The 288,358-nt window shown below is 43.8% G+C and overlaps 1 protein-coding gene and 4 pseudogenes across 2 annotated transcripts; 2 read left to right on the forward strand and 3 right to left on the reverse strand.

The window, feature by feature from the left end:
- Window positions 1–6,768: 6,768 nt before the first annotated feature.
- Window positions 6,769–7,480, forward strand: LOC147461125 (uncharacterized; annotated as a pseudogene).
- Window positions 7,481–28,155: 20,675 nt separating this feature from the next.
- LOC147461126 (glucose-inhibited division family A protein) lies at window positions 28,156–167,465 on the forward strand. Of its 2 annotated transcripts, none has more exons than XM_086508743.1 (13): window positions 28,156–28,408; window positions 28,928–29,061; window positions 88,688–88,779; window positions 130,878–130,991; window positions 134,266–134,596; window positions 134,957–135,136; window positions 135,237–135,317; window positions 135,701–135,919; window positions 136,189–136,331; window positions 147,871–148,037; window positions 148,107–148,327; window positions 165,460–165,552; window positions 167,048–167,465. In XM_086508743.1, the coding sequence occupies exons 1-13, from the start codon at window positions 28,171–28,173 to the stop codon at window positions 167,228–167,230; spliced, it is 2,196 nt and encodes a 731-aa protein (XP_086364869.1). In that variant the 5' UTR covers window positions 28,156–28,170; the 3' UTR covers window positions 167,231–167,465. The 2 variants fall into 2 exon arrangements, with proteins under 2 accessions (XP_086364869.1, XP_086364870.1); XM_086508744.1 differs by lacking the exon at window positions 167,048–167,465 and adding an exon at window positions 166,839–167,023.
- LOC147461127 (DNA-directed RNA polymerases I, II, and III subunit RPABC5 pseudogene) lies at window positions 98,156–98,365 on the reverse strand (annotated as a pseudogene).
- On the reverse strand, window positions 124,151–127,651 carry LOC147461128 (uncharacterized; annotated as a pseudogene).
- LOC147461129 (uncharacterized) lies at window positions 127,671–129,185 on the reverse strand (annotated as a pseudogene).
- Window positions 167,466–288,358: the final 120,893 nt, after the last annotated feature.

The following is a 288,358-nucleotide window of genomic DNA, read 5'->3' on the forward strand; positions in this document are numbered from 1 at the left end:
TTGAAACCTTTAGCTACAGGTCTAGCCTTGTGCTTAGGCTTTGGATCTCCTCACATATACTACTTCTTGTAAACCGTGTTGCAAGGAAACAATGTCTTTCCTTCAAGAAATTTGACCGATGCTCAAGCCTCATTACTAAAAATTGAATTGTATTTTGATTGAATCAATTGCTCCCACTTGTCCATATCATATCATCCATTTGCATGGATTCTTAAACAGGACATTTCTTAGCAAGTGAGGATAAGATTATCTAGACATAGCTAAAAACATTCAAGAAAATTTGAGGCTCAACTAGAGCATCTCAATCCCTGATAACTACTCTCTGCTCTATTTGGAGCATTGCTTGTGAAAGTCTCCTCACTAGGCTTCTAGATTTATTGAATCCGAGGCAACATCCTTGAGTGTGACTCTCTTTTACTCTACCTCTTTGATAGGCTTTTTTTACATCTTGGAATTATTGAATATGAGATCCAAACTTCTAATGATCTTATGGGATTTGGGTGCTAGAGACAATAACAATCTCTCCATCTACACCATAACCAATGAAGATATGTTTGGTTCAAGCTTTTTTCTAAGCTCTTTTGGCACGTGTTTATGCCTTGCAACCAATTCACATAAATAATCATGGTGTGGTTTCTTGCCTAAACACAACTCTTCTAAAATCTGGTAATTAATCTCTCCATCTACACCATAACCAATGAAGATACATTTGGTTCAAGCTTTTGTCTAAGCTCTTTTAGAAAATTCACATAACTAATCATAATGTGGTTTCTTACCTAATCATAGCTCCTCTAAAATCTAGTAACTAATTGGCATACTAAGTGATCTATTTTACAATATGAACCGCTATTGAAGTAGCTTCAAACCTAATCCATTTTGGGCACATGTGTAAGGTGCACTAAATTTCCACTGATTTCCTCTTCTAGCACAAAAGTTTGCAAACTCCTAGGAGACATATTATACCCCATTATTAGTCCTTAAGGTCTTGGGATTTTTGCTTGTGAAACACGCTTGCTCTCATGGCAATAATGAATTCATGAACTCCCATAACTTGTAGAGAAAAATGAGAAAGAGAATGAAAAAATAACTATGTATAACTCTCCACCCAACCTTTGATTATATAGAAAATCACTTGCCCTTTTAGAAAAATCCATGCTCTTCTAGAACAATCTATGATACGTTGCCCTTGAGGCTCCATTGTAATGTTTTGCAATTATTACTTGGCATTTTTGTCCCACATTTGCAACTTTTTCTTCTTATAAGCACCCTTGAGGGTAGGTCGAATACGAGCATCTTTCTATACGAGTCCATGGATATCCTTGGCATCTTTGTCCTTGTATGTTGGCCAACCACACCTAACAAGCCCTAGCCATCAAGCCTACTCTCACAATTTCTCTAGGTATATCTTACAGGTACTAACATTACCTTATGCACTAACCTGAGACCTCTAGATTATCCTTGTCCTAACTAACCTTGATATTGCACACCATACAGCTTGGTGTCTAACACTGCATGACTAATTTTTGACTAATGCAAGAAACTTTTGAAATGTAGAGAAGAAATCATATCTATGTTGTGAGGATATACCCACACCTTCTTAGTAGATTTATCTATGAATTTCACAAAATAGCTAGCCCCTCCTAGATCCTTGGTCACCATAGGATTCTATACGTCACTATGTACAAATTCGTTCTAGGCTCAAGACGCTTTCTACCCAATGGCAAGTGTATAGACCTAGTTTGTTTGCAATAAATACAATGTTTGCATAAAGAAAAATAGTGAAAACAAAGGCTAGTAACCAAAATGTGCTAGAGTCTCCATTCCCTTCTAGCTCATATGGCCTAATTGGCTATGCCACAACTCATTAGATGACAACTCTACTATAGATAAATTCATCTTTTACATAGATGCATGCATGGAGTAAAAGAGTACCATGCTTATGACTTTTGAGAACCACAAGATTAGCATACCTGATCATCAAAGATTTGTTCCAAAATATGTAGTATACCCCAAATCATGTAGCTGTTAAGCTCTTTACTAGCTCAAGTACATCTCTGTGTATTATAAACTTTGTGCCATTATTCAACACCAACTTGATGTCTCAAACATTAACTATATCAAGCACGTAAAAGTATCCAAGATTCACTATGCATTGAGTTGTGACATAAGTAGATATCCAAACTCTATGTGGTGTCATATGGAAGCTTGCACCAAAATCAATGACCGAATTTTGTGCAAAAGTGGCATCTTGTGTGACAAGAGCATTTGTGCGCTAAGACCCGTTGTGAATACAAAAATGTCTAAAACATAGGTCTTGGGAGATTCAAGCCTTGCCCTTTGTGTCAATATCAGAATTCTCCTCATCCTAAGACTTTTTCTTGTTTGTCTACCATGATCTACAATCCTTCTTCACATGCCCTTTCTTATGGCAATAATAGCACTCTACATTGCATATAAAACCACGAGACTTGTTGCAAGAATTCTTATGATCTTTAGACTTGGCACAATTAAAGTGTGACCTTGCTGCTTTTAAGAGCTAAAAACATGTGCATCACCACTCTTGGTCGACTCAATAGGTTTCCTGTGAATCTCTTCAGTGAGCAGACTACTTACTACATCACTATAGTAAGTTGGTCTACATCATTTTAAAACCACTTGTCCTTAGGTGTATAATTATGGCTGCACAGAAAGCTTGTAGCAAGTGTCCATGAGGGAGGGAGGGAGCATTCACAAGAGAATAATGTGGGCCTCTTCATCAAAATTAAGTCCGTGTGACATCAATCGACTGAAGATTATGTTCAACTCATTTAAGTATTCAAAAACTATACCACCTTTTTTCGTACAAAGCTCAAGTAGATTTTTCATTAAGAAAACCTTATTGCTTGCACTCTTGCTCTTGTACAATTTATCTTATAAGGCTTTCAAATTGATTTTACTAATAATAGTCAAATACATTGACTTTGCAAAATGTTGACGAATAGTGGATCTAGCTTTGGCATCAAGTGCTTTCCACTAAGCATTTGTGTATCCATTGCCCTCTTAGTGCTCAAATAGTGGCTCTAATTGACCTTTCTATATCAAAACATCCTAAATTTACTCTTTCCAAATGGAAAACTTCTTGCCATTAAACTTCCTAATGTGATAGATATCTTTCTCAAAAGAACATGCCATAATTGCAAGAGGTAAACACTATAGCAACAAGACCAAAAGACTCTGGCAAAATTTTTGGGAAAAATCAAGCAAAGTTTCCATTGTTGTTGTAATAGATAGAAAATGATCTCAAAATAAAAGACTGGCACATAAAGAGTACGATTGACAATCTATGTGCTTAAACTGATCCAAATAGACCGCAAACACAACATCAAAAAGCACGTAATCCTATACATGACTTATGGCAAGCCGTCAAAAAGAGGATTCTCCATCAAACCTTTATCACAAAAAGGATCTCAACATTTGAGAATCCCTAGCTTAATAAAACCTCACCACGACCCTCCAAAGGCTCAGTAGATTGGACTATGGTCTATGGTCAACCTTAGCAATGATAAGTCTCAAAAATGATTGAGATTACCATAGGTGCCAAAAATGGCTCCACAATGATACACAATGGTAGTATTTTGCAATTCATTGTACATAGAGTTTTTAAGCCCCAAGGCCTTAAGCCTACAAGTAATAGAGGGTATTCCCAAATCTTGCAATAGCACCTAAGGGCATTTTCCCATAGGAGCAAAAGTAGGATCCAAAACAGCTTGCAAAGCTCACATTTTGGTGATTTATTTTTTGGCTTTTGGCAAAAAATTAAACCTGCAATGACGAACAAATATGTTTGAAAATCCCATCATGTATGAAGCACACATGCATGAAAACCATTATGAAATGTATGATATTTGTGTCCAAACCATGTACATAGGTTTTAGACATTGCCTATACATCATCTATACGGTAAGACCGCCCATTATCATGAGCACACACACAAGCACTACATTTGCTTTGTACGTGTGGTTTACACCATTGCCCATGAAGGTCGCATCCTTGACATTTTGGACCAATGAAGATCTACATCAACATGAATATCGAGGCATGAAGATGAACATGATGAATGACAACATGCAGACGACAACATCAAAAGAAGCCAATGACATGAAGATAAAAAAGATGACAACAAACGACAAGAAAAACAAAATGAAGACAATTTTGAAGAGGACACACACGGCCTCTTCACAAAAGATGAATGAATTGGTGAACAAATTTGTACTACCTAGGACTACTAGTGGACCTACTAAGTCTCATTTGTGAACCATAGTCATAAATCCATTTGGAAATCGCTTTGATCTATCATGGGACATTGAACCATGGTGATGAATCAAATTGAACGGCCATTATGTATCAAGTTTCATGTTAGCCTAGGAGTACACCATGACAAGAACACATAAATGAAAACACATGAAGTCTTCGTAAAAATCCCAAGTTTGGATTAAGGGGGCAATTGTTAGGGTAAGCCCAATTTGTGGCACCACATGGGAAAGCTCTCTAGCCACCTAGGAAGAGATATATGATGACTTTGCCCAAGAGATATATGATGCCATGGTCCAATAGCAAGAGGATGCAACCTCTCTAGCCAATGATTGCAAAGCACTAAGCCTATTAAAGAAGCTATTTTCTAATGAAGCATTTTGACTTTGAGCATTATCATTGTGCCTATACTCTCTCTTTTTATGCTTTTGCACTTGGCATAGCCTAACCCTAGTTTCCATATCTCTAACCCTAAACCTAACACCATGGTTAAGCTAAGGCTTCACCCTCCATAACCTAATGCTAAACCATTGGTGATGTACGCTTTTGCAACTAACCCAACAAGTGCCAAATAATGCAACCTATGGTCAAGATGAGGAGAAAATTAGGAAAGCATGAGATTAAGGAAATAACCACATTACCCATAGTCATAATAAGACACAATGTTAATCTTGATTGAGAAACACTAACACGTAGGGTATACTTCACTCTAAATGTGGTTTATCTGATTAAGCATCAGAGCAGTTCATTAGATAAATAGTTTAATAAAAGAATCTTAATCACATCTTCTAATACAACTAAGGCTCTTATACCATGTTAATATATTAGGATCGTTTAGAGATGTAATAGTTGAACTAAAAAAGTACACATTGGACACAAAGTTCTTTGCTAGTTATCATGAGAGAAATGAGGCTTATATAGCCATGTACAATGGGATATTGCATAATCAGTGAGAAAAGACTATGATGACCTACCCAGTGAGGTATGCTATGCATGGGGAGTTTCCCATAGATTGAGGCTCGTACTAGTACATGAATCTAATGTTGAGGTTGTATTTCAACAAAGTGAAAGGTAACATCCTACAAATAAATTTGTATGAAAAGTAATAATGAGTAATGAGAAATCAAGAAGAGAAGGAATAAGTTGCTCAAGTGTGTACATGTGGACATGTGTGTGTGCTCCTGTGCATATGCGCAATATTTACAGTAGTCTTTCTCAAAATACAAGCATCAATAATCAAGTAATAAAAAATGCAAGGTAATGTCCTACATAAGATAGATAAATTTATATAAAAAGTAAGAATGAGTACGTGCATGCACATGTGCATAAGTTATATTAGTCTTACTATTGATAATAAAAGTGGAAGTCCCAAAACCTTGGCATTCAAATACTATTCTCATGTTTCAAATTCCAATATTACCGCTTCTTGAGAACTTGCTATATGGTGCATGTAGAGTCTCTCATTTAGTAGAGTAGAGAGATGTGCTAGTGATTATTGCACCATGGTGCTCATGTGTTGTATTACCCCAAAGTGTAGTGCATTGCTAGTACTTGTTTCCTTACACTTCTCCTCTTCCATCCCCTCTCATCTCCTCTAAAGTTCAGTGCATCTCTTAGAGGAGGTCTCAATCCCACACAAGTTCTCTCCATTATATAATTTTTCTTGCAAGCTCTCTCCCCCCCCCCCTCCAAGTAGGTGCTGATTAATGGAACCAATTCACCTTGTATTCTAGTCATTCTTGAATCCATTAGATGATAATGGTTTCCAAATTAAGAATATCTGAATGATTCATAATTTGTAGATGGCTGCTAATTGTCGTTGTTTGATGGCCAATTGGCTCAATTTGTGTTTCTTCTACTTGTAATCCAATGCCAAATATGATTTTGGTCTTATAGTTTGATGAGATTTCGGACATGGCCACCCATCCTCGTGATTATTTGACACCCCCTTTTGGAGGTGGGATCAATGGTTGGGGGAAGAGTTGGGAGGCAAGCAAGATCTAAGCCGTTCATTGTTTTGTGAACTCAAAGTGATCCCAATGTGAACAAAGTAGTGAGCCCAAAGTGACCTGTAACCAAGTGAACACCTAGAGATAACACTCCTGCAAAAAGTGGCTAGCCATTCAAGTTGGTTGGCCCATCATTCCTCGTCATTGTCATTTGAAGCATGGAATATTCACTAATTTAAGTGGTGACTTAAAATCTGATTTTGAATGCTCCTAGTCTCTTTCATGTCCATTCACTTAGCCCCTTCACATTCTCAACCCACCCTTCTCTCATGCTTCTCCATAAACTATCCACAGTGAACTCCATGTGAACTACTTAAAGCCATAACTATGTACTTCGAGTGAACCACATGTGATCCACTTGTGAACAATCGTGTGAACCTCACTTGAACACCTTGTTTACTACAAGTGCCAAGCATCTTGGGCGAGGGTAAAACTTTACCCATATTTGGCTCAATCACACAATGATTTTATGGATTTTGAGACTCTAGTGCAAGATAGAGGAAACCTCCAATGGTTAGATGCCCTTAAATGGTGTTTCAAGTTTTTTCTCCACAAGTGATGAAGATAGTGAGAATCGTAGTGATAGTGAGGAAATAGTGTATTGTAGCCCATGGATGGATTCCCTTGACACCTCTGTTTTGGGCTTGGAGCAACAAGATGAGCTACATGGATTCTCCACTCTTGATCCGTACAAGTATGTGTCTCCTTTTTTTTAACTCCTTTTGCCAATCGAGTTATAATTTGATGAAGCTTGCGCTTCAAGGAGAACATTCATCAAGCCTAAAGGAATTGCAGGCATGTGATCCAAGTGGCATGCTTGACTTAAAAAGGTGGAAAAGAATAAAGAAAGATTATGTTTGAGGACAAATGCAGAAGGCTTTTGGTGTTCGGAAACCCCCCAAAATTTGAAAATCTCACCCATTGAGGAATGGGAGAGTATTATTATTTAATGACATGTTCGTGAAGATAATAATTTTCACCACACTTATGAAGATAAAATAAAACTTGAAGGCTGTGTGGTGTTTGGACATCAAGCAACAAGGGATACCCATAGCATATGTGAAGGCACTTGTGATGGGTGTGAAAAAAAGATCGATGGTAATGAGTGCCACAAATCAACGCGTGTCACCAAAGATATTAAGGATTCCATGAAGCATGAACGTCAACATGTTGAGATTTGACAAAGCTTTAATTAAGATTATGGTTCAACACAAGTTGAGGCTAGTTAGAGTTCACTCATCTAAGAGCCAAAATGGAAGCACAATTCTATGCATGCCATAGAGGAATAATGGCTCGTAGAAGTGGGACTGTGAAGCATCTTAGGAGGTCCAAGAGATGTGGTTGTCCTTTCCAAGTGAGAGTTCAATATTGACATGCCCCAAAGATTGATTTCATATCCACTTACCCTATTCATGAGGGGAATATACCTAGTTCAAGAGATAATTTGTATAATTACCCGTCCATCCTAATGTTATTGAGTGTTGCATGGGAGATTTGTTTGATGTGGGTACAAGAGTAGAGGATTGGAGAGAGATTTTTGAGGGAGCTTTTTTTTTAATTTTTACTTGCAGTAGTAAAAATTTAAAAAAATCTCCCCAAAAAAAGCTCCCTTAGAAAGGTCTGAGGAGAGAGAGCTTTTGGAGGGGGCTTTCTCCCTTCTCTCTCTCTCTCTCTCTCTCTCATATATACATATGTATGTGTGTGTGTGTGTGTGTGTGTGTGTGTGTATGTCCACTATATATATATATATATATATATATATATATATATATATATATATATATATATATATAAAAATATGTATTCATAAAAATAAATATATCGTCTAATCCTCTCCTCCTATCTATGCAAATATATGTATATGTTTGTGTGTGTGTGTGTGTGTGTGTGTGTGTGTATAAACATACATAAATGTAAATATATATGTGTTATATATATATATATATATGTGTGTGTGTGTGTGTGTGTGTGTGTGTGTGTGTGTGTGTGTACCCTCTCCCTCTCTATCCTCTCCCCCTCTCCTCTCTCTCTCTCTCTCTCTCTCTCTCTCTCTCCCCCCCCCATCATGCTCATGAGGTGAGCGCTATCGCTCACCTCATGAGCATGATGGGAAGGGGGAGAGAGAGAGAGGAAGGGAGGGAGAAAGAGAGGATAGGGTAGAGAGGGGGGGGGAGAGGGTAGAGTGTCTATACACACACACACACACACACACATATACACACACCCTCTCTCTCTATCCTCTCCTCTCTCCCTCTCTCTCCCCCCCCCCCCCCGCAATAGATAGAACATTCAAGACAAACGTTTTTGGCCTTGCATTGTATGTTATAGTTTTGTCTAATCAAAAAATGGTGTAGGTTTACCAATATGGCTCATGCTATGCAGCAACGACACATGAACTAACCAAGAACGAGTCGCAATTGAGATAACCCTAAAGACAATTCTTGCAAGAATGAGTAATGTGCACCCCACAACAATAGTGATTGATAAATCACCAGTGGAGCTTGAGGCTATTCATAAGGTGGTGGAGGAGGATCCTTATTGTTGGGTTTATGACGTCCATGGATCTCGTCAACAAGGTCTTGGTCACATCATTCTATGTTGGTTTCATGCTAAGAAAGCTTGGGTAGATAACCTTCTTCCAAAGGTATGTAAGAACTCTAACATTTTCTATAGTTACTTGCTTACTTTGCAACACATGAAGTTGTTTACTTTTCTTTAGGTACCAAAGCACTTGTGCGACCATCAGTACTCTTCCATGTGTGCTCTTATGCATAGTGCCACAGAGGCTGACTTTGAGCACTCTTTTCAAGGGCTCCTTTATAACTACACAGAGTTCACAAGTGTGCAAAGATATGACGAATGGTTGGTCTGGGAATGATTGCCCTTGGCGCAAAAAATGGCCAAAGTTTGGTCGCATATTTTGTAATGGAATTGATATTTTACTATTTATTGCAAATGACAGGTGGAAAAAGAATTAGCAGGACTATGTGAAAGGATATGGCATTTTATGTATATTTTTATTATTCAAGTGCTCTTTATGAGCTTTGGCCATTTATGACCATCCGGCCAATTTGTACTCATTTTTTAGCATTCAAGAAATCTATAAGTAAATACGTGAAAGAGGAAAATGCTCACTCTTTCATGGGGGGAGATTGCACCCTGTGTCTTTGTCATTTTTCTCTCCTCTCCTCTCCTCTCTTCTCTCTAGCCATGTTGGCGTAGCACTCCGCTCTAGGAGGTGCGTCTGCAGGTGCTCTCTCTCTCTTGCTCTCTCTCGCTCTCTGTCTCTCTCTATGTTTGCATACAACGTAGATTATGTGCTGCGGGATTTGCGAGGTATGCATATTTGTCATAAAGTCTAATATCTAATATCTAACCAACCCAAATGATTTTCTCATATTAAATTGATCACTTAATGTGGGAGAATAAACGGGAACAAGTGTTAGGATATAGACATGTGCTTATAGATCTATCTCAACACGGAGCCAATGGTAAAGGGGCCCAAATGAGAGATGGTCTATCAAAGAGCAAGGCTAACAAATGGAGCATAAGACCTTAGGGTTAGCTTCATTGAAGACCTCCAATAATGTGTTTAAAAGGCCTTTGACCTTAAGTAAGCTAGGGCTGAGCTTGAGGCGCGGGAACCCGACCCAACTCGAGGTGCTTGTCCTATTTGTCATTCTTGATGACTAAGGTGCTTGAGGTGCTTGATGATTGAGGTGCTTGAGATGCTTGAGGTGCTTAATTATTGAGATGCTTGAGGTGCTTGACATGCTTGAGATGTTAGGGTTGCACTTGAGGTGAGAACCCACCCCAAGCTTAAAGTACTTATGAGCCAAGCTTGTGGTGGGAACTGGGCCTATGCATGAGGGGTTGAGGTGTCAAAAAGTCAAAGATTCAATCCCTACAAGGAGGGGGCGAGCCCTACATGAGGGGGGATGAGAGAGAACACCCACACACTCACACAAGGCATGCATGGTACAAAGAAAGCAAAAGGGACACTTGTCAAGTTCCTCCTCATGTTGCCCTCATGGTGTGCCTGAAGCCTATTGGTTGGCCACCCAAGGGGTCCAATAATAATTTAGGAGATTTAATTAATTGATTTAGCATTTATCTAGCCCTCTCTCTCAAAAGGGAAAGGGGGACACTTGTCTCAAGGCTACCCTTGCTGCTTGTAATGCCTCCTGCTTGTGATTGGCTAGGCCTGGAGGGGTCCAATGAGCTTCAAGCATGAGCTACAAGGGGGGGTCAACCCAAGCAAGCTAGGGGGTTGCTTAGGGGGTATACTCACCCACACACACTCACAAACACTCTCATTGTGTGCTATGCAAAGTGCAAGAGCTCCCTCTCCTTCTCCAAACAAGTAGAGGTTGAGAGCCTACACCAACACTCTTGGATATGAAGTGCAAATCCAACCAAGAGCCATGCTTTAATGCTTAATCTTGGCATCTCCTTCTTCTTAATTACTATGCTATTATGTATGCTAGCAACAAGAGTTATGATAAGTGATGAACTAATTCTTTCTCCTACGAAATGTTTCTTCTTCCTCATTCCCTACTAGCTCTCTCCACCTTCGAAGGTGTTTGAGGTCTTGGGACTGAGGATTGGGATAGTTGAGGCTTTCTTTAAGTTTATGTTATGTTTGTGATGCATGAAGCTTTCCATCTTCATTGCATCAAGGAACACAAAGATTGCATTGTAACAAGTCTCTCTTAATGGCAGAAATCATAATACAAATGCCTATTGGAGGGGGGACCGGCTCCACATAAATCCGGTCCTCAATTGTTGTCATGTTCTCTAAATTCTCTCTCTTGCAAAAGTATTGTTCATGCCAAGTTAACTAATTTCTATGATTATGTTGCTATCTTCAATTATGTTCACCCGCTATGCTCACAAAGTCATTTCTCAAAAGTATTCTCATTAATTTCCGCTACTCTCAAATTAAATAGGCCAATTCCATTACATTGGTATCAGAGCATTTGGTTTCTCTTTTCTTGCTTAAGAAGAGAGCTCCTTAAGTAGCCTATAAATGGTTGATGTTGTTAATTATATTAGGGTAAGTGGAACTGGGATCTATTATCGGTTTTGTTGAGCCCACTATGTGGGAGATGGTGCACACCTCGGGAGCTTTGGACTTAATAATGGAGTCTCTTTAGACTTGCCTACGGCTTTACCATTATTGAGCCATAAGAAGTCCGAAAGGAGCTAGCCCTTGGCAACTCTGCTATGTTAGACCTACTCCTCTACTCTCTATAATGAACCACTTCGAGCCGTGGGTGTAGATACTTAAGAGCCGATTTTCAAAGGCTAAGAGGAGTGGCAACTAAGGTTTTGAATTGCCAAAGCATACACTAAGTACATACATAAAATTTGTTAACATGGCTGACAATAATCAAGAGAGTAGAATGAACATTCATAGCTTTGATTTTGCACATGAAGGTGCTAATGATGATGCTCCCATGTTTGTGAATTATCTCGTCACTAGGTTGCAGCAAGCTATGGGCAACCCTGCTTTGCAAGCCGAAGTTACTCAACAACTTCGTGCTTATGGAATTTCCCTTCCTCTCCAAGAGGAGAGAGAGATTAGGAGGCCTCTTGAAGAGACCCCCAAAAGAAGACTCTCTCCCAGTCGAGAGGAGGAATCCAAAGAGCAAGAAATCAATTTAAGTTTAAGTTCCTTTGAAGATGTGGCTCCACGAAGACGGCGGTCTAGACAATCGCCCACTCCTCCCAAGAGGAAAAGATCAACACATAGTCCTTCTCCTCATCACTCTGAAAGGCAAGAGAGGAAACAAAGGAAGAAAAGGGCTAGGAAGACGTCACCCTCTTCTCCTTCTTCTTCACCTTCCTCCTCTTCTGACGAAAGTTATGGTTATTCTCCTAGAGAATACAAGAGGGGAGGACATCGCAAATCATTTCCTGCATGGCGAAGGTCACAAAAGCTAAAGAAGTTCAAGGAGGGAGGAAAGAGTATCTCTTTTCTCACCTATGATGGCACCTTCGGTGCTACCGACAAAGTGTTGGCCTTCATCCAGCAATTTGATGCGGCCTTTGGAGATGAGGACTTCACACAGTCCTCTAAGCTACGCCATGTAGCTATGCACTTCCAAAAATGAGCTCGTCAATGGTGGGCTAGCCTTTGTGGAAATGGTGAAGCCCCAAAGACATGGAAAACTCTACGAGTTTCCATCATGAAGCAATTCCTTGCAAGCAATGCAAAGGACAAAGTGCTTACCGAATGGCACAGCTTGAAGCTCCTCTCCCATGAGTCTATCCACAAATATGTAGACAAGTTTTGGGATTTACATCTCAAGGCTACTGTCTTTCAAAAGATAGACTTTGCCGAGCAAAGGCAGCAATTCGGTGCGGGATTACCTGAACAGATGGCCGAATACATCAACTCTCAACGGCCTGGTACTATTAGCGAAGTAATCCATCACACCATGGTTGCTTCACGCATCAATTTCCATCAAGGGGCTAGACGTAATGTCAAGCCCATGGAAAACAAAGACAAAAATGATGCAAAGGGGAAACCCAATGTTCAAAATACTTCCCAAGTCAATTCCAACAACAACAATAATCGTTCCAAGGAGAAGGTTTACAAAGGTAAAAACAAAATCTCTCCTGAAGAGCTTGAAGCTTTTCGCAAGGACCATAAGTGTTTCAAGTGTGGGGAGCAAGGACATGGCTATCGTTATTGCCCCAAGAAGAATACTCGCAATGAGACTCCTAGGGCTTCCACCATCGAAGCTCCAAAAGAGGATGCACATTGCAAAGGATCATCACTTTCCTATGCTTGGGGAAAGGTAAGAGAGCATGATGCCTTCATCTTGTTTGACCCTGGCTCTACTCTCAACTTCATATCAATGGAGTTGGCCACCAAGTTGGGCATTCAAGCTTTTGAGATGGGAAATATAGTAGTGGCTGATACAACTTTCAAGGGACAACAAGCCTCCGTTACTCCCTTGATTGGGAAGTTGAGGCTTCATGTCCAAAGCTATGTTGACAAGGAAGACTTCTTCATCTCTCCTCTCCAGCATGAGGATGTTATCCTAGGGGCACCATGGTTTGATCGCATGGCTGCCAACATGAAGTTCCCTGAAAGGAGAATCTACTTCACCTACAGGGGAAAGAACATGTATATAGATGCTAGTGAGCGTGGTCGCACTATTCCACTTGTAAATCCTCTTGCTTTTGATAAGTCAATGAAGAGCTCAGTTTCTGCGTACATGATTTTTGTCAAAGAGTCTCTAAAAGATACTAATGTTGCATCAAATGTAAATGGTAGTAATCAAGAAGAGTTAGACTTGTCTAATTTTCTAAAAGGATTCCAAGATGTGTTCATCGATGATATCCCTATGGACTTACCTCCAAAACGAGGGGATGATGACCATCGTATTGAGCTCCTTCCTGGAAGCTCACCACCTAACAAGCCTCCTTATCGAGTCTCACAAGCTCAACAAGAGGAGATCATGAGGCAAGTACAAGAGCTGGGAGACAAAGGGATGGTGAGGCCTAGTTCCTCTCCCTTTTGTTCTTCAGTCCTTTTAGTGCAAAAGAAAGATGGTACATATCCTATGTGTATGGACTATCGAGCACTAAACCATATCACTATCAAAAATAGATTTCCCGTACCTCGGGTAGAAGATCTGTTTGATAAGCTACAAGGCTCGACCTACTTCAGTAGGATTGACCTTAAAAGTGGCTATCATCAAATAAGGATAGTGGATGAAGATATCTTAAAGACCGCGTTTCGCACAACGTTTGTTCTTTATGAATATCTAGTCATGCCTTTTGGCTTGACTAATGCACCAGCTACATTCAATCGTTTGATGGAGAAAATTTTTAGACCAAACCGCAAATTCACTGGAGTGTTCTTTGATGATATCATCATCTACTCCAAGTCTTTGGAGGAACATAAGCAACATCTCCAAGTGATTTTTCAAGCATTGAGGGAGAACAAGCTTTTTCTCAACAGCGAATTCTTCCTTCAAGAGATTCAATACCTAGGTCATATTATCTCTAAAGATGGTATCCAAATGGATCCATCAAAGTTAGAGGTAATAAAAGCATGGCCTTCTAACCCAAGAAATCTACATGAGCTAAGAAGCTTTGTTGGTATGTGTGCATACTATAGACGCTTCATAGCAAGATTCTCTCAAGTAGCAGGACCACTACACGACTTAACTAAGAAGAACGTTAAGTTTGTGTGGACTACTAAGGAGCAAAATGCTTTTGAAAAGCTCAAAGAGAAGCTTACTTCCCAACCAGTCCTCGTGCTTCCGGATCTCTCAAAGCCATTTGAGGTCCAATGTGATGCTTGTGGTGATTGCCTTGGAGCAGTTTTGCTTCAAGAAGGGCATGCCATAGCATATGAGAGCCGAAGGCTCAATATTGATGAACGAGTCTTGGGCATTTATGAGAAAGAGCTTTTAGCTGTTCTACATGCCCTATACACATGGAAGCACTACCTATTGGGGACTCCATTTATCCTACGAACCGACCACCAAAGTCTCAAGTATTTCATGATGCAAACCAAGCTTTCCGACAAACAAATGAGGTGGGCAAATTTTCTTTCGCAATTCAATTTCCATATTGCTCACATAGCTGGTAGGCACAATCAAGTGGCCGATGCACTTTCACGATGACCCAAAGTTAATGCGGTGTCTATAGCTACTCACAATGATCTATCCTCTATGATAGATGAGTATGCTACTGACCCTGACTTTAGAGACATAATGTCAGCCCTTGCTTTGGGGAAGAAAGAGGAACCATTCACCTTGCAGGATGGTTATCTTCTCCACGGCAATAGGCTATGTGTTACCCATTCCCTTCGTGAGAAAGTTATGTATGAATCCCATGCTCCTCCATATGCGGGCATAGAGGTATTCAACCTACTCTCCGAGGAGTAGAGACGTACTTCTATTGGCCTACCATGAAAGTGGACATACAAGAGTATGTTTCAAAATGTGTAGTATGCCAAAAGACCAAGTATGATAGAGGGAAGCAACCTAGATTACTCCAGCCATTGCCTATTCCAAATTCACCATGGGAGAGTATATCCATGGATTTCATCTTTGGATTACCCAAGTCTATCCATGGGAATACAGGAATATGGACAATAGTTGACAGGTTTAGCAAGCAAACACATTTTATTCCTGTCAAAAAGACTATTAAGTCACATCAAATGGCAACTCTCTTCATATCTCAGATTTTCAAGCACCATGGATTACCCACATCCATGGTGTCAGATAGAGATCCTAGAATGACCAATAATTTCTGGAAAGCTCTCTTTGAAAATCTAGGAACAAGATTGAATTTCTCTTCGGCCTATCACCCACAAACGGATGGCCAAAGTGAGATATCCAATCTCACGATACTCGATCTACTCAAGACTTATGTTACCGAAGTAGATCAACGCTCACAATGGGAACAATACTTACCTCTTGTAGAGTATGCCTACAATAATACTGTACATACTTCTATGGGAAAATCACCTTTTGAGATCATTGAGGGAAGTCCTAAAAGTCCATTGCTACTCAAAGTACATGGGAAGATCTTCGCCCCCGCCGATGAGTATAGCCGTGACCTACAAGAATCTTTTCAAAAGATTAGGGAGGCTATATCCATCTCTCAACAAAGGCAAAAAGCTGCTGCTGATAAGCACAGAAGAGCCTTAATATTCAAAGAAAATGATTGGGTCTTACTCAAGTTTCCTAAGGCTCGATTAAGACAAATGACGGGCAAAAATCCTACGGGCCATCAAAAGTATTATGCTAAACTAGCAAAAAGATACTATGGTCCTTTCCAAATCTTGAAGCCCATCAATGAGACGGCTTATCAACTCAAGTTGCCCAACCATTGGCTCATACACAATGCCTTTCATGTAAGCCTACTTAAGCCCTACAAAGGAGAGCCACCAACTGAACCAGTTATTGAAGACCCTCCCGAAGTTGAAGACCAAGAAGAGGTGCTACAACCCGAAGCTGTTCTTCGGCATGAAGACAAGGTACTACGACATGGTAAGATTATCCGATGGTATCTTATTAAGTTCAAAAATTATCCTTTTGAAGATGCTAGATGGATGCAAGGAATAGAGCTTAAGGATAGTATGAACCTTGTCAATGTTTACAATGCTACATTAGAGTAAGCAAATGTACAAATTTCTTTTAAATGACTCATGTTTTTAAATGAGTCATGTTTTTGTCTTATAAGACTAGTCCTCTTTTTAATTGTGCACAAAAGTCAAAGATTCAATCCCTACAAGGAGGGGGTGAGCCCTACATGAGGGGGGATGAGAGAGAACACCCACACACTCACACAAGGCATGCATGGTACAAAGAAAGCAAAAGGGACACTTGTCAAGTTCCTCCTCATGTTGCCCTCATGGTGTGTCTGAAGCCTATTGGTTGGCCACCCAAGGGGTCCAATAATAATTTAGGAGATTTAATTAATTGATTTAGCATTTATCTAGCCCTCTCTCTCAAAAGGGAAAGGGGGACACTTGTCTCAAGGCTACCCTTGCTGCTTGTAATGCCTCCTGCTTGTGATTGGCTAGGCCTGGAGGGGTCCAATGAGCTTCAAGCATGAGCTACAAGGGGGGGTCGACCGAAGCAAGCTAGGGGGTTGCTTAGGGGGTATACTCACCCACACACACTCACAAACACTCTCATTGTGTGCTATGCAAAGTGCAAGAGCTCCCTCTCCTTCTCCAAGCAAGTAGAGGTTGAGAGCCTACACCAAGACTCTTGGATATGGAGTGCAAATCCAACCAAGAGCCATGCTTCAATGCTTAAGCTTGCCATCTCCTTCTTCTTCATTACTATGCTATTATGTATGCTAGCACCAAGAGTTATGATAAGTGATGAACTAATTCTTTCTCCTACCAAATGTTTCTTCTTCCTCTTCCCTACCCTCATTCCCTGCTAGCTCTCTCCACCTTCGAAGGTGTTTGAGGTCTTGGGATAGTTGAGGCTTTCTTCAAGTTTATGTTATGTTTGTGATGCATGAAGCTTTCCATCTTCATTGCATCACCTAGGTCACAAGGAACACAAAGTTTGTATTGTAACAAGTCTCTCTTAATGGCAGAAATCATAATACAAATGCCTATTGGAGGGGGGACCGGCTCCACATAAATCCGGTCCTCAATTGTTGTCATGTTCTCTAAATTCTCTCTCTTGCAAAAGTATTCTTCATGCCAAGTTAACTAATTGCTATGATTATGTTCCTATCTTCAATTATGTTCACCCGCTATGCTCACAAAGTCATTTCTCAAAAGTATTCTCATTAATTTCCGCTACTCTCAAATTAAATAGGCCAATTCCATTACAATATTTATTGGTTTTATGGCTTGCAATACATTCTTCTCAATATTTTGCAAGGTCTCCGCACCTCCATTTGTAGCAGTGGTATTAGAGCTGAGGTTATGCTCCAGATATTGTAGATAAATTTATCGTTCTATGTCCTTGTTTTATATTACCTTTTTCATGCAAATCTGGCATTAATCCTTCATTTATTTGTATTTAGTGAAAGATATCTGAATAAGATAATAGAAATGACAATTTTATACAGTGAGCAAAGTTTACAAAGTATTAATGTGTGTGTGTGTGTGTGTATATATATATATAAGCACGATAAATATCATCATAGGATCTGTATAGTAGACAAAGAATAGGAAGAAGAAGAAGCCAAAGAACTTCTAGATATTGCATAGGCCAATGAACGACAATAGTATCTTTACGAGGGAGAAGAGGAAAAACGGCTATTAGATGATATGTTTTAGTATAAGAATGCGGAAGAAGAGGAAGAGCAGTAGAGGTGATGGTTTAACCACGTGAGAGCTTCACGCATCTGTGCCGAGTTTTGAAATCAAGGGCGATGCTTCTTGAGGCAACCTAAGACACACCACTATCTGCAATTTCACAAACTTTAGTTTGTGGTGACGACCAAACTTCTATTGCCTATGGGAATATCTCTTGACAAGTGAATCCCCTTTGAACCAATACTAGAAGGCACGTCTTATTGGGCTTTCCTAAATGCTCGTGATGACCCCCCCATCTCCTCTAGAGCCCGCCCCGCTACCTCAGTGCCAACCGCTTTGAACCATCACATGTGGGCAAGACACAACCGACTTTGCACTGCTGCCCAAAACAACAGTCCCCTACGATCACGGCACCCAACAATGGTATTTGATCGTCATTTGACATGTAGTGAACCGCTTTGGACTTTTCTTGCCAACCAATGTAGACTTGGCATGTGCTAGGGCATTAAGTAGGCGAAAACATGGTAGTGCAAACATTGATAGGCAACGTTGCATCAATTTCTTATGCACCTTGGACAACCTCAGTACCCCTTACCCAATAAGATGCATCAATTGACGTCGACAGAATATGCACCCAACTAACGATGACCACAGAATCTAAGGAGTGCATGCACATCCATGTGCGTAGACCACTAGACACCATTCAAAAACTGAGCAAGGAGCGGCCCAACCTACAGTCCCAGACTTACTTATCACTTCAGCATCACTCTGTCTCTCCCTCTTTGCCAAATAGCGATGTTAACCACCCTCAGATTGCATGACTAATCATGCAATCCTCGCTTTTCTCTCTCTCTCTCTCTCTCTCTCTCTCTCTCTCTCTCTCTCTCTCTCTCTCTCTCTCTCTCTCTCTCTCTCTCTCTCTCTCTCTCTCTCTCACTTTCCACTTCACACCAGAAGCCCTCATGCAAAGCATTTCACGTTCAGTATTCCTTCTCTTACGAGGGCTACCAACCAACCTCACAAGCGGTTCAAAGCCACCCTTTGTCCCTCACTCGCTCTCATGACTACAATTCTCTCTCTCCTCCACCGACTGTCATACAACATATGTAGCTATGGTTGCATAACCACTAACAAGCACACAACCACCGTTGAATCAGTAGTAGTCTTTCAACTAGATGCACTCAGTAATCGTGGGGCACTTCACTTAGAGCATACAATCTTATCAACGCCTACAGATCACCGGCCAACCTCTCAGCCGTTGAACTCTTGTGCATGTCGTCTTCAAGCCGACAAAAGAGCGCGCACACACACACATGGAGACCCCCTTTTTCACTCTCAATTCTCATCAAGTAGCAGCCATTAAAACCTCTTATTCTCTCTCACCAACCCTCTCCCTCTCGCCCACCACCCCTTTTTGAGCATGCATGTATGCAAGGGATGATGCGGTAATTGCTCTCTCGTCTCACTCAACCACCAACTCTCTCTCTCCCCCTCGTCTACTAAATTTGACGCCCACACAACACTGGTCGGCCCCCGACTACTTGCAGAAGCGAATGTTGACGAAGATCTTCACTCACTAATGCACTACTTCCTCTAACCGCCTCCCCGCTCATCACGGGTTGTTGTTTTCTATGCTCGATAAGCCGGCCTCTTTGTGGTGACTCGGCTGTGTGTGTGCTTCTAGCTTCCCCTTTTGTGGCCGCTATAGGCTACCTAGCTAGACCACTTCCAGTTAAGCAGCTACAACAATTCATTGAATTCAAAACCAATTTCTCATGGGCCTACACGACATTTGAATTCCATCCTGCAGGACTACGGCATCAGCAACAATGACATCTATTGGGGTATCAAAGTCTGTTGATATTTTTCCAATGCCCGATCAACTATAGACTATTTGGTACCTAACATCCTATGTGCCTGACACGAATACATTGAAGGGAAACCAAAATTTTGTGGCCTTCTGGACTTCGGCACACCCCGCCCAGGCAACATCGAGTGCGCTAAAGCAAAACTTCACACGGGGGAAATACGTGTCACAAATAAAATCCTTTACATTAATGCATTCAACATACTGCACTCACCAACGATCGAAACCACTCGAGCTCGTAAAGTACTTACCTTCAACCAACAGTGGAGTTGCTTTCCCATTGTTATGTTTAAAGTTTGGGACATGTTCGTCAAGAATAATGCATATCAATGTTTTCATTTTATACCACTTTCACAATGTATTTGGTAAAATTTTATGTAATAACCCCCACCATAACCTCATCATGTCTGATAATTACCACAAATCGCGTATGTCTGCGGACTTTTGGGACATCTACATTGGGAATCGATAGGATGACTAGTCAAACTATCTATCTGACCATCTATTAGAGGAAAGGGCAGAAATCCACGCACGTGAACACATACCATCTACAAATCTTACCTTACATGATGCTTGGTACAAAGACCATAAACCTTACTTTTCTTGCCTCGAATATGGCCCATGGTGGATGTCTCAAGAACAGGCATAAAATTTTAAAATTTTTTCCAATCTCTCTTTTCAACTCTCCTTATTCTCTAGTTTTCATAATTGTTTGATCTCAAAATTGACAACTCATGGCAAATGATAACCTCTTGGGATTGATTCTTTTTACCAAGTAGTTGAGTGTAAAGCTATTGTAGTATTGTGGTGGATGATAGATCAATACATCATATATTTTTTAAATGGGATGGCACTATCTATCTCAAACTTCTCTTGCAATAATTTAAATTTTGTACCATTTTTCCTTGAAATTGAAAACCGTTGTTAATAAAGAATTTGCATTTATCTGTCTCATGTCTATCCTAGGTACTTATTTAGGGATGCACTAATAAGCACGACCTTTCATCACAATACAAGCACTTACTATTAAAAACTTAATAAAAAATAGGGAACAATTAATTTGTGTGATGAATAACCTTAACAACCCTCCCTATCATCTGTACTTTGTTTTAACAAGCCTCATAAATGAGCATTACCATTTTCATTCCAGTAATCTTACTAGTCGTTCCACCTTCAAGGGATATGTTTACAAGTTTTTGTAACTATATGGGTTTTTAATTTTGGTATAAACAGTCCTAAACATCCTCCACGTGCAATCCAATTCAACATATAATCCTTTATACAATGGTATCCCTCGAGAGGCCAAGTAGTATTGTTATTCTTTTGACATAAATTGACTTATCTTAAACATGCTAAAGTCTTATTTTATTTTTCGTAAGTTTGACAGTGCAGCTTTCTCTCACTTGTGACTCTCACCACATATACACACTGATATATATATTTTCAAATGCAGTTTACCATCCGGCTACTCACATGAGTTGAGGTGCTTTGGGTTAGTGAACAACACTTTGTAATAAGTACATTGCTTCTCTACTATACTCCAATGTGGTGTCACATAGGTAGTAACTATTTTGTTATGTCTTGTTTAATCCATTGGTCACATGCACACAGATTTGCCGATTTAGGTAGTGTGTCAATGTTGATCCTGGTGTAGATTCGTTGATTTAGGCAACACCACTTGTCCGTGTGAATTTTCGATTTAGGCAGCACAACAACAAACTACAGATTCATGATTTTTAACAATACCAAATGCAAATTCACCAATTTAGGCAGCATCAGTGCAGATTCTTCGATTTAGGCAGCACGTCTTATTGGTGTAGATTTGCCGATTTATGCAACACCGATCATGAAATCATGTTGTAGTGGTTGGTCACCACTGTCCTTACTATGATTTTGTTACTCGGGTACATGTTGGCAGATATTTGGATTTGGATTTGGAATGGGTGTATGATGATTTTCTGTCGCGACAGTATTAATGGAACTGAAATTAACATTGATATAAATTAACTTATTGAATGATGAGTGTGATCAATGATATCCTGATACATCAAGGTAAGACATATACTGTTTATTCTAGTGCTGTGGGACAATAGAATAGGTAGTATATGGATGACAACAAGCATAAACAACGTTGTTTAGTTTAATAATTTTTTTCTTTTATTATGAGTTGTTCCTAACACAAAATACTAATCACTAATTTTGACCAATATAGTTTGCAGATTCTTATGTTTGCAATTAAGGACAATTGATTTCCAATGGAGAGGTATGTAATGGAATTGATATTTTACTATTATTGTAGCTGACATGTGGAAAACAAATTAGCAGCTAATGGACTATGTGTGAAAGGATGGCATTTTATGTATATTTTATTATTCAAGTGCTCTTTATGAGCTTTGATCAGCCAGTATGTACTCATTTTTTAGCATTCAAGAAATCTATAAGTAAATACTTGCAACAAGAAAATGCTCACTCTTGCACAGGGGGAGATTGCACCTAGTGTCTGTGTTATTCTTCTCTCCTCTCCTCTCTTATCTCTAGCCGTGTCGGCGTAGCACTCCGCTCTAGGAGGTGCGCCTACTCTCTCTCTCTCTCTCTCTCTCTCTCTCTCTCTCTCTCTCTCTCTCTCTCTCTATATATATATATATATATATATATATATAGATAGATATATAGATATATATACACAAGCATCAGACCACAAGGCTACAAGAGGGGGACAAAATTTTGCAACAATATGAGGAGTATCCTTTCTCTTTGCACATCCTCAATGAGATGGCATTACATTTTAAAATAAGAAGTGGTTCCACTCCAAGAGTGTGGTATCATGTAAGCTTGCAAAGAAACTATGTGATTGTCTTGATTTTGCAGGCCTTTGTAATAAGCACATCAATGCCACACGACTAATCATAGAAAAGCACTTTCAACATTTGTGTGCCATAATTTCAAGCTTGGATGGAGATCATGGCCAAGGGATCCAAGAGAATGCTGAGGATCAAACGTTTGAGAATGATCAGATAGTGGAAGAGCAACCCAATGACGAGGTCCTTTCTAGCAGCACTACCACTCAACATGAGGTGTTGATATGCATCAATGATATTTGACATATTCTTCAAAAAATTGAAGGTGTCCTAGAGGAGAATAGTTCTTCTCAGAATGAAGCCTTCAAGCAACAAATTGAAGCTTGCAAACAGATCCTTGCAAATACTCTTTCAACCAAGCAGATTGAGATGCCAATAAGAGGAAGCATTCGACAAATACAGGCACATGTCACCCAAACTGCCTTGGTCATGGAGTGTGCCAAGTGCCAAGTCAGGGGAAACAAGGCCAGCAAATCCCACCAAGCCGACAAGAATGACTGGCGTCTTGAGGAGAAAGCACCAACATGGCCGTTATAGAGTAAGGTTCCACAATGCTCCTCGCATATGGTGTCCACATTGCTACACTAAAACTTACATGGTGGATCCAAAAATCAATTGCACGTGCTCTCTACATGCGATACTTTGTTGCCCCTAACATCAAGTCATGCCCCCATAGGGAGCGAGCGATACTTACTTGGAAAAATGGTAAAGATCTGTGATATACCAACCCACATTACGGAAACGTTGATACAAGAATGCCAATGTTGAAATGTGGCACTAGAAAAAAAGCGTGAAAAGAAGATCTTGCAAAGTTCTCAACTTGCAAAAGCATGCATTCAAAAGGCCAAAATCTTTTCAAAGGTAAAGAGCATCCATTGTCCATGCGACAAGCTTGTGCTTTCAACTTCTCCACATCTACATGCATGAACCATGTCTTTGTTAGCTGCAACAAATTAACAAGCAATTAAACAGAGCATTAAAGTAAGTCCTTTTAAAAAGCTATGTACATTAATAGTGTGCATAAAAAACATACCCAACTCTTGGACCTTTTTCCATAGGCCACTTCGATGAGATGCCCCATATAAATCATAGTATAGAAGCCACAATTGATCGGATTTGGTTGAAGTGGTACCTATCAACAAATTATAACATTGTCAACATAGCTTATGCATGCAATATTCCGCAAGTGATAATGTGGGGAACACACCGGCATTGTTTTTCATACGATCTCAATGCCACTCCAATTTTGGGAGCTCCAAGGCAGCGGCCTAGTTTTCGCTTGGGAATGGCCACCCTAAGGCGATGCACATCCCACATATGGTTGATAAGGTCCACCCGATTGATGTAACGAACATTGCGCTTCTGGCACTCGGTGCTTGCAAGACATCTTCTCAAGGACAACATCTTTAGAGTATGTGTTGTTTTTGTCGGCCATTGAGCCACTATATAGTGAGTGTTCTATATTGCAATCCACAAGCGGTGTAAGTTTCAATGTGATACTTGCTACTTTTGCACGTGCTTACACACACACACACACACACACACACACACACACACACAGGTATTACTATCGGCTATGATTAGTTGAACCCATGCCCTCACACTCTTCCCCCTTTCCCCCAAAAAAAAAACCTATCTCTGATAAGCTTGAAGTTCCCCTGTACCAAGATCATGCTATAACTTCTAGTACTTACTCACTCACATGCATAACAGATTTTATTTGAGCCATACACAATTGGTACATTGCACCTTGAGTAGATTATCATTTATGTAAATATTCTCCCCCCGGACCACTTCTAAGAAGAAAAATCTTAAAGGGTTAAAACACCTCCACACTCCCAACAAACCCCCCCAAGTTAGCTAGTCTAGCTTGGGGCTTTGTACGTGGTTGCCTCTTGTAAATTTCCCATCCCCTTTGACCCTCGTGTGAGTTTACTCTTAATAGGGGGCATGGCAAAAAAAAATTAACATGTCACTAAACGTGGCATTTTAATGCCTCTTAATTGCATCTTGTCCTTACGAGGACCTTTCACGCTCTTGCAACCCCCTCTCCCTTCATCGCATAACCCTCACTCTGGTGACCCAACTCACCTATGCAAACTCCTACCCTATCACTCTCCCTCTCAGCCTCCACTATGCAAGTCGAGGCGGTCGCATTGGCTTTCTGTTTGGAAATTCACACTGGCAGATTATACTGCTCGAATCCACACAAGCAGATTATACTGCTTATGGGGGATTCACCGCATGGAGCAAATCATGAGGCCTCAACCCTACAACACTGTTGTATAAAGAGGTGAGGGTGCTTTGGTCCCTCACTTAGCCTTGGTTGCGTTCGGTGTGTGTATGTGAAAGAGAGGAGTGAGTGTATTGTCGCTTACTGTGTTGTTATGGAGCTAACTGAACAACCTTTTCAATGTCGGTGATTACCAAGCTTGTGAAATTCTCTAGGTTTTTAGGTTAAACTTTGAAGCTTTTACTGGTAGTTACAATAAAACTTGTGTAAAATTTTCAATTTTCTCAAAGGAAAACTCAAAATCTAACCAGGATTTTACAATTTCACCCGGTCAAAATACACTAGACTTGAGATTTTTCTAAGCCCCAATTCTGGGGGGGGAGAGAGAGAGAGAGAGAGAGAGAGAGAGAGAGAGAGAGAGAGAGAGAGAGAGAGAGAGAGAGAGAGAGAGAGAGAGAGCAATGGCTATTTTTGCGCATGGAGAATTTTGTACACATGTGAAAAACTTTCAAGGAGTAAGGAATAGTTGAAAGAATAGAGGTCTAGGGCTGTCAAAGGCAATCGTAGGAAGGTTGGAGGCCAGTGGCGTGCTGCATGTGGCTGAGGCCAGAGCTGAACCCGCGAATTGTCGGAGCTAAACACAAAATATTATCAGTTTGTCGAACCCTAAGGATGTTCTTATGATGATAATCGCTGCTTCTGAGCGCTAGTGCCCACTTGAGAGAGAGAGAGAGAGAGAGAGAGAGAGAGAGAGAGAGAGAGAGAGAGAGAGAGAGAGAGAGAGAGAGAGAGAGAGAGAGAGAGAGAGAGAGAGAGAGAGAGAGAGAGAGAGAGAGAGAGCCTGCTGCCTTTTGCGACGGTGCCACCTACGACAACAAGAAAAGGGACCATTCAATGTTGATATACAACATAGGCCTTACATAACCTTTAATTGTTAAGGATTGGTCTGCTTCGTTACACAATTGCCTCCTGATGGTGCCTCTTCCAATGATGCCATTCAATCAAGTCAGGCCAAACTTGATGGGCCCAATAATCTGGGCTTGCGCATGATCTCTAGCCTCACATTAGGGACACATTCACACAAATCTACCTACGCTATGCATCCATCTTGTGACCACACCAACTATGAAATCAGCTCACCATACAGAAAGAGAGGGTAAAACACAATCAGAGGCCAGCAGAGGAGTGTTCTCATCATTTAGAGAGAGAGAGAGAGAGAGAGAGGACCATAATTTTTGAAAGAACAATTGTACGTTTCCTCTGTATTTCAACTTCCAACCCATAGGCTAGCCCTTATATACACACACACACACACACACACACACACACACACACACACACACACACACACACACACACACACACACACACACACACACACACAGATTGACTCACTCCAAAAACTGATTTTGGATCAAAGCGCGAGCATTTTCTTTTGAATTGGTTAGTTGAGAAAAATTTGGAAAAAGCTTCCTCCAAAAGCTCCCTCCATTCCCATCCCCGCAACATTTGACTAATTTAAAACCAAGGCAATATACCTAGTGGAAGGATTGGTATGAAGATACAAAATGATTTGGATAAAACTGGGAGTAAAAACACTTGGATTAGAAGGGGTAGCGGCCTTCTGATCAAAACTTTATGTATATAAATAACTATTTTAAGTCTTAAAAATTGGGCTATGTAATAACCTTATTTATAAACCCGTTTAAATTCACTTGTATCTTAAAAGAGTGATGAACTTTTTTATTACAAGTTCAAAATGAACTTAAAAAGAAACAAAATACACCTTATACCTTGCAAAATAGGAATTCATGATTACTTTGGACGATGGTAATTATTGAAGAGGTTGTAAGATGGACATGGATAACAAATGATATAATCCGTCGACACTTGTAAAACGTATTCAAAGCTAACATATGTGTTGTCTTGTTTGAATGGATGCAGGTGAGGACTATCCTTTCTTGGAATTTTTTTGGCTTAGCTGTTGTCGGGCATTGATGCTCCAGACAATCAATACTGACTACACCATGTATAAAAACACTAGAATGAGACCTCATCTATGTACAAAAATAATTCAAACACTCAGTTGTTTTTGTGCTACCCCGTGTCTCTCGTCTAAAGCCATCTGTCTCTTGAACTATTAAGTTCTTTTGTGTATACTTATTAATTTAAAACAGCTACACACATACACACGCACGTGCGCGCGCACACACGCACACACACACATTTCCTTTTGTCAAGCTCATCTATATCCCCTCGAGAAGAACCCAACAATATCTCCACTCATTCTTCAAGTGCAATCTCTCTCTCTCTCTCTCTCTCTCACACACACACACACACACACACACACACACACACACACACACACACACACACACACACACACAAACATGATAGCAATGCCCATTTCGGCAATGCAAGAACGCACAAAAATAGCGGCATACCTTGGGGATCACTTGGATATGAAGCCCCACACACTTCTCTTTCAATCTTTCTCGATTATCCACTCAACTTGAAACCCCAATGCACACACAGTGGGTACACCCTCAAAAGGAAGATGGACCGACTTGGTTCATTTTTGAGAAAATAAATGCAAAGCAAGTAAACTCAAAATTGCAAGAAGTACATTGATGTGACATTGTTGAGATTGAAGGTGTCTGTTTTCTTGCAAGAGAGAAAGAGTCAAGCTGCGAGCCTGCAACGAGAGAGAGAGAGAGAGAGAGAGAGAGAGAGAGAGAGAGAGAGAGAGAGAGAGAGATTACATCAAGGGACCTGCGCTCCTCACCATCATCTCCACACACACACTTGCTATTGTGATCCCCGAGTGAAACCCGAATCGCATCCACCTGTGTGTGTGTGAAAGAGAGAGAGAGAGACCAAACGGGTCCCCACAACCTGCATTGTGCGCTGTCACAAACTAGGCTGCTCCTAATTTCCTGTAGGTGGCCCAAACCTCAACCGATTCCTCCTGGATTGTTCTCTTGATCCCAAACTCCATCAACGACCTTCAATCGCATTGAAACAGCGGCCGTAGGTCCCACCTCCAAAAGGGGCTGTCAAATGATCACGAGGCATCCCATTGCCTGCCCCCGCGTGATACCCCGCTAAAGCGCTCCTTATATATACATTTAGTGCTTCTCATCCTCGTGAAAATGGGCTCGCAGCCACTGACGATGCCGCCGCGAGCTTCGTCTGGATCCTATTTTCGGACCTTCTTTCTGTCAGGAGCACTGCTTTCTCGCCGAGCTTCTGGCGATGCCTTCTTACGCCACTCCCGCCTCCCGGTTTCCCTCCGTCGCCGTCACCAAGCTCCTCTGCAATTCAGAACCTCCTCCATCCATGACATCAGAAGCTTTTCTACCACCGTCACCACGCCCGTTGAGCTGCCAAGTAAGTTATCAGACTCACTTCATTGCACATAGTTTTCATGACTTTCTTCAGGTTCGTCACATTCTCAGTGTATATATCTCGATCACCATGTTGGCTCTGCATGTGCGCACAATGTTTTTTTTGGCAGTGTGACTAGCATTCAACAGTTCCTGCACATGAAATTTGAAAGAGTTCGCTTTTCAACCATCAAAGTAGCTCCTTGTACTTTTCATAATGCAGAACTTTGCATGAGACAGAATTGTCACGGTTGATTTATTTGGCCTCCTTATAAGTGTGTGTTATGTAAAGAGAAAGTATGTACTTATGTATGCAGTGTCCTCTTGCACTCTTTTCATATTTCAACGAAGTTCCAATGTACCGCTCAAGTTGTTGCCAGATATTTTTTAATGCTGTTGAGTTCTATGTAGAGGGTCACCTTATAAGTACTAGACTGCATGCTCATTAAAGCTAGGTTAGCAACCAATGCCTGGTTTTTTTAATTTTTAGTTATACTAATTCTCAGGACTGAATGATTTTCAGGACAAGAAGATGAGGTTTATGATGTGGTTGTGGTTGGAGGCGGACATGCGGGCTGTGAAGCAGCCCTTGCAGCTGCAAGGTTAGGAGCTAGGACCTTGCTACTTACATTGAACCTTGATCGAATTGCCTGGCAGGTATTTTTAAATCATGCTAGAGCATTGACAAACTTATAGGCTCGTGGAAGCTTGCAATTAAAAAATTAATTTTGGTTTATATTTATTCCCCTTTTCTGGATCTTTGTTTGCTATTTCGACTTTTATTCTGTGTGTTATCTAGTAGAGACCAAGGAAAGTATGGAAAACTTGAGTCTATAACTTGAAGCCCAAGTTCGTGTGGGATATTATTTGTTAAGAAGTATTAAAGTTATAATATTTGGCCGACCTATGAAGGTGAAGGTGCCGAGTTTGAGGTACTGTTTTTGGGAAAGGGGTTCTGCTTATGATGTGAGATGATGGCCATGATTTTATTGCGATCCATTGAGTGTGTTGGGGTTTTTCGTTGGTTGAGGATGACGTGGTGACAATAGATGGACTTTTTTGACAAGTTGAAGTCTATGAATGAGAGGTCTTTGCGCTGTTTTGTGAAGTATTGTTTCTTGATTTTATGGAGCGATACTTTACATTACCAAGAGGAGTCCTTAACCTTGGAAAGTGTTTGAAGCCCTTTTTTGTTTAAACAACAAGATGCTCTTCTTAGTTTCATAGGTATGAAACGTCTGCACATAGAAAGGTTCTTCTTACTGTCTCTGGTTCCAAGAGTTTGGCAATTCTCAATGTCTCTTATATTTGACAAGGACAAGAGAAAAGTTTTGAAAACAGAGATTTCAAAGGAGTGTTTGTTTCTTATTGCAAACATGCAGAAGGACGAGAAAGGGGAGGCTCTTTTGCTACCTGCTCTTCGAAAGAGAAACTGTAAAGAGTTTCAAGGGTCATCTCCTAAGTTTACTCCTAGATCTAGGCAGTGAGAGCTTCTTTGTGCCTATGCACGTCCTTGTGAGGCTAGGCTCTCTTGTTTTGGCATTGGGCTTGCCCTAGATTTATTTTGGTTAAACCCGTTTCGACTTAATTAGTGGGCGCCTGTTAATGGCTTGTGACTTCTCATATCTTGCATTATTAGTAGTCTTGGGTGCTTTATGGAAATCGACAAGCTCACAAAAAGGCATGGGAGTGATCGAATCTGTAGGGCCACATGTGACACTATGGTTGTTGAAGAGAGAACATGGAAATGGAGTAATCCACACTCTAGCAAAACCTCCTCAATCTATTGTCAGTCGGCATCCGACATCGCACGCTCCACCTCTAGGTCTCATCCTCTGAAATTGGATGATCATAAAAGAAGTGATATTGGAGATAGAAGAATTTCCCTTTGCCTACCAAAGTCAATTCCAACACTGTCAGGTGCAACGGAATTGAAATGGTGACATGATCTAGACGTTACACTTCCACTAATCTTCACTTCTTTCTTTGTGTTAATGATTGCAACTTAGCTTGAATAATGGTTCTTTTTATTTCCCCGAAGAGAGGAAATGAGAGAGAAGAGGTAAGAGTTCTGTGTGTGTGTGTATATATATATACACACACAGAACCCCCCTTTGAAGTATTATGTGTTCGCATGATTAGTCAGCACACATTGATTGAGTGTTTTATTCGTAATTGTTTTCTGTTTTTTAGTCAGCGTCTTTATGTGATCCCTTTTCATAGGCATGTCATATTGTACGTTGAGCACGATTCACTCATGAATGAGCACAGATGTATGCGGATTACTCATGAAAAGATGAAATGTTTGCACCCAAGGAATTTACATTCCATGTCTCTTCCTTGGCATGACACAGTCGTAGAAAGAGGACAAGAAGGATTGAGCATCAAGCATAGGGATTTCCATTGTGATTTGCCACAATTGATTGATTTAGATGAGAAAGACAAGTTTCGATTCCATTGTTTGCGTGTGTTTGATGAACGGTTTGACACTCCATCACTTTGTTCATCTGCATTGCATGCACAGTTTCTTCGAAAGCATAGTATTTTTCCATCACTTTACATGGAATGGGTATGTTCATGTTTTTGTGTTCGAAGTGGTTTCATGAATTTTTTTTCTCGGAGATTCTTGAAGAAGGTAGACTCATGACTACAGAGGAAGTTGAAGCATGGAAGAAGCCACAAAAGATTTTGTGTCGCTTTCGGCGCAGCCCAAAGAAAAAGACTTTGCAGACCTTTATGGAGTTCAAGTATCGCACAACCCACACATCAGAGTGGGCCGGCGAAGAATCCTTTTCAGGATTCCCGACGCTGTTGGCGATCTCCCTTGACGCCATACAGTTTGGTACCAGTATCTCACTTTGAAAAGGAGGGGATGTCACGTGACACATCCAACCCTTCGTGGACAAGCTACAGCATGACCAGGGTTCAGTTTAATCAAGTCAATCTAGAATAGGAAGTGTTTTGGCACTTTTGTGAGTCTGTTCGCACATAGCATGACCATCAGATTCCAATCAGAACCCATCAGTAGCATTTTTACAGTGCATAGACCTATTTTTCCTATTTTGAACATTTTTCACTTATTTATTAAGTGACTTTTGTTGGAAACTGGGTAGGGCAATTTCGCTAAGTTTGTATGTATAGAAACCTAGCGCTAGCACTTTCTGGCAAAAGAGGCAGCAGGAGCGCTTGCTCACAGGCAACTTCTCAGTAGGACCCCAAGATTCTCTAGCGTTTTTGCATCACAGCAAATGAGCTAACGTTTTTGGATCAAGAACCTAGATCAGCCAACGTTTTTGCATCTGCATCAACCCGGCGACAACAAAGTACATATCAGCACTAGCGTTAGTGGTTTGCACCAGCAGATTCACAACGTTTTTGCAGCAGGAACCATTTTCAACCCTAGCGTTTTTGGATCAGCATACCAGCCTAGCGTTTTGCAGATCCTTCGCGACGGAACAGTTAGAAGCATCAGCGTTTTCAGTTTTCAGCAGTTAGGCACAACAGAACGACCCCCGAACATCGCAGATCTCACCTTCCTGCAACAGATCCTCGCCGCACGGTCAGATCTCGCGATGTTTGCAGTTTCAGCCCAAAAAACGCAGATTTCAGCATCTGCGTTTTCAGCGCATCGTCGTCGCATCGTCGCCATCGACATCGTCACCGACATAGAGTCAGATTTCAGCACATAAAGATTCGCAGATTTCAGCCATTAGCATTCTCAGATTCAGCCTGTCTCGTCGTCGTCCTCATCATCGGCAAGTCCAAGCATTGTAGAGATTTGTGCAATCATAAGTAGACCGTCCTCGCCATAGAGAGTGTGGACTTTGGAGAAGGGTTTGACAACATTCTGGTGTCGTATTCTTCTCTCTATCTCTCAATCTCAGCACCTTCATTCACAGTGTTCATCCACTTTGTTTGTGTCCATTGCACTCTCTCACTAAAGGAACAGAAAGCTCTCCCTTCCGTAAGTAAAAGGTGTTGGGATTAAAGTAAAAGGTGTTGGGATTAAAGCCCAAGTGGCCTCTTATGCGGATATGGCAGGCCGCCCCCCTAACTCACTTACCTCTAACTCTTTGTATATACTCACATATACTTTGTGAATACTAAGTTAATTAGGAGATAACCCTTCTAACAGCTCTTTGCGTATTGTATTGTGTAAGCTCACTGTGTGTGTGTGTGTGAGAGAGTCGACCCACGCTCCGCTCCGCGACTTCAATTGGTATCAGAGCCTTGGTTCAATGCGGATTTGCGCAATCGCGCGCGCGCACACTTTTTCGGCAGATTCTGGATCCGGAGTTCGAAAATTCACACTCGGCGTTCCGGGAGCGTTTCCATCAGGTGATCTGGGGTTTTACCCTCCTTTCGAAGCCGTTTATGCCCTGAGAATTTCGTTCTGAGCACTACAGCAGAAGATAGATTTCAAACGCAAAGAAATCCGTCTTGTGTAGATTGGCAAGCAGGAGGTGGTCGACATCAATATCGGCATCGACATACATCACTTATTAGTCTTCAGAGCATCATCTATAGACCAGGTACACATATATATCGTCAGATATATATATTGCAGTCTGCATTGCTACTTCTTGTGCTTGCCAGGTTCCAGGGGAGGTGTGGCCATACGACGGCTTGACACCACTGGCATGTATTGTAGATTGATGTACTGTGATTGTGGGTCTGCTAGTTGTGAGTCACGTTAGCAGACAGACCGCCGCAGCGGTCATAGGACAGTGATTGGTCTATTATAGGATGTATGCTAGTTCTGGGCAGTTTGCTGAGCCATCTGAGAGGGTCGTGTGTGAGGTTTTTTGAAGCCAAGCTCTGGGGGCTGGGTTACCCAGTGTGAGGTGGATTAGGTTGCTGGAGTTCCCCTCTACACGCATCCTCTTCGGCAACTTTTATCCCTTAGGATGTATGACTTTGTGTAGACATTGGATTGCATCTTATGCGTCAGGCCGTTGAGGCATTGTTCAGAGTTCGGTCTTGAGACAGATACAGGTTCTGTCTTTGCCCAGAGAGGAGACAGTGTATGCTTACAGGACAGCATATTACAGAGATTTTTTAGATTTGTCACTGGTCAGCTATTTATGATTGTTTTTTAGCTATCTTTTGGTTCCCAGAGCTCAGTTTACAAGGGAGACTCTGTCAAAAATTTTCAAAATACTGACAGTTCCTGAGGAGAGGTGTTCAGCTTGTTGATTACAGCTTGTTTACTATGTACAGAGGCTAGTTTACAGGGAAAATTCTGCCGGATTTTTCTCAGGAGTAAACAGTTTGGCAGATATGGCATCTTCTCAAAGTGAGACTCTTTACAACATAAAGAAGCTGGATGGCACAAACTTTCCATTCTGGAAGAAGCAGATTTGGCAGGTTTTGGTGCAGAAAAAACAAGTGAAGCCACTGAAGCTCAAAGGGGAGAGACCAGAAGGTATGGCTGAAGATGAGTGGGAAGAGCTTGACGAGTTAGCTTGTTCCACACTCATGCTGACACTGACAGAAAATGTTTACTTCAACGTAGCAGAAGAGACTACTGCGTATGGCGTATGGCAAAAGCTATGTGGTATGTACGAGAAACAAAGTGCTGCTTCTCAGATTTATTGGCTCAAGAAATTGGTGGATTTGAAGATGAAGGAAGGGACAGCCATGTCAAATCATCTGAATGAATTTCACACAATTTTCAGCCAGTTAACAGCATAGGAGATAGTCTTTCCAGATTCAGTGAAGGCTATGTTTCTCTTAATCACTTTGCCAGACAGTTGGGATACTTTTCGTACAGCGTTAAGCAATTCTGTCGCGCCAGAAGGTCTTACAAGTGCCAATGTAGAAGGCAGCTTGCTCACAGAGGAAGTGAACAGGAAGAACATTGACAAAGGCAAAGGCAATAGTTCTTTGGTCGTTCGAGGGAGACAACAGTTTAAAGAGAAGAAGGGTAAGAAGGCACAAAACCGAAGTAAGTCTCGTGATTCGAAGTCAAAGGATGACATAGAATGCTACCATTGTGGCAAGAAGGGTCACATGAAGCGAGACTGTACGAAGTGGAAACAAGAAAAAGGAAAAACAAAGAGTTCTGAGCAAGATGAAAAGAAAAGTTCGGTGAAGATTGAAGAGGTGAATGTCACAAGATCTGGTTCAGACAGTGATTCTGGTATAGCAGCTGGTGACATCTTCCTTACAAGCAATCTTGATTCTGTTTTCTTGACTGCAGAGGATGGACATGCTATGAGTGATTGGATTATCGACTCAGGGGTATCTTTACATGTTTCTCCGCACAAAGAGTGGTTTACATCATATGTGGCTACTAAAGATTATGTCAGACTTGGCAATGAGCAGGTTTGTGACATACTTGGAGTGGGAGATGTGCAGTTGAAGTTTCAGAATGGCTCTTCTTTATGGCTCAAGAATGTCAGACATGTTCCAGCAATCCGAAAGAGCTTGATTAGTACAGGGAAGTTGGATGAGGCGGGTTATGTGACAGTTTTTGGGAACAGCGCTTGGAAGATCTCCAAAGGTTCCATGACTGTAGCACATGGCAGCAAGTCAGGAACTCTGTACACTTTACATGTTTCAGAGGTTAAAAACCATGTAATTAATGTGATTGAGCAGCCAAGTGTGTCACTGTGGCATCGTAGGTTGGGACATATGTCAAAGAGAGGAATGGAAATACTTTCTCATTATGGTTATTTGCCTGGCTTTTCATTTTAAGATTTCGAGTTTTGTGAGCATTGTGTTTATGGTAAGCAAACACAGGAACCGCACAGATCAAAGAGGAATCGTAGGGACGAACGGTTAGCTCTTGTACACAGTGATCTATGCGGACCAATGCCTAGTTTGTCACTAGGGGGAGCAGCGTACTTTTGTACATTCATAGATGACTATTCTCGCAAAGTATGGGTTTACTTCTTGAAGCACAAGGATGAGGTGCTCAAGGTCTTTAAGACATTCTTGCAGCTGGTGGAGAATCAGAGTGGTCAGAAGCTGAAGTGCTTGAGAACTGACAATGGTGGAGAGTACGTTTCCAAAGCTTTTCAAGACTTTTGTGAAGCAAAAGGGATTAAGCGGGAACTTACTGCACCATATAATCCTTCACAGAATGGGGTTGCAGAACGTATGAATAGGACCATACAAGAGAAGGTCAGAAGCATGTTGTCAAATGCTGAGTTGCCTGATGGATTTTGGGCGGAAGCAGTGGCTACAGCAGTCCATTTGATCAACAGGTCTCCTAGTAGGGTTCTGGATAAGAGTGCAGTGGCCGAGATGCTATGGACAAGCAAGGCACCTTCGTATAAGCATCTCAGAGTCTTTGGTTGTGAAGCTTATAGCCATATTCCTAAGGAGTTCAGAAATAAGTTAGAACCAAAGAGCAAGAAGTGTATATTTCTTGGCTACGGAGAATCGGGCGAGATGGGTTACCAGCTTTGGGATCCTGAGTCCAGAAAGCTTATTCGTAGCAATGATGTGCATTTCAATGAAGCCAAGTTTCACGCTAAGCCAGAGAAGACAGAGGAGATCAGAAGAGTTGTCTTCAGGGAAGATGGACCTAGTGCTAGCACATCAAGAGAGCATGGTCAGGCTCAGGAACAGTCTATAGTGGCTAGAGAGGCAGAATCAGTTGTGGTGAGACGTTATGAGCGTGTCTCCAAACCACCTGATCGTTATGTGCCATCTCTAAATTATGTCATGCTCACAGATTGCGGAGAACCATCTTGTTACAAGGAAGCATTACAAGTGGTTGACTCGAAAAAATGGCAGTTGGCCATGCTGTCAGAGATGACAGCTCTGCATAAAAACCAGACATGGAAGTTGGTTAAATTACCACAGGGCAAAAAGGCTCTACCTTGTAAATGGGTTTACAAGTATAAGATCACCGCTCATGATAGTCAGCCAAAGTACAAAGCAAGGCTTGTTGCCAAGGGCTTTAAGCAAGAACAAGGCATTGACTTTGATGAAGTCTTCTCTCCAGTGGTCAAGATGACTACATTGAGATGCTTTCTTGCATTGGTTGCTATATTGGATTTGGTGTTGCACCAAATGGATGTCAAGACAGCGTTCTTGCATGGTGATTTAGATGTGGAAATTTACATGCAGCAGCCAGAAGGGTTTGTTGAGAAAGGCATGGAACATTTGGTATGCCAGTTGTTAAAGAGTCTTTATGGCTTAAAACAATCACCGAGGGCATGGTACCATAAGTTCCACCAGTTTATGCTTTCTCAAGGCTACAAACGTAGTGAGTTTGATCACTGTCTATATACAAAGAAGGCTAAGGATGGCAGTTGGCTGATCCTTATTTTGTATGTGGATGACATGTTGATTGCTGGTAAACCCTTGGAAGAAATTTCAGCTTTGAAGTCAAAGATGGCAAAATCGTTTGACATGAAAGACATGGGTGAGGCAAGTCATATACTTGGTATGCGCATTGAGAGAGACAGATCAAAGAAGTTGATTTGGTTATGTCAAACAGAGTATATTGACAAGGTTTTGCAACGTTTCAATATGGAGAAGGGAAAGACATTGAGTGTTCCATTGCCACCATATATGAAACTTAGCAAACAAGATTGTCCTGTGTCTGAGGAAGAAAAGGCTGAAATGGATAAGATTCCATATGCGTCTGCAGTGGGTAGTTTGATGTATGCAATGATTGCTACACGTCCGGATATTGCATTTGCAGTGGGAGTGGTTAGCAGATATATGTCAAATCCCGGCAAGAAACATTGGGAGGCAGTGAAAGGTATCATGAGATACTTAAAACATACAAAGAGTGTGCGCATATGCTATGGTAGTCAGGATTTGAGTGTCAGAGGATACACTGACTCAGATTATGCAGGAGACTTGGATAAGAGGAGATCTACATCAGGCTATGTCTTTACATTGGCTGGAGGTGCCACATCATGGCGATCTCGATTACAAGATTGTGTTACGCAGTCTACTACAGAAGCTGAGTATGTTGCAGCAAATGAGGCATGCAAAGAAGCTATTTGGCTTGGTAGATTGGTTGCAGACTTGGGAATCAAAGTAGATATGCCAGAGTTATATTGTGATAGTCAAAGTGTTATACAATTGGCAAAGAATCCAGTGTTCCATTCGAAGACTAAGCATATTGATGTCAAATATCACTTCATTAGGGAAGTACTTGAAGACAAGCAGATACAACTGCTGAAGATCCACACCAAGGACAATCCTGCTGATCTACTCACAAAGGGACTTCCAGGAGAGGGCTTTGTGCATTGTCGTGAGTTATTGGGCATTGGATAGATGACAGCCATGTAAATCTTTGTATATTTATGTTCATAGATTTACAGTTACTTAAAGTGCCACATTGGACTTTAAGTGGGAGGTTGTTGGGATTAAAGCCCAAGTGGCCTCTTATGCGGATATGGCCGGCCGCCCGCTTAACTCACTTACCTCTAACTCTTTGTATATACTCACATATACTTTGTGAATACTAAGTTAATTGGGAGATAACCCTTCTAACAGTTCTCTGCGTACTGTACTGTGTAAGCTCACTGTGTGTGTGTGTGTGAGAGAGTCGACCCACGCTCCGCTCCGCGACTTCAAAAGGAACCCTTGAGCATAGTTCGGAGCACTCATCTTGAACAAAGTTCAACACTCACTTCCGCTGCACCGTACAAATAATGGGATCACATTGGGCAGTTCACCTGAGATGCCAAAACTCTAAGAATTTTGCTGGTCTTTGAATCCTTTTCTCAGGCTGTTGCTGGTCTTTTTTGCTGGGTACTGGATTCTATTCTCTTAACCTAGTTCTATTTGGGTATGGTGTACTGGTTAGGAAGATTAATTTTTGAACTTTCTTAAACACCACTTGCTGGTTTTAGACTTATAGTACTGGGTATTTTTATTTCTATAGTGAATGGTCTGGCAGGGTCCACTATATGGTAGTGTTTATTGTAACAGGTTGGAGATAAACTTGGCTAATCCTAGGTGATCTTGGCTTTGTTCATTGTCTTGTTGGCTTGGTGTGCTAACTTTGGTTGTCACGTGCACATCTAACCCTATGTGTACGTGGATAAGCTACTTCATGACATGGTGTTAGGTGCAGCGGAATGAATGTTGTATTTTCTCAAGATTAGTGATCTTTATTGCTCAAGGTTCCTTTTAGTTCTTTATGGAAAGAGAGAGCTTTCTGTCTTGTAGAGTGTTGTGGTCACGAACAAAGTGAGTGGATATTGTGCGTGCAAGTGAATGAGACTGAGAGAAGGAGAGAGAAGAGATACGACACCGAGAGTTTGTAAAACCCTCCTCCGAAGGCCCCACTCTCGTCGGCGAGAGTGGTCTATTCTTTGATTGCACAAAGGTGTACAATGTGTATGCAATGGACTATGCAACTTGGTCTATGCCGATGACGACGACGACGACGACAACGATGACGACGACGATGGCTGAAATCTGAGATCTTCTAATCGCTGAATTTCGGGACTGTTTCGGTGGCTGAAAATGACTGTTTTGGCTGTGTTTTCTTGGCTGAAAAATGAGGTTTCTTAGGGCTGAAAATTGATGGTCTTTACGGGCTGAATCTGCTACACTTTCGGTGAATAATGCCGGTCTTAATTTGCTGCTGAAATCCAAAAACGCCAGGGGCTGAAATTGGTCCTTCTGTCGCTGGGGTTCTGCAAATGCAAAAACGCTAGGCTGATCTGCTGTGTCGTGATGACGCCGGGGCTGATCTGCTGTGCACAAATCGCCAAGGCTGATCTGATGCAAAAATGCTAGGTCTTCTGTGGAGAAAACGCCAGAGTAGTCGCGGGGATTGGTCTTGCTGAGAAGTTGCCTGTTGAGCAAGGTGCTCCTGCTGCCTCTTCTGTCATTTAGTGCTAACTTGGGTTTGCTTATATAGAAATTTAGCAAAATTGCCCTATCTACTTTTGTTGGAAAGTCACTTAAAAATAATAAGTGAAAATTCCAATAGAAAGGAAAATAGGCTAAATGCATTGGAAAATTTCCCTAACTGATGCTAATGGATTCTGATGGGAATTCCGATGATCATGCTGTGTGCAACCGGATGATATGCAGCTATGCTAAGTGATTGGGCATGCACGGTCTACGAATAGACTCACAAAAGTGCTAGATCACTGCTAATCTAGACTTGATTGAACCGACTGAATCCTGCTGTGGTGTAGCTTGTCCACGGACACATAGGGTTGGGATGTGTCACGTGACATCCCCTCCTTTTCAAAGTGAGGTACTGGTACCGAACTGTATGGCGTCGAGGGAGATCGCCAACAGCATCCGGAATCTTGGAAGGGACTCTTCGTCGGCCCACTCTGATGTGTGGGTCGTGCCGTACTTGAACTTCATAAAGGTCTGCAACGCTTGCTTCTTTGGGCTGCGCCGAAAGCGACTGAAAGTCTTTTGAATCTCCTTTCTTGCTTCAACTTCGTCTAGAGTCCTGCTTCTGTCGTCTTCAAGAATCTCCATGGCTGAAAATTGCTGAAACAATCTCCAACACAAAACCATGAACATACCTATTCCATGTAAAGTGAAGGAAAAAAATCTTGTCTTCGCTAAAGACTGTGTATGCAATGTAGATGAACATAGAGATGGAGTGACAACCCGTTCTTCAAACACATGCAAACAATGCGGTCGAATCTTTTCTGTGTGATCGAAATCAATCAACTGTGCTCGATGATCATACTATCATGTGCTCTTTCGGAAACTGTGTCATGCCAAGGAAGAGACATGGAATGTGACTTCCTGACATACAAACTTTTCAACTTTTCATGAACAATCCGCATACATTGGTGCTCATCCATGAGAGAAACGTGCTCAACATACAATATGTCATGCCTAGGAAAAGGGATCACATAACGATGCTGACTAAAATACAGGAAACCTTCACGAATGAAACACTCGAACAATGCGTGCGTATCAATCATGGGAACACATAATACTTCCTGTGATGGTTCTTTGGACCAAGGCTTGAGAGCCAAGATCGGTTCGTCTTGAATGATCGAATCGTCCTGTGGGGGTTCTTTAGACCTTGACTCGAAAGCCAAGATCGGATCTTCGTGATTGATCGAATCTGCGAGGTTAGTTTCGCTAGGAAAAGCATCCACTAACACATCAGTCTTGTGAACAATCACATCTTGATTATGCAAATCATCATACTTGTCATTGTCATCCAAATCATTGGCATCCAAATCATCATGCAAATCATTGTCATTCAAATCATCATGCTTAGCAATATCATTCAAATCATCATCATGCTTCATACAATCATGCAAATCCTGTGTATCATGCTTTGGAGAAGAATAGATTGAGAGAGTCTCCTTTTCCCTATCTTGTTGAATCTGTGCCTGTATTTTAGAAAAGAGTCGTAACATCTCTTGCCTTATTTCTTTGTTCTCGCGATCAAACTTGGCTTGCATTTCTTTGTTCTCGCGATCAAATTCTGCTTCTCTTGCTTTGGCTTCCAAGCGAGCTTGCTCTCTCTCACGCGCTATGGTTGCCATTCCTTCTTTGTATTCATGATCTATGGCTGCCCTTCGTTCTTCGTAAGCCTTTCTTTCTGCTTCTCTTTCTTGGTCTAACTCCTCCATAGGAATCGTGCAATCTTTGTCGTAGATGGGGAAGGGTCGGAAAAACCTCCTGGTGAGGAAAATTCTTCTTCGCCTCTCTCATGCTCATCACTTTCAAGCGAAGTATCCAATCCGCTTCGAGTGATGATCATCCTGCAATCGTGGTTCTTGTGGGTTCGTGTGGTCTTGGGTTCTTAAGTTCATGAGGAACTTGGGTTCTTGGGGATCTTGGGTTCTTAAGTTCACGAGGAACATGAGTTCTTGAGGTTCTTGAGTCTTGAGGGTCTTGGGTTCTGTTGGAATTAGGGTTGCAGAGAAACACACACAGCTTGGAGAAGACGAAGGAAGCTCAAGGCACACAATAGAGAGTATGTTACTTAGTGTGCAATGGAAAGATAGATAGCCCTAGAGTGATGGGCGTATATACAATGCACGGGGGAAAAAACCTCCTAAAGAGGGAAAAAATGCCCCGGCGGTCCTAGTGTGTTCACACACATCACTACCACATGTATATGGTAACAAATCCCCCCTGGAGTGATGCGGTGAACGAGAGCTGGCACATGAGTAAAGGGAAGTGCCATGCCCTGAGGACGGGATCAGTCCACAAAGGGGAGTAAGCCCAAAGCTTTGCGGAAAGCTTCAAGCTTCTCACGAGACAATGCCTTTGTGAAAAGATCTGCAAGGTTGTCCTGTGTTGGCACATAAGCCAAGCTGATCTCTCCTGCTGAGAGCCTCTCCCTGACATAGTGGTAATGCACCTCAATGTGCTTTGTGCGAGCATGAAAAACTGGGTTCCTCGCAACTGCCAATGCGCTCTGACTGTCAGTGTAGATAGTGTTGGCAGTGTCCTGTCCAACACCCAAGTCAGCCATAAGGCGTCTGAGCCATACACACTCAACCGTAGCTGTGAAGACTGCCCTGTACTCAGCCTCACAACTCGAAGTGGCCACAGTAGGTTGCTTCTTGCTCAACCATGATATACATGAACTGCCAAGCATGAAACAAAAACCACTTGTGGACACTCGCGTGTCAAAACAACCAGCCCAATTTGAGTCCGAAAAAGCATGTAAGTCTGGCGGCAATGATCCCCCCTTGGGATAAAACAAGCCAAGATGTAAAGTGCCACTAAGGTAGCGGAAAATCCTCTTGACAGCCTGCCAATGCTTAGACCCTGGGCTATGCATAAATCTGCTGACCTGCGAGACTGCAAACTGAATATGTGGCCTCGTGTTGCATACATAAATGAGGCAGCCAACAGCAGTTTGGTAAAGAGTGACATCAGCAGGATCGCCAGCATCATGTAGACTCAACTTCAAACCTGTTTCCATGGGAGTGGCAATAGGTTTGCAATCCTCAAGTCCAAACTTACATAGCAATGTCTCTATGTAACTTTTCTGACACAAGGCAATACCACCATCACACTACTTAAACTGTATACCCAAGTAATGATGCAACAACCCCAAATCTTTTATCTTGAAAGTAGCATTCAAATCAGCCTTAAATTCAGCAATATGTCTCTTATTTGGTCTAGTGATCAGCAAATCATCAACATAAAGAACCACAATGAGAAATACATCATCCTCACGCTTTACATACTCTGTGCTTTTTGTTGGACTGTTACGAAAGCCTCGTTTAACCAAATGAGTGTTAGCTTTCTCATACCAAGCACGAGGAGATTGCTTCAACCCATACAAAGCCTTTTTACATTTGCACACTTTGTCTTCTTGTCCTTTTATGACAAAACCGCGAGGCTGCGTTACATAAACTTCCTCAAATATGTCACCATTCAAGAAAGCAGTAACAATGTCTGATTGATGTACATCCCAACCAAAATGAGCTGCCAATGCACATAGAAAACGCACAGTAGTCATACGACAAGTGGGAGCAAAAGTCTCTTCATAATCTATGCCTTTTTGTTGTGCATAACCCTTTGCAACAAGTCGAGCCTTATGGCGATCGATCTCACCATCCGGCTTGCGTTTCAACTTGTAAACCCACTTCGTACCAATGGCCTTTTTGCCAGGAGGCAAATCACATAAAGTCCATGTGTCATTCTCCATAAGTGCATCATATTCTGATTTCATGGCAGCAATCCAATTTTTTGAATTCTGTGCTTCATCAAAAGACAGAGGCTCCTCAACATCATGTAAACTAGACACAGCCAAAGCATAACAATCTGATGCATAAGATGCATGGCGAGAGCCTGAACGAGTACGACTAGATAAAGGTGCATCCAATTTACTGTCACGCAAAGTGTGCACCAGCCATTTTGGCATACCTCTAGCTTGCTCATTTTCAGCCCTTTCCTCATCAAGTACATCATGTACATCTGCATCAGTAATAGGCTGTTCTAAAACATTTTCAGAAACCCCCATAGGCTGTACATTTGCCTCATTGGAACTTACATTCATATTTCCACCACTGAAAAGAGGCAACAAAGTGTCATAAATGTCCTGTGAGCTTACATTACTGTCTCTAGTACATGACAGCAAGGGCTGAACAGAGTCTTCCACAAACACTACATCCCGTGAAACCAGAATACGTTTTGTTTGCGGATGATACAACCTGTAACCTTTGCTTTCAGCACTATAACCAACAAAAATACATTTGACAGCCTTATCATCCAATTTTCTGCGCTGCACTTGTGGCACCAAAGCATATGCCAAACAGCCAAAAACACGCATGTGCTCAATAGAAGGTTTTCTATCATGCCATGCTTCATATGGAGTAATAGACTGCAAAGCTTTCGTAGGACACCTGTTAAGTACATAAGTGGCACACATGATGGCCTCAAGCCAAAAAGAATGCGGCAAAGCTTGACTTTTGACCATACATCATGCCATTTCCGTTAGTGACTTGTTTTTCCTCTCAGCAACACCATTTTGCTGAGGTGTATAAGGCATTGTACATTGGTGTTTTATCCCACGACTAGCCAGAAATGCATTAAATTCATGAGACATATACTCCCCCCCTCGATCGGAACGGAGGGTGTCCATAGTACATTTTGAGACATTTTCAGCCATAGCCAAAAATTGTTTGAAGCACATAAAAACTTCGGACTTCGCTTTAAGCGGAAATACCCATGCATGCCTGGAGTAATCATCAATGAAAGTCACGAAGTACAGGTAATTGCCCAAGGACGGAGTTTGCATGGGCCCACAAACATCACTATGCACAAGCTGCAACCTGCATGTGGCCCTAACTGAACCATCCTTTGGAAACTTAGAACGCTGCATTTTACCAAGAATACAGCCTTCACAAACATGTTTGACAGGTGCTTCAAGAGGCGGCAAAGAAGCAACCATATCAGATTTCTGCAAACGCAGCAAACTGGCAAAATTCAGATGACCAAAACGTGCATGCCAAAGTTTTGCATCTGAAATAGCCCTTGAATCTGCAACAGCATTTGCAAAATTTTGTCCACACTTGTCATACAAAGTGAGCTTATACAGCCCACGGCACAAAAGCCCAGATGCAACAATTTCATCACCAAAACTGAGATCATGAACTGTACATCTGTCATCCACAAATTTGACTACAAGTCCAAGTCTAGCAAGTGCGGATACAGACAAGAGATTCTTCTTGATCCCAGGTACATAAAGTGCATCAACAAGTGTGAAGGAACTGCCATTAGCAGCAGTGAGCACAATCTTTCCAACTCCCTGAACTGGATAAGAGGCGTTGTTGGCACAAGTGACTGAATTCCCATGAGGGATAGACTCGAGAGAGGTAAACAATTCACGATGTGAGGTAATGTGCTTTGTAGCACCACTGTCGAAATACCACACATGTGAATCTGCAGCAACTGACAAGCATGCATCATGGACAGCAGGATTGTAAGTGCACTCTGCGCTAAAAGCCCATTCTGCATCAACATCAGCATCACAATCTCCTTTCACAGAAAACTCAACAATGGCTGCATTTGTAGTGGAACCAACATTTGCAGTGGAACCACCCTCTTTCTTCTTAGCCTCTTTGGCCTTCAACTTAGGATACGACTTGATCAAGTGATCATTAGCTTTACAATAATGGCAACGCATCTTCTTTTTGCCCTTATCACCAGAATTGCCAGACGAATTGTTGCCAGCAGAAGCATTAGGAACAGAATTTTTGCCACTCGCAGCAGAACCATAAGAAGTGGCTGCATTACTGTTACCACCCTTTCTTTGAGAAGCAATAAAAGCCTGTTCAACTGCACGCTGCCTAGTCCTGTTTTTTCTAGAAAGTGACTCTTGCAACAGCAATGTGCATAATGCATCAAACTTGACAACTTCAGGATTTCCTTGGGTCATGAGTCTCCAAGTACTAGCAAAAGTCTGGTAGGAATCTGGTAAGGCATCAAGAACAGTCTGCACAAGGGAATTGTCCGAAATGACTTCACGTGCAGAAATGAGTTGCTCATTGATATCCTTGACACTAGCAAGGAAAGTGTCCATATCATCTTCCTCATGCATAATCTTCGACTCCAGCTCTTTACGCAGCAAAGCAATTTTAGCCTCATTGCGGCTTGCATAAAGACCTGCTAGAATATCCCAAGCCTGTTTTGCAGATTTTGCTGAACGGATGTGAGGAATAATGGTGCGCTTCACAGACAACGCAATCAATGCATGAGCCTGCGCATCCTTAACATCCCAATGAGCTTGTTCTGTCGTAGGCAAAACAACTCTAACAACTGCAATCCTTGCAGCAAGACCTGCAACATCCTCAACATCGCCTACATCTTCAGAACCAGGACGTACATCAATGCCCTGCACAATGTTCCAGACACCTTTTGATACAAGAACATGTTGCATCATATAAGCCCACATAGGGTAGTTGTCCCCATCCAACCTGTCCTCAGCAGCAAACATCTTGAACACATCTGTGTTGTTGTTGTCAGCCATGGTAAATGCTGCACCTGATGTGAAAACTGCCCGAAAATAGGAGAAATGGAGCGGGAACAACTTGTGCTATATAGCACAAACCGTAGAAGACTATAAGGCACCTGTTATGCAGAAAACGGCACTGACAGAAAATCTGCACAAAATGACGAAATAGCCTGTGCAGTACTGCCCGTAGTGGAAACGGAGGCCGAAATGAGCCCAAATCAAAATTCTGAGCAGACCAAGCTCTTCCATCTTTCCCAAAATATTTGTCGACCTGCGAACGCTCGCCAAAGCTCACTGAAATCGGAGAAAGTGAGCAGGCGTGTGCTGGAGCAGCTGGCGACTAAGCTCGGGAGGACGTGACCTGCTCTGATACCAATTGTTGGAATTAGGGTTGCAGAGAAACACACACAGCTTGGAGAAGACGAAGGAAGCTCAAGGCACACAATAGAGAGTATGTTACTTAGTGTGCAATGGAAAGATAGATAGCCCTAGAGTGATGGGCGTATATACAATGCACGGGGGAGAAAACCTCCTAAAGAGGGAAAAAATGCCCCGGCGGTCCTAGTGTGTTCACACACATCACTACCACATGTATATGGTAACAGGTTCTTGAGGTCTTGAGGTTTTCTTTCGCTTGCAAATCGCGTTGAAGAAGGATCTTCTCTTCACCCGAGTTCTACTCCTTTCTACGGGCGCACCCCTTGGTGGCCTTGCGCTTACACCAAGGTTGCTTTTTCCAACCTCACGTCGATTGGCCGGCCGCTAAGTGCACGGTCCGCTCTCAATGAGTGAAAAGAGACACAAGGGGAGGCTGGACAAGCCCTTCTTTCTTGGGATTCCTGTCACTCTTCAACAAAACACGATTAGGAATCGCCACGCCCAAGTAAACTTGGGTTCATGCGATCGCAACAAGCAAAAAAATAAAAATAAAAATCTTGTGGTTCTTTTCCTTGAGTAATGCAGAACACTTCCAAAGCTTTGATACCAATGTTAGGTGCAACGGAATGAATGTTGTATTTTCTCAAGATTAGTGATCTTTATTGCTCAAGGTTCCTTTTAGTTCTTTATGGAAAGAGAGAGCTTTCCGTCTTGTAGAGTGTTGTGGTCACGAACAAAGTGAGTGGATATTGTGCATGCAAGTGAATGAGACTGAGAGAAGGAGAGACAAGAGATACGACACTGAGAGTTTCTAAAACCCTCCTCCGAAGGCCCCACTCTCGTCGGCGAGAGTGGTCTATTCTTTGATTGCACAAAGGTGTACAATGCGTATGCAAGGGACTATGCAACTTGGTCTATGCCGACGACGACGACGACGACGACGACGACGATGGCTGAAATCTGAGATCTTCTAATCGCTGAATTTCGGGACTGTTTCGGTGGCTGAAAATGACTGTTTTGGCTGTGTTTTCTTGGCTGAAAAATGAGGTTTCTTAGGGCTGAAAATTGATGGTCTTTACGGACTGAATCTGCTACACTTTTGGTGAATAATGCCGGTCTGAATCTGCTACACTTTCGGTGAATAATGCCGGTCTGAATTTGCTGCTAAAATCCAAAAACGCCAGGGGCTGAAATTGGTCCTCCTGTCGCCGGGGTTCTGCAAATGCAAAAACGCTAGGCTGATCTGCTGTGTCGTGATGACGCCGGGGCTGATCTGCTGTGCACAAATCGCCAAGGCTGATCTGATGCAAAAACGCTAGGTCTTTTGTGGAGAAAATGCCAATGTAGTCGCGGGGGTTGGTCTTGCTGAGAAGTTGCCTGTTGAGCAAGGTGCTCCTGCTGCCTCTTCTGTCATTTAGTGCTAACTTGGGTTTGCTTATATAGAAACTTAGCGAAATTGTCCTATCTACTTTTGTTGGAAAGTCACTTAAAAATAATAAGTGAAAATTCCAATAAATAGGAAAATAGGCTAAATGCATTGGAAAATTCCCCTAACTAATGCTAATGGATTCTGATGGGAATTCCGATGATCATGCTGTGTGCAACCGGATGATATGCATCTATGATAAGTGACTGGGCATGCACGGTCTACGAATAGACTCACAAAAGTGCCAGATCACTGCTAATCTAGACTTGACTGAATTGACTGAACCCTGCTGTGGTGTAGCTTGTCCACGGACACATAGGGTTGGGATGTGTCACGTGACACATGGGTTCAATTCAGTTAGATTAGGAACTGTTCTGGCTTTTTTGTGAGTCTGCTCGCAGACCGTGCATGTCGAGGCACTTAGAGTAGATGCATATCCTGTGGTTCCACACAGCATGAACATCAGATTTCCATCAGAACCCATCAAGAGCATTTTTACAGTGCATAGACCTACTTTCCCCATTTTTGACATTTTTCACTTATTAATATTAAGTGACTTTTGTTGGGAACTAGGTAGGGCAAATTTACTAAGTTTGTATATATAGAAACCTAGCGCTAGCACTTTCTGGCAGAAGAGGCAGCAGGAGTAGCTTGCTCAACAGGCAACTTCTCAGCAAGACCCCCCACAGAGGCCTAGCGTTTTTGCAAGAGATAGCAGAACCTAGTGTTTTTGCATCAGATCAGCTAGCATTTTTGCACTTGCAGATTCTCGGCGATAATAGACAACAGATCAGCCCTAGTGATAGCAGATTCCCCAGCGACAGCAGATCAGCCCTAGCGTTAGCAGTTTCATTAGCAACGACAGATTTCAGCCCCTAGCGTTTTTGGTTTGCAGATCAACCTCGTTTTTGGAGATCTTCGCGACGGAATCAGCCCTAGACTCAACATTTTCAGTTTTCAGCAGTTAGACCCCGCACTAGAAGCTCCGAACCTCGCAGATCTCACCTCCCCGTAGCAGGTTCTCGCCGCACGGTGAGATCCCGCAAAGTTCGCAGTTTCTGCCCAGAAAACGCAGATTTCAGCATCTGCGTATTCAACGTGTCGTAGTCGTTCCGTCGTCATCGACATAGAGTCAGAATTCAGCAGATAAAGATTTGCAGATTTCAGCCATTAGTCTTTTCAGATTTCAACGTGTCTCGTCGTCGTCCTCATCGTCGTCGACATTGTCGGCAAGTCCAAGCATTGTAGAGATTTGTGCAATCAATAGTAGACCGCTCTCGCCATAGAGAGTGGAGCCTTCGGAGGAGGGTTTGACAACATTCTGGTGTCGTATTCTTCTCTCTCTATCTCTCAGTCTCAGCAACTTCATTCATACTGTTCACCACTTTGTTTGTGTCATTGCACCATCTCACTAAAGGAACGGAAGGCTCTCCCTGCCATAAGTAAAAGGAACCCTTGAGCACAGTTCGGAGCACTCATCTTGAGCAAAGTTCAACATTCACTTCCGCTGCACCTTACATTGGTATCAGAGCTTTGGTAGTGTTTTGTATCACTTAAGGAAAGAGCCACATAATCTTATTTTGCTTATTGCGGTCGCAGGTAACCAAAGTCCACTTCGGCGTGTTGATTCCTAATCGTGTTTTTGAAGAGTGACAAGAAGCCCAAGGAAGAAGGGCTTGTCTAGTCTCCCCTTGTTTCTCTTTTTACTCATTCAGAGCGGACCGTGCACTTAGCGGCCGGCCAATCGACGCGAGGAGGGAAAAAGCAACCTTGGTGTGAGCGCAAGGCCGCCAAGGGGTGCGTCCGCAGGAAAGAGAAGAGCTTGGGTGAAGAGAAGATCCTTCTCTAACACAGATTGCAAGCTAAAGAAGAACCTCAAGAACCTCAAGACCCGCAAGAAACTCAAGAACTCAAGAATCCTAAGAACGAAGGACCCCAAGAACCCAAGTTCCTTGTGAACGTAAGAACCCACGACCACAAGAACCCACAAGAACCTACGACTTCAGTAGATGGTCATCAATCGAAGCGGAATGAATACTTCCCTTGGAGGTGATGGGCATGAGAGAGGCAAAGAAGAATTTTCCCCACCAGGAGGTTTTTCCAACCCTCCCCCTTCCCCATCTACGCCAAGTATTACACTAACTCCTACGGAGGAGTTGAAGAAGTTGTTTATGAAAAGAAAGTTAGAACGCGAAGCAAGAAAAGCGGAAAGAAAGACCGACTTTGAGCGTCAGCGCAAGCAAGCACACTTGGAGGCCGCAGAAAGAAAAGCAGAAATAGAGTTGAACACAAAGAAAGAATGGCAGCAATAGAGCGTGAGCACGAGCAAGCACGCTTGGAAGCCAAAGCACGAGAAGCAAAGCTGGATCGTGAGAACAAAGAAAGAGAAGCAGAATTTGATCGCGAGAACCAAGAAAGACAAGTAGCATTTGATCGCGAGAACAAAGCAAGACAAGCAATGAACGACCGACACATGAAAGAGATGTTGCGACTCTTTTCTTAAGTGCAGGCACAGATGCAAGAGATACGGGAAAAGGAGACTCTCTCAGTCTCTTCTTCCCAAAGCATGACACACAGGATTTGCATGATGATAAGCATGATGAATTGCATGATAATGATGAGCATGAAGAATTGCATGACAATGACAAGCATGATGATTTTCATGATGAAGATGTGATTTTCACGAGTATGATGATTTGTCTAAACCACAATGTGATTGTTCACAAGAATGATGGGCTAGTAGATGCTTTTTCTAGTGAAGCTAACCTCATTGCAGATTCGATCAATCACGAAGAACCGATCTTTGCTCTCGAGCCTAGGTCCAAAGAACCCCCTCAGGAAGAACCGATCTTGGCTCTCGAGCCTAGGTCCATAGAACCCCCTCAGGAAGAACTGATCTTGGCTCTCGAGCCTAGGTCTAAAGAACCTCACACGAAGTACTATGTGTTCGAATGATTAGTTAGCACGCAGTTCGAGTGTTTCATTCAAAGGCATGCCATATTGTTCGATGAGCACGATTCACTCATGAATGAGCACGGATGTATGCGGATGATTCATGAAAAGATGAAAAGTATGCACCAAAGGAATTCACATTCTATTTCTCTTCCTTGGCATGACACAGTATCAGAAAGAGCACAAGAAAGATTGAGCATCAAGCATAGGCATTTCCATTGTGATTTGCCATAGTTGATTGATTTAGATCAAAAAGTCAAGATTCGATCTCATTGTTTGCGTGTGTTTGATGAATGGTTTGGCACTCCGTCTCTATGTTCATCTACATTGCATGCACAGGCTCTACAGAAGAGTAGTGTTTTTCCAACCACTTTACATGGAATGGGTACGTTCACGTTTTTGTGTTGGAAGTGGTTTCAGGAATTTTCAGCCTCTGAGATTCTTGAAGAAGGTAGAAGCATGACTCTAGACGAAGTTGAAGCATTGAAGGTGTCACGAGGACGTGGCAGTTATTAACCATGTCACAAAGATGTGGCAACTGCTAACCTTGGTTGTTGGTTTCTTTCCAATGGGGTTTATTTTATTTGTTTTGAGACCCTCTTCTTGAAGTAGCGAACGGTCGGACATTGCATGGCCAATGTGAACGGTAGTTTCACCCGCAGATGGGTAGTGGTCGGCACTGGAATTCGTATGGTAAGAGGATGTCTAGGCTCAGAGCAAGATCATATAGGTCCCCCCGTCGCACTTAGCAGGTTGGTGGATACTAGGAAGTGAACTCAATTAAGGCGTAAAGTCAAGGTGGGACTACCAACAAAAAGTATCCGACAGTTGGTCCACATTGCACTTTTGGATGCGGTCCCAATGAGGATAGATGGTCAGAAGACCAGTGGGAGCCCAACGGAAGCATCTCCTAAAATTTAGGGAATTGTTATTTTGGGCCGTGAAATGTGTTCGCGTCATTACCTCCGGTATGACTAGGGGAACATTTTACAACTTTGCCGCGAAGTCAACTGGGCAACCGGTCAGGATATTTTTAAGCGGCGAACCCGAAACGGGCAAATGCTTGAAAATACGCCAAGTGCCATTTTCTCATGCACTTACCTCTTCAGGAAGAAGTGGCGCTGAATTTTTAAGCTAGGAAGGCCTTCATTTGCAATTTGTCACAGGTTAAGAGCTATGGAGTGCTTCCTTTCCCTCTTATGTACAGTGTGGTGCTAGGAGTGATGCCCTGCACGCTACACACTGCTCTCTCTCTCTCCCCTATGTGCAGTTATGTGATGCCCCACAAGAGGGCTCCTCATTTGACTGATGTACAGCTGTGTGGGTTCATGCTTTTGTGCTGAGGCAAGAGCCTCCTTGAGCAGGAACAGGGGTAGCTAGCTGCTACTCCAAAGCAGGCACTGGTGAGGGTCATAACCTCACCATACAGGTGCAAAATCAGCGCTGTGTATGCGCTGTACTTTTACTGTTTTTCAGCCACACGGACGCCAGAATCTTTGGGAATCGTGCCCCACTGGCAGAGGACAGTTAGGGGACTGTTTGGGGCTGATACCAGGGCAAAAACCAGTAAATACAGCGTGCTGAATTTACTGTTTTTGGGCAGGAATCAGAGGGTATACGCCTGTAGAAGCGAGTTCCAACAGGGGAATTGGTTTCGCGCAAGTTTAGGGGCTATTATGCTGCCAAAATTTGGCCAAAACTGGCGGTATCTAGTGGGATACAGTCAAAGGATTCCCAGGTTTCTTCTTTGTACTTTACCCACCTAAAGAATAAAGAAATATCGAAAGGGGCACCCATTTTGGGGCCTACAGGTTGTCGGCGTCTGCTCGGAGCATTCTAGCTTCCGAGCCGTGTGTGTGATTAAGTGTTAATTCCCGCTACAGGTCTCCTTTGCGAAGTGCTCTGTGTGTGTGTGTCTAAAGTAAAGAATTTCGGGTGAAAGCCAACGCCTACCGCCCTACGGGCCGGTTTCATGGTTCCGTCGTCGGGATATCAATCACTTTTTCCTTAAAGAGTGAGCCAAGATTGTTTTGGGATAAAGACACAGAGTGCAGGAACGCGGGGATTACACTATGGCCGACAATGGGAAGGGAATTATGGAAGAGGGTTCCTCTTCAAAGGACAGTTAGGATATTCCTATGGTTTTTGAGTTTGGCGAGAGCTCACGGCCACGCCAGTCTGTACCTCCTGTCAACGTGAATGTCCCTCCAGTAGTACAGGGCTTTATGACTGGGCAACTTGAGGGTGATGCGTTCAAGCCTCAGTTAGTTGCCGCGGTGAATGTCTTTTTGCAGCTGGTGTAGAATCTGAGGTTTATGGAATTCTTGCAAGCGCCACCAGTGCAACAGCAAAATAGGCAACCTACGCCGCGTACGGAGCTTGTTAATGCTCAAGCCTAGGTACTTCATGTGGCGCAGGAGGAAAGGGAACACTCGCATGTTGCGGAGTCGGGGGCTCCAAAGCAGGTTCCTCCCGTGCTTGAACAGGTGGCTAGAACGCCTATTCCACAGGTTATGCCAGTTCAGCCCGCCACCTTTCAGAGCCAGCATGCTGTCTTGAATGGACAGGGAGCTGGATACCAGGCTATGCACTCAGTTTTTCCACCACCCAGGATACATCCTGGGTATTTCGGGGGTGGATCAATGTCCCAAACTATGGCTGGTTATGTGCCTGGAAGTCAGCCGTACATGCCAGGAACAGTGTTCGGGGATATGCAAGGCATCATGTCAAACCCCATGTATGGTAGTATCGGCATGCAACAAGGTTTTCACTGCAACCAGGGCCAGTTTGGGGTGCCACAGGGTCATTTTGGCATGGCTGGTTTTTCTGGACAGCAGCCAGATATCGCACCTCTGACGCAAAATGTGAATGGCCAACACGTGCCGATCATGCCTACTACAGTGCCCATGTTGCAGACCATTCCGTATGACAACTTGGGGTCACTAGGGAAGCTGAAGGCTTACAAAGAAGGTGGTGCAGCAGTAAAGTTCAGTACCTTTAGTGGTTTCGAGGATAAGACAAAGGCCCTCACTTTCCTCCAACAGTTTGATACAGCTTATGCGGGAGCGAATTTTACAGAGGCCTCGAAGGTCAAGAAAGCTGCCACTTTCTTAAAGGACAATGCGCTTACATGGTGGACGACATTGTTAATGCAAGGACAGGCACCTGCCACTTGGGTTTACTTCAACCAAATGTTTGCATCTACTTGGCTATCAAATGAATTTGAAGCTGATGTCATGACAGATTGGCACCAGCTTACTTCAGCTTCGTGCAAGAGCTTGCTGGAGTACAATAGGAGGTTTTGTAAAGCGTTACTCTCAGTGACCTCCTACAGATTTGTGTCACTGACAGAGCAGATAGAAAAGTACTGTTGTGGGCTGCCTAAGAGGCTTCGCGATTACTGTACAAAGAACAGAGTGGCTACCCTTACTCAACTTATGGAAGTTGCGAACACTGGTCTTGCCTTGTTGAAAGGAGAGGACAATGGATTTCCGAGCAGTGACAAAGGAGGGCAGGAAAAGAAAAGCGAAGAAACCCTTTGTGGAAACGGCTCCTGATGCGTCATAGGGGTCAGAAAAGGCCACCAAAGACAAGGATTCAGCTGGGACTTCTCGAGCGCAGACAAAGAAATAGAAAAGGAAGCCTTTTGTGCGCAAGTCGCTCGAGGAAAAGAAGGTCCTAATGGCTGAGAACAAATGCTTTATATGCGAGCAGCCTGGTCACTTTTCTATCAATTGTCCAAAGAGGAAAAGGCCAGCTGACTCAGAGGATAAAGAAGACCAGAAAGGCAAGAAGCCAAAACCCACGGCAGGTTTAGTGCCAGACATGGTGGGTGACAGGCCCAGCCCAGATGCCAGTGAGTTATGCAGGGCATGGGGTAAAGTTAGGGATCAGACGGCACTCATCTTCTTTGATCCAGGTGCCAAAGCCAACTTTGTCTCACCAGATTTAGCTATGAAGCTGGGCATCAGAGCTGAAGAGATGGGGTACACAGCAGAGGCAGGGTTGGCATGTCCTGGCCACTCAGAGTGTGCTACTCCCATCATTGGAAAATTGGGTTTGCATATTCAGTCGTATGTGGACACTGAAGAGTTTTACATCATGCCGCTGGAATGTTGTGACGCCTTGTTGGGGATCCCGTGGATGTTCCGACTGCATGGAGTCTTGGATGTCTACAACAAAAAGATCACTGTACAGCATAGGGGCAAAACTCACATCTTGGATGTAAAGCTTAAAGGAGAGTCAATCCCTATTGTATCTGCTTCTGCTATCACTTCTGTAATAAAGAATCATCTTTCTGTGTACTTGATTTTTGCACGTGATGTCTCAGATAGTGATCAGTCAAATTTATCTGTGTTAGATAAAGAAAGGTCAGCATTTTTGCAAAAGTTTAGTGACTGTTTTTTTGATTCATTACCGTCGCAATTGCTACCAGAGAGACATGAGGACCATCGGATAGATTTGGTGCCAGGGTGTAGCCCACCATATAGACCTCCCTACAGGGTTAGTGCGGTGCAGCAGAAAGAGATTATGGGCCAGGTTGAGGAGTTATTAGAGAAGGGGCTGATTCAGCCTAGTTCTTCACCCTTTTGCTCCCAAGTGCTCCTAGTGTAGAAGAAGGATGGCTCATGGCGCATGTGTATTGATTATCGTGCGTTGAATAAGAATACCATCAAGAAAAGGTTCTCTATTCCTAGAATTGATGATATTCTCGATCGTTTAGAGGGTGCTGCAATTTTCAGCAGGATAGACCTTAAGAGTGGGTACCATCACATTCGTATAAGGCCAGAGGATGCGCACAAGACTGCGTTTAGAACGACATTTGGTCTTTATGAGTTTCTAGTGATGCCGTTTGGGCTAACAAGTGCTCTTGCCACGTTCAACAAAATGATGGACCGAATTTTCCGCTCGCATCAACAGTTTGTTAGAACGTTCTTCGATGACATGATAGTGTATTCGAAGAATAAAGAGGAGCACAGGCGTCACTTGACCATTGTGTTCGAAGAGCTGCGCAGTCACAGGTTACTTGTCAATCCTAAGAAAAGTGAATTCTTCCTCGAAGAGATCCACTTTCTGGGCCACATAGTCTCAAAGGATGGTGTTAGAATGGATCCTGCAAAGGTCGAAGCTATCAAGACATGGCGAGACTTGAAGACTGTGCACGATGTCAGAAGCTTCTTGGGATTGTGTTCCTACTATAGAAGGTTTATAAGAAATTTTGTAGAGATAGCATCGCCTCTTCACGCATTGCAAAAGAAAGAGGTCACTTTCAGATGGACCCAAAAAGAGATTTCAGCTTTTAGTCTCTTAAAGGAAAAGTTGACTTCAGATCCAGTTATTGTTTTGCCAGATATCAGGAAGTCATTTGTGGTCCAGTGTGACGCGTGTGGCAGTAGCATCAGAGTAGTGCTAATGCAAGATAGACGGGTAGTAGCTTATGAAAGACGAATTTTGGAAGGGCCAGAGAGGACGATGCAAGTCTATGAGAAAGAGCTCTTGGCCGTGATTCATGCGCTTTCTAGCTGGAAGCACTACCTCTTAGGTGCTGATTTTGTTGTCCAAACAGATCATCAGACCTTGCGATACTTCTTGACACAGTCAAAGTTATCCGAAAAGCATATGCGATGGGCAAACATTCTTTCCATGTTCCACTTCCAGATGATGCATGTGGAAGGCAAGAAGAATGTTGTGGCTGATGCGTTATCAAGAAAGCCACAAATTTCAGCTGTGTCAATTCCTTATCATCACGAGCTAGATGACATGAAGGAGCAGTATACTGCTGATGAAGATTTTGCAAGGATCTTTGAACAGTTACAAGAGGGGCAACATCACGAAAACTACCTCCTCAGAGATGGTTTTATGATGATGCATGGCAGAGTTTGTGTCACTAGGCCACTGCGACATAAGGTCATGGAAGAGAGTCATGTCCCACGGTATGCAGGGCATCGTGGCATTGATGCAACAGTTAAAGCGGTAGAGACGTTCTTCTATTGGCCTACCTTGAGGAGAGATGTGGATGCCTTTGTGCGAGCATGCATAGTTTGCCAAAAGGTCAAGTTTGACAGGCAAAAGGCACCAGGGTTGTTACAACCATTGCCGATTCCGGATAAGCCATGGGAAAGCATTGCTATGGACTTTATGTTTGATCTTCCAAGGACGCCAACAGGGAGTGATGGTATATGGACCATTATCTGCAGGTTCAGCAAGCAGGCCCATTTTATCCCTGTGAGGAAGAAGATAAAATCTGATCAGATGGCACGCTTGTTCATGTACAATGTGTTTAAGTACCATGGTATGCCACAATCGATTATTAGTGATCGTGATCCTCGCATGACCAGTCTGTTCTGGAGAGGATTGTTTGAGAGCATGGGCACTACGCTCAAATTCTTGTCTTCGTTTGATCCACAAACTGATGGACAGTCAGAAGAGGCTAATTCTACTGTCTTAGATCTGTTGAAATGCTATGTGTCAGATAATAAGGGCAAGTGGGAACAGTATTTTCCTATGCTTGAGTATGCGTACAATAATACGGTGCATTCGTCTACTGGCAAAGCACCTTTTGAGATTGTTGAAGGTGGCAAAAAGGTTCCTCCCATTTTGCATACAAAGGACAAGATCTTTGAGGCATATCGATATGTTGAGAACATGGATGACATGTATAAGAAGATTAAAGTTGCCTTGGAGAAGACTCAGGCAAAGCAGAAAAAGGCTGCTGATCGTCATCGTCGTGAATTGCTACTATCACCTGGTGATTGGGTTCTCTTAAGGTTTGAAAAGGCAAGGTTAAAGAAGATGAAGGGCAAGGAACGGCTGTTTCCTAAGCTCAGCATGCGTTACTATGGGCCTTTTCAAGTGCTTGACAAGAGCATCAATGTGGCTTACAGGCTGAAATTGCCTGATGCGTGGAAGATTCATAATGCGTTTCACGTGAGTCTTCTAAGACCCTTCGTGGGTGATGTGCCAGAAGATATGCTAGATGAGGATCAGCCAAAAGTTGAGGAACTTGATGAGATCCTGGAACCTGAGCAAGTTTTGGCACATAAGGATAGAAAAGTTAAAGGACAAGTTGCAAGACGCTATTTGGTGAAGTTCAAGAACTATCCGCCTATGGATGCAAAGTGGATGGAAGAGCATGAACTGTTAGAGTCACCAAATGTATTGCAGCTTTACCTTGAAGCCTTTGGGTTACAACCTACTTATGCCCCAACCCAACGTGTACAAAGGAGGGGTAATGATAGAGCTAGTACATCAAAGGTACATATGAATTCAGTGTAATAGATGGAAACGACAAAAGTATGAAGACCTCATTAAGTCATTTGTATCGATATGTTATGACCTTTCTTGCGGATCCATGCGATGATAAAAGAGTGTTAATAGCACAAGATCATGAGTGGCGTGTATTTATGGTATGCAATTGAGGACGTTTGCGATTTCAAGAGGGGGGTATGTCACGAGGACGTGGTAGTTATTAACCATGTCACAAAGATGTGGCAACTGCTAACCTTGGTTGTTGGTTTCTTTCCAATGGGGTTTATTTTATTTGTTTTGAGACCCTCTTCTTGAAGTAGCAAACGGTCGGACATTGCATGGCCAATGTGAACGGTGGTTTCACTCGCAGATGGGTAGTGGTTAGCACTGGAATTCGTATGGTAAGAGGATGTCTAGGCTCAGAGCAAGATCATATAGGTCCCCCCGTCGCACTTAGCAGGTTGGTGGATACTAGGAAGTGAACTCAATTAAGGCGTAAAGTCAAGGTGGGACTACCAACAAAAAGTATCCGACAGTTGGTCCACATTGCACTTTTGGATGCAGTCCCAATGAGGATAGATGGTCAGAAGACCAGTGGGAGCCCAACGGAAGCATCTCCTAAAATTTAGGGAACTGCTATTTTGGGCCGTGAAATGTGTTCGCGTCATTACCTCCGGTATGACTAGGGGAACATTTTACAACTTTGCCGCGAAGTCAACTGGGCAACCGGTCAGGATATTTTTAAGCGGCGAACCCGAAACGGGCAAATGCTTGAAAATACGCCAAGTGTCATTTTCTCATGCACTTACTGCTTCAGGAAGAAGTGGCGCTGAATTTTTAAGCTAGGAAGGCCTTCATTTGCCATTTGTCACAGGTTAAGAGCTATGGAGTGCTTCCTTTCCCTCTTATGTACAGTGTGGTGCTAGGAGTGATGCCCTGCACGCTACACACTGCTCTCTCTCTCTCCCCTACGTGCAGTTATGTGATGCCCCACAAGAGGGCTCCTCATTTGACTGATGTACAGCTGTGTGGGTTCATGCTTTTGTGCTGAGGCAAGAGCCTCCTTGAGCAGGAACAGGGGTAGCTAGCTGCTACTCCAAAGCAGGCACTGGTGAGGGTCATAACCTCACCATACAGGTGCAAAATCAGCGCTGTGTATGCGCTGTAATTTTACTGTTTTTCAGCCACACGGATGCCAGAATCTTTGGGAATCGTGCCCCACTGGCAGAGGACAGTTAGGGGACTGTTTGGGGCTGAAAACAGGGCAAAAACCAGTAAATACAGCGTGCTGAATTTACTGGTTTTGGGCAGGAATCAGAGGGTGTACGCCAGTAGAAGCGAGTTCCAATAGGGGAATTGGTTTCGCGCAAGTTTAGGGGCTGTTATGTTGCCGAAATTTGGCCAAAACAGGCGGTATCTAGTGGGATACAGTCAAAGGATTCCCAGGACTCTTCTTTGTACTTTACCCTCCTAAAGAATAACGAAATACCGAAAGGGGTGCCAATTTTGGGGCCTACAGGTTGTCGGTGTCTGCTCGGAGCATTCTAGCTTCCGAGCCGTGTGTGATTAAGTGTTAATTCCCGCTACAGGTCTCCTTTGCGAAGTGCTCTGTGTGTGTCTAAAGTAAAGAATTTCGGGTGAAAGCCAACGCCTACCGCCCTACGGGAACTAGGTAACTAGGTAGGGCAAATTTACTAAGTTTGTATATATAGAAACCTAGCGCTAGTACTTTCTGGCAGAAGAGGCAGCAGGAGCAGCTTGCTCAACATTCAACTTCTCAGCAAGACCCCCCCACAGTGGCCTAGCGTTTTCGCAAGGGATAGCAGAACCTTGCGTTTTTGCATCAGATCAGCTAGCGTTTTTGCACTTGCAGATTCTTGGCGGTAGTAGATAGCAGATCAGCCTTTGCGATAGCAGATTCCCCAGCAACAGCAGATCAGCCCTAGCGTCAGCAGTTTCCTCAGCAAAAACAGATTTCAGCCCTTAGCGTTTGTAGATCAACCTCAACGTTTTTGCAGATCTTCGCGACGGAATCAGCAGTAGACTCAGCGTTTTCAGTTTTCAGCAGTTAGACCCCACAGTAGAAGCCCCGAACCTCGCAGATCTCACCTTCCCGCAGCAGATTCTCACCGCACGGTCAGATCCTGCAAAGTTCGCAGTTTCAGCCCGGAAAATGCAGATTTCAGCATCTGCGTTTTCAGCGCGTCGTCATCGGACCGTCGTCATCGACATAGAGTCATAATTAAGCAGATAAAGAGTTGCAGATTTCAGCCATTAGCATTTTCAGATTCCAGCCCGTCTCGTCGTCGTCCTCATCATTGTCGACAACATCGGCAAGTCCAAGCCTTGTAGAGATTTGTGCAATCAATAGGAGACTTCTCTCGCCATAGAGAGTGGGCCTTCGGAGGAGGGTTTGACAACATTCTTGTGTCGTATTCTTCTCTCTCTCTATCTCTCAGTCTCAGCACCTTCATTCACAGTGTTCACCACTTTGTTTGTGTCCATTGCACTCTCTCACTAAAGGAACGGAAGGCTCTCCCTTCCGTAAGTAAAAGGAACCCTTGAGCACAGTTCGGAGCACTCATCTTGAGCAAAGTTCAACATTCACTTCCGCTGCTATTTACATTGGTGGTAATTTGTTGGCTTTGATCACGTTTATGCTGGCCTAACTTTTTTGAATACTACAAGCTTCTTTGACTTGGTTTAGATCTAGCATTTTTCTTTTCCTGCACCTGGCTGAAGTTATTCTATTGGTATGATCAAACAAGCTAAGCCTTGTAGGAATTCCATTATGGCTTTTTTATTGTCGAGTTTGCTGAATTAGTGTTAAGCTTACCTTGATTTGTTTTGGTCTCTTCTTAGGGTATAACACTACTGCTTACTAACTTAGGAACGCTCGCTTTTATGGTAGGATAGGGTTCATCTAGTTGAAGGGTTCGACTTTGAGCCATACAACATGATCGTTGTTAATATGCAATACGTTTCAAATCACTTTTTGAAACTATAGGTAAGTTTAAATTAGGGATGGTTGGACAGATTGGAACTCTTTTATACAGAAAACGATTACTCTAAAGGCTAGAGCATATGGTGCTACTCTGAGAATGCGGTTTTGACAGGGATATTTTAAACTTGAAAAGATTGAAATTACTTGGGGTTTTTTTTTGTGTAATAAAGTATTGTAAAGAAATACTTTCAAAAGCGTGAATAAACTACTTAGAGTTTGCAAGTCTTTGTTGAACATTACAATTTGATAAGAAGTAGAAATTCTTAAGTTTTTTGCTCTCAACCACTATGTAGGATGGTAACTAGTCTAATAATTTTTAAGTTGGACATGGATAACAACTGATAGGTTCTTTGAAGCCTGCCATAGTAGCCAAGTCTAACATATCTGTTGCCTTGACTATATGGATGCAGATGAGAATTCTATCTTGACTTAAAAAGGTTTAGCATGTTGCAGTCCCACTCAAAAGTTTTTCTACTTTTGTATAGAATCATTAGAATGATACCCAATTCTTATTATGTTGTATATTAATGAATCAAAGATAGAGTCATTTCTATACAAATCCTTGCCCAATCATCTAAAGCCAGTCGTCTTTTGAACGTCATGTTCCTTTGTATATATGTATTTAATTTAATACTACACCACACACGTCCTTGACACAAGGCCCTCCCAGGTAACTAGGTGGATTGGGACGTTGGCTTTAGATTATTCCTGTCTATAGGATTTGATTGACCCACTGTCTATAATTCCTTGATGGGTTGATAGGTGTTAGGTGGCCTTTCCTTGACTATAGACTAGGTTCTTGCTTATGGCTATTGTAGTTTTTTAGCTCGGCCGGTTTTAACGTCCGAGAAGAAGAGAATTTTAACATCGTAGGAAACTATCCCAAGAGACCTTAAAGATCTATTCGACGAGCAGAGTTGAACTCAAGACTTCTTATTCAAGAGGGAAATGGCATAACAAATCTACCACACTTGGGTGATAGAAAGGTTATACCATTTTTCTCTTATGAGAGAGAGAGAGAGAGAGAGAGAGAGAGAGAGAGAGAGAGAGAGTAAAACGGGTCTATGGTCTCATAAAGTGATGATTCTATCAATTAGATACCTGGACTTAATCACACACACTTCAATCTCACCTCCTTGCTCAACTCCAGATTGGCCCTGAAGTCCGGCGCCCCTTGCGGTATTTCTTTTCAATTAAAAGAGTGAAACTTAACAAAGTACAAAGCTCTAAATCCAACAAAGCTGTCCACACCTGTAATTGGCAGCCATAACCTGTTTTTGGCCAAATTTTGGTAACATAACGGCCCCGAAACTGAATATAACCGAAATTCCATTGAAAGAAGAACGTCCCGCGTCGTCTGGCACGCTTTCCAAAATCTGTCAGAAAATTACAGCAAGCTGTAATTCTCTGTTTTTCCCTATACCTGCTGCCCAAACTGTATGGAACACTCTCGGAACTCTTGCCCAAGCTCTAGGGCACGTGTATGAGCAAAGAGGGCCAAAACCTAAGACCTGCAATTTCTGTACAGCAGCCTGTTTTGCCCTAATTTCGGACCTGTACCTATGTGTGAGGGCTTCTACATGATCCTCTCACTATTCCCCCATGCACAGGGCTACTTGCCCTTCGGTTTTTTGGCAATTCCACAACCGGAAATGCGAGAAATCAGCATAAAACAGTGGGGAGAATTCCTGTACCTGTTTGGGGGTTGTAGTTAGCTACCTCAGGTACTTGTTCAAGAGGCTTTTGCCTTAGCAATCGAGCATAAAGCCCAGGCAGCTGTACATAAAGTCAGATGATTAGCCCACTACTGGGGCATTACCACTGCTCATTAGGGATATTAGAAGTCAGGAGGGAGCAAGCTCAACCACCTGTGCATGAGAGACAAGGAGAGGGCAGCACGCAATAGCTTTGGTACCTGCAACATTCCACCATGCGGTTGAAAATGCAGCCCAACGTTCAATTTCAATGCCCTCTCTCTCTCTCAAGCTAGAAAGTACCCAAAAATGTGCCAAGTGGCACTCATGCATGGTTTTCCCGCTTTGTACCTTCTAGTCTAATATTATCTCGACCGGTTGCTCAGTTGACTTAACGATAGAGTATTAATGTAAGGTGTCACAAACGGGATCACATAACAATATAAAATAATACTCGGATAAATAGAATTTATCTCTTAATACTGAAGCCAAAGGATATAGAGAGAAATAGATAGAGAGAGAGATTGAGAGTGAGAAGATCGACACAGTACAGGGACCAGAAGATGGGTTGGTCCCCCCCCGTAATAGTATCTTTATTACTGAGGAGAACTCTATACAAGCACTTGAACCGAACGTATTACCATGTTCGTTGTAGAATAAGACTTGATGGTTCTTGGAAGCCTCGGCTTCCTATTCCTAGGGCAAAACCCTATTCCAAGGAACTTCCGTTATTCCAAATCCTTGAGAACCAAGGTTCTCACCTTTGGATCTCACCTTCCAGACTCAGGGCATGACATCCCTGCAACTCTCTTTTCCAGCTCTGTTTCCAGAGTCCTCTTCCCGCAGAACAACTGTGCTTTCCTGGACACGAAGTCCTTACTTGAAATCCCAACTTCCGGAGCACAACTTGAAAGACTACATCTCTCTCATCCGTGGATCTACTTCCCAAACTCGGGTACTAAACCCTTGGGCTGATCTGGCTCTAGTTCCTCAGAGCGCTTTTCTCCTGCAGAGGCTCATGCCTTCCTCTGCTCCCTGTCACCCATCCGATGTGACGCATCAGAAGTACCCGTTCCTGGTGGCCTTACAGATATTCCCTTTCAAAGTGCTCCCGTGATTACTCTGAATGACGCACTAGGAATTCTTTGTACTTGGATGTCTCCAGTGAGAAAAACCCTCTCACTTAAAATTCCAATAATTCATTTGGAATTATTTTTTCCTTGGTGTTTCCAAGCGAGAAAACCCTCTCACTTATAAATCCAATAATTCATTTAGAATTATTTTTTTGTCAGATAAAGCCAATTTAGCAACATCTCTCTCACTTATAAACAGTTGTCCTCAATTGTAGAGGTCCAACTGAACTGCCCGGGGAGAAACCGGAAAAATTCAAAGTCTTGCTCAATGGTGAGTTGAGCTGGTCCTTTCTCAAAAGAGAACTTAAAAATTAAATTAAACAAACGTTCAAAAATTTGAAATTTCCATACTTACCTTACCGGGTCATGTCCTTCCTCTAGTACCTCGAGGATATCCTTCACCATTCATCAAACTTACGAGCCATGTAAAAACTCGTCCTTCACGTCTTTCCGAGAATCTGTTGACTCAAGTCCACCTTCTCAATTTTGAGAAGAATAATCCTCCAGAAATCAATCTAAGTCTATGTCCTTGCGCATAACCTTGCGCTATTAGTCCTGAGGATATTAAACCTCTTGTGTCCTCCCGCATAGGGCATGTCGAGAGCATTAAGCTCATGTGAATCTTCCTGCGGCAGACACAGTGTGTCATCTTACCAAAGTAAGTTCTTATTCCGAGCCTTTGCTTTGGGTAGGCCAATTGTTCTGATCCAAAGTTTCCTTATGCGAGACTCTGTTAACTTGATTCTGTCTTCTCAAATTCGAGAAGAATAATCTTCCTAGAAATCAATCTAGGTATGTGTCCTTGCGCATAATCCTGCGTTGTTAGTCTAGAGGGTATTAAACCTCTTATGTCCTCCCACATATGGAATGACCAAGTCATAGAGCATTAAGCTTGATGTCTTTCTTTCACAATTTGCGATCACCTTCTTGTTTCGGGCCGTCGCTCAACGTAGGTGGACGGTTCCAATCCGAAGATTCTTTGTGCACTGCAGCACCGACAGTGTTTTCCCGACGCCCATTAGCGTCTCTTCCTTACAAAATCATAAGAAATGATTCACATTGCGAGCATCAATGACGACTTGCAAAATCTCAGGCAGATAGGATTCTAGCCAAGCATTTTCTGAACGTACGTTCAAACCTGGTTCACATTAGAGCGAACCCTCTTTGATTCTCTGGGATGTTCTCCCGTATGTAATTCTTACCATTTTGAAACGGTTGGCGAACTATATTCTTACTAACATAATAGTTTGAATTTATTCCAGCAGCATGTAAATGCTACTTGACCTGCTCATGGAGAAACATATACCGCAACCAAAAGTTGCTACTGTAATTGTAAAAGCAGTAAAAGCACATAGCGTACTCAATGATCAACGACCATCAGAAAACCTGTTCTCCGTAGAGAAACTCAAATTCCTTCTACCGAACACATCTCAAATAGAGATTCTCGTGTCGGAATATCCTTGCGCACAAAAAGGCGCTCAAGAGAGTATAACAAACTCTCGTCTAGTTCCTTGGCATAGGTCTACATCTTCGTGTGTTATCCATGTACCCAAAGGTGTACATAAGTTTCAGTGAGCCTGGGAAATTACCTTCCCTTCGTAAGATCCTTAGAGCAAAGATGCTCAACCTGACGATCCCTTGGCTCAATCTGAGAGCAAAACCTGCTCATCAAATAAACTAGGATTTTAATCCTTGGATTCCTTGATCATAGGCCGTAGTCGTCGCTTGTTCCTTTCCTCGTAAAGGAGTATTCCTTCATTTGTACGAAAAGCCTATTATATCTTCCCTAACTGGGTAGGGGGTGTGGGTTTAAAGTGTACTCAAGCCCCATGAAAGCTTTTCTTTGCTTGAAAGCTCAGAATGGTTCCTTCATAATTTCCTACCCGCAATAACAGGTAATTTGTTGGAGAACTACCGGATACCAGATCAATCATGGACCTTCCGGATGGTTAAGCAAAGCAGTTCCTCGTATAAAACAATGTTCTGACTCAACCTTACTCTCATAACACTCGAGTGATTGTCTTGGTTAGACACGTGCATATCTCGTGCATAAAAGCAATACGCAGTTGACGAGTTTCTCAAGATTTAACTTTGATCAAAGACCTGCACTCTCACTTAAAGTTTGAGGGTCTTCTGTTCAAAAACTCAAGAGTTAGATTGAATTTCCTTACTCCAAACTTTCTCCGGATAGCAACGTATCCTTCGAGGAGAGGTAACAAAAGTTCGTTGTTTCTGTGTTCAATGGTTCCCATCCCACTGTGGGGATTAGATTCTATGTACACTGAGGTGTACGCTTTCAACTTGTATTGCTGACTCCACCATCTGCTGCAAAGTATCTTGCAGATGCGTCTACAAAATTCGGCCAAAAGTCCTTCGTTGAATTTCTTCATCTTTCCTTCCTCAGAGAGGGTCAAGAGTGGAGCTACCTTGGAAAGAGTGAACCACTACTTGCTTGGACTCGCTCGTATTTCTATTGGGAAAACTGATCCCAATCTTCTTGGATGCCTTCCTCAAAGCGTAGAGGAAAAAAAATTTGTCCAAAAATTCAGCCTTGAATTGAATCTAAGTCTTGTTGTAAGTTCCTTGCAGAGCCTCGGTATACCACCAAGTACTTGCAATCCCCTTGAGGTGTTTGGTCACATGCCTCACCTTCACCTTCAACGCTTCTGAGAAATTGCCGTTAGCAAAGGCAACTTCAAACTGTCGAATAACATCTTTCCTTCGGTCAAAAGTATGAAACTTCACCGGAGTGTTCTTAGGTCTAAAGACCTTCTTCATATCCTTCCCGAGATGATGGGATTTCTTGGCTATGGTTCTGGATTGATGCTCATGGATATCTTCCGGGTTTTGAACGATCTTGAGAATTCCGCTCCTTGGATTCTCTAGGTTCTTGAGCATCATGCTCTTGTCGCCTTCTCAAAGAATCCCAAGTCTTGTGTCCACTCTTGCAGAGAGAAAAAAATTTCCAACTCTGCGAGCTTTTCCTGCAGGACTTCGGTTTCCGCGTGCTTACTTCTCTCTTGGCTTGTCATGGCTTCTTCCTGTATGTTCCCAGAGTCATCCTCCTTTACAGAGAAAGAGACGAGACCATGCTCTGATACCCCTGTCACGAACGGGAGCGCATAACAATATAAAATATACTCGGATAAATAGAATTTATCACTTAATACTGAAGCCAAAGGATATAGAGAGAAATAAATAGAGAGAGAGATAGAGAGTGAGAAGATCGACACAGTACAGGGGACCAGAAGATGGGCTGGTCCCCCCCCGTAATAGTATCTTTATTACTGAGGAGAACTCTATACAAGCACTTGAACCAAACGTATTACCACGTTCGTTCTAGAATAAGACTTGATGGTTCTTGGAAGCCTCGGCTTCCTATTCCTAGGGCAAAACCCTATTCCAAGGAACTTCCGTTTCTTATTCCAAATCCTTGAGAACCGAGGTTCTCACCTCTGGATCTCACCTTCCAGACTCAGGGCATGACATCCCTGCAACTCTCTTTTCCAGCTCTGTTTCAGAGTCCTCTTCCTGCAGAACAACTCTGCTTTCCCGGACACGAAGTCCTTACTTGGAATCCCAACTTCCGGAGCGCAACTTGAAAGACTACATCTCTCCGATCCGTGGATCTACTTCCCAAACTCGGGTACGAAACCCTTGGGCTGATCTGGCTCTAGTTCCTCATAGCGCTTTTCTCTTGCAGAGGCTCATGCCTTCCTCTGCTTATACTCCCTCACGAAGAGGAAGTACACCTGCAATCAAATACTCTGAGATCATAACATGAAAATCGTTACCTTAAAAATCTTGACGCTCGAAACGCAACTCGTTCGAAAAGCAATCAATTCCTTGGAAGAGATCTCTACATTGAAAATCCTCTCTTCCAATCTTACACACAGAGGAGGTGTGTCTCGAGTTCCTTCTCGTAAATCAGCCCCGTCTACGACGTTTATGGGCTGAAACAGAGAAAAACAGCAACTTCTCGCGATGGAAACACGCTCCGTAGGCACTTCTTCGCGAGGGAACTCGTGCTCTAGGTCTTGGCGACATCTGGTACACTTGGGGCAGCCATGGGCATCACCGGCAACGTCTTCTTTACGGTTGAAATCTGCAGCAGCATCTCCTCCTTGCAAAGATTGGTCTCCCCTCTGGGAGAGGGCGTGTGATGCTTTTATATCTCCTCGGCCATGCCAAAGATAGCTGCTCGCGTAGAGATTGCGTCCGTTTTTTTTTTTTACAAATTTTTTTTTCCACTTCTTTTTTCGCTATTCTGTCAGAAAAAGAGGGAGAAAACGTTGGCTGATCTGTTGCCTTATTTATCAGATGGCTGCCCACTTATTAAATGGGTGGTCGGTGTATTTTAAAAAATAGTCTGAATCTGCCCAAAAACTCAATAAAACCTTATAAGTTAAAAACAATGCTTTCACAGCACTTCCTAGGCGTCCCTGGATGCAATCACATGCACAGTTGCAATGCAGACATAGACTTCCTCGCGGGAAAGCATTTGCTTTCTCGAAAAGCAATCCCGCTTTCTCAGAAAGCATTCGTTTTTCCTCAAAGTTTCTCTGAACCCATCTTCATTAAGTGCTTGCTTTTCCTTGTGCACAATTCTAACACAATTCGGAATTTCCTCTCGACTATGGATATCCCCATTCTGATGCACCCGTCACCCACCTTTTGACACATCATCTAGTCCTTTCCTACCGAACTTACGGTACAATCTCCTTCGCGATGCTCTATGTCACCCATCCTATGACGCATCAGAGATGTCCGTTCCCGGATGGTCGGATACTTCTTTCTGATGCTCCCTGTCACCCATCCGATGTGACGCATCAGAAGTACCCGTTCCTGGTGGCCTTACAGATATTCCCTTTCAAAGTGCTCCTGTCATTACTCTGAATGACACACTAGGAATTCTTTGTACTCGGATGTCTCCAGTGAGAAAAACCCTCTCGCTTAAAATTCCAATAATTCATTTGGAATTATTTTTTCCTTGGTGTTTCCAAGCGAGAAAACCCTCTCACTTATAAATCCAATAATTCATTTAGAATTATTTTTTTGTCAGATAAAGCCAATTTAGCAACATAAGGTGTAGCGGAAGTGAATGTTGATATTGCTCAAGATGAGTGCACTGAACTGTGCTCAGGGGTTCCTTTTACTTACGGAAGGGAGAGCCTTCCGTCCTTTAGAGATAGAGTGCAAAGATCACAAACAAAGTGAATGCTACTATGAATGAAAGTGCTAAGACTGAGAGAAAGAGAGAGAGAAGAATACGACACCAGGCGGTTCTCAAACCCTCCTTCAAGGCCCCCCCCTCCCCCCCCCCCCCCCCCCCCCCAAATGGCGAGAGAGGTCTATGCTATAGATTGCACAAATCTGGTACAATGGTCTAGATGCAATGGACTAGCCGACGATGTCGCCGACAATGATGACTACGACGAGGACGGGCTGAAAACTGAAAACGCTAGGACTGAAATGCTGAAATCTGGAAGATGCTGACTTTCTGCTGAATTCTGACACTATGTCGACGAGGATGGCGATGACGATGACTCGACGACGACGCGCTGAAAACGCAGATGCTGAAATCTGAAATCAGCGGGCTGAAACTGCAAATGCTGGGTGACTCGATGGTACGGCGAGGAACCCCTAGGTTTGGTGAGATTTGAGAGGCTAAGGGCTAGATTTGCAAAGGCTAAGGGCTAGAAATCGAAAATGCTAACGGTCTTGGTTGAACTGGCATCCGAAACTGCAGAACGCTAGGCTTGAGCTGCTACTGAAAAACGCCAGGCTGATCTGCTGTTGATGGAAACGCTAGGGAGTTTCTGCTGCAGAAAACGCTATGGAGTGGGATCAACAAACGCTAGCTGCTTCTTTTGGCTGAAAACGCTAGGGCCTTCTGTCGGTCTTGCTGAGAAGGTGCACTGCGAGTCGCCTGAGATTCTTCTACTGCCTCTTCTGCTAGAAATGGACGCCCCTTGTCTGCTTATACAACTGCAGCAAGCTAGGTCGAGAAGTCTTCCCAACAGCTCACGACCCTAGAAATTGGCAATTTAAATCAATGAAAATGGCAAATTGCTTGTTGCTAGGTGTAGCGGGATGAATGTTTGAAGTTTGCTCAAGATGAGTGCTCCGAATTGTGCTCAAGGTTCCTTTTGTTCTTATGGAAGGGAGAGCCTTCCGTTCTTAATGAGAGAGTGCAGTGATCACAAACAAAGTGAATGGACACTGTGTGTGCAAGTGTATGAGACTGAGAGATAGATAGAGAAGAGAATATGACACCAGAGACGTAAAACCCTCCTCCAAAGGCCCCACACTCGTCAGCGAGAGTGGTCTACTATTGTTTGCACAAAGTGGTACAAAATGATTGCATGTGACTAATGTAAGTCTATGCTAGGTCGATGACGACGACGGGGATGGCGAGACCGATCTAAGGGCTGAAATCTGACGCTTATGAACTGCTGTCCAAAAACGCTGCTGGCTGAATTCTGCTACTGCTGAAAACGCTATGGAAAACGCTGGATTTTTGCTGGTCTTTATGGCTGAAAATCTGCAGTTCTTGTGGGGCTGAAATGACTAGAGAAAGAGGGCGCCAAGGGGTCTGCTGAAATCGCCCAAGGATGGTATCTGTAGCGACCAATTTTGGAATGAAAAACGCTAGGTCTGCTGAGGTTTGTTGATGGAGGCTATTGCTGAAAACGCCAATGCTGAAGACTTCTGTCGATGGGTACTGAGGTTGAAAATGCCAAGTGATGAGATCTGCTTGGCGATGATGCTGAGAAGGAAAAACGCTAGGCTGTGGATCTTCTTTGCTGGCGATGCTTGATAAAAAACGCTAGGGGAGGGAGTCTTTGCTTGGAGGAGAAACCGTCACCAAGGGTTCTTGCTGAGAAGTTGCATGGTGAGAAGTGGTGCTCCTGCTGCCTCTTCTACCAATTAGTGCTAACTCTGGTTTGCTTATATATTAACTTAGCAAAATTGCCCTACCTACTTTCCAACAAAAGTCACTGAAAAATAATAAGTGAAAAATGTACAGTTTTGAGGGTTATGTACGTTTGCCAAGGCAAGAGTCTTCTGAACAGGAACCGGATTAGCTAATTGCTAATTTCCCACAGGTATGCAGAGTTCCATCACGGAAGATTGCAAGTTTGGAGAGTTTTCTTGCGTGAAAACTCGTCCAATTTACAAGGGAACTGTCCTATTGCGTGCGGGAGCCCTTGGGACACGCGTAGGCGTGGTCGCTCTGTTAAAAATGATCCGAAACAGAGAATTACAGCCTGCTGTGTTTTTGTGAAGGTTTAGGGTTTTAAACCTAAACTGCAAGAGAACACCAGGGGAGCTTTGCAAGTGCCTTGGGATGTGTGTACAGGGTTTTGGGCACCCGACAATAGAAAAACAGAGAATTACATCACGCTGAAATTTTGTTGCAGCTCACCTGAAAGCTTCTAAATTGCGAGGGAATCCGTCCTAGATAGGTGTTTTGACCTACAAGGGTTGTGGCGCCGTTATGCTACCGAAATCAAGTTGGAAACCTGCGTTTTCAGCCCTCGCCAGGTATGGACAGCTTTGTGAGAGTTTGGCCTAACTGCACGGATTGCACGGATTGTCAATTGTTAATTGAATAAAGAAATACCGAAAGGGGCGCCAACTTTTGGGGCCTACAGGGTGCCTGTCTTGTGTGCGTAGTGACATTCTAGTCGTTGGACGCAATCTTGTTCTCTTTTCTTCTCAGTGCTCTGTGTAAAGTTAACAGGTAATTGAAATAATACCACCCTCCTCTACTGAGTACAGGCTGGTTATACTCTGCATCCCCCTCATGTCTCGTAGCTAGATGCTCAGAACCTCCTTGGACAACCTTGAAAATTGAAGACAGTCGCCAAGACTGTGGGCTGGCTCTTGTCTGGAAATCATTCTACTTCATAAGCTACAATGTGGCCTTCTCCCAGATTGCGACCACATGCATCATAGTAAACCTCAAACGGTTTTTGCAAGTCTGGTAAAATCAACACCGGACCAGTCGTCAGCTTCTCCTTGAGAGCCTTGAATGCTGCAATCTTGGATGGTCTCCAAACAAAAGGAACCTCCTTCTGAGTCAAAATGTGCAACAGAGAAGCAATCTCTGCAAACTTCAAATGAACCGTCGATAATAAGAGCACAAGCCTAAAAAATTGTGAACCTTCTCCTAGTCTTGCCAATCTCGAATGGTTTCTATCTTGGCTAGGTCCATCTGTCCACCTTCCGCTGAGAGATGTGTACCCAAAAGTGCATCGGGTATACATCTTGAGGATCTCTCTTGATCTGATGGTAGCCACTTTTCAGCTCGATTCGATTGAAACACTCTGAACCCTGCAATCTGCCAAGTATGATGTCAATCTTGGGTATCAGAAACCAAAAGTGCATCGGGTATACATCTAGCTCTCCTGATCTGATGGTAGCCACTTTTAATCTCGATTCGATTGAGAGCTCTGTAGTCAATGCACATTCTCCAAGATCTATCCTTCGTTAACATTAGAAGCAGTGAAGAACAGTAAGGCGATGTACTAGGCTGTATAAGTCCCTTCTCCATAAGTTCCTTGACTTGATTCTTAATTGTCTCGTTCTGGGCTCTGCTTACTCTGTATGGTGGTCGGTTCGATGGCGTACTGCCAGGGATCAATTCAATTGTATGATCTTGTGGCCTCTCAGGAGGTAGCTCTCCAGGCAAACCCTTAGAGAAATAGTCGGCTTGAGCTTGCAAAAATTCTTGTCATTCTTTTTCTACATCCGACAAATTTGACGTTTTATGTTCATCAAGTTTATTTAACTAGATCGAGTAAACAAAAAGACTTGATTTTATTAATTTGGAAAGAGCCACAACTGATACAAGTGAGATTGACTCTCCCTTCAATTTTACATCCAAAGTTATATCCTTGCCCTTCTCATTCTTCGATGTGGCTTTCTTAGCCCAACAATCCACCTCCACGTTCTTATGGTATCAAAGGATCCCCAACAAGACGTCACACCCCTCCAAAGACATGATGTAGAAGTCCTCGTGTCCTAAGTACCCTTGACAATGCAATCGAAGGTTGCCTAGGATAGGTGTCACGGGAGTATCTTTCCCTTGCGAGGCTAGAACTGCCTCCATGGGTGGCCCATTCTAATCAGGCGTAATTCTGATCCAAGCTGCTAATTCTGTCGAGATGAAATTGACCTTCGCTCCTCCGTCGAAGAAAATGAGGGCCTTTTGGTCTCGTACTTTGCCCCATGCTCTGCAGAGCTCCGTACTATCATCTAACCGATTGAGGCTTGCCCCCACAAAACCAATCTTACCTTTGTTGTTCCTTTCTTTGCACTCTCATCCGCTGCCTTGGATGACTCTATTTTGTCCTCGGCCTGTTCCGGTGGTGTCTTGTTAGAGCACTTCGGCAAAATGTGACCTTGTTCTCCACAGCTGTAACATCTACCCTCTTTGTAGTATTTTGGACGTTGCTTTGTTGATAATTTCAAGCCGGTTGTTTTTCTCTTTTGTTGCTTTCCCTTCTTTTTGTTCCCATTAAATGATTCTTGTCTGGTTCTTACTCCCACAAGCCTATCTGTAGGGCAAGTGAGTGTGCGAGCATGCATGCCAAAACCTTGTTTGGCATGTCCCATGAGCCTCTGTATGGACTCGAGCTTCTTCTGCAGACAATAACTCCGTATTTTGGGAAGTCCACAATAGAACTGCTCAACTTGTTGCTTGAAGGTTATCTTTTTGAAGGAAGAAACATGTGAAAAAATATCCCAAAATCTTTGACAATAGGTATCCAATGTGTCATCCTTGGTCATCCTCAGATGATTCCAACGGTTCTCGTGTGAGCCATGAAGAAGTGAAAACTTGTTGGAACTGCAACCACTTGGTTGGTTGCGTAATAGTAGGGTAGACCACCATGTGTGGGCATTCCCTTTCAGATATGACGTTGCTCTTCATACCTTGGAGTGCTCTGATTAAGGTCCTTCCAAAAAGACGATGTCAAACTGTTACATAAAAGCTAGGGCTCTGTGGGTATCCCTGAAGCTTGAGCACGTATCAAACTTTAGAGCATGTCCACCTTCCTTGAAATCCTTGGCCTTCTTGCTCTTATCTTCTAGGTGATCGTACTGATTTGCTCGGTATAGATATTTTCTCTTCGTCTTGTACATTGACTCGTCGGGATTTGAACTCTCAAAGGACAAGGAGTCCTCATCCAAACTGTCTGAATGCTTCCGAGACTTCTTGTGTGATTTTCTCTTCTTTGCCTTCTTGCCTTTCTTGATTTTTTGAGTCTTTCTCTGCTTTCTATCTTTCTGCTCCCCTCGCTAGAGTCAGAGGAAGAGGAACTCTCTAAAGTGTCAGAAGACGACGATGATGAATTGGGATCATCCTCGAAGCAAACACGCTTCTTCCGTTTACTAGCCGTCTCAAAGGTAGATTTGCGACCCAAGGAGCTGGGCTAGTCTGCTGCTCGACTCTTTTTCTGCAACTGCTTCTTGGTCTTCATTAGTCTGCTGACTCGTCGCTTTACAACTTGGTCAAATTTGTCCTCTGAGTACACTTTCTGTCTGGATGCCGCTTGGTTAGATTTATTCTTCAGAGCTTGAGGCACGAGTGGATGGCAATACGCCATCGAGAGTACAACTCGTCAATGTATCATCTGTCAAGCACAATTGTTAACCTATTGCTGATGTTGTATCTCCATTGTTTGGAAAGGTGAGGGTGGGAGCGGGCCATACTCTTCTCCCGATTCTTCGGAAGGAGGTTGGCTCCCGTTGGAATCCTCGTTGGTTTCTTCTTCATCCGTGTGATCAGGTGCAACAATTTCTTCTTTGTGGGATTCATCGAATGATTCCGTGTGTGCTGCAAGAAAAAGGATCGGAGCCTTCATAGAAGAAGAATCATCTAGGCTCTGATACCACCGTAATAGACTTGGACACTCCAAGCAAAAGATATGAAGCAACACACATGAGAGAAACGGAAAACAACTGAACAAACTGAGAAAAGAGAGAGAGACGACACGACCCCCGAAGATTGGTGTCCCTTCTTGGTATTTCTTTATTATTAAGCTTCAGTAAGTACAATGTCCAAGGGTCCTCTCTTTGGCAAGCTCGCTCCCAAGCTAATCTCCCCAGAGTGAGGCCTTGGCAACTTATGTGAAGATTGACCTATTGAAAAGCAGTTACAAGAAGAGCAACACTTCCAACAGCTCTTGGCATCCAAAAGCAAGCTCCCCATGGGCTGGCCGTACACGTTGCCATGTCACTTGCTGTTCTGTAACTCGTGTCCCAAAATGCGGGCGTCCGTACAACTTGCCACATTAGCTTCTTTCTGCGCAATTTGGTGCATGGCTTTATTTTCCAAGGGTTTAGGCCGCTTTGCTTGGTTCCATAAGTTGGGAGGATTAGGATTTTAATTCCCAACCCCTCTGGCCACTCAATTGAGTTCTGTAAGTTTGTTGAAACCGGCCTGTTAAATCCAAAAAGGGTGGTAAACCTTACACTTAAATTTATTTGCTTTCACCCATTTAATTTGTCGCCCACTTCACCTGTACTTTCAAGACACAACAAAGGGGAAAGGGATACAGGTTGCTAGATTGCACCTGTATGAGAAGACCGACACCAGATTGGCCCCTAAATAGGCGCCCCCTTCGGTATTTCTTTATTCTTTAAAAGAGGGAATAAAAGCTGTGGTTCCCTACAAGTTCCCCGCACAATCTGGGCTGAATTTCATCTGTTCTGGCCCGATTTCGGTAGCATAATTGTACTAGGACCCTTCACAGTCAGTATCCCCACGCATTGGATGACTTTCCCGACGCATACGGACACTTTGCAAAACCTGGCGAGAATCTGCAGCACGCTGAATTATCCGTTTTCTGCCCCGAAAATGCGCTAGATCACCTGTACAGCGGTCCCCTCGCATCCCCAAACCTCCTGGGGGTATTAGGGTCCGTTTAGGGTTGAAACCCTAAACCTGCACAAATACACAGCAGGCTGTAATTCACTGTTTCGGGCTCTGTTTCGCGTGCCAATCGCATCTGTAGCAAGTCCTCGAGCTCCCGCACCTGTAGGGCTACTTGCCCTTTTGAATCGGGCGGGATTTCGCACGTGAAACCTCTCCGAATTCACATGTACCTGCGGGGGATTAGCCGCTAGCTAATCCAGTACCTGTGCAAGAGGCTCTTGCCTCGGCAATCGTGCATGAACCCACATAACTGTACATTGGTCAAATGAAAAGCCCACTAGAGGGGCATAACATACTGCTCATAGGGGAGAGAGAGAGAGCAGTGCGTAGCGTGCACGGCATCACTTCTGGCACCGCACTGTACATAAGAGGGAAAGGAAGCACTCCATACCTCTTAACCTGTGAGTGATAGGTTCTCAATGAAGCATCCCCCCAACATAAATTGAGCGCCCCCTCTTTTGCGCTTGACCTGTAATGCATCTGTGAACAAATAGATGCAAAAAGGGGAAGATTTCCATGGCTGCCAAAACCTGCGTATCGCTGAAAATGCAGCAAAACAGCCCTCTAAACACGCATCTGATGCCTTCCAATGTTGAAAATGAGCTCCTTGGACCTAGGTGAGGTCATGGGAAGCTCAAAATGGAGAGAAATGGCTGAAAATCAGAGTTATCAGCCTCCAAAACTGCTCCAAAAAGTCAGTTACGAGTTCTGTTTTCCCAAACTTGGTAAATTGACCAAAAAGTGCCACTTGGCACTCATACATGCAATTTCCCCGCATTGGGCTTCCTGCTTAAAAATCTCTCAACTGGTGCATCAGTTGACTTTGCAGCAGAGTTGTAAAATGTTCCCCTTTTCATTCTAAAGGTAATGACGCGAACACATTTCATGGCCCAAAATAGCAGTTCCCTAAATTTTAGGGAATGATTCCGTTGGGCTCCCACTGGTCATCTGACCTCTATCCTCATCGGGACCGCATTCAAAAGTGCAATGTGGCCCAACTGTAGGATACTTTCTGTTGGTGATCCAACCTTGACTTTATGCCTTTGTTGAGTTCACTTCCTAGGATCCACCAACTTGCTAAGTGCGACGGGGGGACCTACATGATCTTGAACTGAGCCTAGACATCCTTTTACTTTACGAGTTCCAGTACCGACCAACTTCTCGTCTGCAGGTGAAACTACCGTTCACATTGGCCATACAATGTCCGACCATTTGCAACTTCAACAAGAGGGTCTCAAAAATTAAACAAAAATCATTGGAAAGAAACCAACAACTAAGGTTAGCAGTTGCCACGTCCTCGTGACAGAAACTTCTTCCGCTTCTTTTAGACTCTAGAGAGGTTTAGGCCGGGTATGTCCGGGCGGTGACCTTTAGGCCACGCCACGTCATCTCTTTGTGACATAGTGCTTGTTTGATGAGTCCCACAATACTTTGCATTTCCAGCGTCAAGTACCTCATCCGAATTGACTTGGTCTTTACAATCTGAGGTTGTTGGTGTGGATGTTCCACAACTGGTTGGCCTCGCGAGGCATGGTCAGATCTTGCTGTAGAGCCCTTCTCTGCACTCTCTCTGCACTCTCAATATACAGTTTGTAGTACAGTTTGGTTATGCTAATAAGTTCAGAGCCACACAATAGCCTAAATGTGCAAAAATGCCCTCGTCCAAGCCTTGCATCCATGTGTGGACAGCCAAATAAATCCGTATTGTACAGATGTATTGTACGGATAAGATCCATAAGTACATACGGGTCCACCTTGAAAAATACAATCCAACGACCCTATAAGATATAATTTCCTACTTGGAATGCCTTGGTGATTTTCGAGGCTGGATTTAGGGGAATAACTCTTATGGTGATCGTTATTCTGGTAGCGATACTCAAAGTTCTCAAGGCTTTTTTTTTTTCCGAGAAAAAGATCCTTCTATTAGTTACTGAAAACTGCCCATAGGGCTACATCCACCTCTGCATGAGAGGGCTACAACAAGCATGATGGGGAGACTCTCCCAATGAAAAAACAACATATATACAATGAGGCTAAATCAAGAAATGGGAGGAGGGAAGAGCCACACAGGTGGATACAAGTGCCATCTAAGCACCCCCTGGACTATGGTGTAGAAAGGCCCAGGGCGCCAGAGTCGAAGGAAAGCCTCGCGGTGCTCCCGCATGCGGTCGGAACTGCCGTGTAGTCCCTCAAGCTGTCCTCTCAGAGTATGGATCAACTCTAGCCAAAAGTCACGAACAGTCTCTACTGGTGGCACAGGGTGAGCCTCAAAGATGCGGAAACAGCGGGCCCGCCAGATGAACAAGAGAGCTAGGCCACTGATGAGCTCCCAACACTCCTCTCTCTCGTTGCACCACTCCTGTGGAGTAAGCTCTGTAGCAGGCTAGAGTGTAGGTCGCCCCCCCTGCATCACTATCATCCTGCTGGTGGAAGATAGCTCAAACTGAAGTGCCGGGCCCGTGAGGGTGGACCAAGCCGCTGCCCCCCAAGTGTACCGTCGAGCCGTGGTGAGGGCAGGCATCAGCCGAAGAACTCATAGCCACACCTGTGGGCCGAGGGACAGTCCCAAAGACAGTGACGCTGACTCTCCACCAACTGGTCACAGGTTGCACATGCGGCTGAGAGACCACTATGCACAAGCCAGCTCCCTACTGCTGTGGCTGTGTGTGCAACCAGCCACTGGAACAAAGTGATGCGCCTCGGCTGTCTGGACTCCCACAGCCTCTGCCAAAAGGCTGCCAAGAACTCGACTGTGAGGCCCTCCTCCTGCCAATGACGTGCTGCAGCGGGGCGGGCCTCTCTCTATGCTGCAAGTATATGACGTCCAAGCCGAACAGTGTACTGAAAGAAGGGGACTCCTGGGCAGTCTGCAGAAGAGAAAGGGTCCCTACATAGCCACTCACCAGGATCCCACTGTACTCGTGCTAGTGCACAACACTCCCAAGCCCATAGCATCCAGTGTCCAGTCTCAAGAGCTGCTGGGTCAGGGTCTATGACGCAAGTCCTCCCACAGATGCCCACAACTCGGATCCTTTGGAAACAACACTCTGCTACCTGCGAGGCCTCTACTGCAACTCGCTATAATCGTCCCCCACCCTGAAGCTCGAAGAACAGGGCTAGGACAGTCTCTGAGCAGGCCCTGACTGAAATGAGAACCTCCAGTAGTGTGAAGGCTCCCATCCACCGGGGTGCTACTGGCTCGAGAGGCGTGAGCCACTCAGCTGGAACTGACTCTGAGATGTCTTGACACATGCTCTGCACCCCTCTCATGCCCTGTAGTAGCTGGACACCCTGCACCTCCTCAGACAAACCTGTGAACTCAAGCTAGTCACCTAGAGAACGCGCTGGACCTGCTGCCATGGGACCCCAAGAAACATGAGGCCGACTCCCAACCAAGTGGCCTCTCTGAGTGCTAACCATGGGGTTCTAGACGAGGGGCTTCCGTAGGCGCTCCTCCGTGCATGTCGGTTGTCTCTTCTCTAGGCCACGTCGTAAGAGCTCCCAAGATCGAAGCAGACTCACAGCGAATTGGTCCTCTAGTCTCCTGCTCAAACCAACTCGGCGCAACTCTGTAAAGATCCATCTGGTCGAAGGTTGCCAAGGGCCTCCTGACTGAGGCACCCTGGCACGAAGCCTCTGCAGTAAGAACTCCTTCGAGGGCTCCTCGCGTGGAAGAAGTCCTCTGACGACGAACTTCCCAAGAAGGGCTCTGCTCTGCTGTGCTGGATCAATGATCCCAAGCCCTCCCTGAGAACAAGGAAGCGTGATGACCGACCAAGTCACCTTGTCTTGGGCAATCTGAGTGTCACGACCTGATCAAAGGAAGTTCCTGATCAGCCTCTCTACCTGGCTGATACAAGAACTCGAGAAGATCCAGGAAGAAGTGATGTACCACATAGTCGCCAACAACACCTGGTTGGCAACTACTACTCTACCAGCCAGTGAAAGTCGTGCTCAGCTCCAATGTAACAGCTTTCTCCTGATGGACAGGAGAAGAGGAGCAATTTGTTGCTCGGGGGACAAGTCCAAACCAACCTGACAACCCAAGTACCGAATTGCAGTCCCTGGAGGATTCCACCTGAAACCCTCTCCTGGCATCCAATCTGGCACAGGAGCACTGCCAACCGTGAAAGCCACTGTCTTTCTCCAGTTGATCAGTGCGCCCGATGCACAACAGGTCTCCAAAGCCTGCTCACATCTGTGTAGATTGGCCTCCTGGCCCTCTAAGTACAAGGCTGAGTCGTCGGCAAACTCAGCGTCCAGAAGCTCATCTCCACGTATAGGGAGTGCTAAGCCCCTCAGACCAACCTGCTGTGACACCAAAAATCTGCTCATCGCCTCCGCATAGAACAGAAAGAGAAAGGGGGCAAGAGGACAACCCTGTCTGACAGATCGTGCGAGCATGAAGCGCTCACCTCTACCTCATGCCAAAACCACCTGACTGTGAGCCTGTCTGTACAAAGTTAACACCCCTCTGATCCAAGCATCTGAGAAACCCATCCTGCGTAGAGTGCCCTCTAGAAAGTCCCAGTCAACTCTGTCGTATGCCTTCTCAAAATCGAGAAGAAGAATCACAAGGTCCTCCCCACGGAGCCGTGCGAGGGCAGAAGCCTCCCAGAAAGTGAAGATGTTGTCAAGGATACTGCGTTCCTTCACAAAACCTGTCTGAGTCCCATGTATAAGGCTCTCCGAAAGTGGCTGAATCCTCAAACTCAGAGCCTTGGCAAGAATTTTGTAGGCTGAGTTGAGGATGGTGATGGGGCGCCACTGTCGAATCTCCTCCAAGGAGCCACCCTCGTTTGGAATGAGGTAAATCAAGCTCTCACTCATGCTATCCGGCATCAGTCCTGTGTGCAGAATGTACCGAAAGGCACTACAAAGATCTTGGCCAAGCAGGTGCCAGTACTCCAAGAAGAAACTGGGAGTCAGCCCATCCTCACCTGGACAGCTACCACGAGGTAGGGCCCTAAGTGCCGTGTGCAACTCCTCAAGCTGAAGAGACATCTCTAGTCTCTGGCGCATCTCCTCAGTCACAAGAGAAGGCATCTGTGCCCAAACCTGCTCTCTGCATGCATCCTGCCGCTCTGACTGGGGCTCAGTCGACAGTAACTCACGGTAAAAGTCAGTAGCAACTGCACGCACATCCTCTGGCTCACAAACAACTGACCCATCGGGTCTCCTCAACTGATTGACCTTGGCATGCGAGTGCCGAGGTCCCACTGTCTCAAAAAAAACACCTGTCACTCTGTCACCCACCTGAGTCCACTGAGATGCCTGTCGGTGAAAGGCGAACTCATGACGCCTCTCCTCTGTGCTAGCAAGCTTTTGTCGAGCCTGCTGCAACTGCTCCTTCAACCATGACTGTCTGGATGCTGCTCCTGCATCCTCTGTAATGAAGCAATGCCTCGTCTGAGACACTGCTCCTCCTCTCTCGCTGCAGCTCGGCGAGCCAAAGACTCCTGGAGAAAAAAGTGGCTAAGCTGAGCTAGGCCTAAGGCCACTCTGTCTGTAGGTAGAGCCTGGCTGTCCATGCCCTCTGTCCAGAGAGCCTCTACCCTCTCTCTGAGTGCTGAGTCCAACAAGACCCGCTCTGGGATGCGAAGCATCGTGCTCCCACTCCTCTGCGTGTCTGCCACTGTGAGGATCACTAGTGCATGGTCCGAGAAGGATGTCCTTGCCAGGATGCCCACTGATCCCCCCAAGTCACTGAAGTGGTCACTAGTGTAGAAGCGATCTATCCTCGCTAGATTCACTCCTCCCACTTTGCAGTCCGATCTAAAGAAGGCAAGACTAGCTGGGGGCCTCACAAAGCCAGAGTGCTGCCATGTATCCGAGACCCGCAAAGTCATACACAACCTCTCCCAAGCTGCTAACTCGACTCCATGCACAGTAGCATGGCTGCCTCCTATCCTATCAGAAGGGTCCTCCAACATGTTGAAGTCCCCTCCTACACACCAATGGTCAGCCTGCGGAAAAGACTCAATTATCTGTGACCAAAACTCTGCACGAGCACTCGCCACATTGGGCGCATAGATGTTCAGGAAGCCCACAAGGCCACCCTGAACCTGCATAGTAATCCACTGAGCCCTGCCTGGCACAATAATCCCTCTACCCACAATGGCCTGCTGGAATGAGTCCGCAATAGTCATACATACCCCACCCTGGATGCCTCCAGGTCCAAAAGCAGCTGACCAAAAGGTATCATATCGTCCACGCAAAATCTGACCACATCGCGGAATGCGGCTCTCAGACAGATGGTGCTCCTGTAGCATAAGGAGATCAATCTCTCCTCCCACAAGGCAACGTTGAAGCTCCTGACGCAATCGGCCCCGCTGTCGTTGAAAATTGGGGCCCACATAGTCCGTGCACGTTCCACGAGACGATCCTCATGGGGAGCAAGAGAGAACAGATGTTGCCGCAACAGCAAGACGGGCTATCTTCGAGGCTAGCTTGGATGGGGAGTAATCCGTATCCGAGCGTCCTCTAGATAGGAGAGACTGTAGTGAGTGCCTAGTCCAAGCCCAAGTAGAGCGAGCCGTGCGTAAAGCAACCTCCTCTATCCAGGAGTCCTCATGAATGTATACATAGCAAGGCAAACACTGCGTATCAATAAAAAAGTACACCACAATGTGCCTACATCTTGCTGAGTCTGGGGGTGTCACCGCAAACTTGGCCAGTGGCCACAACGTCTGTAGTAAATCTGTAACTCCAAGTTCTCCCATGTGGTGAGAGAACTCGAGAACCTGTGTATCCAACCATCCCACCACTGAGTCGAGGGACCACTGTGTCTCGGTCCTACCACAGAGGGGGAAGGAGAAACCAACTGTTGAGTCCAAGGCCTCTGTCCCCCTAGCGGCGAGGAACAAAGCATGGACCCTGCAGCAGCCTGCCTCGTGGTCTGTTGCGGAATCGCCGAGAAAGCGAGTGAACCCGTAGTCGAAGAAATCCCAGCGGCGTCGGAGGTCAATGCTCGTCAGACCATGAGGGATAGCTGCAAGGGAAGATGTCTGAATCTGCAGAGGGGGCCGCAAGAAGGGCTGACCCTCTCTCGCTAGGCGACTCGTGGCAAAGGCGCTGCCAAGAGATCTCCTGGCCGCCGGCGAGGGACCAGTCTCTTGAGTCGATTGTGGAACTGGAGCAGGAGAGGGGGGGGGGGGGGTAGGAAGCTGGAGGGGGCGGGAGGGAGGAAAAGCGGGGTGGGGCGAAAGAGGAAGAGGGGCGAGGTGGGGAGTGGATGGGAGTAGAGGGCGGATGAGGAGGAGGAGGTGAACTCTAAAGGGGGGGGGCGGTTGGCGAGGGTGAAGTGGAGGTGGAGGCTGGCGTAGGGGGCTCCTCCTGCTCAAGAGGACCAAAGCGGTTCCCCGTGGGAACCCACTGCTGCTGAGTAGGCACATGAGGGCCACTCTGAGTGTCAGGCTGTTGCTGTGGCCCCTGGCGTCGACGGCCATGGGTCTGTTGCCACCCCTCCTCCGCTGGAGCGCCAGGCTCGGAGGGTGACTCTGTGCGCTGTGCCGCTGGTTGTGGCTGCGGCCCAGCCTTGGCAGGATGGGGCTGAGGCTGAGGTGCAGGTCGTGGCCTCCTCCGTGGACAGGCCTTCGCTAGGTGGCCCATCTGTCTACAAATGAAGCACTGGTTCGGAAGACCTTCGGGAGCGTGTGGGTATCTCTGACCAAAACTCGAACTGAGGGGATGCCAGCCGCCTTGGCAGCTACTGATGCTGCCGTACGAGGTGTCTCCAGAACAGTCCCGATGGTGGAGCCAATCCTGGAGAGAAGTGGTAGGTACTCCCTCCGTAAACCCGGAAAGCAGACTGAGATGGGAATGTCTGCCTCCGCTACTAGCACATCCGAAGTCGGGTCAAACCATGTCGCCACTGTCGAAAGTGGATGCGTGATGCTCGGATGGCCAGTGGACTCATAGCTATGACCTTGGAAGCCATCTCGGAGGTCTCGAACTCGATCTGGTAGTACCCCCGTCCGAGAATCTGGACATCCAAGATCTTGCCCACCTCTGCGAGAAGGCGGGCCTGGAGAAGGTCACGCAGCTCTCCTCTGCTGGGTCGGGTGCCGAGAATCTTGCAAATGACCGAGGTCGCCTACAAACGCTCTACCTCTGCGGCTAGGCTCGCTTGCTCTGTCGGTGAAAGAGCAAGTCGAATGGTGGGCTTAGCGGTGCCGGGCGAGGGGGCTTCGGAGGAGTCCTTCTGGGGTGGAGCATGAGCCTCCATTAGTGTCTGCTGCTCTGAAGGAGAAGGGCGGACGAGAAGGCTAACGCTTGAGAGCTCGGCAAGGAGAAACCAACTGAGAATCCACTGCCAGGCAATTCAAACGATGCCTTCGGAGGGGGGGGGGGGGGGGGGGCGTGAGGATAAGGGGCTGGAGCGGCGAGGGCAGCGGGCAGCGAACAAGAGGGGGGGCAGCGGGCGGGGCTGCACTCTGGCTGGGCTGCGCGCAGGCTGGGTGTAAGCTCAGCAACGCGCAGGTAGGGGGCAGCGCGAGGGCGAAGGCGAAGGGGGGGCTATGGTGCGGGAGAGCAGGAGCAGGAGTAACGAGCACTTCAAGTTCTCAAGAATTTAGTCGAGATACTCCGTCGAAGTGCGACATTCTCAGGTAAGGCAGCAATTAACAATGCCTACTTCATTTTCCATGTCCTACATAGGCATTGCCACGTTAGCAGCTCGGAAATCGCGCCTTGAGTTGCCAAATTCTGTAGAGTATGCGATGTCATTACGTGCAAGCATTTAATAGTCCTCCCTGCAGTGGATTGCCATGTCATCAATTTTGTGACACATCCCCTTCTTAGAGGGAGAGTAATCACTCGCGGTTACACATGCAAAATTCAATCTGATTCTTTAACACACACTGCGCTCATGCAAACATGCCAATGACCATCATCACCAGACAACACATTGTCTAGTATGCATTATATCATACAGTTCCACAATCAAATTTCTATTCAATCATCTCATCCTCATCAGAACTCTTGATATTTTGGCATAGCAATATTAGCCATCACACTCAAATCTTGCTGATCTCCTAGGGTGTCTAGAATATGCTTCACAAAATGCTATGCAAACGACATATGCACATATGTAGTCACAAAACATAAAGACATCCAAATACAATGAAACGCTCCCCAAACTTCAACCTGCGTCGTTCAGAGGGTTCCATTTACAACTAAACGATGCCCAGACCGTAGCCTGCCCTGTCTAGAGGTTCCTAGTACAACTAAAATATCCTAGATTGCAATCTGTGCCGTTTAGAGGTTTCTATTTACAAACTAAACAATCCCCAAACTGTAGTCTGCACTGTTTAGAGGTTCATCAAATAGCATTGAAACCACTATCACAATCGGAATCAAACAAGTTCAATCGGCACCAAAACAAGTTCGAAGCAGATATAATCTATTTCAAACAATTTTCTAACAGTATTGTCAAATAGGTGTCAAAAGTGAAGCAAAAGCAAAAAACATTTGGGATTGGTTTTCGTAAGTCGGATTGGAAGGACGACTGCCTTGTCATCGCGGTTCAAGGTTATGGTTCAATTGCGGATATGAATAGTAACATTGTTTTAATGATGCCAAGGCATTTCCAAAAGTGCGTCACAGTGCCTCACGGCCTTGCCATGGTACCCCAAAATGGTGAGAGGAACGACATCGATAAGAGGAACAACTATACTGGTATCTCTTGTAGCTAGCTCTGCATTAATGGGTCGTACTTGAAACCCATGCATCTTAGAAATTTTGGATAAAAGTGGAATTTTCAATGGCTCCGTGATAAAAGAAGATGAGTGCTTTGTGGCCATGAATCTTTCCATAAGCTTGGCTTGATTCTTTGGACGCATCGGGTGTAGAAATTGCATAAATATGTGGAACAAGTCCTATTGAAGGCTTTCTTGACAGGAGGTTTATCTCCTTAGTGGAGACAAACATAGGACGTCTGGAAACATTCGAAGCACCTATCTTCTTGTTGAAGAGTTTCCCGTTGACGAGTAGTAAGGTGAGGTCATGCATGCGGAGTCGAAGTATCATGAGAATGTCTGGAATTAGAATGTTGTGGTTGAGGATTTTCTTTACGTGCCTGTCATCTTCAATTGTAAAATCAAGCCTTCCCTTCATTTGTTTATAGCCAACTGCAACATGGTTCATAAGCTCTTGTATGGTGGAGACTTGCTCGGACAGACAATATTCCTTAAGTGGAGAATGTAATCCGATAGTATAGCGGTCACACTGGTTTTCCAAGGTTAACATTTTGAAGAAAGAGACGACAAGGTAGTTGTCTAGTAATTTCTGATTGTAATCTTCCATGGTTTCAGACTTTCGGTGGCCAACATTTTCAAGTTGCCCCATTCTGCCAGAAGTTGTACTTCAAATAAGGAGGTCAAGTAACTTCGAGCAAAAATATTTTTAAAAACTTTGCCAAGTCCTTGGAGCGTGAGGCTTAGTGTTTAAAGAACTTCACCACTGCATAGCATTGCCTTGGATTATTCTGTGTAGTTTCCAAGTGAATAGATATTGTCAAATTATTGAAGAAATTGCAAGGCTTTCTTCTGATCTTTCATTGTCAAAAAGTGGAAAATTTTTACCATAGATCCACCATCCTTGTAGTCTTTATAGGTTGAGACATTGCAGGTACCGGAGGTGGATAATAAGGACAGGCATATGGATTCTAATTGTGAAACACAGGAAGGAAGTGTGGTTGCAAAGACGGTGCAAAATCAAGTGTTTGTAACCACCTGGTGGAAAACTACTCCAAGTGGAATAGAAGCTTGTGTGGATTGTTGAGAAGAAGCTCTTGCGTTGTTGGTGCCCGAGGATGGGAACCTTGAGGCATCAATGGCTATAGCATGTAATTCAAGAACTGTTGGAAGGTTTGCAGAATAAGCGAATTGTGCTGAGGATGTTTCTAGAGGATGTTGCGAAGTTGATCAATGAGGAATTGCAAGTACTCATTAGAATCTAGAAATGCCATCTTTGTCTGTCCCGGTAGGACCGGTTTGCTTGTCAAAATAGTGAATGATTGAAGCTCTGATATTTCTCTAACCAATGGGGCACCACGTGCTAATTGGAGAGAACAAAACTAGAATAGATTTTAGCACGTGCTAACTGGAGAGAACAAAACTAGAATAGACTTTAGCACTTCAACGCAGCTGGAACAGAGAGAGAGAGAGAGAGAGAGAGAGAGAGAGAGAGAGAGAGAGAGAGAGAGAGAGAGAGAGAGAGAGAGATCCCACACAATAGATACGGAGTGGTGGAGTTCCACTCTTTTTTTTTCCAAGAAAGAGATCCTTCTATTAGTTAATAAAACTGCCCATAGGGCTACAACCACCTCTACTAGAGAGGGCTACATCAACCATGGGGGGAGACTCCCAATGAAAGAACAACATATGTACAATGAGGGCTAAATCAAGAGATGGGAGGAGGGAAAAGCCACACAGGTGGGCGGTAGTGTCATGGTGGAGTTCCACTCTTAGATGCTCTAGCCCCAAAACCCTAGAGCATCCCCAAAACCCTGGCGCCCCTTTCGGTATTTCTTTTATATTGACCTATAAACGGTACAACTTCCAAGTGCAAATCTGCAAATGTCAGACTACCAAGAGCCTCCCCGAAGGCTTATATTTAAAGGCCCTTGGCTTGAAAAGCATTAGATACAAAAGCTGACGGTCAAAAGCATTTTCCCTTGCATAGGCACTGCCACTCAACAGCCCGAACATTGCGTTGTGAATTGTGCAAATCCGTATAGTATGCCACATCATCACTTGTGAGCTGTTAACAGTCCTCTTTTTAGTGAGTTGCCACATCATCACTTTTGTGGCAATCTGAGCCTGATGGTACTCTGCCCTCAATTTGATAGGCATTAAAGCCCAAAAGCCCAGAAATGACTTAAATTGTAAGTTATTTTTACGAAGTCCAGAAAGCTCATGAAATCATTTGATATCTTTAACAGTTGCTCAAAAGCAACTATACATCATATGCTGTCAATAATTGATGCCAAAAAACACCTTTAGGGCCAAATCAGCCACGTAGGGCCCTATCTTTATGCTGCCACATCCACGCGGCAACAACCATGAGATGCAACGTAGGATTGGATGCCACCTTTTTTTGGTGAAATATCTTGAACGGAGGGAGAGCCATGATACCAAAGATGAAGGTATGGACACATGAAAAAAAATTGTCAAAAAAAACAGCAATTAGTAGGTAGTAAGGCTTTAGTAAATCCAGCTTCTTGGTACCAAATCGCACCAAATCTATGTAGGGGTAGGCAATGGGTAAGTCCCTCATATTCAGCCAAAATGCAAGATGTAGCAGACTCCAGAAGCCTGCAAAAATGCAAGAAGAGTGGATAGGGAGGGGAGAGGGGTGGGGGAGAAGCTGAAAAGATCGCCCAGCCAAGGGTGATGCCTGGTCTAAAAGAAAAAAACACTGATGCAGTGCAAGTGCCTAGATTTGGTGCTCTAGTTAGAGTGTACAATGGAAGATGAGAAGAGAGGGACCATGGAGCAAAGAAAGGAGTGAGAAAAGTCCCAAAAGATGGCAGCACAAACTCTAGTTAAGTGAATGGTAACACATGACGGGATTGAACGAGGGCCATGGGGAATTGAACAAGGGTAGGTGCCCCGGCTGAAGCTCCTATAAGGTGCACAGATCCATGTCTCACAAGTGCATTTGAGCAAAGAAAAAATGCATAGGTGGAGCCAATTTAACATGAAAATCTACCATCATGGACATCAAATTTTACAAAACTAAACCTAATTGTAAATATATCTGACACAATCCGAAGGAGGTGGACTGAGGTAGCGTAGGTCTGAGATGCCAATAAATGAAATTGAATTGATACAATACTCAACTGTATAGTGTACACTAGGTGTGCTGTGGTGTAGTGGGAAAGGGCATATAAGGTGTGTCCTCTTGTCCATAGTTCTAAGTTTATGCTACAGACTGTTGTATGTACGGTTGGGAGCAAGATAGGTCTTGAGCCATGGAAAATCAGACAGCAATTATAATATTATAGTTTTCTGTTTTCTTTTTTTTTGAACTTTTAGCGTTTTTTTTTTTGATATTGAGTGACTGGCTTTTAGTTTTCAACGCTGTCTTTGTCTTCTGTGCAGCCATGCAATCCGGCTGTAGGAGGTCCTGCTAAGTCTCAGTTGGTGCATGAAGTGGATGCTTTGGGGGGTGAAATCGGAAAAATGGCAGACAGGCATGCTGTCAACTTTAAGATATTCGAGTGTGATTATTTCATGTTCTGATTATCATTGTATCTACACTTTTTGCATCGATGTATCATCATCACCATTTCTTTTGCAGACTATACTTTTTAAGTATCAATGCTTGGTGCAGACCATGTTGGGAGGTGCAGGCCACAAACTGAACAATTCTTCCTTGATGCTTTAACCCCTTGGGTTATTTGAGAATTTCTTGTGGCTTTGCTGAGTGCATGAAAGCTGAGTCAAGCTTCTATGAGTCTGTGCTTGCCTCATCAATTGGCGAGGTTTAACTGAGCTGTGGCAAGTATTTAGTGTGGCCTGAGGGCATAAGGAATCATTGATGGTTGCCTCGAGAAATAGACATGCCTGTTTGTATGTGCATCCTTGTGACCATGTGTAGGAGGATCTAGTGCGGCTTGTGTCCATGAAGAATCATTGATGTGTTTCTCTCTCTCTCTCTCTCTCATGATGTGTGTGTGTGTGTGGGTGAGAGAGAGAGAGAGAGAGAGAGAGAGAGAGAGAGAGAGAGAGAGAGAGAGAGAGAGAGAGAGAGAGAGAGAGAGAGAGAGAGAGAGAGAGGGAGGGGAAAATGAAATGAAACATTGAAATGTTATATTAATGTCTTCAAAACGCCAAAGTGACCTATGAGACCATAAAGTTACAATGTGGTGGATCTGATACAAAGTCAGAGTAACAAGATGACAAAAATGAAATGACAAATGTCAAAATAAAATACTATGGAATCCTAAACTGCTAGGTGTGAACTAAGCAGCTAGCTGGGATAGCTAGATCACAAGAAATCCAGCATCGGTCGCTGGCCGATCTCATCAATCTCCTCCATGGTCAGTAGTTTGACCGGGCGTCGTGCATGTCGAGCCAAAGTGATCCGAATCCTCTGATGCAGCCTCCGTCGATGCTGTGTAGTCCTCCGCAGTCGTGGGCATCTGGATCTACCCAGCTCAGTCGCTCGGTCGATCAGTGTGCCTCTGGTGTGAGGCGATGAGCTCTGTTGTGGTAGTAACTCCTCCGGGTGTCCAATGGCAGCTCTAAAGAAATCTGTGATATGTCTCTGAGACTGGCTAGCCTCTCCTCTCATCAGGCTCTCTCTGTGTCTTTGTAGCTCGAGCAAAAACAAACCCAAGCATCTCTGATCCTCGTACTGCATGACTCTGGAGAATGGTCCAAAGCCCTCTCTGAACAAGCAATGGAAGTGGCCTCGTATCTCGTAGTAGACGGGGTAGTGGCATGTGTAGTGCAACTCTGTCTCACGCTCGATGTCACACAGGGGGCATGTCCTGGCCTCTCCTGGTACTCTGCTGTATCTCCCAGTCTCGATCCGCAGCTAGTGTAAAGATGTGCGTATCTGGCGGATAGCACATCGTATCCCATGAGACAAGTGGGTGTCCATGTATCTGGGCCTCGGCACAAAACCATCAACCGTAAGCTGGAGGAGACGCTCTCTGTAGAAAACCATCTTCGTGCCCAGCTCCTGTGCTGGCTGTATCCATGTCCTCCTGGTGTCTAGCTGAGTCAAGTCCTGGCGGATGAGCCTGGTGATCTCGGACTGTGTAAGAGTCAGAGAGGGTGCATCCAGTGAGTACTGGAAGGGAGGCAATCTGTCTATGCTGAACCCATGGGCCTGAAACCATGATGTCATCTCCCCATACCAGCATGCTATATCTCCCTGCATGGCTAATTGTCGAGAGGACTCAAGTGCAAGGCGGGCATATTTGTCTCTTGGAAGTTCCCACATGCGGTGTATGAAGGAGACAGATCTAGTGAGCGCCTCAACCACTAGTGGGGGGGCAGCTAGCTCTGCTCGGACAGTAGCACGTGGTACTGAAGCCTTCGCTCTAATGAGCCGCGGGATCATAGAGACTAGAGGCTTCTCCATGTCCCCCCATCCATCACTGCGGCCTGTCCTCCTGTGATGATCCAATGAAGGTCCCCAAATCTCAGCTCCATAAAGCAATGCAGAAGCCACCAGAGTGTCAAAGAGCTAGAGCTTCGTCCGAGCAAGGTAGTACTGTACGTACGTACGGATGACATCCGTACAATACGTCCGTATAGTACGGATCCGTACCGTACGGATTGCATCCGTACGGTGCAATATTTTTTTTATAAAAAATTTGGGCAGCGCGTGCGGCGTCCGTTGCAGCAATAGGGTAGCGTTTTATTTTTTGGGTAAAGCTCTTTACAGAGAGTGTGCGCTTCTGTAAAAGTTGCAGAGCAGGTGCACAGCAGGTCTGTGTGCGGCACGGTTAAACATCACTGCTAGAAGCTCTGCTAGTAGATCTCTGGCATGCGTGAAATGCTCAGCCACTAAACCATCATGATCGTATGCTCTCCCAGTCCTCATCCTGTCAAGGCCTTCCTCACCATCTCCGCGGTGAAAAAAGCACATGTGTGTGGGCATGGATCGGGAGGGTCGGGAAGGGGGGGCTGCTCAAGAACTGTGTACAGAGATGATGCGTACTGGCCGCAGTCCTCTGTAGAAGTGATGGCGGGGGGGTGGGAGAGTGCTCCTGAGAGAGCCGCCATGCCTCACGTGAGTCCTGACTCAAGAATAGGTGATATATATCCTGCTCTAGGCGAGCCAAAAATGCCCTCTTCTTCAACCGCACTAGGCGTCCGAAGTCAATCTGTGACTGCCTGTGAGTGATGTCCCCCAAAAGCACCTCCCTCTGAAGTCTAGCTCTAGTGTCCCGGCATTCCTAATGATACCAACTGTTCTGGGGGATGCTCCCCGAGCGGCGTCTCTGCTCAGGCTGGGTATGTGGGTAAGCCTTTGCTGTTGCATCATGTAGTGTCTGTGTCAATATAGTAGTAAGCTCCTCGAGAGGTTGCCCTGGCTCCTCTGTGCATAGGCGTCTGTAGATCCCATCTATGTATACAGACTCCGTCTCCCGCGTGAAGGTGTAGCGAGTAGGGGCTGCTGTCCGTAGCCTGTGTGCTACACTAAACTGAAAAGAGATGGTCATCGACATGAGCATGATCCACTGCCACACCAACAGGTCTGGGTACAACTGTGAGATCTTGGATACTAGAGATGAGGCTCGACTGTGCCATGACATAATCCACTGTGCAGGCTCCATGTCTGTGTGGAAAGCATGTAAAACCCCCCGAAGCGAGAAATATGTGTAAGCCATTCAAGATGGCCAATCCATGTGCAGTCCCCATGTCTATCAAGTGTCGTCCGTACTCAGTGTGTTCTCCATCTTGTGATAGTGTGGATAGACCTGTCTTTGCAACATCCAGCTCTCTCAGCATCTCCTCTGAAGTATCATAAAATACTGTCTGATGATGGGCAGTCCTAGCATTGAAATCCCCTAGAATTATGATGTCACCATCTCTAGAGAACTCCCATATGTCATCATCGAAAATAGAAAAAGGGGACTGTCCTCTGGGTGGTGCATACACTGACGTGCTTGGGGGAAAGTAGCGAATAGCAATGTAAAGGTATCTGTCTGTCTCTGCTCTCAGTCTCACCCACATGTACCTAGCTTGCTCATCTCTGCGGGCTATATGTATCAATGGCTGCAACTCCTCCCTGAATAACACTGCCGCTCCTCTTGATCCCCGCCCTCTGTGCTTTGATCGTGTCTCCTGTCTATAGGCAGCCTCCCATCTATATCCACTAATGTGAGGCATAGACTGCCCAGGGGCTTGATGTGTCCTAGAGTAGAAGACGATGTCTCTTCCTTTGAAACTATCCTCAAAGGCGCCCACATCAAGTCGCATAGATCCATTACAATTCCACGTGGCAACTTTGAGTGTGGTCCCATGGGTCTCGCACCGTCATGTGGAGTGCCGCTCTACGACCATCTCTGTAGAAGGCCGTCTTTCCCTTCTCCCTTGCCGCTTGAATCTTTGGCATTACCTCTCTCATATGCGCAAGTTGTGTGAGAGTGATGTCATCTCCAAGGAATTTGCCCGTTTTCTTTAGTGTAGGACTCTTCTTCAAGAAGTCCTTCTTTGCCTCCATGGATGGGAAACGGATGATTAAAGCTCTCCCTTTTGAAGTCTCCCCATTGCCTTGTGTCTTCTTCCCCACCCTCCATGCCTTTGTATGAGTAGCCTCACTACCCATCATGCGGAGAAGTTCTTCAACTTCCCCTTCCACATCATCTCGGTCTTTAAGACCGGTTACTCTTATATGCAAAGCTCTAGTTTTCCTTTGCTGTTCTTCTTCTAGAGTCATGTTGATGATTGTAGGAGTGGGGACAGATGTGGTTTCTTTCCCTTTCCCTCTCTTAGCGTCTTCTATCCATTCATCCGGCTTCTTCTGCGTCTTCGTGATCACATCCATCCACGAAGACGTCTTTACCATCTTTTGTTTCTCCTCCTCTTTGATCATCCGTACCTGCTCTTTGATGACCTTGATTTGCTTTATCACCGAAGGTTGGAATTCCCCCTCCTCTAGTCCACTGCTTGCTCTATCAGCAAGTTCTCGCTTGAGAGCTGAGACCTCTGTCCGCCTTATGTGCTTGTAGCTCTGCTTGCAGGTCCTCTTTCTCTTTCTTCCACTGCGCGTCTTCGTTGAGAAACATTTGAAGAAGGTTGGCCTTCTCTTTCCACCATCCCCCCATATCTGCGTTCCAGTCTTTCATCTCCCTCTCCATTTGTGTAATCCGCTTGTTTGTAACCACAAAGGTTGCTTTCGGATGGGGCTTACACACTGGCGAAGCACTCATGACCTCCATCAAAAATACAATCTGCAGTTCTGCCAAAGCCAACCCACTATGTCCACATCACACATACATCCCTGTCCCGCGTAATGTATACATAAGATTCCCTAAATCAATCATACATTCTTGACATTTGCTTTTCTGATTTTCTGCAGAGTTTTTGTCAGAGCTGTTCTGCCTTTTGTAAACCTGCAGGTTCTTGCACTGTTTTTCAAAAATCTGCAAGTGAAAATTGGGGAATTTCCTGTTTTTTATTTCCCTGTAACTCTGATTTTCTGGCTGTTTTGGGGGGGGGGGGAGGTGGGCGGGGCTGGCTGTGCGAGAATGTTGGGGGGGGGGTGAACAAGGCAGCGGGCGGGCAGTGTAGGCAGGAGCAGCGCGAGGCGCTTCAGCAGCAGCAGCAGCAGCGTGAGGGGCAGCAGTGAAGCAGCGCGAGAGAGCCTGTTGGGCAGCAGACAGAGAGAGAGAGAGAGAGAGAGAGAGAGAGAGAGAGAGAGAGAGAGAGAGAGAGAGAGAGAGAGAGAGAGAGAGAGAGAGAGAGAGAGAAATGAAATGAAATGTTATATTAACGTCTTCAAAAGGCTAAAGTGACCTATGAGACCAGAAAGTTACAATGCGGTGTATCTGATACAAAGTCAGATTAACAAAATAAATTAAACTAGGATAACAAAATATAAATACTGCGGGATCCTAAACTAAGCAGTACAATGTGAAGACAATATGGGAGGAGAGTAGAGATCCATCTTCATCTGCACTCTTTACGACGAAAGTGTATGGCTTGAATCCTTTGCTGTAGCCTCCTTCGAAACCGTGTAGCTCCTCTTCTCCATCGGGGTCTTCTAGATCTCCCTAGCTCCACTGCTCGGTCTATGAGAATGCCAGTAGTGCGGGTAGACCTCTCCACCGTTGGCTGCTCCTCTGTCTGTTCTTCTGGGTGTACAATATCTAGTGTGAAGAAATCTGTGATCTGTCTCTGGGGATGTCTCTCTTCAGCTCTCCTCAGTAAAGTTTCTCTATGCGTGTGTAACTCAAGTAGATATAGCCCAAGACATCTTTGATCCTCATAACTCATGACCCTAGATAGAGGCCCAAAACCTTCTTTGAATAGACAATGAAAACGGCCTCGTATCTCATAGTACACTGTGCAATGACATATGTAATGTACTTCTGTCTTTGGTTCTAGATGGCATAAGCGGCATATCCTGCTATCTGCTGGTGTCCCTCTGAATCTGCCAGTCTCAATTTCGAGCTGATGTGAGGACGTGCGTATCTGGCCAATGGCACAACGCAAACCATGTGAAAGATGCGTTTCCATATAGCTAGGTCGAATCACAAACCCACCCCCCGTGAGGTGGAGAAGATGCTCTCTATAGAAAGCCATCTTCGTGCCCAACTCTTGTAACGGCTCTATCCATGTCCTCCTCGTGTCCAGCTGGATCGGACCTTGACGAATGAGTCTATTAATCTCTACCCATGTCAGAGACCTCAAGGGTGCCTGTAGAGAGTATTGAAAAGGAGGCAACCTGTCCATGGTGAAACCATGTGTCTGAAACCATGATGCCATCTGTGCATACCAGCATGATGTATCCCCATTAAGAGCTAATTGTTTGGAGGACTCTAGAGCCACCCTGGCATATCTGTCTCTGGTAGTATCCCACAAACTGTGTACAAAGGAGACTGATCTTTAGTCAAAACTGCTCGCTACTGCTGTCGCTCGCTCCCCCCCCCCCCCTCCTCCCCCTTCCTCGCCATCGCCTCTCCTCCTCCCTGCCCCTGCGTTGCACCTCTGCCCCTGTCCCCCTTGCGCAGCCTGCCCTGCCCGCCCTCTGCGCAGCCCGCCCTACTTGCTTTCCTCCCCCCCCCCCCCCGCCTGCTGCCGCGCCCCATCCCAGCCTGCAGCCCCTCCAACGCGCTGTCACACCTTGCCCCGCCCGCCGCCATATCCCAACCCAATCCGCATTGCGCCCCCCTCCCCCCCCCCCCCCCCGGCCTCCTTGTTTTTGCCTCTCTTCCCGAAGGTATCCTTCAGCCGGCGTTGGCAGTATTCATTCTTGGATAGTGCTCGTCAAGGTCGTCTGTAGCGCTATCTTTTTATCCACTTCTCCGACACAGCAGTAGACACAAATGGAGGCTCCAGCTTCGCCACAGAGGGACTCGCCTGAAGCCCCCTCGCCCGACCCCGCTGAGCCCACCATTCGACTTGCTCTTTCGCCGACAGAGCAAGCGAGCCTTGCCGCAGAGGTAGAGCGTTTGCAAGCGACTTCGGTCATCTGCAAGGTTCTCGGCATCTGACCTAGCAGAGGAGAGTTGTGAGACCTTCTCTAGGCCCGCCTTCTCGCAGAGGTGGGCAAGATCTTGGATGTCCAGATTCTCGGACGGGGGTACTATCAGATCAAGTTCGAGACCTCCGAGATGGCTTCCAAGGTCATAGCTATGAGTCCACTATCCATCCGAGCATCACGCGCCCACTTTCGAGAGTGGCGACATGGTTTTGACCCGACTTCGGATGTTCTAGTAGAGGAGGCAGACATCCCCATCTCAGTCTGCTTTCCGGGTTTACGGAGGGAGTACCTACCACTTCTTTCCAGGATTGGTTCCGCCATCGGGACTGTCCTAGAGTCACCTCGTATGGCAGCATCAGTAGCTGCCAAGGCGGCTGGCATCCTTTCAGTTCGAGTTTTGGTCAGAGATACCCACACGCTCCCGAAGGTCATCCTTCTGCCTCGGGTGAGTGGGGGTTGGTTTAGACAGAGTGTGGAGTACTCGGGCCTCCCGAACCAGTCCTTCATTTTCCGACAGATGGGCCACCTTGCGAAGGCCTGTCCACGGAGGAGGCCACGACTTGCACCTCAGCCTCAGCCCCAGCCTGCCAAGGCTGGGCCGCAGCCTCAGTCAGCGGCACAGCGCACAGATTCAGAGCCACCCCCCGAGCCTGGGGCTCCAGCGGAGGAGGGGTGGCAGCAGGCCCGTGGCCGTCGACGCCAGGGGCCACAGCGATAGCCTGGTACTTAGAGTGGCACTCAGGTGCCTACTCAGCAGCAGTGGGTTCCCACGGGGAACCGCTTTGGTCCTCTTGAGCAAGAGGAGTCCCCTACGCCAGCCGTCACCTCCGCTTCACCCTCGACAGCCGCTCCCCCTTCAGAGTTCCCCTCCTCCTCCTCATCCTCCCCCCCGCCCTCTACTCCCGTTGCCTCTCCACCTCGCCCCTCTACCTCTATCGCCCCACCCCGCTCCTCTTCTCCCCCGCTCCCCCAGCTCCTTCTCCCCCCCCTTCTGCTCCAGTTCCACAGTCGGCTCAGGAGACTGGTCCCTCGCCGGCGGCCAGGAGATCTCTTGGCAGCGCCTTTGCCACGAGTCGCCTAGCGAGAGAGGGTCAGTCCTTCTTGTTAAGAACCCGTAGATTGTCTTGATGGATATGGGTAGCTTCAAAAGGACATGCCTCACCCGAGGACTAGTGAAACCTACCCATATAAAAAAGCTTTGCTTTGGATGGATTGCTACCCAAAAGTCTCCAATGTCATTTTCCCGGACATTGTTCAAAGGCCCCGAAAGATATACAAAAGTCTCCAATGTCCTAGCTTTTTGACCCTTTAGCCATTATCGAAATAACTGGACGGTGGTTGTTTCCTTGCTGAGAGCAATCCCGTTGGGGAATTGGATCCCTTTATACAAGTTCTTAACCTCCTTGTTTGATGGACTGTAGCATAACAATTGACTGCTATCATCGCTCTTGATAACAGCCATGTGTAATAATTGTTGCTACTATCTATAAAGTAAAAAATACCAAAATACCCCTTTAATTTGTGGAAATTCCCAAAAATTTCACAAATTTCCAAAATGCCCTTCAAATTTTCCAAAATCCCTAGAATACCCCTACTTGCGAAATTAAATCCCTCCCTGCACTCTTGTAGGGAGGGCAGCACACGCGAAACGCATCCATTACGAAAACCTTCCCATGGTTGCTTGGTAGGGTAAGTTAAACTTAATATCCATAGGCTTGGTAGGGTAAGCGAGGGCAGCACACGCGAGATGCAGACATTACGAAAACTTTTCCAATGGTTGCTTGCATCTCAAGAGCAGCGGGCAGAATTAGCACCACCCTTTGTTTCTCCCTTTCCTCCTAGCGCTCTCTGATAAGCCCGAGCCCTCATATTCATCAAGCACTGCCAGCTTTCATGCTCTCACTTCCTGTTCTCAACTTGTGAGCTGCGACCCTCGTATAGCGTTGATCTCAGAGATATGCCTTTCTCAACTGAGGGCTTCCCCCACGCTCTCTGTCTCCCTCCTACTCCTCCAGTTCTTCTTGAAAATAGTGCTCCTTTTTGCTTCCATTGAATCCGCCCCCTCCTTTTGAGGTGGTTCTCTCTCTCTCTCTTTTTCTCTCTCTCTCTAGAAAGGGAAGAGCCCAAGTGTTTAAACTTGAGTGACATCTATAAACAATTATTGCATAAAGAGCACTCGAGTACAACGAGGTGCCCAAAATCAGACTAAATTGAAGTTTCACCTGTACTTGGTGTCTTAAGACACTACACAAACACCTCGAGTTCAATTGTTGGTGTTTTCAAAACATAAGTCAATGATCACGTCCATCTGAGAACAATCCAGCAACCTCCTTTGAGCTTGGACTGACAAACAATTTGTGTTGCAAGAGACCTCGAAGCAAAGACAACTTCCCTCACTATCATTGATTGGATTCATTTTTTTCAAGAGTGTTGTATCACAAGAGCTTCTCAATGAGGTCCACATGAGTCATGAGTATCCTCCTGCAGCAGTACCGAACTAAATACTGAGCATCAAGTGCATCTCCCTGTGTGTAATCAGCCTGTCCACATAAGTGTCACTTGTTTCCAATCACCTTTCTGCAAGTGAAGCAGCGCACCGGAATGATCATGGCAGCTTCTCTCTCTCTCTCTCTCTCTCTCTCTCTCTCTCAAGCGCTAGGGCTCAAGAGGTGACGGTGAGAGCCTCTGCAATAAATTCATCAATGCATTGCTCACTTTTTGACAGCATTCTGTACATCCTCAATTCGTATCCTTTTGCGCGTTTTCTTAAGCGCAGAGGCATGGGCAGCCATCAGATGCTCAAGGAATAGCCGCTATGGAGCATGCGCAATCAGACTGCTTGCTTTGGCTGCAACCCACGCGATTATCCTTGTCTAGCTTTCTGATCCGTTTCACTATGGCAAGAGGGAAGGCCAGTCCCCCACTCTCTGGCAATCCATTACCTTCATGTTTCTCATTGTCGTGGGCATCTTCAGCTTCATCTGTTGCCATGCATTGTTTCTCAACCTCAACACTCACAAATATAGTCAATTTACTTAGGTTTGCCAACTTTTTGGAAAAGGGTTATTTTCTAGCACTGCCTTCAACCCAACTGCCAAGAAGCATTTTTAGCTATTAACCATTTTAGAAAAAAAAAACCAAAATACCCGATGTACAAAATAACCCTAAAATTTTAAAAACTCCCCCAAAACCTTTGTGTTTGTTTTGGGTGGATTATATCAATGGGGGAGGGCTCTTAATGTTTTTTAGCCACAAAATCTTGGCTAGATATAGTGTTTGCCTTGAAGAAAACTAGCAAAACTTTACGGCAAATGCTTCACTTTCAAACCTAAAGCCCAAAGAGTTATAAGTACGTCCTCAAGTTTCTTTGGTTAAGAAAAATGTTTTGGCAAGCCCTCGTTCTAACATCTTCTAGCAAGTGAGTACTAATCTTCATATGAAAATCCCCAAAACATAATGTGGGGGTCTTGCAAAAACCTAAGGTAGTGTTCAGAAAGGTTTGCCTCCTTGCCGTCACTTAGCCTGAAGAATCAATCATTGCTCGAAAGAAACTTAGGTTTAGTGTAATCCCGCCTACAAATTTTGAGATTTCTTTGTAAATTTTAAATTTGAAGGTGAGATTTTGGAGTTAGCTCTCTCTCTCTCTCTCTCTCTCTCTCTCTCTCTCTCTCTCCCCTATATATATATGTATATACATAAATATATAAATATGTATAAATATATATAGAGTACGAGAGAGAGGGCAGTCCTGCTTCACCCCAATAGTGGAGTGAATCGGTGTGGATAGACCCTCTGAGGTGCGTACATGCCCCACTACTGACCTGTATAATGCCATGACCCCCCAATTGAGCTCTGTGGGTACTCCCATCTGTTGTAGTCTGCGCATCAATCTAGCTCTGGGCACTATGTCAAATGCTTTGCGGAAATCCACAAAGCTACAATAGATCCGTCTCCCACACGATCTGCCCTCCTCAATGATGGCTCTGAGTGTCAAGATATGGTCAAGAGTAGCAAAACCCCTCCTGAACCCTGCCTGCCCGGTTGCGTGTATCCCCTCCCTCTCTGCCCATCTACTCAGCTGCTGCTCAAGAATAGATGCGTACAACCGCGCCAATGTGTGTCCAATCATGATAGTGCGATAATTCCGAGGCTCCATAGGGTCTCCCGACTTGAAGATAGGTACAATAGTCGATAGGATGCAAGTATCAGGCAAGCCCTCACACATGGTACGATTAAACATAACTTCTAGAAGCTCTGCCAGTAGATCTCTAGCATGCGTGAAATGCTAGCCACTAAGCCATCATGATCGTATGCTCTCCCAGTCCTCATCCTGTCAATGGCCTTCCTCACCATCTCAACGGTGAAAAAAGCACATGTGTGTCGGCATGGATCGGGGGGGTCGGGAAGGGGGGGCTGCTCAGGAACCGTGTACAGAGATGATGCGTACTGGCCCCAGTCCTCTGTAGGTGGTATAGATCCTGCTCTAGGCGAGCCAAAAATGCCCTCTTCTTCCGCCGCACTGGGCGTTGGAAGTCAATCTGACTGTCTGTGAGTGATGTCCCCCAAAAGCACCTCCCTCTGAAGTCTAGCTCTAGTGTCCCGACATTCCTCATCATACCAACTATTTTGGGGCATGCTCCCCGAGCGGCGTCTGCTCAGGCTGGGTATGTGGGTATGCCTCTCCTGCTGCATCATGTAGTGTCTGTGTCAATATAGTAGTAAACTCCTCCAGAGGTCTGCCCTGGCTCCTCTGTGCATAGGCGTATGTAGATCCCATCTATGTATACAGAGTCCGTCTCCCGTCTGAAGGTGTAGCGAGTAGGGGCTGTTGTCCGTAGCTTGTGTGCTACACTAAACTGAAAAGAGATGGTCAACGACACAAGAGCATGATCCACTGCCACACCAACAGGTCTGGGTACAACTGTGAGATCCTGGATACTAGAGATGAGGCTCGACTGTGCCATGACATAATCCACTGTGCAGGCTCCATGTCTGTGTGGAAAGCATGTAAAACCCCCCGAAGCGAGAAATATGTGTAAGCCATTCAAGATGGCCAATCCATGTGCAGTCCCCATGTCTATCAAGTGTCGTCCGTACTCAGTGTGTTCTCCATCTTGTGATAGTGTGGATAGACCTGTCTTTGCAACATCCAGCTCTCTCAGCATCTCCTCTGAAGTATCATAAAATACTGTCTGATGATGGGCAGTCCTAGCATTGAAATCCCCTAGAATTATGATGTCACCATCTCTAGAGAACTCCCATATGTCATCATCGAAAATAGAAAAAGGGGACTGTCCTCTGGGTGGTGCATACACTGACGTGCTTGGGGGAAAGTAGCGAATAGCAATGTAAAGGTATCTGTCTGTCTCTGCTCTCAGTCTCACCCACATGTACCTAGCTTGCTCATCTCTGCGGGCTATATGTATCAATAGATGCAAATCCTCCCTGAATAACACTGCCACTCTTCCTGATCCCCGTCCTCTGTGCTTTGATCGTGTCTCCTGTCTACAGGATGTCTCCCATCCATATCCACTAATGTGAGGCATAGACTGCCCAGGGGCCTGATGTGTCTCAGAGTAGAAGACGATGTCTCTTCCCGTGAAACTATCCTGAAAAGCGCCCACATCAAGTCGCATAGATCCATTACAATTCGAAGTGGCAACTTTGAGTGTGGTCCCATGGGTCTCACACCGTCATGTGGAGCGCCGCTATACAATCACCACCGGGCCATCTCTGTAGAAGGCCGTCTTTCCCTTCTCCCTTGCCGCTTGAATCTCTGGCATTACCTCTCTCATATGCGCAAGCTGTGTGAGAGTGAGGTCATCTCCGACGAATATGCCCGTTTTCTTTAGTGTAGGACGCTTCTTCAAGAAGTCCTTCTTTGCCTCCATGGATGGGAAACGGATGATTAAAGCTATCCCTTTTGAAGTCTCCCCATTGCCTTGTGTCTTCTTCCCCACCCTCCATGCCTTTGTATGAGTAGCCTCACTACCCATCATGCGGAGAAGTTCTTCAACTTCCCCTTCCACATCATCTCGGTCTTTAAGATCGGTTACTCTTATATGCAAAGCTCTAGTTTTCCTTCGCTTCTTTTCTTCTAGAGTCATATTGATGATTATAGGAGTGGGGAAAGATGTGGTTTCTTTCCTTTTCCCTTTCCCTTTCTTAGCAACTTCTATCCATTTCTCGGCCTCATCCGCCTTCTTTTGCGTCTTCGTGATCACATCCATCCACGAAGACGTCTTTCGTGATCATTGGTACTTGCTCCTTGATGACCTTGATTTCCTCTATCACCGAAGGCTGGAATTCCCCTTCCTCTAGTCCATTGCTTGCTCTATCAGCAAGCTCTCGCTTGAGGGCCGAAACCTCTTCTTTAAGTGCTTTGGAGTCCGCCTTAAGTGCGCGTAGCTCTGCGTGCAGGTCCTCTTTCTCTTTCTTCCACTGCGCGCCTTCGTTGAGAAACATTTGAAGAAGGCTGGCCTTCTCTTTCCACCATCTCTGCTTTCAAGTATTTCATCTTCCTTTCCATTTGTGTTATCCGCTTGTTTGTAAGCACAAAGGTTGCTTTCAGATGGGGCTTACACACTGGCAAAGCGCTCATGACCTCCATCAAAAACCCAATCTGCACTTCTGCAAGGCCAACCCACTATGTCCACATCACACATACATCCATGTCCCGCATAATGCATACATATGTTTCCCTCATGTCAATCATACATTCTTGATATTTGATTTCCTGATTTTCTGCCAGTTTTTGTCAAAGCTGTTCTGCAGGTTTTTGCAATTTCTTTCAAAATTCTCCAATCTGTTGAGTTTCCGCTGATGTATATGCTATCCTCTGTGGTTGGTACGGAGAGAGAGAGAGAGAGAGAGAGAGAGAGAGAGAGAGAGAGAGAGAGAGAGAGAGAGAGAGAGAGAGAGAGAGAGAGATGAAATGAAATGTTATATTAACGTCTTCAAAAGGCCAGAGTGACCTATGAGACCAAACTGATACAAAAGTGGTGAATCTGTTACAATGTCTGAAAAGTGTGAAAGTGTGAAAAATAAATGCGAAAACTAAATACAAAGTATTAGATAAACTGCTTAGGAGGATTCTTGGTGTCTGGCTAGAATACTTCTAATCCTTTGTTGTAGTCTCCTCCGGTGAAGTGTGCTTCTGCATCTCGGTCGTGGTCGTCTCGATTTCCTAAGCTCAATCGCCTTGTCAATGAGGGTGCCTTTGGTATGAATGTGGGTACTCCTTTGTGCTTGCTGCTGGCCTCTTGCTTCTCCTTCCATTCCTGCTTCTCTCGATCCGAAGAAATCTGTGATCTGCCTCTGAGGCTGTAGTGCTCTTTGTCTTCTCATTAGATTATCCCTGTGCCGATGTAGTTCCAGTAGGTACAGGCCTGAGCACCTTTGATCTTTTTATTGCATGACTCTATCTAGAGGTCCAAAGCCTTCTTTAAATAGGCAATGGAAACGCCCACGTATCTCATAGGATACGATGCAATGGCTTATGTAGTGTAATTCTGTCTCCGGCTCCATTCTGCATAACTTGCAAATTTTGTTCTCAGGTGGGATTCCCCTAAATCTGCCAAATTCAATTTCCAGCTGGTGTGAGGATGTACGAATCTGACCAATAGCACATCTCAAACCATGAGAGAGGTGGGTATCCATGTAGCTCGGGCGAATCACAAAACCATCTTTAGATAGCTGTAGGAAGTTTTCTTTGTAGTCGGCCATCTTCTTGCCCAAGTCTTGTGTAGGGTATACCCATGTCCTCTTAGTGTCCAACTGTATAAGATCCTGGCGGATGATTTTATTAATCTCCGCTCGTGTGATTGCCAATGATGGAGCCTCAAGAGAGTATTGGAAGGGGGGTAATCTTTCCATACTGAACCCGTGTCTCTGAAACCACGAGGACAGTTGCGCATACCAGCATGATGTATCTCCTTTCATGGCTAATTGTCGAGAGGATTCGAGGGCCAATCTAGTATATCGGCAATTATTTGTATCCCATAAACCATGTATAAAGGACATTGCCTTGGCTCTAATCATTCGGGAAATCATAGATACCAAAGGTCTCTCCATTGACTTCCAATTATCCTGATCCACAGATGGTCCCCAAATCTGGACCCCATAAAGCATAGCCGAAGACACCACAGTATCAAAGAGCCAAAGTTTTGTTCGTGGTTCTTGAAACTGCACTTGTGAACACATCCTCTCCAACCATCCCAAGGCCGTAGAGGCTCTGGACAATCTAGCATCTGCTGCTTTCTTAAGAGTAAACTTCGGTCCTGTAAATACCACACCAAGGTATGTGTATGCATCTGTGTACTCTACTGTATCCTGGCCATATGCAAATGTAGGTGCCGATCTCCTAAACCACTGTTGTGTGGTGTTAAACACCATAACTTTGGTTTTACCCAAATTTACCGACAGTCCGCTGTCCTCCATGAATTTATGTAATGCATCTAACTGCCTCTGCATTCCATCTGGTGATTCTGCTATCAATACAATATCATCTGCATACAACAACAAAGGGATCCATGACCCTGCAAGTGGGGCACCTCTGTCACCCTCTCTATCAATGTAATCTGATACCTCATCTATATACATACCAAATAAAGTAGGGGACAGTGGGCATCCCTGCTTTACTCAAACGGTGGAAGGAACAATGTCAGAATCCCCTTCTGGAGTACGTACATAACCAGTTACTGACCCGTATAAGGCCATGATCCCCCAGCTCTATGGGGACCCCTAACTCTTGCATTCTGCGCATCAGTCTGGCCCTTGGTATTGTATCAAGAGCTTTCCGAAAATTCACAAAGCAACAATACATCCTTCTCCCGCTTGCTCTTCCTTCCTCAATAATGGCTCTGAGCGTAAGAATATGATCTAAAGTGGAATAACCTCTCCTGAATCCAGCTTGTCCTGTTGCCCTTATGCCCTCATTCTCTGCCCATCTACTCAGTTTTTGTTCCAGAATGGATGCGTATAGTCGGGTCATTGTGTGACCCACCATAATGGTACGGTAGTTCCCGGTATCATAGGATCTCCTGACTTGAAAATAGGTACGATAGTAGATAATTTCCAAGATTCAGGTAATCCTTCACACATGACCCGATTAAAGAGACGAGCAAGGACTTCTGAAAGTAGATCCCTTGCATGGATCAGATGTTCTCCTACTAAACCCTCATGATCATATGCTCTTCTTGTCTTCATCTTATCAATGGCTTTTTCCACCATTTCCGTAGTAAAGAAAGTACTAGTAGCAGGGCATGGCTCTAGCGGATCTGGTAATGGAGGCTGTCCAGATACCGTATATAATGATGTTACATATTGACCCCAAATCTCAGGAGAAGTAATTGTCGGAGGCGATGAGTGCTCGTGAAATAAACGCCAGGCCTCATGTGAGTCCTGACTCAAGAAGAGCTGATATAAATCCTTCTCCAGTTTGGCTGAAAATGCCCTTTTCTTGCGACGTACTATACGCCGAAGAGCAATCCGAGACTGCTTATATGTGATGATCCGAAGTGTAAGCTTTTTCTGGACCTGGGTTCTCGTCTCTCTGCATTCCTCGTTGTACCAACTGTTTTGAGGCATGTTCCCAGATCCTCTCTTCTGATCAGGCTGAGTATGTGGGTATGCCTCTTGTGCTGCTCCATGTAGTATCTCTGTTAGCTGAGAAGTAATTTCCTCTACAGTATATATTGGCTCGGCTGCCCACATCCTATTATGGATCTTTTCCACATAGACCGAATCAGGCTCTGGCGTGAAAGTATATCTTGTGTGTGTCTTCTTCCTTTGTACTTGAGAGGCATTGTATTGGAAGGAGATTGATAAGGTTAAGAGAGCATGATCCACTGCAATCCCAACCGGTCTGGGTCCCACCTTAAAGTCCTCGATACTAGAAATAAAGCTTGGTGAAGTCATGACATAATCCACTGTACTGGCCCCATGTCTGTGTGGGAAGCATGTGAATCCCCGAGATAAAGGGAAATTCTCTAGACCATTAAGTATGGCCAAACCATGTGTAGTTGCCATTTCCATGAGATGTCTCCCATATTCAGTGTGTTCTTTATCCTGTGAGTTTCTAGTAAGGCCCTCCTGTGATAAATCCACTTCTCTGAGCATTTCTTCAGAAGTATCATAGAATACTGCTTGAGAGTTGGCCGTTCTGGCAGTAAAGTCTCCTAAGAGAACGATGTCTCCATCTCTAGAGAACTCCCATATGTCATTATTTAGTATGGAGAAAGGGGACTGTCCTTTAGGTGAGGAGTATACTGATGTACTTGGAGGGAAGTAGCATATAGCGATATATAGAAATCTACTTGTCTCGGCTCTCATTCTCACCCACATATACCTTGCTTGTTCATGCTTCCTGATAATTTGTAGTAGTGGTTTCAGCTCCTCTTTAAATAAGACTGCTACTCCTCCTGAACCCCGGCTAGCTCGCAGAGATCTCTTGTCTGGTCGACCAACTGTTTCCCATAAATACCCCTTCACATGTGGCATAAGCTGTCCCGGTATCTGGTGTGTCTCTGAGTAGAAAACTATGTCTCTGTCCCTAAAGCTGTCTTCAAAGGCACCTACATCTAGCCTATATGATCCATTACAATTCCACGCTGCTATGTGGAGCGTCACCCCATAGGTCTCGCACTGTCATGATGAGCGCTTTTCTAGAACCACTACTTTCCCTCCTCTATAAAAGGCGATTTTCCCCTTTTCTCTTGCTGCTCTGATCTCTGGCATCAACTCTTACATGTGTGCCACTTGTGCCAATGTAAGGTCATCTCCGAGGAAAATACTGGTTTTCTTAAGAGTTGGCCTCTTCTTTAGAAATTCTTTCCTTATTTCTATATTCGGGAAGCGGAGAATAAGTGCCCTATCTTTTACGTTTCCCTTCTCGTTGATTCCTTTCTTGCCCACTCTCCATGCACTTGTGTGAGTAGGCTCTGTGATGCCCATGCGTTGTAGCAGTTCCCTCACTTCTTCATCTACATTCTCTTTGTCTTTGACTCCTGTGACACACACATGCAGAGCCCGATTCTTCCTTTTCTGCTCTTCCTCAATGGTCATATTAATAATGGTGGAGGTGGGTGTGGTCTCAGGCATCTGGGCTTTCCCTTTCTTCGCATCCTCAATCCATTTCTCTGCTTCATCAACCTTTTCTTGTGTCTTAACAAGATGTTCCGCCCATGAAGATGCCGTTTTCAATTTTTGTTCATCTCCTTCCCGTAGAGCTTTCATCTGATCCTTCATGTCCTCGAGCTCCTTCAGTACCGAAGGTTGGTCGTCTCCCTTCTCCTTAGTTGCAGATTTGCAAGCCGCAAGTTCTCCTTTTAGCTCCTCGATTATTGCATCTTTTTCCCCCATGTGCTGTTCCATATTTGTTCTCCATGCTTCAAAACTTGCTACTGCCTCATCGAGTTTCTTTTGCATAACGCATTCTGTTACATTTACTTCGGCCTTGATTAGGTTTCGTAATTCCGTTTGCACGATCTGAATTTCCTCATTCTGTATCCCGCGGATCTCTCTCCTTAGTTCTCTCATCATGTCTCCATACATGGAGTTCCTGTAGCTCTCAGCATTCGCGTGCATTTCCTTCCTGATGTCATCCCTCATATAGTTTAGCCCTGATTTGAGCATCACCTGGACCTTCTCCATCAGTAGCTCATCATGTATCCTGGAGGTTTTCCCAACTCGTAAGGATCCTGGTGATAGTACAGTATCTCTGTTTCTCCGTTTGAAAGTAGCCGTCGTTTTTTTTGGGGGTGGTGTAGCTATCTACACCTGGCCCTTCCCCTTCGGTAGGCGGATCCATCGAACCCGAGCTACATATGTGGGGTAGGGTAATAGGGTGAGGGACTGAGAATAAGGCAAACTTAAAAGTTTATTTTAAAGCTTAAAAACCTTTAAACTTTAAAAGTTTATTTCAAAGCTTAAAAGACCTTTAAATTTTAACGTAGGAGATGGGGGTCTCTCTACACGTGGATGAAGGAGGGGTGCCGAGGACTTGCTACGCGTAGGAAGTCCTTCTACACGTAGAAGGAGAGGGCGAGCTGTCCTACGCGTTGTTGTCCTACGCGACACTACACTGCTCTCTCTCCCTCTTTGGCGCGCATGAAGGACTGCTGATGCCTCTTGGGCGATGGCGGGCAGGTACGAACTGCTGTATGGCTGCAGTTCACTAGAATGAGGCAGCGTGCCACTGTTCCCAGCAATTCCTGAGAGAGAGAGAGAGAGAGAGAGAGAGAGAGAGAGAGAGAGAGAGAGGATTATAAAAAAAAAGCTCACCCAAAAGCTAATTTTGGAGTGAAGAGAGCTTTTTTTAAAATTTTCTCAGTTGAGCAAAAATCTGGAAAAAGTTGCCTCCATTCCCATCGCCACATATAGATCACCTATATGCTCCTGACCACTATCAGAGTCTATGAACATATACTCATGGCATGTCACAACTTCCGAGGTACATGCATCATAAGATGCCTGGCATAATGCTGCTTTTCAAAATTCAGCTTGCTGTGCGTGTAGTGTAGACATCTCCCTCACTATGAGATCTCTTGACATAGCATGTCTGTGAAACCGGCCCTCAGGGCGGTTGGCTTTCACTTGAAACTTTACTTTATACTTTAGGACACAGAGAAACTTTGCAAATAAACCCTGTAACTGGGATTAACACTTTGAACACACATGGCTTGGAAGCTAGAGCGCTACCAAGCGGACGCTAACAACCTGTTGGCTCCAAAGACAGGTGCCCCTTTCAGTATTTCGTTATTCTTATTGCGAACAGACGACCCAAAAACTTTCACCTATCTCTCACCAACTGTCCAAACCTGTCCATGGCTGTAATTGCAGGTTTTGTCCCAATTTCGCCAGCAGAACGGTGCAAAACCCTCCGTAGGTCAAAAGTACACGTCAAGGACACTTTCCCTTCCGGTTAGGAAGCTTTCAGTGAGCTGCAGGTCAGTTTCAGCGTGCTGTAATTCCCTGTTTTGACACTGTCAGGTGCCCAAAGCCCTGTTTAAGCATCCGAAGGCTTTCCCAAGGCTCCCTTGATGTTGTCCTGCAGTTTAGGTGCGAAACCCTAAACCTGCAGAAAAACAAAGCAGGCTGTAATTTTATGTTTTGGATCGTTTTGGGTGGAGCGAACACGTCTACGCGTGTCTCTGGTGGTCCCGTACACAATGGGACAATCCCCTTTCAAACGGACGAGATTTCATGTGAGAAAACTCTCCGTTTTCGCAATCCTTCGCGATGGAACTGTGTGTACGTGTGGAGGATTAGCAAGCCCACGATTATGTGTATGGCTGGGACTTTTCTTCTTGTTCTATAAAAATGAGCAAGTGATTTAGGTTTTTTAAGTGTCCACACTTATTGGCCGGACACTAAGGCACAAAGCCTTTATTCCCTAACAAACTCCCAACTAAAGGCTTTGTGGAGATAAAAAATTAGCGAACTATGATACAAGAGCTGATTTTGAGACTTACTTATCCAATTCCCATCATCTGTCGGCAATTTCCAAATCGCTTTGCGGGTAGACTTTTCGCCAAGAGATCTGCAGGGTTGTTGTCTGTATGTATCTTGACAAGCTCAATAGCTTTATCGTCAAGTACTCTCCTGATAAAATTATACTTCACTGCTATGTGCTTAATCTTGGCATGAAAAACAGGATTCCTTGCAAGCATAATAGCACTTTGACTATCACAATCCTACACAGAAATTTTTGCATCGATGCGAAGTTCTTCTACCAAACGCATGAGCCATAAAGCTTCTTTGCAAGCTTCTGTGGCAACCACATACTCAGCCTCAGTGGTGGATAAGGCAACACACTGCTGCAATCTAGATATCCAAGAGACTACCTGCGAAAGTAAATACGTATCCAGAAGTAGACTTCTTGCAATCTGGATGTCCAACAAAACCTGCATTTGTAAAGCCAAGCATAGACTTCTTGAGCTTTTCAAAGCAAATGCACAAGTGCTTCGTGCCCTTCATGAAGTGCGTGTGCGAGAGCGTGTATGTGTGTGCAACAATGGAGAAGAGAGGAGAAGAGATGAGACACAGGTTTGGGTGGACTCCAAACACAATAGTGTTAGGATTATGAGTCCTTATTCTTTTATGTAGAATGAATGGTCAGTGTTAGTTCCCGGTTAATCTCCGGCCGCCGAACACTCAGGCGGCACATTGGGCTTTACCACCCCAACAACCTCCCACTTAAAGGACAATGTGCCTTTAAGCTAGGGTGACAATGTATCTATACATACAATACAGGTAGACAATGACCATGATCATCTACCCAATGCCCATGAGTGCCTGACAATGTGCAAACCGCTTTGAAGGTAAGCCCTTTGTTAGAAGATCAGCAGGATTCTCAGTGGTGTGAATTTTGGCAAGCTGCAATTGCTTGTCCTCAAGCACCTCACGAATGAAGTGATACTTCACATCCACATGCTTTGTCTTTGCATGAACACTGGATTCTTTGCCAATTGTATAGCACTTTGGCTATCACAATGTAACACAGACATCTCAACATTGATTCCCAAGTCTCCCGAGTCCCACTAGCCGACCAAGCCATATAGCTTCCTTGCAAGCTTTTGAAGTTGCAACATATTCAGTCTCTGTAGTAGACAAGGTAACACAATCTTGCAAACGAGATCGCCATGAAACTTGACCTCCAGTGAATAAAAAAACATAGCCTGAAGTGGACCTTCTCTTGTCCAAGTCTCCTGCAAAATCTGCATCCGTGTAACCTATTACACATGCTTCCTTTCTTCCAAAGAAAATGTACATGTCTTTTGTACCATTCAAATATCGCATAACCCCTTTCACTGCCTCCCAATGTTTCTTGCTTGGATTTGACATATATCTGCTGACAACTCTCACTACAAAAGCAATATTAGGACGTGTAGCAATCATAGCATACATCAAACTCCCAATTGCAAATGAATAAGGCACTTGTGCCATTTCAGCCTTTTCCTCTTCAGACTTAGGGCAATCATTTTTAGAGAGTTTCACATATGGAGGCAGTGGAGTACTCAATGCCTTCCCCTTCTCCATATTGAAACGCTTGAGCACTTTAGCAATGTACTCAGATTGAGACAAATAGACCAATTTCTTACATCTGTCTCGCTTAATGCGCATGCCAGGGATATGGCTTGCTTCACCTATGTCTTTCATTTCAAAGTTTGCATGTAACTCTGACTTCAAGGCTGAAATCTCATCCCTGCATTTCCCAGCAATTAACATATCATCCATATAAAGGACCAAAATTAGCAAACTACCATCTTTAGCTCGCTTAGTGTAGAGGCAATGGTCCATATCGCTACGTTTATAGCCTTGAGAGAGCATGAACGAGTAGAATTTACGATACCACTCCCTTGATGACTGCTTTAGACCGTAAAGAGTCTTTTCTAACTGACACACTAAGTCTTCATTGCCCTTCTCAACAAAACCTTCTGGCTGTTGCATATAAACTTCTTCTTGGAGATCACCATGAAGAATGCCGTCTTGACATCCATTTGGTCAAGTTCCATGTCCTCTTTAGCAACCAATGCAAGTACACACCGCAGAGTAGTCATCTTGACAACTGGAGAAAAGATCTCATCAAAGTCAATACCTTGCTGCTGCTTAAATCCTTTAGCAACAAGTCATGCCTTGAACTTGGGTTTATTATCATGAGGTGTAATTTTTTGCTTATACACCCATTTGCATAGTAATGCCTTTTTACCCTTAGGCAACCGAACCAACCTCCAAGTTTGATTTTTATGCAACGAGTCCATTTCTGATTGCATAGCTTTCTCCCACTTTGCCTTGTCATCCATTGACGTGGCTTCCTTATAGCAGGATTCATCTAGGTATATTTTTTAGTCGTACATCAGACATGCAGAATTCACATTCTGAAGTTTTCGTCCGAGTTACGACCCGTTGATATTGTGCTAATTCTTTCTATCTTTTGTGGTGCTTATGCCCTATCAACTACCTCAACTTTGTGCTAATTTTTCCGATTTTAATGCTTCTTTTAGTGCTAGGCTTCGTTACAGCTGAGTCTGCCCTTGATCTCCGGAGTCATGACAGAAACTCAGTACGTTGAACTTTGTGTTGATGTATGCTCATGTGTGTGTGCGTGTTGTTTGTGTTGTGTTGGGGAGCATATGTTAGTACCTAGTTCTACACCCACTATTGGGCACTGACGACGTTAGTGGGGATGTCATGGTATTTAGTCAATACTATGCATGATGGAGCTGATGGTTATATTGTCTTGTGGGTGACTGTATACCTTGCACTTTCCTTCAAGGGTGAATCTGGGCTTATCCTGGATTCATCTAGGTATATCCTTATAGTAGGAAGGCTCTCCGCAATCTGTCAACATAATGTAGTCCAGTGAGGGAGTAATATATCGAAACTCTTGTAGACCTTCTAATAATTGCTTGAGCCGGTTGTCCCTCAACAACATCTTGTTCTACAAGAGGATTTTGTACTTGTTGTCTGACATTAGGCATTTCAGTCCTATTGTGCTTGGAAGATAACTCTCTTGACCTCCACTGTATGCACAGGCTTCTTATGCATCTTTTCTTCATTGAAGTATACGTCATTGCTGCGAACTATCTTTTTAGCTTCAGAATCCCATAACCGAAATCCCATCTCGCCAGGATTGCCATAGCCAAGAAATATGCATTTCTTTGACTTAGGAGCCAACTTGCTTCGAAACTCCTTTGGAACATGGCAATACGCTTCACAGCTGTCACGTGACACATCCAACCCTATGTGTCCGTGGACAAGCTACAGCATGACCAGGGTTCAATTCAGTCAAGTCAGTCTAGAATAGGAAGTGATCTAGCACTTTTGAGAGTTTGTTCACAGACCGTGCATGTCCAGACACTTAGTGTAGATGCATATCCTCTGGTTGCACACAGCATGATCATAAGCATTCCCATCAGAATCCATCAGAATCCTTCAGGGAATTTTCCAGTGCATTTAGCCTATTTTTCCTATTTTTGACATTTTTCACTTATATTTTTAAGTCACTTATGTTGGAGAGCAGGTAGGGCAATTTTGCTAAGTTTGTATAAATAAAAATCTAGCGCTAGCACTTTCTAGCAGAAGAGGCAGCAGGAGCACCTTGCTCAACAGGCAACTTCTCAGCAAGACCAACACCCGCAGCAGCTCTAGCGTCTTCAGCCATCTGAGGACCTAGCGTTTTTGCATCAGATCAGCCTTGGCGTTTTGTGCATAGCAGATCAGCCCCGACATCATCACGACACAGCAGACAGCCTAGCGTTTTGCATTTGCAGAACCACCGGCGACAGCAGGACCAATTTCAGCCCTAGCAGTTTTGGTTTGCGTTTTCAGTTTTCAGCCTTTAGACACCGCAGATCAAGTCCGAACCTCGCAGATCTCACCTTCCCGCAGCAGTTCCTCGCCGCACGGTCAGTTTCTGCAAGGTTTATAGTTTAAGCCTGGAAAACGCGCGTTTTCAGCGTGTCGTCGTCGTACATGTCACCGACATTGTCACCGACATAGAGTCAGAATTCAGCACATAAAGATTTGCAGATTTCAGCCATTAGCATTTTCAGATTTCAGCCCGTCTCGTCGTCGTCCTCATCGTCGTCGACATCGTCGGCAAGATTAAGCATTGTAGAGATTTGTGCAATCATAAGTAGACCGCTCTCGCCATAGAGAGTGGGGCCTTCGGAGGAGGGTTTTACAACGTCTCTGGTGTCGTATTTCTCCTCTCTCCATCTCTCAGTCTCATACACTTTCACGCAGTGTCCATTCACTTTGTTTGTGTCCATTGCACTCTCTCATTAAGAACGGAAGGCTCTCCCTTCCATAAGAACAAAAGGAACCTTGAGCACAGTTCGGAGCACTCATCTTGAGCAAAGTTCAAACATTCATTTCGTTGCACCTTACAACAGCCAAAGACTCTAAGATGCTTGTAAGAAGGTGGCTTCCCAAACCAAAGCTCTTCAGGTACCTTCTCATCTAAAGCCTTGTTAGGAGATCTATTAATAAGATGGACAGCAATTGCAAACGCTTACGCCCAAAATCCATTAGGCAACTGTCACGAGGACGTGGCAGTTATTAACCATGTCACAAGGATGTGGCTACTGCTAACTTTGGTTGTCGGTTTCTTTCCAATGGGGTTTATTTTATTTGTTTTGAGACCCTCTTTTTGAAGTAGCAAACGGTCAGACATTGTATGGCCAATGTGAGCTGTAGTTTCATCCGCAGACGGGAAGTGGTCGGCACTGGAATTCGTATGGTAAGAGGATGTCTAGGCTGAGAGCAAGATCATATAGGTCCCCCCGTCGCACTTAGCAAGTTGGTGGATACTAGGAAGTGAACTCAATTAAGGCGTAAAGTCAAGGTGGGACTACCAACAAAAAGTATCCGACAGTTGGGCCACATTGCACTTTTGGATGCGGTCCCAATGAGAATAGATGGTCAGAAGACCAGTGGGAGCCCAACGGAAGCATCTCCTAAAATTTAGGGAACTGCTATTTTGGGCCGTGAAATGTGTTCGCGTCATTACCTCCGGTATGACTAGAGGAACATTTTACAACTCTGCCGCGAAGTCAACTGGGCAACCGGTCAGGATATTTTTAAGCGGCGAACCCAAAACGGGAAAATGCTTGTAAATGCGCCAAGTGTCGAATTTTCATGCAGTTTTTTCTTGCAAAAGAATTGGCGCTGAATTTAGAGAAGGGAGAGGCTTCATTTGCAGTGGGTCACAGGTTAAGAGCTATGGAGTGCTTCCTTTCCCTCTCATGTACAGTGTGGTGCTAGGAGTGATGCCCTTCACACTACACACTTCTCTCTCTCTCTCTCCCCCCTACGTGCAGTTATGTGATGTCCCACAAGAGGGCTCGTCATTTGACTGATGTACAGCTCTGTGGGTTCATGTTTTTGTGCTGAGGCAAGAGCCTCCTTGAGCAGGAAGAGGGGTAGTTAGCTGCTACTCCAAAGCAGGCATTGGTGAGGGTCATAACCTCACCATACAGGTGCAAAATCAGCGCTGTGTGTGCGCTGTAATTTTAGTGTTTTTCAGCCATACGGACGCCAGAACCTTTGGGAATCGTGCCCCACCGGCAGAGGACAATTAGGGGACTGTTTGGGGCTGAACACAGGGCAAAAACTTGTAAATACAGCGTGCTGAATTTACTGTTTTTGGGCAGGAATCAGAGGGTATACGCCAGTGCAAGTGAGCTCTAGTAGGGGAATTGGTTTCGCGCAAGTTTTGGGGTTGTTATGTTGCCGAAATTTGGCCAAATCAAATGGTATCTAGGTGGATACACGAGAAGGATTCCCGGGACCCTACATTGTAATTTACCCTCCTAAAGAATAAAGAAATACAGAAAGGGGCGCCAATTTTGGGGCCTACAGGTTGTCGTTGTCTGCTCGGAGCATTCTAGCTTCCGAGCCCTGTGTGTGTTCAAGTGTTAATTCCCCTCACAGGTTCTGTTTGCAAAATGCTCTGTGTGTGTGTCTAAAGTAAAGAATTTCGGGTGAAAGCCAACGCCTACCGCCCTACGGGCCGGTTTCATGGTTCCATTGCCGGGACATCAATCACTTTTTCCTTAAAGAGTGAGCCTGGATTGCTTTGGGATAAAGACACACAGTGTAGGAACACAGGGATTACACTATGGCCGACAAGGGGAAGGGAATTATGGAAGAGGGTTCCTCTCCAAAGGCAGGTAGGAGATTCCTATGGTTGTAGAGATTGGCGAGAGCTCACGGCCACGTCAGTCTGTACCTCCTGTCAACGTGAATGTCCCTCCAGTAGTACAGGAGATTCCTATGGTTGTTGAGATTGGCGAGAGCTCACGGCCACGTCAGTCTGTACCTCCTATCAACGTGAATGTCCCTCCAGTAGTACAGGGCTTTATGACTGGGCAACTTGAGGATGATGCGTTCAAGACTCAGTTAGTTGCTGCGGTGAATGTCTTATCGCAGCTGGTGCAGAATCCGAGGTTTATGGAATTCTTGCAAGCGCCACCAGTGTAACAACAAAATAGGCAACCTACACCGCGTACGGAGCTTGTTGATGCTGAAGCCCAGGTACTTCATGTGGCGCAGGAGAAAAGGGAACACTCGTATGCTGCGGAGTCGGGGGCTCCAAAGCAGGTTCCTTCCGTGCTTGAACAGGTGGCTAGAACGCCTATTCCACAGGTTATGCCAGTTTAGCCCGCCACCTTTCAGAGCCAACATGCTTCGTGCAAGAGCTTGCCGGAGTACAATAGGAGGTTTTGTAAAGCGTTACTCTCAGTGACCTCCTACAGATTTGTGTCACTCACAGAGCAGATAGAAAAGTACTGTTGTGGGCTACCTAAGAGGCTTCGCGATTACTGTACAAAGAACAGAAGGGCTACCCTTACTCAGCTTATGGAAGTTGCGAACACTGGTCTTGCCTTGTTGAAAGGAGAGGAAAGTGGATTTCCGAGCAGTGACAAAGGAGGGCAGGAAAAGAAAAGCGAAGAAGCCCTTTGTGGAAATGGCTCCTGATGCGTCATAGGGGTCAGAAAAGGCCACCAAAGACAAGGATTTAGTTGGGACTTCTGGACCGCAGACAGAGAAATAGAAAAGGAAGCCTTTTGTGCGCAAGTCGCTCGAGGAAAAGAAGGTCCTAATGGCTGAGAACAAATGCTTTATATGCGAGCAGCCTGGTCACTTTTCTATCAATTGTCCAAAGAGGAAAAGGCCAGCTGACTCAGAGGACAAAGAAGACCAGAAAGGCAAGAAGCCAAAACCCACGGCAGGTTTAGTGCCAGACATGGTGGGTGACAGGCCCAGCCCAGATGCCAGTGAGTTATGCAGGGCATGGGGTAAAGTTAGGGATTAGACGACACTCATCTTCTTTGATCCAGGTGCCAAAGCCAACTTTGTCTCACCAGATTTAGCTATGAAGCTGGGCATCAGAGCTCAAGAGATGGGGTACACAGCAGAGGCTGGGTTGGCATGTCTTGGCCACTTAGAGTGTGTTACTCCCATCATTGGAAAACTGGGTTTGCATATTCAGTCGTATGTGGACACTAAAGAGTTTTATATCATGCCGCTGGAATGTTGTGACGCCTTGTAGTCTCTTGGATGCCTACAACAAAAAGATCACTGTACAGCATAGGGGCAAAACTCACATGTTGGATGTAAAGCTTAAAGGAGAGTCAGTCCCTATTGTATCTGCTTCTGCTATCACTTCTGTAATAAAGAATCATCTTTCTGTGTACTTGATTTTTGCACGTGATGTCTCAGATAGTGATCAGTCAAATTTATCTGTGTTAGATAAAGAAAGGTCAGCATTTTTGCAAAAGTTTAGTGACTGTTTTTTTGATTCATTACCGTCGTAATTGCTGCCAGAGAGACCTGAGGACCATCGGATAGATTTGGTGCCAGGGTGTAGCCCACCAAATAGACCTCCGTACAGGGTTAGTGCGGCGCAGCAGAAAGAGATTATGGGCCAGGTTGAGGAGTTATTAGAGAAGGGGCTGATTCAGCCTAGTTCTTCACCCTTTTGCTCCCAAGTGCTCCTAATGCAGAAGAAGGATGGCTCATGGCGCATGTGTATTGATTACCGTGCGTTGAATAAGAATACCATCAAGAATAGGTTCCCTATTCCTAGAATTGATGATATTCTCGATCGTTTAGAGGGTGCTGCGATTTTCAGCAGGATAGACCTTAAGAGTGGGTACCATCACATTCGTATAAGGCCAGAGGATGTGCACAAGACTGCGTTTAGAACGACATTTGGTCTTTATGAGTTTCTAGTGATGCCGTTTGGGCTAACAGATGCTCTTGCCACGTTCAACAGAATGATGGACCGGATTTTCCGCTCGCATCAACAGTTTGTTGGAACGTTCTTCGATGACATGATAGTGTATTCGAAGAATGAAGAGGACCACAGGCGTCACTTGACCATTGTGTTCGAAGAGTTGCGCAGTCATAGGTTACGTGTCAATCCTAAGAAAAGTGAAGTCTTCCTCGAAGAGATCCACTTTCTAGGCCACATAGTCTCAAAGGATGGTGTTAGAATGGATCCCGCAAAGGTCGAAGCTATCAAGACATGGCGAGACTTGAAGACTGTGCACGATGTCAGAAGCTTCTTGGGATTGTGTTCTCACTATAGAAGGTTTATAAGAAATTTTGCAGAGATAGCATCGCCTCTTCACGCATTGCAAAAGAAAGAGGTCACTTTCAGATGGACCCAAAAAGAGATTTCAGCTTTTAGTCTCTTTAAGGAAAATTGACTTCAGATCCAGTTATTGTTTTGCCAGATCTGAGGAAGTCATTTGTGATCCAGTGTGACGCGTGTGGCAGTAGCATCGGAGCAGTGCTAATGCAAGACGGACGGGTAGTAGCCTATGAAAGCCGAATTTTGCAAGGGCCAGAGAGGACGATGCAAGTCTATGAGAAAGAGCTCTTGGCCATGATTCATGCGCTTTCTAGCTGGAAGCACTACCTCTTAGGTGCTGATTTTGTTGTCCAAACAGATCACCAGACCTTGTGATACTTCTTGACACAATCAAAGTTATCCGAAAAGCATATGCGATGGGCAAACATTCTTTCCATGTTCCACTTCCAGATGATGCATGTGGAAGGCAAGAAGAATGTTGTGGCTGATGCATTATCAAGAAAGCCACAAATTTCAACTGTGTCAATTTCTTATCATCATGAGTTAGATGACCTGAAGGAACAGTATACTGCTGATGAAGATTTTGCAAGGATCTTTGAACAGTTACAAGAGGGGCAACATCACGAGAACTACCTCCTCAGAGATGGTTTTATGATGATGCATGGCAGAGTTTGTGTCACTAGGCCACTGCGACATAAGGTCATGGAAGAGAGTCATGTCCCATTGTATGCAGGGCATTGTGGCATTGATGCAACAGTTAAAGCGGTAGAGACGTTCTTCTATTGGCCTACCTTGAGGAGAGATGTGGATGCCTTTGTGCGAGCATGCATAGTTTGCCAAAAGGTCAAGTTTGACACGCAAAAGACACCAGAGTTGTTACAACCATTGCCGATTCCGGATAAGCCATGGGAAAGCATTGCTATGGACTTTATGTTTGATCTTCCAAGGACGCCAACAGGGAGTGATGGTATATGGACCATTATCTGCAGGTTCAGCAAGCAGGCCCATTTTATCCCTGTGAGGAAGAAGATAAAATCTGATCAGATGGCACGCTTGTTCATGTACAATGTGTTTAAGTACCATGGTATGCCACAATCGATTATCAATGATTGTGATCCTCGCATGACCAGTCTGTTCTGGAGAGGATTGTTTGAGAGCATGGGCACTACGCTCAAATTCTCGTCTTCGCTTCATCCACAAACTGATGGACAGTCAGATGAGGCTAATTCTACTGTCTTAGATCTGTTGAAATGCTGTGTGTCAAATAATAAGGGCAAGTGGGAACAGTATTTGCCTATGCTTGAGTATGCGTACAGTAATACGGTGCATTCGTCTACTGGCAAAGCACCTTTTGAAATTGTTGAAGGCGGCAAAAAGATTCCTCCCATTTTGCATACAAAGGACAAGATCTTTGAGGCAGATCGATATGTTGAGAACATGGATGAGATGTATAAGAAGATTTAAGTTGCCTTCGAGAAGACTCAGGCAAAGCAGAAAAAGGCTGCTGATCGTCACCATCGTGAATTGCTATTATCACCTGGTGATTGGGTTCTCTTAAAGTTCGAAAGGCAAGGTTAAAGAAGATGAAGGGTAAGGAACGACTGTTTCCTAAGCTCAGCATGCGTTACTATGGGCCTTTTCAAGTGCTTGACAAGGTGAGCGATGTGGCTTATAGGCTGAAATTGCCTGATGCGTGGAAGATTCATAATGCGTTTCACGTGAGTCTTCTAAGACCCTTCGTGGGTGATGTGCCAGAAGATATGCCATATGAGGATCAGCCAGAAGTTGAGGAACTTGATGAGATCCTGGTATCTGAGCAAGTTTTGGCACAGAAGGACAGAAAAGTTAAAGGACAAGTTGCAAGACGCTATTTGGTGAAGTTCAAGAACTATCCGCCTATGGATGCAAAGTGGATGGAAGAGCACGAACTGTCAGAGTCACCAAATGTATTGCAACTTTACCTTGAAGCCTTTGGGTTACAGCCTACTTATGCCCCAACCCAACGTGTGCAAAGGAGGGGTAATGATAGAGCTAGTACATCAAATGTACATATGAATTCCGTGCCATAGATGCAAATGGAAAAAGTATGAAGGCCTCATTAAGTCATTTGTATCTATGTATGTTAGGACCTTTCTTGCGGATACATGCGCTGATAAAAGAGTGTTAATAGCACAAGATCATCAATGGCGTGTATTTATGGTATGCAATCGAGGACGTTTGCGATTTCAAGAGGGGGGTATGTCACGAGGACGTGGCAGTTATTAACCATGTCACAAGGATGTGGCTACTGCTAACCTTGGTTGTTGGTTTCTTTCCAATGGGGTTTATTTTATTTGTTTTGAGACTCTTTTTGAAGTAGCAAACGGTCGGACATTGTATGGCCAATGTGAACGGTAGTTTCATCCGCAGACGCGAAGTGGTCGGCACTGGAATTCGTATTGTAATAGGATGTCTAGGCTCAGAGCAAGATCATATAGGTCCCCCCGTCACACTTAGCAAGTAGGTGGATACTAGGAAGTGAACTCAATTAAGGCGTAAAGTCAAGGTGGGACTACCAACAAAAAGTATCCGACAGTTGGGCCACATTGCACTTTTGGATGCGGTCCCAATGAGGATAGATGGTCAGAAGATGAGTGGGAGCCCAACGGAAGCATCTCCTAAAATTTAGGGAACTGCTATTTTGGGCCGTGAAATGTGTTCGCGTCATTACCTCCGGTATGACTAGGGGAACATTTTACAACTCTGCCGCGAAGTCAATTGGGCAACCGGTCAGGATATTTTTAAGCGGCGAACCCGAAACGGGAAAATGCTTGTAAATGCGCCAAGTGTCGAATTTTCATGCAGTTTCCTCTTGTAGAAGAATTGGCGCTGTATTTAGAGAAGGGAGAGGCTTCATTTGCAGTGGGTCACAGGTTAAGAGCTATGGAGTGCTTCCTTTCCCTCTCATGTACAGTGTGGTGCTAGGAGTGATGCCCTGCACACTACACACTGCTCTCTCTCTCTCCCCTACGTGCAGTTATGTGATGCCCAACAAGAGGGCTCCTCATTTGACTGATGTACAGCTGTGTGGGTTCATGCTTTTGTGCTGAGGCAAGAGCCTCCTTGAGCAGGAACAGGGGTAGCTAACTGCTACTCAGAAGCAGGCACTGGTGAGGGTCATAACCTCACCATACAGGTGCAAAATCAGCGCTGTGTGTGCGCTGTAATTTTAGTGTTTTTCAGCCATACGGACGCCAGAACCTTTGGGAATCGTGCCCCACCGGCAGAGGACAGTTATGGGACTGTTTGGGGCTGAAAACAGGGCAAAAACGAGTAAAGACTGCGTGCTGAATTTACTGTTTTTGGGCAGGAATCAGAGGGTATACGCCAGTGCAAGTGAGCTCGAGCAGGGGAATTGGTTTCCCGCAAGGTTTGGGGCTGTTATGCTACCGAAATTTGGCCAAATCAAATGGTATCTAGGTGGATACACGTGAAGGATTGCTAGGACCTTACCTTGTAATTTACCCTCCGAAAGAATAAAGAAATACCGAAAGGGGCGCCAATTTTGGGGCTACAGGTTGTCGGTGTCTGCTCGCAGCATTCTAGCTTCCGAGCCCTGTGTGTGTTCAAGTGCTAATTCCTGCCGCAGGTTCTCTTTGCAAAATGCTCTGTGTGTGTGTGTGTGTCTAAAGTAAAGAATTTCGGGTGAAAGCCAACGCCTACCGCCCTACGGGCCGGTTTCAGCAACTCTGCATTACACAACATGCTACGTATTTTCTCTTGTATGGTACGCTTCATCCTCTCAACAACACCATTTTGTGGAGGGTTTTATGGAGCAGTCAACTCTCTTTTGATGCCTTTGGAATCACAAAATTTTTGAAAGGCTTTAGTGACATACTCACTACTATTGTCTGACCTTAGGCAGTTGACTTTCTTGCCAGACTGATTCTCCACTAATGCCACAAAATTCTGAAATTTTGAAAGAACTATATCCTTCTTTCTGAGAGAATATACCCACACTTTCCTTGAGAAGTCGTTAATGAATGTAACAAAGTACAATGAACCTCTCATGGATATGTTAGGCATAGGTCCACACACATCACTATGCACTTCTTCAGTAAGCAAACTGCCCTCAACATGAGCACATGTTAAACCATCAGGAGGTGCTGAGTTACTTATGGCTATGCGAAAAGTATCCCAAGTTTTTGGCAACATAACTAGCAAGAACATTGCTTTGACCGAATCTTCGAAATTGGCTCCCTGCGCAGAAAGCTGACTGAAAATTGTGTTGAACTCATTGAGATGGTTGCACATGGGTGTGTCCTCATCCATCTTCAAATCAATTAACTTTTTTAGCCAATAAACGTATGATGTTGCACTTTGTGTCTCATACAGGTCACATAACTTCTTCCACAGCTCATAGCTAGTCTTTTCCATGTTCACATTGAAGTACACATTCTTTGACAAAGTTAGCATGATGGTGGACCTGGCAAGCTCATCCAACTGTTGCCAAGCATACTCATCCATATCCTGAGGCTTTATCCCCTTCATCTTTATCGGCCGGATCTGCTTCTTCTGTACTAAGACATTGTAAATTTGTTCCTTCCAAATGGGAAGTTAGTGCCATCTAACTTCTCAATATTGTTCTCAATATTGAACAAAGAGTTTTCCGATGATGAAGCCGTCACTCAACAAGGAACAAAAGCAATAGATCCGTTGCATTAAAGAAGATGATAGAAAGCTTGAAAATTTTTGGCAGAGTCTCCCTTGCAAAACTGACTTCTGAACCCAAAACAAATGTGTACAATGATTCAAACACTGATCAAATGGCAAGATAGAATCTCAAAGAACTGTCACTTTCAATGTCTCTAATTTTAGAAGAGTGTCTCTGACCAACTGAACACTGTCAAGCGCATACACATAAAGATGACAACAATGCCAACAATGGCGGGGTCAGCAGATGCACACTAACACTGCACTAACCGTATAAACATACATCCTATGTCGATGCCGAAACTATGGGGATGTCGGGGGCTCGCTCCAAAACCTATATCACCGAAAGGATCTCCACATTTCAGAATCCCCCAGTTCAATAAAACCTTACGACGACCCTGAACAATAGGCTTTGTATATTTCCATCACAATACATAAACCGCATAAGATCTTACATCAACCACAGAAACGCTTTTCTGTAATCGTTGCGGCGGTTTGTCTGATTTAACAGACCCTCAAGAACTTACATCAAATATGCATGTGACAGAGATTGCAGAAAGAGTCTGCAACAAAAACCTGTACGCAGAAGAATCGACGAAGGTAGACCACCCTGCTGTGCAAAATTTGCAGAAACTTCCTTATGCAAAGTTGTAGACCATGCGAAAACGGTTGGGAATTGCGGGAATGGACATGAAATAAGCTATTTTTACAGGTCAAAACAGAGCTATAAAAATCTGCAGCTACAAGCAGTTTGAGTGACGTATCTTAAAATTGGTGAAAATTTTGAGAAAACTTTCTTCTGCAAAGTTGAAGAGGACGGAAAACTGGTTAGGAATCGCGGGAATCGGCTCGAATGAAGACGTTCTGATAGATCAAAACAGATCTGCAAAAACGTGTTGCAGTTTTTGCTACTTCTCCGCTTGCTTCCCCGTTGAGCTCCAATGGTACTCCCAATCCCTCTGCTTTGATACCAGTTGAAGTGCGCGTGCGAGAGCGCGTGTGTGTGCAGCAATGGAGAAGAGAGGAGAGGATTACTCATGTATCTACTCACCACTCCCACTGCAAATGCAATGTCTGTACGTGTGGCGACCATAGCATACATTAAACTGCCAACGGCTAATGCATTTGGAATCTTGGCCATTTCAGCCCGCATATCATTTGATTTTGGGCTGTCATCTGCACTAAGTTTCACATATGGAGGCAACAGAGTGCCTATCGCCTTTCCCCCCTCCATATTGAAATGTTGCAAAACTTTATGGATGTAATCTATCTGAGATAGATAAAGAAGACCTTTGTGTCTATTTTGAAAGATACGCAAACCAAGAATGTGATTGGCATCACCAAGATCCTTCATGTCAAAGTGTTCACGCAAACTTTGTTGAGAAGCAACGGGGCCTAAAACAATGTGTAAAGTAGCAAACAATGTGTAAAGTAGCAAGTTTTACGACAGGTGAGAAGATTTCATCAAAGTCAACGCCATGCTTTTGCTTTTACCCCTTTGCAACCAAACGTGCTTTGTACTTAGGAGAAGCATTTGACGTGTCTTTCTTTTTGTAAATCCATTTACATGGCAAAGCTTTTTGTCCCTTCGGTAGATCTACCAAATCCATCTATGGTTCTTCTCCAAGGATTGCATCTCGGAGAGCATTGCTTTGTACCATTTCTTATTGTCATCCCTCTGCATAGCCTCTTTGTAGCAAGAGGGTTCATCACAATCGGTAAGTATTACATAGTCCATAGATGGGACATATCTATCAGGAGGTCTAGTCTTCCGAGTAGATCTACGTACCCAATGGTCCATGGCAGGTGTTTCAGCCTGTACATCATCAAAGACAGCAGGCTGTTCAGCCGGTTGCATTGCATCAATGGGCTGATTTCCTTCATGATCCTGTTCCTCAACTTGTGGTGCATCAATGGCAACTTCATTTGGCTGATTTTCAGCACCTATTTGCTGATTTTCTGCATTAATATGTTGCTGAACATTGGGCATTCTTGGCTGTCCATAAGGTACATCTTTCCTAAAAACAACCCGTTTGATTTCCTCAACTCTAGTGGGCTGTTTGTGCATGCAATTCTCATTGAATATGACATCATTGCTGCGTATTATCTTCCTCAATGCGGGATCCCATAATCTATACCCCATTTTACCTTCTTCACCATATCCTAGGAAAATATATTTGCTAGACTTTGGACCAAGTTTGCTACGCAATTCACTCCGGATGTAAACATATGATGCGCAGCCAAACACTCTCAAATGTGCATATGAGGGTGGTGACCACACCCAAAGTCTTATTTGGTGACTGATTGATCGAGTGAACATTTGCTTGCACAACTTCTACCCAAAACCCATTGGGTAGCGCAACATGTGACAACATACTCCGAACCTTCTCTACAATGCTCCGGTTTAGTCTTTCTACAACTCCATTAAGGGTTAAAAGGAGCAAGGAGCTCTCTTTTAATACCCTTTGTGTCACAAAAGTCCTTGACAGCTTTTGACACACACTCCCCCCCATTGTTTGAGCGCAAAGACTTAAGCTTCTTGCCAGTCTGATTCTCTACATATGTAAGGAACTTTTTAAACGTATCCAATACATCACTGGATATACCCACACCTTGCGAGTCGCGTCATCAATGAAGGAAACAAAATACTTCTTTCCTCCTAATGACAATTATGGCATTTCACATACATCAGAGTGTACTAACTCTAACTGTGAAGACTTAGTACAAAGAGATTTATTGTGCGGTGTTTGAGCGTGCTTACCATAAATAGAATGCTCACAATGAGTAAAATCAACATACCTCAAACACGACAAATAACAAGAACAAGAAAGAGTTTGCATTCCCCTTTTACTCATGTGTCCCAACCGGCCATGCCACAAAGAAACACGTGGGTGCTCGGTTACGGTGACAACATGGTCACTCACACTAGATACAAATAAAGGATATAAGATGTCACTTTTAGAACCCTTAGCAACAATCCTAGAACCATTATATTTTCCATTTTCTATCGCCAAAAGTAGTGTGGTAGCCAACATCATTGAGTTGACTTGTACTTATCAAACTCTTCTTCAATTGTGGTACATGTCATATATATTGCAACATAAAAACCATACCATCAGCAAAGGATAAATGCACACTACCAATACCTGCAATGTCATAGTCATGATTGTCCCCCAAGTGGACAGTGCCATGCCTTCCACCTTTACAGTGGAAAAACCATTCCCTATGAGGTGTAAGATGAAAAGAGGCTCCGGAATCAAGAATCCAAGTATGCATGTCATCTTCAGAGCCAGTGACTAAAGAACCTGCATCCACAGAAGAAACATCAAGAACATCAGTGCTACTGTCACTGTCACAGTTACTAGCAACATCGATTTCTTCACTTTTCACTGAGCTCTTCTTTGCATTTCCTTTATTTTTTGCATCAGATTCAGCATCTTTGTTCCTCTCTTTCTTCCACTCATAGCATTCACGCTTGTTGTGGCCTTTTTCCACAATGATGGCATTCTACATCCTTTCTAGCACGAGACTTGCTACTTGCCTTGCCCTTGTGGTAATTCTTTCCCCTCTGCTGGAATCTACCTCTCGTATGCAAAGCATTGGAAGAAGTCATTGTGATAGTATTCTTCCTGTTCGTCTCTTTCATAAGAAGAGAACTCTCTACATCCAAGTATGTAAGCGTCGTATTCGAATTGCTCAAAGATGTCCGGAAAGTCCCAACTTTTAGGAAATGTACACATCAAGAAAGTAGCTTTGAATTCGTCATCAATCTCAAATTTCAAATTTGTCAGTTGGCTGAAAATTGAGTTGAACTCATTTAGGTGTACTGACATCATCGTACCCTCTTTCATGCAGAGATCGATGAGCTTTTTCAGCCAATACACTTTACTTATTGCACTTTGCTGTGCATAGAGATCCCCTAATCTCTGCCACATACCCCATGCTGATGTCTCTTCTTTATAATGTCCTAGTCTCGATCCGCAGCTGGTGTGAAGATGTGCGTATCTGGTGTGAAGATGTGCGTATCTGGCCAATAGCACATCGTATCCCATGAGACAAGTGAGTGTCCCATGTATCTGGGCCTCGTCACAAAACCGTCCCCTGTAAGCTGGAGAAGATGCTCTCTGTAGAAAGCCATCTTCGTGCCTAGCTCCTGTGCTGGCTGTATCCATGTCCTCTTGATGTCTAGCTGAGCCGGGTCCTGTCGGATGAGCCTGGTGATCTCGGATTGTGTAAGAGTTGGAGAGGGTGCCTCTAATGAGTACTGGAAGGGGGGGCAATCTGTCTATGCTGAACCCATGCGCCTGAAACCATGATGTCATTTCACCATACCGGCATGCTGTATCTCCCTGCATGGCTACCTGTCGAGAGGACTCAAGTGCAAGGCGGACATATCTGTCTCTGGGAAGTTCCCACATGCGGTGTTTGAAGGCAACAGATCTGGTAAGCGCCTCGACTACTAGTGGGGGAGCAGCTAGCTCTGCTCAGATAATGGCACGCGGTACTGAAGCCTTGGCTCTAATGAGCCGCGAGATCATAGAGACCAAAGGCTTCTCCATGTCCCCCCACCCATCAGTGCGACCTGTCCTCCCGTGATGATCCAATGAAGGTCCCCATATCTCAGCTCCATAGAGCAATGCAGACTCCACTAAAGTGTCAAATAGCTAGACCTTCGTCTGAGGCTCCTAAAACTGAACTTGTGAACACATCCTCTCCAATCTGCCCAATGCTGCATGGGCTCTGGTCAATCTAGTCTCTGCTACTCTCCTCAGTGAAAATGCTGGTCCACTAAAAACCACTCCAAGGTAAGTGTAAGCATCTGTATACTCCACAGTCTCCTGGCCGTATGTGAATGCGGGCGTTGACCTCCTGATCCATTGTGGGGTGGTATTAAATACCGTGACCTTGGTTTTACCAAGGTTGACAGACAAACCACTTTCGTGAGCAAATCTATGCAGAGCATCCAAGTGACGTTGCATCCCCTCTGGAGAGTCGGAAATCAACACAATATCATCAGCATAGAGCAATAGTGGAATCCATGTCCCTGCCAGCTATGCACCTCTATCACCATCTCTCTCAATGTAGTCAGCAACCTCATCCACATACATACCAAATAGAGTAGGAGAGAGCGGGCAGCCTTGCTTCACACGAATAGTGGAGTGAACCGGTGCGGACAAACCCTCTAAGGTGCGTACCTGCCCCACTAGTGACCTGTACAATGCCATGATCCCCCAAATGAGCTCTGTGGGTGCTCCCATCTCCTGTAATCTGCGCATCAATATAGCTCTGGGTATTGTGTCAAATGCTTTGCGGAAGTCCACAAAGCTACACTAGATTTGTCTCCCATGTGATCTGCCCTCCTCAATGATGGCTCTGAGTGTCAAGATATGGTCAAGAGTAGAAAAGCCTCTCCTGAAACCTGCCTGCCCAGCTGCACGTATCCCTTCCTTCTCTGCCCATCTACTCAGCTGTTGCTCAAGAATGGATGCGTACAACCGTGCCAATGTGTGTCCAATCATGATAGTGCGATAATTCCTAGGCTCCATAGGGTCTCCTGACTAGATGATGGGTACAATCGTAGAAAGACTCCAAGTATCAGGTAAGCCCTCACACATGGCATGGTTAAACATAACTGCTAGAAGCTCTGCTAGTAGATCTCTGGCATGCATGAAATGCTCAGCTACTAAGCCATCATGATCATATGCTCTCCCAGTCCTCATCCTGTCAATGGCCTTCCTCACCATCTCAGCGGTGAAAAAAGCACTTGTGTGTGGGCATGGATCAGGGGGGTCGGGGAGGGGCGGCTGTTCGGAAACTGTGTACAAAGATGATGCATACTAGCCCCAAGTCTTTGTAGAGGTAATGGCAGGGGGGGGGGATTGCTCATGAAAGAGCCGCGACGCCTCACGTGAGTCCTGACTCAAGAATAGCTGGTAAAGATCCTGCTCTAGTCGAGCCAAAAATGCCCTTTTCTTCCGCCGCACTAGGCGTCGGAAGTCAATCTGTGACTGCCTGTGAGTGATGTCTCCCAAAAGCACCTCCCTCTGAAGTCTAGCTCTAGTCTCGCGGCATTCCGTATCATACCAGCTGTTCTGGGGCATGCTCCCAGAACGGTGTCTTTGCTCAGGCTGAGTGTGTGGGTATGCCTCTGCTGCTGCATCATGTAAAGTCTGTGTTGGTATAGTAGTAAGCTCCTCCAGAGGTCGTCCTGGCTCCTTAGTGCACAAGCGTCTGTATATCCCATCTATGTATACAGAGTCCGTCTCCCGCATGAAGGTGTAGCGAGTAGGGGCAGCTGCCCGTGGCCTGTGTGCTACACTGAACTGGAAAGGGATGGTCAGTGAGACAAGAGCACGATCCACTGCCACCCCAACAGGTCTTGGGCCAACAGTGAGATCCTGGATACTAGAGATGAGGCTTGGCTGTGCCATGACATAATCCACTGTGCTGGCTCTGTGTCTGTGTGGAAAGCATGTGAAACCTCTCGCAGCGGGAAATCTCTGTAGGCCATTCAAGATGGCCAATCCATGTGCAGTCCCCATGTCTATCAAGTGCCATCCATATTCAGTATATTCCCCATCCTGCGATAGTCGAGATAGGTCTGTCTCTACCACATCCAACTCTCTCAACATCTCCTCTGAGGTATCATAAAACACTGTCTGATGATGGGCAGTCCTAGCATTGAAGTCCCCTAGAATGATAATGTCACCATCTCTAGAGAACTCCCATATGTCAATTTGTCATCATCCAAGATAGAAAAGGGGGATTGTCCTTTAGGTGGTGCATATACTGACGTACTCAGGGAAAGTAGCAAATAGCCATGTAAAGATATCTGCCTGTCTCTGCTCTCAATCTCACCCACTTGTACCTCGCTTGCTCATCCCTGCGAGCTATATGTATCAATGGCTGCAGCTCCTCCCTGAATAACATTGCCACTCCTCCCGAGCCCTGCCCTCTGTGCTCCGATTGTGTCTCCTGTATACAGGCTGTCTCCCATCTGTATCCATTAATGTGAGGCATAGACTGCCCAGTGGCCTGATGCGTCTCAGAGTAGAAGATGATGTCTCTCCTGGAAAAACTCTCCTCAAAAGCACCTACATCAAGACGCATAGATCCATTACAATTCCAGGTAGCAACTTTGGGTGCAGTCCCATAGGCCTCACATCGTCATGTGGAGCGTCGTTCCAATATCACCACTCTTCCATCTCGGTAAAAGGCAATCTTGCCGCTCTAATCTCTGGCATTACCTCCTGCATATGAGCGATCTGTGAGAGGGTAAGGTCATCCCTGAGAAAGATACCCGTTTTTTTTAAGAGAGAGAGAGAGAGCTTTATGTTAGAAGCCCACGATTATGTGTTTGGCTGGGGCTTCTCTTATTGTTTTATAAAAATGAGTAAGTGACTTAGGTTTTTAAGTGTCCACGCTTATGGACAGATACTAAGGCACAAGGCCTTTATGCCCTAACACTGCCATGTTATCAGTTTTTAGGACCTTTGAGTCCTTGGCCAGTTTGTCCATAAGTTGGGGTCTTTTAAGTGCCCTAACCCCCTAGGGGTTGCCATGTCACCATCTTATGACAGCAAGTTCTCACTCAATGGGAACATATGCACACTTGCTCACAAAGATGTGCAAGTTGTCATGATTTCTCATTGAAATTGCAAAACAATTGGAGCTGCAATGAATAGTGTTGTAGAAACTCAGTAAATGTCAAGCATGAGTCCTTAGTATGGTTATAAGGAGATTTCCAATTTTCATCGATGGTAAAGTCTTGTAAGTTTTTTGTTTTCATGCTTTTCCTATTCAAAGCTCAACATTATTGTAGGACTTTGTAATTATTAGGGACCAGAACAAAGAGGTCTTCTTGTGAGAAGGTAGGAGCTAGGTGGCCTGTACAAACTCTTTGCTCTCTCCATGAGCAACAACCTCACTCGGGGGTTTGCAAAGCTTTTTGAGTTTGGACTTCTCTACGGTTCCCATCCAAAGGGATTGATGGGAGCGGCTTGGTTGTGTAAGGGATTAAACCAAGAATTGCTACTTCAACTAATTAACTTGGGTTTAACACTCCTTGAATCTTATGGCGGCTGTCAATGTTGGTGATTTAATGGTAGGCTTGGCTGGGTTTGCGTCTGCTTTCATGAGTACCTTGTTGGGCTTGAAAGTTTTGCCCTGTAGTCAACCTGGTAGACCTTTTTTTTCCTACTGAAAGCCACTTGATCTGTGTATCCAAAGCTAGGAGCTACCTAGATGGTCTGGTCTTTATTGAAATAGTAGGACCACCTCTTTTCCTGAATGCTCATATTTGTCCTATATGTTGCTATGTTCAGGTGCTATCTACAGAAAAGAGTCCTGAACCGATCAAAAGGACCAGCAGTTTGGGCACTTCGAGCGCAAACGGACAAACGTGAATATGCACTTGAAATGAAGAGCGTTTTGGAGAGGTAAGAGATTTTTTTTTTTGGTCTAAACTAATGTCTTCTATTTGGGTGAAATGTTATCCTGAGTTACTATTAGAACCTTTGCAGTTTTTTCTTATTGTAAATTCTTCAAGACTGTTTTCACTGTATGCTGTATTCATGGCATACTTATCAATGGTTCTTTGTTTACATGTAACTTGGTGTACGAGCCTCTGATCTTGTTGGCCTAAGGAATCTTATTACCTTGGGTATTGCCTATTATGAGGTAATGTAACTGCATTCTGAGTAGGGACAATCGTAGAGGTTTGTGCTTTATAGCTTGAAGGTTGTCGGCCTCAAGGAGGGACATACATACTTGTACGTTGTGGGCAAATCATGCTGTCATTATCTTTCCACTCTTTCCGTTGTTAGGTTCACTGAGGGACACACAACTTGTTTGTTGCATTCATGTCCAACACTCAGGTGATTCTTCAGCTTGGGCAAATCATGCTGTCAGCTATCTTGAATGTAGTATATTGTGATGGCCATTTGGAGATGCTGGTGTGCCATCGATCACAGCAGCTTGACAAAACCACATTGCTCCTCGCTGCCACTGGCAGCCCGGAAGTGGGTGACTCCACAGAGTATATAAAGCAGTGGTCACAGGAAATGCAGTTATTAGTCACCTTATTATTGGATAACCATGGCTCGTGCATGGTCACAGATGCACCAGTTATTTGCTTTTGTCAACCATGCCGATTTTGGCATAGTTGCACAGTTACATCTTATGGACAACTTGTGCCTGCATAACCACATTCTAAGGCCTTTTTGAGCAAGGATGATCACCAAACAATGTGTGTACATGTTCATGCGGTAAGAGCATTCATATCCAAGGCATACATAACCAAAATGGGGTCCATCTGACCTAGGATTAACTCTTTGGCTGAAGTTTCGTCGTTCTCATATTGAGGAACCTGGAGGTACAATTGCCGTGGCAAAGAATCTTAAGCAAGGGACTGTTGCAGGGAAAATGCTGAGCAAAGGAGTTCTTGACTACCATCCGGCTCATGGATTTTATAAAATTGGCTATCGATACGTTTCTTCAACCCTACTGATCATGGGTTTATGCCATTGAGCATGCAAAAGGATTATGGAGCAAACTTGAGGGTGGATGTGTCAGTAGTGTTGAAACTGCTATGCTATTAGGGTTGTAAGGCTCTTGATGATTGTGATAGGATGTTATGGGTGATCTTGATTTCAGTGACTTCCTTTTGCTGAGTGCCTCTAGCAATGCAGGGTAATTATTTTCGTCGCATTTAAGTATGAAGTGCGGAGCATTTCACAATCGATCGGAATGCCTTTGCCATGCTTATGCCAAAGGCCAATGTGTTTGCACGTGAAAAAGCTGACTATGGGTTCTTTAGGCTTGAACAACTAGGAGTGGGGTCAAGAGACAAAGAAGACCTCCAACTCCCAATGCTAAAAATGAAGGCAAGAGAGAATTGTTTACTAGTACTTTCTTCCAAGGAATGAGTGAGGCAAAGTGTCACAAGACGGGCACCACATGCCAATGGAAAAGAACAAACTGAACAGACCTTTAGCACTTCAACAACTGAACTGAAAGAGAGAGAGCACATGCGACACGGAGTGGCGGAATTCCACCCCAGAGAGTACTGGCCCCAAACCTTGGCGCCCCTTTCGGTATTCCTTTATATTACTTGAACTCGGTACAATGCCGGTACTCACGCTCTGCACCTTCACCCAGAAGAGTGCCAGAGATTGAGCCCTTTGTACATATTTAAAGGCCCTTGGCCTCAAAAGCAGTTACATGAAAAGCAATAAACTCAAAAGCATCTGGTCCAAAAGTGCTGCACCCAAAAAGCTGCCTACGCGTTTTAAAGACTGCCACGTCAGCACAGTCAGCGCAAATTGCGGAATTTCATAATGCCGCTACATCATCACAACCAACGCAAATTGTGGAAATCTGTACAGATCTGCCACGTCAACATCTTCTACGCTTTGTGTGTGTGTGTGTGTGTGTGTGTGTGTGTGATGCTTTTAGATCCCCGGGGCCCCATCGGACGGGGTCCCATAAGTTGGTGGGAACTTCTGTTTAAACATAGGCCACTCGGCAAGACTTTGCAAGTTGGTAAAATTTCTTCTGTTGCTTCTGCTGCTTTTCTTAGGGTTTAGGCCCCTCGGCCGGGATTTACAGGTTGGCTCCGTTCTTCAGTGGCTTGACACGTTAGCAATTTGTGACACAGAGCGCAAGGAACTCATTTTATTTGGCAGATGTTTTGAGTGCAGAGAAGGGCACAAATACGCAGAGTCTTTAAAGCGATAAGGATTGAATAAGGAGGTGAGTGTTCGGGTGATTAGGAGATAAATGGAAAGTTGTCCAGGCTTCAACCGGATTAGTATCAGATTGCTTGCGTGTGCTGTACATTGTTTGCGACCTAGCCATCGTTGAACTATGTAGAGCATGGGGAAAGATCCAGCATCAAGATGTCTTGATCTCCTTGGACTCGAGGATTCTTGCTAACTTCCTCTCTCTTAAGTTGTCTGAAGAGGTGGGAATCACTGTCCAGAAGATGGGCTCTTGTTATCTTACCTGTGATGTCAACCCACTGTGTGTGCAAGATGCCTAGCTCAAGGCTATAAATTGAGCTTGTGAATGGTTTGAAGCAGATTTCTCAAGCCTGGAACTAGAGGAGTGATGGCTTTCTTTAGAAGCCGCTGGAAGTTTCATGCATGCTATCATGTATGCAACACAATTTATAAGAGTGATAATGAAAATGTTGCATCAACTGTCTTGTGCCAAGCTTGTTGTGTGGTGCCAAATGGTTAACCACGAAATTTTTATACAAGATGAAGCTTTAGACTTGTGGTTTGTCTCTTACTTTAAGGAAAGCTTGTTTGTTCTATATTGAGATTTGTGTTTTTTGGGTGTTCTCATGTTGTCTCATGTTGTCTCATGTTTGGGTCTACTAGGCCATAGTTTGGTTTTTTGCACACTTTAATACATCTTTCTAGATATCTTTCTTTACGTGTTTCTACATTGGAAAACAAAAAGGTTCATAAGATCGGACTCTAGATCTTTGTGCTAAATATTCAGCTGACTGTTCTTTATATTAAATTAAGTCGTCATGATGAACTTGCTCAAAACTTGGTTTCTGAGAGAATCTACTGCCAAGCTGGTGAGTGCTGGCAGTCAGGAAAAACATTCCTCATTTACTTCAGTTTGTGATACTTCAAAAGCGTGATTTGCAGATTTTGCTCTTGATTGAAATATAATTTGGTTTACTAACGTCTTGTACAGGACAGAGAATCTGCATATTAGAGAGGCCATGGTAACAGAGATCATTGTTGGCAAAAATGACAACGTTGAAGGTGTCAAGACATTTTTTGGAATGAATTTTTACGCACCTGCTGTTGTTCTAACAACTGGAACATTCATGAATGGCAAAATTTGGGTCGGGAGAACATCTATGCCAGCTGGCAGAGCAGGTGAATCAGCATCTCATGGGCTTACTGAGCACCTACAAGAACTTGGGTTTGAAACAGAAAGGCTCAAGACAGGGACACCTGCTAGAGTTGATATCCGGACTGTCGATGTCAGCCGGTTGGAGCCACAGCCTGGGGATGAGGAGGTGTCTGCCGACTTTTCTTTTCAAATCCCCTCCCCCCCCCCCCCCCCAAAAAAAAAAAAAAAAAAAAAAACACACCCCATGCACGCCTGCAGGCACGCGCACACCCACGCACACACGCACACGCACGCGCGCGCGCACACACACACACACACACACACACACACACACACACACACACACACACACACACACACACACACACACACACACACACAGGCATTCTTCTTTTAAAGCAAATGGAAAAAGAAGGAAAGAACACAGGTGTCTTCTGTAGTTCAGGTTGTCTTTGTCTTAGCTCTTGCTAAGCTTGCATAGTTATTGAAGCAGGTTTGGATCTGAACAGCACAATTTTTAAGGCAGGTTAGATGGTTCAGCTTTGACACAGACGTACACAAAGAGCGTGAACAAATGTGCTGCTATTTGACACGCACTACTGCTGCTACCCATAAACTTATCAATGATAATCTTCATGAGACACCAACTTATGGTGGCTGGGTTGAAGCAAAGGGTCCTAGATATTGTCCATCTATTGAAGACAAGGTAGATCCATATATAAATTTTTCTGTTTATGCATATATGTGAATTGAGGGTATGCAGAAGGCATCTTTTATTACCTTGACCACCTCTTATTTTTGTCCAGGTTGTGAGGTTTAAGGATAAGGAATCACATCAAATATTTTTAGAGCCAGAGGGGAGATCTATTCCTGAACTATACGTACAGGTATGATTTATGGTGTGTCTTTCTGAGCAGAAGCAGATCTGTTAACTGGCCGTATGGTGGGATAATGACTGATTTGCAAACTCTGGTAGAAAGTGAAATTGCTTTGTGCATGATATGTTGAATATATTTTATTGTTTTGTCTCCAATTCGTACTTGTTATGAGAATGTGAAGACTACTATATTTCATGGTTTCATTGGGAAATTAAAGTTTTGGATTTAATAGGTCCCCTTGGAATGGGCTTTGTAGAAGCTTTAGTACATGCCTCTCAGAAACATCCATGATGATACCTCGTCAGCCCGTGTTTGGGTTTCAATTGCCAAGTGAAAAGCATGCATATGGAAGAACGTAGAGGCTATTTGAACACATGTATCTTTTGTTCCAGGGATTTTCTACAGGCTTGCCAGAGAAGCTCCAGCTGGCTCTGCTTAGAACTCTTCCTGGACTGGAACGGTGTATAATGCTGAGGCCAGCGTATGCAGTGGAGTATGACTTTTTGCCTGCCCATCAATGTAATAGAACACTAATGACAAAAAAGATTGCGGGCTTGTTTTTTAGTGGACAAATAAATGGCACCACAGGCTACGAAGAAGCTGCAGCACAGGTACTCAATCTATGAGTCTGCTTTTTTTGCTTACATCACGAACTGCCATCTGTAAATTTAGTTGTGTCAGGAAACACTCAATTAAGGCTACGAAATTGTTGAAGTAAAATAATTGTTTGATGCATATGTTACTCTCTTCTTTGTCGCCAGACAGTACATGGAAAACAAGATTTTTTTTTCTGATGTTCTAGACGAGTCGTATTTGTTTTTGTATCTTTCAAAGTTTATGCTGGTGATCAACGGTAAACAGGGAATTTTTGTTTTCCCAGGGCCTCCTTGCAGGAATCAATGCAGCAAGACTGGCTTTGAAAAAGAGTCTTGTTGTTCTTGAAAGAGAGAGCAGCTACATAGGGACACTGATAGATGATTTGGTTACAAAGGATCTACGCGAACCCTATAGAATGCTTACTAGGTAACGTGGTTGCTGTTTTTCAGAATTTTATTGCATTTGTAGTGAAAGAGAGAACACCTACATAGGGACATTGATAGATGATTTGGTTACAAAGGATCTACCTGAGCCCTATAGAATGCTTACTAGGTAATGTGGTTGATTTTCCTTTTATGTGTGATGTCTGAGTGATGATTGCATTGTATGCAGGTAACTTTTTGCATTATTGCCCAGGTTATACGGTTGAGCTCAAGTTTTTGACAGTATTTCTACTTCTCAGCTGGCATAACAAGAAGAGTTGGAGTTTGTGAATTGTTTGTTCTCTTAGTTTTATTTTTCTCCCAAGAAAAAGATCCTTCCATTAGTTAAGAAAACTGTTTAATGGGCTACAACCTGCCCCTGCTAGAGAGGGCTACATCAAAATGCGGAGAGACTCTTCCAATGAAAAGGTAAGATATGTACAGTCACAGCCAAATCAAGATATGGAAGGAGGAAACAACCACACTGGTGGGTGATACTGCCCCATGAACCATGTTGAAGAAGGGCCTTGGTCGCCAAAGTCGTAGGAAGGCCTTGCAGCGCTCCTGCATGCTGTTGGAGCTTCCATGATGTCTCTCAAAGTCCCATGAGTGTATGGATCAGCTCCAGCCAGATGTCACAAACACTCTCCGCTAGTGGGACGGGTTGAGCCTCGAAGATGTGGAAGCAGCGGGCTCTCTAAATGAACCAAAGTGTCAGGTTGCAGATGAGCTCCCAACACTCTCTATCTCTGCTCCACTCCTTGTGGCGGGCTGGAGTGTAGGCTGTCCCTCCTGTATCACAATCATTTTGTTGACTAAAGGCATCACAAGAGGAAGTGCTGGTCCGTGAGGGTGGCCAAGCTGTAGCACCCCGAGTGTACTGGCTAGCTGTAGAAAGTGCAAGCATCAACCGAAGAATCCGAAGCCAAACCTGCTGTGCCTAGCCAGTAGAAAGTGCAAGCGTCAGCCAAAGAATTCGAAGCCAAACCTGTTGTGCCATGGGGTCTCCCACAGAGAGTGGTGCTGTGTCTCAAGGGGATGGTCATAGGCAGCACATAGTGCAGAACGACCATTGTGCACCAACAAACCGTGATGTGTACTGAAAAAAGGGGGTTCCTGAGTGGTCGGTGAGGCAAAAGGATCGCGCCAAAAGCACTCCCCGCGTCCCACTGCACTCGCACCAGAGGACGGCTGTCCCAAGCCCATAACTGCCAGTGTCCTGGCTCAAGAGCTGACGGATCAGGGTCTATCACTTAAGTCCTCTCGTTGATGCCCACTCGGATCCGCTGAAAGCAACACTCGGCCACCTCTGCTGCCTGGATAGTGACCGTATGGAGGCGACCCTCTCTCTGAACCTCAAAAAACATGCAGAAACCTGTGTCTTAGCAAATGAATGCAGATGAGATCCCAACAAAACTTTCTATCTCTATTTTACTATCGTGGTGGCGGGCTGGAGTGTAGGCTGTCCCTACTGTATCACATTCATTCTATTGACTAAAGGCTTCTCAAAACGAAGTGCTGGGCCGTGAGGGTGGATCAAGGTGTAGCATCCCAAGTATACTGGCTGGCTGTAGAAAGTGTAGGCATCAGTCCATAGGAAACTAGTGACAAAAGCGTCTGCCTTCGGTTTCTGGGTGCATAGTCCTGGTCGTTCAACCTGCTGGGCCATGGGGCTATCCCACAGAGAGTGCCGCTGTGTCTCAAGGGGATCATCATAGGCAGCACATACGGTAGGATGGCCATTGTGCACCAACCAACCGTGCTGTGTACTGAAAAAAGGGGGTCCTCGAGTGGGCGGCTAAGGCAAAAAGATCACGCCACAACCACTCCTAGGCTCCCACTGCACTCACACCAGAGGACGGCTCTCGCAAGCCCATAGCCGCCATTGTCCTGGCTCAAGAGCTGACGGGTCAGGGTCTATCAGGTAAGTCCTCTTGTTGATGCCCACAACTCAGATCTGCTGAAAGAAACACTTGGCCACGTCTGGTGCCTCGGTAGTGACTCTATGGAGGCGACCCTCTCTCTGAACCACAAAGAACATGCAGAAACCCGTGTTTGAGCAAATGAACCAAAGTGTCAGGTTGCAGATGAAACAACATCCTCTATCTCTGCTCCACTCTTGTGTTACACGCTTTGTGGCAGGCTTGAATGTAGGCTGTCCCTCCTGTATCAGCTGACTAAAGGCATCTCAAAACGAAGTGCTGGGCCGTGAGGATGGACCAAGCTGTAGCACCCAAATTGTACTGGCTAGCTGTAGAAAGTGCAGCCATCAGCCGAAGAATTTGAAGCCAAACTTGCTATGCCATGGGGCTGTCCCACAAAGAGTGGCGCTGTGTCTCAAGGGCATGGTCATAGGCAGCACATACCGCAACATGGCCATTGTGCACCAATCAACTGTGTTGTTTACTGAAAAAAGGGAGTCCTCGAGTGGTCAATTGAGGCAAAAGGATCGCACCAAAAGCACTCCCCGGGTCCCACTGCACTCGTACTAGAGGACGGCTCTCCAAACTTCGAAGCCCATAACCGCTAGTGTCTTGGCTCAAGAGCTGACGGATCAGGGTCTATTACTTAAGTCCTCGTTGATGAGCACAACTCAGATCCGTTGAAAGCAACACTTCGGTCACCTTTGGTGCCTCGATAGAACTCTATAGAGGCGACCCTCTCTTTGAACCTCAAAGAACATGCAGAAACTTGTGGCTGAGCAAGCCCTAACGGCACTGAGGACCTCCAATCGAGTGAAAGCTCCCATCTAGCAGAGAGCTGCCGGCTCATGAAGGGTGTGCCACTGTGCTAGTACAAGCGCTACAATATCTTGACACATGCTGTGCACCCCCCTCATGTCTCGCAGCTAAAGACTCTGAATCTTGTCAAGAAGTGCTGTAAACTGCAACTAGTCCCCAAAAGTTCTGGTTGGACCCTCTGTTATGGGACCTCAAGAGACGTGAGGTTGGCTACCAACCATGTGACCTTGATGTGTGCAGACCAAAGAGCTCCATGTAAGCGGCTGCCTCAAGCGCTTTTCAATGTATGTGGACTGGCGCTGCTCGAGGCCACTCCACAATTGCTCCCAAGGCCGAAGCAGGCTCAGAGCAAAACAGTCCTCCCATCTCCTGATCAGGTCCACTCTGTGCAACTTTGTGAAAATCCAACGAGTGGAAATGCTCCATGGGCCGCTTGTCTGTGGGACGTGTGCATGAATTTAATGAAGCAACAACTCCTTCCAAGGCTTCTCGCTTGGAAGGAGATCTGTAACAATAAGCTTCCCTAGGATGACTATTCTACCGTGCTGGGTCAATGGTACCCAACCCTCCTTGAGAGCAAGGCAAAGTAATGATCTCCCAGCCATAGTAACAAGAAACGGCGTTTCGGGGGCCCGAAATGGAAACACCGTTTCCTCACCGTTTCGGACCTAAAGAAACTCCGTTTTTTTTAAGGGTCAATTTGAAAGGAAAAGGCAAAGGCTTGAGCGTCTGCGCCAGCTACAGGAGGCCCTCAGGGAACTCCCGAGGGGTAGTTGCCTGGTTTGAATGTGAGTTTCTTATTGGAGTACTTGGAGGTGCTTGGTCGAGACCTCTGTAGTGCCTACCAACACATTTTGCACACTGGGGAGATGCCTGATAGCAGTTTTCTTGTAGACCGTATGTTGAAGGTTCTACGTTTTTGTCATAGAAAGTTTGAAGTTTTGTAGAATATAAAATTATGACCATTGACTTATCTTTCTAGGCTTCTTGTTTTAAGTATTATATTGGTTTTTTGTAATAAATAAAAACTCCTCGTTTCTTAATTGATTCGACCGAGGTCAAAACTCCGAAACTTTGGTTTTTTGTTTCCATTTCCGTTTCGGGCTGTCACTATGCTCTCAACAAACTTTGACCCGAGTAGATAGTGTGGCGCCCTAACACAAAAAAATTAACCTCTTTAAGTGGCTGCTGCAAGAACTCGAGAAAATCCAGCAGGACGTGATGTACCACATAGTAGCCAGAAGCACGTGGTTGGCCACTATAGCCTTGCTAGCAAGAGAGAGCCATGCCGGACTCCAATGGAGTAGTTTTCTCTTGATGGACATGAGAGGAGCAATCCATTGCTTTGGTGATAGATCCAAACTAACGTGACAACCCAAGTATCGAACTGGTGTCCCTAGAGGAATCCACCTAAAGCCCTCTCGAGGCGACCAATCGGGTGTGGGATCATTGCCAACCCAGAAAGCCATTGTCTTTCGCCAATTAATCAGTGCTGGCAACATACAAGAGAACACCTCAAGCGACGGCTCACACCTCTGCTCCCGGCCTTCGAGAAACATGCTTGAATCATCAAAAAATCTAGCGTCTAAAAGCTCATTTCCTTGAATAGGTAACTGTAGTCCACTCAAACCAACCTCATGTGAAGTAAAAAAATCTACTTATTGTCTCAGCATAGAAAAGGAACATGAAGGGGGCAAGAGGCCAGCCTTGTCGTACTGACCGTGTGAGCATGAAACATTGTCGTGCTTAACCACATTTACAATGTGAATTTAAATGTCCACCTCACTCTTTATGCTTTTTGATATGGGCGTGTTTTATCACATCAAAACATGCTTAATTTAGTTTAGAAATGTATATATGCCGAGTGCTTGGAGATGGCACTCTCGTTTTGCCCTAGAAAGTTCAATGCAAGTGATCTGGTAAAAAAATCACAGGTTTCGCACGCTACGGTAAACGATGCATCTAAAGTACTTGCCAAGTGGAAAAATGAGGTTCAACATGTAATTTTAGCTCAAGGGGATGTTTTCACAATTTTAGTGATTTTTCCTAGCTACTTTGGGCTTTCTACGTACGAAAATGGCATTTTTGGGTTAAAAATAACCAAAATTTGCTCAAAATTCCACAACACTCATGGTGGCTGTGACTACTAGTATGTGAAGAGCTTTGTGAAGAAAAATATTAGCGCTTTAAGCCTCTCTATGAAAGGATACACATGCTTCTTCCATGGTGTGCTAGTGCAGTTCTGCACTTCTTGTGTCTCGTGTTCGAGCATGTGAGGGTTCCAATTAGGTTTTCCTCTCTTCAAAAAGGGGTGTGAGCTTGTTTATAAAAGTCCTCAAGTTTCCATGAAATGGCCTCGAGTCGAAGAATTGAAGGGCGAAGAAAGTGTTTTCGTTAGGGCATTGCAATTGTGTCATTGGGGTTAAGGCTACACCAAATCCTCAAACACACAAGAGTTCTGAGTTGATCTTGTTTTTTGTATAGATTGAAGCTCTCATGGCTGGAGTTTTGTTCTTTTTTGGTGTGTCTTTTGCTTCGAATCTTTTGCTACTTGGTTGATTTTGTTGCGAACTCTCATTGTCAGAGGCCCGATGCTTACCTAGCCGCACTGCGTACTTCTTGAAAGACTTTTTGTGAACCCGAGGCGAAGCAGGCTAGGGTGAGGGTTCAAAATCTCTCTCAAAGGTCTCAATATAATTCTTTAAAGCTATGGTGCAACAAGAGCAACATTGGATGCTTTTTGACCAAAATATAATGCATGTGTTCACGCAGCAGCAACAAGCCCTGAGATTAGAGAGCATGTAAGGGGAACTAGGGAGGAGCATGGAAGAGATTGGGAGCGATTTAATTTGACCTTATACGAAGAATACTTCATGGAAGACTCTGAGAACGTTACAAAGAAAACTTTCTTAGAGTGGGTATCAAAGAAAAGAGAAGGGCTTTCTATTATTGAAGTGCTAAGGAATTTTGAGCGACGCTATGCTGGGTACTTTGGATAGTGAAAAAGATGCAAGACCCGAGCTTTAAGAAAAGTTAGAGCTATTGCTAGAGGATAAGAATATAGAGCAGGGTTTAAAGGCAGAATGGAAAGAGGTTGGGGATGCAATCTCATTGCTTGCTAAGAGGCAGCGACGCAGAGACAAGATGGTGGTGAATGGTGCTACTCCTACCTCTAGCAAGCTTGAGATCCCAACAAAACGTGGTATTGTGACTCCAAAAGGTGATTACTCTATTGTTGACGAGCTTGTTATGAGGGTATGCGTGAAATGAAATTGAAGTTGGCTAGCTTCAAGAGAAAGGGCGACCTTTTTGAAAGAAATCCTGAAGTAAAGAAGGGTTTGTGCATAGATGCATATGGTGTGATAGCACAGACTATGGTAGAAGGGGTTGCGATAGCTTCAGTGACGCTTTAATAAGGAATCTTGTGTTTTTAAGGATGGGAAGATTCGTTTGCGAGAGTGTAAGGTGCAGCGGAAGTGAATGTTGAACTCTATTCAAGATGAGTGCTCCGAACTGTGCTTAAGGGTTCCTTTTACTTACGGGAGGGAGAGCCTTCCGTTCCTTTAGTGAGAGAGTGCAATGGACACAAACAAAGTGGAGAACACTATGAATGAAGGTGCATGAGAGTAAGAGATAGAGAGAGAAGAATACGACACCAGAATGTTGTCAAAACCCTCCGAAGGCCCCACTCTCTATGGCGAGAGCGGTCTACTATTGATTGCACAAATCTCTACAATGCTTGGACTTGTCGACGATGTCGACGACAATGAGGACGATGACGAGACGGGCTGAAATCTGAAAATGATAAGGGTTGAAATCTGCAAATCTTTTTCTGCTGAATTCTGACTCTTATGTCGGTGAAGATGTCGATGGCGACGATGCGACGACGACGCGCTGAAAATGCAGATGCTGGAATCTGCGTCTTCCGGGCTGAAACTGCAAACTACGCCGTGTGGCGAGGATCTACTGCGGGAAGGTGAGATCTGTGAGGTTCGGGGGTGCTATTGCGGTGTGTCTATGCTGAAAATTGAAAACGCTGGTGCTACTGTTGATTCCGTCGTGGAGGAACTGCAAAACGTTGGGTTGCCTGCTGCTCCAGAAATGATAGGGCTGATTCTGTCTTTCTGTGGAAAACTGCTAACGCTAGGCTGATCTGCTGTGTTGCTATGGGAATCTACTATCTTGTTGTCGCCGGGGCTGATCTGCAATGCAAACGCCAAGGCGAGTCTTCAAGGCAAAAAATCTAGCCTCTTGCTGATGCAAAAACGCTAGGTTTGCTGCTGCTGGGGGGTCTTGCTGAGAAGTTGCCTGTTGAACTGGTTCTTGCTGCCTCTTCTGCTAGAAAGTGCTAGCGCTAGGTTTTCTTATATACTTCACTTGCTAATTTGCCCTACCTAGTTCCCAACAGGAGTCACTTAAAAATTATAAGTGAAAATTGGTTGAAATAGGGAAAATAGGTCTATGCACTGTAAAAATGCTACTGATGGGTTTTGAGTGTAATCTGATGGTCATGCTGTGTGCAACCAGAGGATACTCATCTACTCTAAGTGCCTTGACATGCACGGTCTGCGAACAGACTCACAAAAGTGCCAGAACACTTCTTAATCTAACTGAACTGAATCCATGTCATGAAGTAGCTTGTTCACGTACACATAGGGTTAGATGTGCAAGTGATAGAGAGACAATATGTCGTTAGGCACTAAACTTTGGAAAAGGGGGTATGCGGAAGTTACTGGAGGATATGGCGACCAATCATGCCATCTTTGCAGTAGAGGCCGCTACCTATGGGACAAAGATAGAGCCCATTCCAAAGAAAGGTTCAAAGCTTGTTCATGATACTTTTGAGGATGTCGATGGCTTGTGGCCATATGGCGTCAGCTGAGAAAGGGAAGGTAACTAAATGGATGTGTTACATGAAGTTGGTGATTGCATAGGCTTGACAATAGGTTGGCATGATTGTGTGGACTCTTTGTCGGTGTATGCTTATCTCCCAAAATGCTATACCAATGAAGCAATTGTGGAAGAGAAGCGAAGGCGTAAGAATGGGGACAAAGGACCCTCTACCTCAAAGAGAACGACAAGAGCTAAAGGAAGGAGGGATCTAGGACCTTCTCATGTGGTTCACCACATGTTCTTGCTCCTCTCGCGGTTCCAATGGAGGAGGTATCCACAAGAAAGAAAGAGAAGGGAAAAGAAAAAGCTAAAGGCCCTGCTTATAGGTTACAATCTGATATTGAAGCTGCAACAAACTTGAAGCAGGTATTGAAAGTAAGGATTTGGAATACTAAAGTTGAGTTTACCTTGACTGAAGTTCTTGGCATAGCTAAGCGTGAGTTCTATGAGGAGATCATAGATATCATAAAAAGAAAGAGGCATACTCCTGTTGAGTCTATTCCTCCACAATCACTAAGCAAAGGAGAGCCATTGAAGGCACAAGGAGTACATGTACGAGACATGGAATGTGATGATAATATGGTAGGATGCTACCAGTCTTCTTGAAGAGATATGCATGTTAGATTTGTGGATGACAATGATGAAGATGAATCCTCACATAAAAGCCACTACTCTAAAAGTTATTGGACAAGAGCTATAACGGAAAATTTGGTCAAGGTGGGTGACCTTCAGGAGTCGTATGTTGCAGTGATAGATCATGGCTCTGAAATTAATCTTATGTCCAAGAGTCTTTACATGAAGTGCAAGTGGCCTATAGACACTGACCATGGTTGGATGCTTAGAGCTGCCAACAACTCATCAGGAGATCTCTATGTCACAAGACGGGCACCATGTGCCAATAGAAAAGAACAGAGTGAACAGACTTTTAGCACTTCAATAACAACTGAACTGAGAGAGAGAGACGACACGCGACACGGAGTGGCGGAATTCCATCCCAGAGAGTATTGGCCCCAAACCTTGGCGTCCCTTTCGGTATTTCTTTATATTGCATCAACACAGTACAAGCCGGTACTCCAAACTCTGCACCTTCTCCGGATAGCATGCCAGAGAATGAGCCCTAACCTCATATTTAAAGGCCCTTGGCCTAAAAAGTAATCACAGTGAAAAGCCTTCAAACTCAAAAGCATCTGGTCCAAAAGCAATGCCAAAAAGCTGCAAACGTAAATCACGGAAATCCGTACAGCCTGCCACATCATCAGCCAACGCAAAATGTGGAAATTCGTACAGCCTGCCACGTCATCAGTCATCGTAATTTTCGAAAATCTACCAGCTTTTCCTGTGTGGGTGGGTCTTGCTTTATTTTAATCCTATATGTCACTTGGGGCCCCATCGAACGGGGTCTCCATTAGGACTTGCTCTTTTGTTACTTGTTCTTCTTAGGGTTTGAGCCCCTTGGCCAGTATTTGCAAGTTGGCTCCATTCTTTAGGGATTTGACACGTAGCAGTTTGTGACACTCTATGGGGCGTGTCCAAATGTGAAGGTGACCGTTGACAATGTCAAAGACAAACAGATTTTCTTTGTGCAAGAGATGTCTACTTACCCTCTTATCCTTGGGCAACCAAACATCACAGCCGCTCGCATGGAAACAAAGGTCTTGGATGATGGTTTCGCCTATGCGAGGATAAAGAGTAGAGATAGGAAGCAAGCTGTCCAGCTCTTGATACGATATGTGAATCAGGATAGGAGTCATGATAGTCTTGGGGAATATCTCTACTGAAGGCAAACAAAGAGTTTAAGGACTTTAGAGAGATGTGGGGTTTTGGCCATGTATCATTGTGATGCGGGATTGCAGTGGTACAAAAAGAAAAAGGTTCTCGCGTGACCCAAATGGAGAAGAAGCTTTCTCTACAGGTTTTCAAGAGCTAGCATGCATGGGTCATTATGTTTCATGAAGCTTGAAGACATGAAGAGAACTGAACGTCAACATGTATATAATCTACAGACTGAGATGAGAAAATGGGTTTTATATAGGATAGTTAATGTATTGCAGGTTTCTTTGAGTAGGTTTCTTATGTTGATACTATGTATGAGCCTGAGGCTGTGTTGGGTTGTAAGATGCAATATGGAAGCTATTTCGTGGAAGTGTGCACTCTAGAAATGTATGAAATGATTGAGGCTTTTGAAAATGAGGAAGGATTCAATGTCAATCAAGGACCGAAAGTGCAGGTAGAGACCAAGTACAAACTTGTGTCAAGAAAAGTAAGACCAATCACTTTGCCTTTACCACCATAGTTTAGGGAGAAGCTAGAAGAAGCCTCTTTGCAGCCAAATCTCAGGGATAAAAAAAGAACAGGACACAAGCTCACAATAGAATCCTAAAAGATCTTAAGGTTGGGTGTGAGGAGTTTTTAACACAAGAAGAGAAGAAGTGTTTTAGAGAAATGCTTTCATGACATAGTGTTGTTGCACCTATGGTGATCTTCACTATCCTTCATGTACCTTGGAATTTACGTCCAATTCCGGTCCCCAAAGCACATTTGCCAAAGCTAAGAGAGTTACTCAAATTGCTTCTCCTCAACATGCTTTGACAGAGAAAGGGGTTCCTTTCGTATAGGGACCATCTGAGATTGCAACCTTCAGGACTCTCAAGGAGAAGTTGATATAAGTGGCCCAGTGTTGGTTTTTTCAAACTTGCAAAAGCCATTTGAGGTATCTTGTGATGCTTATGGTTAAAGTCCGGGAGCGGTCTTCATGTAGGAGGGCCATGTTATAGCTTATGAGAACAGAATGTTTTCCAGACCAGAACGGGTTGCATAGATTTACGAGAAAGAGCTTTTGACAGCCATCCATGCTCTTATTCAATGGAGACACTTTCTACTTGGAGCTGATTTTTTAGTGTTCACAGATCACCAGAGTTTGCACTCTTTCTTGTCTCAGAAACACATTTCGGACAAGCAGACGCGGTGGGCAAAATTTTTGTCACAACTGCACTTTCAGAATGTACATGCTCAGGGATAGAAGAGTGTGGTGGCGGATGCACTGTCTCGCAAGTCTTTGGTTTTGGCTATTCCTCATGGGGTCAGTGAGAGAAAAACTGATGCTACCCTAGCAACCAACCTCGCAATCTTGGAGACCGGCTTGGATGGGTAGTAATCCGTTTCCGAGCGATCCCGAGAATGCTGTTGGACTGTTGTAGGTTGGCCACCAGGGGGGACCTGTATGTGTGAGGATTATTGGTGCTAATCCTAGGATAAAGACCAAAACATCAAACTTCAGATTAAACTAAGACCCAAGAGACAAGAACACTAGTTTGATTAATTGAAGTGTATACATAGCCTTCTTTATATAGGAGATGAAAAGACTCATATCAAGAGGTATGTCTGTTGACGAAGAGACATGACTCTAGACTAATAGTTACATCCTTTGACCAATAGTTCTGCAACGCCCAAGGTGGGGATGTGGCAAAAAAGGGAAGGAGGGGTGGTTGGGGAAGTGAGGCCGTAAAATGAGAGGGCAGGGCGGACTGAAAGGCTGGCGAGGAGGGCAAGGGCAGGGGCAGGCTAAATGGCTGGTGAGGGTGCGAGAGCTGGGGGAGGGGGGCACGATGGCGAGGGCTGGAGAGGGGGGGATGTGCACTTGCAGGAGGGCAGCAGGGGGGGGGGGGGGGGGGCTTCAGTGAGCCCTAATTCGTGAAGAAACAATTGTTCTGGTTGATCTCCCAGTTCTTGTGTTACAACGTCTAAATTTTCTGTTCTTCGAGTTCTGTACTTGAGTTTGTAATTCTTCTTGATAAGACTATTTGTAAGGTAGCAATTTTTAGCATTCTCTGTAATGCTTACCTGGTTAAAAGAAAAGTTTTCTTTCCCCACTAAAGAGTCTTAGGATTGGATTGTGTGGTTGATATTCAGCCGATCTGAGCATCGTCTATTATTAAGAGCTGATAATGCGGATAGTCGACTTACGCCATTGGGAAGGGAGATGGGACTCATAGGTGATAAAAGATGGCAGCAATTCAAAGAGAAGCAATCTCATATTGATGAAGAGAAGGTTCGACTTCAAAAACTAAGAATACGAGGTATTGAGTGCTTAGTGTTTATGTTTTTGCTTGTTATCATCTATTTGAAGGATGCTTGTCTTTCTTCAGCATCAGATCCTATGGTAGAAGAGCTGGAGACCTTGTCTGGACAAAGTGTGAAGGAGGCAATGAGCCTAGAAATTGTCCTTAAGCGTCCCCACGTGCATTATGGTCTCCTTGACAAGTATGATCATGGAAATCCATTATTATGCTCTCAAGAGAAGGAATGCGTGGAGATTGATGTGAAATATGAGGGATTTATTCAACGAGAACGTATCCACCTTGAGCAGGTAAGCAAAGCTTTGGACGGGTTTCGAGTTCACTTGAAAGGCAAAGCATTTATTTCAAGGTTGCATAAGTGAAGGTTGCTTTAAATTTGGAGTGTAATGAGCTCAGTCAGAATCATGGCGTTTGGGTGCATGCATCTTCTCTCTCATATGCATGTGTGAGTTTCTGGAGAGTCTTTGGGTTTCCTGTGCCCTCGACTACTGTACAGATGGTCTGATGTGTGTGGTGTGTCTAATGGTGCCTTATGCTAAGTGCTGGAAACTGTATTGTTGGGTCACTACTTCGCCTATAATCAAAAGAGTCTCTGGCAAGATTTATATTGTGTCGGAGATAATAAAGATGTTCCCATTATTCTCAGCCAGCTACTGTACTATTTGTTTAAGTTTTGAGTTCTATACTTCTGGGCATCTTACATCTCTCTCTCTCTCTCTCTCTCTCTCTCTCTCTCTCTCTCTCTCTCTCTCTCGGCCTTGCATCAGATTCACCATGATGTAACTCTTTGGTCTCATAGGTCATTTTGGCCTTTGGAGGACGCTAATATAACTTTTAACTTCATCTCTCTCTCTCTCTCTCTCTCTCTCTCTCTCTCTCTCACACACACACACACACACACACACACACACACACACACACACACACACACACACACACACAAACACACACACACACACACACACACACACACACAGTTTTTTTTTGTTGTAAATCTGCTTTGATTAATTTATAAGTGGGAAACCTCAAAGCGAGGAAAACCCTCGAAAAGAAAGGGATACAAAACACGGAGCACTATGAGGCTCCGAAGCTAGAAACAGTCAAAGTAAATCTTGTAGGTATCAAGAGTGATGTCTCCAGTGTCATAGGCAAAATGCAACGCTTGACCAAGAGATAATTTGAAATAGGGAAAGGGGTCAACAAGTGTACCCTGGAACATTAAGGAGTTTCTATGATGCCAGATGGCCCACATAGTCCAAAATCTGACCCAGGTGAAGAAGATCGCAAACTGAGATTGTGGTGACCGAAGCACCCCAAAAAGCCAAAATCATATGTGAGAAGAGCCAGAAGGAAAACGCAGTCGAAGAGCAGTGGACACTTGTCGAATGAAGGCTCTGGAGTGACGACAACACCACAGTAAGTGTGGCACGGTCTCCTGGCATCTGGGGCAGCGGTAAGGCGCAATATGGCGAGCATGCAACACGCTGCCAACAGGTAGAGCTCCCACCAAACACCGCCACAAGAAAACACGTTCCTTCAAAGGCAGATGACTCTGCCAAGTGCGAGACAATGTGTGTTGCCACCACAAGGATGACTCGGAAAGCGACCACAGTTGATTACCTCGATGCACAATCCATACATTAGACTGAAGGATGGCTTAGACACTGGCAACTGAGATGCAATCCAATCTAGTAGTAGCGAGATTCCAATCAGAGAAGCTAGAGTCCACATCCAGAGGAGGAATGGGTGAACGAGCAGCAAGCATCCTTTGAATCTCCCGCCAGAGAGGAGAATAGTGAAGGCCCAACCGAAAGCGGGAGACGGCATCAGCGAAAGAAAGAACATAACCCGAGTCATCAACCACCTGATGCACTTGACAGATTCTTTTTTGGGAAAGAAAATACGCTTGGCGAGGAGACCGTTGAACTAAAGTCGAAGCAAAAACCCTGCTCCAATGCAGACTCTCCAAGCGAAGAGAGTTACCCCCAGAGGATTGGTGACCATCCCAAGCCAAATGCGAAGTGACAACCTTCCAATCAACAATTAGAGAAGAAGTAAATGGACATCCAAGAATGTGTCCTTCAAGCTTCCCAAAAACAACATCCCAATAAGTTGGTTTCCAACGACCAAAAGAAGGGGTGACAATGTGCGCACACAAATGTGTGACCATGAGAGCCCCGGGTTGCTGCTGCTCCACCAAAACTGGCAACAACATAGCTTTCCGAGCCAAAAGATGACGTCTCAAGTCCAAAATATTCAACCCTCCTAGCCGCTCGGGAGAACACAGCTTGTCCATAGATAGAAGCCGAAGGCCTCTCTTGCTAGACGAGGTCCGCCAAAAACGCTCTAAAATATCGGACATGAGGGATTGCAAGCGCAACCGAGGCCAGGATAACAAAGGCAAGATAAACTGCACATAAGCCACAAGGATGCATTGGACAATCGTGAGACGCACATGAAGTGGCCACGTGGACAATTTCCAATAATTTAACTTGGAATGCAGACGTTGGATCACACAATCCAGTTTTTGCATAGCCAATACATTCCAACCCAGTGGATAACCCACATGGTGAACATGTGGAGAAACAACCTCCCCATGCCACAGTATGTTATGCCAGTCACACCCTTTCAGAGGCAATAGCTTGGATTTGCAAAAGTTAACTTTGAGACCTGCTGCCAATCCAAACAAGTGAAGAGTATGCATAATCTGCTGTGCATCATCATAGTTATTACGAGGCATGAACAAAGAGTCATCCGCATAAGCCTGACCAGCAAACTGTCGACGAGAAGGTAAAGTCAAGCCATGTAGCCTACCAGTGGAGGTCAAGGAATCCAAATACATAAACAAGGGATGAGTAGCGATCGCATAAAGCAAAGCACTCAGAGGGCAGCCCTGCCTTACCGACCGTCCCAAAGTCCAAGATTCTGTGAGAAAACCATCCAGCAAGCTTGCAGAAGTACTGTATGCATACAAGAAAAGAACGACATGGGATAGCCTAGGCCCAAAGCCCAAACGTCTCATGGTATCCGCAATGTAATCCCAAAGAACACTATCAAATCCTTTTCAATGTCGGCCTGCATGACTAAGACATCCTGTCGAGTATATTTTGCATATTCCATACCAATGATGACATTCGCGAGGTTATCAGTAATTTGATGTCGCGGAATGAAGCCGTATTGAGATTGATGCAAGCCTTCATGCAGAAAGCACTTGAGTTGGTTAGCAAGCATTTTTGCCATTAACTTATATACCACAGGCATAAGCGTAATAGGCCGCCAATGTGAGAATTCTTCACACAATGCATGCTTAGGTATCAGCTTGAGCAAACCTTCTTTCCAAGAGGAGGGCAATTCCTGTTGTTCCTAGGCTATATTCATCATGAACAATAGAGGCACCTTCAAATAATCCCTGAAAGACAAGAAAATTCCACGGAGAGACCATCCCAACCAGGAGCTCTCCATCGACCCAAATCAAGCAAGCTAGCATACAATTCCGACTTAGTGAAAACTTCCAAGTCTTGAGCCTTCCGCATCGAAAGAATGGAAGTAACATGCGATAGAAACATGTGACGTGCTTGGCGAGCTTCTCTCGTGGGAGAAGAAGGGGCCTCAAAAATCTTGCCATAATGAGAGTGTAGAACTAGTGCTAGCTCTTGGAAAGTGGAGGTCCACTCCCCTGATGGTAATTTAACTCTCTGTGTAGCTTGAGATTGCCTCGAGTGATGCAAATGCTGAAAGAATTGTTTAGAAGCACATCCTTTATCTGCGAAAGCCTGTTGACGAGCTTGAGTCTGTCATTTGGCCAATTTCCTCTCATCATTGTGCCTTAATATAGCGCGGGCAGAAAACAACTCAGTCATTTGAGCGTCAGTAAGAGAAGTATGATTAGTCAAGTGCATTAATCGGCTACAAGCATCCTTTGCCTGGTTAACATGTTCTCTTGATTGCGACAAATAATCCCTGCCATAATCCTGTATAACTGATTGAACACGCATAACAAAACGGAACCAAGCTATGTCCATGTCAACATACATCTGGGAGAGCAAAGGCGGGATGATATTCACAATCATAGTGCGAAAAGGCTCATGCTTGAGATAAGCATTATTGATATGCAAAAATCTCTTCTTGGGTAGGCGATCATTGACATCAAAAGAGCCAGAACGAAGTTTCAAGCATACAGGAAAATGATCCGAGAGACAAATAGCATAATCAATCCTCATCTCGCATACGAAGTCATCATACTCTTGCATGTGAAAAAGATATCAGCAGTCCAGCCGAGCGCGATACAAAGATTGAGCATTGTGCTGAAAAGTGAATCCTGGATTAGCTGGATGCACAAAGGGCCACAAGTCAAGCCCATTACAAGTCGACATAAATTGGTCCCATGATTGTCGTTCCATATGAAGTATGTGAGAATGACCAGTAGTATTATCCGCAAGGTTTGGTGCATTATTAAAATCCCCGTAGAGAAAGGCATTGGAACGCCAACAATAAGAAGAGATAGCACTCCACAACTGTGCCCTATCTGCAGAAGCTGTGTATGCATATAATCCTCCAAATTCGAAAACTTCTCCATTAACAATACATTGGATGACCATCCATCTCCCACCCGGGTCATTAAAAACCAAGGTCTGGAAGAGTTCATGTCGAACAAGCATAAGCACTCCAAAATGGTCAGCTGATCCTGCATAAGCTATCCAGTAGCCTGCAAAGTAAGAAGTCTGTCCTGCAAATTGATGGTGGTTATGCTCTTGAAGAACCACAATGTCTGCTTTACATGTATGTACATAGTGCCAGGTAAGCCGCCACTTGTCGTGATTACATAACCCACGCACATTATAGGAGATGCAATTCAAAGAACTATGCATTCTATATGGTATATACAGTGGACGAGGAATCAGGAAAAGAAAGGCTGAAGAAAACTCAAGTAACAGTGCCCATTGACACATCCTCTCCGGTTGTAGGTGCCTGAGAAGGTGGGTCAAGACCTGAACATGGATAATTGAAAGTAAATGCACCTTGCAATGAAGAAGCTTCTCTGGTAACAACTTCCTTGTAAGAGCGAACCACCTTGTCCCAGGCTTCAGCCATAGAAGTGTTGTCATTACAAGGGAGTTTTTTATGAGCAACATTTTTCAAAGGAGACACATAATTACGAGAAGATGCCGGAACACGAGCTGTAACAGCTTTGGCGGGTCTCTTGGGCACTAGCCAAGTTTGAGAGGTCGAAACCTTGTTCTTTTCTTGTCTTTAATATTTGGAGAAGCAAAAAGTGCAGACAATTGTAATTGTTTTCCCTTGTCTTTAACCGCCCCAGTTGTGGGGGAGGAGGTTGAAACTCCTTTAGTTTGAACCTCAGTAGAAGATTTCGGAGGCGAGCGAGGTTGAGGAGCAGGGACGGCTGAAGGAGGTGGTTGCAGATTTGGTTCCGGAAATTCAGACTGCAGATGACCAAATTTGCCACATAGGAAGCAAGAATTTGCAAACTTGCCCCATTTAAGCTTTAAATGGGCGCTTTCCAACCATTGCATCCCCGAAATCAATGGAAATACCTGTTGGAGTGGGGATATCCGTGTCCCACAGAATATAAAAACGGTTTGTGTTTGCGTCCAACTTAGGAGGGCAAATGACTTTACCCAGTTGAGCAGCCAACAAAGTAAGAAAATGACGCCAAGTGCGAGGAAAATCGACGACCTCAACCCAGACGGGACACTTGTGATGAATGAGACTGTGATTGTCCTTGGTAAGAGCCTAGGGCAGCACATGAGTCATCTGCGTATTGAAGAAAAGAGGAGACATTTCCAACAGAGCATCCCGAGCATCCATGTTAGCCAGCAAGACTTCGTAGAACCCTTGCGCGCCAAAGTAAACCCCTCGGACTGCTTGCCGTTTGAGTAGGAAATCAACTCATTGGCCTACATCCTAACATGTAGGCATTCTACCCCGGAAAAAAAGAATCACCGCATTAAGTGTATATTGAGCAACAGGATCCATAAGCTCCTGTTATGGGATGCGCACTTCCATGATAGGAGCGGATCCTTCCCAGGCTTGACGTGCATCTTTGATGCAAACATTCTTTGATAAGACTCAAAGCATCCATCTCTGAAGTTTCCATGGCTTTCTGACGCTTATATATACACTGATCAGTCGAATCCATGTGGAGCTCACACACACACACACACACTTTTTTTTGGGGGAGGTTTTTGATATATGACCGCTATAGACACAGACAGACACACACCGGCTAGCTGTACAGAAACACTCACACCTCTCTCTCTCTCTGACACAAGACGACAGAAGGACCTCGTGCAGGCGAAATCAAACTTCAACCCCCGGCACGCTGTGAAGGGCGTGCACAGGGTAGATGTTGTGCAGAGCAGAGACGCGCGATAGACGAGTGGCCGAAGGATTCACCACACCCAAATCCCCCACGAGTGTACACACACACGCACACGCACACGACATAGACACCCACACACACAGGCTGACTGAATTGCTGTTGGTCTCTCGCACACTCACACACTCGCTACACAGACACACCATAGTTACCAGGAACTGGAAACCGGAACAGGAACGCAGAACGGGAACGTGGAACAAAATGCCATTCCCTGTTATGGGTACTCATGTTTGAAACACGGAACGAGGATTCGGAACGGGAACTTGGAATGGGAACGGGGAACAGAGACCGAAAGTCGGCCATTCCCTGTTACTATGAGACACACACACACAGCGTTGACACTGTATACACAGAACAGCGCTGGCCATAGCCTGGCGTGCAAAACCTGCCGCACTCCCACAGACTAGCGTGCTGGGCAAAGTGGCGCTCCTGAGCAGCATCGGGTAGGTGGTCGCGCTGGGCAGCAGGTCATGCACGCGCACAACTTGATAAGAGGTCTGAAGAAGATTTTACTGACTGTTTAAAGAGGGGTTTAACCCACTTTCTTGGAACATGGACTACACGGACCAAAGATGCTTTGGCTCTTTCTTCTAGAGATACGCCGGTTTAGCGAGACACTTTTGAGCAGCAGAGAGTCTAACACACAAAACACCAACCTAGAGAGAGCTCAGCGATTTCTTTTCTAGCACCACTCAAGATGGTGCTGAGTAGTCGTACCATATATCTGCTTGACAGGGTATCTTGCTTGATCGAGAAGTCTAGCTTGGTCGTTCGAGACGCCTAAGGCCTTGGAGATCTATGAATAGGCTGCATGCACACATGAGGATACAGGGTATCATGACTCGAGACTGGGTGAAACCTCCCTGGCTTTTCACCATGAAGGAGATCGATGCTATGCTACAATGGTCTATGCGAGAGTTCATGGGATGACTCATTATTTCCCCCCTTGTATTAGTGTGTCCTCCTCATTGCCATACCCCCATTCTACAATTTGTAACATGAGACCCCCCCCCCCCCCCCCCCGGCCCCTTTGAGTGTGTCCATATTGCCATATCCCCATTATACAATTTGTAACATGAACTTGCATCCTACTTGCCTACCAGCTTCATTACCTTTCCTATTGGGATTGTTTTAGGATCAAGGATGTGTTTTATCTCAGATGTTTGTATCACATTGATACGGTCTTATAGGTCATTTTGGCCTTTCGGAGATGTTAATGTGACATTTTATCTCTCTCTCTCTCTCTCTCTCTCTCTCTCTCTCTCTCTCTCTCTCTCTCTCTCTCTCTCTCTATAGCTTCAAGTCATCGTTATACTCTAATGTCCCTTGTCTCGACAGCTAGCCATTGGGGGAGACTCTAGATGTTGGTATGCACAGGTGTTAGTTTGGTTTTAGTTACATCGCTTTACTATGAACACCTAGCCACCCTTTGATGGACGCACCATCGCTTGCATTCAGAAGTTGAGAGATCAATAGGATCATCATGTTAAAGTTTATGCAGCCTCCCTATCTCTCACACAACCAGAGATTACTAGACTCATACGTCAGGATTTGATCCGCTAGATACGAGGAGCACATGGATACAACCGACGCAAGAGTTGGGCGCGAAGATGGCTTTCTATAGAGAGCATCTTCTCCAACTCGCGTAGAACGACTTTGTGACTAGGCTTGGGTACAGGGATACACACTTATCTCATGGGATCCCGTGTGTTGTTGGCCAGATACGCATATCCTTGCATTAGCTTCAGATCGAGACTCGCAGATTTTGAGGAGTACTAGCAAAGGCCAGGATATGCCACTTATTCCATATAGAGACAGAGGTGCACTACATATGTCATTGCCCGGTTTACTATGAGATGTGGCCACTTTCATTGTCTGTTCAGAGAGGTTTTTGGACCACTTTCTAGAGTCAGGATTTCCGCAAAGCTTTTGACACAGTGCCCAGAGCCAGACTTATACGCAAACTGCAGAACATGGGTGTGCCTATACAGCTCATATGGGGTATGCTGGCTTAAATATGACAATGATGGGGCAGCTACGCACTACTGAGGGAGCGTCTGACATGGTCCACTCTACTATTGGAGTGAAGCAGGGATGCCCCCTATCTCTGACTCTTTTTGGGATGTATGTAGGTGAGTTTTCAGACTATGTAGAACGTCAGGGAGACAGAGGGGCTCAGCTAGCAGGGACATGGATCCCGTTGTTACTATATGCTGACGATATTGTGTTGATTTTTGACTCTCTAGAGGGGATGCAGCGTCATTTAGATGCTTTGCATACATTTGCTCGTGACAGTGGATTGTCTGTCAACCTTGGGAAAACCAAGGTTATGGTGTTCAACACCACACCACAGTGGGTAAGGAGATCAGCACCCACATTTACGTATGGCCAGGAAACTGTGGAGTACACAGATGCATATACCTGTCTTGGGGTAGTTTTTGGTGGACCGATGTTTTCACTGAGGAAAGCATCAGAAACTAGACTGACGAGAGCATATGCAACCTTGGGAGGACAGGAGAGGATGTGTTTGCAAGTTCAGTTTTAGGAACCGCGAACAAAGCTCTGGCTTTTTGACACTCTAGTGACTTCACCTATGCTTTATGGAGTTTAGGTATGGGGACCCTCAATAGACCATCATGGGAGATCTGGCAACACAGATGGATGGAGATATACGGAGAGGCCTTTGGTCTCTATGATCATGATACGAGCTAAGGCCTAAGTGCCGCATGAGATTATCCGAGCCGAGCTAGCCACCCCCCCCCTCGTGGTTGAGGCATTGACTAGATCAGTATCCTTTATACACAGTTTATGGGATCTTCCAAGGGACATATATGCTCGGCTTGCCCTGGAGTCATCTCGACAACTAGCGCTACAAGGCGATACAACATGTTGGTATGGACAGATGATAGCATGGTTCCAGTCACATGGTTTCAGCATGGATAGATTACCTCCGTTTCAATACTCCCTGGATACACCCTCCCTGTTTCTCACACGGATAGAGATCACCAGACTCATACACAAGGATCTGATTCAGCTAGATACGAGGAGCACATGGATAAGCCGACGCAGGAGTTGGACACAAAGATGGCCTTCTACAAAGAGCATCATCTCCAACTCACAAAGATGGTTGTGTGACTAGGACTGCATACATGGATTCACACTTACCTCATGGGATACGATGCGCTATTGCGCTATTGGGCAGATACGCACATCCTCACATCAGCTCCAGATTGAGACTGGCCCATTTCGAGGGGTACCAGTAGGGGTCAGGATATGTCACCTATGTCACTTAGAACCAGAGACAGAGCTGCACTACACATGTCATTGCTCGACATACTATGAGATACACGGTCGCTTCCACTGTCTACTGAGAGAGGGTTTCAGACCATTTTCTAGAGTCATGACATACGAGGATCAGAGATGTCTCGGATTGTTCCTGCTTGAGCTGCGCAGACTTAGGGAGAGCTTGCTGAGGATATCAAGGGAGAGACTGTCTTAGAGACGAATCACAAATTTCTTTACACCAGCCAGGGAGAGCCAGAGGAGTAGTCATCACAGCAGATCTCAGAGCCCACCCACACTAGAGTTACGTTGATTGACCGAGCCATTGAGCTGGGCAGATCTAGACGCCTATGACCTTGAGGGGTCTCCCACCATCAACGAAAACTACAACAGAAGATACAGATCACTCTAGCTCGAAATGCAAGACTTCCAACCAGAGTACTCACCATGGAGGAGGTTGATGAGATTCAACAACGACCGATGAGAGATTTCATTTGAACCCATTAACCACCCCCCCCCCCCCCCCCCCCCTTCCCCTTCCCCTACTCTCGTCTCAATTCCGAATCAGCTTCAGATTCATCCCCTTAGAGTTTTAGTTTTAGTGTTAGTTCTTTGTACTTTCCGTACTCAGACATGGTATCAAATTCACCAATTGTAACTTTTTGGTCTCATAGGTCATTTTGGCCTTCCGAAAATGTTAATAAAACATTTCCTTTCATTTCTCTCTCTCTCTCTCTCTCTCTCTCTCTCTCTCTCTCTCTCTCTCTCTCTCTCTCTCTGCCACTAAGGAGAAGGGAGACGATCAACCTTCGGTGTTGAAGGAGCTCGAGGACATGAAGGATCAGATGAAAGCTCTACGGGAAGGAGATGAACAGAAATTGAAAACGGCATCTTCATGAGCAGAACGTCTTGTTAAGACACAAGAAAAGGTTGATGAAGTAGAGAAATGGATTGAGGATGCTAAGAAAGGGAAGGCCCAGATGACTGAGACCACACCTACCTCCACCATTATTAATATGACCATTGAGGAAGAGCAGAAAAGAAAGAATCGAGCTCTGCATGTGCGGGTCACAGGGGTCAAAGACAAAGAGAATGTAGATGAAGAAGTGAGGGAACTGCTACAACGCATGAGAATCACAGAGCCTACTCACACAAGTGCATGGAGAGTGGGCAAGAAAGGAATCGATGAGAAGGGAAACGTAAAGGATAGGGCACTTATTCTCCGCTTCCCGAATATAGAAATAAGGAAAGAATTTCTAAAGAAGAGGCCAACTCTTAAGAAAACCGGTATTTTCCTGGGAGATGACCGTACACTGGCACAAGTGGCACACATGCAAGAGTTGATGCCAGGGATCAGGGCAGCAAGAGAAAAGGGGAAAGTCGCCTTTTATAGAGGAGGGAAAGTAGTGGTTCTGGAAAAGCGCTCATCATGACGGTGCGAGACCTATGGGGCGACGCTCCGGATAGCGGCGTGGAATTGTAATGGATCAAAATAGGCTAGATGTAGGTGCCTTTGAAGATAGCTTTAGGGACAGAGACATAGTTTTCTACTTAGAGACACACCAGATACCGGGACAGCTTATGCCACATGTGAAGGGGTATTTATGGGAAACAACTGGTCGACCAGACAAGAGATCTCTACGGGGTAGCCGGGGTTCAGGAGGAGTAGCAGTCTTATTTAAAGAGGAGCTGAAACCACTACTACAGATTATCAGGAAAGATGAACAAGCAAGGTATATGTGGGTGAGAATGAGAGCCGAGACATGTAGATTTCTATATATCGCTATATGCTACTTCCCTCCAAGCACATCAGTCTACTCCTCACCTAAAGGACAGTCCCCTTTCTCCATATTGAATAATGACTTATGGGAGTTCTCTAGAGATGGAGACATCGTTCTCTTAGGAGACTTAAATGCCAGAATGGCCAACTCTCAAGCAGTATTCTTTGATACTTCCGAGGAAATGCTCAGAGAAGTGGATTTATCACAGGAGGGCCTTACTAGAAACTCATAGGATAAAGAACACACTGAATATGGGAGACATCTCGTGGAGATGGCAACTACACATGGTTTGGCCATACTTAATGGTCTAGAGAATTTCCCTTTATCTGGGGGATTCACATGCTTCCCACACAGGCATGGGGCCAGTACAATGGATTATGTCATGACTTCACCAAGCTTTATTTCTAGTATCGAGGATTTTAAGGTGAGACCCAGACCGGTTGGGATTGCAGTGGATCATGCTCTCTTGACCTTATCAATCTCCTTCCAAAACAATGCCTCTCAAGTACAAAGGAAGAAGACACACACAAGATATACTTTCACGCCAGAGACTGATTCAGTCGATGTGGAAAAGATCTATAATAGGATGTGGGCAGCCGAGCCAGTATATACTGTAGAGGAGATTACTTCTCAATTAACAGAGATACTACATGGAGCAACACAAGAGGCATACCCACATACTCAACCTGATGAAAAGAGAGGATCTGGGAACATGCCTCAAAACAGTTGGTATGACCAGGAATGCAGAGAGGCGAGAACCCAGGTCCAGAAAGAGCTTACACTTGGGATCATCACATATAAGCAGTCTCGGATTGCTCTTCAACGTATAGTACGTCGCAAGAAAAGGGTATTCCTAGCCAAACTGGAGAAGGATTTATATCAGCTCTTCTTGAGTCAGGACTCACATGAGGCCTCACATTTATTTCACAAGCACTCACCGCCTCTGACGATTACTTCTCCTGAGATTTGGGGTCAATATGTAACATCATTATATATGGTATCTGGACAGCCTCCATTACCACATCCGCTAGAGCCATGCCCTGCTACTACTACTTTCTTTACTACGAAAATGGTGAAAAAAGCCATTGATAAGATGAAGACAAGAAGAGCATATGATGGTGATGGTTTAGTAGCAGAACATCTGATCCATGCCAGGGATCTACTTTCAGAAGTCCTTGCTCGTCTGTTTAATCGGGTCATGTGTGAAGGATTACCTGAATCTTGGAAATTATCTACTATCGTACCTATTTTCAAATCAGGGGATCCTACGATACCCGGGAACTACCGTACCATTATGGTAGGTCACACATTGACCCGACTATACGCATCCATTCTTGAACAAAAATTGAGTAGATGGGCAGAGAATGAGGACATAAGGGCAACGGGACAAGCTGGATTCAGGAGGGGTTATTCCACTTTAGATCATATTCTTACGCTCAGAGCCATTATTGAGGAAGGAAGAGCAAGCGGGAGAAAAATGTATTGTTGCTTTGTGGATTTTTGGAAAGCTTTTGATACAGTACCAAGGGCCAGATTGATGCGCAGGATGCAAGAGTTAGGGGTCCCCAAAGAGATTATTTGGGGGATCATGGCCTTATATAGGTCAGTAACTGGTTATGTACGTACTCCAGAAAGGCTGCGGATGCTAGATTGTCCAAAGCCTCTGCGGCCTTGGGAGGGTTGGAGAGGATGTGTTCACAAGTGCACTTTCAGGAACCACGAACAAAACTTTGGCTCTTTGATACCGTGGTGGCTTCGGCTATGCTTTATGGGGTGCAGATTTGGGGACCATCTATGGATCAGGATAATTGGAAGTCAATGGAGAGACCTTTGGCATCTATGATTTCCCGAATGATTAGAGCCAAGGTCTCCGTACCACACGCGATTACCCGAGTGGAACTAGGTGTCCCTCCGATAGAAATTGAAGCTCTTACCAGATCAGTGTCCTTTATACATGGTTTGTGGGATACAAATAATTGCCGATATACTAGACTGGCCCTCGAATCCTCTCGACAATTAGCAATGAAAGGGGATACATCATGATGGTATGCGCAACTGTCCTCGTGGTTTCAGAGACACGGGTTCAATATGGAAAGATTACCCCCCTTCCAATACTCTCTTGAGGCTCGATCACTGGCAATTACACGAACGGAGATTAATAAAATCATCCATCAGGATCTTATACAGTTGGATACTAAGAGGACATGGGTAGACCCTACACAAGAATTGGGCACGAAGATGGCCGACTACAAAGAAAACTTCCTACAGCTATCTGACGATGGATTTGTGATTCGCCCGAGCTACATGGATACCCACTTGTCTCATGGTTTGAGATGTGCTATTGGTTAGATTCGTACATCCTCACACCAGCTGGAAATTGAATTTGGCAGATTTAGGGGGAACCCACCTGAGAGCAGAATTTGCAAGTTATGCAGAATGGAGCCGGAGATAGAATTACACTACATATGCCATTGCACCGTATCCTATGAGGTACGTGGGCGTTTCCATTGCCTATTTAAAGAAGGCTTTGGACCTCTAGATAGAGTCATGCAATACCAAGATCAAAGATGCTTAGGCTTGTACCTACCGGAACTACATCGGCACAGGGATAATTTAATGAGAAGACAAAGAGCACTACAGCCTCAGAGGCAGATCACAGATTTCTTCGGATCGAGAGAAGCAGGAGTGGAAGGAGAAGCAAGAGGCCAGCAGCCAGCACAAAGGAGTACCCACATTCATACCAAAGGCACCCTCATTGACAGGGCGATTGAGCTTAGGAAATCGAGACGACCACGATCGAGATGCAGAAGCACACTTCATCGGAGGAGACTACAACAAAGGATTAGAAGCATTCTAGCCAGACACCCAGAATGCTCCTAAGAAGTTTATTTAATACTTTGTATTTAGTTTTTCACATTTATTTTCACACTTTCACACTTTTCACACTTAGTACTTTAGTACTAAGGTACCCAGACATTGTAACAGATTCACCACTTTTGTATCAGTTTGGTCTCATAGGTCATTCTGGCCTTTTGAAGACGTTAATATAACATTTCATTGCATTTCATTTCTCTCTCTCTCTCCCCCCCCCCCCCCCCCCCCCCCCCCCCTTGGTCTCTACGCTTCCGCATTGTCGACTTTGACATGGTATCAGAGCTGCTTGGTGTAGCTCGTGCTTGAAGAGCCTTGGCGTGAAGGAGCTGTCCCATAAAGAGTAGAAGAACCTCATCGCCAACGATTTTCTTCCCAACTCCCTCTGTCGCTGCGCATCGCTGCTGCTTGCGTTTTGAAACGCTCTTGTGCAGCAGTGCCAGTCCCACCCCTTCTGCTTTGCGTTTTGAAACGCTATTGTGTAGCGGTGCCGGACCCACCCTTCTTGCTTGCGTTTTGAAACGCTGTTGTGATTGCTGGCGACATTTTTCTTTGTTGAGTTTTGAAACGTGCTGATGACAGTGGTCCCCCCTTTTTTTTCAGCATTGAGCCCAATGCTTTAAAACGCTGTAGGTTGTGGAGGGCACCGTGAAAAGCGGCTTGGGAATAGTGGAGGAGTGGAACTGCTTGGAGATTTTGTGGCTTGGTTCGTGCGACCATTTTTTTGGAGTGCGAGAAGGTACCGGAGTACGAGTTTTTACAACTTCAACATGGCCCCCCTTGCTCGAGCGCCCACGACGACAATGACCAAAACCAACTAGTGGCTATGGATAGCATATCCACCTTCCAGTTAGCGGCCTATGCACCGGCACAGTTCTTAAGGAACTCGACATATTCTTTGGCTCGAGATTATAAAGTCAAAAGCAAATGGACGAGTTCACTAGAGGACAGAGGCAAAGGAAAGCTTGACACGGATGGCAGTACCAGTACTCAATTAGCTGCCTCGGTACTCACGAGGTACACAATTGTTATGAATGTGACTCTACGCTTTTGTTTGGCATCGGAGTGTGAAGCCAAAGACAAAAGCAGGAACTCACATGACAACAAAGACAAAGGCAAGCTGGACAGAGACTACGGTAATAAAGATTTGACAGAGGAGATCGGCATGGGACACGTGGCGGCGGCCACATTGGCCTTGATGTCAGATTTCTAGTCAAAGGGAAAGTGTGACCACTAGCTTGAGCCAGAGAGGCTCGTGAGTGGCAGCGAGGGCCAAGGAGTGCTCCCTATGATTAATTTGGACCCTTGTGTTGGAGTTCAAGTTATGGGTGTTTGGACCCGTAGGTCGGAGTTCAATGCTCATGCATCTGGCAGGGACCCAATCAAACGTCTAAAACACTATGGATGAGTGCACCAATCCATCGTTGTTGGTTGGATCATGGACAAGATGGACTATTCATTATTTTGGAGTTTTATATTTTGGACGTGATGTGTTCACAGTTCACGAATGGGGATCTTTGGACGTAGTCTAGTCTACAATTCAAATTTTTTACGAAGGCAACCGATGCTCAAGATGGCATTATTCTTAGGTACAAAGTTGAGGGGAGCAACACGTGTATCCAGTTGGTGGCCTTTACTGGGGTGTCCATGGTATAGCTTCTTCATCCACTTGGTCTCACTATTAATGTCCACTATGAGCTGCGGAGACGGTGTTAAGAGTTTTGGCATCTCAAGTGAACTGCCCAATATGATCCCATTATTTTTTTTTTTTCGAGAAAAAGATCCTTCTATTAGTTAATGAAAGCTGCCCATAGGGCTACATCCACCTCTGCAAGAGAGGGCTACAACAAACATGATGGGGAGACTCTCCCAATGAAAAAAAAAAAACAGCATATATACAATGGGGCTAAAACAAGAGATGGGAGGAGGGAAAAGCCACACAGGTGGACAATAGTGCCATCTGAGCACCCCCTGGACCATGGAGTAAAACGGCCCAGGGTGCCAGAGACGAAGGAAAGCCTCGCGGCGCTCCCGCATGCGGTTGGAGCTGCCCTGTAGTCCCTCAAGCTGTCCTCTGAGAGTGTGGACCAGCTCTAGCCAAAAGTCACGAACAGTCTCCGCTGGTGGTACAGGGCGAGCCTCAAAGATGCGGAAACAACGGGCCCGCCAGATGAACCAGAGAGCTAGGCTGGGTAATTTACTGAGGTTGCTATATAAGCAACCCCTTGCCTCCATTATATACACATTCAGTTATTCATTGCCAAGGTTGATTGGTTCAGGAGACTCTCTCTCTCTCTCTCTCTCTCTCTCTCTCTATTGTCCTGCCCCCGCTCCCTGCTGCTGCGGCCGCTGCCCTTGCCACTGCTGCTCCCGCTCCATTGCCCCCCCCCCCCCCTCCTTTTCCCCCTCCCCTGCTGCGCCCGCTGCCGCCTGCGCTCGCTTCCCCCCTTCCTGCTGCTCCCTCCGGCTCGCGCTGCTGTGGCCCTGTCCCCGCTCCCTCGCGCTCTCTCCCCGCAACTCTCCAACCTAGTGAGACAGAGAAAAAATGCGTAGAGAGAGAAAAAGGGGGGAAAACCTATGTAGAAAGAGAAAGAGGCGGGGAAAATTGCGTAGAGAGACAAAGAGGGAGAGAATGTAGCAGGCTACAGTGTCACTTTCACAGGACAGTTAGTACAGTTTGGACGTTATAGTTGGTTTTTGGTTTGGTCTGGTTCACACTGGACGGACTCGTTGGTCGCTCTCTATGTAGTCCGAAGCCTCATCCACATACATGCCAAAAAGAGTGGGGGATAGTGTGCCCCTCTTTCACCCCAATGGTGGAGTGAATAATCTCTGACATCCCCTGGGGCGTACGCACTCTATCCTGTAACTGCCTTGTACAAGGCAATGATCCCCCATATGAGAAAGAGTTTTTAACATTGTAGGTCTCAAGAGACTGATTTTGAATTCCAAGTCAATTTATGTTTCCTATTTGGAGGGAGAGATAGAGTGGGAGGGCATTTATACTGTCTGAGGCATCTGGCCTTTGAAATCAAAAGCTGTTTTAACCCAAGGAGTTGATTTTTCTGCTAAATTTGTATCCTTGTTTCAGGTGGCTCGGAGGCATCACAAAGTTCTTCCCAAGGACTTGGATTACATGACAATCAATACTTTATCCTTGGAATCCCGGGAGAAGCTTTCAAAGGTACGTTTGTGATAAACTACATATTTGGTCTTTGGTGTATATAAATCAAGCAAACAAATTAATTGTGTTTTGTTTCGTCAAACAAAAATTGGCGTTGATTGCGTGTCCAGGGCTTGCACTACTATTAGTCTATCGCATGCCACTTGAAATGGTGGTGTGGACTGAAAATTCAGATATTAAAAATAGTTGGGGGGAGTTCACTGAGAGTTTACATTCAATTAATTATTACATGCAGTTCACAATGAGATCATTGGGCACTCGAAAAAGTTCAATTGATCATTACATGCAGTTCACAGTGAGATCACCGGGCACACCTAAAGTTCAATTGAGACAGACAAGTTTACATTGGACATGTAGTTCAGCCTGACTTGACTGGTGGCTACCATAGAATCCTCTTTTTCTAGTTTGCAATTAGGTGAATCGGAGGTTTGAGATATTTTCCTTAAAAGGAAGAAAAGCCTTCTGTTTGTCCTCTGTATGAGTTTTGAGAAACTTACAGCATGTACAACGTACGGCTCCATTCATACCATATAGGCTGTACGGTGCATTGAATGCACCTATCGTGCCATACCTGGGTACATTAAAAAAAGCACATTACAAAAGCATACATGTATTTGACCATTAATCACTCTTGGAACCTTAGAAAAGCAGAATCTTCTGCCAACGAGTTACTGCATCTTCACAGAATAAGGATAATGACCAATTAGGGAAGGTCTTATAGAATAGACACAGGAGACTTTTCATAAGGTCAGAAAAGTCTAAACTTATGAATTATAAGAGAGGCTAAAACACTCACAAAACCACCAAGGCATGGCACACAACAAACGGGCAAAGAAGAAAAATTAAGTCACCTTTTTGTCTTTCTTAACAAAAATTAGATAAAAACATATGATTATTTACTTGGACTAAGTACAGCGATTCTAATTTATTTCATAATTTAGATTTTTTAATAAAATGGTATGAATTTTTACAAAGCATAAAACTCAATTCAGTTCAGTACTGTAACTTCTGTTCTGAACACAAGCTGAACACTACATATTTTTCCACCTTGTATGTGATGGTTAGGAGGAATAGCAGAATAATTAATTGACCTCATGCAACTATTCAAATGGAGAGTTAGAATCGAGGTGCATGGATGGTATTTTTAAGGGTGTGGGTTGTTATGCGCCTGATCATAGTCGATGCTTGTAATGGGAGAAAACAGAAATGATAGGTCTAATTGTGATGGGTTTCATACATGACAGATTAAACTTAATCTATATTATTACATAAATCTCATGAAACAGGCTCACAGGCAACAGAAGCCATGGCGTCTTTCACTTTTGCAGTCCCTGTGTTTCATGGCAGATAGCTATTCCTTGAAGGCCTTAGGCCTGAAGCTCACGCTTCTCCTCTGTGCCCTTCTCTCTGTTTTTTGACATTTAAGAATTAATTTTTTTGGTTTAACTCAATAAAAAAAAAAAAGATTTTCTATGAACTTCTTCAACTGTTGTAGATCCGCCCAGAGAACATTGGTCAAGCGTCAAGAATTGGTGGTGTCAATCCAGCCGATATTACATCCCTTTTAGTTTACTTGGAGGTGCAGAAAAGAAAAGCTGATAGAAAGGAAACAATATTGCCACAGGAAGATGCTAAAGCAATGCAACTGGCCGAGCAGAGTGTCTGCTGTTCTGCTTAAATTAGATGCTGCTTGCTAGGTGGTGTGGAAAGGTTTGTATATAAAAGTTGACAGTTCCTAAGCTCTGAATATGTAGGTAAGGTCAGTGGTGTTGAAGCTGCTTAACATTGTAAGATAGCAGATTAAAAGGTTGAAGACGCTACTTTGTAACATGAGAAGTTGCTCATTAAGAGGATGCTTAACCACAAATTATTTTGATAAGAGCTATGTCATGTATTCGATGATATCTTTTTTCTGTGGAGACTGAGGTGAACAGTGTCTCGGAGGAGTCTATTATTACCATCATCCAATCACTAACAGTCATGGAAGACACGCAAAGTCAATACTCACAAAATGCAGCTTAGGAGACAAAAAATAGCAGATTTACGAATCAATTGTAGGACCCATCACGAAACACATCCACTATGAAACAACCCACATGAACAAGCTAGGTCCCAGCTGTGCTTTCTCATTTTGCACTCCAGTGATTCTCATCACATTGCTCTAATTCTACTGAAGCTGGCACAGCTAACAATCTAATAAAAGTAGCCTCACAACTTGAACCTTTGATGGACACACTAACTATGCCCGAAGCTTCAAGAAGATTCTGATGTCACATTAGCTGTGCATGAAGCTTTATAAGAAGTTCCTATTGAGCAGGGTTTGGTACATAGTTGAGTGTGTTGAGAGTATGAGCCGCAAGGATAGGAGTCCCCAGCTCTTGACCGATCCTCTTGTAGTAATGGCTCAATGACATTATAATATAACAACTGGCAGCACACTCATCCGATAATGCACTCGAGCAAATATATGAGAACCCATGAAAACTATCAAGGGGTGGCTGTTTCATGTTTGTTTTGTATGGATGGGTTGGAGGGCTGCTATTGGTAAGATGTGCGACATTTCAAATTCCTTCATCTTTAGTCTGAGTCACAAAACAGATATGGTATTCTGAGGTGTATTGCCTAGAGAGCCTTGGACACCAGGAGAAAGTACATCTTTAGAGCTCTCTCTCTCTCTCTCTCTCTCTCTCTAGTTTGTGACACTCTCAATTGTGCCATTTGCCACATTTTTTCCAACGAAGTTTTTTGTGTGTGTTTTTTATTGTCTTCACATTACTTGGTTGCCCGAGAGAAGTCTGCATTTCTTTGATAATCTTTGTTGAGTATCTTGCCATTGAACTTTGATCACACGTCCAAGTGAGCTTCTAGCGATTGCCTTGCTTGAAACTATCTTTGCACTACTAGAAAAAGCCGGTGCCGAACAACTCTTTGGGCATCTAAGTTTATGGTAACCCTTCGGATTTTCTGCCTCCAATGTGTCTTGTAGACATAGGTGCAGCTGGGACCATAATGAGTTGAATTGTTTTCTTCTTGAGATCAGTCGACTCACTGCTTATTACTTGAACAAAAAAATTCTAGAGAGAATCTTTTGAGAAAACTTTCAGAATCAATAATTGAGCTTAAGACTTCGAAACCAATTTCAATGAGAAAATATCATCTAATAAAAAATCGGCGATAATGAAGATTTTGACCAAGAACAACCAACTTTCTCCATCAAACCATCCTTAGCCTATCATGAAACTTACTTGACAACTTGGCTAATTTTTTGTTAAAATTTAATGCATCCCTTTGTAACGATGGTCACAATATCCTAAAAGTTGTATTTCAAGTTCAAAGTGTAGTACAAGCCACATGTTTTTGCAATTTACCAATACATATTATAAAATTTCATTGCTAAATCACAAAAAACCATTTACAAAGTAGGATTCCAAATTGTCTAGGACTTCTTTCCTATGTTGGATAATGCAAGTTAATGTGGTGGCCCTCGGATTTCTTGGAATTCCCATGGGTTTGCAAGTAATTATGGCTTTAATCTAAAATTGGGCCATAGCTTAGAGGTGTACTACTAGAAAACCCAAAGTGGGGCCATATCTTAGGGGTGTGCTACTAGAAAACACGAAGTATCATGCAAAGTGTAGATCTATGAACTGGAACGTCAAGTTAGGATTGGATCTCATTGGACAAAAAGAAAACCCCTAGTATATTTAGGGTGGAAAGCTTCAACTCTACATTGTCACTTTGAATCATTCCATCTTCATTAGGAATGAAATGTGTAAATAATAGGTGTTTGAAAGAATCCCATGGGTTTGCAAGTAATTATGGCTTTAATCTAAAATTGGGCCATAGCTTAGAGGTGTACTACTAGAAAACCCAAAGTGGGGTCATATCTTAGGGGTGTGCTACTAGAAAACACGAAGTATCATGCAAAGTGGAGGTATATGAACTGGAACGTCAAGTTAGGATTGGATCTCATTGGACAAAAAGAAAACCCCTAGTATATTTAGGGTGGAAAGCTTCAACTCTACATTGTCACTTTGAATCATTCCATCTTCATTAGGAATGAAATGTGTAAATAATAGGTGTTTGAAAGAATCCCTACTAGAGTAATAAATTAACCCTTCTTTAGGAATGAATAAGTGTAGAAGATAAGGAAGCATTTTAAGGGAATATATCCAAATTTTGGTTTTATGTTAATAAAAGTCATCCATTTTAAACCATGTGATGCAATACCATCTTGTGAGGTGAAAGCCATTTCAAACTCAACTAGTAGAAGAATAATTTTGTGAGAAGAAGGGGGTTGCTATGTGTTGGAAGATTTGAACAACATATTCTTGCTCCAGAAAGGAGATGCTTGAGAGGTTTCTTGAGCCCTTGTAATAGAAGGTGCTCTCATTTTTTTAATTGATGCGAGATTGGGGGCTATGAGCTTCCAATTCGTATCAATAGACACTTTTTTAATATGTAGATTTTAGGCTTGTTGGTCCAAAAGTGTTTCTGATGTAGTAAGGATTGTACCTACCAAGCTTGGTGTTGATCAAAGTTGGATTTTTATTGGTTGTGTATGGATGTGTGGTTGGATCAGAGAAATAAAAATCAGACTATCTGCAATTAGAGAGTTTATAGATTGTTTTCATAAATTGTATTGTGTTCAAACAAGAGATTGACAATCTCTTAGCGTACCTCTATGCCCTAATCGAGTCACTTGTTCCTTAAGATTGGCATTTTAGTTTTGGGATCGTCTCTTTGTGAGATGTGACAGATGTAAAAAGACTCCACAAACATTGGTGCTGTTGCCGAGGAACAAATACCTAAACTAGTGTGAACATATGTAAAACCGATAGAGTTACCTTAGATAGATTCTTTAGATAGAGTAGGATAGAAGTGAAGACCAAAGTATCCTTGGTCTTTGTGTCGTATGTGGCGAGTTTCTCGCTATAAGAGTAGTCGTAAGATATAGTAAAGTGTTGAGGATAGGTTTAGAGTTTGGCGTGAAGCTTTGTGCCTGTTATATCAATGATGTTCGCATGAGGCTAAAAAATGCAAGAAAACATAAAATTTCAGATTTGGTGTAGTAAGTTGTTGATTTGAGTTGTTTTTTAGGTTATTTTCTTGTCATAGGATTAGAGCAAGTAGAGAAGTTTGGACAAGTACTCTATTCATTGTGGATTTAGACTGAGTCGAAAAGACACTCACTTTGGTTTTAAACCCAAAGTGTGGTGAAGGTTCGAGAAGGGAACACATCATTGCAAGTTGTGATTTGGGGACATAGAATGCATACAAGTACACAATATCAAACAAAAAGTTCAAAAAATTGACGAAAAGTCTTTAAGAAAAAATTGTATTTTTTCCTTTTTTCCTATAAAGTTAATATGAGGGTTATTTGCACTTTTTGACTTGACAAGAGAATTTGGTTAGTTTGTTCAAGCATTTATGTGAAAGTTGGTTGCAGAAGGAAGTATAATTGTGTGCAAGAGCCACGCAACGTCTTGTCAGTAAGGTCATATGTGCTGAAAAATTATAAGAAAAAAAATGTAATACATGCCATTTAGTGTGCTTATTAGAGAGTGAAAGATGTACTGGACCAAGAAACACAAAAAAAGAGCATCCCTGAGCAAATACAAGAAAAAAAACACCTTTTTCTTCAACACTCTACTACAGGGGTGAGGAATTGACAAGACTTGGGAAAAGGTACTTTTTAACCCAAGAAAGCAAGCCATCATATCAAAAGTGTGTTTAGACATATAGTGTGAGTGAGCTCAACAATCTCAGCTCTGAGACGAAAACAATTGAGAATCACAAGTGCCAGAAAACGCTAAAATTGGCTTAGAGCACTCGAAAGAGGTCAAAACAGGATCTAAATTGGTAGGTAATATCTGCAGAGAGTGGAGAACCTAACAAAATAGAAAAATAATCATTATGATAACTCCGTGTAAATCTAAAAAAAAAAACTTTTTTTTCAAGGTTTCTTTTTTTTCAAGGAAAATTTGGTGTGCTCATAGATTTTGATGTGAGAAAGTCAATGTTCTATTCAAAATCAAAAACCATCTAAAACTCCAAATTGGAGAAAAATTGGTAGGTAGGCGATTCATAAGGTAAGAAACTGAACTTAGGTGAAAAAATATGAAAACATTGAAAAGAAAGCATCTTGAGGGAAAAATACTTTCTTTCCCAAGTGCTTCAAAAAGAGTAAAATTTTATGTGCTCATTCTTGATTGCATCTCAAGATCAGTGGTTTTTTCATATTAGTATTTGGACTTTTTTGGTGGCTTTTATGATCAAAACAATGTAAGTTCTAAAAAAGTTAGAGTGAAAGTAGGAGGTCATTTTGGACTCCAAATTCCACAAAATTTGACAAGGAGACTCTAAAGAGACCGGGAACGCAGTGAACTAAGCAAAACTAAAAAAAGTTTCAAAAAAATAGTTTAAGAAAGAAATATAATTTTTATTGAAAAATTAGCTAAAATTTGGGGTAGTCATTCTCCTCCTTTATTACAAGCCCGTTTGTCTTTTCAGATTTCAATTTGGGCATTTTGGTCATATGTTATGTGCATATTAGTACTAGGAACAGATTGGAAACAATATAGAATTTGACCAGTGACCAAAGTAAGACTGGAACTAGATGAAACTTGAACTGTGGAGTGTATTAACCTTCTTGAACCTCCGGGATTTTTTTTATTTTTTTTTTGGCCTGCTGACCATATTGACCATCTTAAAAAAGAACGCTTAAAAAAAAAGGGTTGTTAGATTGGGCGCAAATTTTGTGTGCTTGTAGTACATGGTGTGAAGTGCACAATCAAAATTTGGTGTCATTTGGACTTTGGGAGTGTAAGATACAAGAAAAATAGTGTGCCATGACCGACTAAAATAAAGATTATTTGTGTTTTCCTTGACCAAAAAAGAAAAAAACTCGGCAAACATGGTATACTAAGAGCGAGGAATCTAGTGAAAGGAAAAAATCAAATTTGGACCACTTTGACAGAAAAAAGAAAAAACAAGATTTTCTTCCAACAAGTGAAAAGTGTTGAGGCTGAGTCAAGACTTGGTAACTGTGTTGTGCATGTCTAGTACATTGAAGTGACTAAATTTGGGCCAAAAATACCTAGTAGAACTCAAGTTACAAGCAGATTTGTGTTGCAAGGAAAAATTAGTTTTCACTTAAAAGTCATAACTTTCACATAGAGACTCTGATTGTAATTTTTTAAAAAAAAAACGTAGCCTAAAAGTGGCTCTTTAGATCACCCAAAATTTATCATTGCTAACCCTAGCTCAACTCCCAAGCTCTAATATCATGTTAAAAATCATGGATCTTGGAGATCTATGGTGGATAACGCCTAATCATATTGCATAAGTGGGAGAGAGTGTCCACAGGAAATGCGACAAGCGAATTAAGTTCCAAGATAGATTAGCTTGGACTCATAAAACATGATCTTGAGTTAAGTACAAGTAATCACAGGTTCATAAGAAGCATTGCATTTCATGTACACAAACTTGGATAATTTTCCATTGAGAACCAAGCCATACACTAGTACATTGCATGTGGGTTTTGTGCCCCTTTCTCTCCTTCAGGCTCCAACCAAAATCACCACAAACTTCAACACCAAGCATTAGAATAATAGATTCTATCACAAGAACAACCACAGTGGAGGATACTCATCTAGAGCGAACTGCAAATAGAGGTGACTTTACGATCGTAACATGGTCATCTATGCCACATCATACCGAGTGAGTAGTGCCATATTTGACTACTAGATAAGAATAGAGAGTTGTACCTAGAGCATAAACACCTATAGTGCATGAGGATACTTTCCTATGAGCTCTGGGAGACTCAGGGATAAGATATGTTGATGAGCCGACGCCCATGCATCTGTCTCAAGTGAAAATGCATGGAATCAAAGTATAATGGATCAAGGGATCTTCATGAACATTCCACATCATTTAAACAGGTATTGAGAGCTGCATATGTCACAAATTTTCACATTCACTTTAAAGGTTATGCATTAACTTGGGAGGGCACCACCCTTACATGGTTCTAGCCTTTGAAAAAGGAAGACTATGGAAACATAAAGCACTATTGCAAGACTTCGTGGATGAGTTTTCCATGCAAGGAATTAAGCACAATATAGTGTCGCAAATCCATTCCTTCAAGTAGAAAGACATTACAATGAGAGAGCACAAGAGATTGCCCTACAATTTAAACAATATATTGAAGGATGTTCACCATGAGAGAAACCCAAAGAGGAAAGGAAAGTAGTGTTTGGACAACTACACGATCTACGTAGGAATATCATCAGACATGAATATAACTTCAAATAACTCACGAGCTAGTGACACAAATACAATGAGGAAAACAAGTGATTATGGATCATCTTGCAGATGAACTTATGAAGAGGATGAATGAGATTTTGAAAGTCCAAAACCAAAGATTACCACCATTACGGCACTGCTTGACATGTGGAGGAGATCATCCGACACATCAGTGCGCCATGTTGCCATAGCAATATCCTCGACAACAATGGTGTGCCATTGAGAATAAGGAGATGAATCATACCACCAAGGAATGCTACTACAATAGGGGTCAAGTTAAGGAAAGGCCTTATTAGCCAAACTTATAGTACCAACCTAACCTACCAGTGAATTCTTAGTACGAGAAGAATAGGCCAACACCACCACCTCCAATATATGCTTCCTGACCAATAAATACACAACCCGAGTTGAAAGACCAAGATCGTTGTTAGAGCACCAATCACCACTACCAAGTGGAGACTAGGCAATTGTGAGGTATGTGTATCTAGACCAATACCCGAAAAAGAACACCTTGGAGTTGGTAAGCACAAATTATGAAGAGGAAAGCTATGGGTACCACCATGCATACAATCCTAACCCACCGGTGATTATGGAGTCATATGACCAAGAGGAAAGCTATGGGTACCACCATGCATACAATCCTAACCCACCAGTGATTATGGAGTCATATGACCATGAGAATCTTGCTTCCTCCTCTAGTAATTTTCAATCAAGAATAAGTAGTGTGTCTTCAAGTCAAGAGTTTACCTTGAGGCGGAGCACACTAATGTTTATAGCCAATCAAGGAGAGGCTAAACAAAACGCATATCCCTAGAGACCATATGTCTAACAACCAAGACAACAAAGCATCCTAAGACCTTGTTTCAAGTGTCAAGGAGACTATTTGGCTGGAAATTTCCCAACCGACCAAGCTAATGGCACAAACAATGTTCCTAATATGAGTGGTAGTGATTGTGAACATTGTGGTGATTGTAAATGAAAACATTTGTATCAAGATTGTCCTTAGAACCTTGATAAATAAGGAAAAGTGATGATAAACATTGTAGAGGTCATGCCCTCTTCAAGTGGTCCTAATTGAAATGTAAGTGTTTCATTTAAGGTGGTAACAAGAGCCCAAGCAAAGCAAAAAACGGCAAGTGAGAAAAGTAGTGATGACTCTAATAAGTCCGTGAGTGTGAAATCATCAAAAAAAGCTACAAGAGATAGAGTTAATTCTCAATATCATAGGAAACTAAAGGCTGTTACAACTAAGTTGTCACAAGCTCAAGAGAAATTACATCAACAAATAAGATCTTTATCTAGTGTGACACTAGAAGAAATACCCAAAATCAAATCCAATCCAAGCAGAGGAGAAAAAATATGCTAGTTCATGAGTTTCAATCTAGTGATAAAATGTTCAAGCCTTTGGAAGCAACTCTAAAGATGTATGAAGCGAGATCAAGTAACCACCAAACTATGGAGAATCAGTGGATGACATATCCTAATGCGGAGCTGGAAAAGATAAGGTTTCATATGTGCAAAGAGTTGATTGAAATTCCTCAAATGCTTATGAAACCTCCACTAGATATGTCAGCCAAGGACATGATAATACCTCAACCACATGTTGATTCTAAAGAAGCAAACAATAGATACAAAGTGAGTTTAAATGACATGGTTGAACAAGAATTGGTGAAAGAGGCTGAGATTTCAGTTAATGACCGGGTTGACCAAAAGAGCTCAAATGAGAGTGGTGAGAAATGTTAGGATTTGGATCGTGCTAGCTATGGTGGATGAAAGAGAAACATGGTGCAAGTGTGTGAGTGTGTGTAAGCAAGGTTATCACTCAAGTGAATTAGGTTCCAAGATAGATTAGCTTGGACTCATAAACACAATCTTGAGTATTGACTTAGCTTAGCACAAGCTCACCATAGACAAGCATGTAGTGCAAAATGAGTTGTTGTTTATTGATTCAAGAAATGAGCTTTAAGTAGCTCTACAACCTTGCTCCATAGTATGTGGGATAAATCCACTCTCCTCTCCTTGACTCACACCTTAGGACAAAGCTCACACTTTACAATCCTCCCCTTTGTAAAGAATGAGGATGCAAGAGAGCTACACAAGACAAGCACAAAGCACACAGAGATGGAAAGCTTCTTCTTCTCCTTCACAGAAAAGAGAGTACAAAATGACTAAGTGCTAAAGCTGAAAAGTAGCACATATGTACATGCGGTCACTAAGTGTGAACTCGCTAGAAGCGTACTAGGCTGGCACTATAAGTGTAGTCCAGCTGTAGAATCACTGGCAGAGATCCTTCGTGTCGGTCACCTAACGCGCCAGTGAGTAAATGCCATAAGCGGCCAAGACCCGTAGTGGATGCCAGCTCAAGGTGTAGAGCTCGACATCTCAACACTCCCCCTCGAGCTCTGCATGTCGCAGAGTCCAAGCATAGTCCGGAAACGTCGAAGCTTCTCAGCTCCGAGGGCCTTGGTAAAGATATCCGCTATCTGCTCCTCTGTGCTGACGTAGACCAAGTCGATGTCGCCCGCCAACACTCGCTCTCGAACGTAGTGGTAATGGACCTCTATGTGTTTGGTCCTAGCATGGAACACTGGGTTCCTAGCCAACTGCATGCTGCTGAGGTTGTCACAATGAATGACAATCTGCTGGTCCACCTGCACTCCCAAGTCCTCAAGTAATGTGCGTAGCCAAGCTACCTCGCACACCGCAACTGCTGCACCTCTGTACTCGGCCTCTGTGCTCGATAAAGCAACCGTAGGCTGCTTTTTGCTACTCCAAGTAACAGCAGCACTCCCAAAAGAGAACATGAAGCCACTCGTAGATCTCCTATCAACAATGCTACCTGCCCAATCTGCATTTGTATACCCATACAATGCTAATGGTGCATCTGCTGCATAGAACAATGCGTAGTCAAGAGTCCCTTGCACATACCTAAGTGTGCGTCGTACTCCATCCAAATGTGGCTTCCTTGGAAGCTGCATGAACTGACTCTCCAAGCCTACTGTGTAGCTCAAGTCTGGCCTCGTGATAGTCAAGTAGATTAGACTACCCACAATCTTCCTGTACATGTTGACATCCTCAACAACATCACCCTTCTCTGCACTCAGCTTTGCATTCACATCCAAGGGAATAGAAATTGGCTTACAATCAGCCATACCATACTTTGACAACATGTCCAAAGCATACTGTCTCTGTGATAGCCATACACCCTCTGGAGTCCTGATCACTTCAATGCCAAGAAAGTAGCGCAACTCGCCTAAATCTTTCATTTCAAACTCCTGTTTGAGAAGACCCTTCACATGGTCAATCTCCATAGCATTGTCACCAACAATAATAAGGTCATCTACATATATGGTAATGACCACAATCCCCACATCACTCTCACGTACATAGAGTGAATGATCAGCATGAGCTCTCCTAAAACCAATACTGACAAGATACTTGGCAATCCTGTCATACCATGCTCTAGAGCCCTGCTTCAACCCATACAAAGCTTTGAGAAGTCTGCATACATAATCTAGGTAACCTGGATCGACATAACCAGGTGGCTGATCCATATACACTTCCTCTTGCAACTCACCATTCAAGAAGGCATTCTTTACATCCATTTGATGCATAATCCATCCTCTAGATGCAGCCACTGCTATGACAGCTCTCACAGTCATCATCTTTGCCACTGGAGCAAAGGTCTCCTCATAGTCTATGCCATACGTCTGTGCATAACCCTTTGCGACCAGCCTTGCCTTGTGACGCTCAATGTTACCATCAGCCTTATGCTTGGTTTTATACACCCATTTACAGCCAATAGCTTTCTTGCCACTTGGCAATGGCACCAACTCCCATGTGTCATTTGCTTCCAATGCAGCCATCTCTTCATTCATTGCATCATCCCAATGCACATTTCCAACTGCATCCTCAAAACATGTGGGCTCCACATCCTGTATCACCTTAGCCATGTAGGCTTGGTGATGCGCTAGATACCCATCATTAGTCAACGTCTGAACTGGATTTCTGACTCTGTTAGATCTATGTGGTCCTGGGTCACTCCTTTGCCCTCTAGCATCTTCTTGTACTTTCCTTACACTAGGTGTCCTGACAGCCGGAATTCCAAATTCCTCATCAAGACTTTGTTCAGAACCATCTGAATCCATGTCTACATGTGAAAAACCTAATGATGCATCAACCATAAAGGGAGGTTCATCAACCTTTTCCTTTCCTTTTCGTGATACATTCCCTGTACCTGTTGGTGGAGTAACCTGCGTACGTAGTCTACCATTCCATGGTTTCTCAACAGAGCCACGAGAAGAGGACTCTTGTGGTCCACTCAAAACCTGTGACTGTGGCCTCACATTTTGTACAACCACATCATCTTTTACATCAGCCCCAATAGTGCCATGTGCATTACTGTACCAGCTGCTCATCTCATCAAAGACTACATCTCTGCTCACTCGTAATTCTCGTGTAGTAGGATTGTAGCACCTGTACCCCTTTTGTTCAAGGGAATATCCCACAAGAATACATTTCTCTGCTTTAGGATCCAATTTCCTACGCAACTCATCTCGTACATGCACGTAAGCTATGCAGCCAAACACTTTCAAGTGTGCCAAATCAGGCTTTGTACCTGTAAACTTTTCCTCAGGTGTTACATCATGCAACGCAGCTGTAGGTGTCCTGTTCATAATGTACACAGCTGTATTTACAGCTTCAGCCCAGAAATGATGAGGCATGTTCTTCTCATTCATCAATGCACGTGCAACCTCTGCAATGTGCCTGTTTTTCCTTTCTGCGACCCCATTCTGCTGTGGAGTATATCTGCATGTAAACTGCCTGTGTATACCATGCATTCGCAGAAAATCTGAAAAATCATTGGAGAAGTACTCTCCCCCTCCATCTGACCTCAATGTCTTGATTTGCATATCTGTCTCCTTCTCAATCATGACTTTGAAGTCTTGAAAGTGACCAAACACTTCACTTTTGTTACGCATGAAGTAGACCCATACTTTCCTTGTATGGTCATCAATGAAAGAGACATAATACCTGCAACCATGTATACTTGCAGTATCGGTTGGACCCCAAACATCTGTGTGCACCACCTCAAGTGGCCTTTTACATACATTGCGCTCATGTGGAAATGAGCCCTTTGACTGTTTTCCAAACTTGCATGCTGCACACACTTTATGCATACCATCCACCTTGAATTTGGGCAAACCTTTTACAATCTGTTTTGATTGCATGCTGCGCAATCTCTGCTCATTGACATGGCCAATGCGTTTGTGCCAAATGTCAACATCAGCCACAACACCTGTGCCCTGTGCAAATAATGCAGCTTTTACCTCAGGCATGTCTACATTCAGCGTAAACATTCTGCCCACACATTTGCCCTCTGTGATCAGCTTACAGCCATTCTGGAAATCTTCTACATAACAGCCATTTGGATTGAAGCGAACCTGCAAACCCTGCTCAACCATTTGTCCAACAGAAACAAGATTCTTTGTAATGTTTGGGACATGAAGTACATCTGCTAAGTACTTTGATTTCCCACTCTTCGTATTTAGAGGTATGTCCCCTACATGAGCAATGGGGTGAGCTGTGTCATCTCCTGTCTGCACATAGCCTGACACATCTGGTTTGCGCATATCTCTAAACCACTCTCCATGAGACTTCATGTGATTAGAGGCACCTGAATCCACATACCAAACATCATCTTGGGTGGAATTCTCTGCAGTCATTGTATTCATTACATGTTGCATAACAAACATGCGCTCGTTTTTGCTGTCATCTGCATCTCTGCTAGTAGATGCATAGTTGCCCTGTTCTCTCTTTCTACTTGCTTTTCCCTTTGGACAGTCACGTGACATGTGACCTCTTTCACCACAAGTCCAACATTCTCTACTATCTGGAGTATGTTGCTGCCTGCTTGATCCTGCACCACGACCTCTTTGACTCCCCCTGCCTTGAGACTGGTTTCCCCTGCCACCTGTATTGTTTTGATTTGATTGACCTTCCAGAAATTGGCCCCTACAACCCCTTGGGCCTCGACCACGACCTCTACCTCTACCTCTGTTGGAGTTAGAATAGAAGGCCTGTTCAGAATTATTTCTGCCATGAGAAGAAGATGTGTCAAGGTTCTTCTCCTCAAGAATAAGCATAGAAATCAAATCTTGGAACACGGGGATGTCGTCTCTTGTATTCATGGAAGATCTAAAATGTACATACTCATCTCCTAGACCATCCAAGCATGCACGGACAATGTCATCGTCTTCCACTGAGACTTTAATAGATCCAAGAGCCTCAATGATACTCTTGATCTTCAAGGCATAATCATTGATTGAGAGGTTGTTCCTCTCAACCTGATTTAGCTCCGACTTTAGTTGAAGCTTCCTGGCCTTGGTGTTCACCTTGAACACTCTGCCTAAGTTTCTCCATGCAATGGCGGGGGTTTCAGCATCTTGTAGATAGCCCATCATGCCATCTGTGATGCTCATAGACAGCCAATACATCACTTTGCTCTGGCCTTGTTGCCAGTCCCTCAAAGCTTTCCTTTGTTCTGCTGTAGCATTTGCCTCGGGAATCTCTGGTTCCTTTTCATTGTCTCCTTCTACATAGTCCCAATAACCTTTTCCTTTTAGGAAATTTGTTATTCTGAACTTCCATGCAGGGTAGTTATTTTTCTCAAGCTTCTCAGTAACAATCTGACTGAAACCGTCAGACATCTTGAAGCACTAAGACAAAATAGCTGCAATCTGCAAAAACCTGCAAATCTGCTGAACCTGCTATCGTGGTTCCTGTAACGCTTTCTACACTCAACGAGTGTCCACAATCAAGCGTTTCACAACCACTGTACTTGTACAGTAAATCTCTGTATACTGCACTTTGGAGACCTGTTCAGAAACTTGTGCGAAAAACCCCTAAAAAAATTTTCGCTGCGCGAGGCGCCTTCGGCATCTGGTCGTGGATTGCGAACGAAGGGATTGTGATGCTCTTGCTTTCTTAGCCTCTCTTGCCTGCACCAAGCTCTGATACCATGTAAAGAATGAGGATGCAAGAGAGCTACACAAGACAAGCACAAAGCACACAGAGATGGAAAGCTTCTTCTTCTCCTTCACAGAAAAGAGAGTACAAAATGACTAAGTGCTAAAGCTGAAAAGTAGCACATATGTACATGCGGTCACTAAGTGTGAACTCGCTAGAAGCGTACTAGGCTGGCACTATAAGTGTAGTCCAGCTGTAGAATCACTGGCAGAGATCCTCCGTGTCGGTCACCTAACGCGCCAGTGAGTAAATGCCATAAGCGGCCAAGACCCGTAGTGGATGCCAGCTCAAGGTGTAGAGCTCGACATCTCAACACCCTTGAGGTTTGGGCTAAGACAACATACTAAAGATGCACGATCCACACAGGCTAACAAAATCCACATAGGATGGTGATATCCACACTGGAAAATAAAGTCCACAAAGGATGGTGATATCCACACAGGATGGTAAAATCCACATAAGAACAATCCACAAAGGATGGTGATGTCCACACAGGATGATAAGTGGGTATCCACACAGGAAAAAGTCCTCCCCTACAAGTAGAGAGTCTGCATCTTCAAAATGGGTCTTCCCAAATGCTACCTTCGTCCTTTTTGTCTTCTACTATGTGAGCTGATCCTCTGTTAGGTCTCTTGCCTTCGTTGCTTCTGCTATTGCTTCTACTGCTGCTGCTTTCTCCACTGCTACTACCTCCACTTGAGTAGCACCTAGAAGGAGGGTGTCCCTTCCTACCACATTTGTTGCAAGGTTTTTTTGTGTAGCAATCTTTCGCTACGTGTCCCATTCTTCCACATTCATAACACTTTCTTCCGTTTGTTGATGTTGATGGTGAATATCTTCCCCTTGAAGATGTTGCGATGAAAACTCCTCTTGATGGGGTAAGTGAACCTTGTTGCTTTCTTTCAAGATTTTGCTTGGACTGAGTTGATTACATCTTGAAATGGTGGTGCTGGTTCTTTTTCTTCAAGAATTGTGACTAAGTGGTCATAAGAAGGTGGAAGTGCACTTAAAAGTATAGCCACTTTGTCATCTTCTGGTACTTCAACTTGGATGTAAGTGAGCTGCGTGACAATGCTCTTAAGCCTGTTCTCTAGGCTAGCAATGTCCTCCCCTTGAAGCATAGTAACTTTGTAAAGCTGTCTTTTAAGACTAACTTTGCTTCTTTTGGCTCTAGCTCCAAAATTACTTTCTAGGACATGCCAGGCTTCATGTGCATGCTTACATTCATCTATGAAATGCACATAGTTATTATGCAAATAAGTGATGATAATTCCCAATGCTTGTTCATCTTTGGCCAAATTTTGTGCACTTGCTATGAGTGTAGATGCCCTAGTGTGCACTCCATCGGGTTCGGCTTGTTGCTCGAGGGCAGTGTTAATGACAGACCACAAACATTTTTTCATAAGATAGCCTCTTAATTTTGTTTGCCAAGTGTGAAATCCCTCCCGGTTGAATTTCGCTATTCCCTTCTCCCCCATTTGTGCCAATAGAGGGGTCTTAGCTTAGGAGACTCTCCTAGCCAGTATCTGCCTCTTTACACGGTGCACAATTGATGATAGAAAATTAATTTGCAAAATTATGCTTGGTTGCAATAATTTTAAGGGTTCATTGTAAGAGAGAGAGAGAGATAGAGATAGAGAATGAGAGAAATCCCCCTTTTAGTGAAGCTCCTCTTCACCGTCGGTGAAGCCCCTCTTCATAGATAGGGAAGATAACCTTTGTTTTTGATTTTGATGCTTAAAGAACTCCCTCTTTGAAGCTGTTGAAGTGGGTGTTCAAGCTCTTTTGAGTGCCTTGGAGAATCTTGATGAAGCTTTAATAGTTTGAATTCTTTGACTTTATGCCTGGACGAGCATTCGGTGCTGCAATGGCAACAAACTCTAGTGGCCTTGGAGGCTTTTAACTTCTTGGAGGTTGGGAGCAGCGCGGGAATGGGGTTTTAAGTGGGCTTAAGGCTTCGAGCTTTTGGGGCCGCGGGATATGGGGCTAAAGCTAGTGAGCTAAGGCCTTTGAGGCAGCACCGTGGGAAGGGAGGCCCAAGAGGGGCGGACCCGAACTTCTTTAGAAAATGCTTGACGCGCCGGTTGGGGTCTGTGACCGGACATATCGGCAGTCGCGGCCGTCGGACAGGCGCGGGCGCGGACGAAGCAGAAATGGGCGCGATTGGCCGGCCGGGGTCCGTTCGGACCTGAAATTTTACAAAAAAAACGGCTTACCGCCTGGTTGACGTCTGTCAGTGGGCTTTCACGCACGTGGTCACGCCAATGGTCAACTTGGCTTTTGCCTTATTAGGCAGTGGTCCCACCGACCCTATCTCATAAACCCAACAATGGGTAAATGCATTAAGTGCTTCTTCCTCCCCCCCCCCCCCCCCCCCCCCCCCCCCCCCCACACACACACACACACACACACACACACACACACACACACACACACACACACTTTCCCTGTGGATTTGTTATGCAGAAAATTTCAGAGATTGAGAGTGTGTATGAGACCAAAATCAAGCAAGCTTTAGGATAGGCAAATCAAATGCGATTTTGGCATGGGTGGACTTGACGGAAAGCTTGCGAGGAGAGCTTCGAGATGAGGTGAACAATGCAAAAGGAAAACGAGTTTAATGAATTTAATTGAAGAGGAAAATGATGCAAAAAATGCAATCTAAAATACAATCCAAATGATGCTAGTCCTATCTCTAATCAAGTCTACCTAGCCATGGAGGGTAGTGCCCAAGAGGGTAGTGCCTCTTGGGTGTGCCAAGGACATGCCCACACATAGCTAGATTAGTGCTTAATTAGTGAGATATTTAACTTAACTATGAAACTTTTAATGGGCCGTGACAACAATTATGCAATGCTAATCAATCTAATGGAGATGCTAATGATTAACACACACTAATGCATAATGACAATCCTAGCTAGCACACCAAAGCTCTGATACCAAATGTTAGGATTTGGATCGTGCTAGCTATGGTGGATGAAAGAGAAACATGGTGCAAGTGTGTGTAAGCAAGGTTATCACTCAAGTGAATTAGGTTCCAAGATAGATTAGCTTGGACTCATAAACACAATCTTGAGTATTGACTTAGCTTAGCACAAGCTCACCATAGACAAGCATGTAGTGCAAAATGAGTTGCTGTTTATTGATTCAAGAAATGAGCTTTAAGTAGCTCTACAACCTTGCTCCATAGTATGTGGGATAAATCCACTCTCCTCTCCTTGACTCACACCTTAGGACAAAGCTCACGCTTTATAAGAAAGAGGATAAAACAAGGACCCAACATCGTCAAGGGATGATGGATACGATTAATTGGGCAGAAGTAGTAGTTGAACAAGTTGTAGAGAAAACAACAGATGAATTTGTTTACCATGTATCCCCTATAATGTCAGAAGTCAAAGGCGATTGGCCTGAAGAATTTTGGGATGCAATTAGGATGGCTAGAGATGGTTGTCATTATTGGGAATCGGAACCTATTGTAGATGTCAATCTTGACAAGGGTATGATAGACTTTGAGTTGCATTCCATGTATGGTGACTAGGGAAAAAAAAGATCATAAGATAGTAGCGAAAAAACCCTTATGCCATCATACTTGGGACCTTGTGAGGAAAGAATTGATGTTATGGTTCTACCGTCACAAAGAAGAGCTCATAAGTCAGTCATAGATACTCAATGATTGCAAGAATTTATGTCAATGCTTGTGAGGTGTACATTGACGATAGTTGAGCTGCTAAAAGTCAATATCAGATATGGAGAGATATCAGTAGATGTCTTGAAAAAATGGGAATGAAAGATCCTATTGAAACAATAAGTCAAGAAATGGAGGATTGGAAAAAACCCAAAAAGGATGCCAAGCTAGTTCCCATAAACAAAGTTGGTGATTATTGTGAAGAAGAAGATGAAAACACCACATTGCTTGTAGAATATCAAGGAAAAAAAACCATAGCTATTCTAAACAGTGGTGCGGGTATTACCATAGTCACCAAAGGATTTTGATCAAAATGGAAAAAACTTGCACTCAAAACAATGTGAATGAAATTACAGCTAGTTGAAGATCATATTGAGAAACCTATTGGACTCTCTATAGATTAGATGGAATCACAACACCCCGATCCACTCAAAGAAACACACCAAACAACAAAACTTTACTGGAAATACTCGTCTGCATACACCCGAGCCCACAATCACACACAAAAGCACATCTCATGGCATCTGAACCATCATAATCACCTCTTGATTCTCAACCACACACAGATTCTCAACCACACACACAACGCCTCTCTCTTCCTCCCTCTTTGTCCACACACCAATTGGTTCACACACTGACACCTTTGCAGAAGAGAAGAGAATAGAAGAAGGGATGGGAGAGACAACATTAGAGAAGACACAATCAAAGCTTGCTTCTTTTCTAAGTGATTAGCTATGGTAGCAAATACACAAGAAGGCTCTCGTTGAGCTCTGTGTCGTTCTCTATCTCATTTGTAGCCTGAACAAGCAACAAATTATGACAACTGAAATATCTTCCGAACGATGCCAAATTAGCTTACGAGCGTGAGACGCAACAACGTTCGGAACAATGTTTTCCTTTTGGCATCATGGGTCGTTTCTAGAAAAAATGAGTTTTGTAAAACTTTTACAGAATAGGACATTTCAACTGTCCTCATGCAAGAAAGTTGAGCACACATCCACTTCCAAATTTATCGCTAACCACATGGCCTTCATTTCCCCACTTGCTTTACATGTCCTAAGAGGTTTTTCATATGAAAAACCTTATTTAAAGCATCAAACCTCTACTTTGGTCCACATAGCCACATAAATCATATACACCATGAATTCTTTTATCTGCATTGGGTCTTCACAAATGCTTTGAAATTTTGGCACACATTTGTAAGCACCTTTGAAACTACTTTCCACACTTTCTAGCATCGACACTTTTTGGCTGCACAACGATTGTCCACCCCCTTGTTGAACATTCATGTTCAACCATAAAAAGCCTTTATTCACCTAGAAACTAAAAAACTAGGAAAGATTGTGAGTAAACAAAAAAACCTACCATTTGTAAAAAGCCCTATTCCTATTAATTGTCGCCTTTCCTGAAGTGGGTTGCCCAACCCTCTGCATAGTTTGACCTCATGAATCAAACACCTGGTTTTGAGCACATTCGTCCATCTGCAAAAACTCCCAATAGTATTGTACCCAAGCACGTAGCCATCCATGCACACATAAGCCCATAACACTCTTGCACCACTCCGAGCATCACCCTTCGTCTAGCTTCAAATAGAGCACCATTGTGCATGCCATCTTTCTCCACATGCACATTTGACCCTCACTCCCAATCGTGTAAAGTAGAGTCCCCTAAAGAGAACCCTGTGTCTTATGGATAAACCATTGCACATCTGCATTTACAAGCATACCCTTCATTCATGTCTCACACACCTCCCTTGAAAGAAAAGATGCAACCTGGGATTCCCTTTCATCCACAATTTAGAATACTTGCTGCACCGGACACTCTTCCACCTTTGGCTCCATGCTTGCTTCCGCATTTGGCTTCATGCTTGCTAACACATTTGTAATGCACTCAATCCCAACATCATCAAGTCCTTTCTCATCAACTAGCACATCAAGGTCAATCACTTGCTCTCCCTTTTCAACTTTTTTTGCCTGCTCTTTAAGCACCTGCTCTACTACTGCATCCTCAGTCAAAGAAGAGATAAAATCATTCCATACCTCACTATCTGCCTCCTCTCCTTCCATAGGCGGGGTTGCTCTATCTCTCCCATTTGAGCTTTGCACACCTGCTGCACCATTGTAGCACGTTCTATTGCAACTTTCACAAGCATAGCCATCATCATGGCACCACATAACACCTTCACCTGCATGTCCATCCTTGTAGGCCCATATTCCTCCACTTGGCTTTTATCAAGCACCTCAATTGGCACCTCTTGCTCCTCGAACACATCATTCACATCTTCATCCACATGCAAGCGATCCAATTTCTCATACCTTAGATGTGACAAATCAGTTTCCGAGGTTGTATCTACATCCATAGTACGTCTATCATCCATTTCCACTTCTGTCTCAAGGTTGGGGATTTCCTCTACCTTCACTACATTAACCTCATTTGCAAAACTCACCTTCTGATCTCTAGCACACAACAATGGAGCTTGACTAGCCATACCTAAACTTGTTTGTACATCTTCTAGAACCACTTGCACTTCTTTCACAGCCGGAGCTTCCCTAACTGGCATCTTGGGCATAGAAACCACTCCATCTCTTTGAAACCATAGAACCCTCGGTTCGTCTTGCAGAGGTAGACTCTCTTGCATTGGCTTTGCCTTCATATCCATTGCTTCAATTGGCTTTGACGGCTCTGCACTTGATAAACCCAACTTCGCTTGATGCTTCTTCAAAAACTTTTTAGTCCGACCTCTTGAAAAAGTCGTAGCTTCCTCATACGTCATAGGTGCATCCACTTCTACCTTATCTCGAACATCCTCATGCAGTCAATTCATAAACTTGCTCAACTTTTAAAAATCAGCATTTTGTGTAGCAGTTACCTTTATAGGTTGTCTCCAAAGAGTCTGAAAATCCCTTTCAAATGCTCAAAAGTCGCCATCCAAGATTTTCTCCAACCCACCTAGCTTGTGCTTTACTCCATCCAACTGCGTGTCCGCCATAAATTTTCTTTAAAAGGCCGCTTTCAAAATTGCCCGATTTGCATTTTCTTCATCATGTAGCCCATTGTACTATATCTTTGCTTTACCACATGAACCAGAAGAGGAAAAACTAGGAACATAATTTCTTCTCTTGACAATCTGCTCTCTAGTAGAAATAGTTCATAATCTTGTAGCCATGTTTCAACATCCTCCCAAAAATAGGAAAACCCGACCATGCCATCTTTAACAACACCCGCTCTTTAAAAACTGCACATCTAGCAGCTCTAAAAACACAACTTCACCTTTAAATAGGAGAAATTAGATGCTCCTCAGTGGGGGAACTAGAAGATGGAAGGGGGAAGGGAAAACACACCCAAAAACACACATGCATCTCTCTATGGATCAGATGGAATCACAACACCCCAATCCACTCAAAAATCACACCAAACAACAAAATTTCACTGCAAATACTTGCATGCAAACACCCAAGCCCACAATCATGCAAACCACAACTTACGGTATCTCAAACATCGTAATCATCTCTTGATTCTCAACCACACACACAACACATCTCTCTTTCTCTCTCTTTGCACACACACCAATTGGTTGAGGGGGATCACACACAGCCTACACACACCAACACCTTTGCACAAGAGAAGAGAAGAGAAGAGAAGAAGGGATGGGGGAGAAAACACTAGAGATGATGCAATTGAAGCTTGCTTCTTTCCCAAGTGATTGGCTATGGTAGTGCATACACAAGAAGGTTCCCATAGAGCTCTGTCTTGTTTGCAGCCTGAAAAAGTAGCAGATTAAAAAAATTGAAATATCTTCCAAAGATACCGAATTCGCTTACGTTTATGGGACGCAAAATGGTTCGGAATGATGTCTTCATGGTGTGGGCGGGACCGTTTTTGGAAAAAATGAGTTTTGTAAAAACTTAACAAAATAGGACATTTTGGTTGTCCTTATGCTTAAAAGTTGAGCCACACATTCACTTTTCTTTTTTATCACTAACCACATGGCCTTCACTTCCCACTTGCTTTACATGTTGGTGCAGCCAAAGTTGTTATGTGCAAGGAAGTGCTCTATGCCAAGCAAAGGATGCTAGCACGTACAGGAAAAAGGCTAAGGCAAGTAGGTGCTAGTGAGAATGTATGCTTGATGCGGATTTTTAGGCCAAGAAGGCTCCAAAACGGTCCAATTGAGATGGCATGTCAAGGTTCTAGAGATGCTGGTTTGAGGGCGTATATTATGGAGTTTAAGATGCTCTAGAATCCAGTCCAGACGGCTCGTCAAACAGAGCCACGGTGTGGAAGATATTGCAATCTAAAGTTAGAAGGTTTAATAGATCTGAGATGGACAAGCTAGCTAGGGGCAGATTGCTGGAGTGGGTTTGGAGTGATAGACATGTAGTGCTTATGTGTGTGGTGCCGGTGCGGATGTCTGTCCCCGAGCCCCTTTTTTATGTGCAAAATGAAAGTGAGAGTGCGGTTTCGTGTGTGGCTCGAAACGAGCAGTGAAATGGGTGGGTAGCTGAGTGTGTGCGTGTTTAGGCATCGGTGTGTGTGCGGGTGGTGGCCTACTAGCATGTTTCAAGAGTTTTGAAGGTGAACTCTAGTGGATTGGGGTGCAATGTATGCCCTTGGATATAGAGAGGCAGTCTTTTTGTGTGCCGGGTGTGTTCCCCCATTCCCCCTCTCCATCTTCGGGTGCCCCCACGGAGGAGCTACATGATGCTCCTTGTTAAAGTTGAAGCAATGATTTTGGTGATGCCAAAGGTGAGGCCTTTCAACAGCAAGTGCTACTAGAGATGGCGTGGATAGGTTTTTCCATTTCTGCTAGGGTCGAGAATGCGGAAACCTGACCTCAAGATTACGGATTTTTTGTATTGGAGAGCGGTTTATAGAGAGAAGAAGGTGCGGTACAGGTGTTACCATTCTTGGTTCATGTTAAAGCAAGGCTATGGTTTGATGGCCTATGTGATGAAGAAAAGAGTGATTGGGAAGCCCTAGAGGCAACTTTTGGAAGCAGATATGTTGCAAATGTGTAGCTAGACGAAGTAAAGAGAAAGTTGGACAATTTGGAGCAGAGCTTGGAAGCGGATTTTCAAGCGTTCATATGGGAGTTTGAAGTCCTTTGGAAAAAGCTAATCAAGGTAATTGATGTTAAGAATGCCAGTTTTTAAAAGTTGAGTAAATTCATGGATTGCTTGCATGAAGAAGTGCAAGACAAAGTTCAGATGGATGGCCCGGTGTCATATGAGGAAGCGGTGGCTCTAGCAAAAGGGCAAACCAAAAAGATTCTGAAGAAATGCAAAGCTAGACAAGGTTTGCTAAGTGCGGTGGTTCCAAAGTAGGGTGATGCATTGTAGTCAATCCATGAGTAGTGCAAAGGGAGATGCATGTACGAGAAGAGACAAGGGTTCTTTGGCTATAGAGAGACACGATGGTTCCTATGTCGAGGATGCCGGCTAGAGAGGCTCCAATTGTGGAGGAAGTGCAAGTGGTTCCAGAGTGGACAAAGGAGGTGCTGCCAAGCTCAAGTGTGACTGTAGAAGCTCCATTGGAGTGTGGTAAAGGTCAAAGAGTGCGGTTTGTAGACGAGATCAAAGAGATGAAGCTAGAGGATATTCTCAAGATCGAGACACAGGACGAGATTAGGCCAAGTGACAGTAGCTCTATGGATGCCGACACAGGTTGGGAGACCGAATCGTCTCAATCGAGGTATGATGAGTATGAGCTCTTGCATGTGAGTGGAGAGACAGTGGATGTATGCAAGGAGCAGGATGAAGTGCAAGCCGAGATGCATGATGAAGACGGAGTGGAGCAGTCCACGCCTACAGATGATGATATGCAGGTAAAGGTAATGCGTGGCGCCATGCTAATGGCCCTGTTGATGAAGGTGTTGGTGGAATGTGCTTTGGTGGTGCAACAAGTACATGGTTTTTCCAAAAGGGATAGGGAAACCTTGCTTATGGTAGTGGAGCATGATGCAATAGTAGAAGAGGTGATAGAAGAAGAGGTACTTGAAGAGCAGGCAGGTGAAGCCAATAAGCAGGTGGTGCTAGTCGACCTTGAAGGGACAATCAAGAAGGAAGAGCTTGATGATGTTGGAATTGAGTGCATGGCGGATGTGAAGGGCAGTGTGGAGCCAAAGGTAGAGGAGCTTCTAGTGCTCTATGACATGTGGTACGAATTTCGAGGCAGTGTCCAAGCTTTCTAAAGGGATTTGTGAGTGGTGTTGTTTAAAAGGGTGGTGCTGATAAGTGCAGTTGTATAGTGGACAGTTGAGTAGGTACAAGATCTGTTGGAAGAGGATCTCACTTTATATAGATGGGAGGGAGGGTCAGGTATGTTCGATACGAGTGATGGTGCAGGTAGTCTTTGGATGGCGAGCACGATGGTGCTCTATTTTGGTGTGCTTGGAGATGTTGTGATTGGAGTGGGTAGTTTTTCAATGGGTGCATGGAGTGGTAGAGGTATACTGTTGGCAGTTTGGGTATGCAATTGGCTATGTGCTTTGGTATGGCACTGTGCAAAGCTATTACAGGTGGATGGAGAAGACCAATGGAAGTTGCTTGTCCCAGGTGGTGACCATGCAGTATAGCAAGAGGTTGGGGAACCCGCATGAGCAAAAGTGGTGGGTAACAGGTGCAAGGTTATGTACATATACTAGGAGTTTTGTGTGATTTACAAAGTGTCTATTTGGAGTGTGTAGTTTTTTAGTTCAATAAGCTTGTATGTGGTTGAACATAAATGTTCAACTAGGGGGTGGGCAATGATGGTGCTGCCAAAGTTGGGTTCTGCAAGGAAGTGCTATATGTCCAGCAAAGGGTGCTAGCAGATGGAAGAAAAAGGGCTAAGGAAAGTATGGAAGACCTGGGCAAGTAGGTGCTAGTGGAAATGTATGCCTAATGCGGATTTTTAGGCCAAGAAGGCTCCAAAATGGTCCAAATGGGATGGCAAGTCAAGGTGCTTGAGATTCTTGATTGAGGCTCTAGATTGTGGAGTCTAATATACTCTAGAAGCGAGTCCAAATGGCTCGTCAAATGGAGCCACAGTGTGGAAGATATTGCAGTTTGAAGTTAGAAAGTTTAACAGATTTGAGACGGACAGGTGTGCTAGGGGCAGATTACATGAGAGCACCTCAATGGCGGCCGCCAATGATCACTACCAATGGAGTGCCAGAGTGCCACCCAAGGCTGCTAATGGGCATCAAAGTAGCGACACACAATGCTCGCCCACAAGGGGTAGAGGAGGAAGCCATGGGAGCTCTCTCTCTCCTCCCTTTTATGCTTATGATAATGCTTTTATGCACTATGAACCACAACCTCCCCACTCAACACTCCCCATGTGGGTTATTTTGGTGCCACGTGGCAACGTTCCATGATCCCTACTCGAACTTCAAAAATTACACCAAACTCATTCAAAAACCTCCTTCCTTTGTGCCCTTTTTGAATCTTGCACCATTTCTTGCTCCCTTGTTTGATTGACTTGCTATAAAAACCCATTGAAATCTAACGTTCCCAACTTTGATCCCCTTTGTTGTCTCTGTATTTTGACCTCTTTGCAACCTCGAATGATGAGCTGCGAGACGGAAAAGAGTCATTTGATTCCCCTCTACAACGGTTACCCACCAAGTTCAATTGAGCATATCTCTGCGCTCACAACTTCGATTGAGGCTCCGTTACTTTTTCCAGGCTTCACACAATGTACACTATCTATAAAAACCCTGGCAAGCTCCAAAAATCTTTGGATGGTATACTTACCAAGGCGATTAATCTACCACTGGACTGATCCCCAACAAAACTTCAACTGCTCATAACTTGGCCGTTTGGACTTTGACTGTCCATTCAAAAAGATCGACATGCTCCACAAATCACGAACTTAAGAAATATCTACTCACATCCATTCTAATCATCCACTTGCAACTGTCCAATCCACTGGGGATCTGTAAACATCTTTTTCTTCAAAATGCCATAACTTGAGATGTATACCTCTGATTGACGGGTTGTTTGGACTAGCTTGGAGAGCACTTTAAGGACTAACCTTGGCACTTCCAATTCAACACTTTAAACCCGTTTCCCACCCACCTTTGAAAGGACCTACTGCAGATAACTTCAAGGACTACCCTTGGCACTTCCATTTCAACACTTTGAACCTTTGCCCAACCACCTTTGAAAGGACCTATTGTAGAGCACCTTTGGATGTATAACCCCATAAAGCATATACATCAGAAACCACTTGCCTTTCTTTGACCTTCATATCCACTTTAGCACCTTGGCATTCACCTGTAGAAACCCATAGCAATGTTTTTCCCTTTTCATAACACTGACCATTTTTAGATGCACCATCATTGCCAACCACTTTGCTGAACATTTATGTCAACTATGAGCATGTTTATTGAACTTGGAAATTGAAAAACTAGAAAACAACTTGAGCAAGCACAAAAAATACTATTATATGTACAAAGTTTTGTTCTTGATGGCTCCAACTCCTGTTTAGGTGGGTTGCCCAACCCCCTCTACTATCTATCACTTGATGCACAACAGGCACCAACTCCCTTTCAAAGTATATCTTGAGATGCCTCCCATTGACTATGTGTTTGAGAAGTCTACCGCTCATCCTCATCAGCTCGTAAGTACCATTAGAAAAAACCTAATGCACTTTGAATGACCCCCTCCACTTCTTCTTGAATCTTTTTTGAAAGGTGAAGTCGAGATAGCTCTTGAACTTCATCACTAAATCACATTTGTCTATTTGATTCTCCATCAAATGTTGATTGCAATTCTCTTTTCTTGCTGCTTCACATAAAAGTATGCACAGTCTCTGTGCCCATGTTTAGAAATTCAAGAAAAGTAATCCTATCCTACAAAACATTTTGATGAGCTTTGGGAATACGCCACATACCCTTTAATACATCTAACTGGACATGCATTGACAACACTGCCTCTTTACATTAAACTAACTCGTATGGATTAAAGTTGTTAGCAAGGAAACTGCCTCAACTATGAGCTCATTTCTTAGGCCATGTGGTCTCACAAAATGGCATAAAAGCAGATCGAGAGAAGGTGAAGGCCTTGGTTTTGATGGAACCTCACACCAATGCAAAAGGTTTGTCTTAGATTGTGCACAAGTTGAAATATTTTTCCAGGTTCTTTTGGATGCTTTTGCAATATGTGTATCCTCTCCAAAAGATGAGTCAACAATAATGATGCATAGGTAGCATTCGACAGGTGAAAAAAATTATTTGCCAATTACCAACGGCTTTTCCTGCTAACAATGAGGATGACTTCTATGTGGTCATGATGGTGGACACTATTGCTATTGATGCTATACTGATGCGAAAAGTGGGAAGATGGTATAAACCGGTCTGTTTGATAGTTGAATGATTAACCCAGAGGAAATAACTTACATTGAAGACAAGCAGTGGGTGATGACTTTACTGTTTTCTTGTAGAAAGTTTGAAGTGTATTTGATCATTCATAAATTCTATGTGCTCACATCTAACAATTTGTTGCCTGAAGTGGTGCTTCATCTAAATCCAGGGAGGTGTATTAGGAAGTGGGTGTCAGAGCTACTGTCAGTTCAAGTTTGAGTTCAAGATTGACGACACAAGCAAGTCACATTTGGTGGATATCCTCATCAACAAAGAAGATAAGTTTCTAGTGTATCCAAGGGTGGTGAGAGATGAAGTAGGGGGAGAGCCAGATTTGGAACGAGATTTTACTATGTGGTTCGACAGAGCCTATAGAATGGTGATAGAGAAAGTAGGTGGAGGTGTGATAATAGAGGATCCACAAGGTAAAGTGATTTTTTTCAAGGCTTATGATTTAGAGAATGTCCACACTAGCAATGAGGTGGAAGACTTGAGTCTCCATCTAGGCTTGAGGTAGTAAGTGGAGTTTGGCATTTCCAAGTTTGTAGTCACGGGTGATGCACTCTTGGTTATTAAGCAGCTTTTGGGAAACTGGAAGATAAAGAGATATTCCCTCAAAAGTTTGTTTTTATCCTCCATAAAAGCTGTTGAAGTTAATTGAAGCAGTGCAACTTCAACATATTAAAAGGGAGTAAAATCAAAAGACGGAGTAGTTTTGTGCAAGATTATGTAGGAGGTTTATATGTGGCCCCTGCCTCCTATGCAGGTAGAGAAACTATGAAAGAGATTGATTCCTATTTTTAGTACAGATCGATGTTTGGAGGGTTTATCCAAGTTGCAAAAGAGGAGGATTGTTCAAAAGGCTCACAATTTCACATTGATTAGGGAGGATCTAATGACACATGGTTGAGATAAAGTGCTACCGAAGGTCCTCTACAAAGAGGAAATCAGCATGGTTTTGGACCAGTGTCATGAAGAAAGCAAACATTAGGTACTTTTTGTGTGTTTAGAGTTATTTTTCGGTGGCCATCCATAGTGCAGATGTGCACTACTCGTGTAAAACATGCCATGAGTGTCAAACTGTAATGGAAATGGCCTATGAACTTATGAGAATAATGGAATTAAGAGAATTAGAGTGAGCATTTTTGTGTTACCTTGAGAACACAAAGGGTGAACTTAGTCGATGGTAGAAACATAAACATAGTACTTAAATTGGTATGAACAATACTTTTGCAAGAGAGAGAGTAGTAGAGAACTTGAAAATAGTTGAGGACCGGATTTACTTGGAGCCAATCCCCCTCCCAAAGGCATTTGTATTATAGATTCTCCCATCAAGAGAGACTTGGTACAATACAATCTTTGTGTTGCTTGTGACCTTGGTGATGCTATGAAGATGGAAATATTTATGCATCACGAGCATAACATAAACTTTGCAATAAGCATTAACTATCCCAAGCCTCAGTTCCAAGGCCTCAAACACCTTTGAAGGTTGAGAGAGCTAGTGGGGAATGAGGGTAGGGAGAAGAGGAAGAATAATCATCCATAGGAGAAAGAAATATTTCCTCACTTATCATCACTCTTCTTTCTTAGCATAGCATAATAGCATAGTATTGAAGATGAAGGAGATGGAAAGCTTAAGCATTGAAGCATGGCTCTTGGTTGGATTTGCATTCCATAGCCAAGAGAGTTGGTGTAGGCTCTCCACTTCTCAACAAGCTTGGAGAAGGAGATGGAGCTCTTGCACTTTGCACTTCACACAATGCGAGAGTGTGTGTGTGGTTGTGGGAGAGTGTACCCCCTCTCATGCTTGGTCCACCTCTCTCTCTCTCTCTCTCTCGTATTATTTAATTATATCATTTGGACATGTGTCCTCTTTTTCCTCTTTGAGAGAAAGAACTTAATTATTTATTTTTATGCATCTAAATTCTCACTCGAGCCCTTTAACATTAGTTCTGTAATTGGACACTTAAGTGTTCTGTTACCCTACCAATTTTTGGAAATTTAATTGTCAAGCTAGAAAAAAGTTTTTTACACCTTGCTTCTGATTGTCGGAAATGACGTGCCAGGTGGGGTGGCCTCTACACCACACATAGCCTGGAATCCCCAAGCATCATCCCGGGGGAGGGGGGGGGGGGGGGGGGGGGGGGGGTTTCTAGCCCCTGAGGTATGTTATTCTATAACTCTAAGGGGCACCACCTAGCATAGGTGCGGCTAGGATGCAGACATAGATGACCTAGCATGGCAGGAATGAGATTCCATACAAGGGAAGAATCATCGCACGAGTATGGGGAGAACAAAGCTAAGGAGAAGAGAGAATAGACTCAAAGATCATGATAGAATTTCACACTTTATTAATGATGATGATACTTACAAATGGTGATCATGGCTGGTAATCAACCTTGCTCCTGACACTAGGATACATGATGGAATGCGAGTGCCATATGGTGCATGACAAACTTTTGAGTAAGCGGCCTTAGCACGTTAGCGGGAGATTAGTTGAGGGAAATGCCAAGATGATGCAGCCAGCGAGTGACGTCGATCACTAGCATCAAGAGTGGCCTAGGGTAGCTTGGTGTTGGTGCACTCAATCCTAGTGTGGTCATGCTGCCTTGCGGGGTGATAATGAGTGCCTTATGTTCATGGGGTGTCCATGACTAGTAAATCAACCATGGTGTGGGTGGAGATTGGTGGTGGTGGTGATGTTGCCAATGCTAGAACGTCCATGCTTGTAACATGCATGACACCGTGAGCTCCCTAGCTTGTGAGGTGCATTATGTGCTAAGTGATGTATGGAATGTAGAGTGCATGGAGCCTGGGTGGTCCCTCCCGTTTGTTCTCCTTCTGTGCTTAGTGGAAGCCTCTTTATATATGCCTGAGAGGTGTTTCTTACCTAATGGTCCTCGCAAATACCCACTGGTCACTGTAGAGAGTTTAGATGCCTCTCTAGTGAGAGAGCTAGAGAGGGAGAAAAGGTAGAGATAGAGAGAAGGGAGGTAAGAGTGGGGTAGGGAGTTTTTTACATTTTACTAGCCGTTGGGGCTAGGTTATTGGAGAAGAGTGGAGATCGGGCATTTACAATGGGTGTTGTTGATGGTTGGGTGTTTTTGATGTTTTGGGTAGGTGGTGTGAGGTTAGTGCTGCCAGAATTGGTGTTTTGCTGATGTCGCGTTTGTCACTTTCAGGGCCAGCCAGGGAATGCCTTTGTCGTCTTTGTTTGAACTGTGGTCGCTTCTATGTGCTTTTGGTCATCTTCTTCATTGATTTCGAGTTCCTTCATTTTTTCTTCTTGTGCGTACGTATGGCGTGCATGTGTTAGTTTGAATGTGTTCATGTGAGTGTAAGCGTGTGTGTATATGTGTGTGTGGAAAGAGAGTGAGAGATTTTTTAAACTGAAAGAGAGAGATGTAGAGAGCGAGAGAGTGTGTGTGGGTGTGTGTATACACGAGTGTGTGTGTGGGAACGAGAGTGAATGAGATTTTATATATATCTTTATTTTTTTTCCTGGCTTGCCGACTACAGAGAACAAGAGAGGGAGACAGAGTGTGAGTGAAGCGAGGGTGAGAGGGGAAGGGAGTGGGCGAGAGAGGGAGTGTAATTGTGTGTGTGTGTGGTGGGTGTTATGTGTGTGTGTGTGAGAGAGAGATATTATTGTTGCGCCCTGCGGGCTGGTCCCACACAGAAGATAATGAGAGAGAGAGAGAGAGAGAGCGTGTGTGAGTGGTGGGGAGAGGAGAAGGGAGTGGGTGAGAGAGGGAGTGTAAGTGTGTGTATGTGGCAGGTGTTATGAGAGAGAGATATATTATTGCTGCGCCCTGCGGGCTGCTGACAACAACTGGAGAGAGAGAGAGAGGCACTCAACATGATTGATAGAGAGAGGGAGTGGACGAGGGAGAGAGAGGGTGAGTGAGCAGTGGAGAGAGAGAGAGTGAGAGAGAGAAGATTTCCTTACTGGCGCCCCCCCATCCGGGTTGAAGAACGAGGGAGAGAGAAAGTGATTTTTTTGTATGCGCCCTCTTAGGCTGGCTACACAGAGAACAAGAGAGAGAGCCAAATAAGAGATGAGAGGGAGAGTATAGCTGAGGGAGTGGGTGACGGGGTGGGGTGGCGATAATGGTGGGGAGAGAGGGGATAATGGAGGAGAGGGAGGGAGTGGTGCCAAGGGGAGGCATGGGCGGGGGCAGTCCACTATGGGCACGCGGGGTGGTTTGGTGGCAATAAAAAAAGAATTTATTTTTGTAATTTTATTTTATGCTCGCCGAATGGGGATAGTTCCTGCGGCCTTGCTTCAGAAACCCGCCATCATTAGCCCTCCCTTGAAGGTTAGGGGAATTTATGCCTCTAACTCATTTGTTTGGTTGTAGTCATCAGAGGTGGAGGTTGATGGTGTATCTTTATCAGGAATGTCGATAGGTGGAGGTTGATCAAATTGTAGAAAATAAGTTTTAAGCCACCATCCATTGACTTTGGTCTTATGAAGCTTACATCAACTTCCATGAGCTGGTACGTCAGGAGTCGAAGAGCAACCTGACCACCCCGAAGACCCCAAAGACAAAGATTCAACATAATTCATCGACACCTATAATACTTGGCATAGTAGAAACAATAGTGCCAAGATGGAGCTCATTGTCCATTGCTAAGATCGGCAAGTCCAAATGGTGAAAAAGCTAACTACTGCTAGCGCCATTTGGAAGTTATTCGAGAAGAAGTATGAGCACACTGACCTCGTCTACCAAGTTTCCCTGGTCAAGAAATTGGTAAACACTACCATGAAAGAGGGTCAATCATCCTCCAAGTTTTTGGAGACGTGGCAAATACTTCTAGATGAAGTACTTATCTCAGGGCTTGCCATCCCTAAAGAGCTGCAAAGTATGGTCTTATTGGCCTCTCTACCTGCATCATGGAGAGCCTTTATCACTACACAAGCCAGCACGGCTAACTTGCAGCTACAAAATCTTGTAGCCAAGATCCATCAGGAGGAAACTCTTTGCGACCGCACTAGAAACTCGTAGAAGTCCACATTACTCGTTGAGAACGGATTTTTGAGATGGGGCTCAACTCAAGGCTCCCACCAGACAACCACTCCGTGAGACCCTACACACGCATATTTCTTAGGGGCACCACCCTCTTTTATGGAGAAAGAAGGAAACCAAAACAAACCATATACAACACACACACTCACACCTTCCTTACGTGCTTCAACACAAAATGCCCTTCAACCATTCAACACACACTCCTTAAGCAGCACAAACTCACATGCAAAGATTGACCTTCACCATATTAGTGCTCCTATACTTCTAAGAAAAGCAATCACAAAACCTCAAAACTCAAAACACCACAATGCACAAATACCTGACAACTCCTTTCCTTTCCCAAAAGAAGAGACTACTTACACACATAAGGCGGCATGCATAGAGAGCTCTTCTCCATCTATGCAGCCCCAAGACTTACTTACACACAACATAAGGAGAGAAGCCAACCAAATAGACACCATGGTGCACAAAAACTTTCTCAACAAACAAGCAACCCAATGAGCACAAAATATGAGAAGCTGCCAAGATAGGCTTACCAATTTTACATGCGTTTAGAGCAAAAGTGCGACGATGACACCCCAATTGCAACAATTTGTTGATCAAACCATGAGATAGATCATTGAAATTGATGTCCTTGCTCTCATATAGAATCTACAATCCTTATTTAGGGATGAGTATGATAAGAGAAATGTTTGCAAGAGAATGGTAGCAATAGCATATTGATGCTCTCTCTATGGTGCCGCTTATGATAGCGAGCTTAGGAAATGGATAGGGAGACAAGAGGAGAGAGAGATTAGGGATTCCCTAACCTTAGAGGAGCTTATTTTCAGCAATGGAGTAGGTGTGTGTATTTTTGTGCTTGCCAAAGGGCCTTTTTATAGTTGTACAAGACCTTGGGTTAGGTTAAACTTGACTAGGGTAGGTAATTAACCATAGTTAGGTTCCCTTTTGACCATTCCTTTAATTATGAAAATAAGGGACTTATTTTTTCATTAAAAATAGCCTTTTAGGTCGTGGAGGCTCCATAAGGGTTGATAATGTATGTGGGCCCCTCCATGATGTCCCTCCAGTGGCTCCTGCAGAGTGTCCCCATCCTGTTTGTTGTGTCTCTGGAAGCATCTTGAGCCGACCCCTCCACATGCAAGTGGTTTTTAACTCCCCATTGGTATTTTAGAATGTTGGAGAATTCAAGAAAACTTTTCACCTTTGTGGTTTACCTGATTGTAACTTTGACCTGCAGTAACAGTGTCCGCAGCACCTTGTTTTCATCATAACTTTCAGCCTGTAACTCAGAATTGGGTGCTGTAAAAGGCAAAGTTGACCTTCTCAAAGTGTTTAAGATGATTTTGGAGTGTTCCTCAAGTATACCCACGAGCTAAGGCATTCAAGATGCATCCAAAACACCTTTTGAACCAAGTCTCCTTGTAGGGGCCCCTTTAGCATGCATCCAAGGTGTAGCATGCTTTTTTCAAAAGAGAATCCACCTTAAACAAATGAGGTAGGCTCCAATAAAGTTTGATTTATTGGGGATATACATTATATTTAAGATTTGTTGACCAACACAAGTAAATGATCCAAGACTTGGGTCACATAGTGGTGGGGAAGGGAAGGCCTACAAGGTTAACCCTACCCTTGAGAGAAGATGGGTAAGATAAGTGCCCATAAATTATTTATTTACAAATTATGGGATGTAGATAGCTATTTAAATTAGTAAAGGTAATTAGTTAAAAGAATGTGTAGTAAAAAAACTAGGAGAGTAGAATTAAGTTTACTATTTACATTTAGCATGAAGAGAGAAATATGATGTAAATGCATAAAGATCTGAGAAGGGTAAGGTGTTTGTATGAAAAAAGGCTATTACGGAAAGAGACAATGAACACTAGGTTAAAACTTTGATAAAAAATATATACATTTGAGTAGAAATGTAGTGCAAATGCAAGGTTACCATTTAACACCACTCATATTAGCCCTCCCCCTTCATCTAGGATCATTCATGCTCCTAGATGAAACAAAAGAGTTTTTTTTCTTCTTTTTTTTTCTTTTTTTTTTTCTTTCTTTTTTTTCTTCTTTTTTTTTCTTCTTTTTTTCTTTTTTTCTTATTTTTCTAAAAAAAGGAGGAGTGATGTACACTCTTTTACTCCATTAGACCTGCTTTTCATTACCTCAATCCCATAAATCGGAGATGGGAGGGTTGCCTTGGGTATGTTGAGATTCCAAGGCTGGTTCTTCTTTGCACATCAAAGCTTTAAAAATAGGTGGAGCATTTGCCAAGCCGAAGGGAGCCATGCCAATTTGGAGCTTAGACGATGTAGGTAGATGACTTCCTATCAACGGATTGATACGTTGAAAGTAGGGCTTTAATCTCCATCCATTGACTCTGGTCTTGTGGAGTTTTCCTGATAAATCTACTAATCTGTAACTACCATTCCCAAACTTTGTCTTTATCATGAAAGGTCCCTCCCATCTTTGCAAAAACTTTTTGTCAAGTCGAGTATCAAGTTGGTTATCATAGCGAAGAACCAACATACCTTCCTTCAATCCTTTCCCCTTGAGCTTCTTGTTGATTTTGTCCCTTTGGCTAGTGGCTTGGGCAATGTAATAGTCGATGGACTCTTCTCTATCAAGCTCAAGTCGTTGAAGATCTAAAATTCTTTCATGCAAAGCTTCTTTTGGCCTCTTTGCTCCCCGTGAGAGAATGCATAGGCTTGCAATCTCCACCTCAATAGGAAGGAGTGCCTCCTGTCCATATACCAAATGAAAAGGAGTGAATTGAGTGGATACCTTGAAAGATGTTCTGTATGCCCATAGAGCTGCTGTCAAATGACGATCCCAGTCATTTGGTCGATCTGCAACCTGCTTAGAAATGATCTTACATATCATTCCATTCACCTTTTCAACCAACCCATTGCACTGAGGGTAGTAAGGTGTAGAATGCAAATGTTTGACTTTTAACTTTGTCAAAAGATTATCTAGGAGCTCTACTCTAAACCCTGGAACACGATCTGACAAAATCTCTAATGGTGTGCCGAATCTACTGCATATGTGATCAAAGATAAATTTTGATACCTCCTCGGCTGTAATTCGTGTGGTACTTGCTGCCTCCGCCCATCGTGTCATGTAATCTACTCCCACAATGATGAAGACCTTCCCGGTAGATGTGCGAGGTAAGGGGCCTATTGCATCCACACACCACTTCTCAAAAGGACCATACGAAATTATTGGAACTCGAGGTTCGTAAGTGAGTCGTCGATCTCCAGCAATTTGACAACCTTTGCATGACTTACACCAATGCTGGACATCACGGTGTAGACTTGGCCAAACAAACCCTGCTTGCAAAATCTTCCTGTTTGTAATATCATGAGAAAAATGACCCCCACAGACATCATCATGGCATGTAAAGAGGATTCTCTCTATTTCTTGAGCAGAGGGCACCCTTCTTAGCACCAAATATTTCCCTTTATGATACAGATCATCTCCTATGAGTTGGTAAGGAGTTGCCTTTTTTACCAACCTATGCCTTTGCACTTTATCCAAGTGTTTAGGGCACTCACCAGTTTGGAGGAAAAATATGATGTCCTTCAATTCCTCTTGGCCTTGGTACTTTGGTTCGTAGAGCTTCACACCTCCCACCATGATCTGAAGTTTCTCATTGGCGAGATAATCTGCTTCCTTGTTGAGGGTTCTCACAACATGCTGTACCTGTGTAGCTTCAAAGTTATTTATCAAATCCTTCACCTGTCTAAGCCACTCCACTAGAGTAGGGTTCTTGCACTTCCATATCCCTTGGATTTGCCTAATAACTAGTAAGGAATCACCTCTTATTATAAGTCTTTCGATGCCAAGTTTTCTGCATTCTTCAAGCCCCAACTTTAAGGTGACATACTCAGCCTCATTATTAGAATGAACATTTTCCAAGGTGATACCTTTCTTAACAAGAACTTCCCTTTGTGGACTTAGAATAAGAACCCCCCCTGCTGCCTGATCGTGTTGTCATCGGTAAGCTCCATCAAAGCACAAAATGTGTGCATTGTCCATCTCCTCCTCATTATTTTGTGGTGTAGCTTTGTCTCCTGCCTTTGGTGACTCTTTCCTTTCTCTCACTTTGTATGTGAGAATGTCTGGAAGACCTGCCCTTGTGCTATCTTCCACAAGAAAAGTGTATTCAAACTCTTGAAGTTCTAGAACCCATTTGGCTATCCTAGATGAGAGGCTCATGTGTTGCACAACATATGGTAAATTGTTTTCCATGGTGAGAATGACAAATGGTGCAGGTAAGAGATATGATCGGAACTTTCTTACCGCAAACATAATTGTGAATACCACCTTCTCCATATCGGTGTAGCCCTTCTCTGCAGCGGTCATGACTTTGCTTGCAAAGTATACTAGCCTCATGTAGCATGTTTTTGGGTCTTTTTGCATGAGAACTACACCGATGGCCTCCATTCCTACACTTGGCGTGATGTAATATGTATCCTTTGGATTTGGTGGCATTATTGTTGGAAGAGAGTTGAGAATACCCTTTACTTCAGTAAAGCATAATTCATGTTCCTCTTTCCATTCAAATGTGGGTTTGTTTGCTAGCTTGTGCAAAGGTGCAATAGCTTCCGCTAGAAGGTGAATGAAACGAGACATGTACCTTACTTTGTGGTTGAAAGTCATGAGCTCCTTGGTTGTCGTTGGTGGTTGTAGTGACAAGAGAGCATTTACTTTTGATAGATCCACTTGAATTCCTTGCAAAGAAACCACATGACCTAGCAATACCACTTGTGACTCTGCAATGTGACACTTCTCAGGATTAAGCTGTCCCCCAAATTGATGAAGCCTCCTAAGCCCCTCCTCAACTTTTTGGCAATGAAGTCTTTGGCTACTATAGATACAGAAGTCATCCATAAAAACCCTAATTGACTTTCCAAAGAAGGGCTGAAAGACAAGAGTTGTAAACCTTATAAAGGTACTAGGAGCATTTGTGAGCCCAAATGGCATCACTCTATAGGCAAAGCAACCCCAAGGTGTGATGAAAGTGGTTTTTAACTGATCTTCTTCTGCTATTCTGATTTGAAAATACCCTGAATACCCATCACACACTGTGTAACATTCATAGCCGGCTACTTCGTTTAAGATTTCATCTTGGAAAGGAAGAGGAAAATGATCCCTCTTTGTTGCAGCATTGAGCGGTTTGTAGTCAACACAGACCCTCCATTTTCCATTCTTTTTAGGGGTTACTACAATTGGGGACACCCACTCAGAGTTAGACACAGGGTAAATGAAACCAGCTTTGAGGAGTCGGTTAACCTCTGTCAAAAGTGCCTCTTGTTGTATTTTTCCTAGGCGCCTTAGCTTTTGAGCTACAGGTTTAGTACCTGGTTTTAATTCTATGCCATGCTCTATAACATCCACACCTCTAATTTGTGAGTAATCAGTGATAAACAAATTGGGATACCTCTTGAGCATATCGATGTAGGACCGCTTCTCCTCAGGGGTAAGATCTTTTGCAAGCATCCTCTCAAAGTCTTCAAAGTGCTTGTGGTCACCTTTGTCATCCTTTGTTTGCTCCTTTGTTGGGTCAACCTCTATTGATGGAGTTTTTGATGTGTTGAATAAGATTCCCATTACCTCCAAAGATGATTCTTCTTCGCTATTGGATGTAGTGGTTGAACCTTCCTCGTCGCTTGAGCCAAAACTCTCTTCACTTTCTTCATCAGCTGTGGTCTCATAGTTGATGTCGAGCTGCTTTCCTTCATGCCAATCGTATACTACATGTTGCCCCTTTTTGAGAATCAATTGTCCTCGTCCCCATTTTTTATCTGCATTCACAGCAATGAGCCAAGGCCTCCCTAGGATGATGGGATAGCCCTCCCCCTTGGCTGGCATAACATACATGTCCACACGTGCATCTATATTACATACAGAAACTTTTACATTCTCGATGATCCCTAGGCACTTCACACTTGCATTGTTGGCCAGCCTAGCTTGACAATTATAGGATTTAGTGATTTCAAGCCCTAGTCTATTCATGGCTCTTTCCGTGATCACACACATTTGTGCTCCACCATCAACATACACGTTGGATACCTTCCTACCCCTTACATAAGCATCTACAATAGGTTCCACATCTTGTTGTGGCTTTGAAGTCAATGCCTTTACTGTCACCTTTTCTTTCTTTCTTGGGAGTCTTGTGCTTACAAGTTTGGACCAGTGCTTTCTCACCTTGGGTGATAGATGTAGGAGTTGAGGCCAAGAAATATTGGGCTTTTGAGTTTGCAAATCTTCTAAGATGTTGTAGGGTTCCATATTCTTTCCTAATGGAAAATCGTTGATGCCGATCTCCCTTCGCCTTGACCTCTGCTTCTTGCCTCCTTCCTCCTTCTTTGACTTTTTCTTCCTCTCCTTCCTTGCAGGTTCTGACTCTTCATTCCTTGTGTCTTCATCCTTGTTGTGTGCTCTTGTGCGCTTTTCTGCTGGCATAACATCAAAATGTATAGGGCTCACCTCTATCTCCTCTTCCAGCTTTATGACATTTACTCCCCTCTCTTCCTCCACTGGTGGGACAGGAGGGATGTTTGCCACTGGAGGTGGTGGTGGTCGACGAAGAATTTGCGGGGCTTGAGCATGCTCTTGCTGCACCATGAGCGGAGGGGGTCTAGGAGGGTATATGTCCCTTGGAAGCCTTCGAGGGTGAGGGCAATTAAACATGCCATGACCAACTTCGTTGCAATTCCAGCATCTCAACTCTTGTGCTTGACGTCGTTGATTGCGATTCCCTTCTCTTGGTTGTCGTTGTTGGGGTAGGCCTTGCACTAGATTCAAGGTGAGACTCTCTAGTTGTTGAGTTAATCTTTGCAAGATCTCTTGTTGTGATCCTTCCCCTATTTGTGAATTTTGGGCAAGAGAGCCCCTAACTTGTGCTCCCATGCTTGGTGAAGAATCCCTCTCAATGACTTCATTTAGGTCCCTTGTTCTATGTGCTTGAAAATTTAACTTCTTGAATTTGACCATGGCCACCTCACGTGCTTCCTCAAATGTTGATGGAAATTTTAACTCTACCTTGGTCTTCAAAATTGGATACAAGCCAGCCATGAACCTATCTTTCTTTAGAAAGTTTGGTGCACCACCTTGGTTTTGTAAGGTAGCCTCCCATCTATCCCATAGGTTAAGGAAAACGGCCTCATAAGATGGGTAGTCTTCAAGGAATACCTGTTTATGTTGAAGTAGACAATTCCAAAGACCCTCTGGAGTATCTCCTTGCCCAAATTTGGCAAGAAAAATTGCACGTAGCCTCTCCCAATTGGTTTTGTTTTGAGGTTGCAAGGCCTCGTACCATGCCTTAGCCTCCCCTTTGAGAACGAGTGGAAAAGCACGCAGCTTTACCTCTTCTTGATCTCTCCCAGAGATGAGGTGTGCCATCTCCACATTATCCAGAAATTCTTGTGCATCCTCACCATTTTTAGAATGAAAGGTAGGAAAAGTGCTTGACATTTTTACAATACAAGGAGGCTTGTGTACCACAAAGTTATGACTACGATGAGTGATCACATCAAAATGAAAATATATACATCAAGTGTTAGTTCATAATTTATCATAGGCAAAATAAAAGGGTTGATTGAGGCATTAATTTCATTAAGGCGAGTGGGTCCAAAAATTCTCCTAATGGTTGCTTGAAATCTAAATTTTGTAGTAATTATGATGTGCACAGATTGACGAGCTATGGGTGTAAAAGGAGAAGCAGCTCCAGGTTGGTTCATGTGACAATGTGTTCTCCTTTTTCTTTCTCTTGAAGAAAGTTTCCTTTGAGTGGATCGCTATCTAAGCGCCTCTTGTCCCTGCCTCAAAACAAAATAAAAACATGGGCATCAAATGAATCATCATAATTAATGAATGGAAGAATGATGGGATTTGGAGATGCCAAGATTTCACCAAGTCTTTCTGCTCCAAACATAAAAACAATGCGTTGTTGGTAAAAAAATTTGCGATCTACACAAATGTTAATTCTGATGCGTTGTGAAAAATGAAAAGCATATGGTGCAACTCTATTGTTCATGAGGAGAATAGAAGGCAATTAGGAAAGTTCCTCAGTGGGGGCACCACTTTTATGAGAGCGGATTTTTGAGATGGGGCTCAACTCAAGGCTCCCACTAGACAACCACTCCGTGAGACCCTACACACGCATATTTCTTAGGGGCACCACCCTCTTTTATGGAGAAAGAAGGAAACCAAAACAAACCATATACAACACACACACACACACACACACACACTCACACCTTCCTTACGTGCTTCAACACAAAATGCCCTTCAACCATTCAACACACACTCCTTAAGCAGCACAAACTCACATGCAAAGATTGACCTTCCCATATTAGTGCTCATATACTTCTAAGAAAAGCAATCACAAAACCTCAAAACTCAAAACACCACAATGCACAAATACTTGACAACTCCTTTCCTTTCCCAAAAGAAGAGACTACTTACACACATAAGGCGGCATGCATAGAGAGCTCTTCTCCATCTATGCAGCCCCAAGACTTACTTACACACAACATAAGGAGAGAAGCCAAGCAAATAGACACCATGGTTCACAAAAAATTTCTCAACAAACAAGCAACCCAATGAGCACAAAATATGAGAAGCTGCCAAGATAGGCTTACCAATTTTACATGCGTTTAGAGCAAAAGTGTGACGACGACACCCCAATTGCAACAATTTGTTGATCAAACCATGAGATAGATCATTGAAATTGATGTCCTTGCTCTCATATAGAATCTACAATCCTTATTTAGGGATGAGTATGATAAGAGAAATGTTTGCAAGAGAATGGTAGCAATAGCATATTGATGCTCTCTCTATGGTGCCGCTTATGATAGCGAGCTTAGGAAATGGATAGGGAGACAAGAGGAGAGAGAGATTAGGGATTACCTAACCTTAGAGGAGCTTATTTTCAGCAATGGAGTAGGTGTGTGTATTTTTGTGCTTGCCAAAGGGCCTTTTTATAGTTGTACAAGACCTTGGGTTAGGTTAAACTTGACTAGGGTAGGTAATTAACCATAGTTAGGTTCCCTTTTGACCATTCCTTTAATTATGAAAATAAGGGACTTATTTTTTCATTAAAAATAGCCTTTTAGGTCGTGGAGGCTCCATAAGGGTTGATAATGTATGTGGGCCCCTCCATGATGTCCCTCCAGTGGCTCCTGCAGAGTGTCCCCATCCTGTTTGTTGTGTCTCTGGAAGCATCTTGAGCCGACCCCTCCACATGCAAGTGGTTTTTAACTCCCCATTGGTATTTTAGAATGTTGGAGAATTCAAGAAAACTTTTCACCTTTGTGGTTTACCTGATTGTAACTTTGACCTGCAGTAACAGTGTCCGCAGCACCTTGTTTTCACCATAACTTTCAGCCTGTAACTCAGAATTGGGTGCTGTAAAAGGCAAAGTTGACCTTCTCAAAGTGTTTAAGATGATTTTGGAGTGTTCCTCAAGTATACCCACGAGCTAAGGCATTCAAAATGCATCCAAAACACCTTTTGAACCAAGTCTCCTTGTAGGGGCCCCTTTAGCATGCATCCAAGGTGTAGCATGCTTTTTTTCAAAAGAGAATCCACCTTAAACAAATGAGGTAGGCTCCAATAAAGTTTGATTTATTGGGGATATACATTATATTTAAGATTTGTTGACCAACACAAGTAAATGATCCAAGACTTGGGTCACATAGTGGTGGGGAAGGGAAGGCCTACAAGGTTAACCCTACCCTTGAGAGAAGATGGGTAAGATAAGTGTCCATAAATTATTTATTTACAAATTATGGGATGTAGATAGCTATTTAAATTAGTAAAGGTAATTAGTTAAAAGAATGTGCAGTAAAAAAACTAGGAGAGTAGAATTAAGTTTACTATTTACATTTAGCATGAAGAGAGAAATATGATGTAAATGCATAAAGATCTGAGAAGGGTAAGGTGTTTGTATGGAAAAAGGCTATTATGGAAAGAGAGAATGAACACTAGGTTAAAACTTTGATAAAAAATATATACATTTGAGTAGAAATGTAGTGCAAGTGCAACGTTACCATTTAACGCTACTCACTCATCACTATGACAAGAAACTCACGTCCTTACAACGGCAAGAAGCCTCAACATTTGGGCCCTCCCGACAACACTATAATTCTGGAAAAAAAATCACAATTTCAAAGTCACCACAATCACCAAAATTCAAAGCAATGCGCCAACTGTCATCGCTTTGGACACCTCACAAAGGACTGTCGACAACCACGCAATCAAGGTAATCGTCCTATCTCTCACCCGAATCTATATCCTTCTTACCCTCAAGGGGGGACACGCCATGGCCAGCCATCTCCTTCTATTTATGGTCAAGCTCATTATGCTAACATATCTACTTATGGTAGCCCATCTTATCCTTTGCAACTATATGCCACCACTATAGCTACTTCATATCCCAATATCTGGCTACTTGATACGGGCGCCACCCATCATATGACATATCACCTACACTGGCTATCCACCATCACTTATCTAGAACACCCTCTAGATATATGCCTGGGTGATAACAGCATCCAGCTCGCCAAAGCCTATGGAGATGCTGTCATTAACCTACCTAATGGCCTACACACCACTATTTATCATGTATATTATGTCCCTAGTCTCAAGAAAAATCTCATCTTTGTCAGCGAGCTAACCGACAACGGCATCATCATCAAATTCATGCGATAAGGATGCCACATCTTGGCACTAAACAAAGATGGTCAGTATGTCACACTTTTGGTCCCCAAAACTGGGCATCTTTATCCATTGGGTGACTCATTGCCTGCACATGCATCTGCATCATCCATAAAAACACAAGAAAACACACTCAATGGCATTATAGACTAGGACTTATTTCTCAATATGTTTTGCACCAACTCACTCATCACCAACTTGCACTAGGTCTTCCCAAGCACCTCACTCACATCACACTTTGTGAGGGCTGCATTCTTGCTAAAGCACATCATGTCCCATTTCCCACTTCATCATCACGAGCCACTGCACCTCTCAACCTCATCCACTCTGATGTTTGTGGCCCATTGCCCGTCAACTCCCTCACTAGAAGTATATGCTTACTTTTATAGATGATTTCTCAAAATACACAACTACTTACTACATGGCCGAGAAATCCTCAACCTTCTCTCATTTTTGCACATTCAAGGCATTAGTTGAGACTAAACATGGCTGCCACATCAAAACTCTCCACACAGATCATGGTGGGGAATACACTTCTCATGCATTCAAAGATCTATGTCTTTCTGCTGGCATTCGACATGAATTCTCCATCACCGACCACCCATAACAAAACGGTCGTGCAGAGCGTAATCTCACACTATTCGAAGCTGCTCGTGCCATGCTTCCTCAAGCTAGCCTCCCAGCCACCTGCTGGGAAGAAGCTACCACCACTACGTGCTACATTCAAAACCGCATTCCATCCACCCACAATCCTACTACTATACCCTACACCCTCTGGCACGGTCACCCACCTCATCTTGGCCACCTTTGCATCTTTAGAAGCATTGCATACCCACTTGTGACGCAACCTTTATCAAAACTATCACCACGTTCTCAACGCACGACTTTTGTCGGCTATGGTGATCGCTTTGGCATCAAGGCATACCACCTCTATATCCCAGACCATCACAAGTTTATCTTTGCCTGCACCGTCGTCTTTGATGAAGAACACATCATCTTAGGGAAATCATCTCCACCATTGCACCCCCATTGCACCCTACATTCTCATCACCGGTCCACTTGTCTCATCAATCTTTGTTGATGGCCTCACCCACACACACACCCATGCAAATTTCCCACCCTTCTGGGCCCAATCTTGAGCCTCCCTTCACCATCCAAAGGCCTTTTCTCATCGCCCATCCACCTCCTCGTGCCCCGCATTCTCATGCACAACCAATCGGCAGCACTCCTGCACCACCTCTTGCACCCATCTCCTCGACACCATCACCAACACCGTCCATCCCGAGTGCCGCTACTTCAATCACATAGCAAACACTTGGTGCTCCACCTCGTGAGCTCCCATCTCCTTTGCTACCGGTCTCACCTTCACAATCGCCATATTTTTCCCGCAACTCCCATGAAGCCTTGCCAAGTACTCCCATCCCAGAAGATGTCAACTAAGTCAAGCCCCATAGCTCTTCTACCACCTTGCCATTGCAACACACTTCGGCTATACACTTGGACCAAGCCGCCTCTAGCTTGCATGGCCGCACCCACTCTCTTCGCGAGATCTATGAAGCCACCAATTTCTCTGTTGTCCTCAGTGATGAAATGATTCTTGAACATCCACTAGATCCTCTTGAAGATGCCCTTCCCCTCTTTGTTCTTGATGCCCTCGCTTCTAGCGAGAGCAAGGAGTGGCATGCTGCCATATTGGATGAACTCCAAGATCTCAAAGAAGCTAACACTTGGGAGCTTGTGCCACCTCCTAAGACTCATAACATTGTCTCTTGCAAATGGCTATTAAAGAAGAAATACCACCCCAACGGATAAATTGATCGCTACAAGGCACGCATTTTTGCTCGTGGCTTCACTCAACAACAAGGTGTGGATTACTTCGACACCTATTCGCCAGTATTGGGTATGATTGCATTTCGGCTTCTTATTGCACCTACGGCTAAGTTTAATCTTCTTTTACATCATCTTGATATAAAAACTGCTTTCTTACATGGCTTGCTCCAAGAGATCATCTATATGCTACAGCCTCCTCATTTTGGAGATCCTCACCACCCTGATTATGTTGCATAAGCCCATTTTTGGCTTAAAACAGTCTGCACGAGAGTGGTAAATCTGCATGCACCACTACTTGCTCAAATGTGGCTGGGAACATCTTATGGAAAACTACAATATCTACATATGGCAGATCTCTAAAGGCATGGCCATCTTAGGCCTCTTTGTGGATGACATTTCTCTTCTTAGCACATTAGAGTACATGTTGCTACAAGCAATTGATTGCATCTCTCATGAATTCCCAGTAACCAAGAAAGGACCTATGACTTATTTTCTCGGCATTGAAGTCATTAGAGATCCAGCAGGTAAATTTATCCAATTGTCCCAATCCAAATACATTGAAGAACTCCTCCTCTTCTATGGTATGTTTGCTTCAACCCTTGAGTTTACCCCTTTACCTGCTAAGCATAAGCTTCCTCCTGAATTTCATGATTACACTCACACTGATGCACTCTACTGCCCATATTTTCATGTCCCAAAATTCTACAGACAATTACGTTATCTTATCTCTTGCACCCGTTTCGATCTTTGCTACACAGGCCATATCCTCTCTCGCTCTATGTCAAGCCCTGTAAAGTGCACCCTTCGCTACTTACACACCACTCAACACTATACCCTCACTTACTATTACAACCCCTCTAGCCCCACCCCTCGGGGGGTGCACTATGTAATCATGTTAATGTATAACGTGAGTTCGAAAGGAGGGGTTTTAAAATACATTTTTTAATGGAAATTTCAAAGAGATCATTAAAATAAGGGGTTTTTATATTCAATTTTGGAAAAATTCATAAAATAAGGGGTCATTTTATTCATTCAAACATGTTAAAAGAGGGGTTTTTTTAAAACCCTGCGAACGCACGTTATATAAGGGGGTACTGAATGGTGAACCCCCCGAGCCCCACCCTCAATGTTTTTCTACTGGGAGCTATGTATTCACTTTGGCTGGTGGTCCTATCTCTTGGCAAACCAAACAACAATCTTCTATTGCAAGTTCTTCTACTGAAGCGGAATACGTTGCTGTTGCTCTTTCCTCCCGCGAGGCTCTTTGGATCTTTGAATTGATCAACAAATTGAAGCTACCCTTCAGTATCTCTACTGATCCAATCACTCTTTTTTGTGATAATCAGTCTATTATCGCACTTAGAGAATCACCTTCCTTCTCATCCAAGCTCAAACACATCAAGATAAACTTTCATCTCTTGAAAGAATTAGTCATAAATGGATTTATTAAGCTAGTATTTGTTCCATCTGCAAACAATTGGGCAGACTTTCTCACCAAGTCTGTGCCCACCACTAAACAACCAGCCTCATCTCGTAATTTGAGTATGATCCCTACTGGATGAACTTCTCATTGAGGGGGGATAGTGTGTATCTACAACATGGATACTTCACAAGCTTTTTTGTTCATCAATAATGCTTTACAACAAGAAATCCACCCTTAAGAGGGGATGTAAAAGTAACTTATTATTTTACTAGTGTGGACTTCTTTCCACCTACCTCTATTTCCAAACTCCTTACACCTAATTCCCACATGGACCCCTTCCACCTATGTAAGTCTCAACATGTGTCTATTCCCACCAACCTATAATGCACATGTGATGGATAATCCTCACTCCCTCAACTTGTATATAAATCCCATTAGCTGCCCTCATTTGTAACCAGGTGCTCACTCTCCATTCAAGTGCAATCTATTGTCATTGCTCTATTTCTATCTTGCACTCTCTTATGTCTTGACATTAGCATATTAATCAACAATGATATTAATCACATTTAAGTTAATCTCTAAGTTCTCACAATCCACAGAGATAAAAATCGAGTTTCCAGCCATGCACTATTTGCAATTGCTGCTACACCTGCGGCTGCCCCTACTGACACCTCTACCTCTTGCTCCACCCCAAAAAGCCCTGACTACCTGCAAGAAATTTCCGTGGTCGCCTCAAAAAGAAATTGCCTCCATGCGCCTACAGTAGCATGAAGCACAAGATGGCCAACCCTTGCTCCCTATTCTGCAACAATCGAGTTGCCGAACATAGAAAGACTTGGAGCTACAGATTAGCTGGCTTGACGTAAAGACTTTCTTTTAATGTGTGTTGATGTAGTATAAGAAAATTCACATGACATGCATGTGCGGATATCATTGACTTGGGTGCACAATCTACATGGTCGTTTACCACCAAGTTTACGAGCGAGGAAGAGCTTGCTTGCTTGATACTTGTTGTGGAGGCAATTAAGAAGCTTCCATCCATGGAATCTGTATGGTATGCATGTGATTGTAGTAGGTACATCATATGGAAAAGAGGGCCTCCTGGGAAGTAGGTGGCGAGGATACTCCATGGACAACAGAAGATAAATATTGAGCAAGAGCATGCATGCATTCTTGCAGCTGTCATCCACGCTTTCCACATCCTACAAAGGCAGAGACACTCGTGCCCTTAATTTGTTTGAGGGCATAAGTAGCTAAGGGTATGATCTCTCTCTCTCTCTCTCTCTCTCTCTCTCTCTCATGCTTCTTGACACAAAGACTCTTGCAAAACTCTTTCTAAGTAGTTGAACATTTATTCTATTCCTCTTGGGCACTCAAACATGACTTGTTTTAGTTGAGTATTTAGTCTCTAGTTGGGGCTCAAACTTAAGTTTGAGCCTTATGACCCGGATGCTTAGTTTTCAAGCCTTATGAGTACTAAAATATAACTTGTTTTAGTTAAAAATCTAATCTCAAGATTCAAGGCTCGAACTTAAGCTCGAGCCACATGACACGAAAACTCAATTTTCAAGCCTCATGAGCACTCTAGTAGAACTCATCAGGCTCAAACTTAAGTTCAAGCCTCATGACAGGGAAACTTAATTTTCAGGCCCCATGACCATTCTAGTAGAATAATTTCTATCTAGAAACTATCCCGAAGGGTTTGTATCTCACAAGATTTGACTTGAGTCTTCATGCGGTCCAAACTTGTTTTTCAGTCTTATCATCAAAGGACTCAATTCGTAAGCATCATGAACACTCTAGTAGGACTCTTCCAAGCTAGAATCCATCTAAAAGAGTCCTATATCATGAGGTTTGACTCTCATGGGCTAGAGACACATGCAAAAATATTTTAAATTGAAATCCATCTTTAAAAATCTGTGACTCATGAGGCCCTTGACCCTCATGCACTTGACTCAATTATTAATCCTCATGAGAACTCTAGGAGGAAGAGATTGCTTGCTTGATACCTGTTGTGGAGGCAATTCAAAAGCTTCCATCCATGCAATCTGTATGGTATGTGCCTTAATGCGGGTACATCATATGGAAAAGAGGGACACCTAGGAAGTAGGTGGCAAGGATATTGCAATATGGACAACAAAAGATAAATATTGAGCAAGCGCATGCATGCATGCCTGCCTGGAATAGGCATTCACGCTTGCCACATCCTACAAAGGCACTAACACTCATGACCTTAATTTGTTTGAGGGTATAATTAGCTCAAGGTATGATCTCTCTTCTCTCTCTCCCTCCCTCTCTCTCTCTCTCTCTCATACTTCTTGAAACAAAGACTCTTTCTAAGTAGTCGAGCATTTATTCTACTCTTGGTTTTGAACTAAAGTTTGACCCTCATGACCTAGATAGTTTTCAAGCATCTTGAGCACGATATAACTTAATTTAGTTGAGCATTTAGTCTCTAGCTTTGAGGCTCAAACTTAAGTTCAAGCCTCATGACATGGATGCTTATTTTTCAAGCCTCGTCATCACTTAAACATGACTTGTTTTAGTTGAGCAGTCTCTAGTTTTAGGTCTCGAACTTAAGTTCGAGCCTCATGACTCTACATGCGGTTGTTGTTCAGTATCATCATCTAAGGACTCAATTTGTAACCATCATGAACACTATAGTAGGACTTCTCCAAGCTAGAATCCATCTACAAGAGTCCTATCTCATGAGGTTTGATTCTTATGGGATAGAGAGACATGCAAAACTCTTTCAAGTTGAAATCCATCTTTAAACATCTCTGACTCTTGAGGCTCTTGACCCTCATTCCCTTGAGACTCAATTATTAATCCTCATGAGAACTCTAAGAGGAAGAGCTTTCTTGCCTGATACCTTCTATGGAGGCAATTAAGAAGCTTCCATCCATGGAATCTGTATGGTATGCATGTGATTGTGGTAGGCACATCATATGGAAAAGAGGGCCTCTTGGGAAGTAGGTGACAAGGATACTGCATGGACAACACAAGATAAATATTGAGCAAGAGCATGCATGCATTCCTGCAAAACTGTTATCCACACTTGTCACATCCTACAAAGGCAATGACACTCGTGCCCTTAACTTGTTTGACGGTTGACGTACCTCAAGGTATGATATCTCCTCTCTCTCTCTCTATCTCTCTCTCTCTCTCTCTCTCTCTCTCTCTCTCTCTCTCTCTCTCTCTCTCATGCTTCTTGAAACAAAGAATCTTGAAAAAATCTTTCTAAGTAGTCAAGAATTTATTCTATTCCTTTTGATCTCAAACTAAAGTTCGACCCTCATGACCTATATAGTTCTCAAGCTCTTGAACACGATAAACCTTATTTTAGTTGAGCATTTAGTCTCTAGCTTCGAGGCTCGAGCTTATGTTCAAGCCTCATGACATGGATGTTTATTTTTCAAGCCTCGTGAGCACTCAAACATGACTTGTTTTAGTTGAGCATTTAGTCTCTATTTGCAAGGCCACATGAACACTCTAGTACAACAATTTCTATGATCTAGAAACTGTGCCAAAGGGTTTGTATCTCACAAGATTTAAATTGAGTCTTCATGCGGTCCAAACTTGTTTTTGAATCTCATCATCTAAAGACTCAATTTATAAGCATCATGAACACTCTAGTAGGACTCTTCCAAACTAAATCCATCTACAAGAGTCCTATCTTATGCGGTTGGAACTTAGGTTTGAGTCTCATGGGTTAGAGACACATGCAAAGATCTTTCAAGTTGAAATCCATTTTTAAACATCTCTGACTTATGAGGCTCTTGACCTTCATGCCCTTGAGATGCAATTACTAATCCTCATGAGAACTCTAGGAGGACTCTTTTTACCTGCAAGACTATTTACAACACTAAGCATGAGAGTATCACAAGCTAGAGACTCTTGGATTAGAAGTATTTCCAATTGAAAGACATCTTCCAAAGAGTGCCATATAAACTCTTTTCAACTAGAATCCATCCCCAAGAGTCTCTATCACATGATACTCAAACTTTAGTTTGAGCCTCATGATCCAAAAATGCTTGTAAAACAATGGAAAGTTATCTACATCAACTATAGACCTCAAACTTCAACCTTGCACCTTGTTATTCTCTAAATTGTTTTGATTTCTTGACTCAAGATTATGTACCTATTCAATATCAACGCCAATTACACGGGATTATCCCTCGCTTGTCCTTCAACAATATTGTGAGATATATATTACTGTCATGAGAAGGATATGGACACGTGAAAACTCGCAACTTATCCTAAAACCTTTTTGTATTAGTTTTGAAGACTGAGGAATGAGAAGATTTGAAATTTTTAGTTTACCAATATGACTAGAATAGGTAGAATTGGTATTTTATTTTTGAGATATGGTTTGAATAGAGAGAGGGACATCAATAATTCTATTTGGTCCAATTTTATGAAAAGGACTTGTTAAGTTCATTCGTATGGTATTCTTACATTATAGCCTAGATTTAAATGAATTCATGAATGTTTTGTTATTTAATGTTTGAGGTTTTATTAATAGCCAACATATCTTATAGATAGATGCTAACTTTGTGAAGAGAAGCCACCTAAGTAGAAAACAAGATAAGGTTCATTGCAAACAATATAAGAAAATTATGTAGATACATTCAAGTGTCACATTATCAAGTTCTTATAAGGGACACATTAAGTAACTTTATTTTTGGCTTTAGAGAGTTCCTTATTGCAATTGTCCAATTTAAAACAAGCCTTGGTAATCCTAATTATACAAAGATGGAAAGAAAAACGTATAAAAGTATGCATGAAGTATTTTAAGAAAAAGCTACATATATTATACAAGAGGTAGCTTGAAGGAAAAACACCTTATTCAAAAGAATAAACTTTGGATTTCGAATCCATGTTCTGTCATCTTAACACTAAGTTATATGTCCAAGTATTCATGTCCTCAAGTACAAATGAAATTTTCACAACTAAGCTATGCCATCTTATCACTAAGGTATATGACCAAGAATTCACGTCCTCAAGTATGGATGAACTTTGCACAACTAAGCTATGTCATCTTATCACTAAGGTATATGACCAAGAATTCATGTCCTCAAGTATGGATGAAATTTGCACAAATTATGTCTAGCACTAAAAAATGAGTCAAATATAAAAGGAGTATTAATGATGATGTTAAAAGTTACACTACTTGAATAAGTGCCAATATATCTATAGATAATATTTATGTATCTTTGAGTAAATGTTTCATATTTTTATGAGTTTTCATCATAACAAAATCCGTTTTATTTTGGTTTTTGAGTATATGTTGTGTTTGTAAAGACCACATTTGAAGTTTCATCAATTTCTCAAAAATTGCTCCTGTGTTCTATTCAAGTGATCAATACAAACAAGTGCTTGGGGGATGTACTATGTAATCATGTTACCTCATGAGTTCAATAGGAGGGATTTTTAAAGGCAAACAATTTAGGCAATTTAAAAAAGATACATTAAATTAAGGGGGTTTATATTCAAATTTGAGAAAAAATCCTAAAATAAAGAGTCATTTTATTCATTCAAACATGTTAAAATATATAGGGGTTTTTTAAATTATCCCATGAATGCACACTATATAGGGGGTACTAAATAGTGCACCCCTTGAGGCTTCATGGAACTATATCATGAAATTAGATCCCATAGTACATACTACTCTCTCTCAAAAGAAAGCATGCTTATACTCATCATTAAGAGACAATTCTAGCATCCGTTCTCAAAGTGATGTCCTCCTCCAATCAAGCGTTGTCGTGTTGTGACACGTACATAGTGGGAACGCATGCTACAAGAGTTATCTTGTAATTTTTTAGATACATAATTATCTTTCCTATAATGTACATATGCATATTTAAGTATAATAATAAGCCTTCTATCTCATCCTATTATTTTTCTCAAGGGTAACCTATTCTTACTTTACCATCAGAAAATACTATGGGAAAAGCATCAATAGCTCCGCCTCTTTAACTTGGGGCAAAAAGAATTGATTGTTTATTTCTACTATTTCATTATCATCTCACACCCTAGCTAGATCCTATATCTAGGGTAAACTCCAATATATATATATTCTATGTATTTTTTATACTTTTCTTATATTTCTTTTTAAATAGCTACTAGGAGGGAATCATATCCTAGTGGGACACTAGGTGGCATGATTTCAAAGATACACTTATTTTAATGCATTATTGCAAGCATGATTACAAAACTTTGTCAAGGAGCAATGTCATGCTTTCATATGGCATGAGGTGTCCTTTGGAATCAAATGAAAGTCTAGGCTAAGGGGACCACATGAAGACTTTTGCTGCTAGAAATGGACCCTATTTTGATGAATTGTTTACACAAGGTTCCAGTCCGAATTGGAAAACGATTTTAAAATGAAAATCGTAGCTAATAAGCTGAAGTTTTTGCCCATATTTTTACTTTTTTATTTGGAGCCACGGTTGAGGAGATATGATCAAAATACTGGACCCCAGTCTGCCCACATCATGCAAGGACAACTCATTTCCAACTTTTCCAATTCCTGTTCACACTGGCTCCTCTCTTCTTGTATAAACCCTTGTGGGTTCCCTTCACCTATAAAAGGGGACCTCTTCTTCCTTGGGAAGAACTCAAGCATTCAAGCCATTGATGAGAGGAATTCTTGAGGGAGTGAGTAGTAATGCCTAATTGTACTTAGCCCCATTAACATAAGCCCAAGCCTACACTTTCTCCTAGAGGAAAACTAGCCATTCTTGTACGCCATCCTTCGAGGATCAACTCTAATCAAAGAAGGTGTTGTACTTGGCGTATCAATCAACGTTGAATTCTCCCCTCTTCTTCTCTCTCCCATCAATAATGGTGCCGAAGGGTTTCAAGTAAGATGTGTTCTACATTGATGTTTTCTTGATTTCTTGTTGTTTTCATTTTCACCTCTAATCCAACATATATATATGTATCTAATCTCATCTCCTTAACCAAACCTATCTCTCTCATTCTTAGTAATTCATCCTCTCTAGGTTCTCTTTGCTACAGGTACATCTCTCCCCGCAGTATCCTTATTGCTTACTTGCAAGAATAGGGCTTGGGAGGGAAACTTCTCATCTCTTCACTTCTCTCATATCTACATTTCTCACATACTATCCTAGATGAATAATCCACATGATGATAATTTCTATCGCTTTCACTCTGTACGATCTATTAGAATTAACGTATGGATTAGCCGTAAAATACACTTTCAACAACGTATAGTGTTTCTCTTTGGCCCAGAAAGGCTCAATGAAATACTTCTATCATCGGATCCCATCATACTACCTCTCATAGACTATAACTTTTCTTTTGACGTAAGCTTAGTTATCTTGCTATGAACCAAGAGGATTTGTACACACAATTAATCCCAATCACTAGACAAAATATATATATTATGGTAAGCACAAAACTACAATTCCAAAGAACAATTCGTAGCCTATTTGGGCAGCCAAGATTGAATGCCATTAACTCATCTGTTAACCCTTTCATATTACCCATGATACGATATGACCATAGCCTTGATGTTTTCATCTTTGTGTTATTTTGACATTTTCTTTTGTGTTCTTTCTTTGTGCGTGTGAGTGCAAGAGAGAATGGGTGGGCTTCTTTGATTGTACTTCTTTCCAAACCCTAGTCTTCATGGCATCTATGGTTTAACTCCTTCATATAGTTTTTGTTGAGTTCTCTCACAAACTCTCACAGCCATAAGCCCGGTGCTTTCCCGGCAAGACCGCAAATTTCTCGACATATTTTTGGTGAACCCGACGTGAACAAGCCGGGGTGAGAGTACATAAAGATGGTTAGCAAAGTGGAGCAGCTATATGCTGAAATGAAAGAGCTTGAAGACAGATGCAAATGGCTTGAAGAAGAAGACCGGATTCAAAAAGCGATTGAAAGCGCTATGCAATCCGTATATAATGAGCTTAATATATTTGAAGGCTATGATCCAGAGGGATATCGTGAGTGCTATGTGACAGAGATGAGGCTTCAAGCAATTCCAGAAGCTCGGATGATTGCAGCATTTGTTGAACTTGTGAGTGATGATTTCAAGCACCAAGTTCAAGACTATGCAAGTGTATATGCAAGCAACTGGGGTGAGTTTTCTACAGCTATAACACAGGTATGCTTGGAACATCAAGACCAAGAGATGGAGCAGAGTGGAAGTGGATGTGACCAGCTAGAGTTGGTGTCTCCTGTAAGCCATGCAAGTGTCAACACATCCATACAGGCCAATTTAGAAGCAGTAATAGATGCATATCTTTTGCAAGATGCAAATTTATTGTATGCAGATGAAGCAGACATAGTGCAAGCTATTTATGCACGTTTGGGTCTTGTAACCTTTTTATCTCAAGATAATGACTTTCATGATGCTATCCAAGCGCCTGAAACGGCTCAAAGCGACTTAGAGGATGATGCAAACTCGTCGGCTATGATAGATGATTTGGACGCTCCTTTTGATTCGTTTGAAGATGCACATGAGTGTATATACAAGGATGAGGATGCTATGGTTTTGACAAAGGATGTGAAGGAAAAACAGGTGGAAGACGGCTATATTAGTGATGTGCTACAATCTACTTTTGAGTTGATCCAAGAACTTTTACCAAGTTTAGAAGAGCCGGATGCCTATACTGAAGACATATACCAGGATGAAGAAGCCATTATCAATGCTTTCCTATGCGAGTTTGATGCATGTGGTACTACCCAAATGGATATGCCTAGCTGAAAAAGTGCTAATTTAGAGGGGGTGACTGAAAATCTCTTCCTTTGTGAGTATAGCTCTGCTAGTAGCATTGCGGATTGTGAAGTACCTCAGTTAGACGAGGTGGAAGAAGAGGAGTGCATTGACAGAGTAATATGTATGTCTTGTATATATGGAGTAGCAGATGTGATGCAGATGACTCATGAAATTGTGCCTTATTTAGAGCTAGATGCAGCAAGCTTTCACAATTCCATGGTAGAGGAAGGAATGAAAGATGCAGATTCTCTGCATGAGGATTGGGGTTCTGCAGATGAAGCTATGAATCTTCAAGATTCACAAATCAAAGATAGAAAAGTGTTTGGTTATGCTATACAGGTCGAAGTGACATTAGAGGATAGAGTAGATGAGCAAGAAACCTCTTCGAATATGGTCTGTGATGGGGGTGATATTTCTTATCTGTGTGAAGATGCAAATAAAGATGCTTGCCATAAAGTGCCTACTATACAGGGTTCTAAGAAATTCGGTTGCCTGCAGGTATGCAAACAATATCTGAGGCATAAAAGGGATTTAGTTCTTGTGTCACAGGGTATAAATTGCAAGCAGGTTTGTGAGCATCTATCTGCTATGGATAGGAAGAGTATACATGGTGATTCCTTGAAGCAAGAAGAGGATGCTAGCTCTATGCTGACACCAGAGTCATGTAATGGAGAAGGGTTCTCCCTAGATGAGTGGAGACATGATTCAGTTGAAGATAATTTAGCGATGAGTCAAAAAGGAAGAAGGGGTGAAGATATTGTGTCAGAGACTAACTCCAAGGAGGTTTTTGAGCAGTCGGTTACAAGTGACCGGGAGCATACCTACCAGGATGATTTGGAGAGGGAATTAAACACCATATTTGAGAGGTATGCAAAGTTTTATGATGTAAAGCTGGATAGGTATTTGGTAAAAGGTGAGAGAATTGATGAGAGGTTTACCATGCATATTTCTGAGGTTTCTCTTGATGTTGAGAAAGGCTATCTAGAGGATTCTTTTGAGAATGAAGATGCAGATTCAGACTTCTATGCGAAAGAGGTACATATGGATTTAGAGGTTGGTGAGAAGGTTAAAGTGCAGTTTCAAAAATCTTTCAAGTATATTACCGGAATCCTGGAAGTGTTTTTTGAAGAGGAAGATGAGGAAGTTATGTCTCTACTTCATGAAGATTTTGCCCATAATGGAGATTTGTACAAATGTTTTGGAGACAGATGTACATAACAATTCCTTCTGATCCGAGAGGAATTAAAAGATACGGAGAATCTCAATTCTTAGTACAATACAAGTTTTTGAGTTACCCATATGATCCTGGAGGAGGTCATGGGATGACAGGGGATACAATTGCTTTCACAAGTTACCATGAGGTTGGCACATGCCGGAGGATGTGCAGGTTTAGAGGAGGTGGATGTCGTGTTGTGACACGTACATAGTGGGAACGCATGCTACAAGAGTTATCTTGTAATTTTTTAGATACATAATTATCTTTCCTATAATGTACATATGCATATTTAAGTATAATAATAAGCCTTCTATCTCATCCTATTATTTTTCTCAAGGGTAACCTATTCTTACTTTACCATCAGAAAATACTATGGGAAAAGCATCAATAGCTCCGCCTCTTTACCTTGGGGCAAAAAGCATTGATTCTTTATTTCTACTATTTCATTATCATCTCACACCCTAGCTAGATCCTATATCTAGGATAAACTCCAATATATATATATTCTATGTATTTCTTATACTTTTCTTGTATTTCTTTTTAAATAGCTACTAGGAGGGAATCATATCCTAGTGGGACACTAGGTGGCATGATTTCAAAGATACACTTATTTTAATGCATTATTGTAAGCATGATTACAAAACTTTGTCAAGGAGCAATGTCATGCTTTCATATGGCATGAGGTGTCCTTTGGAATCAAATGAAAGTTTAGGCTAAGGGGACCACATGAAGACTTTTGCTGCCAGAAATGGACCCTATTTTGATGAATTTTTTACACAAGGTTCCAGTCCGAATTGGAAAACGATTTTAAAATGAAAATCGTAGCTAATGAGCTGAAGTTTTTGCCCATATTTTTACTTTTTTATTTGGAGCCACGGTTGAGGAGATATGATCAAAATACTGGACCCCAGTCTGCCCACATCATGCAAGGACAGCTCATTTCCAACTTTTCCAATTCCTGTTCACACTGGCTCCTCTCTTCTTGTGTAAACCCTTGTGGGTTCCCTTCACCTATAAAAGGGGACCTCTTCTTCCTTGGGAAGAACTCAAGCATTCAAGCCATTGATGAGAGGAATTCTTGAGGGAGTGAATAGTAATGCCTAATTGTACTTAGCCCCATTAACATAAGCCCAAGCCTACACTTTCTCCTAGAGGAAAACTAGCCATTCTTGTACGCCATCCTTCGAAGATCAACTCTAATCAAAGAAGGTGTTGTACTTGGCGTATCAATCAACGTTGAATTCTCCCCTCTTCTTCTCTCTCCCATCAATAATGGTGCCGAAGGGTTTCAAGTAAGATGTGTTCTACATTGATGTTTTCTTGATTTCTTGTTGTTTTCATTTTCATCTCTAATCCAACATATATATATGTATCTAATATCATCTCCTTAACCAAACCTATCTCTCTCATTCTTAGTAATTCATCCTCTCTAGGTTCTCTTTGCTACAGGTACATCTCTCCCCGCAGTATCCTTATTGCTTACGGGCAAGAATAGGGCTTGGGAGGGAAACTTCTCATCTCTTCACTTCTCTCATATCTACATTTCTCACATACTATCCTAGATGAATAACCCACATGATGATAATTTCTATCGCTTTCACTCTGTACGATCTATTAGAATTAACGTATGGATTAGCCGTAAAATACACTTTCAACAACGTATAGTGTTTCTCTTTGGCCCAGAAAGGCTCAATGAAATACTTCTATCACCGGATCCCATCATACTACCTCTCATAGACTATAACTTTTCTTTTGACGTAAGCTTAGTTATCTTGCTATGAACCAAGAGGATTTGTACACACAATTAATCCCAATCACTAGACAAAATATATATATTATGGTAAGCACAAAACTACAATTCCAAAGAACAATTCGTAGCCTATTTGGGCAGCCAAGATTGAATGCCATTAACTCATCTGTTAACCCTTTCATATTACCCATGATACGATATGACCATAGCCTTGATGTTTTCATCTTTGTGTTATTTTGACATTTTCTTTTGTGTTCTTTCTTTGTGCGTGTGAGTGCAAGAGAGAATGGGTGGGCTTCTTTGATTGTACTTCTTTCCAAACCCTAGTCTTCATGGCATCTATGGTTTAACTCCTTCATATAGTTTTTGTTGAGTTCTCTCACAAACTCTCACAGCCGTAAGCCCTGTGCTTTCCTGGCTAGACCGCAAATTTCTCGACAGCGTGTGATATAAGGTTGTACATTTGAGTGATGAACCACACCCCTCTCCTCTTTGATGCTAGTTGATAAGGATGCTTTTGGTTTGTTTAGCTACTCTTAACCTATTGAAGATAAGAAAAGGATACCATTCCCATGTGATTGTCTCATGGACATATCCTTCATGTATGTGTTATTTACTTGCAAAAGAAGGCATGCTTGTGCTCTTGATTAGAGAAAATTCCTCCCTTTGCTCTCAAAGAGATGCCCTCCACAATCTAACATGCGACAAGTAGTGGTTTATTTGGACTCGAGAACTCGGGGGGTTCACCTCTTAGACATGTAAGTTACCATGTGAGCTCAAATCAATGGGTTTTCTTATTGCCAAATTGTTAGAATTTTAACAAGATTATAATAACAAAAGGGATTTTTAATTGATTTGAAAGAAAAAGGAGTCATTTTATTACCTTAAGCATGTAAGTAAAGGGGGTTTTTTAATACCGTTTGAACACACATTATATGATTAGTTTCTTAACAGTGCACCCCCCAAGCTCGGGAAGTATACCCCTATCCTCTTTGATTTGCTAGATAGTGATGTGTTTATATTTATCTATTAATATTTCAGATATATAACATAATGAAAGGGTACCAAATCCATGAAAATAATCTCATGGAAGTAGCCTATATTTACATATTATCTAGTTGGAACAGTAAGCATGGTCATGCTCTTCATAAGAGAGAGTCCCCACCTTTGTAATTAAAGAGACACCCTTCCCCCTCATGTAAGTGGAATATGCACAAACACTTCATTTTTGCAAAATTTTGGAGCCTATCAAGTGAAGAGATTAATTTTTTTTAGGGTAACAACAATTGCATGGCTACCTAGAATGATATATGCAAAGACAAGATGGGATATACCTGTAGCACTCTAGTAAATGAATTGGCTTGCAATAGAGAAATAGTGTATGTACAAGAGGAAACACAATCATTAATGATATATATGTATTAGGATATATCACGTTTATCTTATTGTAAATATGAATTGCTTACATAACTAAGAATACAAGTGTTAATATCTTTCTTTTCTTCATTTGTTATCTTGGTGTTTGTAAACACCATCCTCATTTGAGATCCCCTCAACATGAAATTTGGTTTAGTAAGGGCTTGTGAACAAGTCCAATTTTGTTGCTCATTTTTTATCCTAGTTTCTTAACACTGTACTCTTGGATGATGCTTTTGATTCCATTGGCCTCCTTTTAAAGTGTCTTGAATTTGTAGACAATATTTTTAAATTATTAGTGCAATGTTTGATAAAAGTGCTATTTATTAAAAAGTTACTCTTTCTTTTTTTTTGGCCATAAAAGTTACTCTTTCTTATCAGCAATGTTAAAATCATGCTTCCAAATGATTTATCGCTGCATATACACAAACACAAAAATATATCTATGCGTTGAGGATATGGCTTTGTGTTAAGGTTAACTTTATGATACCATCCTCTAGTCATTTGTCTTGAAATAGGCTTGAGCCTCATGCCCACTTGCTAGTTTAATTGAGGCATGTGATTCTCTAATGAGCTTCAAACCTCCTCTTAATATCCTATAGAGCAACGATAAGTGAGGATTGAATTCAGGTTTGAGTCTTATATCCATGTTCTAGTGCCTTGAACGAAGTTTGAGTGTGTCCACCTGCTAGTTTAAGCAAGCCATACGAGGCTCGAACTCAAATTGAATAATCTTCTTAATATCCCACATAGTAGCAACAAGTGAGCCTTGAAATTTCTTTAACTTAAGTTCCAGCCCCCTGTTCATGTGCTAGTGCTTCAATTTATATGGCACAAAAGGCAATTTCGGGTCTCATTTTAAACAATGGGATTTGAATAATTCCCAAAATTCCTAAATATGTCTTATAAGCAATAGAAAAAGTTTGGATTCAAATTTGGTCCTTTTAGCGCTAGATAGAGAATGCAACGCGACCAATGGATGGCAGGCTATCATAATGGTAGCTTGGATTTTCCTTGTTTTTATCTCAAATTTTAACATTTTCAAAAAATAAATTTTTAGTTGTATAAAAAACCTTAACACTAATATACGTTGTGATTTTCTCGAATCTTTCTTGTCTCAAGACCGAATATAGGACAAATGTACCATAACTCACACTCAATGCACTTGTGTGCACTTTTTCAATAGGAGAGACTTCATAGTATTCCTACTTATTATCATTCATTTGTACTCAACTATTCTGTTGGCATTTGACTGTATTGTGTTTGCGCTCACAAACACTCTCCCTCTCTCATCTGTGATGTGCATCTTGCCATAGAAGAATCACTAATGGAGAACATAAGACCTCGATGATCATCTGCAAGTATTAAGTCTGACAAAATTTTCAAGAGCTTTGATTTGGACAACTGTCGATGGCTTTCCACCACCATTACAATTGGAATCTGGGTTCTCCTCTATAGACCAAGAAGAGAAAGCGCACAAGCAACGAGTTTGTGAAAAATTATAAAGGTAGGGTAAAAAACTTTTTCTTATCACGAACGGAAAAACAATCAAATATGTTCTCATTGAACATGCATATATGCACTCAGAGTTGCGTCTACGAACAACGCCAACAGGATTTTCAACAAACCAATCAAATTGTAAATTTTCTTACATCCATGATAGATTTTACTCTTCACTCGTGTATCATGTGTTTAACCTGCCAGTTGCACATATTTATCCTTCCAACAAAGAAGACTGGCAGTCGGTGGATTGCGTTGTTGTAAATTCTGATGCATTCCATGCAACTGTGGGAGAGCTACTCTATAACACTAGCACCAGAAGAGCATTGGCTGAAAGGGGGTTTTCTTTTTTGACCACTTTTATAATGCTCTGCGTTCTGTTCTTGGCTTTGGCACTCAAGAATATCTCTCGATTCCTTCGAACGACAGTCCAGAGTGGACAGTCCCTTCATCTAAAACCTCTGAGTGTTTCAGACTAAAGCTCTATCAGGAAATACAAAAGTGCTTAAGACCAAATATTGCTAGTTGGCTGGTATGTGTTTCAATCGTCATGTCCATGCATGTGTTCATCGAATTTATCCATGATGAAGAGACTAAGAAGACTGGAACTATGCTACTCTGTAAGACAGAGAAATGCCTACATTTTTTGGATAATTGTTGGGATGTCCATGATTCTGATGGAATCTTATGTACGGTAATTAAGAAGTCTATTGTGTAAGTGCATGATAGCTTCTTAAAATTTCATAGCTTCCTTCCACTACATAAGGTGGCATCGAGTGAATGGTCATTTGGTAGCTTTGGACCAAGGCTTAATTGATGACCTGAACAATCCTTTGAGAATGCTTGGGGTATGGTGTGGACTCAATCTGCTAACTGTTCTTAGCATTCGAGGCAATGTGACACTACGACAAGTGCACAAGGATTTAGAGAACGAGATTGATCCCAACCTACCTCCAAAATTTCTTTTCCAGTGCAACATGCAAAAGGTAGTATATTTTTAATGTAATGCACGAGGATTTAGAGAACGAGATTGATCCCAACCTACCTCCAAAATTTCTTTTCCAGTGCAACATGCAAAAGGTAGTATATTTTGTATGTAAATATTAATGTTGCATTAGTTATTTCCCTGCTGGTTATCATCACCAAATATTGATCTAATCTAATTGTTTGATTAACTGTCATATAGGTGCCTTAGAGAAAGGAGAAGAAGACACTGTGCACAGAGATAAAGGATGACCGATTGTTTCTAGTGTAATGCAACTCTTGACTGAAGAAGGCGGCTCACACAATATATCACATTGCTTTGAACTGCAAATATCAAAGAAAGTTGTTGACAACAAGCTTGCAATCTGTACTCATGCGAAAATGAATTGTTAAGAAATTTCTTGCAAATAAATTTTGAGAACAATTATCTTTTCAAAATTGACTCAAGTTGTCTTTATATTGGGATTGATAATGTACACTATAATGTCCAATTAAATCCATTGATTAATAGCTCTCATTTACAATTGAGGGGATCTCTCTTTGGCTTGATTATTATGACTAGAATGTAAAGGCTCACGAGACGGTCTGGGGGTTGGGTGAGGGGTTTGGGATTGAGGAAAAGATTGGACAGTGGCCTCGTCTTCCTCGGTAAAATCGGGTATCACAAAAAGACTAGAGGTTGAGTGACCATAAACACAAGGGGAGGTAGGTCCAGGTTCTTGGTCTGTTGTTGATCGAGGTGCTACTCTGTACCTCCTAGGTGGAGCCCAAGGTTGTGGTCGTGGTGGTGGCACGGCAAATGCATTAGCGGCTCCTAGAGGACGAGTCTCCAAAAGGTTGATCATATTCTGGATCATCGTCATCTTGAATGCCTCCACGTAGATGTTTGAATAGTCTGCCAGGTTCCTTGCCTGCAAATGCATTCCCTAGCTTTTATGTGTAATTCAAAGAAATCTTGTGTGCAAGGATTATAAAAGAGAAACATTTCACTTACACTTCTACGCTCCTCACCATAAATGCGTTCCAAAAGAAGCTCTGCATTTGAAAGAACTCTCCATCCACAAGAATGCCCGTCGTCTTGTTTTGGGACCTTGCAACTCAAAATCAACATATCTTTCCAAACACTGTCTTGGATAAATGCTTCCCATGCAGCAACAGGTTTTTGAACAAACCTACAAGACATAGCATATGGTGACCACACGTTGCATCAAAATCATAGAATCAAGAAACAAGTAACAACGTACCTTCAAACATTCCCATGAAAACCATGAGTAGAATTTGCAAGGTACCAATGCTTGTGCTCAATGTTTAGTCCAACAAGACAATGTGAACTGATTGCACAAAACAAGGAATTAGTTTGTTATTCATAGTATACAAAATATTGAAGAATAACGAGATTAAAAACACTTACTTTTTGTTGTTGTAAGCTAAAAGTAAAACTTTCACCGTGTCCATGTTGACTCGTTGAAACCAATCAATGACCTCTATCAGAGAAATGGATTTTGAGGTAAGCACGACTGACAACTGTGAGTCCAAAACGGCTACCTCAGATTGTAGATTCCATGCAAGGTTGGAAACCAGCATGCTGCGAATTGAGAAAATTAATTGATGAGGATCTACAATAAGCCAGAATCAAATAAATACCTCTGTAAAAATATTATAACATACCAGAGATCGAAATTTATAATTTGGTTTGTAAGCTCCCTCTCACTATTTCAAAAAACAGCTATCTCATCAGGACCAAAACGAAAATACAAATTTTGGCCCTAGACCAAAAGTGCTACGTCAAAAGTTGGACCGAGAAAACTTAAGGTCTCAGTGTTAGCTTGGTCAATTGCTGCTAACATATCCCATTCACTTGAATCGGTTGAAGGATCTTCCACAAGTAGCTCTTGGATCCACTCCACGTTTAAACGTGTGGCATAGTGCTGTGTGTTACTCAGATTGTACACCTTCACTTTGGTGACTGGAGGGATTTTCAAAATGTTTTTCATTCTCTTATGAGATAGATAGGTTGGCGTAAGTGTCTTGTCGTACCTGAAGTGTAACACTCTGAGAGAATTGATATCCCGGGGAATCACTGCCCCTCTGTGAGTATGAGCTGTGAGGACGTAGCTGTCTTGGAATAGCTCGACTAGAAAATCCTTGGCTATCTCGTAGAGGCAACCCATTGCACTTCTAGCCCACCAAAAATCCAAATTTGTGCTCCCACAAATCTGGTGAACTACTCTTTGGAAGGATAACTTCGGAATAGCTAGAGAGATATGCCTCTGGAGTTTGCACAACTCAAGTAGAACGCTTCGGTTCTACTCGTACCTTCGACTACGCATTGTTGCCCAAAAATTAGGTAGGGTTTTGCCTGCAACTCTTGAGGATGAAGGTTGGTTGTCTTGCTGGTAAACCTTCCTAGTGGTCTGCTTCGTGCAAGCTATGGAAACAAGTGTTTTCCCTGAAAAGCATCATGGGGAAGAATAAGAAGACGATTGAGAAATGAGAAGGTTAGGTGTTGCAAAAGCTAACTCTTAAGAGGTGAGGATAGAGGTCAAACAGTAGTGGGGTATATTGAAATAGAAACGTTATATAAGCACCAAGAACACCGTCATCATTACTAAACATGGGATATGCATGTGGTGATAGCCACAATTAACTGAATTGATCATCATTATTGGGAAGAGTGCATCACCGCGTGAAGGACACATGGCATACTGCATGTCGACTATGTGCTTATTGTGGCACAACGTGATATGAGATGGGCCTTGATCAACCAAACCCCCTCCTCGCATTGTGTTGCGGCACAACACGAGAATGGGGAGCATACCACAGACATACCTCCTTATCGCATTGTGGTGCGACACTCTTGATGGTGCACCACAATGCGCTAAAGAGTGTTGCACCACAACGCGATCGGGACCAACAATGTTATGGAAATGCCTTCCTGTCGCGTTGTGGGCGTGACATTTGGATGTTGCATAACAACGCGATAGGGACCACCCATATCATGGAGATACTTCCTATCATGTTGTGGCATGATATTTGAATGTCGCTCCATTACGTGATAGGGACCACCCCAGATCGTGGGTGCACCTCCCTATTGCATTGTGGCATGACATTTGGATGTCGCGTCACAACACGATAGGGACCACCCATATCGTGGGTGTGCCTCCCTATCGCGTTGTTGTACGACATTTGGATGTCGCGTCACAATGCGATAGGGACCACCCATATCGTGAATAGATCTCCCTATCATGTTGTGGTGTGACATTTTTATGTTGTTGCAGAGTGCGAGCATATCAACGAATTGTGGTGCAACACATTTTGATAAAAGATCATTCTACATAATCAGTAACCAAAAATAGAAACAAAGAGGCAGAGACAAAGGAACAAGATATGAAGAGATTTGAATTTTGCATTATCTTCAAGGACTCCATTACACAAGACTAAGAGGTGATTGATGCACTATCTTGTTTGTTCATTACAATTATTCTTCTTTCTCCTTTATCGTTGGTGGTTTCTTGTCCTCGATCTTTGCAGTGCTGGTCTCCCCAGCCTTTGCCTTATGTTTTTCTTTGTTTTTTTTCTTCAGCTCCTTTCGAAGAGCTTTTGCCTCAACTAGCATTTTCTCGACCTCCTTCATTTCCGCCACCATCATATTTTGGGAAAGCTTCACCTTCCCTCTCTTCTTGTCCTCCATACCTGCATTGTGTAGATGTGAGCAAGTTCTGGAGTGTGCAATCAAGGTGCTTTATATAGCTACGGTGCTCACCCAACTAGGACACGTGCCATAGGGATGGTTGAGCTTGCCTCAGTCTTTGTGCTGCATTCATTGAACCATTACTAATGAAATCATAAGGGTGGTTGTAATGACCTGGTTGAGTTTTTGATATGTATATATAGAAGGACCATCAGTCCCCCCTTTGTACTCCCTAGTGTTAGCTAGTACCTTCCTACCTTTACCCTAACCAACAACCCAAGTTTTCTTACCTCTCTCCATAAATGGCTCCCTTTCAGATTGAGATAGAGGAGGAGCTGCCTTGCTCTAACCAGGCACCCAAAGACAAGCTATACAATCTTCTCTATAGAATTGGGCTTCAATAGCGGGGGCAAGAATTCAAGACTGTTTTCAACCCTGCCTTCTCATTGCAAGAGTTTTGGCTTTTGCGTCACATTTCCTTGCAGAGTTTCATAAGACATACGAGAAACAAATGATCAGCGGCACATTTGAGTTTGAGGGTTATCGATATGTTCATATGAAGGATATCAGTTTTAATCATTTAAAGAAAGATGTTTTCTACAGGAGCAGCCTCAAGTTGCCACTGCAGTCTTACAAGAATGACATTAGATGTCCCATACATAATCAAAAGTGTCGCATTGCAGAATAGTATGCTAGGTTCATACTCTTTTTGAATGTTAATCCGGATGATCATCGGGACACAACAGCGGAGGCCGAGAGCAATCACCGTTCCGTCACTCGTGAGGTGGTGCAACCATCAAGTGGTGCTTTGTGTGTTGCAGAAGGTGTTCAGTTTTCAGAGGGAGCTTTGCCAACAAATGTGCTCCCTACAGTCCCCATTGGTGATCATTATTATGTAATGCTTAATGACATCATGGAACTGTTTGACTTGAGAGAGGGCTAAGTACTGTCTTGCTATAGTTGTTCAAAATCTACAAGAGGATGACAATATAATCAACCCTGTTGATGACAAGTATTCTGTCATGGATGCTCATGTAACATGGAGTGAGTTTATTGAACCAAAAAGAGGCACTAGCAATGATATACAAGGATGCAACCAGATGTGTTGCGACACTTCCAATAGAGTCAAATTGCTCCATCAACACCATTGATGCCTTCATCATCCTCTGCAAATGAGAGTACACTTCACTTATGGAATGCTGCATTACTCAAAGAAGATGAAAATTAGAAGGTATACTACTGTGTAAATATTTTTTTGCTTTCCTGTACGAGAGTTTCATGTGTATATACCAACACTAATTGGCTTTTATTTCTCGTAGCTTGTAGTCTATGATGATAATTTCATTCCTCATCCCCGTGGACGAGGTAAAGGAGACTTGAGAAATAATTTCTCCCTTGGTTAGTACTTGGATAATTTGAATGCTCCAAACTTCCTCTGCTTCCATTCTAGCTTCTCCAAGGACAAGGCTGAATTCCCTCTTTTTTTATTAAATACACTCTCAAGATATCTAGGAGGCGTAGCGATCAGGTGGAACACAGACAAGGTGATGCTGCTAGATAAGCAAGCAGCGGTCTCAATTTTTGGTGTAGGGCCTAGCATGTATGGTGTGCAAAGTTGATACTTTAATTTGTTACATTCTATTTATGGTCTAGCTTCACATATCCACGTCAGTTGTGCCACAATATGGAAAACATGATCTGCTGAATAGTCATTCAACTTATAGAAGAGGCCCCCCAAGTTGAGGTATCTGAGGAGATCCAATTTCTCGACCTCAACGTGTTTGTGATGGATGCTAATGACAAAATGTGTCATTCAAAGAGAACAAGACACAAGGAAGAGGGTCCTTCAGATAAGGGAAAGAGGCCAAAATATTTTGTATCATTTCTAGATGACTAGAAATAAATAGAATGTATTTGTTTTATGCATTGAAGTTAGATTGATTATGTAACAGTGTCTTGCAATATAATTTTTTGTTGCAGCCATCATTCACATTATGAAAAGTTGAAATGATAGAGTATCAATGTCTTGCTGCATTTTTAATTTTGTTGCAACCATCATTCACAATATGAAAAGCTAAAATTACATCAATTCTTCTAGATACATTAAGTTTGGTGTTGGATCTTTCTATGGCTGAGAGTTATGGCATAATTTTCAACGGTGTTGTCCAAACCCTTCCCATGAGCTCTTTTTGTAGCCACCAATCCGCATGTTGTCTAGCCGCAGACGATAACTCCCATATCTCCTTTCTTCGCAGTTTTTTGGCTAATCTCACTACATGGCCAATTTGACTTTGTTTGACTTGTTCCTTGTGATGTGACCTATGTATTAGTTTCCAATACGCCCGTTGGTGTAGCTCCTCTAAGCTATTTGCTTTGTCCACATCACCTCCATGTGGAGTGGGGCTGAAATAACTAATATGAGTTTGGTAGTGGGCTTTTCCCATGCCCTGTGTAGACCAAACACTCAAGCTGCCATATTGCCTTGCAAACCAAGGCATGTGATTACAGATAATGTTCTGCACACAAAGCATGCATACATTATAAGGATGAGTATTTGCAATTCAAAAGATTATCATGTCATCAAACCAATACCAGGTAGTTGAGTAATATGTTGATTTGTCCACGCACTTATGAATGTCTTGTGAAAGGTCTCCATAGCTTCTTGGAATTTTGTATAGTCGCCATCACTGTATGAGTTCAATTTGCAGAACTTGAATATTGCATCCAATGTTTTCCATACCTTCGCTTTGCGAGTCCTTGTTGAAACCATTCTCTACATGGTCAACTACAACATTGTGCAGATTTTTCCACCAGCTGTATTGAAATGCTTGTCTTTCTTGTGCACTTTGGCTTTTGCATTGTCATCTAGTTGTGGGCACTAAAAGGAAGATTCGGGCTTTCACACCAACAATGGACAACTTCTTTGGAACATCCCGGCCATTTTTTGATATCTTCTCATCCTATTCTATCTTAACATGTCCTCCATGCAAACCCATTTCTGAGAAGGCCGTCTCTAAAGCTGAGATTGCCCTTTGCTTCGTAGAGAGAGGTCGAGTGGTCCACGCAAAACAGATGTAGAGAAACATTAGTTTTTCTATTATTCTACAAAGTGCATGCATTGTGCATATGTGTACTCTAGATAGTGGGATATCCAAAATGGGTCGAAAGTTAGGGTCGCGCAAATGCCTACGCAGAGCTCTTCTCCAAAATGGTTTGTCAAGGATGTGAATCCCTCCCATGCAATACAAGCAAGGGCTTTTTCTTGTTGCTCCTTTGGAAACGTTGTACATGCATTTCAAGGTTTTTAGGTCTCCAACCATGTGCCACTCTACATTGTAGGATCCCATGCCCTCTACATCCAATTTTTTTCCATTTCTCTGTTCCCTTATTGCTTCTGGTATGTTTGTTTGATGAAAAACCAAATCCAATATATCGATGTTCTTAGTGGGCACTTGAAAGGATAATTTTGAAATTATTATAATACACATTCAAAAGCATTCAACTGAAACATAACGATAAATTTTCTTAAACATAACTTCTACGCACCTTGAATGTCACAAGAAGGAAAATATTGTGCTCAAATTGCACACTAAAGTTTCGAGGATCATCTGGTCCAATGCTTGCATCTAGAGCTCTATTCATAAGTGTGATTGTGACTTGCTCAACCTTTGTCTCCTTTACAAGCTCGCATTCATCTAGCTTGATGACAAACTTCAGGTTGTTGCACTCTTTAGGAGTAACATCAAACAACTGCACAATGTATGATTGTAGCATGATCATATCGTAAAAAATATTGTTATAATTGCCATACACCATTTCTTCTCCTTTTGGCAATCTGTATGTTGATTCAATGTGGAAAGGACTTCCTAGCTTTTGAAGCACCTCGCCATTGACTTCCCGTCTTGTTTTTTGAATAGAGAAAGGGTTTGGAAGTAGTGTGTGCTTGATGCGAAACTTTTTGACTTTTCTTTGCAGAGACCTGAGTAAGAGGAGGTAGAAATCAAAACCGTTTTGTAGTGGAACAACACTGCAAATGGGCCAAGGAGGTGGTTGTGCTGCGCTCCACTTCCTTGCCTGGGACAAGCAAAGATCTACGCAAGCATGTTAACAGTAAAAGATCTGAGAGTTTATGAATATAAACTTAAGAAGGGTAGATGCACTCACATGATGGCTTGCACTCTTTTCTTGATTCCTCCCAAGCCAACTTTTCTTGATTCCTCCCAAGCCAACTTCCAAGTCCTCGATGTCTCTTAGTTTTTTTTCTCTTTGGTGAAGACCTAGCACTGTTTTTTTTCTTTGAGTTGTTGTGTAAGATCCTTTATGGTCTCCTTGCTGCCTTCAACCTACTGCCTTCAACCTGTCTAGCACATTGCACAACTTTCTAATGTAAGCGGACATTCTCGGCATTAGGAGATTCCGGGGGTCTTTTGGAGGGCCTTTTAGAAGAGAGAGGAAACAACGTTCCTCCAATGAAAGAAGAGCTTACATTACGTAGAAAAATAGATTGATAGTAAAAAAAATATAAAAAAGGTGTCAGTGGTCCTTGAAAACGGACACCTTTTCATTCAATGCGAATGTTTTTTTCATGAGGTAGGCGACGCTCATTTAATATGGCTTTCGTCATCATTGAAAGTTAAAAAATAAAAAACTATCAATTGGTGTTAAAATTTGAAGTTTTTGACACCGCCAGTGTGTCTGAAATGTACAAAAACCTTAGAAACGCTTATCTACTTGCCTCAATCTGACACCCAGAGAGGGAGAAATCACCAAAAACCCCTAAAAAGGGGATTTTGGATCATGGAGTGCAAGGGACTGTTTGAAGAATTCTAGATGAACCTTTGTGCACCATGATCCACTTTTTTTTATTTTTTGCCTCACGGTGCATGGAGGGCCATTTGGAATTTTCCAGATGGACCCCCGCGCGTCGTGAGGCAAAATCTCCTTTTTAGGGATATTTTGACAATTTCTCCCTCTCTGGTTGTAAGATTGAGGCAAGTAGATAGACGTTATTTAAGTTTTTGGTCATTTTGGATGTATTGGCGGTATCAAAAACTTTAAATTCTAATAGTAACTAATAATTTTTGAGATTTTTTAAATTTCAATGATGACGAAAGCTATATTGAATGAGCGTCGTGTACTTCATGAAAATGACACACACATTGAATGAAAAAGTGACCGTTTTCAAGCATTTTTGAAAAGTTAAGTTCACTTTTCAAAGTGTTCAGTTTTCCTTTTGGACGTACGCAAGAAGTGCAAGTATATTTTAAAGAGAAATAGAATTTCTTAGAAGGCCCTCCAAATGACCTCCGAAATCTCCTAATGTATATACAATATCTCTCTCTTGTTGCAGAACGTTATTTCTTGCAGTCAACTCTTTAGTGTAGCCATACATGCCATGGTGGCCATCTTCGACATAGTTCACTAAGGATGTAATATCCTTAAAAGGTGGAGTGGAATTTGTGATGGGATGTTTTGATTACATTCTGCTATCCAGCCAAAGGTCCACATTTTTCATGCCCTGTGATCTTAAGTTCTTCTTTGAAGCTTCAAAAAGCGTATGTTGTTTGTTTTTCTTGAAGAGGGGTTCATACTCTCGTGAGAGCTCTATGTGCATGTGATACACATCTCTCCTATTCCTTGTAGAAGTTTTTCATGGAGAAGCTACAAGTGTCAACTAAGACATGGATGATCAAAAATATGTGCAGAAGGAGATGGGGGCGATAGAAGAATGGCAATTTCAATATCTCACGATAAAAAAATGACAATTTGAATATTGCGCACGCGTGAGAGAACGTAGGAGGGAATGGGGGAGGAGAAGGAGGCAACGAAAGAGAGCTTAGTTTTCAAAAACGCAGAAGATTGAGATATTTGGCATGGAAATCAGTAGCCACCGCGCACAATGAAGTGTTATCATGACTGGAATACTTTTTGGGTTTTTTATAAACGTACCTTCCATGAATGAGGTATCCAAATTTTAGAAAACATGTATGAAAAAGCATTAAAATGAAATTTCTATTACCTCTCTGACATGAAGTTTCTTACAAGGGCCAAATTTGAGTCGAAACTTTTCCTAATGCATGGATTTGAAGAATCTACTCGCAAGATATACCAAGGAAGGCTATTTTAGAGGAAAAGTGATGTTTAAGCTCTATTATGTCAAAGATTAAAAGGCTATTCAAGTTCCATAATGAAACACAAGGAGATAAGTGTGTGTGTGTGTGTGCGCGTGCACGCATGCGCTAGGATACACATATATGCACAGAGGAGATTTTGGTGAAAAATGATTCAATATTTGAATTGAACATTTTAAAAGAAAGAAAGACAATAGAAAATAAATTACAGTGTATAGACTATCGCTTGCATTATCCCAATGCCTTCCCTCTCCCAACATATTGAAGAAACATCGATCGAATTCTTTAAGTAGGATGGGAGTGCAATCGCATGGGTACATATTTCATCCACTCAACAATCTACATTGGTGTCAATGTGTAGCACGACATTGTTGTGATGATCTTTGGTCACCCAAGTGTGTGACTCTTGATGGAAACTCTATGGGCAAGAAAATATATACACTTGTGGTGTGCAAGGTACATGGTTTGTGATATTTTTGAGCATTATGGATGCTAAACTTAAGGATGCAAACGGGGAACGCAATGTAAGGGGCAAAAGAGAGGTAGGGGAGAGGGATGGAAAGAGGAGAGGGAGAGAGTTAGGGGAGAGGAGAGGAGAGAGAGAGGGACAGGTAGGGGAGAGGAGAGGTAGGAGAGAAGTAGAGGAGAGGGAGAGAGAGTTATTTTTTAGGAGGGAAAATAAAATTCAAAAATTGGCCTTCTAGTGAGTGTAAGCCAAAAGAAAAGGTCATTTTTTATATACATATAGGTTGGGAGGAACTTTTAAGTAGAAAATATGTGAAAATGGGATTTTTTGAAAAAAAAAAGCATTTTTTAGCATGGATTTATGCACGTTGTTTATGGTGTGGAATGGGAAAGGGATGAAAGTGGTAGTTAATGCCACAACACCTTTTTTTCTTCATTTTCAAAGAGCTAGAGAGAGAAGGGGACCTCTAGGAGAACGACAACCCACATGGCCCTAAAAGAAAGGCTAGAGAATCCTACTCAAAAGTAGCCTATTGAAGGTATTTGTTTCCCAAAGTCTACACAAAAGTAGCCTTAATTAATCCCTTAAAATTAGGGATTCTTACAAAGCCAATGCAAAGTTCATATTTTTCCTAATGCCTCCTTTTTCCTTTTGCTTTTTAGAGAAGGTGGGGTAGGTAGTTTCTCTTCTTTAGCTTGGTACATAAGGACATGAAAAGATTGAGAAGGATCCTTAGTCAATTTGAACTTGGTGGATTCATTCTAAGCTGTCACCTGTTTGGATAGGCATTAACATTCATTATTGGAGGGTTAGAGGGCTAGGAGTTAGGGATTGATTCCCCATCACCGTCAGAAGAGGAAGTAGCATTTTTTTGAAGATTGGATCGGGGGGAGGCATCTCTTTATCCTTGTTGCCACCACTAGTGCTAGGATCTTTAGGTGCAAAGGCATGTTGGTGACCTATCTCCAAAGTGACATCCTCATTCTTGTCTCCCTCATGATCTAAGGGAATATCATAATAAAAGGCATAGAAAACATCAACCAAGAGGAGACTAAAGATGTCTTTATTTTTGTTAGGAGGGTTCTTTGAACCTTTGTTGTTTTTTACAGACTCTTTTTAGAGTGAGTGGCTGAAAATCCTCATGTTTTGGCTGAGGGATTTCTTCATTGGTGTCATAGGGCTTGAGATCAGGACAATCCTTGTTGAAGTTGCCTTGTTTCCTACAATGAAAACATGCATTAGGGATATTTATGTCATAAAATTTAATATCTAACTAGACCAAATGTTTTTTTTCATATTAAACTAATCATTTGATGTGGGAGAATAAACGGGAACAAGAGTTAGAATATAGACATGTGCTTACGGATCTATCTCGCACGGGGCCAAAGTCAATGGGTCCAAATGAGACATGATCTGTCAAAGAGCAATGCTAGCTAATGGAGCTTGAAATACCTCAGGGTTAGCTTCATTAAATACCTCTAAAGGTTAGTTAAAAGTCCTTAGACCTAGGACCTTAGGTAAGCTAGTGTTGTGCTTGAGGTGGGAACCCGACCGGTGCTTGTGGTGCTTGTGGTGCTTGTTGACTAAGGTGCTTGAGGTGCTTAATGACTAAGGTGCTTGAGGTGTTCCAAATGACAACAAGGATCCCTACACATGGGGCGACAAACCCTACTTGTAGGAGTATGAGAGAGAACACACACACCCTCACTCAAAGCAATCCTAGTCTAAAGGGAAAACAAGGACACATGTCATGTTCCTCTCCATGTTGCCCTCATAAGGTGCCTAAAGCATATTGGTTGATCCCTAGAGAGGTCCAATGATAATTTAGCTAATTAAATTAATTGCTTATGAATTTGTCAAGTCCTCTCTCCCAAAGGGGAAAGGAGGACACTTGTCCTAAGGCTAGCATGGTTTCTTGATATACACTATGCATGTGATTGGCTAGGCTTGTAGGGGTCCAATCAGATGTAAGCATGAGCTACAAGGAGGGGCAACCAAATAAATCTAGGGGTGTGCTTAGGGGATATACTCTCTCTCACACACACACACTCACATGATCATTCTCACTTGGTGAAAGTGAAAGAACTCCTTCTTCTTCTCTAAGCTTGTTGAGAAGTTGAGAGTCTACACTTACACTCTTGGCTATGGAGTGAAAATTCAGCCAAGAGCCATGATTCAATGCTTAAGCTTGCCATATTTATGAACTATTTCTTTCTCATATGAATGTTTCTTATTCCTCTTTCCTACCCTCGTTCCTTGCTAGCTCTCTCCACCTTTGAAGGTGTTTGAGGTCTTGGGACTGAGTCTGGGGATAAGTTAATGCTTTCATTTAGCTAAGTTATGGGCATAATTTTTGTGCATGAATCTCTCTATCTTCATTGCAATCAAGGTCTTAACGAACACAAAATTTTTATTGTATCAAGTATATCTTTATGGGAAAAATTATAATACAAAAGCCTTTTGAAGGAGGGACTGTCTCCACATAAATCTAGTCCTCAACTGTTGTGAGATTCTCTAATTATCTCTCTTGCAAAAGTATTGTTCATGCCAATTTAATTAAGTATAATGATTATGTTGCTATTGCTAATCAAGTTCACCCTCTATGTTCTCAAAGTAATCTCATAAAAATCCTCACTATAGTTCTCAATGTTCATAGGCCATTTCCATTACAATTTCTATAGGCAACTCTTTGAACATGAAGAGATCTACCATTGAAATCTCTAATAGGAATTGTAATGAAATGGCCTATGAACTTTGAGAATAGCGTAATTAAGAGAATCACAATGAGCATTTTTGTGAGATTACTTTGAGAACATAGAGGGTGAACTTAATTGATGGTAGCAACATACAGATAGTACTTAATTAACTTGGCATGAACAATACATTTGCAAGAGAGAGAGTATTAGAGAACATGAAAATAGTTGAGGATCGGATTTACTTGGAGCTGGCTGCCCCTTCAAAAGGCATTTTTATTATAGATTCTCCCATCAAGAGAGACTTGGTACAATACAATCTTTGTGTTCCTTGTGACCTTGGTGCTGCTATGAAGATGGAAAGCTCCATGCATCACGAGCATAACATAAACTTTGCAAAAAGAATTAACTATCCCAAGCCTCAGTCCCAAGGCCTCAAACACCTTCGAAGGTGGAGAGAGCTAGCGGGGAATGAGGGTAGGGAAGATGAAGAAGAATCATCCATAGGAGAAAGCAATACTTCCTCACTTATCATCACTCTTCTTGCTTAGCATGACATAATAGCATAGTAATGAAGATGAAGAAGATGGAAAGCTTAAGCATTGAAGCATGGCTCTTGGTTGGATTTTCATGCCATAGCCAAGCGTGTTGGTGTAGGCTCCCAACTGATCAACAAGCTTCGAGAAGGAGATGGAATTCTTATAATTTGCACTCCACATGATGAGAGAGAGAGTGTGTGTGTTTGTGGGAGAGTATACCCCCTCTCATGCTTGGTCCACCCCTCTCTCCCTCTCTTGTATTATTTAATTATATCATTTGGACATCTTTCCTCTTTTTTCTCTTTGAAAGAAAGAACTTAATTATATATATTTATGCATCTAAATTCTCATTGGACCCCTTTTAAATCCTATCCAATAGGGTTCAAGCACATCATGAGGGCCACATGTTGACATGTGTCTTGTATGCTTCTTAAGTAATTTGGTTTTATCTTTGAATTGAACACTTCAGAACCTTAGTCATTTAGGCATAAAAATCACCTCAAGCTTTGGGCAAGGCTCCCACGAACACTTAGCAAGCCGACAAGCACCTCATGCATGGGTATGATTCCCACCTCAAGGTCAGCCCTAGCTTGCCTAAGGTCAAAGGACTTTTTAACACTAACTTTTGGAGGTCTTTAATGAAGCTAACCCTAAGGTCTTTTAAGATCCATTACATGCACATTGCTCTTTGGTAGACTACCTCCTTTTGGACCCCTATTGAGAAGTAACCATCTCTCCTCTTGGTCCCTTGCTGAGGTAGATCTAGAAGCACTTATTGCACATTGCTCTTTGGTAGACCGTCTCCTTTTGGACCCTTATCACTACAAGAGGTACTTTACATTAGCGACACTCCCAATGCAATGCTCAAAAGTTAAAATCCACGGTGGCGCTATGGGCATCGCTATTTTCTTTGTTGCATAGTGACGCCCATAGCGACGCCGATAGGGATAAAAAATAAACCAAGAGCACCAAAAACTCAGATCTCATATCTGAGTTTTGGCACTCTAGCAAAACAGGTAAACCCACGCTCTCCCCCTCTCTCTCTATCCCCCCTCCCCCCCCCCCCCCACTCAATACACACACACACACGAGGAGAGGAAGGAGAGCCAGGTATGATCCTTACCTCTCCTCTCTCTCATGTTCCCTTCCCCTCTTTCTACCTTCAAGACTATGGAAGAAAACTTAGAGTTAGTCGAACGGCAATTCTCTCTTCCTCTCTATGGATGCAACCTTAAGTTGGAAAGCTTTCAACAGCATGATACTCAGATTGGAGGCCACCATGTAATGTGCTAAGTAATCCCTCAAATAAGAATCTGCTAAGAAGAGAAGTTAAAATGTTGTGAATTGCTACAGCTAGAGAAGAAGCAAGGGGTTTTGCCCACTACATGCAATGTCCTGTAGACGTGGATGTGTAGATTTCTTGTACCCACAAATATAGGCATTGACCAATAAAGATGAGATTATAACCCGTGGTTTTGATATCTATACACCTCTAGACCGAGGTGTGCGGGAATTGGACATGACTAGAGAGTGTGAGGTAGTTTACAGTGTGAACACACACGCACACACACACACACGCACACACACACACACAGATAAAACATGGAGGATGACAATAGAAGATTAAATTTATGTCCAGGTTATAAGGTTTTTACATTGACGATGATGTGGGGCCGTCTGACCGAAACACCTATCTCTCAACAAGGATCTTATGTCCTTGTAATCAATGCAAACATATTGTACGCCTTACAAGATGTGTTTCTTTGCAGAACGTCTGCAAATTTGGTGAGTTTGATCCATCTATTATATATCGAGTTATTGCCAATTATAAATCATTGGACTCTGACATTGGCCTACATGCATCAATCTTGCAACCCAATAGATCGTGTTCGTAGGCACTTTGATCAAGCAACATATGTGAGGCCACAAGATGTAGCCTCTGACAGCTCGGAGGATGATCATGTAGACCATATTCCCAACGAGGCAATGTTTGAGCCCGAGATCGATGAAATGATCAAGACAATCATGCATTCAAAAAGTCTTATCTACGATGATGTCAAAAGTGAAGCCGATACGCCATTGTATGATGGAGCACGTGTTCTAGATTGAAGGCGCTCGTGGTTCTTCTCAACATGCAGGCAAAGTTTGGATGGAGTGAGACTAGTGTTACAACGCTTTTCAAGTGATCTATTAGAATGTGTTTACTTCAATAAAAAAGTCTAGATGTATAATGATCTGAAAGATTACTTACACAAGTGTACCGTATTAATTTTAATGTCTAGATTGCTCAAAGATCATATACTGCCAACTGATAATGTGATGCCAGATTCCAGAGAGGAAGCAAGAAAGATCTTGCAAAACTTGGGGACGGATTACAATTTGATTCACGTTGTCCTAATGACTGGATTCTTTTCAGAGGGGTATACATAGACACAGAGAAGTGTCTGAAATGTGATTCCGAGAGATATCAAGTAGATCTCCGCGGATAGAAAATTCCACAAAAGGTTTTGCAACATTTTCCTCTGCTTCTTCGCATCAAGCATTTCTTCAAATGTAAGTCCATGGCCACCCTAGCATCATTGCACGAGGAGAATAGATCTTCAGATGGTGTGCTACAAATTCTTGCAGATTGCATAGCCTGGAAACATATAGACGATACATGGCCGAATTTTGCTAGGGAAGCTCAAAATTTGCACATAGTCGTGGCTATGGATGGTGTAAATCCATTTGGTCAGAGATCAACATCTTACATTGTATGGCCTGTTGTCATCGTCAACTACAAAATTCCCCCGTGGTTGACTACCAAGAAGGGGCACCTATTTCTAAGATTGATTGTGCCGAGGTGGTATAAAGTGAAGAATATGGATGTGTATCTTCGTCCACTATTGGAAGAGCTACAACAATTGTGGATTGGCATAGAAGTGGTGCATATGAGCCGACACACATGTCAACGGAATGCTTTGATCAGAGGCATTCTAATGTGGACCATGCATGACTATCCCGAACTAACAGAATGCTCAGGTGATCTATACTCAAGCTCAAATACTATAAATCTTGGTTTTTCTCAAGCTTATCTATTGTCATGTGTATACATGCAGGGCTTCAAACAAGAGGATACAGAGCATGTGTCACATGTGGACCTAGACCTAATGCACGTCGGGCGCCCTCACTGAAGAAGCATTATCCGGCAAGTCTGGAGAGCCTACCAACATTTATGAACTTAAGATTGTTGCACAACCAATTGAGAAGCGCACAACAATGCGGTGAAGAAGTGACTGAGGAGGAGTGGCAGCACTCTAGGGGTTGCACAACCAAGGCAAGTTTACAATGTATGACTCGCAACTTTCTAGATGTTTGAACGGCCACTCATATCCTTTGTTGGTTGTAGTATAAGTCATACACAGCATCATGGTGTAAAGGTCGACATTTGAGGGTGGAACGGATTGACAAAAAGCATTTTACACAAGATTGTGGAATCATGGAAAAATTTGAACAGTCTAGTAGGACGACGGTCCTCTGATGCAGATCCTGCGGTGGTGGAACTCACTTACTTCTCCACGCTTGAAGAGATTTTGAGAATCGATTATAGAGGATTTTTTTTAAACTTGTTCGACGTGCAATGAATCAAGATAAACATAGAGGGTTGAAATGCTATTGTGCACAGAGGAGAGTCTGGTTTCCTTGAGGTGGATTCAACTAAAAAATGGACCGACCTAAGAGACACTTTCATACTATCCAAGCATTTTGAACAAGTAAGTTTATAAATATTTAACATCCAATTTTAGAAGCTATGTGCTTGGGAGATCTCATGTAAGTTATGTGGCTCTGGCAGGTGATATTGCATCCTACAAAGTCTACATCAAACTGGTGGTATGTCATAGAGGTAGTCTCTCGTAGTGCACGGCCATATGAGGGCTACCATGTGCCAATCACAGTGGCATCATTGGAGGAGATCGGAGAAGATGCTCAGTCATAAACCGTTGAGGTGGTGCCAGACGAGCATCAAGATGCTACTCTATGGGGTGCATGCAGAGGATCTACAAAATGAAACAAAGGACATTTGCCTAAACGGCGAGCTCTATATAGACATAGGGAGTTATGTTGAGCTATGCGAGGACGATAGAGAGACTTTTTAAATCCATATAACATTGTATTTGAACAATTTTTCTTGGCTTTATAATATATATTGTATTCTCGTGGCTTTTTGTCCATTCATGTCTATATGTTATACTTGAGAAATTTAAATTGTGTTTAATCGTCATTGCTTCCACTCTATGTATGATCCTTCCCTCTCCTCCCTCTCATGTTCCCTTCCCCTCTTTCTCTCTCTCCCTCTCAATCACGGCTAGCTCCTAAGGTTTGAAAGGCTGTGTGTAAGGGTCCTGCAACAAACACAACACTCCATTAAGAACTTACAGATGTACAAACATATACAAATAATTCAATGTGAGAGTATTCACGAGAGAGGGAGCTGGAAACTCCCGATGTAGCGTAGAAATAACATAATCCTTAGAGGCTTTATCTTGAGCTCTCCAAGAGATCATGACGGTGTGTCAAAAAACCTGTCTACACAACTGTCGCATGCTGCCCATCACCTACTTCCCCTCAGGGGTCATAATCCTTCGGCATAGTCTGAGTAGTCTCATAAGCAGGGACACTCCTCAGTGTGTCATGAAAGTCTGATATGCCACACTATTCTCCACGTGTGAAGGAGACTGAGGCTGCAATCACAAAGCAGGTGATCCGTCTCTGCTCATAGATGTTGCTCGTCCCTCCACTAGATCTAGTTGATCGGGTGAAAGAGGCCCTAAGAAGCACTACTTCTGGGGCGATCACTACTGCTGCCATGATCACTCATACTAATGGGTCCGTGAACCTGCAACTGCCCAAGAATATAGAAACCTGCATATACAAAATAGATTAGACATACCTCTCTCTCTCTCTCTCTCTCTCTCTCTCTCTCTCTCGTGATAGATAAAGATATGTCGCAAGTAATCGAGAAAACTATGGCAAATAGAAAAGAAATTTAATTTATGACGAGAGTGTCTTGTCACAGCTACATATAAAAGGCATGTTGTTCAAGATATAGCTTTTACAAGATACATAGAAAGCACACGGGAGACATAATCACAAGAACTTCACAGGAATCCCTCCCCCTTTATGAGTCCTCTCTCTCTCTCTCTCTCTCTCTCTCTCTCTCTCTCTCTCTCTCTCTCTCTCTCTCTCTCTCTCTCTCTCTCTCTCTCTCTCTCTCTCTCTCTCTCTACACAGGAATCCCTCTCCCTATTATCTATAGTATAGATTATAACTTGTACATGTTTTCTTCTCCATGTTCGTGTGTTTAATGCATGTATGGATGGTGATGAGTTTCTTTCTTCTTTGTCACCCCAGCAGAAGAGGTGGTACGAGGAGTGTCATTGCTCTGGAGCACATCTGTTTTGAGCATTCAGTGCGCTCTAAAGCTTTGGTGTCAATGAGACAATCTTCACACTCATCTAGGAATCAACGCTCTAGTGGTGGTCGCGGTTGCTGTGAGGATGTCGCCATTGATGCCTCGACACCGCCTCGTGTTCAACGAGGCTCCTTACCTTCCCCTTCTTTTCCCACCCCCACACCAACCACAGCATTTCCATCTAGGCTAGGTTTTCTACGGATATCGGTCGTTCTTGGCTACACACCACTAGCTACTCCTCCGAGAGTCACCCCAGTCGACACTCCTCGCTTCGGGCCCTATACTCCAATGGAGACACCTGACATCCGTACCCCCATCGAGACGCCTCTAGAGACACCACTCAAGACCCCTGTGGAGACACCCACATTCACGCTGTCAAAAGAGTTGGCGGTCTTGCCAGGAAGGCGCCGGGCCTCTAGCTGTGAGGGTTTGTGGGGAGACTGTGAAGGCGTTCACTTAAGCAAACTTAGTGTTTGTAGCAAACACATTCTGTGTAGCCATTGGAATCTGACACACAGACACACACATACGCACACGTGAAACCCTCAAAACAAAACAAAGATGAAAACATCAAGGTTGTGATCGTATCTAATCAAAGGTAAGATGAAAGGGTTCACTGATGCATTTATAGCAGCAAGTCGTTGTGCTCCAAATAGACTATGAATGGTTCTTTGTAACTTAGTGCTTCCAATGATGTAGATGTTTTGCCTAGTGATAGGAGTGAGCCGTGTGTACAAGTCTTCTTGGTTCATATTAATATTAAGAAAGAAATACTCAAACCCTAGAGGAGAATAAATATGTGCACATTGAAAGAACTAGAGTAGTCTAGTAGTGGCAAAATAAGAGGACGTGGAGATAGAATGATTTATCGCAGTCTTTCTGGCCCAAAGAGTGACACAATTCTCCGTTGGAAGTGGATTTTATGGCTAATACAAACATTAATCCTAATATTTTGCACAAAGTGAAAGGGTTGAAAGGTGACATCATTGGGATTATTCATCTAAGAAAGTTTAGAAAGCAGTCAAACAATGGGGGAAAGAGATAAGACAGACAACCAACACACAAAGACCCACATAAGCTCCAGCAAAAGAACTAAATCACACCTCAATATTTTGTGGTCTTGTAGCCAACTTGATGAAGTAGTGAGTAGTAGTACCCAACACCATTTCCGAGCCACCAACAATGCGTCTTTATTGATGAAAGAAGGTTACATAGAGTGTATGAGTATTACAAGTGAGGAGATAGAAGGCTTGAGGCATGAAGTATCAAGCTCAAGATGTGTTGGGCTGATCATGGCTCCAAGAAGAGGTTCACAAAGAAGCCTAGGGTCATAGGAAGAAGCCCATTCCCAACAAGAGTGACACATCAGACTTCGACTAGCTTTTGCATGCTAAATAGAAAATGCATATACTTATGCACACTTAAGGCATACACATCAAATCCATAATATTGTGCTTAGCTTCCATTCCCACTATGCACATGCCACAGCACGACAACGCATCACAGGCTAGAGGACTTGCCTACTCAATCGATATCAACGGCGGAATCATCTTGGATGACGAAGGCAAGAAGGTGATCTCACGCATGCGCGTTATTTGCTCTCAGGTGTTTCGACACTACATACTAAACACTTGGAGTGAGGTGCCAAATGAATTAAAAGATAGAGTCATTAGCATGCTGCATGACGAGTTTCCCGTGTCAAGTCAGGATGAGCGCTTCAATGAAGACCCGATGAAGGTTCAAATGCACGAATACTGCAAGCACAAGCGTTCTAAAGTATAAAAAGCAATAAATCATGGGTGGAACATACGAGATTGGCTGGCCAAAGAATATTGGAAGAATGTGAAGCGAGCAGTGCGCGAGAATCCTAACAAGTGGAAGCAACAAAAAGAGGCAGCCAAAGCGCGAGTAGAGGCAGGGAGCTCGCACCACTTGGGGAGCGGCGGGTGGGCATCATTTGAGGCCAATTTTGTAAGTGTTTTTGCATTGCTCTTTAGGTTTGGTAGCTACGTCAATTTGTACTTTTAAATTCTAATATAATGGATTCTTTGTATGTTTGGAATAGTGATCGATGACAGGACGCGACCCCACACCGTACGAGCACGAGTACGCAGGCAGAAAGGGCTTAAACGCCTTGATGGACATTCTTAGTTCTCAAGAGACGGCATGGGTAGTATTTCACTTTACTCTTTTACATTTGTTGTATTATAATGATAAGAGAATAAATAGATTGTTTTGTAATTATATGCTTATTCTTACAGAAAGTCTTATTGTTTGTTTCTGCAGAATCAGATATATACGCCGCTTGGATGCGATGAGACGTTGGTGCAGCCAAAGTTTGTCCAAGCTAGGAAATGATCTATGCCAAGCAAAGGTGGCAGTCAAGTGCAGTGCAAACGGGTAGGGCAGGTGCCAAGAACCTGGGCAGCCGAAGGGTAGTGGAAAGAATGCTTAAAGCAGCTTTTTAGGCCAAAAGTGCGACGGGATGGTTCAGATGGGATGGCAAATGAAGGTGTTCGAAATGACAAGTCAGTACTCTAGAATGTAGTGTTTGGTGTTCTCTAGAAACCGGTCCAGACGGCTCATCAAACGGAGCCCTGATGCTCAAGATATTGCAGTTTAAAGATAAAGTGTGTAGCAGATTCTCGACGAACAGGACAACTAGGGACAGGTGGCCCAGGAAGGTGTCAGTGGATGGATGTATAAAGCTTGAGTTACAAAGAATGCCTCTCTTCTCAGATTGCGAATCGAAGCTCTGGATAGCAAGTTATGGCCGTCATAAGATTTTTCGAGAGCCAGGTATGAGCCCACTTTCCCACATTGGAGGACCTGCCATATTGCATTATTTTTTTTCTCACCGAGGTTCTGAGTGATAGTGTGCACTATGTGGAGTTAGCACAAATCAACGGCGCGTCAATCGGATGTTTGGTCGGCTAGATACAGGAAGATGAAGTTGGGAGCCGTGGGCAGGGAAAGATTGGCAGATAATTTTTCCCTTTTTTTGCGGCCTCGAATAGCACACTCAAAAGGATCCGACAACGGCAAGGTTTTTATGGGCCGGGACCGGCACGACAAAGATTCGTCATGGCTCAATGGCACGAAGTTCTGACCAATGAGAAGGATATGAGGACCAGGAGAAGAAGGCCCAAAAAATGGGGGTTTTCAATAGATTTTGGTGATTTTTGGTGGGCTTGAGGCCACATAGCCACAAGCTGCCATGTGGCAGGGGAGTTTAGCCCCGCATGCTCAATGCATACTTCACAGGTGGGTGTATATAGGCCAAGTGTCCACCCCATTGAGGGTATGTCATTGAGAGGGAGCTCTCCCTGCAGGCGAGCGATGGCGGATGGGAGCTGGCCCTGCAGCGCGAGCGAAGCTCTGGGTGCATCATGCTGGTTTTGGTAGGGCGGGGTTCCACAGGCAGCATGCCTGCATGTGGAAATGAGAAGGGTTGGTGCCCGTGAGGTCGGCCTCCACTTAGGGGGGCCATTCACATGGCCCTCGCGGCCTAAGTTTTAAAAGGAGGGGTTCCCCCCCCCCCCCCCCCCCCAAATAGCGACCTCGATATTGCGAGTCTAGGGGAGGAGTCCCACAACGAGGAAAAAGAGAGGAAGAGCTCGAGAACGGCCAGAAGGGCCAAATACAAGGTGACCAAGAGGGAGGCCAAGGATATCAGGGGAAGGGTTGGCCAAGCAAAAGCAAGGGCCACATCAAGGCCAAGGTCAAAGAGAGAAAGCCATCCGAGCTAAGAGCAAAGTCAAGCCAATAGAGCAATGCAAGGCTGAGTCCACAAAAGGGGTAAAAAATGAAAGATAAAAATAAAAAATAAAAAATAAAAAAATGCCTAGGGGGCTATAGCGACATTGCTAATGCACCCCCCCCCCCCCCTAAGTGCAAAAGAGAGAGGAAGAGAGTAGATAGAGCAAGACGGTGCCCCCTTCCCAAAAATACCAAATTAGGGTACCAGGTGGACCAATTGAATGGCATTTCCCAAATTGAACCCCTCCCCCCTAAAAAATTCAAAATTGGAACAAATTAGGGGCTTTTTTTCAGGCTTTTGGTGCTGTTTTGAAGCCTGCAAAGAGGAGCTCTCTGACAGAGGAGTGTGCCTGTCAAAGACCTTTGCATTTTCTTGTGAAAATGGTCATGGTGATAGCAGTGTTAACCTGTGTACATGTTTTGTGAAGTGCAATCAAGCCACCGTTGCCTCTTCTTGTTGTTTTTTCCCCTTCCCACCTTCTCTTTCTCTTGCTTTCATGTTTTAACTCGGTGCCGGCTATGTGGATGTGTGTGCCCCCCGAGACCGATGGTGTTTTGTGTGAGAGAGTGAGATTGAGTGGTTGTGAGTATGTGTAAGGGTGGAGACAGGTCGTGGTAGCAGGTGTGCGTTGTGTGGTGGATTTGTGGAGTGTGTGAGTAGTGGAAACTGAGCAGGCGGTGGTCTCCTAGTGTAAAGTGTTTCTTTGAAGGTGTTTTCCGAGAGGATAGGAGTGTTATGGATACCTTGATCTATAGAGAGGCCCTTGTGTTCGTGTTGGGCGTGTTCCCCCATTTACCCTCTCCATCTTCTGGTGCCCCCGCGGAGGAGTATGTTGATGCTCCTAGTTGATTTCAAAGCGGTGATTTTGGTGATACCAAAGGTGCGGCCTTTGAAGAGCAGGTGCTGCTAGTGATGGCTTGAATGGGTTTCCCATTTTCACCGGGGTTGAAGATGCGGAAACTTGGCTCCACTATTGGTTGTTCGTGTTAGAAAGCGGTTTATCGAGAGAAGATGGTGCCGTACAGGTGTTCCGGCTCCTGGTTCGTGGTAAAGAAAAGTTATGGTTTGATAGCCTTGGTGAAGAAGAAAAAGCATATTGCAAAGCCCTAGAGGTAGATTTTCGAAGCAGATTTGTTTCAGATGCGTAGCTAGATGAGGTAAAGCGGAAGCTAGACAGTTTGAAGCAAAGCTTGGAGGGTGATTTCAAGCATTTGAGTGGGAATTGGAAGCCCTATGGGGGAAATTAATCAAGGTAACTGCTGCAAAAAATGCCAATTTTTTGAAATTGTGTAAATTCATGAATTGCTTGCATGAGGAAGTGCGTGATAAGGTGGAGATAGATGGCCCGATGTCATATGAGGAGGCGATAGCTCTAGCAAGAGGGCGAACCAAAAAGATTTTGAAGAAGCTCAAGGCTAGGAAGGGTTTACCAAATGCAATGATGCCAAAGCAGTATAATGCAATGGTAGCCAAGCCAAAGGTGGTGCAAAGAGAAGTGCAAGTGCGAGAAGAACCAAGAATTATTTGGCTACAAAGAGATAGGGTGGTTCCTATGCCGAAGTTGCCGGCTAGACCAGTTCCAATTATGGATGAAGTGCAAGTGGTTCTAGAGTGGACAAAGGGTGTGATGCCAAGTTCGAGTGCAACTGTTGAAGCTCCATTGAAGTGCAGTAAAGAGCAAGGAGTATGGTTTGCAGATGAGGTCGAAGCGGTGAAGCTAGAGGAGGTTCCCGAGCTTGAAACTGAAGAGGAGACTGGTCGAGTGGACAGTAGCTCTATGGATGCAGATACGAGTTGGGAAACGGAGTCGTCTCAATCCAGGTATGATGAGTTTTCCCTCTTACTTGTGAGTGGAGAGGCAGTAAATGTGTGAGAGGAGCAGCAGTGAGTGCAAGCCGAAGTGCTTAATGAAGACCAAGTGGAGCGATCTAGCCCTACATGTGGAGAACAGCAGGTAAAGCTGTTGTGCAGTGCCATGCTAATGGCCATGTTGATGAAGGTAGCTATGGAATATGCCATGGTGATGCAACAGGTGAAAAATTTTGCCAAAAAGGTAAGAGCAGTTGTACCTATGGAAGAGGACGAGGAGGATGTGATCGAGAACGAGTTTCTCTCTTCCTTGGCGGAACTTGATGATGCAGCGATAGAAGAGCATGTGGTTGCAGCGGACAAGTAGGTGGTACTTAATGATCTTGAAGGGCCAATTGACGAGGAGGACCTCGACGATGCTGGAATTGAGTTCAGTGGTAGGTGAGAAGGATAGTACGGAGTCGAAGTTAGAGGTGCTTCCTATGCAGTTGGTGCCCTCTATGGCAGCTGAGGCGGATTCCAAAGCGGTGAGAGGCGGAAGTGAAAAAATAGACCTGGTGGCCTCTACACCAAGACTATGCACAATGGCCTCATCATGGGGAATACACAATAGGGGAACCACCTAGCAAGATATGCGGCTAGGACGCATACATATACACAATGAAGCATGCATGGAAAACAATTTCAAGATCCACGCCCAAATGTGGAATGGGGTGGTCGGAGAATAAGGTGAGAGGAGTGGTGAGTGAGTGAGAATGGGCTCGCTACGAATGCATGTAGTAAGGAAGATAACGAGGTCAGGGATACATGCAAGTATGCTCACTTCTCATACAAAAGGTGGCGAATCCGCACACCTTAAGATGTAGGTAGCAAGATGATAGGAATATGAGAGGGAGAGAGAGTGTGTGTGTGTGGTGGCGAATCCGCACACCTTAACATAAGCAGAAAAAAAATGGCAAGGAACAAGCATATACCATACTCACAATGAGATGTATCCAAAGCGACACAAAGTATGGCACCAAGATGGAGTGTGTTGATTGCTTGCAAAAGATGAATACAATAGGTAGCATATGGCAGGAAAATGAGAAGGGAACAAGATCGTAGGAGTCATAATGGAGAGATGGGAGTTGATGGCGAGGAATATCATGAGTGTGTCCACCCTTCTTCTTCTTGAAATTGTGCCTTCCACCCTTAATTACAAGTGGTGTGGAGGTGTGGTGCTCATCTTTTGTGCATGGTGATGGTGATGATGATGGTGTTGTGATTATGTGATTAGGGTTCATGCTACAAGCATGTAGCACAAGAGTGTGTATGGATAGGTGAGTGTGTGTGTGTGTGTTCTCTCCCAAGTGAGATCTCATGGCCTCCTTATATAGGGAAGGAGGGAAGGATGTAGCAATATTTCTATTTGAGGTGAGTGTCCCACTTTGGTGACTAGGAAAATGGGGTGCATGTGACTGTGGCTCCCATCTTGTCTCCTCATTATTTAAAATACCAGAGTCAATAGAGAGAGAAAAAGAGAGAATGTGGGTAGGATGTAGAGGATAGGAAATCATTTACAATAGTCTAGCTTTGGATAGACATAAGCTTATTAGGGAGAGAAGAGAGAGGTAAGAAAATTATAAGAGAGGTTGTCGAAGGTGGATATTTGTTGATGAGGATGGATCCTCCAAAAATGGTGATAGAATTACTCTAGACTAGCCAAGACCTCATTAAAAGAGCCTTGTCTCTTGTAATCATGCTTGAAGACTTGTAGAACCATAGCCATTCTAGAAGGAAGAAAAGTGGGGATGGCCTGTGTCACCATTACACGAGAAAACTGGGGTCCACTACAAAAATCATATCTCCGTGTTCATAACTCCAAAAATTCTGAAAACAATTGAGCTAAAATTTGAGATCACGAGCTACATCTTTCATGTTGAACGCTCTTTCAGATTCGGGGTTCTTCTTTACTTAAAAAATTCAGCCAAATAATGTATTATTTGTGGCTGCAAAAGTCTTTTGGTGGTCCCCTTTGAGTGGACTTCTCTCTTGCCTTCAAGTGTAAGCTCCTTCATGTGTATGAAAACATGACCTAGAGTGTTGAAAAGATTGGCAATCATCTAGATGGAGTTATTATTGAAATTTCAAAGTGGGGTTGAGGTTTGAAAATGAAAACTAGTGAATAAAATATTTGGTAGAGTGGAATAATATACATACATGAAAAAAAATATATTAGAAAATACTAGAATATATATATTTAATATTTTTAAGGTCAAAAGAGAGATCAACAAAGAAAGCTTACTTATTATGCTACATCGTGATTGATTAGGATAAGTATTATTTATTTAATAAAGGCTAAAACATTTGTGAAAAAGGAAGAAAAATCAAAAGTAACTTATATAATGGGAAATATTTTGATAAAAGGGCAAAAATATATGGGGGGTTCCCATGCATGGAAAAGCTTTCCTCATTAGCCCTCCCCCTAAGGCTAGAGGTATTCATGCCTCTAGCGTTGTACATGATTCTTCTTCAATTGAGGTGGAGGAGTCTCCCTCCTCGGGGATTTCCATCATAGGTGTTTGATCAAATCTCAAAAAGTACTGCTTCAACCTCCATCCATTGACACGTGTTTTGTGGAGCCTACCATCTGCATCCATCAATCGGTAACTGCCATTGGCGTAGCGCTTTCTAATGACAAATGGCACTTCCCATCTGGGTGAAAACTTCAACCTCCATCCATTGACACGTGTTTTGTGGAGCCTACCATCTGCATCCATTAATCGGTAACTGCCATTGGCGTAGCGCTTTCTAATGACAAGTGGCCCTTCCCATCTGGGTGAAAACGTTTTATCCTTCCTAGTGTCAAACCTGTTATCATACCGTAGGACCAACATACCTTTCTTGAGACCTTTTGCCCTAAGTCCCTTGTTAAGGTAAGTCGATGTTGCTCTGCATGTGCTGCATAATAGTTGATAGCATCTTCTCTGTCTAGTTGAAGCCTCTCTAGATCAAGAATGTGGTTGTGGAGATGAGCATTAGGACGTTCCACCTGCCCAGCTAGCACCCTGAGACTAGCCAATTGTACTTCAATGGGTAAAATGGCTTCCTTACCAAACACCAAGTGATATGGTGTGAACCCAAGGGATGTGCGAAATGAAGTGCGATAAGCCCAAAGTGCAGCCATAAGATGCTTGTCCCAATCACTTTTGTGATTGTTTACATGCTTAGTGATGATCTTGCAGATCATACCATTTACCTTTTCCACCAAACCATTGCATTGTGGGTAGTAGGGAGTTGAGTGTCGTCGTGAGATACCTAACTTCTCCATTAGCTCTCCTACAAGGTCTCCTCTAAAACCTGGTCCCCTGTCAGAAATTATTTCAAGAGGAGTGCCAAAATAGCAACAAATGTTTTCAAATACAAACTTAGCCACTTCCTTAGCTGTAATCCGGGTGGTGGCAACTGCTTCAGCCCACCTGGTCATGTAGTCCACACCCATGATGATATAAAATTTACCTGATTGGCTCCTTGGCAAAGGCCCAATAGCATCAATTCCCCATTTCTCAAATGGTCCATATGAGATTATAGGAGTTTGTGGCTCATATGTGAGCCTCCTATCCCCTGCCTTTTGACATTCCTTGCATGTTTTACACCAATGATGCACATCCCTATGTAGACTAGGCCATACAAACCCGGCTTGTAGAATCTTTCTACTAGTGATGTCAAGTGCAAAGTGTCCTCCGCAAACACCATCATGGCAACTTGAAATGATTTCAGTGATCTCTCTAGAGAGAGGTACACGCCTAAGAATTTGATCCTTACCCTTGCAGTAGAGGTCGTCATTGATAAGGCGGTATTTTGTTGCCTTGCGCACAGGCCACTGCTTTTGGCCCTTAGTAAGATCCTTAGGACACTCTCCTATGTCCAAGAAACTCATGATGTCAGGCATAGCATCGCTACCTTGGAAGAGAGGCAGCTTCAACTTGATAGCACCCACCACTGAAACATCTTGCAACTTCTCTCTAGCTAGAGCATCTGCTTCTTGATTTTCTGCTCGAGGGACATGATGTAATTGTACAACTTGAAATTTCCCTAAAAGTTCCTTGACTTTGCGCAAATGGCCTAGCAAGATATGATTTTTACAAGCCCAAGTTCCTTTTATTTGTTTTATTAAAAGCATGGCATCACCAAATACATTTAACCGGTGAATGCCCTATGTCACACACCACTCTAACCCAAGAGTTAAAGCTGCATATTCTGCCTCATTGTTAGAGTGATAATACAAGAGATTCCCAATGGAGAAAACCTTGTCCCCTTGCTCGTTGAAGATGACAATGCCTGCTGCAGCTTTGTCCACTTTCCTCTTGTAGGCTCCATCAAAGAAAAGAGAGTGAGCCTCCTCTACCTTAGGGACTTCCAGCACAGGTGTAATATCTTGATCATTTGGCTTTATCTTTAGCTTCTTTTCATAGTGGCGATGAGTGAGAATACCTCCTAGACTGGCCCTTGTGGAGTTCTCCACTTGCATTGTGTAGTCAAACTCTTGTAGCCTTGTGAGCCATTTGGAAATCCTAGAAGAAACATCCATGTGCTGCATTACATAAGGAAATACTTCTTCCATTGTTAAGATTATGAATGGTCTAGACAATAAATAAGAGCGAAATTTGGTGGTAGCAAACATTAATGCAAGCACCATGTGCTCCACTGCCGTGTATCCCTTTTCTGATGGGGTCATCATTCGACTAGAGAAGTAGATAGGACGCATGAAAGAAGTTTGAGGATCCTTTTGCATCAATACAGCCCCAAGTGTGTCATTGCCAACACTAGGGTTTACATAAAATGGCTCGTCCCACTTTGGAGGTGCTATGGTGGGAAGTGAAGCTAGAATTTGTTTTACCTCATTGAATTGTTGTTCATTTTCTTCACTCCAAGTGAAGATCTCTTGATGGGTAACTTGTTGTAAAGGGAGAACCACTTGGGAGAGCAAGTGAATGAACCTACTCAAATACCTCACCTTCTGAAGAAAAGAGACTAATTTCTTTGTTGTGGTGGGAGAGGTCAAAGCCACCAAGGCTTGAACCTTGCTTGGGTCAGCTTCAATGCCGTTGGCCGAGATCACATGGCCAAGAAGAGTAACCTTGCTTTCACCAATGTGGCATTTCTCCACATTGAGTTGGCCACCCAAATCTTGTAGCCTAGCTAGACCTTCATAAACTTTCTCCAAATGAAGAGAGCGAGAGCTATAGATGCAAAAGTCATCAATAAAAACACGGATTGATTTTCCAAAGAATGGTTGAAAAACAAATGTCACATATCGCTGAAAAGTGGCTGGAGCATTAGTGAGACCAAAGGGCATAACTCTGTGGGCAAAACATCCCCATGGTGTGATGAAGGTTGTCTTCTTTTGATCTTCTTCAGCGATGCTAATTTGGAAGTAGCCTGAGTAGCCATCACATACCGTGTAGCGCTCATGTCCTGCTACCTCATTGAGTATTTCGTGTTGAAAAGGAAGAGGAAAATGGTCCCTCTTTGTGGATGCATTAAGAGGCTTGTAATCAACACAAACCCTCCACTTACCATTCTTCTTTGGTGTGACTACCACTGGAGAAACCCACTCTGAGTCTTCAACAGGATAGATAAAACCGGCTTCTAGCAATTTCCTCACCTCTTTGAGTAGGGCGTCTTGTTGAATTACTCCTAGCCGCCTGAGCTTCTGCACTATAGGTTTACTTCCCTCCTTGAGCTTAATGTGATGTTGAACTACTGTGATGCCAGTGATTTTATCATATTCATCAATGAACAATGTGGTAAAATTACTTAGCATCAAAATATAATCTTCACGCTCCTTCCCACACAACTCACTAGAGAGCATTTGATGTAGCTTACTTGCTTCTACCAGAGGTTGTATACATGGTGTCTCCCCTTGGCTTGATGATGAGGCATCAGGTTGCTCCATCTTCTTAGGGTCCTTGAGAATGATCCCCATCACCTCAATGCTACTGTCACTTTCTTCACTCACTGTTGACTCCTCCTCTGAAGCGGTTGAAGATTCACCACTAGAAAACTCATCCCCGGAGGTTTCTAGATCCATGTCGCGTTGTTGACCTATCTTCATGTTGTAAAGTATTGGCCTTCCTTTTGCATCCTTCATCTGGATTATGCCGGTGTCCCAGTCCTGCTTAGCTCTCATAGCCATAAGCCAAGGCCTCCCTAGAAGGATAGGATAGCCCTCCCCTTTGTGTGTCATGACAAAAATATCCACATCTACCTCGGTGTTGAATGCCTTTATCCTAGCTGCATTTATGACACCAACACATTGAACTTTTAAATTATTTGCCATTTTGACTCGGCATGGTGCCGGCCGACTCACCTCTTAACCCAAACGTTGCATCATTTTTTCACTCATGACGCATATTTGTGCGCCACCATCGATGTAGATATTGGAGATGTGTTTCCCTTTGATGTAAGCATCCATCACTGGTAGTATGTCGTCTAGATTCCTCCCAGAGATAGCCCCAGCTATCTTTGGCTTTGGTCGCCTCGTGTTAACCATCTTTGTCCATTGTCTCCTCACCCTAGGTGCTAGGTGGAGTAACTGGGGCTAGGTGATTTTTGGGCCCTGCACAGAAACATCTTGAACCAAATCATATGGTTTAGAACATTCACCCAAAGAGAAATCTACAATGTCAATTTTACGTCGTGACTTGGACGGCTTTTTGCTAGATTCCCCTTTATTCTTCATCTTTTCTTCCTTTTGAGAAGATTCACCATGCCTAGCGCGTTTTACCCCTATGGCATCTACTCCTTTAACTTTGGTCTTATCCTCCTCCACTTTCTCCTTTCCCTTACCTTCAAGACTGATGACGCTTACTATTTGATTGCCAACTGGTGGTGGGGGTAAGGGTGGAATGAGAGGTTGTGGTGGTGGTGGTGGTGGTTGTGGTTGAATCGGTGGTTGTAAGATTTGCATGGGTGGTTCTTGTCGTGGTGCCCTCGGTGGTGGTGGTCTTGCTCTTGGTGGTGAAACCTGGTTTTGTCTGGATACTCTGTTGAAATTCTGCCTCCTTGGTTGTGGACAGTAGTACATGCCATGACCATCCTCCCCACAATTGTAGCAGTGGTATTCTTGGTTTTGCCTTCGTTGTCCTCTCCCTTGCTCTTGGTTGCGATTGTGTGCATGCCCTTGTTGTATCAAATGGACTGAGAGATTCTCAAGTTGATTGGTGATTCGGTTGAGCAGGTCTTGCTGATCTTCAATTGGTTCTTGTGGTTGAATCCTCTGGGCGACTGTTGTAGGTGGTGCTAGAGGTGGTGGGGTCCTAACGGCTTCCTCTCCATCGATATTCCTGGCTTGTAGGCGCAACTTCTTGTCTTTAAGGCGGGCCACTTCAACTGCTAGCTCATACATAGCAGGAAACCTTCCCTTCACCTTCTCTTTAAGAGTTGGCCATAACCCAGCCACAAACCGATCCTTCTTTAGGAAACCAGGTGCCCCCTCATCCTCTCTTAGCGATGCAACCCATCGCCCCCATAAATCTACAAACTTTGACTCATATGATGCGTTTTCCAGCATACTGCCCTGCTTCAACTCTGTCAACAATTGCCATAGTTTCTCTGATGTTGTGCCCTCTCCAAAACGCTTGACAAAGGATGCCCTTAATAAGTCCCACCGTTCCTTGGTTTCTTGTGCCAAGGCATTGTACCATGATCTTGCCTCCACCTTCATTAGAAGTGGGAAGATGCGCAAGCGCGAAGCATCATCATCTCTCGCAGAGATGACACATGCTATTTCCAAGTTGTCTAGAAAGTCTGCAGCATCCTCTCCCACCTTACCAGTAAAGGTTGGAAATGCTACACTTGCCATGATTACTGAGAGAGAGCTAGAAAGGCACACTTCTTAACTTGCAAATTTTTTTCTTCTTTACAAGGAGGCGTGTATACCCTATTATTCTAGGACATAGATTAAAACTTCAAACGGTACATTGCCTTGTACCAAAGGTAAAGCAAATGACTGATCTGATGCCAGAACCTCAAAAAACCGCTCCCCACCCGGCATGGTGTCAATGACGTGCTAGTAGTGAATCTTCAAGTCCAATATTACCTTGATTGAGCGTACACGTGTTGGTATGTGTGATCTATCTTGAGGTAGGTTGTCCTGATTCATGTGAAGCTTAGAGGTGCTTAGTCACTGTCCAAGCTTGTAGGAGAGGGTGGTGTTCTTTCCTGAAACAAACTCAGTAGATCCCTAGTTTCTCTAGTGAGAGTGTGAGCCAATGCTTTTGTTATCTGTGCTGCAGCATCAGGTGCGACTTGAAAACTGACTATGATAATTACCTCCGTGACTTGAGTTACCCGATTCTCAAAGTAGAATAGTGTTGATTCTCTATTGTGCAGAGCTCCTTCCATTTTGTTGTTGTTGGTTGGTTGTAGGTTGCGGACATGGTTTCCACCTCCTCCTTCTTCTTGGCACTTGGCCTATGTATATCCACTGGGTTTGGCACGTTGGTTGACTCTCCCAATTCAAATCGATTACCGTTACGCCTGGCACTAGAGCTTCGATGGAGATGCGGAGTTCGTTTAGTTGTGCTTGGAGCTCTTCTTCTTCTGTCGTCCAGTTAGAAAATCCTTCATACTCATTCATCCATTCACAATAGTTTAGGGTTTTCAGTCTTGTAAACTGAAGGGTTTCAAGAGCCCTCCTCAGTGGGGGCACCAAATGAGAGGCGGAAGTGAAAAAATAGACCCGGTGGCCTCTACACCAAGACTATGCACAATGGCCTCATCATGGGGAATACACAATAGGGGCACCACCTAGCAAGATATGCGGCTAGGACGCATACATATACACAATGAAGCATGCATGGAAAACAATTTCAAGATCCACGCCCAAATGTGGAATGGGGTGGTCGGAGAATAAGGTGAGAGGAGTGGTGAGTGAGTGAGAATGGGCTCGCTACGCATGCATGTAGTAAGGAAGATAACGAGGTCAGGGATACATGCAAGTATGCTCACTTCTCATACAAAAGGTGGCGAATCCGCACACCTTAAGATGTAGGTAGCAAGATGATAGGAATATGAGAGGGAGAGAGAGTGTGTGTGTGTGGTGGCGAATCCGCACACCTTAACATAAGCAGAAAAAAAATGGCAAGGAACAAGCATATACCATACTCACAATGAGATGTATCCAAAGCGACACAAAGTATGGCACCAAGATGGAGTGTGTTGATTGCTTGCAAAAGATGAATACAATAGGTAGCGTATGGAAGGAAAATGAGAAGGGAACAAGATCGTAGGAGACATAATGGAGAGATGGAAGTTCATGGTGAGGAATATCATGAGTGTGTCCACCCTTCTTCTTCTTGAAATTGTGCCTTCAACCCTTAATTACAAGTGGTGTGGAGGTGTGGTGCTCATCTTTTGTGCATGGTGATGGTGATGATGATGGTGTTGTGATTATGTGATTAGGGTTCATGCTACAAGCATGTAGCACAAGAGTGTGTATGGATAGGTGAGTGTGTGTGTGTGTGTTCTCTCCCAAGTGAGCTCTCATGGCCTCCTTATATAGGGAAGGAGGGAAGGATGTAGCAATATTTCTATTTGAGGTGAGTGTCCCACTTTGGTGACTAGGAAAATGGGGTGCATGTGACTGTGGCTCCCATCTTGTCTCCTCATTATTTAAAATACCAGAGTCAATAGAGAGAGAAAAAGAGAGAATGTGGGTAGGATGTAGAGGATAGGAAATCATTTACAATAGTCTAGCTTTGGATAGACATAAGCTTATTAGGGAGAGAAGAGAGAGGTAAGAAAATTGTAAGAGAGGTTGTCGAAGGTGGATATTTGTTGATGAGGATGGATCCTCCAAAAATGGTGATAGAATTACTCTAGACTAGCCAAGACCTCATTAAAAGAGCCTTGTCTCTTGTAATCATGCTTGAAGACTTGTAGAACCATAGCCATTCTAGAAGGAAGAAAAGTGGGGATGGCTTGTGTCACCATTACACGAGAAAACTGGGGTCCACTACAAAAATCATATCTCCGTGTTCATAACTCCAAAAATTCTGAAAAAAATTGAGCTAAAAGTTGAGATCACGAGCTACATCTTTCATGTTGAACGCTCCTTCAGATTCGGGGTTCTTCTTTAATTAAAAAATTCAGCCAAATAATGTATTATTTGTGGCTGCAAAAGTCTTTTGGTGGTCCCCTTTGAGTGGACTTCTCTCTTGCCTTCAAGTGTAAGCTCCTTCATGTGTATGAAAACATGACCTAGAGTGTTGAAAAGATTGGCAATCATCTAGATGGAGTTATTATTGAAATTTCAAAGTGGGGTTGAGGTTTGAAAATGAAAACTAGTGAATAAAATATTTGGTAGAGTGGAATAATATACATACATGAAAAAAAATATATTACAAAATACTAAAATATATATATTTAATATTTTTAAGGTCAAAAGAGAGATCAACAAAGAAAGCTTACTTATTATGCTACATCGTGATTGATTAGCATAAGTATTATTTATTTAATAAAGGCTAAAACGTTTGTGAAAAAGGAAGAAAAATCAAAAGTAGCTTATATAATGGGAAATATTTTGATAAAAGGGCAAAAATATATGGGGGGTTCCCATGCATGGAAAAGCTTTCCTCAGCAGTATCCAAGCTTTCTAAGGAGGTTTGTGAATGGTGGTTGAAGGGAATGCTAGTAAAAGTAGCTGTGCAGTGTGCTGTTGAGCAGGTGCAAGATCTGCTAGAGGAGGATCTAGCTTTACATGGATGGGAGGGCGGGTCAGACATGTTAGGTCTCTTTGGTGTGAGTGGTGATGCAGGTAGGTCTTTGGGTGGTGAGCAGGAGGCAACCAAGCATCTCCAAGCATGCCTGCATGTGGAAATGAGAAGGGTTGGTGCCCGTGAGGTCGGCCTCCACTTAGGGGGGTCATTCACACGGCCCTCGCGGCCTAAGTTTTAAAAGGAGGGGTCAGCCCCCCCCCCCCCCCCCCCAAATAGCGACCTCGCTATTGTGAGTCTAGGGGAGGAGTCCCACAGTGAGGAAAAAGAGAGGAAGAGCTCGAGAACGGCGAGAAGGGCCAAATACAAGGTGACCCAAGAGGGAGGCCAAGGATATAAGGGGAAGGTTTGGCCAAGCAAAAGCAAGGGCCACATCAAGGTCAAGGTCAAAGAGAAAAAGCCATCCGAGCTAAGAGCAAAGTCAAGCCAATATAGCAATGCAAGGCTGATCCCACAAAAGGGGTAAAAAATGAAAGATAAAAATAAAAAAATGCCTAGGGGGCAATAGCGACATCGCTAATGCCCCACCTCCCCAAGTGCAAAAGAGAGAGAAAGAGTGCAGATAGAGCAAGAGGGTGCCCCCTTCCCAAAAATGCCAAATTAGGGTACCAGGTGGACCAATTGAAGGGCAATTTCCCAAATTGAACCCCTCCCCCCTATAAAATTCAAAATTGGATCAAAGTAGGGGCTTTTTTCCTGGATTTTGGTGCCGTTTTGAAGCCTGAAAAGAGGAGCTCTCTGTCAGAGGAGTGTGCCTGTCAAAGCTCTTTATATTTTCTTGTGAAAATGGCCATGGTGATGGCAGTGTTAATCTATGTACATGTTTTGTGAAGTGCATCAAGCCACCATTGCCTCTTCTTGCTGTCGTTTCCCCTTACCCCCTCTCTTTCTCCTACTTTCATGTTTCCCCTCGGTGCCGACTGTGTGGATGTGTGTGCCCCCCCGGGCTGACGGTGTTTTGTGTGAGAGACTGAGATTGAGTGGCTGTGAGTATGTGTAAGGGTGGAGATAGGTCGTGGTAGCAGGTGTGCATTGTGTGGTGGATTTGTGGAGTGTACTGTGAGCAGTGGAAATTGAGCAGGCGGTGGTCTGCTAGTGTAAAGTGTTTGTTTGAAGGTGTTTCCCAAGAGGATAGGGGTGTTGTGGATACCTTGAGCTATAAAGAGGCCCTTGTGTTTGTGCTGGCTGTGTTCCCCCATTCCTCCTCTCCAACGTGTGATTAGATGATGTCAGTCTAGCCGTATCCAGATAGCATTAGTTTTCTTTTGTCATAGCATGTATAATGAGATGACATGTATACATCTTTTTGTAACTATTAGAAAACCATGTATTTTCTCAATAATGACAATTGTGTTGTAATTATCATATTTGCAAAGCTTAACAATCAAGTGATTTTGCCTATGATGTGTATAATTGTCATTGATTTACTTTTGTCCAGTTACTTTTGTCAGTTTTGTATCTTTATTCTGCAAGCAATACTATGCATAATGGAGCTAATGGTTATATTGTCTTGTGGGTGACTACTTTTGGTCTATATCTTGCACTTTCTTTCAAAGGTGAATCTGTGCTTATCTTGGATTGATTTAGGTATACTTTATTCTGGAAACATTCAATATGGTTGATGGATGCTCTGCCACCCAAAAATTTTTACTCTCGGGCGTCGCTATAAGCGTCTCTATATAAGGTTCTGCAATGTCAAGCTACAAGTGTCGCTATAGAAGGACTGTAGTTGTTGCTATAACCGTCGCTATATGTGTTGCTATATAGCGACGATTATAGCGAAGGTTATAGCGACGATCTTAGCGATGCCGGGAGTATAAAAACCCAATGTATTTCTATCACTAAAAGTGTCACAAGTGCACATAACCTCTTGTAGTGTATTGAGATGCAACAATTTCTCCTTTTGATCCCCTGTTGAGATAGGTCTAGAAGCACATATCTATATCATAACTCTTGTTCTCCCTTTATCTTCCCATATTAAATGATCAGTTTAATATGAGAAAATCATTTGGTAAAGTTAGATATTATATTTTATGACAGGAATTTCCATTTAGGTTTCTCATTGAGATCAATTTGCATGAGCAGTTAAGGGTCCCATTTGGGATTGATCCCCTTAGCCCTCTGACCAAGCACTCTACCTATAGTAGCACCAATTTCCTTTACCCAAGGATAAAAGTCAATGGAAAATTCTAGAAAATCTACCCAATTGGAGCCTTAGTGGTTTTTGGACTACTAGGACTAGACCTCTATACCAATTGAAGAAAGAGAGAGAGGAGTGTTTCCTATGAGCCATTGTCCTTGACTTACTATATGTAGTGCTACAATATCAAATTCACAAAAGAAAAAATAGTAGTTATTGGACCTGCATGACTTTAATGTTTCTATTATCCCAACTCTAAGAAATGCAATTGTTGAGGGTCTTCAATGAGGGCCTAACCCCATGAAACTCCGATGAAACAACAATATAACTACCCTATCATGAAGCTCGACATGCCATTTCTCCAACTCTTGAACAAGAACAACAACTCCATACCTAGCATGCTCAACATCAAAATAGTAACCTTTAGGATCCCTATCTTGAAGAATTCAATCAACTTGTTAAAAATTATGAAAAGCTTCACTAGCCTTAGAACTAGTACTAATGCCCTGCTGGAGGGACTCTAAGAAGAAGCAGTATGAGCATCTATGAGCTAGGGGGTTTTGACAGGATCAAAGTTATGCATCGATTGATGATGTGGGATGTTGAGGTTACTTGTTGAGCCAATTGTGAGTAAGGGCATAGAGGAGTGCTGAGAACTAATAGGGGAAAACAAAGTCATAGGACGCATCCGAGGAAACCAAACAAAAACAACATAGGAGATCTGCTGCGGCAGAGAAGAGTTCACCATTGGACCATTGTTTGGCATGACATTTTGAACATGAAGACTTAGGTGCATGGACCCTGGTTGAAACATGGGGTTTGCACCAAAGATGTTTTCCATTGAGGGCTCCTCAAACAACTCATCAGAGACAAGGATATGATTTGTTGCTTATCCTCCTACAATGCTATTTTGGAGCACCTCTTGTAGCTCCGTCTCTCTCCCTTCCCACAAGGATGGGGGAGGGGTGAAGACTATGGTGTGATGCTAGGTTGATGTGAAGGCGGGGGCGTACAACTCTTGAGAAGGATGTTGGCAAGATGGGATGCTCTCCCCTATCTGGCACAAATTGTAGAGCTTGCAACAACATAAGTCTACTGTGTCTCTCATAGACATGGTAAGGACAAAGAGAAGACGAGAGAGAGAGAGAGAGAGAGAGAGAGAGAGAGAGAGAGAGGGAGGGAGGGAGGGAGGGATAAGGCTACACACGGCTGGCACACAAATGAAAGAGAGTTCATTATCATTTCATGAGCCTTATAAAGGCAATTACAACAATAGGTTCACACCTAGGTGCCCAAGTTGGGCTAACCCCAACACAAATATCAACACTCTCCCACATGTGCGTTGAGGGGGCTAGGGTTCCAACAAAGGCTTGTACACAAACAAAGAGGATACAAAACCAACAACGATAAACCTACCCTCTTGAGTGTTCTAGTAGCTCAATGCATGAATCCATTCTTAATCCTTGTCAGCTGACCCTCTTCTTGCTCCAACACCATGGATGAGCTCAGTGCTCATACACACAATTTTATCAAAATGAGCTATAGCCAGTTTGGACTCAAATTCAAGACCTGGTTTAGGTAGAAAAATCTAATAGTATGGGTGCACACCAATACGGCCTAGCTTTGGAATCGACGCCCTCCCAAGATCAGGTCACCAGTAAAGAAGATGGTCTTCCAAGTCCTTTGTACCCATTTTCAAACCTTAGCCTGCCAACCCCCATGAAGTAGGACATTTGATGAATACATGAAGGGGGTCTTTCAAAGGCTGACCTGGAACCAGAGCACATGGCAGAGTCAAGCCCTCTAGCATGCACCTTAATCCCCATAGACAAGGCTTCCCAAAGCACCTTCCAGATGAATACCTTCATGTATTTAGGCCATTTAGTCTCCCAAATGGCCTTAACACTATTTAACCAGATTTTGGTGAGTGGGTCGAACCAATCCACTTCGTATATCAGCACATTATAGGTACTCTGGGTCTTGGGAAGTGAGAACACCTGTGTTTTAGCCAGTGCCAGGCTCTCCAATTAATTCTCATCCATTGACAGGTGGAGGTGAGGATGACAGTACTTCCAAGAGTCTACCGATCAAAATCCTTTAGTACATACACAAAGGTATGTTGCATCACCACGAGCTCCACATCCTTCTAGCAAACAATTTTGTCATCCCAAAGATGAGTAAGTTTAGAAATTCCTTTGTTGTGCAACTTCCCTCCAAAAGGTGTCTAAGGAACCTCTTCCAAGTTTGGAGAGCTAGGGGAACCGATTGAGAGAGGAATCCCTTAAGTATCTCAAATTCTCTCCCATTCTAGGAGTGAAGCTGCTTTGTTACACTTCCGTACTAGCTCTCTTGTGCAGCCTCCTAGCTTCAAGAATGAAAAAAAAGGCGCCAAAATCTTGTACTACACTGTGGCCTTCTTCCAAGTGCCTCCTAATTTCGAGGCAAGTTTTGCTTTGTTTATCATATCTCAGGCCATAATAGCCCATTCCTCTTTTGGGTCCATCAATGAAACAACCAGTTTGGCACACAAAGCTTATGCATGCACCGTGGGGTTAATAATCCCAACTTTTCCTTGATTCTTTGATCTCGCTACCGATTCCCATCTCCCCCATCTACAAGGGGTTGAGGTTTTTGCGTTGCTTTTCCACAACAACCGTTTGATATGCTTCAAAAATTCTTTCCAATTGGATTTTCTCGATTTTAGTAGCAGCAAAAAAAATGAAATGTGCAGGATCATGAAAGCATTAATCCCCGTGACTCTACTATGGAAGGGGAGGAGCACAAACTTCCACCTCTTATTTTGCTGTTTATTTTTTTTCAAGAGCGAGTCAAATTTTTTCTTATGCGTAATGCCTACTCCAAGTGGAGTGCCTCGGTGTCTGAACACCGTGCCTTTACCTATAGCTTCTCCTAACCATTCCGTGGGGTCGAAAGTAAGTTCTATATATACATACACACACACACACACACACACGTATAGAATATATGTGTGTGTGTGTGTATATATATATATAAATAATATAAATAAATAAATGATATATGCTACTGAGTAAACCATGGTGAAGAGAAGAAAAATTGATTCAATGATGTCAAAACTTAGTTCAAAATCCTACAAATTTCAAAGATTTTGCTAATATTTTTTGTTTTCTTCTTTGCAAGGAGGACACTCGGTTGCTCAATAGAAGAGACATTCCCAAATGATGCTTCACCTTATAGAATTCTAGTTAAACTCAACATAATGATTCTATCACTTTCTTATTGTTTTAGAAAGCCATTGTGACCCTTGGTCTGTGGAAGGCCATAGGGTTCATTGTGCAAGGTTGTTGCAACACTAAGACCGTTGGATTCTTTGGCTGGATGAGCATCACATGGCAGGGGTCTTTGTAAAATAACTTTGTTGTCCCTTTTGTTTCCTTACATCACCTTCTTTGAGAGACAAGTGTCCCTAAGCAATTCAAAACTCTTATGAATAGTTAGCTAAAACTTTGGAATAGAAAGCTATTCTCCAAGGCAGCATTTAGAGATCAAAACATTAAACAAAATATTCATAGGAGTTTGATATTATGATGTAGTCTTTCAAAAAGTCTTTTTATCTAAGCGGCAAGTTTCCTCCTTATACAAATACAAAATGTAAACACTAGTAATTATTTTTAAATTTGTAAAATATTTGAACTACTTTCTAGTACATTTTATCGGTTTTTTTCTCCTTTGCCATCCTTTGCAACCGGCTAATCTCGATTTTCAATCGGCTTAAGCCTAAGCTCTAAGCTCAGACACATTTTTCTCAAACACTGAGGTATTGATAAACGATTCTCTCATTTGAGGATTAAAAAAAAATCACTTCACAAGACGAAAAGAGAACCATTTTGGTTTCTTGGAGAGCAAAACATAAAGAGAGAAATATGTACTATTGATCACGCTTGCTACTACTGAACGCCCCCCTGCTGCGCCATCGTTGCACCCCCCCCCCCCCTCTCGCTACCCTAGCGCTACCCCCCGCCCCCGCCTGCCCTTGCGCACGATAGCCCAGCCCCCGCTCGTCCCCCTGTTGCGCGTACCCGCCTGCTACTCCCATTTTGCGCTGCCCCCCAACATGTCCGCTGCCTCCCTCTTGCACCGCCATCCCCCCCCCCGGCCGGCTTCCTCTTGAGAACCCGCACATTGCACACCTTATACGCTCTCCCCCCTTGTCTTGTTCTTTCTCGAAGCCTCTTTCAATTGGCTCTAGTAGCACTGTTTCTTTGGGCAGTGCTCGGCGGCTCGGTTGTAGAGTCTCTTCACCGCTCGCTTCTTCGCCACAGTAGTAGACACAAATGGAGGCTCCAGCTCCGTCACAGAGGAACTCGTCCGAATCCCCCTCACCCGACCGTACTAAGCCGACCATTCGACTTGCTCTTTTGCCGACAGAGCAAGCAAGCCTAGCCGCAGAGGTAGAGCGCTTGTAGGCGACTTCTGTCATCTGCAAGATTCTCGACACCCGACCTAGCAAAGAAGAGTTGTGTGACCTTCTCCAGGCCCGCCTTCTCACAGAGGTGGGCAAGATCTTGGACGTACAGATACTCGAACAAGGTTACTATCAGATCGAGTTTGACACCTCTGAGATGGCATCCAAGGTCATCGCCATGAGTCCATTGACCATCCAAGCAGCACGAGCCCACTTTCGATAGTGGAGAGATGGTTTCGACCCTGCTTCGAATATTCTAGTAGAGGAGGCAGACATCCCCATCTCCGTCTGCTTTTTGGGTTTGCGGAGGAAGTACTTACCACTTTTGTCCAGGATCGGCTCAGCCATTGGGACTGTCCTGCGGACACCTCGCACAACAGCCTCAGTAGTTACCAAGGCAACTGGCATTCCCTCAGTTCGCGTTTTGGTCAGAGACACTCACATGCTCTTGAAGGTTATTCTTCTCCCTCGGGTGAGTGGGGGTTGGTTTAGATATGTGGAGTATTAAAGCCTCCCAAACCAGTGCTTCATTTGTCGACAGATGGGCCATCTAGTGAAGGCCTGTCCACAGAGGAGGCCTCGACCTAAACCACAGCCCCTCAGCCCCAGCCTGCAAGGGCTGGCCAGCGAACACAGACAGAGACACAGTGCACACATGAAGAGCCACCCTCTAAGCCTGGGGCTCGAGCAGAGGAAGGATGGCAGCAGGCCCATGGTCGATGACGACAGGGGCCACAGCGAGACAACTTGGTACTCAGAGTGGTCCTCAGGCACCTACTCAGCAGCATTGGGTTCCCACGGGGAACCGGTTTGGTCCTCTTGAGCAGGATGAGGTCCCTGCTCCAGCCCCCACCTTAGCTTCACCCTCGACAGTCCCTCCCCCCCCAAAGTTCCCCCCCCCTTCCTCATCCTCCTCCCGACACCTCTTCCCCCTGCCCCTCTACCTCTGCCGCTCCCTCCCACCCCTCTTCTCTACCACTCTCCCCTACTCCTTCTCCCCCCCCCCCCCCCCCCCCCCCCCCCCCCCCCCCCCCCCCTCATGCTTCAGTTCCACAGTCGACCCAAGGGCCAGGGCCTTCTCCGGATGCTAGGATATCTCTTGGCAGCGCCTTTGCCATGAGTCGCTTAGCGAGAGAGGGAAAAACTTTCTTGCGGCCCCCTCTGCAGGTATAGACCTCTCCTCTTGCAGCTATCCCTCGTGGTCTGATGAGCATTAACATCCGGCATCGATGGGACTTCCTTGACTACGACTTCACTCATTTTCTTGGCATCCCTCAGCAGACCATGAGGTAGCCTACTTCAGGGTCCATGTTCTGTTCCTTGCAGCTAGGGGGATAGAGGCCTTGGACTTAGCAATTGGCTTCTCCTTTCCCCTTTGCGGTAGGGGCCAAACAGAGTGGACTCTCGACTCAGTGTTGGGATGGTTGTACACACAGGTCCTAGAGTCATCTCACCACATGGGAGAACTAGGAGTTATAGACTTGCTTCAGACTTTGTGGCCACTGGCCAAGTTTGCAGTGACACCTCGAGATTCAGCAGGATGTAGACATATTGTGGATTACTTCTTTGCCGATACACAGTGTTGCCATGCTATGTATACATTCATGAGGACTCCTGGACATAGGAGGTTGCTTTACGTATGGCTCGCTCTGCTTGGGCTTGGGCCAGGAACTCGTTGTAGTCATGCCTATCTAGAGGAAGCTTGGATGCAGATTACTCCCCATTCAAGCCAGCCTCAAAGATAGCCCGTCTAGCTGTTGCGACAGTATCTGTTCTCTCTCGACCCCATAAGGATCGTCTCATGGAACGTGCAGGGACTAGGTGGACCCAAGTTTCAACGTCAGCGGGGCCGACTGCGTCAGGAGCTTCAGCGATGCCTTATGGGAGGAGAGATTGATCTCCTTATGCTTCAGGAGCCCCATCTGTGTGAGAGCCGCATTAGATGTTGTGGTTAGCTCTTGCATGGACGATATGATACTTTTTGATCAGCTGCTTTTGGACCTGGAGCCATCCAGGGTGGGGTATGTATGACTATTGCGAACTTTTTGCAGCAGGCCATTGTGGGCATAGGGATTATTGTGCCAGGCAAGGCTCAGTGGATTACTATGCAGGTTTAGAGTTGCCTAGTAGGCTTCCTGAACATCTATGCGCCCAATGTGGCGAGTGATCGAGCAGAGTTTTGGTCACAGATAGTTGAGTCTCTGCTGCCATAGGCAGTGCATAGGAGGGGACTTCAACATGTTGGAGGACCCTTCTGATAGGATTGGTGGTAGCCATGATTCTATGCATGGAGTTGATCTAGCAGCTTGGGAGAGGTTTTCTATGACTCTGAGGGTCTCGGATGTTTGGCAGCACTCTGGTTTTGTGAGGCTCCCAGACAACCTTGCCTTCTTTTGTTCGGACCGCAGAGTGGGAGGAGTGAATCTATCGCGGATAGATCGTTGAACTACACTAGTGACCATTTCAGTGACTTGGGACTTTCTTCTCGGACCATGCACTAGTGATCCTCACAGTGGCAAATAGGCAGAGGAGTGGGAGAACAATGCTTCCCATCCCAGAGAGGGTATTGTTGGACTCAGCACCTACCCACTCAGAGAGTGGGTAGAGGCTATCTGGACAGAGAGTTTTGACAGGCAGGATTCTCTTGCTAACAGAGTAGACTCGGGCCTAGCTCAGATTAGCCATTTTTTTTCTCTAGGGGTCTTTGGCTCGCCGGGCTGCAACGAGAGAGGAGGAGCAGTGTCTCAGACGGGGCATTGCTTCATTACATAGGATGCAGAGCAGCATCCAGACAGTACTTGGTTGGAGGAGCAGCTACATTAGGCTCGATAGGAGCTTGTTAGCACAAAGGAGAGGCGACATCAGTTTTCTTTCCATCGACAGACATCTCAGTGGACCCAGGTGGGCGACAGAGTGACTGGTGCTTTCTTTGAGGCAGAGGTCCTCGGCATTCGCATGCCAAGGTCAGTCAGTTGAGGACCCGTTGAGGAGGCCCGACGGGTCATTTGCTTCTGAGCCCGAGGATATGCGTGCAGTTGCTACTGACTTCTATCGTGAGTTACTGTCTGCACAGTCCCAGTCAGAGCATCAAGATGCATGTAGGGAGCAGGTTTGGGCATAGATTCCTTGTCTTGTGACTGAGGAGATACATCAGAGGCTTGAGCTGCCACTTCAGCTTGAGGAGCTGCACACGGCTCTTAGGGACCTCCCCCGTGGTAGCTTTCCAGGTGAGGATGGGCTGACTCCCAGTTTTTTATTGGAGTACTGGGACCTTCTTGGCCCAGATCTCTGTGGTGCTTTTCAGTACATTTTGCACAGAGGAGTGATGCCTAACAGCATGAGTGAGGGCCTGATCTACCTCATTCCCAAGGAGGGTGGCTCCTTGGATGAGATTCAACAGTGGCACCCCATCACCATCCTCAACTTGGCCTACAAAATTCTTGCCAGGGCTCTGAGTTTGAGATTCATCCACTTCTACAGAGCCTTATACATGGGACTCATACAGGTTCTGTCAAGGAACGCGGTATCCTTGACAACATCTTTACTTTTTGGGAGGCTTCTACCCTGGCACGGCTCCGTGGTGAGGACCTAGTGATTCTTCTTCTCGATTTTGAGAAGGCATACGACAGAGTTGACTGGGACTTTATAGAGGGCACTCTACGTAGGATGGGCTTCTCAGATGTTTGGATCAGAGGGGTGTTAGCTTTGTACACACAGGCTCATAGTCAGGTACTTTTGGTAGGAGGTAGAAGTGATCGCTTCATGCTCACACGTTCGGTCAGACAGGGCTGTCCTCTTGTCCCCTTCCTCTTTCTATTTCTGTTCTGCATCGGGTGCACTGATCAGCTGGAGAAAGACAATGTCTTTCTCGGTTGGTAGTGCTCCTGTGCCCGATTAGATGTCAGAGAGGGTTTTAGGTGGATTTCCCCAGGGACTGCAGTTCGGTACTTGGGCTGTCAGGTTGGTTTGGACTTGTCTTCCGAGAAGCAGATTGCTCCCCTTCTCCTGTCTATCACGAGAAATTTGTTACATTGGAGCTCAAAACGACTTTCTTTGGCTCGCAGAGTAGTAGTGGCCAACCAGGTGTTGTTGGCGACTATGTGGTACATCACTTCTTGCTGATTCTTCTCGAGTTCTTGTATTAGCCAGGTAGAGAGGCTGATCAAGAACTTCCTTTGGTTGGGACGTGACACTCACATAGCCCAAGCCAAAGTGGCTTTGCAAGTCATCACTCTTCCTTGTTCACAGGGAGGGCTTGGGATTATTGACCCAGCACAGAAGAGCAGAGCCCTTCTTGGGAAGTTCATCGTCATAGAACTTCTTCTAGGTGAGGAGCCCTGGAAGGAGTTCTTGCTATAATGGCTTCATGCTAGGGTGCCTCAGGCAGGAGGCCTTTGGAAACCTTTGACCAGATGGATCTTTACAGAGATGCGCTGAGTTGGTTTGAGCAGGAGACTGGAGGACCGCTTGACTGTGAGTTTGCTTCGATCTTGGGAGCTCTTGCGGTGAGGCCTGGAGTAGCGACAGCCTACTTGCACGGAGGAGCAGCTACGGCAGCCCCTTGTCTGGAACCCCATGGTTAGCACTCAAAGAGGCCACTTGGTTGGTAGTCGGCCTCATGTTTCTTGGGGTCCCATGGCAGCGGATCTAGTGCGCTCTTTAGGTGACTGGTTAGAGTTCACAGGTTTGTCAGAGAAGGTGCAGGGTTTCCAGCTACACAGGGCACGCGAGGGGTGCTGAGCATGCGCTAGGACGTCTTAGAGACGGTTCCAACTGAGTGGCTCACGTCTCTCGAGCCAGTAGCACCTAGGTGGATGGGAGCCTTCACACGACTGGAGGTTCTCATCTTAGTCAGGGCCTGCTCAGAGACTGTTAGCCCTCTCTTGAAGAGGTGGTCGTAGCCCTATGGGAAGTTTCAGTAACTAATAGAAGGATGTTTTTCTCGAAAAAAAAAATCACTTCACTAAATTGTTTAATTATTTTCTATGCTTATATAAAAGCATTAAAATATTCTTTTGTTTTTATTTTTAATGTGTCTTTTTATTTTACTTCCTTTTTGTTTTAATTTGTTTCAGTGTACCATTTACCCTATTATTGGGGTCCCTTCATAATATATAAGGCATTTGCGCGTAGCGAGTACCGACTAGAAGAAAATAAAAAAATAGCCTAATTGAGATGTGATTATTCCAAGAAGAGGCAAATAAACAATTTCCACACCCACTGATGCCTCTATCAGGTACTCCTTGTCATACCTCAATGTTGTAACTACCCCCCATAGTTCCCTTTTTACTTGTACATAATCTCGTTGGCAAGAATTCAGAATCTTGGCCCCAAATCTCACCACATGCCTTTTTCCTTCATCACTATCTTGCCCTACTGCCCATCCTATCCTTGTAGGACTCGTGTCCATTGTCACAATGAGAGGTCTCTCACATGCATCGCCTACCTTTCTCAAGGTTGCGATGAAAGAAGTAGCTTCTTTAGCTTTCTCATGGCTTTTGTGTACTCTTCTTCCCATCCAAACTTCTGATTCTTTCTCAACAACCTGTAAAGGGGATTTGCTAATGTGCATAATGTGATATCCAAATAAGATAGAAGACACAAGCACCAAGATATCTTTGAACTTCAATTATAGTTGTACATGTTTCTTTCATGTTTTTGATTGCATCAATATTTTTTGGACAAGGCCTTCTACCATAAGGACCACACATATGCCCCACAATCAACACTTCATTAACTCCAAATACGAATTTTTGTCCTCACAGGGTAAGATTAACTTATTCCAACCTTGACAAAATCTTCTCACAATTTTTGATATGGTTTGCAAAAAACTTACCACACCCCCCTAAATCCATAGCTTCATCTTTATCTTTGTCTTCACATCCTTTGATGTGCACATCATCAAGAAATGGCATTGTGATTTGAGGTATGAAGTCACATAGATCTAACCTTGTTCATCCCATTCATCATATGTGAAAATGAATTTGTTGCTCCTTGAGGTAAGGTAAACATCCTTACCAGTCCCAAAGGTGTTTTCATAGTTGTCAGCACTCTACTCTCAACATCTAGCTGAAATTGATCATACCTTAAATAGAGATCCCCCATTGACTAAATTGTGCTTCTTGCAAACGCCTCTGTAAATTCATCCACTATAGGTCTTGTAACCACATTCCTGATGGTAACCTTGTTTACAGGTTGCATATCTTTTATGAACCGCAAAGCTCCATTCTTCTTAGGCACATTGAACCACCTGTTTCAATACAGCACAGAAGAAGGCTCCAAGATACCCATGCTAATATTTTCATTGAGTAGTTCTATTAACTTTGGCAAATGTGATTTTGGAAACAAAATTGGGCGTAGATTCCAAGGTACATGCGGGATAGTGAAGATCACCATAGGTGCATCAATATTAGGATCAACACACCCTATCTCATGTTGCTGGAAAGCAAAATCTTTAGCATGTCTTGAAAGAATTTCTTTCAAACTCTTCTTCTGTTCAAAACTCCTCACAACCAACTTTTATCTCTTTTAGGGATTCCATTGTGAACTTGTGTCCTGTTCTTTTTGGATCCCTAAAACTCGGCTTCAAAGAAGCTTGCTCTAGCTTTTTCGTGCAATTTGATGGTAAAGGTAAGGCCACTGGTCTCACTTTCTTTTCCACCATTTTGTACTTGATCTCCACATGAACTTCCGGTCCTTCATTAGCATTGAAATATTTTTTGTCTTCAAGCCTCAATCACATCAAACATTTCCATAGAGCATACTTCCACAACTTGGGTTTCATCTTGCATGCTAGATTCCATTATAGTATCTACATGAGAAACTTGTTCAAAGAAATCTGCAATGCACTATATGGAACCATTTTCCTTCATGTATTTCTGTAAATTATATACATATTATCATGCACTTGTTTTCATATCCTCAAGATTCATAAAAACATACTCACCCATGCTCTGTGCTTCTTCTTGCTTTGGTTTAGGCAAGAATCTTTTTCTTCCTGTACATGGACAATACAATTTTATATTAAAACAATACAACTGTAGCACTGATTAAGACCTCCTTTCGATTAATCTTTCCTCCTCTCTTACCTTCAACAGGCCATCGTGAGTCCTCAGCTTGTTTTGGTTTTAGTTTGTCAAAAGCTCTTTTGGGATTGTTTTGCATGTGTTCCACAGCTAGCTTTACATGACTTGACTTCCTTTTCATTTTATTGTTTTGAAATGCCAACATAGGATCTTGGGAGGACCCAACACTAAAATAATCTTTTGAATGAGATTCGCTTATTTAATCCAATGTTTGATCAATAGATGCACCCGCTGATTTATGGAGTCCATCTACGTAGGAGCTCTTGTGAGTGATGACTTTCAAATAAGGAAATTCAGTGTTTGGGAAAAATGTGTCTCACCTTAATATCATGCCGTGTTCAATTTAAAAAATGCCGGTTGAGGGCAAACTTCAGGATTAAGTAACACCTCTATTTAATGCACGGCCAAGTAATGGGATCAACGACGAGTAAGTTCACACACGAAGACAAAAAAGATCGTAGCTGTTGTTAGGGGATTTGTGTTCGAAAGGTGAGCCAGGAAGGCACGGGGCCTCTGGCTGTGAGAGGTGCGAGGAAGAGAGTTGCAGCAGACACAATTAATGGAGACAGATATTAAAACAGACAGATTGATCCAGATTCCAAAGCTTGATAACTGAAAACAAATAACCAATAGTATCCCTGTGTTAATAGAGGAGTTTATGCTCCTTACAAGGTTTAACCTGCCTTAATCCAGGATAGGAGGTCCGATTTGCTTAATGTTATCGGCTTAAGGTGTTCAGCTTAGGATTTATGTATTAATTTCGGATTTGAATGGGCTTAGGCGACTTAGATTAGGATTAGATATGATTGGAACCAACTATGGAAGCTTGGGTTTAAGCTGGCTTGCTTTAGAGAGCTTATGATAATAATCAAGGCTAATGATATTCAAGAAGGTTTGGCTTAAGGTGCTTATGATTCTCAAGGCTAAAGAGTGTCCAGGAGAGCATAAGCAGTGATGGCTTAGAGAGCTTATTCCCAAGATGGCTTAGACTTTAGGATTGATTACTCAGGGAGAGTTCCCAAACCGTCGCCTCCCTTTTTTTTTTAATAGGTTGCATGTACTTGCTTTCTAAAATTGGCCAACCCATTAGCGATGTCGCTGATGGGTAGCACCCCTATGACGTGGCAGACGGGATTTTGACCTCCGCCAAAATCGCCACTAGTGGCACCAAAAGGGATTGCCCTGCCCTGCTAAGCGTTTCTCGTTTCACCACCGAGAGCGTTCTTGCCTTCCCTGCCTCGCTCGAGAAGATTTCTTTCTTCCTGCGTTTGTTTTGGCTGCGTGTAGCCTCGCCTTTCTTTGTTCACACCCTCCCTAATAAAAATAGGGCTACCCTCTTTTAATTTAGCATGTGGGCGGCCTTTGTGCCACATTTTGGGCGGACAATCCCTTGGTGGTCGGCCGTCCCTAAACTTCATTAAGGCACCACATTTGGTATACATATTGGTTAAGGCATTGCCAAACACAACAACTCTACTCTTCCATCAGCTCTTGCCTAACAATATCATCGTGAAACTCGTCTCCTGATATGTGAAAAGAGAGGCTCGCTGCTGCTGCACGCTCCCCCCCCCTGGTGTGCCATCGCTGCCCCTCACCCCCCCCCCCCCCCCCCTCTCTCTCGCCCTCGTGCTGCCTCCAGACCCCCAGTCTGCCCCCTCGCCCTCGTGCTGCCCCCCTGGCCCTCGCGCTGCCTCCTTCGCCTAGCCCTACCCGCCAACCTCGCCCTCTACTACCCGCCGCCCGCGCCCCTAGCTGCCTCGAAGCCTGCCGCTATCCCCCATTCCCTGGCCGCTTCTCCCCCCCTTAGCCCCCCCACAGCCTTTTGAACTCTCACTCACCGCTTTATCCGTCCCCCCACCCCCCCCCTGTCCTCATCGTTCCCGAAGGTCTTCTGCACCTGGCTCTGCAACATTAGTGCTTGGCGTGCTCGGTTGCAGATTTTCTTCACCGTCCGCTTCTTTCGACTCGGCACTAGACACAGATGGAGGCTCCAGCTCTACCACAGAGGGACTCACCTGAAGCCCCCTTGCCTAACCCCGTTGAGCCCACCATTCGACTTGCTCTTTCGCCGACAGAGCAAGCGAGCCTTGCCGCAGAGGTAGAGCGCTTGCAGGCGACTTCTGTCATCTACAAGGTTCTCGGCACCCGTCCTAGCAGAGGAGAGCTGCGAGACCTTCTCCAGGCCCGCCTTCTTGCAGAGGTGGGCAAGATCTTGGATGTCCAGATTCTCGGACGGGGGTACTACCAGATCGAGTTTGAGACTTCCGAGATGGCCTCCAAGGTCATAGCTATGAGTCCACTGGCCATCCGAGCATCACGCGCCCACTTTCGACAGTGGCCACATGGTTTTGACCCGACCTCGAATGTGCTAGTAGAGGAGGCAGACATCCCCATCTCAGTCTGCTTTCCGGGTTTACGAAGGGAGTACCTTCCACTTCTCTCCAGGATTGGCTCCGCCATCGGGACTGTCCTGGAGACACCTCGTACGGCAGCATCAGTAGCTGCCAAGGCGGCTGGCATCCCTTCAGTTCGAGTTTTGGTCAGAGATACCCACACGCTCTCGAAGGTCATCCTTCTGCCTTGGGTGAGTGGGGGTTTGTTTAGACAGAGTGTGGAGTACTCGGGTCTCCCAAACCAGTGCTTCATTTGCAGACAGATGGGCCACCTAGCGAAGGCCGGTCCACGGAGGACGCCACGACCTGCACCTCAGCCTCAGCCCCAGCCTGCCAAGGCTGGGCCGCAACCACAGCTAGCGGCACAACACACAGATTCAGCGGAGGAGGGGTGGCAGCTGGCCCGTGGCCGTCAATGCCAGGGGCCACAGCGACAGCCTGGCACTCAGAGTGGCCCTCAGGTGCCTCCTCAGTAGCAGTGGGTTCCCACGGGGAACCGCTTTGGTCCTCTTGAGCAGAAGGAGCCCCCTATGCCAGCCTCCACCTCAACTTAACCCTCGCCAGCCACCCCACCTTCAGATTTCCCCTCCTCCTCCTCATCCCCTCCCCCGCCCTCTACTCCCGCCTACTCCCCTCCACGCCTCCTTGTCTCTGTCGCCCCACCCCACTTCTCTTCTCCTCCGCGCCCCCCCCAAGCTCCTTCTCCCCCTCCTCGTGCTCCAGTACCACAGTCGACTCAAGAGACTGGTCCCTCACCGGTGGCTAGGAGATCTCTTGGCAGCGCCTTTGCCACGAGTCGCCTAGCGAGAGAGGGTCAGCCCTTCTTGCGGCCCCCTCTGCAGATTCAGACATCTTCCCTTGCAGCTATCCCTCGTGGTCTGATGAGCATTGACCTCTGACGTCACTGGGATTTCTTCGACTACGGGTTCACTCGCTTCCTCGGCGATTCCGCAGCAGACCACGAGGCAGCCTGCTTCAGGGTCCACACTTTGTTCCTCGCCGCTAGGGGAACAGAGGCCTTGGACTCTAGAGTTGGTTTCTCCTTCCCCCTCTGTGGTAGGACCGAGACAGAGTTGTCCCTCGACTCAGTGGTGGGATGGTTGCATACACAAGCTCTCGAGTTCTCTCACCACATGGGAGAACTTGGAGTTACAGATTTGCTGCAGACTTTGTGGCCACTAGCCAAGTTTACGGTGACACCCCCAGACTTAGCAGGATGTAGGCACATTATGGTGTACTTTTTTGCTGATATGCAGTGTTTGCCTTGCTATGTATACATTCATGAGGAATCCTGGACAAAGGAGGTTGCTTTACGCACGACTCGCTCTGCTTGGGCTTGGGCCAGGCACTCACTGTAGTCTCGCCTATCTAGAGGACGCTCGGATGTGGATTACTCCCCATCCAAGCCACCCTCGAAGATGGCCGGTCTTGCTGGTACGGCAGCATCTGTTCTCTCTTGCTCCCCATGAGGATCGTCTCGTGGAACGTGCAGGGACTAGGTGGGCCCCAGTTTCAGCGACAGCGGGGCCGATTGCGTCAGGAGCTTCAGCGTTGCCTTGTGGGAGGAGAGATTGATCTCCTTATGCTTCAGGAGCACCATTTGTCTGAGAGCCGCGGTCAGATTTTGCGTGGACGTTATGATACCTTTTGGTCAGCTGCTTTTGGACCTGGAGGCATCCAGGGTGGGGTATGTATGACTATTGCGGACTCATTGCAGCAGGCCATTGTGGGCAGAGGGATTATTGTGCCAAGCAGGGCTCAATGGATTACTATGCAGCTTCAAGGCGGCCTTGTGGGCTTTCTGAACATCTATGCGCCCAATGTGGCGAGTGCTCGTGCAGAGTTTTGGTCACATATTGTTGAGTCTTCGCCACACGTTGACCATTGGTGTGTAGGAGGGGACTTCAACGTGTTGGAGGACCCTTCTGACAGGATCAGAGGCAGCCATGCTACTGTGCATGGAGTCAAGTTAGCAGCTTGGGAGAGGTTGTGTATGACTTTGAGGGTCTCGAATACATGGCAGCATTCTGGCTTTGTGAGGCCTCTAGAGAGTCTTGCCTTCTCTAGATCGGACCGCAGAGTGGGAGGAGTGAATCTATCGCGGATAGATCGCTTCTACACTAGTGACCACTTCAGTGACTTGGGGAGCTAGGTGGGCATCCTAGCAGGGACATCCTTCTCGGACCATGCACCAGTGATCCTCACAGTGGCAGACAGGCAGAGGAGTGGGAGCACGATGCTTCGCATCCCATAGTGGGTCTTGTTGGACTCAACACTTAGAGAGAGGGTAGAGGCTCTCTTGACAGAGGGCATGGACAACCAGGCTCTACTTGCAGACAGAGTGGCCTTAGGCTTAGCTCAGCTTAGCCACTTTTTTCTCCAGGAGTCTCTGGCTCGACGGTCTGCAGCGAGAGAGGAGGAGCAGCGTCTCAGATGAGGCATTGCTTCACTACAGAGGATGCAGGAGCAGCATCCAGACAGTCCATGGTTGCAGGAGCAGTTACAACAAGCTCGACAGGAGCTTGCTTGCACAGAGGAGAGGCGCCATGAGTTTGCCTTTCACCGACAGGCATCTCAGTGGACTCAGGTGGGTGACAGAGTGACAGGTGCTTTTTTTGAGACAGTGGGACCTCGGCACTCGCATGCCAAGGTCAATCAGTTGAGGAGACCCGATGGGTCAGTTGTTTGTGAGCCTGAGGATATGCGTGCAGTTGCTACTGACTTTTACCGTGAGTTACTATCGGCTGAGCCCCAGTCAGAGCCCCAGTCAGAGAGACAGGATGCATGCATGGAGTAGCCTTGTCTTGTGACTGAGGAGATGCGCCAGAGGCTAGAGATACCTCTTTAGCTTGAGGAGCTGCACACGGCTCTTAGGGCCCTCCCTCATTGTAGCTGTCCAAGTGAGGATGGGCTGACTCCCAGCTTCTTCTTAGATTACTGGGACCTGCTTGGCCAAGATCTTTGTAGTACCTTTCAGTACATTCTGAACACAAGAGTGATGCCGGATAGCATGAGTGAGGGCCTGATTTACCTCATTCCAAAGGAGGGTGGCTCCTTGGATGAGATTCGACAGTGGCGCCCCATCACCATCCTAAACTCAGCCTACAAAATTCTTGCCAAGGCTCTGAGTTTTAGGATTCAGCCACTTTTGGAGAGCCTTATACATGGGACTGAGAGAGGTTTTGTCAAGGAACGCAGTATCCTTGACAACATCTTCACCTTTTGGGAGGCTTCTGCCCTGGCACGACTCCGTGGGGAGGACCTTGTGATTCTTCTTCTCAATTTTGAGAAGGCATACGATAGAGTTGACTGGGACTTTCTAGAGGGCACGCTACACAGGATGGGCTTCTCATATGCTTGGATCAGAGGGGTGTCAGCTTTGTACAGACAGGCTCACAGTCAAGTGCTTGTGGCAGGAGGTAGAGGTGAGCGCTTCATGCTCACACGATCGGTCAGACAGGGTTGTCCTCTTGCCCCCTTTCTCTTTCTGTTCTATGTGGAGGCGATGAAAAGATTTTTGGTGTCACATCAGGTTGGTCTGAGGGGCTTAGCACTCCCTATACGGGGAGATGAGCTTCTGGACGCTGAGTTTGCCGACGACTCGGCCTTGTACTTAGAGGGCCAGGAGGCCAATTTACACAGATGTGAGCAGGCTTTGGAGACCTTCTGCTGTGCATCGGGCACACTGATCAACTGGAGAAAGACAGTGGCTTTCTCGGTTGGCAGTGCTCCTGTGCCAGATTGGATGCCAGGAGAGGGTTTCAGGTGGATTCCTCTAGGGACTGCAGTTCGGTACTTGCGTTGTCAGGTTGGTTTGGACTTGTCCCCCGAGCAACAGATTGCCCTCTTCTCCTGTCCATCAGGAGAAAGCTATTACATTGGAGCTCAACACGACTTTCGCTGGCTGGTAGAGTAGTAGTTGCCAACCAGGTGTTGTTGGCGACTATGTGGTACATCACTTCTTGCTGGATCTTCTCGAGTTCTTGTATCAGCTAGGTAGAGAGGCTGATCAGGAACTTACTTTGGTCAAGTCGCGACACTCAGATTGCTCGAGCGAAGGTGGCTTGGTCGTTCATCACAGTTCCTTGTTCTCAAGGAGGGCTTGGGATCATTGATCTAGCACAGCAGCGTAGAGACCTTCTTGGGAAGCTCGTCATCAGAGGACTTCTTCCAGGCGAGGAGCCCTGGAAGGAGTTCTTGCTGCAAAGGCTTCGTGCCAAGGTGCCTCAGTCAGGAGGCCCTTGAAAACCTTTGACCAGATGGATCTTTAAAGAGCTGCGCCGAGTTGGTTTGAGTAGGAGACTGTAGGACCGATTTGCTGTGAGTTTGCTTCGATCTTGGGAGCTCTTACGGCGTGGCCTAGAGTGTTAAGTATAGAGCCTGATTTACCCTTGTAATTTTCTATGGTAAAAGCGCACATTTGTAAGGCCCCCATTATGAGGAGAAGCGATCGTGCGTGAAGGAAAATCACTCACCGGAAACCAAAATTTTCACGAACAAGAATCAGGGGCAACTTTAAAGGCCTCGGGGGCGGAGGCCCCCGAGACTTTTTTTTCGCCGGAATATTCTTTTTCGCCGGAATATTATGGCCGGTAGTCAATGGCCGGTGGTCGGAAGTCAATGGCCGGTGGTCGGTGGTCGGAAATCAATGGCCGGTGGCCGGTGGCTGAATTCAAAAGCGGACTTGTCTTCTCAAGGGCGACCACACATGGGCGGATTGGAGGGTCCGATTTGGACTTATTCGCACAAGGGCGGCTACACATGGCTGTCTCTCATAAGAGAGGGCAACCCTTTTGGCCTATAAAAGGAGGCCATTTCTACACACATTCAATAGTGTGAAGTTGATGCAACAAGGTGAGTGTGAGGTGGTGAGAGTGAAGCAAGGCGGGAGCTCCATGAAGGGTATAATCCCTTTGTAAACTACTTCTTGTTTTGAATTACTAAAGCCATTGAGTGGCTGCTTTCCCGTGGACGTAGCCCACATTGGCTGAACCACGTATATCGTGTGTTCTCTCTCTCTCTCTACTCTATAATTTCGTGTATATAAATATGTCTCTCTCCATTAAGTAATCTACTCAATTATCTATTTAGCTACGTCTTATTTCCTAACAACTGGTATCAGAGCAAGGTTTGCTCGTAGCTAAATTATCTCAAGGAAAGGATTCCTTGAATTGAGTGAGAGTTATGGCGGAGGAAGGGAAGCTCAAGATTGAGAAGTTCAACGGCAAAAACTACCAACATTGGAAGATGCAGATTGAAGACTTTCTCTACCAGAACGACCTCTATTTGCCACTAGGTGGTCTTGCGAAGAAGCCCGCAACAATGGCAGATGAAGCATGGATTGTCCTTGATCGAAAGGCACTGGGAACAATCCGGTTAAGCTTGGCGTCAACGGTGGCCTTCAATGTTTCGGAGATGAAGACCACGGAGGACTTGATGAAGTCACTTGACGACTTCTACGAGAAACCATCGGCATCCAATAAGGTATTTCTTATGAAGCGCTTCTTCAATCTAAAGATGGCAGAGAATGGTTCAGTTGCAGAACACCTAAATGACTTTAACACAAACATAAGTCAACTTCGATCAGTGAAAATCAATTTCGATGACGAAGTGCGAGCTCTCCTTATACTATCATCTCTACCGGATAGTTGGGACAGCCTTGTGATGGCTGTAAGTAATTCTATCTCTGGCACAAATACTCTTAAGTTTGATGATGTTGTGGGTGTTCTCCTACGCGAGGAAATGCGAAGGAGAAGCACAGGAGAATCATCAAGTGTTGCACTATCAGTGGAAACAAGAGGAAGGCTTAAGGAGAGGATCAAAAACCAAAAGGGTCGTGATCGCTCAAGGCGGAGCAAGTCACGCACAAAGTACATTCTTGAATGTTGGAACTGCGGCAAGAAGGGCCACGTAAAGTAGGATTGCTGGTCCAAGAAGAAGGAGACAGAGTCTCAAGACAACAAGCAACATCGGAGGCCAATTGTCTAATTCTCTCATTAGACAATGTGTCTAATTCCTGGATAGTAGATTCCGGGGCTTCATTCCATGCGACACCACACAAGCAACATTTCCAAGACTACACCAAAGGTAATTTTGGGTATGTATACTTGGGAGATGAGGAAGCTTGTGAGATTGTCAGCAAAGGTACAGTTTCTGTCAAAACAACTAACGGAAATGAATGGAAGCTTAAAGATGTTAGGCATGTTCCTTCTCTTTGCAAAAATTTGATTTCTACAGGACAATTGGACGATGAAGGTCACAACATTGCATTCGGAAACAAACGGTGGAAGATCTCAAAGGGATCTTTGGTGGTTGCCAAGGGTGAAAAAGTCGGTACACTTTACTTGTGTAATGTTAGCACGCAACCTTCAGCTTGTGCAGCAACTACAGAAGTTGACAGTGCGGTGTGGCACTACCGACTTGGGCATATGAGTGCCAAAGGAATGCAAATCCTTCAAACAAAGAAGCTTCTACCAGGTTTGAAAGAAGTGGACTTAAAGTTCTGTGAAGATTGTGTTTATGGTAAACAAAAGAGGGTAAAATTTCAAAAATCAGGAAATGAAAGAAAAAATAAAAAACTTGAGTTGGTTCATTCTGATGTTTGGGGTCCTGGAAGTACCATCACTTGGTGGCTCATTGTACTATGTAACATTCATAGACGATGCGACTAGAAAAACATGGGTTTATGTCATGAAGAATAAATCCGATGTATTTTCCATATTTCAAAGGTGGAAAGCCTTTGTAGAGATAGAAACAGGTACCAAGGTTAAATGCCTCAGATCCGACAATGGAGGCGAATATTGCAGCCAAGCTTTTCAAAGCTTTTGTGCTAGCAATGGCATTCGGAGGCAAAGAACAACCCCAAGGACACCTCAACAAAATGGGATTTTAGAAAGGATGAACATGACAATCATGGAACTAGCACGAAGCATGCGGCTACATGCATGCCTACCGCTTGAGCTTTTGGCGGAAGCTGTAAGTACGTATGTGTACTTAATCAATCGGTCACCCTCAACGGCATTGGATGGGGGAGTTCCAGAAGAGGCATGGACAGTTAAACCGGTGAATTATGCATTTCTCAAAGTGTTTGGGTGTGAGGCTTTCATGCACATAGATAGAAGCCTTAGATCAAAGTTAGATGCAAAGTCCAAAAAGTGTTTCTTCATTGGCTATGGAGAAGGAGACTTTGGGTATCGCCTATGGAATCCTGAAGATGGTAAAATCTTAAGGAGTAGGGATGTAATTTTTAACGAACAAAATATGTACAAAGATTACTTGGAAAGAAAACAAACAAAAGAAACAGGTGATGAGTACATGGAGCTTGAGGACGGTGAAGACTCAAGGACTGCAAACGGTGACAATGTGCAACAACGTCAATCAAATGAGGAGCCTCAACCTATTCCCCGAAGATCTACAAGAGCAAGTAGACCTCCAGAAAGGTTTGTTCCTTCCTTCAACCATCTCTTGATCTCAGATTCTGGAGAGCCGGAAGCATATGAAGAAGCTATGCAACATGAATCCAAAGAAGAATGGACGGAGAGCATGCAAGTGGAGATGGACTCACTACATCGCAACCAAACATGGGAGTTGGTTGAGTTGCCTAAAGGTAAGCGGGCACTTCAAAACAAATGGGTGTACAAGCTAAAGGAAGAAGAAGGTGGGAAGAAAAGGTACAAGTCTAGGCTTGTGGTAAAAGGTTTATCTCAAAAGAAAGGTATTGACTTCAATGAAATATTTTCTCCTGTTGTAAAAATGAACTCAATTAGGCTTGTCTTAAGCCTTGTGGCTGCTCATGATCTAAATCTCGAGCAAATGGATGTAAATACGGCATTCCCTCACGGTGACTTAGAGGAGGAAATCTACATGCTTCAACCAAAGGGGTATGAAGTAAAAGGTAAGGAGAAAATGGTTTGCAGATTAAAGAAGAGCTTGTATGGTTTAAAGCAAGCATCAAGACAATGGTACTTCAAGTTTGATCGATGGATGTTGGATCATGGATTCACAAGATGCAACTCGGATCACTGCGTCTACACGGAGAATTTGGGAGGTGGGAAATTCATCATCCTAATGTTGTATGTTGATGACATGTTGATTGCAAGTGCTAACATGCAGGACATCAAAGACCTAAAAGAGGAGCTGTCCAAATCTTTTTCAATGAAAGATTTAGGTGCTGCAAAGAGGATACTTGGTATGAAAATATCAAGGGACAAGACGAAGAAGACAATAAAGCTATCTCAAGAAGATTACATCAAGAAGGTACTAGAAAGGTTTGCAATGCAAAATGCAAAACCAGTTTCTACACCTTTGGCTGGTCATTTTAAACTAATGAAGGATATGTGTCCAAAGACACAAGAGGAGATAGCCTATATGTCTAAAGTTCCATATGCTGCAGCGGTAGGTTCTCTAATGTATGCTATGGTCTGGACAAGGCCAGACATTGCACATGCAGTGGGAGT

This window comes from Adiantum capillus-veneris, chromosome 3 (assembly GCF_014529385.1).
Source record: "Adiantum capillus-veneris isolate H3 chromosome 3, ASM1452938v2, whole genome shotgun sequence".
NCBI lineage: Eukaryota > Viridiplantae > Streptophyta > Polypodiopsida > Polypodiales > Pteridaceae > Adiantum > Adiantum capillus-veneris.

Excerpts from the sequence above, each read along its gene's own strand:
- LOC147461126 (XM_086508743.1), top strand. The coding sequence starts at position 28,171 with ATGGGCTCGCAGCCACTGACGATGCCGCCGCGAGCTTCGTCTGGATCC. Across the intron at positions 29,062-88,687 it reads TTGATCGAATTGCCTGGCAG|CCATGCAATCCGGCTGTAGG; the intron begins GTATTTTTAAAT and ends TCTTCTGTGCAG. Across the intron at positions 165,553-167,047 it reads CCCGGGAGAAGCTTTCAAAG|ATCCGCCCAGAGAACATTGG; the intron begins GTACGTTTGTGA and ends CAACTGTTGTAG.